This window comes from Symsagittifera roscoffensis, chromosome 1 (genome assembly GCF_963678635.1).
Source record: "Symsagittifera roscoffensis chromosome 1, txSymRosc1.1, whole genome shotgun sequence".
In the NCBI taxonomy this organism is placed as follows: domain Eukaryota; kingdom Metazoa; phylum Xenacoelomorpha; order Acoela; family Convolutidae; genus Symsagittifera; species Symsagittifera roscoffensis.
Window position 1 is genome coordinate 80408576 of NC_087062.1, and position 288358 is coordinate 80696933.

Sequence of the window (288358 nt, forward strand, 5' to 3'; positions counted from 1 at the left end):
CATTTTTAGTGCCTTTTTGGTTCTGCATGTACAACAATTTGCATCTGCTTACACTTTTGCATATAAAAGTTCGACCAAAAATTTGGTTGCAGTTTTATCTTCAAAGTATAACTGGTAAGAGTTTTTGACATTTAGATGTCTGGTTTGTTTGACTACATTTGTTTTAACCTAAATGATTCATACCTGCTCTGATTTCGTTCAACAAACTATTGGACCGTTTTTGATTAAGGATTCGACAAAGTTCGACCCAGTGTTCGACCCTTGATCCAACTTTTTTAGACTCTATCGCCTTGTATGACTCATGATTAGATGATGGTCGACTCATGATTTGACCCTGTTTGCCTTTATCAACCCTGTTTGAGTCATGACCGACCCTGTTTGACTCTATCGACCCTGTATGACTCATGATTCGACGAAGTTCGACCCACGATTGGACCATGTTCGACTCTATCGACCGTGTTTGACTCATGATTCGACCATGTTCGGATCATGATTCGACTCTGATCTAATATAGCCTGTTTGTTCGACTCTTCGAATTTGCGACAAAAATTGGACATCGTTTGACAGTTTAGGTCGAATCATGAGTGAAAGACTTCAGCCCGGGAGTGATCATCTTCTTCGAAGTTTGTTCATGGCTCAAATTTATTCAAAAACAGCCTTCAAATATACGAAACAGAGTTGTTATCAAATTGCTTTGGTACTGATCTGGTAGCAAAACTGTTTTGGGTTCCGTTTCTGCACTCTGCATTTTTCATTGTTAAGTGAAACTTGTCCCGCCCATTCTTTCTGTCTATGCATTCTATTGTAACCACAGCCACTAGTACAAATAGGACTACAACTCCACACACTGACAAGGCACAAGCGGTTTTCGTGTCTCGCACCATCATGCCGCATCCGAGGTTCGAACTCCTGTCCATGTGAGTAATGAGACACGTGGGCCCCCAGATTATGCCCACCAAGCCCACTAAAAGGATGCCTAAAACCAAGTGCCAATTATCAGGATTTCTAAATTATAGTTGATATATTTGATGAAATGGAATAATTGTCGCAAACAGCAGTTGTACCGGCACTTCAAAATTTAAGCTAAGAATTGAAATATAATATACTATATTAAAACCATTTGATTTGGCTATACAAATCGTAGAAACTACTATTGTGTTATGCAGGGGAGGATCTAGATTTTTCTCAAGGGGGGGGGGAGCGGATTTTCAAAAAATGTCGAAAACTTTGTCGACTTTTTGAGGTCGACCAAATTGATTTTCTGAGCTCTCCTAAATCGATCTTTTGGCCCAATTTTCTAAATCGATCTTTTGACCCAAAAAATTTGAAAAAACAGTCCAAAAAGGCGTTTTTCTAGCAATTTTGGGAAATATTCGACCAAAATTTTGACCTGAAGGCGCCTTTAGAAAAATATTAGGGTCCGTCACCGAAAATGGATCTGATTTTTGAATCTATGAGACTAAATTTAAGCAAATTAGTTTTGGTTCAATTTGGTGAATTATTGACTTTGGGCGGAGTAAGTAATAAAAACCCATAAACTGTCATCTTTTTTATACCAATTTTTTTAACACGATCTACAGCAGACGGAATTTTATATTTTGTGCTTTGATATGAGTACTCTTTTGTGTGACACTTTCATCAATCTTTTTAAATGAAAAACAAACGTGAAAGATGATAATTTCATTTTTGTGAAACTGTCATTACTGCACTGCAACTGTTTAAAAAACAATATCAATTTGTAATAGGTCACAATTCAATTTAGCGGCATGTCTTAGCGACAGTTTTTCGTGTTCCATAAATTTAAATAAATGCTTTCATACGTTGATAACCATCAGATCATAATCATCGTGCGACATTTTATTTTAAGAAAAAATCGAAAATAAAGAAAAAGTGTAAGTAGAATAACATCGAAATGGGGGGACGCCCCCCTTACCTCAGGGATTCGGCCCCTTGCCGACCCAAAATGTCCCCCTTTGTACTATTTTGAGATATCTTTCAAGTTTGTTTTTCTTTTAAAAAGATTGATGAAAGTGCCACACAAAAGAATACTCATAACAAGGCACAAAATTTAAAAACCCGTCTGCTGTAGATGGTAATAAAAAAAAATTTGGTAGAAAAAAAGATGATAGTGTTATGGGTTTTTATTACTTACTCCGCCCAAAGTCAATAATTCACCAAATTGAACCAAAACTAATTTGCTTAAATTTAGTCTCATAGATTCAAAACTCAGCTCAAAATATTTAGTTTAAAATTTGAAGCAGATTTTCAATTCCGGCCAAAATATAGATTGTAATCAACAATTGCTGAGTTTTTTTTACGGATCTCAATAGTCAGAAAAAATTGACCACCCTCATATCTGCTTGAAATGTGGCTTTGATGGAAATTGGCCTGACAGAAAACTGAACTCATCGTTACCCAATCAATTAGTGTTTTGTTCACTGCTCTATACTTTGACTTAAAAATTCAAACCTTGGGCTGATGATTAAACAAAGTTGATCGGATCAGGGTAAAGCCCTGACCGTTCCGACTGCCCCTGAACTGGCATCGAATAAATTTTGTCGATTAAGTTTTGATATTATAAATTCTGTAAACTATAAACTAGTAACAATTGTAAGACGCTAAAATTTGAGACGATTTTTTTTAGCAATAAGGTTGTCTCAATTCAGTTTGGAAAATTTATGAGTGCGGATAAATTGCCACGCATTAGTAAATTCCGTTTTGACGCTATCGAGAAATATTTAAGCAAAAATGCCAACTGCATTTTAGTCTAGTGCAAGCACATTCGCCAGGCAATTCAACGTTTTCCTCATCGAAACACAAACTTTACAAAAAAAGTTGAAAAAACTGGTCTGAATACAAAGAAGACATCTCTTATCAGGGCAAAACCCCGAACCTTCTGAATTCCATATTTCGCCTGGAATAGTTTTTGGTTGATGAAATACTTTCGAATAATGAAATTTAGGCTGATAATATCAAACTTGAAGTGTTAAAGTTAGAGTCGTGTATGGCCTCATGTCGATTTGAGAAGACTTGGTGGGGCAAAATAGTTCGCTATGTGTAACTAATATCAGTTACATTTTCAGCATCAAATTACAAAACGAGCTCTTTAGCTGAACGCGTGGCAGTTAAAAAACATTGGTGTGCAATTTCAGCATGGCGCTCAAAGATCCAGGGATCGATCTGCCGAGGTCTGTATAAAAAAACAAGCTGAGCATAAATTTTCCTCACTTTTTTTGAAAGTCGAAGAAAAAAAACAACTCAAGAATATATATTACTCACTTCGTTCGACGAAACCCAGAACAAAAGACTCATTTTATGGAATCACCTCAAAATTTAGTTGTTTCTTATTTTTCCTTCTCGACAACTTATATGAATTTCTAAGTAAATTATCTTGAGCCTGACAGGGAAACCACGGAGCCTAAGGAGAATCATTGTAATAGAGCTTTGGTACTGATCTGGTAGCAAAACTGTTTTGGGTTCCGTTTCTGCACTCTGCATTTTTCATTGTTAAGTGAAACTTGTCCCGCCCATTCTTTCTGTCTATGCATTCTATTGTAACCACAGCCACTAGTACAAATAGGACTACAACTCCACACACTGACAAGGCACAAGCGGTTTTCGTGTCTCGCACCATCATGCCGCATCCGAGGTTCGAACTCCTGTCCATGTGAGTAATGAGACACGTGGGCCCCCAGATTATGCCCACCAAGCCCACTAAAAGGATGCCTAAAACCAAGTGCCAATTATCAGGATTTCTAAATTATAGTTGATATATTTGATGAAATGGAATAATTGTCGCAAACAGCAGTTGTACCGGCACTTCAAAATTTAAGCTAAGAATTGAAATATAATATACTATATTAAAACCATTTGATTTGGCTATACAAATCGTAGAAACTACTATTGTGTTATGCAGGGGAGGATGTAGATTTTTCTCAAGGGGGGGGGGGGGGGGGGGAGCGGATTTTCAAAAAATGTCGAAAACTTTGTCGACTTTTTGAGGTCGACCAAATTGATTTTCTGAGCTCTCCTAAATCGATCTTTTGGCCCAATTTTCTAAATCGATCTTTTGACCCAAAAAATTTGAAAAAACAGTCCAAAAAGGCGTTTTTCTAGCAATTTTGGGAAATATTCGACCAAAATTTTGACCTGAAGGCGCCTTTAGAAAAATATTAGGGTCCGTCACCGAAAATGGATCTGATTTTTGAATCTATGAGACTAAATTTAAGCAAATTAGTTTTGGTTCAATTTGGTGAATTATTGACTTTGGGCGGAGTAAGTAATAAAAACCCATAAACTGTCATCTTTTTTATACCAATTTTTTTAACACGATCTACAGCAGACGGAATTTTATATTTTGTGCTTTGATATGAGTACTCTTTTGTGTGACACTTTCATCAATCTTTTTAAATGAAAAACAAACGTGAAAGATGATAATTTCATTTTTGTGAAACTGTCATTACTGCACTGCAACTGTTTAAAAAACAATATCAATTTGTAATAGGTCACAATTCAATTTAGCGGCATGTCTTAGCGACAGTTTTTCGTGTTCCATAAATTTAAATAAATGCTTTCATACGTTGATAACCATCAGATCATAATCATCGTGCGACATTTTATTTTAAGAAAAAATCGAAAATAAAGAAAAAGTGTAAGTAGAATAACATCGAAATGGGGGGACGCCCCCCTTACCTCAGGGATTCGGCCCCTTGCCGACCCAAAATGTCCCCCTTTGTACTATTTTGAGATATCTTTCAAGTTTGTTTTTCTTTTAAAAAGATTGATGAAAGTGCCACACAAAAGAATACTCATAACAAGGCACAAAATTTAAAAACCCGTCTGCTGTAGATGGTAATAAAAAAAAATTTGGTAGAAAAAAAGATGATAGTGTTATGGGTTTTTATTACTTACTCCGCCCAAAGTCAATAATTCACCAAATTGAACCAAAACTAATTTGCTTAAATTTAGTCTCATAGATTCAAAACTCAGCTCAAAATATTTAGTTTAAAATTTGAAGCAGATTTTCAATTCCGGCCAAAATATAGATTGTAATCAACAATTGCTGAGTTTTTTTTACGGATCTCAATAGTCAGAAAAAATTGACCACCCTCATATCTGCTTGAAATGTGGCTTTGATGGAAATTGGCCTGACAGAAAACTGAACTCATCGTTACCCAATCAATTAGTGTTTTGTTCACTGCTCTATACTTTGACTTAAAAATTCAAACCTTGGGCTGATGATTAAACAAAGTTGATCGGATCAGGGTAAAGCCCTGACCGTTCCGACTGCCCCTGAACTGGCATCGAATAAATTTTGTCGATTAAGTTTTGATATTATAAATTCTGTAAACTATAAACTAGTAACAATTGTAAGACGCTAAAATTTGAGACGATTTTTTTTAGCAATAAGGTTGTCTCAATTCAGTTTGGAAAATTTATGAGTGCGGATAAATTGCCACGCATTAGTAAATTCCGTTTTGACGCTATCGAGAAATATTTAAGCAAAAATGCCAACTGCATTTTAGTCTAGTGCAAGCACATTCGCCAGGCAATTCAACGTTTTCCTCATCGAAACACAAACTTTACAAAAAAAGTTGAAAAAACTGGTCTGAATACAAAGAAGACATCTCTTATCAGGGCAAAACCCCGAACCTTCTGAATTCCATATTTCGCCTGGAATAGTTTTTGGTTGATGAAATACTTTCGAATAATGAAATTTAGGCTGATAATATCAAACTTGAAGTGTTAAAGTTAGAGTCGTGTATGGCCTCATGTCGATTTGAGAAGACTTGGTGGGGCAAAATAGTTCGCTATGTGTAACTAATATCAGTTACATTTTCAGCATCAAATTACAAAACGAGCTCTTTAGCTGAACGCGTGGCAGTTAAAAAACATTGGTGTGCAATTTCAGCATGGCGCTCAAAGATCCAGGGATCGATCTGCCGAGGTCTGTATAAAAAAACAAGCTGAGCATAAATTTTCCTCACTTTTTTTGAAAGTCGAAGAAAAAAAACAACTCAAGAATATATATTACTCACTTCGTTCGACGAAACCCAGAACAAAAGACTCATTTTATGGAATCACCTCAAAATTTAGTTGTTTCTTATTTTTCCTTCTCGACAACTTATATGAATTTCTAAGTAAATTATCTTGAGCCTGACAGGGAAACCACGGAGCCTAAGGAGAATCATTGTAATAGAGCTTTTTGAGAGTTCTTTTTTTTTTGCAATTATCTATTGAGCATTTTAGATAAAAGGATATGAGGCCCACATTAATTTTTCCGTCCAAAATCAATCCCCAATGAATCACCCTGCCAAATTGTTTCAAATTGAAATGAGGCCTGCTAATTGGTCTCATTGATTCTATACACGCCTCAAAGTTTAACACAGTTTGATATTATCAGCCTAAAAACCATTGTTTGTCATTATTTCATTAAACAAAAACTATTCCAAGCCAAAAATGGGATTCAGAAAATTTGGGGATTTGCCCTGCTAAGCGATGTTTTATTTGTATTCCGACCAGATTTACAATTTTCTTTACAGCGTATGTGTTTCGATGACGAAATCAGTGGATTGCTTGGCGAGTGTGCTTACACTAGATTTAAATGCAAAAGGCATACTTGCTCAATTAAAACTTGATAGCGTCAATACGGAAACTGCTGATGCGTGGCAATTTATCCGCACTCCTTGTTATCCAAACTGAATTTTGGCAAACTAATAGGTAAAAACTTTTTAGCGTTTTTTATTTGATACTAGTTGATAGTTTACAGATTTCATAGTTTGTCAAAACGTGTTCAATAAAAATTATTCAATACCAGTTCAGGGACAGTCGGAACGATCAGGGCTCTACCCTGATCCGAGCAACTTTGTTCAATTATTCCGCTCAAGGTTTGTAATTTTTAGTCAAAAAATAGAGCAGTGAACAGAACACTAATTGATTGAAAAATAATGAATTCACTTTTTCATCAGGCCAATTTCCATCAAGGCTGCATTTCAAGGAGATATGAGAGTGGTCAATTTTTTCTGATTGTTGCAATCCGTAAAAACAAACCTGCAACTTGTTTGAAATAAACTTGATTGAACTATTTTTCGGCCAATCATTCTGATTTAGAATTCTGCTCAAAATATTCAACAAAATATTTTGAGCTGATTTTTGAATCTGGTTGGCTAATTGTTAGCATTTTAGTTTTGATTCAAAATGATAAATGAATGATTTTGGGCGGAGTCTGTAAAAAAAACCATATAATTATCATATTTTATACCAAAAATTTTTTGGATTGAGTAATATTTTTGTGGCATTTTCATCAATCTTTTTAAACGAAAGATAATCGTGAAAAGAACAGTTTCAATTTGTGAAACAGTCATTACCATTTTTATTGTGGCCTAGAAAGGCCAGTCTAAAAAATCACGCCGATCATAAACATTCCTCACCTTTTCCGAAGCAAAAAAAAAACACCCAGCGAAAATATAGAAATGTTATAAAAAATATCAAGCTAAATTTTAACGTTTTTTGTTTTAGGCATTGATCTGTTTTTTTCTTGGTTCAGAAACAAACAGTTTCTGGAAAGAAATAACCAGAAATCAGTTCACTGCTCACCCGCAAGGAGAGAGACATGCTTCGACTAATCACAGTAGCCGTAGTAATACAATGCAAATTAACACGTGTTATAACAAGTTTTGCTTTGTATTAGATTGCTAAAACATTTCGAAATCATCAGATCATGTGGTCTAGCGCTGAGCACAAAAATCTAATCCATTTTAAGACAGAGGTCAAGCCAAACTAGAAATTTTTTTCTAGCTAGAACTAGCCTATACTGAGCTAACTTTCTATCAGAAATGAGATGAGAAAAAAAAATTTCAAAGAAAATCTCTGCTTTATTTAAACACCGTTTCATAAAGAACATCAGGCCAGAAATTTAGGTTAGATATAGCATGTTCAGGTTTGAGACAAAAATATAAGTTTCGGTTTGGATAAATCCACAATTTAGTGTTTTTTTTTTCAAATATTCGGCGTGTTGAATATTTGTCGGATCGATCAAAGAAAACAAAAGATCAAAAAGAACTAAAAGGCTGCCCATGTTGCAGAACGCAATCTTAATTCACAAAATACTTATTTAAGCTTCATAATGATTTGTCTAATGAAGTCTGTAGTGTATGTTGCTGCTTATGCATTATAAAATTTGGTTTAAAAGACCCTGACTGCTTTTGTTGTCCAGAAGTAAGATTGAATACTTAATCGAAATTAATAAAATTGTCTCACCAAAAAATGTGACAAGAAACCTTGTTTCAAGTGGTCATCATTTATCTCCTGCTGTCACAAGCTTGCCTTAGTTTTATGCAAAATTTATTTGATCTTTTTCAAATAAAGCAGAGATTTTCTTTGAAATTTTTTTTCTCATCTCATTTCTGATCAAAAATTAGCTCAATATAGGCTAGTTCTAGCTGGAAAAAGATTTCTGGTTTGGTTTGACCTCTGTCTTAAAATGGATTAGATTTTTGTGCTCACCGCTAGACCACATGATCTGATACTTTCGAAATGTTTTAGCAATCTAATATAAAGCATAACTTGTTATAACACGTGTTAATTTGCTAACACACGTGTATTGCTACGGCTACTGTGATTAGTCGAAGCATGTCTCTCTCGTTGCGGGTGAGCAGTGAACTGCATTCTGGTTATTTCTTTCCAGAAACTGTTTGTTTCTGAACTAAGAAAAAAAAAACAGATCAATGCCTAACACAAAATACGTTAAAAGTGGGTGTTTTTTTTTGCTTCGGAAAAGGTGAGGAATGTTTATGCTCGGCCTGATTTTTTAAGACTAGCTTTTCTGGGACGCAATCAAAACGGTAATGATTGTTTCACAAAATTGAAACTGTTATTTTCACGATTATCTTTTGCTGAAAAAGATTGATAAAAGTGCCACAAAAATATTACTCAATCCAGAAAATTTTTGGTATAAAATATGATAGTTTTATGGTTTTTCTACAGACTCCGCCCAAAATCATTAATTTATCATATTGAAGCAAAACTAAATTGCTAACACTTAGCCAACCAGATCCAAAAATCAGCTCAAAAAATTTTCTTCAAAATTTTAAGCAGAATTCTAAATCGAAATGGTTGGCCAAAAAATAGTTCAATCAAGTTTATTTCAATAAATTGCTGGGTTGTTTCACGGGTAGAAAGAATGAAAAAAATTGACCACTCTCATATCTCCTTGAAAGGTAGCCTTGATGGAAATTGGCCTGATGAAAAAGTGAATTCATTATTTTTCAATCAAATAGTGTTCTGTTCACTGCTCTATACTTTGACTAAATATTACAAACCTTGAGTAAAATAATTGAATAAAGTTGCTCGAACTGAGCCCTGATCGTTCGGACTGTCCCTGAACTGGTATTGAATAAATTTTTGTTTTGATAAACTATGAAATCTGTAAACTATCAACTAGAATCAAATGTAAAACGCTAAAAAGTTTTTACCTATTAGTTTGACAAAAATCAGTTTTGATAACCAGGAGTGCGGATAATTTGCCACGCATCAGCAGTTTCCGTATTGACGCTATCAAGTTTTAATTAGGCAAGTATGCCTTTTGCATTTAATCTAGTGTAAGCACACTCGCCAAGCAATCCACTGATTCCGCTGTAAAGAAAATTGTAAACCTGGTCGGAATAAAAATAAAACATCGCTTAGCAGGGCAAATCGCCAAATTTTCTGAATCCCATTTTTGGCTTGGAATAGTTTTTGTTTAATGAAATAATGACAAACATTGGTTTTTAGGCTGATAATATCAAACTGTGTTAAAAATTGAGGCGTGTATAGAATCAATGAGACCAGTTAGCAGGCCTCATTTCAATTTAAAACAATTTGGCAGGGTGTTTCATTGGGGTTTGGATTTGGACAGAAAAATTGATGTGGGCCTCATATCCTTTTACTCTAATCTAAAATGCTCAATAGATAATTGCAAAAAAAATTGAACTCTCAAAAAACTCTATTACAATGATTCTCCTTAGGCTCCGTGGTTTCCCTGTCAGGCTCAAGATAATTTACTTAGACATTCATATAAGTTGTCGAGAAGGAAAAATAAGAAACAACTAAATTTTGAGGTGATTCCATAAAATGAGTCTTTTGTTCCGGGTTTCGTCGAAAGAAGTGAGTAATATATATTCTTGAGTTGTTTTTTTTTGCTTCGACTTTCAAAAAAAGTGAGGAATGTTTATGCTCAGCTTGTTTTTTTATACAGACCTCGGTAGATCGATCCCTGGATCTTCGAGTTCCATGCTGAAATTGCACACCAATGTTTTTAACTGACACGCGTTCAGCTAAAGAGCTCGTTTTGTAATTTGATGCTGAAAATGTAGCTGATATTAGTTACATATAGCGAACTATTTTGCCCTTCCAAGTCTTCTCAAATTTTGTTCGAAATTTTAAGCAGAATTCTAAATCAAAAATAGTTCAATCAAGTTTATTTCAATAAATTGCTGGGTTGTTTTTACGGGTAGCAACAATCAGAAAAAATTGACCACTCTCATATCTCCTTGAAATGCAGCCTTGATGGAAATTGGCCTGATGAAAAAGTGAATTCATTTTTTTTTCAATCAATTAGTGTTCTGTTCACTGCTCTATTTTTTGACTAAAAATTACAAACCTTGAGCGGAATAATTGAACAAAGTTGCTCGGATCAGGGTAGAGCCCTGATCGTTCCGACTGTCCCTGAACTGGTATTGAATAATTTTTATTGAACACGTTTTGACAAACTATGAAATCTGTAAACTATCAACTAGTATCAAATAAAAAACGCTAAAAAGTTTTTACCTATTAGTTTGCCAAAATTCAGTTTGGATAACAAGGAGTGCGGATAAATTGCCACGCATCAGCAGTTTCCGTATTGACGCTATCAAGTTTTAATTGAGCAAGTATGCCTTTTGCATTTAAATCTAGTGTAAGCGCACTCGCCAAGCAATCCACTGATTTTGTCATTGAAACACATACGCTGTAAAAAAAATTGTAAACCTGGTCGGAATACAAATAAGACATCTCTTAGCAGGGCAAATCCCCGAATTTTCTGAAATCCCATTTTTGGCCTGGAATAATGACAAACAATGGTTCTTAGGCTGATAATATCAAACTGTGTTAAAATTTGAGGCGTGTATAGAGTCGATGAGACCAATTAGCCGGCCTCATTTTATTATAAAACGATTTGGTAGGGTGAAATAGTTAGCTATGCGTAATTATTACCAGTTAAAATTTCAGCATCACAGTATAAAACGAGCAGTTTATTCGAACGCATGCCAGTTTGAGCGTAGCACACCAAATACGGGGATCGATCTACCAAGTTCTGAATGAAAAAAAACCAGGCCGAGCATAAACATTCATTACTTTTTCGAAAGTAATGAAAAAAAACACCCAAAAAATACATATTACTCACTGCCTTTGACGAAACCCGGAAAAAACTCTTTTTATGGAATCACCTCAAACTTCAATTGTTTGTTAATTTCCATCCCCGACAACTTATATGAAGTACTGAGTAATATATTTTGTGCATGATAGGAAAACCACGGAGCTTAAAGAAGATCTTTTTAATTGAGTTTTTGAGAGTTATTGAGCATTGTAGATAAAAGGATATGCGGCCAACATTAATTTTTCCGTTCAAATTCAATCACCAATAAATCAGTACAAAAAGCAAGCACATGTGAAATAACAGGGGCATTCAACGGTAAAAAAAATTTAAGAGTGCCGAAAATTGAAAAAAAAACTTTCTAAATCTTCAATTATCTTTTTGTCAGATGACAGAAAAAGAATTCCAAAATTCTGGAGCTTTTGGTTCCTAAGATCGTTCAACCCTAACAGAGGCTCTCTCCTTTTTAGTGTTTTTCCCTAGTTTTTCGCTCACAGTTACAATTTCTACAAATTAGCAACTCCCATTACGAGGCCAAACTGTGCACTGGATAGGCGCACAATTTTGTGTCTGTGTGTTCCTGGATTCCAGAGACAAGTCTTTAAATATGTTAAAATTTTGTCGGAACGATCAAAGGAAATGAAAGAACAAAGAAGAACAAAGGGAGCGTCCTTGTTGCGGAATCCGCTTACAATGCACAAAATGCACAGTTTGGCCTCGTAATGCCATGCCAAGTAATATCAGTTGAAAAATCTAATTTGATTGAAATCAAGTAATTGAAGGTCTCGGTGGTCAAAAAATTTCGGGTCAAAATCAGGTTTCGTGCCACATTTTTTTCCCGACAAGTTCGATTAAGTAATAGCCCTACTTCTGTACATCAAAAGCAGTGATGGTCTTTTAAACCAAAATTTTTAATGCATAATCAGCAACATGTACTACAGACTTCATTACACAAATCTTTACGAGGCTAAACTGTGTTTTTTTGTGAATTAAGAACGTATTCTCGAACAAGGATACTCTTTTTGTTTGGTTGTTTTCTTGTGAAAAAAATCGCCAATTTGGAATTGAAAATTGAAGAAATGGGCAAACAAAGAGCAAGCGCGCAAAAATAAGCCCAAATTGATCTAATTTGCATTTTTCAAACGCCCATAACAAAACCTCAAAATTTTTTCAGATCTTGTTTTAGTCTTCAAAAGATAGAAAATACAAAGTTATGTTATTTCAGGCAAAACAAACTGTCAGACAGTTGACTAAAAAATTTCACTACCAAGTAAAGTTAGTTACAATGCAAAACAAAGAGAGACTGGGAATATACTTTTGAATTGTCAACAGTGCAAAAGAAGATTAAATTTCAATCACTGGTCAGGACTTTGGATGGTAAGCTTACACATTTAACGTAAAAACATCAAGTACAACCCGTACCCAATTGCGAAACCCATTGAAACCCCATATTACCAACCTTCACTAATTTTTCGAGCTTCAACCGTTTAAAATTGGAAGGAATTTTGTATTCCGGGGTCTTTTAGTTTCTTTTTGTTTTCCACGCAAAGTCAGGTACCACAAGTAGTAAAGTAATTATCGGAAGGCTTCGATTAGTGTATAATATTGAAGCCTTTTTAGTCGTGATTTGATAAAAGTTTATCAACTTTAAAGTTTGAATATAAATTGGAATGAATTTAAAAATGAATTAAATATAATTCAAAGCAGATTTTAAAATTTTCAGTAATTTTTCTCAGTCTCGAGAAAAACACTTTAAACTTTCGATTTCTGGTCTTAAATTGATCGCGAGCAGGCTTATTTTGTTTTCATGCAAAAGAAATTAACACAAGTGATCATAGGAATGTTTGGAGTGATAGATCATATTAAAGCCTCTCCAGTCCTGATTCGAACGAAAGCTAAAAAATTTCAAAAAGTTGTCCCACTGTTGAGGAAAATTGCTTTAAAAGTTTTGAGTTTCAGCACAATTTTGTAAAAAGAGTGAGCAGGCTCATTATAGAAGTATGGCCAGCTGAATTTTAGTTTAACTCTTGTAAAATTGTTTTTTTTTACAAGAGATTTTGATTAAAAAAATCTTTTCCGACAAAAATATTATCAATATGCCAAATTCTTTGTGACAGTTGAATATGCTTAGGTTTTATGTTTTTGTCAGACCATATTATCTCGCTACATATAAAATAAATTACTCTAATTTGAAAAAAGAACCTCAAATGTTTCTTTGAAAATATGATTGGAACAATCTGTGCTACTTGCACAGCAACCCGCCATCCTTGTTATCTTTTGCGCGCATATTGCTTTTACCAGACCCCGCTCGAGCGAGAGAACGAAACAAGACTGCCGCTAAAAAAATTGACGTTTTCTGCTAAACGGCTCAAAATTGACCTTTTTGTAACTTAGTTAGGTGACCGCTCGACAAGTATAAAATATTGAAAAAATGAAAACTTATTGACTAGCGTAACTTTGATAGCTTTATTCCTCAACAAAAAGTAGATATAAGTGGAAAACAACCATGAAAATCTACTCAAAGTGAAAGTTGCATTTCTGAGAATTGAAAAACGAACAATTAAAAAATCGAGCAATCGACAATCAAATGAAATTCTTCATAACATGAATGAATCATGATCAGTCACACCCTACTTGTGATGTACTTGTGATCAGACACACACACTTGTCTCCGATCACTTTATTGTGTATAATATTTTATAGCAAACTTACAGTTTTGTGTTTCGATTTTTATTATAATCAATAATATTTTCAATTTTGAATCTTCAATGCCAGTTGGGCTTCATGCCAGTTAATACACCACCGTTTTGTCATATTACTAGAATCTGATTAGTTGAACTGAATATCAGCAAAAAATACTTGCGCTCTCACTAAAAATAGAAGCTTGCTTACCATTTTGATATTTTCGGGCCGTATATTAGAAAAGACTCAAAAATACCAAAACACGAAAATTTTTTGACAATTTCGAAACCAAGTATAAAATTTCAGAAGTGCGATATGATATAGGTAAGACCAATTAGCTTAAACACTGTTAATAAAGATTTTACAGCGAACAATAACTTGTCAAAAACTCTTATTGTGAATGTCAACATTTTTCAAAATTTCAAAAAGCATCTGGTACATTCAAAGTTTTTAACTATTAATTTCAAACTTACCACATACTCCAAAAATTGTAAACACAATAGCCAAACAGCCGAGTATCTTTTTCATTTGGACTAAATAAACAAGATCTTCAAAGGTTGTATAAATAACTGAAAATGGTTTTCATCTTTTGTTCACAGCCCTGTATTTCTTTTGTGAATTTGACAGTTAATGTCTGTATTGATTTTATGGCAATTTTTGTAAAAGCAGACGTCTGTTATCACGGCAGTTTTTTAAATTAAATTTACAACACCTCACACTCCATTATAGAGCCACAATTACCAAATATTATGATCATAAAAGTACATCTGAATCTTGCTGCAACACAAATAAGAAAACCGAGGCCACAAAATTAACCATACTGCCTTGTTAAATACATTCTTCCCAGTTCAACAGAGCTAGTCGAAAACTGAATGGCCTATTTTAAGCTGATGTTTCAGATTTTGATGTTTACTTCCGAAAAGATATCATAAACATTTCCGGCTTTTGAATATATTTGCGATTGATTTATTGCGATAAACTGAATACTGCCAAAAAAATTGCTATTTTGTTGCTTCATTCACAATGACATGTTTCTTACCATTCATCATTGAGTATGCTTATAATAGCCAAGAGCGACTAAATTTTTGTCCTTCCCCACCACAAAAGCTTTTCAGGGATGGGAGTGGAGGGGACTTTGGGTGGAGTTTAAAACGGGTTAAAAATGGGATATTTGGCCAATAAGAGTAGAGTATTTAACACGAAGGTTGATCGTAACTTGACCTATTTATGAAAATTAGTGATGATGTTAATTTGAACCAACAAGGCTGCTTGTTCAAACCAGGTCTCAGTACAGAACGTTCCGGCAGCCCTTCAAGTTTTTTTTCGACCACCAAAGCGGAAGGAAATTTGGGTACTGGCGTAATTTTTAGACAAAAAATTAGGTACGACAAATGAGCGTCAGATAGGTTTGAGTGATCACTTCAAAGCTTTTTAGTCATCATTCATAATTCAATTGAAAGTTCTCAAAACGGTTTCCCAACTGCGCACAAAACGGTAGTTCATATTAAAACACCAATATGATTTTTACCTCCGTCGACATTCTCCTTCATGCAGAAAACAGAGGCTCTCTAACTTCAATAGTAACATGCAAATTATAACATCAATAGGTTTAGCTATTTTTTTTAGAATGAGTTGCCAATGGGCAAAGGTTTAGGCTTTATTTTCAGACTTTGCAGAAAATTTTTTCATAGTTCGAAATCACAGACCAAAACTTAGGGTTTTTGGACTGCGTAGCCAAATAGCATATTGAGATCGTGTCCACAAAAGTTCCAGACGTACATACTGAGTACCGATGAACATTTGTTGCCTTTGTGGGAACTTGAGAAATTTTTTTTTACTTGCAACCGTTGGTACTGACAAAATCCATTGCAACTCGCGGTGCCCTGAACCACCTTGCAAGTGTGTTAACTAATAAAAATATGTCCTAGGTTAACTATCTCTAGTGAGTTATGTACTAGTGACTTTACTCATAGAGTAATTTCAGATAGGGGACACCGTCTGCTCGTCACGCTATCTTATTTTGATAGATTCGTGCAACTTCTTAGTCTAATACCGATCTTAATCTTATTCTTTTATCTCTTAGTCTCAATAGATCTAGAGTATACCGGTTTATGCGAGTTAGTTGCCAGAAGGAGAACAACTGTATTCTAAGTTTTATTCAATTTGTTCCGGTGCTGAAACTACAAGTAGTTTCAGCACTTACAAATAAGTGTTAATGTAAGAGATGGAATATGATTGGTTAGTTATAAACATTTTATAGTGATATTATATCATAATTATAATTGGTCTATAAATGCTAGTTTAGAACTGGTTCCACTAGTTTCATTACATCACAACTTCCTTAAAAGAGAATACGGCCTTTTTTTTGGAATTTTTGGAATACCAAAAACTATACCAAGGTGCTGAGTACACTCCTTTTTTTATACACATACACAGGTGCGGATCTAGATTAACCGCAAAAAACTTTCAAGAAAAATTAACTTTTTTGTTAGTTTTTGTGACAAAGCTTTTGAGAAAAAGGTCCAAAACTGCTGTTTTTATGTCCCTGTCGGCAGGTTTGTTACATTTTTTGGAGTATGTTTTCCCGTAGAAGCCTAGTGTCAAGATTTCTAATTTCAGAATTTCAGATCGAGTGTTGGATCCCCTGTAAAGACAGTGATATTGTGGGAGAAAGAGTGCTCACGCGAGCTCTGGCCATAAGTCTACAACAACCTGACCGATTTTGGCTACAATAGTGATTGTTGATGGCATCATCAACTTCTAACAGCAAAAAACATAAATTTGTTTTTGAAATTGTTATTGAAGCGACAATGAAACAAAGTTTCAACCAAGATCAACCAATTTGACGATAAAACAAAAGTTTTTCTAGAACATAAAAAAAATGTGCAATATGCTGAGTATACTTTTCTTATCTTACACTCTTACACAATTACAGGGGGGGGGATAAGTTTTTGAGAAAAAGTCCAAAACTGCCAATTTTGAGTTTTTTAGAGGTTTGTTGAGATTTTTGTATTATAATTCCTTATTTAAGCATACTGCCGCCATATGTTTGATCATCAGCAGCATGAGAAAAACTGCAAGAGTACCCCTCAAAGCTCTCTCATCAGCAGCTTGAGAAATCCTGCAAGGCTACCTCCTTAATGCTCACCCATCAGCACCATAAGATATCCTGCAAGGGTACCCAATCAAGGCCCAATCCTCAACAGGATGAAAAACCCTGTAAAAGGTACGCCTTCAATGCTCACTCATCAGCTGCATCAGATATAGTGCAAGGGTACCCTCTCAAGGGTAACTCATTGAAAGCCACCTCTCAAGTGGAACCAATCAAGGGTCTCCCGAGGATGTTGATGATAAAAAAAGATTATCGCAAAAAAAAACTAAAAAATGACCATTGACTTTCTGGCGAAGTGACGATGAAATAAAAATCTCAACCGAGACCAAAAAATTTGACCTACAAATTTTTGTAGTAGCTATCACGCGAAAAACCCCGCGTTTGAGCAGCAAAAAATTTTTCTCCCTGAATCATGGGGGGATTTAGGGAGGAGGGAGGGCGGGGGGGGGGGGGGGCTGACGGTTTTCTTCCTCAGGAATTCGACCCCCTGCCGACCCAAAAAGTCTCCCTTTGTACTATTTTGAAAAAAAACCATTTTTGGTGACGGACCCTAAAAAATGTCTAAAGCGCCAATATGTACTGTTTTGAGGGGGAGCGCGCGCCGAAAAAAAGCAATTTTTTGGTCAAAGGTTTCCAAAAACTGCCTAAAAGCGCCCTTTTCGGCCTACTTTTTCAAAATTTTACCTGCGGCGCTAAATTTTTGACCAAAACAGGGTCTTTTTTGTGCTTTGGAAGAGCTCGGAAAACAATTTGGTCGACCTAAAAAAAAATGTCGACAAAGTTTATAAATTTTTTCTGAAAATCCGCCCCCTCCTCGAGAAAATCCTAGATCCGCCCCTGCACTGAATTAACCTTTGATGGAATGTGGTATTAGAAGAGAAACTGACTTGCTTCAAAGAGACTGTATCGATGGAGACACTCAACCCCCTTGAATAGGAGTAATTTAATTCTCAGCATAATGTTTTGTGCTAACAAAGTCTAATTCTCAGCATAATGTTTTGTGCTAACAAAGTTGGGAGGTCAAAAAGCGTTTGCAGGTCGATGAAACTATCTGAGCTTCTCCGCTTCTCTACAGCCTTGTTTTGAAAAAAAAGCAAATACTTCCTATTTTGACAAAAAAGATAGTTTTTTCAAGTCAACAATTGAGCATTAAAAGATAAAACCAACGTCTGCATTTTCTGTTGTATCCCTAAAACCGAAGTAATTACAGAAATAAATTTAAAAAGTCTTGGTTTTTAATTTTGAAAATTCAAAATTTTTTTCAGCATCCTTGTTTCTGGGCAATTGTCCTTATTTAAGGATGCCAACACTTAAAATTTTGTCAATTTTTACAAAAAGATTTCAAATCACGTGATATAAAATCTAACGTTTTATTTAAAAGATATGTTATCAAACTTCTCACGTTTTAAATAATTTTTGATCCATAAAAAAGTTGTTACAGTTCAACTTTGATTTTAGAAGTGTGTATATGAGTAGAAAAAGGCTGTTTTATCAAAATTTTTTCGAGAACTTTGATCTCTTCATAACTATATCTATCAATCTTTCCATAAGTACAAATCGTAGTATTTTTTCGAAATGTTGTAATCCATTTATCCTGTTTAACTCAATTTTTTCTTAATCAGTTTATTGTTGGCTAGCTTTTATACGAAAACAACTTTTCGAACAAAGGTTTAATGAAAAACTAGTATCGCCGAGTAAGATAAATTTCATGCTTTAGAAATATATCTTACCCGGCGATACTAGTTTTTCATTAAACCTTTGTTCGAAAAGTTGTTTTCCAGGTTATTGCATAAAATTGTGATATGACTTTCGCTTAAAACATTGAGAAAAAAAATTTTGGAGGTAAAAATTCTGCTTCGTGCAATCACATCATAACGGAAAGCTGTCACGTTACTGGCCACAACATTTTATTTATTTTAAATGATGTTCCGACTTTCGATACGAAAGTAACGGAATATTTGTGCCCGGGGTGGGTTTTTTTCTTCAGACAAATTTCGACTTTTAATTAGCCATTTTTGACGGAGTTTTTTTCTATATCATTCAAAATGTATTGTTGTCCTGAGCTTAAATTTGAAAAGATATAAAAAATATTTCACCTGTGATCAGTTTTTGTAACGTTATTGGGGTTTAAGATTGCCATTTTGGCCAATTTGGGACAATTAACGCGCGATATATTTCGCGCTGTTAGCGCGTAAGCGAGATCTAATCCGTCCTGGAAATCGTTCCAAATTGGTTGAAAGAAGCTTATTTGCCATAATTGATTTGTTACAAGGAGCAAAATCTATCCTTTCGTACTTTATATGGCGTGTGATTTTCATAAAAGAGGGGATGATTTTCATTTAAAAAATTCAAAAAAAAAAATTCATTCCATTTAATTTTTTTAAGGTTATTACTGCTCCATTAACCGTAAAAAGCAGTCGGAACATTCGGGGCTTCGGCCTGATACGGGCAGTCTTGTTCCGACTTTCGTAACGAAATATTTGTGCTCGGGACGGGTTTTTTTCTTCAGACAAGTTTCGACTTTTTAACTAGCCTTATTTGACAGAATTAAATTCATCATTCGAAAGGTGTTGTTGTCTTGCGCTTAAATTTGAAAAGATATTTGACCTGTGATCATTTTCCGTAAAATTATGGGAGTTTAAACATTGTCGTTTTGCCAATTTGAGGCATTTAACGGGCGATATATTTCGCGCTACTAACGCGTACGCGGAGATTTAATCCGCAGCAATAGAAAACGTTCCAAGATGGTTGAATGAAGCTTGAATGCCATAATTGACGTGTTACTAAGAGCAAAATTTATCACTTTGTACTTTATATGGCGTACTTTAAATCTCAAAAAAAAATTTCATTTTAATTTGGTGCATTTAATTTTTTCATTTTCATGCTATTACTGTTCCATAGACTAAAGAGGCAGTCGGAACTACAGAGCTTCGCCCTGATACGAGCAGTCTTGCTATATTCATCGTCTTTTAAAACTTGTAACATACTAAACATACATCCAAGTCACCAGGCACTGCCTCCAAAGACGAACTACATGCCGTTCCCAGACGACATTGAGAATAAAAATGTGCCTATCTACCAGATCAACACTGATCACAACTGATCAGAATCATGATACAATGTCCCGAAACGATCGTGATGACAACTTTTCTTCCAAACCAGAAAAAAAGAATATGCTCTCAACCTCTAAAGAAAAACACCACCATCCATCCTCCACTACAAAAAAGAACATTGGAAAACTAAAACTCTCTAAAAACCCCGGATGGGTGGAACCAGATCAAAACTAGTATTTATCATCGGTTATTATATGATATTTAATCTCTATAAATTATTAAACACTAACCAATCATACTCCATCAAACTAACAACCTATTTATTTGTAAAGGGTTGAAACTACTTGTAGTTTCAACACCAGAACAATTTGAATTAAACGTAGAATACAGTTGTTCTCATTCTGGAACTAACTCGCGTAAACGGGTGTACACTAGATCTATTGAGACTAGGAAATATAAGAGTAAGATTAAGATCGATATTAGACTAAGAAGCTGCACGATTCTATCCGGCCGAAAATAAGATAGCGTGACGAGCAGACGGTGTACCCTGACCGGCTTACGCGAGTTAGTTCCAGAATGAGAACAACTGTGTTCTAAGTTTTATTCAATTTGTTCTGGTGCTGAAATTACAAGTAGTTTCAGCACTTACAAATAAGTGTAAATGTTAGAGATGGAATATGATTTGTAAGTTATAAACATTTTATTGTGATATTATATCATAATTATAATTGGTCTATAAATGCTAGTTTAGAACTGGTTCCACTAGTTTCATTACATCACAACTTCCTTAAAAGAGAATACGGCCTTTTTTTGGAATTTTTGGAATACCAAAAACTATACCAAGGTGCTGAGTACACTCCTTTTTTTATACACATAAACAGGTGCGGATCTAGATTAACCGCAAAAAACTTTCAAGAAAAATTAACTTTTTTGTTAGTTTTTGTGACAAAGCTTTTGAGAAAAAGGTCCAAAACTGCTGTTTTTATGTCCCTGTCGGCAGGTTTGTTACATTTTTTGGAGTATGTTTTCCCGTAGAAGCCTAGTGTCAAGATTTCTAATTTCAGAATTTCAGATCGAGTGTTGGATCCCCTGTAAAGACAGTGATATTGTGGGAGTATGAGTACTCACGCGAGCTCTGGCCATAAGTCTACAACAACCTGACCGATTTTAGCTACAATATTGGTACAATATTAGCAAAAAAACATAAATTTGTTTTGAAATTTTTTTTGAAGCGACAATGAAACAAAGTTTCAACCATGATCAACCAATTTGACGATAAAATAAATGTTTTTCTAGAATATAAAAAAATGAGAAAGATGCTGAGTATAATTTTTATCTTACACTCTTACACAATTACAGAGGTAAGTTTTTGAGAAAAGAGCCAAAACTGCCAATTTTGAGTTTTTTGGTGTGTGGGGGGCGGGGGTGTGTGAGGGGGGGGGGGGGGTGCTGACGCTTTTCTCCCTCAGGAATTCGACCCCCTGCCGACCCAAAAAGTCTCCCTTTGTACTATTTTGAAAAAAAAACCATTTTTGGTGACGGACCCTAAAAAATGTCTAAAGCGCCAATATGTACTGTTTTGAGGGGGGAGCGCGCGCCGAAAAAAAGCGATTTTTTTGGTCAAAATTTTCCAAAAACTGCCTAAAAGCGCCCTTTTCGGCCTACTTTTTCAAAATTTTACCTGCGGCGCTAAATTTTTGGCCAAAACAGGGTCTTTTTTGTGCTTTGGAAGAGCTCGGAAAACAATTTGGTCGACCTAAAAAAAAAGGTCGACAACGTTTATAAATTTTTTCTGAAAATCCGCCCCCTCCTCGAGAAAATCCTAGATCCGCCCCTGCCCTGAATTAACCTTTCATGGAATGTGGGATAAGAAGAGAAACTGACTTGCTTCAAAGAGACTGTATCGATGGAGACACTCAACCTCCTTGAATAGGAGTAATTTAATTCTCAGCATAATGTTTTGTGCTAACAAAGTCTAATTCTCAGCATAATGTTTTGTGCTAACAAGGTTGGGAGGTCAAAAAGCGTTTGCAGGTCGATGAAACTATCTGAGCTTCTCCGCTTCTCTACAGCCTTGTTTTGAAAAAAAGCAATACTTCCTATTTTGACAAGTTTTTTCAAAAGAACAATTGAGTATTAAAAAAATAAAACCATCGTCTGAATTTTCTAAAACCGAATTAATTACAGAAATAAATTTGAAAAGTCTTGGTTTTTAATTTTAAAATTTTAAAATCTTCTTCAGCATCCTTTTTTCTGGGAAATTGTCCTTATTTAAGGATGCCAACACTTAAATTTTTGTCAATTTTTACAAAAAGATTTCAAATCACGTGATATAAAATCTAACGTTTTAAATAATTCTAAATCTAACGTTTTAAATCAAATTTCTCACGTTTTAAATAATTTTTGATCCATAAAAAAGTTGTTACAGTTCAATTTTGGTTTTAGAATTGTGTATATGAGTAGAAAAGTGCTGTTTTATCAAAATTTTATCGAGAACTTCATAATATCTTCATAACTATATCTATCAATCTTTCCATAAGTACAAATCGTAGTGATTTTTTGAAATGTCGTAATCCATCTATCCTGTTTAACTCAATTTTTTCTTAATCAGTTTATTGTTGGCTAGCTTTTATACGAAAACAACTTTTCGAACAAAGGTTTAATGAAAACTAGTATCGCCGTGTAAGATAAATTTCATGCTAAAGTTGCCAGGTTATTGCATAAAACTGTGATATCATTTTCGCTTAAAACATTGTGAAATAAAACTTTGGAGGTAAAAATTTTACTTCTTGCAATCACATCATAACAGAAAGCTGTCACGTTACTGGCCAAAACATTTTATTTTATTTAATTGTTGTTCCGCCTTTCGATACGAAAGTAACGGAATATTTGTGCCAGGGGTGGGTTTTTTTTTCTTCAGACAAATTTCGACTTTTTAACTAGCCATTTTTGACGATTTTTTTTCTATATCATTCAAAAAGTATTGTTGTTCTGAGCTTAAATTTGAAAATATATAAAGATATTTCACCTGTGATCATTTTTTGTAACGTTATTGGGGTTTAAGATTGCCATTTTGGCCAATTTGGGACAATTAACGCGCGATATATTTCGCGCTTTTATCGCGTAAGCGAGATCTAATCCGTCCTAGAAATCGTATCAAATTGGTTGAAGGACGCTTATTTGCCATAATTGATTTGTTACAAGGAGCGAAATCTATCCTTTTGTTCTTTATATGGCGTGTGGGGGGGGGGATGATTTTCATTAAAAAAATTCAAATATAAAAAAAAATCATTTCATTTAATTTTTTTTAAAATTATTACTGCTCCATAAACCATATAAGGCATTCAGAACATTCGGGGCTTCGCCCTGATACGGGCATTCTTGTTCCGACTTTCGTAACGAAAGTAACGGAACATTTGTGCTCGGGACGGTTTTTTTTTTTCTTCAGACAAGTTTCGACTTTTTAACTAGCCTTATTTGACAGAATTAAATTCATAATTCGAAAGGTATTGTTGTCTTGCGCTTAAAATTGAAAAGATCTTTGACCTGTGATCATTTTCCGTAAAATTATGGGAGTTTAAACATTGTCGTTTTGCCATTTTGGGGCATTTAACGAAAGATTTATTTCGCGCTACTAACGCGTAAGCGGATATTTAATCCGCATTATAAAACGTTCCAAGATGGTTGAATGAAGCTTGAATGCAATAATTGACGTGTTACTAAGAGCGAAATTTATCACTTTGTACTTTATATGGCGTACTTTAAATCTCAAAAAAAAATTTCATTTTAATTTGGTGCATTTAATTTTTTCATTTTCATGCTATTACTGTTCCATAGACTAAAGAGGCAGTCGGAACTACAGAGCTTCGCCCTGATACGAGCAGTCTTGCTATATTCATCGTCTTTTAAAACTTGTAACATACTAAACATACATCCAAGTCACCAGGCACTGCCTCCAAAGACGAACTACATGCCGTTCCCAGACTTTTCTTTTCAATTCATTTTACTTTTCTTTTCAATTCATTTTATTGCATTTAATTTTTTCATGTTATTTTTTGCTCAATAGATCTTAAAAGGCAGTCGGAACTTTCAGGGTTTTGCCCTGATACGAGCAGTTTTGTTATATTCAACGTCTTTTGAAACTTGTAAACATACTTTGCACAGAAAAAATTTTTTTTTTGAAATGTTTTTTTTTGTCCATGGCCATCGATTTGGCCGTAAGTTTTGGCATCATGAGCAACCTCACATCGTGATAAACATTCTTTGCAACCACAAATGAATTTCTGGAAAATCATATTCTGGTTTCGATTTTGATTTGATGTTATAGATGCGGCCATATTACGTTCTTTTTAAGGCAAGACTATGGTAAATTAATAAAAAAGACTAGTCGTATCAGGAGGAGGCCCTGAAGAATCCTACTGCCTCATAAGGTCTATGGAGCAGTAATAACATGAAAAAATTAAATGTAATAAATAAAAAAATATTTTTTAATTCAAATTTGAGATTTTTTGTGAAATTCATCCCCCCACACGCCATACAAAGTACAAAGAGATAGATTTCGCTCCAGCAAAGAAACAATTATGAAGAATAAGCTTCCTTAAAACAAGATGGAGTAGTTTCTAAGACGGAATAAATTTCTGCTTACGCATTAATAGCGCGAAATATATCGCGCGTTAATGTCCCAAATTGGCCAAAATGGCAATCTTTAAACCCCCATAACTTTACAAAAATGATCAAAGGTAAAATATCTTTTCAAATTTAAGCTCAGGACAACAGTACCCTTTGAATGATATAAAAAAAATTCCGTCAAAATAGCTAGTTCAAAGTCGAAATTTGTCTGAAGAAAAAAAACCCACCTCAAATAATTGGAAAAATATTTTGATATAAAAATCGATTGTATAAAACTTTTCTGATAGATCATTAAAAGAGCACCTCAGTAGGCTTTTTTGATGACTAGTCAATAATAGTTTTAATACAAAAAAATTGTATTATAGATTGTATCGTAGATTTTTTGCGTTACTTGTGTGTTGTTACAATGTTCAAATGTGATACTTTTGTAGGAAGGAATCGAATTGATCTAATATAACAACTTTTTGAAATGTCTTGCTAAGTTTTGGTAGCAAACAGTTTGGTCTGTATTTTTTGTTTTTATTTATTGCAAAAAATTTACATACAACAATAAAAAAAACATTTTATTGAAAAAAAGAATGTTTAGCAAAATTGGTATAAGTATAAATACTGAAGGATTAATGTTTTTAGATCTGTTTTTGCTTTGCTCTTCACAAAGAAAAACGTTTTAGTTTGATTGATTGCTATGGTATTCAACTCTAAGTTTTTGTCGTTGAACTCAAAATCATTGATTTAATCATTTTATTAGAGTGTTTTTTTTTCATGTTTTTTAGGCAAATCAATTTCAAATGTCCTCAAAAATTTATTCAATTCAATCCGTTCGCTCTTTTGTTTCAATTTGTCATTTGTGTTATCAAAATCTGTTGCAGCAAAAGTTTTGATGTTGTTTAGGTTGATTTTTTTTACCTCTTTCATTTTGATATAAAAACTCACGTTGGATATCTTTAATTTTTTCTACGGTGTTTCACTTATAAAAGTTTGTCAAATATCTGTTTCTCATTGTTTTCAAGGTACCGTTTTTAAATTGTATATTCTTTTTTTTGTGAATTTTTTGTTGAAACATTGCTCACCCCTTTCGTCTTGCTATTTTTTGTTTTCGTTCGAACTTTTTTGTTCAAAAAACTTAAAATCAAAATTGGAATCGTTTTTACTATTTCAAAAAAAGATAATTCAGTTGTGATGATTGGCTTTGCAATTCAACTGAGCCTTTGAAAATTAAAATTTTTGATTCTGATGCCAAACCGTTTTTGTCTAATCGTTAAACCTTTCTGAACATCGAATTTTTTTTATAAATGCAGTTTCGACCAAGTTAAATAGTTGTGAGAAATCAAATTACTATGAAAATCTGATTGAGTTTTTCTCAAAAATTTCAAAGAGCTTTCAAAGTTATGGAAAAAACAATGGTAGTTTTTTCTTAAAAAGACTGGTATTGTCGCAAAACTCAAGTTTAAATGTTTACCTTGTCTTTATAGTGCCACCAGTATATTTCAAAACTGTTTCACAAGATTCTTACTAATATTTATTCAAGTCACCGCATAAAATATGCTGATATATCCTTTGAATCAATTTTTCTTTATTGTTTAGTTTTTGTTGCCGTGTGGAGGGATGATTTTCAAAAAAAAATTCAATTTTTAGAATTTTTTTTTTTCATTTAATTTTATTACATTTAATTTTTTTAATGTTATTACTACTGCATAAACTTTAAAAGGCATTCGGAACGTTCAGGGCTTCGCCCTGATACAAAAAGTCTTGTCTGAGTTTAAATTCTGTACCTAACTGCATATTTTTGTAATATTTTCCGCCTTTCGATACGAAAGTAAGGGAACATTTGTGCTCGGGGTGGGTTTTTTCTTCAGACAAGTTTTGATTTTTCAACTATCCATTTTTGACGGAATTTGATTATATCATTCAAAAAATGTTGCTTTCCTGAGCTTAAATTTGAAAAGATATAAAAGATATTTCACCTGTGATCTTTTTTGTAACGTTATGGGGGTTTAAATATTGCCATTTTGGCCAATTTGGGACAATTAACGCGCGATATATATTTCGCGCTATTAAAGCGTAAGCGGAAATTTAATCCGTCCTAGAAATTGTTGCAAATTGGTTGAATGAAGTTTATTTGCCAGAATTGATTTGTTACAAGGAGCGAACTTCATTCTTTTCTACTTTATATGGCGTGTGGGGGATGATTTTCAAAGAAAATTTCAAATTTTAGAAAAAAAAAAACTTTTTCATTTCATTGTATTACATTTAATTTTTTTAATGTTATTACTGCTCCATAAACTTTAAGAGGCAGTCGGATCTATCAGGGCTTCGCCTTGATATGAGCAGTCTTGTTCTACTCCAAAACCTGTCATCTTACCACTGGCCATAACTAGCTAATGATGTTTTAGAATTAAAAAAAAGTCTCAATTAGAGCAATAAAAATCGATTTCAAAGAAAAACAAAATACAGTAATCTTCCAGTTCTTGAGTGCTTACGTGGAATTTTGTTGAATTTTTGTTAGCTAAAATGATTGAGTTGATAATTGGTCTCTGGCTTGTCTGCATGATAGCCTTCGACTAATGTTCCGCTGCATTTTTCAACATTTTTCTTTTCCGTTGATTTGCAGCACAGGAATTGCAGTCTACGCATTTTGAATCAACTGTTTTTGTTCCGATTCTTGATACGAAAGCAACGGAATATTTGTGCTCGGAGTTGGTTTTTTCAGACAAATTTCGACTTTTTAACTAGCCATTTTTGACGGAATTTTTTTCTATATCATTCAAAAGGTATTGTTGTCCTGAGCTTAAACTTGAAAAAATATAAAAGATATTTCACCGGTGATAAATTTTTGTAACGTTATTTGGGTTTAAAGGTTTCGATTTTGGCCAATTTGGGACAATTAACGCGCGATATATTTCGCGCTATTAACGCGTAAGCGGAGATTTAATCCGTCTTAGAAATCGTTCCAAATTGGTTGAAGGAAGCTTTTTTGCCAGAATTGATTTGTTACAAGGAGCGAAATCTATCCTTTTGCACTTTATATGGCGTGTGGAGGGGATGATTTTCACTAAAAAAATTCAAACATAAAAAAAATTCATTTTATTTTATTACATTTAATTTTTTTAAGGTTATTACTGCTCCATAAACCTTAAAAGGCAGTCGGAGCATTCAGAGTTTCGCCCTGATACGAGCAGTTTTGTTCTGACTTGTGCTTAGGGAATTGCAGCAAAAGGTAATTAACATGTAACTTCTGAATTGCTATCTCAGTTTGCCACTGTGGGAATTGCAGTTAACAAGAAAGATTTAAAAATTTGTGTTATCATTTTGCTACATCGAGCTACCGCGGAACTCGCAGTAGGATAGTTCTAGCCAATCCCAGCTGCACTGATTGCTTTGATTAAATCCTTTTACGGTTGCTTTGTTAACACGGGTATTTTCAAGCTGGAAATTCACACATTACTGATAAAAGTACAATCGCTCGTCTCAGGAGATTTTGAAGTCTCGATATTTGACAAAAAAAATATTTGATAGTTTTTAGAAGGTCTGTACCAAAATCACTAAAGTGTTAATGGAGAAAACTTTTGAGATTGGTCGAACAGTAGCATCAAACTCATGAAAGAACAAGGATAGCCGGTTGCTGTGCAAGTGGCACAGATTTTCCGATCTAATTTTCGGAACAAAAAAAAACTTTTTTAACCGTTTTTTTGAATTTGTGTTTTTTTGAACGTCATGTGATGATGCAACTTTACGAACGCGAAGAAATTTAGTGAATGAGGCACAAGCGAAACTAATGGTCTCCAAAAAAAATAGTTTTTTTTTGTCTTTTGTTTTTTTTTATTTTTTTTGCATCAGAAATTTCAATTATTTTTTTAAATTTTTTTTTGCCAGAGGAGAGCTAATTGAAATTTACAAAACTAAAATTTTAATAAAATTAAGTATTTTTAGCTCCGATTTCTAAATTTTCATATCTAACAAACGCTTTACTAGATCGATAATAGACGAAAAATCAAAAGTTTCAAACCGGTTTTCTCAACATTGAAAAATTGTTTGAAAATTTGAAAAATTCATTTAAATCAAGTCTAGAAGGGATTTTATTTGATACATCACTCGACCGTATCCCATGATTTTTGAAGTACCTGATTTTGCGTGGAAAACAAAAAAAAAGTTGGATAAAAAAAAACAAACACGAATACAAAGTTCTTCCCCATATTCAATAGTCGGAACAAAAACGGAACTCTAGGATCACGAAAAAGCCAAAGTAGATAAGATTACATGTTAAGAGCTGATTCAAGTCTGATTATGAAAAAACTACTGTTTTCTCCCCCACAAATTGATGCAATTCGTGATTCGGAGTTGTCAGATGTCATGATTCCAGAAAACTAGGCAGGCTTTTCCTATGAACAACTTCGACAAGTGAGTTACTGATATAAATTTTTACATATTTCTGAGGTTTTTATAGTATTTTTTCTGCAAAAATTGTCTCCAGTTTACCCATTTCACTATGTATTTTGATGTTGAGCAAGTTTATTTGTTGTTTTTCTGTCATATCTTTTTATCACACCACGCAGAAAAAAAACGACACTAATTCGAAAAGTAAACTTTTTTAAAGAAAATGGTCGTTATAATCTGTGCGGCTTGCACAGTAGCAGGCTATCCTTGTTCCATGGTGCCAAAGTTGAATTTGCCGGGAGCTCGAACCTCCGCTAATAACCTGAGCTTCTATTTAGGTAGTTTTTTGTCAGCTCTGCTGCGATTTTAGCTTCCAGCGCGTCGTATTTTTTCTCGGCAGTAGAAACACTTTTGCAATAGAAATTATAGATAAAATTTTTGCAGTAGAAATACATTCATCATATATAGTTTTTGAAAATGTAAATCGCAATGGGAGTTTCAACGAGGCGTGGCTATCAAAAAATTATAAAAATCTCATATAATTATGGCTTTTGTTAAAATATCTCAATCATTATATTTGATATAATCTGATTTCACACTTTTCTTAAACTGATATTCTTTGCTCCTCTCTTAAAAAAATCCAACAACTCAATTCATTTTCTTGTTTCCGATTTAATTGGATGTGAGTTCCCCAAACTGATCGTAAAAACGTAATGCTCTCGTCTTTTCACTCTTTTCATCACTAAACAAATTTTATGAATAAAACCTTTCCTTGTCATGGCTGTTGTTATAGATAAAGTTTTGCCTTTTTTGGAAAATTAATTAAACGTGAACGCAATTAGCCCGGAATACTTTTGTTCGAACAAGGTTTTTTAAATTCCCAGGCGAATGAATCTATTTGTAAAGTGAACAATTGTTGCCAATTTAGTTAGTGATCTTTTCAGAAATATAGGCGACTCCTACAAATTAGAGTATGGCAATCGGACAATTGGCATTTAACACAAAGCAAAGCCATACTAAAAAAAAGATTTATGTAATTTAAAATAAAAAACTTCAAGAATTTTACAACTGCTTATTTTGTCATTGTTCTGAATTGGTTTCTTTCCTCATTGTTCCGACTTTCGATACAAAAGTATCGGAATATTTGTGCTCGGGGTGGGTTTTTTTTCAGACAAATTTCGACTTTTAACTAGCCATTTTTGACGGAATTTTCTTATATCATTCGAAAGTTTTTATTGTCCTGAGCTTAAATTTGAAAATATATTTTACCTGTGATCATTTTTCGTAAAGTTATGAGGGTTTAAAGATTGCCCTTTTGGCCATTTTGACCAATTTGGGACAATTAACGCGCGATAAAATTCGCGTTTTTAACGCGTAAGCGGAGATTTAATCCGTCTTAGAAAACGTTCCAAATTGGCTGAACGAAGCTTATTTGCCGTAATTGAGTTGTTACAAGGAGCGAAATCTATTGTTTTGTACTTTATATAGCGTGTGGGGGGATGATTTTTATAGAAATATTTTCAAATTTTAGAAAAAAAGTTTTTCATTTTATTTTTTTTTGTTTATTTTTATGCTGTTTATGTTATTACTGCTCCATAAACGTTAGAAGGCAGTCGGAACTTTCAGGGCTTCGCCCTGATACGAGCAGTCTTGTTTTGATTTTAGTTATGGATCTGTTAAAATACCCCCTACGTTTGAAACACTGGTAACTAGTAAAGCATATCCACTTTACAAACAACACTGATTCAGCGGTTAAAAATAATTGCCTACCTCGTTCTCCCTTTATGCGATAGGGGCGTATAGCTACGGAGTCATTTTTTTTTGTAAATTTGGCTTTTTTAAATTAGCCCCTCACAAAAGTTGTAGACATTTCGTACATGCCTGGTGCATATTTTTTGTCTCAATGTCTACTGGTTTTGAAATGCTTTATCATTTAATAGGGCAAGCTTAAAAATTTCAAAAAGAGTATCTGAACAAAATTTTTTCAATTTTTTAGAAGTTCGGCTTTAATTCGGCACCAATAGACATGATGGGTGGTCTGTGGGTTTATACTGCTAACAACTATGGCGGCAGAAGCGGTTAATTTTCAGATTGAGTTTCAAACAAATCTGCTCGTATCAGTGCGAAGCCCTGAATCTTCCGATTGCTTTTTAAGGTTTCTGGAGCAGTAATAACATTAAAACAATTCGATGTAATGAAATAAACGAAATTATTTTCTAAAAATTGAGGTTTTGTGAGAAAATCATCCCCCACACGCCATATAAAGTACAAAAGCATAAAGTTTGCTCCTTGTAACAAATCAATTATGGCAAATAAGCTTCTTTCAACCAACTTGGAACAATTTATAAGACGAATTAAATCTCCACCTACGTGTTAATAGCGCTAAATATATCTCGCGTTAATTGTCCCAAATTGGCCAAAATAGCAATCTTTAAACCCCCATAACTTTGCGAAAAATGATCACAGATGAAATATCTTCTCAATTTATGCTCAAGGCAACAATATCTTTCGAGTGATATAAGAAATTCCGTCAAAAATGGTTAGTTAAAATTCGAAATTTGTCTGAAGAAAAAAACCTAACCCTAGCACAAGTATCCGTTGCTTTCGTTACAAAATTTGGAACAAAAAGTTTCCTGGGCAAAATAAAAATATCGATCAAATGATGTTAATGAGGATTGATATCAAAAACGAGTATCGATACGCTCAACTTCAGTTTATTAAACTCTTTTTATTCAACTTTCTTTTTTCAAGTAGGTTTTTTCATATATTGAGCAAGTTTCAATCTCTGATTTTACCTTATATTTCTTATCAAGTTTTATCAGTTTATGGTGCCGTGAAATATGTCATTTTATTGAGTAATATTATTCCCGTAGTCAAAGTAGTTTTTATCAAAGTAGCTTGGAAAACGTAAATACTTAGGATGGTACTTTAATGCAAGTTATATTGTAAAAAGCTCAATAGAAGCAATCATTAGTCATTACTATTGTTCAAGAGAGACTCAGTTGTCCCTCGACGATTCTTTATGGAGCAGATTTTTACGTGTCAATGAGCATTGTGAAGACAATTATTAAGGTTGATAATTTTTTCAAAAACACTGTTGGAAACTGCCAGCACTGCTGAAAACTGCCACGATAGTATTTGTGCTCGGGTGGTATTTTTCTCCCGACAAAAAATTCAATTTTTTAATTTAATATTTTTGACCATTTTTTTCAACACTCCTAGAAAACTCTAAACCCCCCCCCCCCCACCCGCCCCCACGTGCAACTTTTTTGGAGTAATTTATTGTCCGCGTTATTCGATTAATATGATTGGTGATTCTATTGTATTGCATGCCCTAGTAACCTAAGCCTACGATTGTTTAGTCAAATTGATACGTAAAAAATTAAGCTCAAAATAGTTCGACTTTCGAAGAATTAGTCCCTCCTATGACTGAAACCCAAGTGAAGTAAGATATGATAAACCCCCCCCCCCACTCCTAATAAGAACGATAGTGCTAGACTTAGCAGCTAGCTAATACCTTTTTCTATACATACATAATAGTTCCTTTCACTCATTTAACGAGATTAAATTAAATGAAAAATTAAACCAATTTAAACAAACCTGCTCGAATCCCCTGAATGTTCCGACTGCCCCTGAATGTTCCGACTGCCCTTTAGTGTAAAAAATGGTTAAAAAACTGGTAAAAGTTTCTGAAAGATATTGAAGGTTTCAATTTCACTTGGGAAATTTCACCTAACATGCAGACGCGGTCATTAGGCAGACAAATTCTATTTATACTCTTCATTAATCAGACAAAGTTGACACTACTCAAAAATGATTGGTTGAAAAAAGATTGAAAAATCCTTGAATAAGAAAAAATATTTTTGAAAAATATCTACTTCACTTAAATATTGGTTCGAGGCGGAATCATGAAAATTTGGTTGATATCTGACACTAATTTTCAAACTAAAATTGATCAAAATTGACAAAACCTTGGATGTTCTGGCAAGCCTCCACGTGAGGTTGGCCTCAACGTTTCCTTCTGGCAGGCCTCAACGTATCTGAAATAATTTTTTATAAAGAGTTTAAAACCTGAAAAGTTAGCCCAAAAACTCAATGTTCGATAAAATGATGCCTGTTTAAAAATAATTGAACAAGTACGCTCGGCTCAATTCATTTTGGATTGATTTTTTTTAGCCGATTTTCTGCTGCCTCCCTTACGCGTGAATTGAAAATTTCGGAAAACCAATTTCATTGGCCGAAAATTGAAAAACCCCTTAGATTTTTAGAAGGCTTTTTACTTGCTAATTCTAGCCTCTGATTGGCTTGAAGTTAAAAGTGATTGCCAAGCTAACGTCCTCTCAATAAAGACGCCCTGAAGAAAACATCATCTATTTTCCAAAATGAAAAACAAATGAAATTCTTTTAGATCAGTTCAATTTGGATTCAACCTTCTCGAAAAATCAGTTGAGATAATTTGCTATCCTCTGATTTCGCTAATCGAAATTTCGTTATCTATTTATCATTTTCAAGATAACTGGCATAGCTCATTATCATAATGGTTTAAGATGACAAATTTAACCATTGCTTTTTAAGGTTTCTGGAGCAGTAATAACATTAAAACAATTCGATGTAATGAAATAAACGAAATTATTTTCTAAAAATTGAGGTTTTGTGAGAAAATCATCCCCCACACGCCATATAAAGTACAAAAGCATAAAGTTTGCTCCTTGTAACAAATCAATTATGGCAAATAAGCTTCTTTCAACCAACTTGGAACAATTTATAAGACGAATTAAATCTCCACCTACGTGTTAATAGCGCTAAATATATCTCGCGTTAATTGTCCCAAATTGGCCAAAATAGCAATCTTTAAACCCCCATAACTTTGCGAAAAATGATCACAGATGAAATATCTTCTCAATTTATGCTCAAGGCAACAATATCTTTCGAGTGATATAAGAAATTCCGTCAAAAATGGTTAGTTAAAATTCGAAATTTGTCTGAAGAAAAAAACCTAACCCTAGCACAAGTATCCGTTGCTTTCGTTACAAAATTTGGAACAAAAAGTTTCCTGGGCAAAATAAAAATATCGATCAAATGATGTTAATGAGGATTGATATCAAAAACGAGTATCGATACGCTCAACTTCAGTTTATTAAACTCTTTTTATTCAACTTTCTTTTTTCAAGTAGGTTTTTTCATATATTGAGCAAGTTTCAATCTCTGATTTTACCTTATATTTCTTATCAAGTTTTATCAGTTTATGGTGCCGTGAAATATGTCATTTTATTGAGTAATATTATTCCCGTAGTCAAAGTAGTTTTTATCAAAGTAGCTTGGAAAACGTAAATACTTAGGATGGTACTTTAATGCAAGTTATATTGTAAAAAGCTCAATAGAAGCAATCATTAGTCATTACTATTGTTCAAGAGAGACTCAGTTGTCCCTCGACGATTCTTTATGGAGCAGATTTTTACGTGTCAATGAGCATTGTGAAGACAATTATTAAGGTTGATAATTTTTTCAAAAACACTGTTGGAAACTGCCAGCACTGCTGAAAACTGCCACGATAGTATTTGTGCTCGGGTGGTATTTTTCTCCCGACAAAAAATTCAATTTTTTAATTTAATATTTTTGACCATTTTTTTCAACACTCCTAGAAAACTCTAAACCCCCCCCCCCCCCCCACCCGCCCCCACGTGCAACTTTTTTGGAGTAATTTATTGTCCGCGTTATTCGATTAATATGATTGGTGATTCTATTGTATTGCATGCCCTAGTAACCTAAGCCTACGATTGTTTAGTCAAATTGATACGTAAAAAATTAAGCTCAAAATAGTTCGACTTTCGAAGAATTAGTCCCTCCTATGACTGAAACCCAAGTGAAGTAAGATATGATAAACCCCCCCCCCCCCCCCCCCCACTCCTAATAAGAACGATAGTGCTAGACTTAGCAGCTAGCTAATACCTTTTTCTATACATACATAATAGTTCCTTTCACTCATTTAACGAGATTAAATTAAATGAAAAATTAAACCAATTTAAACAAACCTGCTCGAATCCCCTGAATGTTCCGACTGCCCCTGAATGTTCCGACTGCCCTTTAGTGTAAAAAATGGTTAAAAAACTGGTAAAAGTTTCTGAAAGATATTGAAGGTTTCAATTTCACTTGGGAAATTTCACCTAACATGCAGACGCGGTCATTAGGCAGACAAATTCTATTTATACTCTTCATTAATCAGACAAAGTTGACACTACTCAAAAATGATTGGTTGAAAAAAGATTGAAAAATCCTTGAATAAGAAAAAATATTTTTGAAAAATATCTACTTCACTTAAATATTGGTTCGAGGCGGAATCATGAAAATTTGGTTGATATCTGACACTAATTTTCAAACTAAAATTGATCAAAATTGACAAAACCTTGGATGTTCTGGCAAGCCTCCACGTGAGGTTGGCCTCAACGTTTCCTTCTGGCAGGCCTCAACGTATCTGAAATAATTTTTTATAAAGAGTTTAAAACCTGAAAAGTTAGCCCAAAAACTCAATGTTCGATAAAATGATGCCTGTTTAAAAATAATTGAACAAGTACGCTCGGCTCAATTCATTTTGGATTGATTTTTTTAGCCGATTTTCTGCTGCCTCCCTTACGCGTGAATTGAAAATTTCGGAAAACCAATTTCATTGGCCGAAAATTGAAAAACCCCTTAGATTTTTAGAAGGCTTTTTACTTGCTAATTCTAGCCTCTGATTGGCTTGAAGTTAAAAGTGATTGCCAAGCTAACGTCCTCTCAATAAAGACGCCCTGAAGAAAACATCATCTATTTTCCAAAATGAAAAACAAATGAAATTCTTTTAGATCAGTTCAATTTGGATTCAACCTTCTCGAAAAATCAGTTGAGATAATTTGCTATCCTCTGATTTCGCTAATCGAAATTTCGTAATCTATTTATCATTTTCAAGATAACTGGCATAGCTCATTATCATAATGGTTTAAGATGACAAATTTAACCACTAACACTTCTTCCGGCCTTGGACACGGCCCCGCCCTCCATGTCGCGGCAGACGTCACTGGTCGAGTAGTGTTCCCATTGGCCTGTTTCATAGCTACCACTTGCAACGCCCTCATCATTGTCACACTAAACAACATGGGCGTCGACAGGTGCGCTAAAGTGCACATGATTTTGGTGGCCGCTATGGATATTGTGCAAGCAATTGGACTTATTGGGTAACTTTTAGCATAAACTTAGGTCTTCTCATTTAACAGTTAAAATCAAGGTCCCACAATAAATTGATTTTCTCACTTGTCTCAACTCACAGGTGGTCCTCAAAAATATTTTAGTTCAGTGTATCAATTGACTCGTTATGTCAATGGAAGCCCTGAAAAATTCGGATCTATGATATCAACATCCTAAAGTGGTTTTTAGTTATAAGCAGGGGCGGATTTAAGGGGAGGGCGACGTTCCCTCGCCTCAGGGATTCGACACCCTGCCGACCCAAAGGCTCCCCCCTTTGGTACTTTTTAAGAAATCCATTTTTGGCCGACCGACCCCAAAATTTTTCTGAAGGCGTCTTGGGCGCCAATATATACTAACTTTGAGGGGGAGCGCGCGCCAAAAAAAAAACGGCGGTTTTTTGTCAAAATTTTCCAAAAAGTGCCCAAAATTAGCTTTTTCAAAAATTTGCCTGCTTTGCAGAAAATTTTGCCTGAATTTTTCCGAAGACATTGTCGGTTTTTTCTGAGTTTTAGCGACATTATTTTCTCTGCTCATTTCCCGTGAAAAAAATACCAGTTAGCAGCAACAGCGGTCAAAGTTTCTGTGAAACCTCAAGCTGGCTTAATATTTCGCACAAGAAAAACTGAGTTTGTTATTTTTTCAATGTTCGATTTTATATGATCTTTTTTGGCACTTTCGGGATGTTTTGGCAGTACCGAAAGCATATTGTCCTGATTATACCCAAATGTTAACTTGCTAATCAAACCGCATTCGTATTAATACCACAATAAACCGAGGTACTCGTACGATCTAATCAGTTTAAATAAAGTTGTTCACACATCAGAGCAAAAATCTCAAACTTACGACTGGTTTTCAGTTGGTCTTCAACAGTTTTTGGTTAAAACGCTCATGGATCTAATTAACAATCTCCCCCCTATGGTACCTATTGAAAATTCTCCACCCCTATTTATAAACATATAAATATATAAAATTAGCACTACAGCTTTCTATTGAGAATTCTGATTTGACTGCATTTCGATTGGACGATAGTTCAACAAACTTAAACGGAGGAGTGTCAAGTAGATTCCATATTATAAACTAAAAATCGGGCACTCAATAAGAAATTTCAATTGTTTAAACTAGTGAAGTATCCAATTGAGTGGAAATGCCGAAATTTTGTCGTATCACAAGTATAATTTGGATAAATCTTTTAAAATTTCTACTGTCATTAACAAAATCTCTAAAAATGAATTGTCTTGTCATATTTTGTTTCATCTAAACACTAAGTTTTACCACGGAACAAAAGTTTCGTAAATGTTCCGTCTAATTAGTTGAAAAGTTCCCGCGGTAAGTGAAAACTCATTCTTCTAAATAAGTCACGAAAAAAGCAAAGTGCTGATTTTTTGGTGGTTAAAAAAAATTAAAACTTGCATCGCAAAACAACTCTGATCGAGAAAAAATGGAAAAACAGAGGCATTAACATTTTGAATTGATTCGAAATTTCTTACAACAATTTTCCTATTTTCTACATAAGCGAGCGTTCACAAAAAGCATAACTTATGAGCAATTGAGATGCGAGGTCGAAAACAAAATGGTTAAACGAAAAAGATAATTATCAATTATGATCGATAATAACGAATTTTTTATGCAAAACTTACTAACTATATAATTGGATCAACTATTGGGATCAATTGGGATAAAAAAATCAATTATAGTCGATTATAAATGGTTAAGAAATGGATTATAATTGATTAAATTGTATTATAGTTGGCTATAATTTGATTTCAAAAAGGAAGAATGTAATCAATTTAGTTTTTTCCCTCAATTTGATAAAAATGACAATATAATCAATTATTAATGCTTAAAACTGGATGCGGGTAACACAGCCACTACAGAACAGACAAACTCCTGGTTCGATTACTATTTTTTGTTGAGAAAATAAAACCAAACCACCTAATGCATATATATTTCTCTTGAAAAAATAATAATCATAATTTAATATTTCAGGTGAAAATAAAATTTCTATAGGCGATACCGAATCTATTAGTGTTTAAATTAATTGTAAATAAAAGTTTTTAACTTAATATGGCAGATGTGTTAAATTATTTTTATTGTTACCACTGAAGCGCCAAAATTGGTTCAAAATGGAAGAGAAAAAGGTAATCAGTTTTTTTAATTGCCTATTTAGAGAGATGCAAAACTCTCAAAAACCTACGCGACTTTTCTGAAATTACACATATAAAAATCATGTTTTCTGTAACATATGGTTTTTAAAAATTTAGGATGCAATTTGCTGTTTCCTCTACAAAATTGTGTCGATTTTCGCGATGGCTGGGCACTACGGTTTTGGTTGCAGCTTACAACGAGCAGTTTCTTCTGACTATTGACCGATACGCTGCAATGAGGAACTTTGCATGGTACCGCGATCACGTGATGTACAAGCTGAGACAACCTATCATTGCAACTATGATCAACTACACAGTTACCGCTGTGGCATATTCTCCCGTCTGGTTTTTTGTAGTCCACAATGACCAGATTGATAGATGCGAGATAAGCGGTTCTATTCCAAAAGGATTCATGATACTGTTCGTAGTGTACGCTGTTGTATTCAGTGTTATTCCTATGATTCTGGTTTTATCTTTGAGTGTGTATGTTTGGATCAAACTAAGGTGAGTATTTTTCACCACTTTATGAGTATTCCAGCGTACTTTTGACCACTTTAAGAGCTGCGTAGTTCTCAAAATTCTCAGTAACCTTTCGTCGTTTCTCGTTTAATTATGAAAGAGAGCGATTTTATTTAGGGTTCACGAATGCGTTCTACGGTCAATGTTCAAAATTATTGCAACAGCTAGTTTTTAACCCAGTAAAAGAACGAAATTTTGATATTTTGACATATGGATAATGAAACATGATAAAATATTTCAGCATTTTTGTTTCTACTTAATCCGGCTCTAGATTTTTATCGAACTGATGAGAACAACACAAAACTTTTTCGGACAGCAAATTAGGAAAAAATAATGTTGATGACTTTTTTGTTAGTTTATTGTCGTCTGTTCTGCAGATATGAGTTTTTTTAGTCACGGGACCTTTTAGAACATATTGGAACCTGATCTAAACTACATTTTATGATTGGATAAATTAGATATTTTACCAATGTAAAGTATTTAATATTAACCAATCATGATCCATCTAACTAACAATCCACTTATTTGTAAGTGCTGAAATTACTTGTAATTTCAGCACCAGAGAGATTTGAATTTAACTTAGAAATTAGTTGACTCTCCAAGAAGACTTCAGCAACCGCAATAAACCAGTATACCCTAGATCTATTGAGCCTAGCAGAGACTAGTTAAACAACCTGAGACTAGATAGTATAAGAGTAAGATTAGGATTGGTATTAGACTAAGAAGTTGCACGAATCTATCCGGCCGAAAATAAGATAGCGTGACGAGCAGACGGTGTACCCTATCCGAAATTACTCTATGAGTTATACACCTCGGTCCTAACTCATCTGGTGCGACCATAAGTCTCGAACAAGACCTTAATAGCTTAGAATTAACCAATAATAGATTAGAATTTAGACAAAACATTTACAAAATGTTATACGACAATAATTTAATCGAAATGTCTCTACGACTCAATAGATCAGAGCCAATATTCCGAACGATAACAGAACTACCCGGAATTGCAAGAAGACCTCGAACCAGAGACGACATACGACAAAGTAGAAACTTACCATATAGTTATATGATAGTTCGGCAAAAGCCAACACAAACTTTTGTATTTAGAATACTACTAGCAATGAATTTAGATTTTCATTTGCAAACATAAAATCTTGAAGTCAATCTTCAAAATCATTTCAGGCGCTAAACCAAATTATTAATATACAATAACGATTGATAAAGAGATCTCAGATCGTTTTCCTAAATTCTGCAGTAATATACAAAACATATTTGAAAAATATTTATTGAAAAATCAAAATCAAAATTAGTAGCATGACAATAAATGGTTAGTAATCATAAATCATCCTGTTGTTCCAGCTTCATCACCTAAACATAACAGCATTCATAAGCTCACTAATATCATAAAAACACTAAATCTTTTCTCTACACAAATTTAAATCATTATTAAAACTTAAATTCACTTAATTTTAAAATCAGATCATCAAGGCTTATCCTTGGATCTTAAATCATTTTCTACTTAATTAAATTTAAAACTTGATCATCAAGGCCTATCCTTGGATCAAAAAGAACAACTTTGTTCTCCCCCACCCACTTAACTAGTGTCTAACGACCTCAAACGTCGATTCACTATCCAACCCTTTCTAAAAACCCAGGACTAATAGAAATTTTTAAACAAACTAATCATTCAAATTAGGATAAACAGTGAAGAACTTCGGTTATTCATCCTTCACTTGATCCCCCCTCTTACCAGACCCAGGATAACTCTTAGACTTAGTAAGTTTTAAAATAGTATCTAACGAAATACTCGCGTTCTAATTATACCTGAACCTTGTGGATCGATTTACTATTCTCCAACCCTTGAACACAATCACTACCCCTAAGTAAGATTAAGTAAGTTAACACCTTAGCTTATACTAGCCACGAGAAAGTAAAAATCATTCTTCGGAATCGAATTACTTTTCTCTCCAACCCTGAACAAATAGACCCAGGTTAAGCTAACCAAAAAATCGTAAGGACTAACAATTTAAGAAAATAGAAATCATCTAACAACTTTTTGCATCCGTCATCCTAAACCTTATGTCATTTAAAAATCTAGGAAACAAACAAACAATCGTTTTACACAATTGTGAAATAGATAACAAAAAATACGATCTTGTAATCACACCTCACACACAAACAGTTGGATATATTAGAACAAAACGACAAACACTAAAGAGAAAAATAATAACCAAACAAAGACAAATTACACGAAAAAGATTTTCCAAAAACCGCAACGCATTTTCAGAATCAGAAACCAGCAGTTTAGACGAACTCTATAAATTAAAAGAATCTATAGATAAAAATTGCCCCATTCACGATCAATTATATTTTTCCGACTCAGAAACAACTTCAAATTCATCAAAAAGAGGAAAAAGAAGAATAAAAAAGCAATATAAACACAAACCAGTACATTTATACAATTGGAATCAACCAATTAGACACATTGATAATTACATATTAACAGTCATCAAACGAAAAAATGAGCTCAACACACACCCCAGGTGAAGAAAGTCCAGATGATGATGATATCTTCCCCTTTATCGTAGATGCAACCACTGATAGAGGACAGCATATATTTTGCAAAAATTTACTCTTAAATTTGTTTGAACCCGGAATCAGTCCATGTAAAACAGAGTTCCCAGATGTAAAAATCAAAAGACAAATTATCGATCACTATTTGAAAGATATATGTAACTTAACACAACAATACGGAATCTACTCCATAGAATTCAACTCACCAAACCAGAATCACAGCAAATATGTAATTCAAACAGACGACCTTGATTTAGAATTCTCAAAAGTATTCTCAGAATATATAAAAAGCATCCAATATCATAACTCACAAAGAGCAAACTCCATATTCACCAATGAAGTTTTTGCGATAATATATAGTTATATCTCGATATTAGAAAACGAAATCCAGATACCAAATGTCTCACCGACAGAAACATCTAAACATATAAAAGTACGACATGAAATCACACTACTCTCTAGTTTTCTAAATATAATTAAAGAAAATTTCACGAAAGATGAAGTTTCACAACATACAAAACACGACTTACAAAAAATTTTGGCATGGTTCATAATAGATTATTTCACACATAATATTGATTTAATTTCACAAGCAAGAAAAAATTTTAGACCCCAAAACTCAAACGATGATACTGCCATCACAGAACAATCAGACTATGTTTGGGACCCCGAATGGTCTCATCCCGCATTCATAAACTTCCCACAATCAATCTCAAGTCAAGCAATAAGTACGATATCTTATGTAAGAGATTATGTAAGAGTAATACCATTAACCATTGATGCAACACCATTACACTATAATACATTTTTACCCGATATGCAAAATAATAGTTTAAACTCTACAGTCATACACAATGAAAACCTCAATGGAACTAGGAATCTTACTCAACAAGATATCCAGACACCATCACACTTCATAAATGAAGAAATCGTACACACAACAACTACACAACAAAGTATTTCACCAATACGTCCAAATTTAACAACACCAAGAAATACAAACCCTTCACAAACACAAGTAACCTTACAATCAACCGTTAAACCTTCGGTTGCCCCCAAAATATTCACACATGGATTACCAAACATACAGACCCATGACATTACCGTCAAAAACACGCAAAACGTTCACTAGAAACAATTTTGCAGACCATAATTATAATTACACACATCCATCAAAAACAAATTATCAACCAACAAAAATTATACAAGATCTCGAAACTGGGATAACCCAATGGCACAAACTAATTCAGTAAATTTTCAAACAAATTTACATCCTTCACAGGATCGTAGTGAAAACTATCCATTTTTTCAACAAAATAAAAATAAAAAACAAACATCTTATCAAATGGATTACTTATCCTCAGATGATGATTTTTTACAACCAGATATATTTGCACCATATAATCAAGAATATCGTGGACAAGGAGTACAGAAACCACATACAAATCATAGAATTTTTTCTCCACAACCGATAGATACACAAAATCAACAACCAATTCAACAACAAAACCCAATTAATACACAATATTTTCAACCAATTCAGCAACAAAACCCAATGATCACACACTCGTACCAACCAACACAAATGCAAAATGAAATACCACTCCCATATTATCTTCAACAACACGAAATAACAAGAAATCAACTTTCAAATTTTTCTCAAATGCCAAATGCAGCAGAATCATTACAAATGACAAAGAATCCATACCTTATGGGTGGATCATCAATAACATCAAATAAACCTTTAATGGTATTCACAGGAACAGACCCTGAATATTCTGTAGAAGACTATTTAAATGCAGTAACAGCAAATTTGATTTTAAATATAGGACCTGAACCAATTAATACGCCACTACATCAAAACTGGATACATCGACGCACAGCGTTGATACAAACAACTTTAGACGGCGCAGCCCAAAAATGGTTTTCAGTATTGCCTATAGAAATAAAATCAAATTGGAAAAGGTTTACACAAGAATTTTCAAAAATGTTTGACTCTGAAAGAAACAAACAACAACAAAGAGTTTTATGTAATGAAATTCGCAGATTACCAAATGAAACCATCAAGCAATTAGCAGTACGCATCGAAACACTAGTTCGAAAAGCATATTCATTAAATACACACGACTATAAAAACACAAAGATGACAGAAATCTTAATGATGACCTTAACACCGCAATTAAGAAAAATAGCAATAAAAAAGAGAGCATCCCATCCTTCTTCAATTCGAGAACCCGATTTAGATTTTCGAAAACTAGTAGACAAACTAGAACAAGCAGAAATCACAATGAAACTCGAAGAAACAGAAAATCTGAAATTACAATATGTTAACCGAATCGAAACAAATACCACAAGTATCAACAATATACAGGAATAAGATACAGACCTCGTTGAAAAAATCACTGAAATACTCAATATTTACGAAAAACACCCAAACTTTAAAGGCAAACCATCTTTCAAAAAATGGTGTAATTATTGCCGACGATACGGACATCGTATTTTTGAATGTAGACAAAAACAGCAAGACAATCAAAATAAACCTCAAAAATATAAAGAACCAAATAAATCATTCTATCAATACATGAAAAAAGATCAAAATCTACCGAACAAAACTGTGTACAGCAACAACAGTTCAGGAAAACCACTCCCGAACAATACAAATTATACAAGAAATCAATCACCATATAACTCAAGTTATAGAGGAAGATCACCAGAACGAAGAAATACGCAAAATTTATCACAAAATCACTACAATAGACCAAATAGTCGAAATAACTACTCCAGATCAAATTCAAATACAACACGATTTGTTTCTAGATCTAATTCCCAATCAAGAAATAATTACTATCCAAACAATCAATCACGAAATTCATCATACAATAGGAATAGAAACTACTCCAATAATCGGAATAGAAGTTATTCAAACAACCGAAACCAGAATTACCCGAATAATCGATCAAGGAATAACTCATATAATAGATCGAACTATAACAGACCAAACAATAATTACCAAAACAGATCACGAAATAATTCACAAAATCGACATTCAAGTTATAATAATCGTTATAGAAATTATTCCCAATCACCACACAGGAATAATAACCATTATAATAATTCTAATAATCGCCATAGAAGTAGTACACCTAAACATCAAAGGAATATAAATCAAGTACAATCAAATCCAGAAACAACATCAGACGCTCCAGGTATTGACGACACAGTAAATGATATGTTACAACTCAATCAAATAAAATGTGAATCATCAGACTCAGAAAGTGAAACAGAAAACACTATCTCCATCAATATGATAGCAGTCGAAAATGACTATGAACCTATTATATATGAACAACCATTTCCATCACACATATATGAAAATCAATCAGAACTCCTTCACAATTATTATATTGAACCCATCCATTCCACACCGACGACGCAAAAAACTAATGAAATTAACACTACAAATCAACCCAATGAGAATGACAAAACAAAATGCTTGAATACAAATCACATCTATCAAAACATACAAAAAGAACAACCCAAAGAAAAAATTTGGACAATACCATTTCTTTTAGAAAGTCCAAGAAGCAAAGAATTTCAACCACCAGATCTTGAAATTGATTTTCTAATTGATTCAGGAGCAGAATCAAATATAATAAACATTCCCACATGGAATGAAATAAAAACCTTACACCCAAAGCTATCACCTCTTGAAACCTCCAGTAAACTAGCAACAGCACAAGGATCAACATTGGTAAACTATGGAAAAATTCAATTATTTCTTCTCCCCACAAGAACAATGGAGCAAAATAAAATTTTAACTAAACCATTTAAACAAATATTCCATATCACTGATATTAAACACAATATCATTGGAATACCATTTATCTCTAAATATATACCAACAATCAACATATTAAACAGTAAAATACTAATCAAAGATAAATACACAAAATCAAAAGACACATCCCTAACATTTTTTCAAAGATTAAACAAACAAGCACCATTCTTTTCAAAATTTTATCCAATATATAACCAACAAAGAAAACACCTGAAACCACTATCAGGAAACATATATAATTTTTCAATAAAACAAGTTCACCAATATGATAAAAAACAAAACAAACAACAACTCTATATGTCAGATTTTGAATTCAAACCTATCCATAAGTTTTTCAAAATCACAATTTCATCCATAAAATATTTGAAAAACTCGAATTCAGATATTATTTCTCTACATGTATACAACAATACACCCTATCAAGTAACACTACCTTTAGGACTTTTAGGCTATTGCGAAACCAACGCTACAATATCAACAATATACGAAAAAGCATATCGCGTAAATAATATACTCCAATTATTAGATATTTGTCAATCCACAATTCTTAACGAAGAATTATCCATAAATAATATGATAAGTAACGAAAAAAGAAATACGGATTATTTCACAAAAACCCCATATTTCAAACCGACATTCAACATAAATAACTACACAGAGAATCAACAGAAATTTTTAACAATGTTTAATTTCCAACATTCACAAATAACACAAGACGAATTTGAAAAATTAGCCAAACAGCTAATTAAATATTCATCAGTCTATGCAACATCCAAATTTGATGTTGGCAAAATCAGCTCATCACTACATCTCCCATTAAAACCAGACGCAGTTTTCAAAAAACAAAGAGCAAGTGAAGTACCAATTCACTTACACGATAAAGTGAACAGATTACTCGACATTTTAGAACAATACAACATTATATCACCAGTAAATAAAGAAGAACAACCAAAAGGTAACACATTTATCAACCCTGTTATCATTCTAGCTAAAGGAGAATCATTAAAAATCGTTCTCGACGCTAGATACCTCAACTCACTCATAGATGAATCAAAGTGTAATTGGCCTATTGAACCAATACAAGTTATTTTAACAAAAATAAACGGAAAATACTTTACAACCGCAGATATGAATAGTGCATACAATCAAATGCCATTAGATGAACAATCGCGACGTTTAACACAATTTGTTATTGGAAACCAACAGTATGAAATCAACCGCTTATTCTATGGAATATCCATAGGACCAGCAGCATTTTCAGCTTTTATGAGCAAAATTTTTCGACCACTAATACTCAGGAAAAACGCAATCACCTATTTAGACGATGTTTTTAAGCAATCACAGACTAAAGAAGAAATGTTCAATGTTTTAGAACAATATCACCAAATACTTCAGAACGAAAATCTGAAGGCCGCCCCCGATAAATCACACTTCTTTTTGACAAGAGTAAAATTCTTAGGACATAATATAGAAAGAAAAACAATCACCCCATTAAAATCACGCATTGATGCTATTCAAAAACTCCAACCACCAACAAACAAAAAGAAAATCCAAGAATTCCTTGGAATGTTGAATTTTTTAAGTAAATATGTCTATAAAATGCAATTATACCTAAGACCATTTTATAATATACTTAGACAACAAAATAATTTTGAATGGAACACAGAACATCAAGCACGTTTTGAAGAAATTAAAAAACTTCTAACTGAACAAATTTCAAACACAATTCCAGAGTCAAATCAACCATTTTATGCAATGTGCGATGATTCGAACTTTGGCATCGGCGCAGCGTTATTACAATCACATAATGGTACAAATAAAATGAACCTCATATCAGCAAATTCTCGATTATTCACTCAAGCAGAGCTAAGACTCTCAACTCTAATGAGAGAATGTACAGCCATAATATATACACTAACAGAATATGAATTTCTGATACTTGGATCAAAACATCCCACAGTTCTATTCACAGACCATAAACCAATCATCTTTCTTTTTACACAAAAGTCTAATCCAAACCACCGAGTTTATAGATTTCAACTAATTTTAATGAAATTCCCAAACTTACATATAGTTTGGACCGCAGGAAAAAATCTTGCATTACCAGACACCTTAAGTCGAAATACGCCACCTGAATTACTTACACGTAAAACCACAGTTGAAATACCCAAAAATATAAAATTCTACCTTGCAAAAAACGAAACATCACCCCGACTAGAATGCAAATATGCAGTAAAAACTGACGTTGAACAATCACAGAGAAACAATCTACAACACTTTCCACTTTATTTAGATTGTCAAAATAATCACTATGAAGTTGACCTACTTGGAACATCAACTTTTAAACCAATCCCATATTCACAATGGATAAAAAATAACACCCAACAAAAAAGAGTAAAACAACACTCGCATAAAAAAGACCTTTTTCCACTAATTGAAAAAGAAAACCTAACTGATAAAATAAATTTATCAGGACCACAAACAATCGATTCAAAATACACAATAAATCAAGTTTTTGATCTCCATGACCCACTTGATACAATACCCTTATCTAAATTAGAAATTGAAAACATATTTCTCCCCCCAACAGAAACAATTACAATTTCAACACTGAAACAATATCAGAATCTTGACCCGGTAATTCGACAACTAAAATCATGGCACAAATATAAAACTAAACCCGTCAAGGCAGATACAACTATTTTAGGAAATAAAACACTCCTCCGATATTTTCGAAAATTCAATAATACAACAATTAACGAAAACACAGACCTTCTAGAAGACAAATTAAATGAATCTACAGTTCCCTGTCTCCCTCTAAGTATGATTCTCATAGCTTTTAATATTTCACATACACAAAATATTAAAGGACACTCTGGATCAGAAAAAACATATTCAAATTTTATACAAAACTTTTATTTCCCAAATGCACCAATTTGGATAAAAGTACTATGCAATGACTGTATAGTATGTCAACTAAATAAACCTTATCCAAATCAAAAACAAATAGCACAAAAACAAGACTTTAAAGGACAAAGTTTGTACTTTAACCACCGTATCTCCTTTGATACAAAAGGACCAATTTCACCCTCATCAGAAGGAAACTCCTACATCATGGTAATTGTTGACGCATTTACACATTATGTAGCACTTAACCCAGTACCACATTGTAACGCTTATTATGCTTACACAACACTCTATGAACACTGGATAGCCAAATTCGGACTACCAGAAATTTTAGTTACAGACAACGGTACAGAATTCATAAATAATGAAATCATCACACTATGTCATCTATATAACATCAAACACAAACCACGTACATCTCACGCACCTTGGAGAAACGGCTTAGTCGAAGGTATGAACCGTTCATTACAAGAATATCTCAGATGTATCATCAATGGAAATGATACAAGATACACCGAATGGTCAGCAGATGTAAAATTATTTCCCTTAGCATATAATTCACAAATTACGACAACTCTAGGAATGTCACCATATGAAATGGTTTTTAACCAAAAGCCACGCAAACCAATAATGTTTACAGCAAACTCTCATAAAAACGCACAAGGTTATTGTCAACCAATAAAGACTCAATCTGTTATAATCTACCTTTACATACACACGATGAAGATCATTTTCATCACCCACAAATTCTTAAATTAGCCTCCGGTACACACACCGAATGGATTTTAAACAGAGATAAAAAACACAATGAAATTTACCAAAAAGTAACAAAAAAGTTGTTACAAAGGCAAAACATTAATGAACAAATAAATTCACGCTTTACACCAGCCTCCGATTTAAAAATTGGAACATTTGTTTTAATACCCAATTTTAATACTCAAAGAGGAACTTCAAAAAAATTACAACCCCTTCGTAAAGGACCATACCAAATAATTGCAAAACCCACTGATGTCACATATAAAATCACCGACTCAGACAAAAAAGAAATCGTTCAACACCGAAATAACCTATTACCTTATTATCCAAAAGAATACGCACTCCGCGAACTAACTCAATTATATTCTTTTACAGGTTTACAAGTTATTCAAAATGACCCACATACGGAAAATACAACAAAGGAACAAAAAGATTTTCACCTCAAAAACCAAATAACAAAATCAACCACCACAAAAAACAATACAAAAAATCTAGATCAAAATACATCCCAAAAAGAAAGAAAAAATAGAAAAATGACAGAACAAATAAAACCCCAAGAACAAATTGACAAATCAGAACATAGAGAGTCTTCACGACTTAGAAACCAACCACGTAAAAATTATAAATTATTCATCCCACAATCTAAAATATTAAAGAAAGTTGAATTTCAAAAACAACTTTAATTCTACATTTAATAATCTTTGCACCTCTGAAACATTTTACACTTTCATTTTTCAAAATAACATGCTGACAAACACGCAGCGATTCTAGTTCATAATTAGCCAATAGGATTCATCCAATCCGTCACCTTCTCTAACTCTAACACAAACCAACTAGACGAACGATATTAAACTCCAGGCATATCTATAACTATAACTTTACGACCTCCAGGTCAAAAATAAGCAAACCACTCCAACTTGACAACTAAAGTAAATACCACCATAATATCATAACCCTCCCTTATCTAATAAACCAAAGATCAACAATATTTCCCCAACTCAGACCTCAAATATCCCCCAAACAAATATGTTAAATTAGCCTAAAGTAAAAGAACGACCAATTTAATTAGCCTAAAGAATAAAAATCTCAAAAATACCCCAGATCATTTGACAAATGAAAATAAAGACAAAGAAGACCTCCCGATCACCATAAAAATTGCCCCCAACAATTTTTCACAAAACTCAACCCACTTGTCAAAAAACCAATAAATAATCCGACCACACTTGAAAATTGCCCCAAACAACAAAAAACATTCGATCAAGAAGTCATTTCGTAAATGCTCTTCTCTCAATCAGTCACTATAATTATCACAAACCTCAAACAATTTTTTACGATACTTAAAACTTTTATAATATTTCTTTTTGATATCATTGAATCTTTTCTAATAATCTTAATCATTTTTTGTAATATTTTTTTTAATTTTCTACACTATATTCGAACTATTTCTCCAACTTTCAAAAACCCTTGATTATATCCACAGGTACGATTCATACAACTTGTCTAAATGATACGAACTATTTTCAGTAGAACTGATATTTTTCTACTATTTGTAATTTTCATAACATTTTTATCATCCCTCATTTTGACCATATGCAAATGTATAAAGAAAGCAATCCTCACATTTGCCCTAGCAACAATCCTTCTAATTCTTTTTTTAGAAGAATACTATAATAAACATAAACTTTTTCACTAAAAGAATAGACCAAAAAAGCTATCAAAAATTGCTAACCAACAGTCACATAGTCAGTCTTCACCGACATCATCCCAAGATAACCCAACAACACCTTCAACTACCCAAAACCCCCAAACATCTACACGAATTTCTTTTCAAGATAACCCATATACCTTTGAAGAACGACACGCTCGCTTATCAGAACCACTAGAACCAGTTCAACGACAAGCACCTCTAAGCGAACCAACATATAACTTATACCCAACACTACCACAAGAATTAAGTAGAATAAGAAATCCTAGTCAAAACCAAAATACAGTCGAAATAAATAGACAAATTATACATCCTCGACGAAACAGAAATTTTCAAACTCCCCGAGTTCATTTTGATATACCTCAATCCCCATCACAAAACACTCCAGAAAACCCCATTGGTATATTACCAGAAACCCTTACGCTTCTTTCACAACGTAGCACCTCAAGCCTACCATCGGATTACTTAGGTTCAACACCAACATCTGAACAAATACGTGAAAATCCTTTTAACCCCCCAAACCAAGCATCACGACTACCATATTGGACAACACATTCATTTACACAAGGTGAACTAAATTTAGTCAATGATCCAATAGATATTTCTACGGATACAACAACATCCTCATCACTACCAGAAACATTATCACTACCATCAACACCATCAATAAGCCAGATTTCACCACCACCTTTTAACTTAAATTTCCCAAATAACCTCGACGCTAGATATCGAGAACAATCATCAACAAATATTCCTTTAAGACTAGATTGGAATACATTTACAGCACCTCCACCATTATTTGGACAACATCTAGAAAGTAATCGCCTTCACAACTGGGCACTAAATAGACTACAATATAGACAAGACATTCACGAAGACATTCGTGCTCAAAACATCCAAATACTCCAACAGAATAGTCTACAATTAAAATTTGAAATCACGGTTAAATTAAACAACATTACTCAACATCCCTATCCATTAAATCCACCAAATATAACAGCTCAATCCCTACCACCACCATTTATAACAACTGAAGTAATATACAAATACGACAGATATACCAAAAAGACAATTGGTTACATCACATTTTATAACCCATACTCAGGATTGTCATACACATGTATATTCTAAAAAATTTAATTTTTCTCCAACTCCTTTTTCTAATAAGCTCAAATCAAAACATAAACCCTTCCCCCCGCACAGGACCACAAGATTTATTAGTAACACATTACGATTGTGAAGAAAACGAACAAAAAACACTACACAAGTATGCAATAAATCAAGTATCACAATGCGAAACAGAACCCCAAGCCATAGAAACTACAAATGTAATCGCAACACTTTACTCAAAAGCCCGAGCAACTACAGTTATAGGATATAAATTCACAGCAACATTTTCTGAAAAGAAAGTACATTGTTCACAAGTCTCAAACGGAAATAAAAACCGACTTGACCATGAATCATTCTACCAGAGTAATATAGAACGACTTTTACATCTCAATCCCGAAGATTGTAAAAACGAGTTACTCCGACTAAACATCACAAAAAATAAAAACACAGATAGAAAGTTAGTATATTTCCAAGTTTTTTCAGATTCTGTACATCAAGCAGAACTTGAAAGATATCAAGGACATATAAAATTAGATGAAAAAAACCCATATAACGGCACACACGGACGATTAACTTATGATATACACGATAAACACTGGATACCACACATTGGTATAAATGACCCATCAAACTGCAAAGCAGACACAAAAAATAAAGGATACCAAGAAATAATGTTTTTCGATTGGAAAATACAACTCGAAAAAATACAACTCACACGAGATTTATCAGACAACACAATGATCTATCAAGGAATCAGATTACCTTGTAAAAACGACCAAGGTTATTGCGACCCTACAACACGAACACAAGCAACAATTGTTTGGTTCCCCGAAGACACATGTACAACATTTCAAGTAGCAAAAATACACGCTCGTATGATAAAATTTCACGAAAAATATTTTATACAATCAATACCATATGAACAAGTAAATCCATTACGAAAAATAAGTTCTAATTTTAGAAACATTCATAATATAGAAAATAAATTAACACGTTTTCAAATATATCAAGAAACAGAACTTGCATGTAAATACAGAAACCCACTTCACAAAACACAATACTCCGAAATACTAGTTGAATACGAAAAAGGATTCGACATGACCACTGGAAAAATAAAAGTCGACCCATACGCCACAAGTCATCCTCCAAATGAAGGAACATCATACATACCAGTTCATTTTCAAAAAAATACAGGTCAACCTGGTGGACATTTAAAGCCCCAAGACGATCAAAGCACACGTTTACAAGAACTATCACTAATGAATAGTACATATTTCGGTAATATCCACTATGATATTCACTTAGATATGAAACTAGACTACACGATTAGCCGAATTTTTCAAGAAATGTCACTCTCTGAATTAGAAACACTACACCAACTATGCGAATTAGAAAGAACACAAATATTACAATCACTTGCACTAGCAGTATTAAAAATACCCTACGCAGGATATTTACTATCAGGAAATAGATCAAATTTTTTAGACTATGAAGGAAACATTTTATGGTTTTATACTAGTACCAAAAAAGTATCACCACTATACGTTTTTGAAGACAAACGTTGCTATAAAAGAATCCCTATCTTTTATAAGAATAAAGTACATTTCGTTGACACACTTTCACGAAGAACCTATTTCTGGGATACCGCAGTCCCATGTGGATCAGAAAATAGCCACAATGTAGTACAACTAAACCCTGATGAAGATAAATATTACCTTCTCACCCCATATCCCACATTAATGCAATCACTCAAAAAATTTTCACCAGAAAGCATTCGCGCTATCGCTCGAAACCCAAATATAGACTTACAATCAATAGGAATATACTCAAAATCAGATATTCAACATCACATTAGAACACAACAATTCCAAGAATTATTAACACAAATGGACACAATACAAAGACAATCCATTGACCAAAACTTACGCAAACTTGCCGAAACCGCAGGATTTGCAGACATCTATACGCAAGACTATAGCGGATATTTTAAAGACATTAAAGATTATTTATATCTAAACGGTGAAAAATACCGTCCCCAAGATATATCACCCATCAATATTTTTAGCTTTGTTACACTCAAGAATGAAATTCTTGATTTTCTAGGATGGCCCTACTACATCTTAGAAAAACTGACTATTTTATACGCAATGTTTAACTTTATTGGATTTCTTTTTTCACTCTTAAAAGGAATCTATAACACATGTGCTATACACACACAAGTCAATAGACAAGCAAGTGTAGCACGCATACTATTTGCAGGATTTTTTGGAATTTTTTCTACATCAATAAACAAAATTCTTTTAGATGCACAAATAAAAGAATACAACACAAAAATAGCAACAAGACAGAACACATACGACGAAGAACATAACAATGTAGACACAACGCCAACAGCACCACAGTTACCACCCCTACCACATAACCATCCATTATCCCTAGTCCCACGTAATTTTCGAAACTTAGCAATAACACATAACCCAAATTTTAGACCAACCATATCACAAAGTCCCATCCAACATATAATGACACGCCACTCACAAGATGAAAATACTTATGAACAAATTATAGAACAACCCCATACCACCGCTTTTCAGTCTCAAAATAATAATTTTTTTAGCCCACGATGAGCCGACAACTTGGATCCCTACACCGATCAAATTCCCACCCAACCAACCTCACTACTCCAATTACAATAATACCACTTTTTGCTTTCCCACCACCCAATTTCCCAACCAGTAATGTAACATCAGGCATGAATTCCGATACTAATTCACACATCTCAGTTTTATACTCCACATCACAACTCAATAACCCGAATATTGAAACCCCCGATGAATTTGCCGACTCTGAACCATCTCCATCCAATAATTTTCCCACCAACCCCTCAATTTTTTCCCAACCCCCTTTTCAACCAATGACACCAAATAACCCTGTCCCCACCAATTCTACACCCTCTTATGCTTCCCAAGTCACTCCAACTTATTCTTCATATCATTCAGACCGATCATCCAATTCTCCAGATACCCCCCAAATCTCCCCAGAACTAGATAATTTTATTACATTACAACAACAACCCTACCACCTTGATACCCCCACCATAAACCAAATTTCATCCACAATAGAATCATCCAACCCTCCTACCCCTACACCCTCTTCAATTTATACCGAATCATTAGCACCATCATCCACATCTACTGAATCTTCACTCAGCACTAATAGAGCTTACCGCACTTTTAAAAGAAAGTTCCCTAACCATCCTTTCCCAGCAAAACCAGGAACAGCCCGTGAATATATAAATCACCCAAATCACACTAATACAAAAGAATTTTTAGCTATCACCTTACCCTCATTTCCACAATACACCTTAAACACCCCTCACGACACTAACGAGACACGTAACTTTGTAGACGAACACGTTTTAATGCCTACCCTTCCTTGGACCTCATATTATCATTTTACTAATCCCCTTTGCTTACCTTTATCTAACACTCACATCGATATAGAACGAAATAAGGACATGCTATATCGACTCACTACACCACTAACACCTAAACAATTTACTTACATTGGATATAAAAAATCACTAAAAACACACACTGCACCCCGAGCAAATGAATATACACTAGAATATTACGATCATAACATCATCAGAGCTAACCAAGATCAATTCTTAGACGACGATCGCTTCGCTAACCCACAAATCACCGAGAAATTTTTCATTGAAACACCATATGTATTTACACTAAACATCTTCGATCGCAAGTTTGACCACATTATTTCAGAAGCACTAATAGACACACAAGCCTACGAAAGTTTTAAAGAACGCTTCCAAATATTTTCACTAACCTTTCATTTCCTTGCACCACATGAAAGAGATTTGCACTGCTCACACGATATTATGTTGCGCACTAAACAAACACACACATATACATATTATCGTTTCATCCAAAATCACTTTGACCTACACACTCGCTCCAGACAACCACACCATCGTTTTCAATTCATCAATTCCAAATACACATCACCATTCTTTCTTAACTTCACATATTGCATTAAAGATACTAACCTTCATGGTATTCTTCGAAATTATGATCCCATAACCCAAATGTATATCTTCAGCCCCATCACCAAGACCCTCAACGCCGAAGAATCCCGACCCTTCCTTATCCCACACGAATTTGTACAACCTATAGAAATCCCCATTTTAGAATTCATCCACAACACTAAATTCAATCACAAATTATATAATCTAATCCAAAACACACCTTACGAGTTTGCAGTTGGCACTGAAGAACTAACCACCATTAAAGCACTTCAATTGCTTTGGCCACTGCTTCAAACTAAAAATATCATCCGCATCTTAGCTAAATTACTAACAACTTCAGATCTCATCCACGACATCTTCCCCCACGGTTTCTTCCCCGACGACTAACAGGTAAGTATGAACTATACATATTATTAACTAGTTATTAAAATTAGAAACTAACCATTCTTTATTCATGTCTTCTTTAGAATTTTAGCCTTCATCCAACGATCATCTGAAAAATTCACAAAAGAAAAATAAAAAATAGCAAACTTCTTCAAACACTGTTTAAAACTCTATTAAATTTTTGCACCAACAATTAAATAAATATAATACCAATGCAGTAATTTAATTTATAAATTTTTCCCCCACAAGCAGTAAATCTAATTATGATGAAAATTTGTAACTTAATCTTTCCCAATAAATAGCAGTAAAATTAAAAATTCTATGAAGTAATTTAATAAGAAGCAAATGCAGTACTAACCTTTTGATATTTCCATTCATTCGCACAGAAATTCTATCCACACTCGCACAGCTCGCCCACGAAGAATTGTTTTAAATAATGAATTTCAGTTTCAAGCTTTCACACTCAACAACTCTAACACACGATAACAAGTTTCAAACTTTCCTTTAACCCGGTTGGAAAGAAATTATATACTAAACAAAACTAACCAATGCAGCTTACTAAACACCACAACACATAGCATAACAGCATGACTAAGAAAAGGAAACCAACGGTACCCAAACCGGATTAACCCAGTTTAAAACTGGATAATTTATTCTTTTGAAGACTATTATAAAGTCTAAGAAAGAAATAATAAAACACAAAAAAGTCGAAAGACAAACCCATACCACAAACAATTTGATTTTTGAAAAAAGGACACAACCAACAAAACATAAGAAAAACCACAACAAACCCAACATAAAACGTTGTCACATAACAGGACCTCTCACAAAAACCGCATGAAATCATACTCCCACTCCTGGCCTAACCCACCAGGAAGGACGTCCTGAGCATGCTCTATAGCCGGCCTAACCCACCGTGCTACATCCACGCTTTGTGACCACACTCCAATTTTTAATAAGAGCTACTCAAGGGTGAGTAACTCTTCAAAATAACTGAACTAAAACAAAAAGCTTTTGTGAAAACAACTAACCAAAATCATAATTAAAAAACATTAAACTAATAAAAGTTTTATAAAATGTAAATTATATTATGCAATATATAGATCAGCATACAACACCAAAGACGAACATCCAAAGACAAAATGAACCCACTACACTCGAAAAAGAATGGCCAACCACAATCAATATGCCGCCCACAATCACAACTCAAAGGATTTAGAGTACGACTTGACTTCGCAGAAAAGGACTTCATTGAACTAGACCAATGACCACCTCGATGTTCAAGTATACGTACAGATCCGAGTAACCAGGCATCCCCTCCACGCACAATCTCCACGCCATTCCCAGACAAGATCAAAACACAAAGAAGTTCTCATCAATGAAACAGAAAAACCTGACATAGCCAACCATTCTGAAATCAGATTTGAGTTTGTTGCGAAAACCCAGTCGTTGTCATGAGATGACACAACGATCGAACCTGGAACTTCTCTAACAAGAGAACCCAGAAGAAATATGATGTTCGCCAAACACCAACGTCCATCATCCATCCTTTGAATTACAGAAAGACTATTCTAAAAAACTCTGTAAAACCCGGATGGGTGGAACCTGATCTAAACTACATTTTATGATTGGATAAATTAGATATTTTACCAATGTAAAGTATTTAATATTAACCAATCATGATCCATCTAACTAACAATCCACTTATTTGTAAGTGCTGAAATTACTTGTAATTTCAGCACCAGAGAGATTTGAATTTAACTTAGAAATTAGTTGACTCTCCAAGAAGACTTCAGCAACCGCAATAAACCAGTATACCCTAGATCTATTGAGCCTAGCAGAGACTAGTTAAACAACCTGAGACTAGATAGTATAAGAGTAAGATTAGGATTGGTATTAGACTAAGAAGTTGCACGAATCTATCCGGCCGAAAATAAGATAGCGTGACGAGCAGACGGTGTACCCTATCCGAAATTACTCTATGAGTTATACACCTCGGTCCTAACTCAATATGAAAAAATATTCATGCAGTGAACCTTGATCGGATTTGTCAAAAAAAATTAGTTCCGAAAATGAACATTAATGACACATCGATCAATGCATCTGTGAAACTTCTTTTTGCTCTAAACATCAACTGATAAAAATGAACAGTCATTTGGATATTTCACAAAACTTCATTTTTTCCACAAAACTCATTGCTTAAACTAAAAGTATTAATTGGTAACTTACTAGTTTGAAACGACAACTTTTTGTTTCGACTTCCGAATATTTCTGCTCGGGGTGGTTTTTTCTCTCCAGACAAGTTTTGACTTTTTAATACGACTTTTTGACCGAGGTTTTCTTATATCACTCGAAAAGTACTGTTGTCTTCAGCTCAGCTTTGAACCTGTGATAATTTTTCAATTTTTCTGTGATATTTTAAGATATTATGTGTTATTGATGCATAAGCGGATATTTGCAAAATATATCAATTTGTACTTTACATAACGTGTGAGATGCGCGTTAGCCTAATCCGCATTAGCCGTATTGTTTCGATAACATTATTAAATAGGTCAAATGAACAATTAGAGAAGTCGCTTTTCTTGCTCAAAAAGCTGCCCGAATTTAACGAACCAAAAAACTGAGACCGAAAATGGACCTGATCAAAGCATTAGCAGTAACCAGTTTTGAGAACTCCAGTTCAATAAAGCAGTTATCGGAGAGCACAATGAAGCAGGTACAAAGACAAGACGATTATATTGCGCAATATCAGCAGGAAAACTGATCGTTTACTGGACGAAATGGAGAATTCCAAGAGGAGTTCCAGTCTCGAGCGTTTCTCATATGCGCTTGACTTTTCATGGGGTGCAGAAAGTATCCGGTGAAAAAAAAGTTTTCTAGAGATTTTACCGATTTTAATTTACCGATTTCAAGCAAGCGACTTTGCTGTTAGTAACTACTTGTCAGGAAAAACAAGTAAATCTAGACCCATTATAGCAAAATTTTTGTATAATCATCAGAGGGAAGTGGTTTGGGAACAAAATGGGTTCTTTGCAATCAACCGATTTGGTCCTCCTATTTTTGTTAACGAGTGACTTGCTGAACACGATCGCGGCATTTTGAATTACCGTAGAAAGGGCAAATATTTTTTAACGTCTACAAAATGTATCTGTATAAATATTAAAAATGTACAGAAGACAGAAAATGGACGTATACATTTTAAAACCGTACAGAAGACAGAAAATGGACGCCTGTTAATTCTTGTCAAGAGCTCGATTTATTCGAAAGACACAGTACACCGCCAATTTTTCGATCCAAGTTTATTTCAAATCGAAAAAGCACTTTGAACTATTCAAAATGACTGATAGCAAAACGTACTCGGAAAGAAACCCTATTTGAACTAAATTAAGGAACGTTTAAAAACAATGAAAAACTGAATAGTTTTTTGGGCTAATGGTGACGTTAACAACAAAGACCTCGTCACCAAAAAAACTAACAAAATAGTTCACGAGGGCAGTGATTGTAGCGCGCAAAAGTAAACTTTATTGGAAACAGCTTAATTGTTTTCAAACAGTGCGGTCTTTCAATATTTTTTTTTTGTTATTTTTGGAGAACAATGTGAAGGACGACTGCTCAAGACCTTATTTTTGAACGTGCATTTACTCAGAAGCCTTCATGGTCAACTTAAGAATTTCGCCGATAATATTAATGATCTGCCGATAGCTGTTTGTTCTTATGAAACTTGCCCGCACCGGAGTTCCATGGATAATAATCGATTATAATGGAAAAATGTTATATAGAATGTTATCATTATAATCCATTATAATCCATTATAATCCATTATTGTGGCAAATATAGACCACAAAATCGATTATGTGGTCATTAAAATCGATTTTGTTGAAAAATAAAAATCCATTATAATCCATTATAATCGATTATAATCCATTATTTTTGTCACTGAAATCGATTATTTTGAAATAAAAATCCATTTAAATCCATTATAATCCATTTCATTTTTAGAACTAAATTCGATTATTTTTGCAAAATATTGCAAATTTTGCGAGAAATTTGCAGAATTTATGCCATGTCTTTTACTACATGGCATGTCTCAACGTCATCCCCTCGCCCCCTCAAGCTTCCCTCCTCCCCCTCAGCTAAAGGGCTAGGGTAAACTGGCGGGGGGGGGGGGGGGCGAAGCTGGGGGGGGGGGGGTTGGGTAAATAAATTCGGGTAAACTGGGGGAGGGTAAATGGAGGACTGGTGAACTGGGGGAGGGTAAATGGAGGACTGGTGAACTGGGGAGGGTAAATAGCGGGAGGGGGAGTAAGCGGGGGGTAGTAAACTGGTGGGGGTAGTAAACTGGGGGCTTAACTGGGGAGGGGGGGCGGTAAGCGGTAAACTGGGGAGGGGGGCGGTAAGCGGTAAACTGGGGGGGTTCAGAATAAATATAAATGTTATTCTGAAATGTAACATTTTATGAAACGTAATTCGTAGCAACTGCACTAAACAGAAAACGAGATAATTTTGAACAAAATTGTAAATTTCAAGAATAACCTTTCGAATAATCCATTATAATCTATTATAATCGATTAAAAATGGATTATTTTGCCTCGAAAACAAGTTTCATTTTCTTTCAAAAATAATCAATTATAATCGATTATAATCGATTATCTTCGGATTTTATTGATTAGAAAAATAGTTTCATTATAATCCATTTTTAATCGATTATAATCGATTATTATTGAAATTTATTGAGACAGACCACGAAAACTCAATATAATCGATTATTATCCATGGAACTCCGGTGCGGGTGGCTCCGGAAAAAAATCTCCATTAGATTTTTACAACATTCGGGATGGGACAAAATATATACGAAGAATTGAATGGACAGGCGTGGTGGAGGGTAGCCTGATTTGATCTGATGTGAAGATCCAATGTAAAGCATGGCTAGAAGGTAGTCTGCGAAAATAACTGGTAAAAGTTAGTCATCACTCTTGCTTAAGAAGAGTCGGTCCTACTTGATTGCGTTTTCTTCAACCCTCCAAACAGCAGGAGGTTTCCAGATTTCCCTTGCTATTTTATTATATGAGTTTTATTATTTGAGATGAGAACATAAAAGGTGAAACGGTTTTTGCGTTGGCTTCAATATTGATAGATTACCTTAAAAAAATAGGTCATGTGGCCAAAATGATACCTGTCTGAAATGCTAAGATTTTGTCTCGCGAAACGGTGTATACTTCTTCGTGCATTGATCATGCCATTGCGACATCTTATGCTTGAATGTACACAATTTGAAACTCTATCAGTGGTCATTGTTCTTATTAGTGGAGGTTTTGTTTTGAATCAGTAAAATTGTATTCGAAACCTACAAATTTTATACGCAACTTGAAACCACAAAAAACAACCTTTCCAACGTTGACAAAACAGATTAATTCTTGATCGATTTGAAATAGAAACACTAAATAAAAAATAATCAAAATCTTTTTTCAATTCAATTGTGAAGAGAACTATTCTCATAACAAATTGAAAGATGATTGGTGTACTTCACAACTGAAGAACATCAAACGACAAAAAATGAAAAAATTCTAAATCGATTATTCTTTGCTTCATTGGAGTTTTTGAAGAAAAAAAAACACAAAAAACATAGAACTAGATTTGGAATAATTTTGATTTCCTTAATTCTGAAAAGTTCTGCTGCCCTAAAGTTTTTCCTCGCTTCAAAAAATATTTCGTTTTTGCGCCAAAACACAACTGGGACCTTATTAGGTCAAAAATTTGTTAAAGAGCAAAAGCTCTTAATGGATTAAGCAGTAAAGTATTAAAAGTTGACCTATCAGTTATCCGAGAAATCTTGTCGCACATTTTTAACAGTTACTTACACTTATAAAATTTTCTTAATCGGTTGAAATTTGCTAAATTAAATCCCTTGTGGAAACAGAGGACAAACTTGATCCAACTAACTGTAGGCCAACTCGTCTATTGCCAACATTCAGTAAGGTTTTCGAAAAAAAAACACATTTAAAAGGATGATTCAATTCACTGAATAATAATCTTTCGTCAACCCAATAAATTGGTTTCAGAAAAAAAAAACAATCTTATACTAATGCATTTTCGGTTGTAGTTGAAAATTTGAGTGAAATTTTTATTTGAATAATTTTAATGCGCCCTTTTTGGACTTCAAAAAAGCATTCCTCGTGGTAGATCATAAAAATTTATTAACACAGCTGAAACGATATAGTTTTTGGTAATTTCTGAAGACTTATTCAGAAGATCAGACGAATTTTGTTACATCGTATAATCGTGTACTTTCTTAAAAAAACGGACAATTGCGGATTTCCGTAGGTGTCAGCATAGTGTCAGGGCCTTCAAAAATTAGGTTCAAAACCCAAAGCAAAGAAGACTGGTTCAAAGCTAATATTATTTTTTTCAAACTTCCAAATGCTTCTGTGTATTTGAAATATCGGTTCCGCCAATAGAGCTCAGCATTGCATCGCAAAATGTTCAGGAATGCAGATTTGTTTTAACCATCTCGAAAAATTTCTTGAGGAAAATTCGACTTTTCTGAATCACATTGGTCATGTAAGCAAAAAATTTGCACAGTTCAATGGCGTACTCTATCGATCGAGACATTGTTTTCAAAGACATTTCTCAATGATTTTTATAATACTTGCCGTAAATCAGTTGTAAGCTATGAAATTCTGATTTTTGGATTTTCCTCTGAAACGCTTCTAAGCAGAAATCGTTTAATGCAAGAACGAAGTTTATGAACATTTTTTTTCAAATGAATGCTTGATGAAAAAAATGGTGTTTTCAGGAATACCATATTGATGCTGTTTTCAAAATTGAGCTTCACTGTTTTCAAAATTTTCAACCATATTGAGCTTTTACTGGAACAAATTTTCAAAAAACTGGTTTACAAAGACTGGGAGTAACTGTTTATAGATGATTTCATTTTGATTCTATCGAAACGAAGCAAAAAATTCGATCAAATGATAACTAAAAGACTTCTGACTCTATCAGCAGTAGGCACTGAAACTAGAGAGAAATCTTTACGTATTTATTTCATTAAAATGAACATTTTTTTGGCAATGAATGAGCTACTGCCTAATAAATGTTTGGATATGCAAGTTGCTCAACGCGATGTATACTTAAAACTCTTAAAAGACAATTTCTTGAAAGATAACGAAACCTTGATGCAACTTCTTTTCTTTTGTTCTGATTGAAGTTTTTCCTTCTATATTACTATTTGTGTAGCTAGGGCATTACATCAAAATCAAATGTTCTCATCGTAAAGTCCTTGCATGGAATTCATTGTAAAGATTTTAATTACGACTGTTTAAAATGATTTATATGGAAATTTTCAATCCTAATAAACTATTTCATTGACTACAAGCAATCTTGCTTTTGTTTCGTTTTTAGTTTCTAGGTTTGTCATCCGACCTTTTTCAGTTTGGAATCTGCCTGTTTTAGAAGGATGATAAATGAGTTAAGAGAAAGAGGTCGGATCTCTGAGGAGGAGTGGGAAAGTGAGCAGGTAATGACGAGGGGGTCAATCATCTGCACCTTCTCTTACTTTGTCTTCTCCGCCACTCGAACCCTCTTGCTAGTCGCTGCACGTGCCATAGAACCAAACAATTCCACTTTCGCCACAGGAAAAAACGCGGATCTTTTTTCCTAGCTTCAAAATAGTTTTAGCTCCAATTATTTGCACAACGCGATGTAAACTTAAAACGCTTAAGAGACTATTTCTTGAAAGATCTCGAAATGCAGTTTTTCATCGGAAAAACTTTTTGATGTTGAAAAAACTTTTTCATTGAATTTTTTTAGATCACCGAAGATGCTCTGAAAAAATTAAGCTAAGATCACTTATCCGCGAGAAAACAGATCAAAATACGTTTTCTTAGCTCTGTAAGAAAAAAAACCGCTGCTGTGCTGCAGCGGCGGATGGATTTTCTGGTTTGTGGAATAATCTTAAGATTTTATAAAGTTTTGCCACAATGGTTCAGAATTGTTTTTAAGTTTTTACTTAATAAGGTGTACTAAGGATCAGGGGTGGATCTAGGATTTTCTTGAGGGGGTGGCGGATTTTCAAAAATTTTCGAAAACTTTGTCGACCTTTTTTTAAGGTCGACCGAATTGATTTGCCGAGCTCTCCCAAAGCAGTAAAAAGACCCTGTTTTGGTGAAATTGTTTGCGCCGCAGGCAAAATTTTGAAAAACAGGCCAAAAACGCGTTTTTAGGCACTTTTTAGAAAATTTTGATCAAAAACATTGCGTTTTTTTGGCGCGCGCTCCCCCCTTAAATTAAGTATACATTGGCGCCGAAGGCGCATTTAGGAAATTTTAAAACTTTTGTGTCCGTTACCAAATATGGATATCTCAAAATAGTTCAAAAGGGGGACCCTTTGGATCAGCAGGGGGTCGAATCCCTGAGGGAGGAAAGCGTCCCCCCCCCCGCCTCTACCCCTAAATCCTCCCCTGATGTGCTGTACCCGAGCTAAGAAAACAACATGGCTTTTCTCTTTATTTCCCCGGCTGAGATTGGTTGCCTCAATCTCTGACAACGAACAGAGATCTTTGTAAGCCGAACCGGGAAAAATAATCAGCTCATGTTTGTTGTTCCGACTTTCGAAGAAAGTGACGTAATATTTGTGCTCCGGGTGGTTTTTTCTTCTGACAAAATTCGAATTTTCAATTAATGCGGGATATATTTCGTGCTATTGACGAGTAAAAGTAGAGATTTAATGGGTCTTAGAAATCGATCGATATTAAAAGGCATGCTAATTTCTCTTCTTAACTGCACTGTGGGATTATTTTCAAAAACCTATTGAAATTTTTTTGAAAATTGCAGAAAAATTTTAAACTTTATGCGAACATTGCCCATAGAACTGAACGAGCATCCGGAACAATTAGGACTCCGCCCTTGATACGAGCAGCCTTGTTCTTATTTTGTACAGTCTGATGTAAGGGATCTTTGAATATCTTAATTGAACGGTCTTCAGTTGAGTGCCGTAAACCAATTGAACAAAACTGCATCTTTCAGCACAAACCCTTGTGTGCTCTGAGTGCCTGTTAGTGTCTTTGAAATAGATTGTGAAGTCGTCAATTAAAAAAGCTTTTTATAACTATAATTTTTTTTTAAATAATGGAAAAAAAAATTCACTTTTTTTCAAATTTTTTTTCCAATACTTCCCCCTATTTGCTAAAGGTACTGTTGTCCTGAGCTTAAATAAGAAAAAATAATTCACCTGTTATCATTTTTTGTACAGCTATAGGGGTTCAAAAATTGCCATTTTGGCCAATTTGGGACGATCAACGCGCGAGACTTTTAATGCTATTAACGCGTAAGCGGCATATTAATCCGCTCTGAAATTGTTCCACATTGAATTGAGGCAATATATTTGGGGTAATAATTAGTTAGTAACGCTCAGAACATTTCATTGCACTTGGGGAAGTGTACGAAAAAAATCTGATAAAAGTGACTTTTTTCCCATTATTTAGAAAAAGTTATAGTTATATAAAACTTTTTAAATTGACGACCTCACAAACTAGCTCAAATACAGTGACAAGACTGCTCGTATCAGGTCGAAGCCTTGAATGTTCCGACTGCCTTTCAAACTTTATGGAGCAGTAATAACATGAAAAAAGTAAATGTAATAAAACAAAATGAAATTTTTTTTTAATTTGAGTTTTTTAAGACGCCATATAAAGTACAAAAGGATAAATTTTCCTCTTGTAACTAATAAATTATGGCAAATAAGCTTCCTTCAACCAATTTGTATTGATTTCTAGGACGGATAAAATCTCCGCTTACGCGTTAATAGCGCGAAATATATAGCGCGTTAATTGTCCCAAATTGGGCAAAATGGCAATATTTAAACCCCCATAATTTTACGGAAAGTAATCACAAGTCAAATAATTTTTCAAATTTAAGCTCAGAACAACAATAGCTTTTCAATGATATAAAAAAATTCCGTCAAAAATGTCATATTAAAATATCGAAATTTGTCTGAAGAAAAAAAACCAATCCCGAGCACAAACATTCCGTTACTTTCCTATCAAAAATCGGAACAATAACCAAGAAAAATTAAGTTCATGAGTTCAGAATTGATACTCCATTTGCAGTTAGTTTTGATAGGGCCTGAAAAAAGCCACTTTGGTCATGTTGGGATAATAAAAGAGCATATACTTCTTATGAACGCTCTAGCCGCGACGTTATCATAATGAGAAATTGATTAAAATGACTCGAATTACATCAAAATTCTTTATTGTTCCGATATTCGAAACGAAATTAAAGGAATATTTAAGCTCGGGTTGGGTTTTTTTTCTTCAGACAAATTTCGACTTTCTAACTAGCCATTTTGACGGAACTTTTTAAAAATCATTCAAAGAGTCTTGTTGCCCTGAGCTTAAATTTGAAAAAATATTTTACCTGTGATCTTTTTTCGTAAAGTTATGGGGGTTCAAAGATTGCCAGTTTGGCCAATTTGGGACAATTAACACGCATATATTTCGTGTTATTAACGCCTAAGCAGAGAAAAAGTCCGTCTTAGAAGTCGTTCCAAATTGGTTGAAAGAAGCTATTGTACTTAACTCTATGCTTTTGTACTTAACATGGCGTGTGGGAGAATGATTTTTACAAAAAAAACCTCCAAATTTTGGGGGAAAAAACTCAAATTTTGGGGAAAAATTTATTTTATTGTTCCGACTTTCGATACGAAAGTAACGGAATATTTGTGCTCGGGGTGGGTTTTTTTTCTTCAGACAAACTTCGACTTTTTAACTAGCCATTTTTGACGGAATTTTTTTATATCATTCGAAAGCCATTGTTGTCCTGAGCTTAAATTTGAAAAGATATTTTACCTGTGATCATTTTTCGTAAAGTTATGGGGGTTTAAAGATTGCCATTTTGGCCAATTTGGGACAATTAACGCGCGATATATTTCGCGCTATTAACGCGTAAGCGGAGATTTAATCCGTCTTAGAAATCGTTCCAAATTGGTTGAACGAAGCTTATTTGCCATAATTGATTTGTTACAAGGAGCGAAATCTATCCTTTTGTACTTTATATGACGTGTGGGGGGATGATTTTCATAAAAATTATCATATTTCAGATTTTTTTTTTCATTTCGTTTTATTTCATTGAGTTTTTTAATGATATAAGTGCTCCATAAACCTTAAAAGGCAGTCGGAACAATCAGGGCTGCGCCCTGATACGAGCAGTCTTGTTACATTTAATTTTTGTAGGTTATCACGCTCCATAGACCTTAAAAGGCAGTCGAAACATTCAGGAATTGGCCTTGATACGAGCAGTCTTGTTTGAGTTTGTTGTTCTGACTTTCGATACGAAAGTAACGGAATATTTGTGCTTGGGGTGGTTTTTTTTCTTCAGACAAACTTTGACTTTTTAACTAGCCATTTTTGACGGAATTTTTTATCTCATTCAGAAAGTATCGTTGTCTTGAGCTTGAATTTGAAAATATATTTTGCCTGTAATCATTTTTCGTAAAGTTATGGGGGTTTGAAGATTGCCATTTTGGCAAATTTGGGACAGTTAACTCGCGCTATTAACGTGTAAGCGGAGATTTAATCCGTCCTAGGAATGCTTCCAAATTGGTTGAAGGAAGCTTATTTGTCTTAATTGATTGGTTACAAGGAACGAAATTTTTTGTAGTTTATATGGCGTGTGGTGGGATGATTTTCATTTTTTTTATTACATTTAGTTTGTTAATGATATTTATGTTATTACTGCTCCATAAACCTTAAAAGGCAGTCGGAACATTCAGGGAATAGCCCTGATACTAACAGCCTTGTCACTGTATTTGAGCTAGTTTGTGAAGTCGTCAACTAAAAAAGTTTAAATTTTATCATTATTTTTTTTGCAAATCAAGAGCAAGGAAACAAGAGCATAGGACTCAACGATGTCGAGAAAACGTTACTGCTGCGACTAATCAAAAATCTGAGTCAAATTTTTGCAACTTTCAATATGTCAGTTGCATTTATTCTGTTCACTATTCAAAACGAGCAGTTCAGATGCAACCTAAAAAAACTGCTACTTGGGCTGAACAATCTTCGTAAGCCAAGTCAGGGAACTGGAGACAAAGAGTCTCATCCGCGACACTGTGAACAGAATCATGGGTTTCGTCTGGACGAAGTTGCAATAAACCGAATGCCTCATTTGAACGAAGATTCAGATTTGCAACGGATGCAAATTCAACTACGTCGAGAAATTCAAAGGCAGTATGGCGTGCAAGAAAGTCCTCAAACAGTGCATGTTGCTACAACTGCAGTGCGAGAAATACAAAGTATGTCACAGCAAAATTTGCTTCGTCGCAGTCACCTTCACCCTTATTGGAAAGCTAACGAGAAGTAATGTATCAACCCGGTGCAACAAACAAAAAATGACGCATAACAATCTTGCCTAGACAAGCTGCTCGCATGGGAGAGGGTGCATGAATGTTCCGAAAGTCCTCTGAAGTGTCTCAAGGAAAACGGCATTACAAATTTCGATAAAATTATCAAAAAACAAAATGAAACAAAATGAATTTGTTTTAACCTTCCCCAAATTCAATATAAAGTAATATACTTTTCATCTATAAACAGATTATTGTTCTGACTTTCGAAGAAAACAGAAAATTTAAGCTTGGTGTGGTTTTTTATTCAGCCAATTTTCGCCGATCGAAATAATAGTTTTCAACAAAAAATTTTAAACCCCATTGAAGATATTGATTTTGTAAGTTCAAATTTAGAATGATAACTTACCTCTGTAAAGTTACTTTTTTTGTAAAGTTCTGGGGGTTTGAAGGTTTGAAATTGCCAAATTGGCCATGTTCTGGACTAAGTTATGCACACTTTGAAGAGTTTATTCGTAATGCCGAGAGCGTAAAGTATATATTTCGGTCGTATATATTTCTTACGATTCACAATTTCACACTATGATATCGATCAAAACTTTGTAGGTTTTCAAAATATCCTTTTCCCAAAAATGTATTCAATCAGAATTAAGGAACAGTCGGAACATTCAGGGCTTTGCCGTGATATACGAGCAGTCTTGTTTGGGTCAATTAAAGTTTCTCAACACAAAATGGAATGTTTTTCGAGCAGGAATAATGCGCCTCATTTGATTGGCATTCCAAGAAATCCGAAGATTTCGCGTTGTTACAAAGCCTCCATAATTTCGTGTAAAGTATTTTTTTTAAATTTGAACTCAAGAACTGAACAGCATTCAGGTGCTACAAATGTTTGGTCAAAATAATCAAAAAACAGAAATCAGTCTCATTTAATAAAATCATTTAAAAAGACGTTTCCTTGCAGACTCCAAACACAAGAACTTGACTCGGGCACTAGTAATTTAATACCAGGACAATCACCCTAATATGTGGGTTGCTAGGTTGAACTGGAGGCCGAAAAACCCTTTAGCTTTGAGTTTGTGTGCCAAAAATTCAAAACAAAAAACTGAAGAAGCGATCAGGCTATAGGTTTAAGTCCTAGAATCATTCCAAAAAACAATTTTTTTTCGTCTTTTGGCGTTGGAAATCACCATTTTACCGTAATCCCCTTTGAAGTAAGTTTGCTTTTCATTTTGGATTAGAAATGTTTGTAAAATATAGCGATGTGAAATTGCCAAAGCAACAAAAATAGGGAGTGAAATTGTATGATGTTAAGTTGTTTAGAGTTAAAAAGGGAGAACCGCTTAAATGTTCTTTTGTTTTCTTCGAACATAAACTTATCATCGGAAATCACCATTTTCAAGAAAAATAAAAATAACTGTTCATCGCAAAAAAATTTGGTACCCATCTGATTTTTATCCGTTCTGATTTGTTTTGGTTGGTTGAATAGCCTAAGGCTTCAAAAACTATTTATTAACAACTAATTAACAATTTTTTACCAATTTTTTCACATAAATGCCAATGACTTCACTATAATCTGCTTTGATGAAGAAAAATTTTCAAAAACTTAAAAAATTCAGACCAGTAAAACATTTCAAACCAGTATTTTTCTACACGAAATAAAGTATCGGGATTTGCCTGTATTCACCCAGGCTTACCAAAAATGCTAGTCATACAATTTTCATTTATGGAAAAATGCTAATCATACACTTTTCATGCAAGTCCATAAGTACACAAAATTGCATGAAAGGTCTATGATTAGTATTTTTTCATATATGGAAATTGTTTGACTAGCATTTTTCCATAAACCAAAATTATTGATTTTTTACATTTTAATTTCTCAAAATTTTTTGGTTACTCAAACGTAGTAATCAAAAGTTTGGCCGTCTCGCATCAAAAATGCATTGGAAACAGCCTGAAATGTTTTAATTCTGTCTCACACAATTAATATAACGAAAGTAACGAACTTTTGAATGTTGGCAAAAATTTCAAACATGATTATTTCTAAAGTTTGAATATTTAAATTACTAGACATTGATAAAGGCATACAAAAACATGTCATACAAAAAAAGAGGAGTCTTAAGCGTTTTTGAAAAAAGTTATGAAGAGAAAAGAAAAAAATCCAATAATAGTATATCCAGGACTACGTTATACGTAAAATGTTTGTTTGATACGAAAATCAATTTGCGGTTGAAAAAACGCAAAGAAAATTTTTGGGAGAAATTTCAAAAATACTTTGAAAAACGTTTGTCGTCGCCAGCAAAAAAAATGGTAGTCATAATTTTTCCATATATGGAAATTGTACGATTAGCATTTTTTTGACAAAAAGTTTTTCTTCTTTGTTTAGTACGATACACCAAATTTTATGCCAAAACAAGAGAAACTTTTCAAAAATTCGACGACACCATTTTAGCAAAATGTATGAAATTTTTATGATTAGTATTTTTTCATAGACTTAGTTTATTGATTTGTATGATTAGCATTTTTGGTCTATGGAGTCAACCCGGGCAATAACACCAGCTACAAATCAACAAGACTATCTTGATTGGATTGATTAACTGCACCCTGTCCAAATTACAATAGTTGCGTAATTCATTCTGTTTTGGCGTCTACGTCGTGTTTTTGTTGCCCTCAAAAGAAAACTGGTTCGCTTTTAAGTAAGGCTTCCTGTGAAACTACATTAAAAAACTTGATTAATTTTTATTGAACGTTAATATATTGAAATCTTATTTCGATGCTTTCAAAAATCTGCTTTCTTTTGCTTTTTCTCAAATGCCTCAAATTAGTATCATAATTGGAAGATAATTTAATATTGCACTCTCGTCTAGTCTGCCCTTTTTATTATTTTATTCTAAAATTTACTTCATGAATGCTACATAAAAAAGAACTTTCATGCTCTAAATGGAAATAAAATGGGGCAGTTCAACAGTGCCGACGTTCAACAGTGCCGAAAAATCTTTGTTCAATAGTGCTGAAAATTTCAACAAGTTTCAACGTATTAAGTGCGGCAATCAAAAATTAAACGGCGATCGCTTACAAACCTAAGTGGCATTTTGAGAATTTGAGTGAGAAAGTTTGCCACTTAGACGTTTTGGCGCCAAAATAATTGTTCAATTTGCAGCTGCAGACATTTTGGCACCAAAATTGGAGTGAATTTCTTTGTTAATTAGCGTTAGTAAATTGCCGCTCTTTAGAAGATGCGTTTTAATTATTCTGAAATTTTCCCGCCTTTTTCGGCACTGTTAAACTTCGGCACTGTTGAACGCCCCCAATAAAACATGTAGGCGTGAACAATTGAACAGAATAATGCAACTTGCTTTACGTGTAAATTATAGCGTATGAACAATTTTTGTTTGTTAAAGATTAATGGTTAAAGATTAAAGTCGAAAAAAACGTCTATAAAAAAATTTCATGGTTGTTCATTCAAATAACGGTTCAAATTTTAAGCTTATCCCCTGTGTAACATCATACAGCACTTCAGTGAGCAATAGGAGTTCGCTCCGCTAAACATACAACTAAACATACAACAAGTGCAGTTGTGAGCAAAACTTCTCGTAAATCAGGGCAAAACCTGAATGTTCCGACTGCCCCCTTAATCAAAATCAAATAGTTTTTCGGATGAGAAAACATTGAAAGCAGATTAATATTTGGTCAATTCCTGCTTGATTAAAAACAGGTATTATGAAAATGGATGGGATTGACTTTTTTATTTTTTTTTTCTTATTTTTTCAGACGCTTTCAATTTTTTCAAAAGTTTAGTTTTTCTCAAAAACTACTTTCTCGATTTTCAAAAAAGTGGTACCAACGGAAATTCCGCGCACTCACCTTATAATGCATAATCCCTTAGTCTCTTTTTACCTTAACCCACTTTCTACAGCCTTCGAAAAGGTACTGCGTGGGGGACTTTTTGACTCAAAGTAGTCAATTTTTTATACATTTTCTCGAATACTACCCTTGTAAATCTGAGAATTTGGTTTTATGAATTGAAGAGTTTGTCTGAAGTTTCCCTGCATTAGTGACTACGTCCCTTTTCTTACACAAAAAGTTATGGACCTGAAAAATTCAAATTTTATATTGTTTTACCGTGTTTTGAAACTTTTTGACTTTTCTAAAAAAAATACCCTCTCAAATCTGGGTATTTAGTTTCAATCGGAAAAACGGGCTGTGAAAAGCTTCTCTGCTTAAGCTGTTGCGCCCAAGTTTCTATTCAAAAAATAATGACCCTCGTAAAAGTCGAGTTTTCGTATTTTGACTTTTTTTTGAAACTTAAGACTTTTCTCAACAACTACCCTCCCAAATCTGTGGTTTTGGTTTCAATGGGTAGAACGGAAATTTGTAATTTCGCCTGCATAAGCGGATACGCCCAATTTTTTTTATTACATAAAAATTATGACCCTTGCAAAATTTGATTTTTTGACTGTTTTTTGAAACTTTGAATATTTCTCAAAAAATACCCTACAGAATCTGAGATACTGGTTAATGTACGACGAACGGTTTGTGAGCTCCACTGTATAAACAGTTACGCCCAACTTTTATGACAAAAAACTATGACTTTTGGAAAAGTCAAGTTTGAAATTTTTTCTACCGTTTTTTGAAACTCTTTGACTTCTCTCGAGAACTGCCCACTCAAATCGAATGAGCAACCTTTTGAGCAAATTTCAACCTAAACAACTTTTGTATTCAATTCAATTTTAAAAAACTGAACTAATTGATAAGTTATCAGATTTTGAAGTCGTTATCATTGGACTTACTTCTCTTTTCTATAAGTCTGTTTTTGAAATTACCCTTGTCCTTCCGCATCAATACAAAAATTTCAATCATTATCAAACAGGTATTCCCAGCTTTAAATTGCCTCCAGTATCAATTTGATTAGTAAAAAAAAAATACGACCGATTAGCCTAGCTAGCCACAATCAAATTGGAATTGTTTTAATGGTTTTAATGTGCGTGAGAATTCGATTCAATGCGTGAGAATTCGACCCGCTAAGTTTCAAAGTGCGTGAGAATTCGACCCGCTAAGTTTCAAAACACGGTAAAACAATACAAAATTTGTGCGACAATTAAACAAGTAACGCACTAATTCGATTGTGCGTTATCAAACCTACGATAAAATTAGTTTTTCCAAAAGAAAACTAGTCATAGAAAATTCATAAAACACTTATCTGGCACTCAACTTTTTTTAAATTTTTAAATGTGTACATTACGAGGCCAAACTGTGCATTTTGTGATTTGCAAGCGGAATCCGTAAGCGGATAACTTAAAATAATTTGTTTGAAAACTCTATTTAATTTGAAAGGCAACTGTAGCTAATTAAAGACAGCGTCAATATTCTAAGCATTCTCCTAAGTCTTCTAAGCAACTAAAAACAGCCTAAGACTCAATAAAGATGAAACTTTCTTAAGCAACTGTCGTCGGAGCGCACAGCAACCCGCTACTTTTATCAAATATATATCGGAATTAAACTTCTCACAGTATCAAACATATCTGAGTTAGATTTCCCACAGAAGGAGAAAAAATAGGACATAGGGTGAGAATTTGTTATCGAATAATTTGAAGAAGCTCAGAAAAAAGTCAGAAGGGATCAACTGTGATCTTTTATTTCATCTTTAATAATCGTAGTTCAGATTCTTAAATAATATTGTGAGAAAAACTGGATTATTTGAATTCAATTGGCCGCTACACCTTTCAAGAAACAATTAAACAAGTAATCGACAAAAAAATTGCAAATTAGACGAAAATTTTGCAAATTTGTTTTTTTTTTCTCTCATTCTTTTTGGCAACGATCATAACAAGAGTATGATTATGGCATTCTGTGCTACTTGCTTAACAACTAGCTTCTTTTATTTGATAGATTGATGTTGCATGGGACTAAAATCAGGTTTTGAACCAGAACTCTTATCAAGAAAATTTGTACGTGTGATATCCTACGAGGTATCTTCTTGGAAAACTAAATGGTAAATCAAAAAATGTATTTTCTTGTCATTATATTAATAGTTTTTCTTTTTTTAGCTGCTGAGATACGAGCTAGGCTTAACACACACTGAACTCTCAGTTGTGAACCAAGAGTCTTAGATATCATGACCTTGGAAACTTTTAATAATATGAAATAGTTATTCACTGAAGGTTACGGTTACATCATCTTACTGCTATCGCAGTAGTAGTATCACATACCCCCTTGAGTGAAAAATTTTTCGGCTAGAAGAAATAAGATACAAGAGTTTTCAAACTCAGTTTCTAAAAAGTTCAAAAATTGTCAGATTTCATAATTGTCTATTCTCTTAGTTTTCATCTAGTTCTATCCTCCAGCTAGGGTTCCAGTCTACTCCTTTGTCCAGAATGGCATATCCCAAATTTCTTCTGAAGAGATGTCTCTCGAAAAGCTCCAATCTCGACTCTATCGGCCTGTCAATCCGTGTCTTGAACTCGGTTAATCGTCTTCTGTACTCTTGTAAGGTCGCTTTTAAGAGTGCGCCCACTGATAATTCTTCTTCTGAATTTTCCTTGATGAAATGTTTGACTGGATTCCCAAAGCGTTAACGTTTTTTGCTCTTGTTTTGCCGTGAGCTTCTTTTAAATCCAGCTTCTTCCACAATGGAGTCATCTGATGCCCCCTGTGGATGTCCACTGTCATCTGATGTCCACAATCGAATTGGAATTGTTTTAATGGTTTTAATGTGCTTGAGAATTCGTCACGCATAAACACTTCGGGTTACATTTTCAGCATTATGAATCAAATCTTTAAAGCGCTCATAAATTAGTCCAGAGCAAGGCCAAAAGGACACTTTCCAAACTCCCAGAACTTTTTAAAAAATAGTCGGATGTAAAGTATCTTTTTATATTTGATTTCAGGAAGTCGATACCTTCAATGTGATTAAAAATTTTTGTTGTCAAAAACCATTATTTCGATTACCGCAAATTGCTTTGACTACAATTATGTTCAAATGTTAAAGTTGAAGTATCTTTTTAAGTTTTCAAATATTTACGCGCCCGCAATATGATCCAAAAATGACAAATTTGATGATCAATCCTACACTTTCCCCCCGTATGATTTAGGGGGAAAACATAAATTTTTCATAAATTAACTTTGAATATAGACTAGATGCTTTCAAAAATAACCGTTATACAGAAGAAAATTGACATAAAACTTTAGTTTGTGTACTTAGCAGCATACAATTGCATCAAAAATATAACAAGACTGCTCGTATATCAGGGCAAAGCCCTGAATGTTCTGAATATTCTGAATTGGAGTTGAAAAAATCCTTGTGAATTTGATTTGTGGGAGTCGATATCCTTAATGCGGTATAAAAATGTTTTGCTTAAAATTAGTACCTCGATTGCCGAAAAATGACTGAATACAAAAAACCTCACAAAGAACAAATATTCCATTTTTTTGAAAGTCTGAACAAAAACTATATTTAACTTCCGCTTTTGTTTGAAATGCATATTTCATACGGATTTATTGTTCAAAATAAACACATACTTGGTGAGGGCAATCCACGGTAGCTCACGTAGGGAGGGAGATCGTACGGTTGATCCAAATTTGTCTCTAGTTGTGACCACTTGGCAATAATAAAAAACTATAATAATAAAAAATTCGTTAGGAATCAGGCAGAATACAGAACTTATTTTTGTTGTAAATGCACAGCTTTGGTAGCGCCGAGTCGCATGATCACCACAATTTTGCATTCCACCTAAGATTTTGCACATACCGTTTTTGTTGATGTAGATCTAAACCAGAAAGACCAAAGATTTTTGTTCAACATTTCTTAATTTGAAACAAACTAGTTATTCCTTTTTTGTAAATTCCTTCAGTATAATTTTCTTTCCAATACTTCTCCAACAATGGTAGCAATGATATGGGCCTGTAATTTCAGTCTTAAACTTTTTTTCCACTTTTGTGTAATGGAATATTTTTATCAAGTTTCAAACTTTCCGATGAAACTCCTCTTCAATTATTCGATTAAACAATACTGCTAAAGTTGAACAGATCGCCGGATTAGCTGTTCTTATTAAAAAATTTGAGAGTCCATAGCAATCATGCCTTTTTTGCAAACCTACCAATAGTTTCAAAAGTTTGTTGTTCTGTTATTTTAGATTAAAAAAACGTGTATTCTGTACTGTTCTTACAATTTTAAAGTTCCACTCCGTATTTAGAGATTCAGCTCTCTTCGATTCGATATGAATGAAAAACTAATTTAAAGCCTCAGCTGATACATTACTCATGTTGCATTGTTCATCTTAGTCTTTTTTAATGTTGGTTTTAAACTGCTGACGAACTCAAAGAACTTTGTGTTTGTTGCTTCCATTTATTGGAACCTGATCTAAACTACATTTTATGATTGGATAAATTAAATGTTTTACCAATGTAAAGTATTTAATATTAACCAATCATGATCCATCTAACTAACAACCCACTTATTTGTAAGTGCTGAAGTTACTTGTAATTTCAGCACCAGAGAGATTTGAATTTAACTTAGAAATTAGTTGGACTCTCCCGAGCACTTCAGCAGCCGCAATAAACCAGTATACCCTAGATCTATTGAGCCTAGCAGAGACTAGTTAAACAACCTGAGACTAGATAGTATAAGAGTAAGATTAGGATCGGTATTAGACTAAGAAGTTGCACGAATCTATCCGGCCGAAAATAAGATAGCGTGACGAGCAGACGGTGTACCCTATCCGAAATTACTCTATGAGTTACACTTCGGTCCTAACTCATCTGGTGCGACCATAAGTCTCGAACAAGACCTTAATAGATTAGAATTAACCAAAATAGATTAGAAATTAGACAAAAACATTTACAAAAATGTTATACGACAATAATTTAATCGAAATGTCTCTACGACTCAATAGATCAGAGCCAATATTCCGAACCATAACAGAACTACCCGGAATTGGAAGAAGACCTCGAACCAAAGACGACATACGACAAAGTAGAAACTTGCCGTATAGTTATATGATAGTTCGGCAAAAGCCAGAACAAACTTTTATATTTCGAATACTACTTGCAATGAATTTAGATTTCCATTTGCAAACATAAAACCTTGAAGTTACTCTTCAAAATCATTTCAGGCGCTAAACAAATTTATTAATATACAATAACGATTGATAAAAAGATCTAAGATCGTTTTCCTAAAACTCTGCAGTATTATACAAAACATGTTTGAAAAATATTTATTGGAAAATAAAAATAAAAATTAGTAGCATGACAATAAATTGTTAGTAATCATAAATCATCCTGTTGTTCCAGCTTCATCATCTAAAACATAACAGCAATCATAAACCCACTAATATCATCAAAACACTAAATCTTTCCTTTACACACATTTAAAATTTTATTAAAACTTAAATTCACTTAATTTTAAAACCAGATCATCAAGGCTTATCCTTGGATCTTAAATCATTTTCTACTTAATTAAATTTCAAATTTGATCATCAAGGCTTATCCTTGGATCAAACAGAACAACTTTGTTCTCCCCCACCCACTTAATTAGTGTCTAACGACCTCAAACGTCGATTCACTACCCAACCCTTTCTAAAGACCTAAGACTAATAGAAATTTTTAAACAAAACTAATCATTCAAATTAGGATAAACAGTGAAGAACTTCGGTTATTCATCCTTCACTTGACCCCCCCTCTTACCAGACCCAGGATAAATCTTAGACTTAGTAAGTTTAAAATAGTATCTAACGAACTACTCGCGTTCTAATTATACCTGAACCTTGTGGATCGATTTACTATTCTCCAACCCTTGAACACAATCACTACCCCTAAGCAAGATTAAGTAAGTTAACACCTTAACTTATACTAGCCACGAGAAAGTAAAAAATCATTCTTCGGAATCGATATACTTTTCTCTCCAACCCTGAACAAACAGACCCAGGTTAAGCTAACCAAAAAATCGTAAGAACTAACAGTTTAGGAAAATAGAAATCATTTAACAACCCTTTGCATCCGTCATTCTAAACCTTATGTCATTTAAAAACCTAGGAAATAAACAAACAATCGTTTTACACAATTGTGAAATAGATAACAAAAAATACGACCTTGTAATCACACCTCATACACAAACAGTTGGATACATTCGAACAAAACGACAAACACTAAAAAGAAAAATAATAACGAAACAAAGACAAATAACACGAAAAAGATTTTCAAAAAATCGAAACGCATTTTCAGAATCAGAAACCAACAGTTTAGACGAACTTTACAAACTAAAAGAATCAATAGATAAAAATTGCCCAATTCACGATCAATTATATTTCTCTGACTCAGAAACAACTTCAAATTCATCACAAAGAGGAAAAAGAAGAATAAAAAAGCAGTACAAACACAAACCAGTACATTTATACAATTGGAATCAACCAATTCGACACATTAATAATTACATATTAACAGTAATCGAACGAAAAAATGAGTTCAACGCACACCCCAGGTGAAGAAACTCCAGATGATGATGAAATCTTTCCTTTTATAGTAGACGCAGATACTGATAGAGGACAACACATATTTTGTCAAAATTTACTCGTAAATTTATTTGAACCCGGAATCAGTCCATGTAAAACAGAGTTCCCCGATGTAAAAATCAAAAGACAAATCATAGATCACTATCTAAAAGATATATGCAACATAACACAACAGTATGGAATCTACTCCATAGAATTCACCTCACCAAACCATAATAATAGAAAATATACAATTCAAACAGACGATCTTGATTTAGAATTTTCAAAAGTTTTTTCAGAATATATAAAAAGCATCCAATACCATAACTCACAAAGAGCAAACTCCATATTCACCAATGAAGTTTTCGCAATAATATATAGTTATATTTCGATATTAGAAAACGAAATCCCAATAACAAATGTCTCACCAAAAGAAACATCTAAACATTTGAAAGTACGACATGAAATCACACTACTCTCTAGTTATTTAAACATCATTAAAGAAAATTTCACGAAAGACGACGTTTCACAACATACAAAACACGATCTACAAAAAATTTTGGCATGGTTCATAATAGATTACTTCACACACAATATTGATTTAATTGCACAAGCAAGAAAAAATTTTAGACCCCAAAATTCGAACGATGATACCGCTATCACAGAACAATCAGATTATGTTTGGGACCCCGAATGGTCTCATCCCGCATTTATAAGCTTTCCACAATCAATCTCAAGTCAAGCAATAGGTACAATATCTTACATAAGAGATTATGTAAGAGTAATACCATTAACAATTGATGCAACACCATTAAACTATAATACATTTTTACCCGATACACAAAATAATAGTTTAAACTCTACAGTTATACACAATGAAAACCTCAATGGAACTAGGAATCTTACTCAACAAGATATCCAGACACCATCACACTTCATAAATGAAGAAATTGTACACACAACAACTACACAACAAAGTATTTCACCAATACGCCCAAATTTAACAACACCAAGAAATACAAATCCTTCACAAACACAGGTAACCTTACAATCAACCGTTAAACCTTCGGTTGCCCCTAAATATTCACATATGGATTACCAAACATACAGACCCATGACAATACCACCAAAAACACGCAAAACATTCACTAGAAACAACTTTGCAGACCATAATTATAATTATACACATCCATCAAAAACATATAATCAACCACAAAGAAATTTTAACCAATATACAAGATCTCGAAATTGGGATAACCCAATGGCCCAACCTAATTCAACAAATTTCCAAACAAATCCTCCACGGGATCACAGTGAAAATTACCCATTTTTTCAACAAAATAAAAATAAAAAACAGACATCTTATCAAATGGATTATTTATCCTCAGATGATGATTTCTTACAACCAGATATATTTGCACAAAATACTCAAGAATATCGTAGACAAGGAATACAGAGAACACGTACAAATCATAGAAATTTTTCTCCACAACCAATAGATGCACAAAATCAACAACCAATTCAACAACAAAATCCAATTAATACACAATCTTTTCAACCAATTCAACAACAAAATCCAATGACTGCACACTCGTATCAACCATCACAAATGCAAAATGAAATACCACACCCATATTATCTCCAACAACATGAGATAACAAGAAACCAACTTTCAAATTTTTCTCAAATGCCAAATGCAGCAGAATCATTACAAATGACAATGAATCCATACCTTATGGGTGGATCATCAATAACATCAAACAAACCTTTAATGGTTTTCACAGGAACAGACCCTGAATACTCTGTAGAAGATTATTTAAATGCAGTAACAGCAAACCTGATTTTAAATATTGGACCTGAACCAATTAATACGCCACTACATCAAAATTGGATACATCGACGCACAGCGTTAATACAAACAACCTTAGATGGCGCAGCCCAAAAATGGTTTTCAGTACTACCTCTAGAAATAAAATCAAACTGGAAAAGATTTACACAAGAATTTTCAAAAATGTTTGACTCCGAAAGAAACAAACAACAACAAAGAGTTTTATGTAATGAAATTCGCAGATTACCAAACGAAACCATCAAGCAAATAGCAGTACGAATCGAAACACTAGTTCGAAAAGCATATTCATTAAATACACATGACTATAAAAACACAAAGATGACAGAAATCTTAATGATGACCTTAACACCACAATTAAGGAAAATAGCAATAAAAAAGAGAGCATCACATCCTTCTTCAATTCGAGAACCCGATTTAGATTTTCGAAAACTAGTAGACAAATTAGAACAAGCAGAAATCACGATGAAACTAGAAGAAACGGAAAATCTGAAATTACAATACGTTAACAGAATTGAAACGACTCCCACTAATATTAATAATATACAGGAATCAGAGACAGACCTCGTTGAAAAAATCACTGAAATACTCAATATCTACGAAAAGAACCCAAACTTTAAAGGCAAACCATCTTTCAAAAAATGGTGTAATTATTGCCGACGATACGGACATAGTATTTCCGAATGTAGACAAAAACAGCAAGATAATCAAAATAAACCTCAAAAATATAAAGAACCAAATAAATCATTCTATCAATACATGAAAAAAGATCAAAATCTACCGAACAAAACAGTCCACAGCAACAACAGTTCAGGAAAACCACTCCCGAACAATACAAATTATACAAGAAATCAATCACCATATAACTCAAGTTATAGAGGAAGATCACCAGAACGAAGAAACACGTATAATTCATCACAAAATCACTACAATAGACCAAATAGTCGAAATAACTACTCCAGATCAAATTCAAACACACAACGATTTGTTTCTAGATCTAATTCCCAATCAAGAAATAACTACTATCCAAACAACCAATCACGAAATTCATCATACAATAGGAATAGAAACTACTCCTATAATCGAAATAGAAGTTATTCAAACAACCGAAACCAGAATTACCCGAACAATCGATCAAGGAATAACTCATATAATAGATCGAACTATAACAGACCAAACAATAATTACCAAAACAGATCGCGAAATAATTCACAAAATCGACACCCAAGTTATAATAATCGTTATAGAAATTATTCCCAATCACCACACCGGAATAATAATAACTATAATAATTCTAATAATCGCCACAGAAGTAGTACACCTAAACATCAAAGACAAATCAATCAAGTACAATCTAACCCAGAAACAACATCAGACCCTCCAGGTATTGATGACACAGTAACTGATACGTTACAACTCAATCAAATAAACTGTACATCATCAGATTCAGAAAGTGATACTGAAAACACTCTTTCTATCAATATGATAAAAGTCGAAAATGACTATGAATCTGTCATATATGAACAACCCTTTTCATCACACATATATGAAAATCAATCAGAATTTCTTCAAAATTATTACACTACACCCATAAATTCCACACCAACGACGCAAGAAACAAACGAGATTAACACTACAGATCAAACCAATAAAAATACCAAAACAAAATGCTTGAATACAAACCACATTTATCAAAATATACAAAAAGAACAACCCAAAGAAAAAATTTGGACAATACCATTTCTCTTAGAAAGCCCAAGAAATAAAGAATTTCAACCACCAGACCTTGAAATAGATTTTTTAATTGATTCAGGAGCAGAATCAAACATAATAAACATCCCCACATGGAATGAAATAAAAACTTTACACCCAAAGTTAATACCTCTTGAAACCTCCAGTAAGTTAGCAACAGCACAAGGATCAACATTGATAAACTACGGAAAAATCCAATTATTTCTCCTCCCCACCAGAACAATGGAACAAAGCAAAATTTTAAATAAGCCATTTAAACAAATATTCCATATCACTGACATTAAATATAATATCATTGGAATACCATTTATTTCCAAGTATATACCAACAATTAACATACTAAATAGTAAAATATTAATCAAAGATAAATATACAAAAACAAAAGAAACATCCTTAACATTTTTTCAAAGATTAAATAAACAACCACCATTCTTTTCAAAATTCTACCCGATATTTAACCAACAAAGAAAACACCTAAAACCACTATCAGGAAATATCTATAATTTTTCAATCAAACAAGTTCACCAATATGATAAAGAACAAAACAAACAAAAATTTTATATGTCAGAATTTGAATTCAAACCTATTCACAAATTTTTCAAAATCACAATCTCATCCATAAAATATTTGAAAAATTCGAATTCCGATATCATTTCCTTACATGTCTATAACAACACACCTTACCAAGTAACATTACCTTTAGGACTTTTAGGATATTGTAAAACCAACGCTACAATATCACCAATACACGAAAAAGCCTATCGCGTAAATAATATACTCCAATTACTAGACATTTGCCAATCTACAATTCTTAATGAACACGACGTTTAACACAATTTGTTATAGGAAACCAACAATATGAATTCAACCGCTTATTCTATGGAATATCCATAGGACCAGCAGCATTTTCAGCTTTTATGAGCAAAATTTTTAGACCACTAATACTCAAGAAAAACGCAATCACCTATTTAGACGATGTTTTTATGCAATCACAAACAAAAGACGAGATGTTCAATGTTTTAGAAAAATATCACCAAATACTTCAGAACGAAAATCTGAAGGCCGCCCCCGATAAATCACACTTCTTTTTGACAAGAGTTAAATTCTTAGGACATAATATAGAAAGAAAAACAATCACTCCATTGAAATCACGCATTGACGCTATTCAAAAACTTCAACCACCAACAAATAAAAAGAAAATCCAAGAATTTCTTGGTATGTTAAACTTTTTAAGTAAATATGTTTATAAAATGCAATTATATCTACGACCATTTTATAACATCCTTAGACAACAAAATAATTTTGAATGGAACACAGAACATCAAACACGATTTGAAGAAATAAAGAAACTTTTAACTGAACAAATTTCAAACACAATTCCAGATTCAAATCAACCATTTTATGCAATGTGCGATGCTTCGAACTTTGGCATCGGTGCAGCACTATTACAATCACATAATGGTACAAATAAAATGAACCTCATATCAGCAAATTCTCGACTATTCACTCAAGCAGAGCTACGACTCTCAACTCTAATGAGAGAATGTACAGCCATAATATATACACTGACAGAATATGAATTTCTGATACTTGGATCAAAACATCCAACAGTTCTATTCACAGACCATAAACCAATCATTTTTCTTTTTACACAAAAGTCTAATCCAAACCACCGAGTTTACAGATTTCAACTAATTCTAATGAAATTTCCAAACTTACATATAGTTTGGACTGCAGGAAAAAATCTTGCATTACCAGACACCTTAAGTCGAAATACACCACCTGAATTACTTACACGAAAAACAACAGTTGAAATACCCAAAAACATAAAATTCTACCTTGCAGAAAACGAAACATCACCCCGATTGGAATGCAAATATGCAGTAAAAACTGATATTGAACAATCACAAATAAATAATTTACAACATTTTCCACTTTATTTAGATTGTCAAAATAATCATTATGAAGTTGATCTACTTGGAACATCAACTTTCAAACCAATCCCATATTCTCAATGGATCAAAAATAACACCCAACAAAAACGAACAAAACAACACCCGCCTAAAAAAGACCATTTTCCACTAATTGAAAAAGAAGATTTAACTGATAAAATAAATTTATCAGGACCACAAACAAATGATTCAAAATACACAATAAATCAAGTTTTTGACCTTCACGACCCACTTGACACAATACCCTTATCTAAATTAGAAATCGAAAACATTTTTCTCCCCCCAACAGAAACAATTACAATTTCAACACTGAAACAATATCAAAACCTTGACCCAGTAATTCGACAACTGAAATCATGGCACAAATATAAAACTAAACCTATCAAAGCAGATTCAACCATTCTAGGAAACAAAACACTCCTCCGATACTTTCGCAAATTTAACAACACAACAATTAACGAAAATACAGACCTTTTAGAGTATAACCTGAATGAATCTACAGTTCCATGTCTCCCTTTAAGTATGATTCTTATAGCTTTTAATATTTCACATACACAAAATATTAAAGGACACTCTGGATCAGAAAAAACATATTCAAATTTTATACAAAATTTTTACTTCCCAAATGCACCAATTTGGATAAAAGTACTATGCAATGATTGTATAGTATGTCAACTAAAAAAACCTTACCCAAATCAAAAACAAATAGCACAAAAACAAGATTTTAAAGGACAAAGTTTGTACTTTAACCATCGTATCTCATTTGATACTAAGGGACCAATTTCACCCTCATCAGAAGGAAACTCCTACATTATGGTAATTGTTGACGCATTTACACATTATGTAGCACTTAACCCAGTACCACATTGTAACGCTTATTACGCTTACACAACACTCTATGAACACTGGATAGCAAAATTCGGACTACCAGAAATTTTAGTTACAGACAACGGTACAGAATTCATAAATAATGAAATTATCACACTATGTCATTTATATAACATTAAACACAAACCACGTACATCTCATGCACCTTGGACAAACGGCTTAGTCGAAGGTATGAACCGTTCATTACAAGAATATCTTAGATGTATCATCAACGGAAATGATACAAAATATACCGAATGGTCAGCAGATGTAAAATTATTTCCCTTAGCATATAATTCACAAATTACGACAACTCTAGGAATGTCACCATACGAAATGGTTTTTAACCAAAAGCCACGCAAACCAATAATGTTTACAGCAAATTCTCATAAAAACGCACAAGGTTATTGTCAACCAAATAAAGACTCAATTTGTTATAACCTACCTTTACATACACATGATGAAGATCATTTTCATCACCCACAAATTCTTAAACTAGCCTCCGGTACACACACCGAATGGATTCTAAATAGAGATAAAAAACACAATGAAATTTATCAAAAAATAACAAAAAAGTTATTACAAAGACAAAACATCAATGAACAAATCAATTCACGTTTTACACCAGCCTCCGATTTAAAAATTGGAACATTTGTTTTAATACCTAATTTTAATACTCAAAAAGGAATTTCTAAAAAATTACAACCCCTTCGAAAAGGACCATACCAAATAATTGCAAAACCCACTGATGTCACATATAAAATTACCGACTCAAACACAAAAGAAATCGTTCAACATCGAAACAACCTATTACCTTATTACCCAAAAGAATACGCACTCCGCGAATTAACTCAATTATATTCTTTCACAGGATTAAAAATCATTCAAAATGAACCACATCTGAAAAACACAGAACAAAATGATAACCCCACCGAAAATCAAAACACAAAACCAACCGCCACCAAAAACAATACACAAAACCATAAAGAATCTCCAAAACAAAGAAAAAATAGAAAAATGACAGAACAAATAGTACCCCAAGAAGAAATAGACAAATCTGAACATAGAAAAACAACAAGACTCCGAAATCAACCACGTAAAAACTACAAAATGTTCATCCCCCAATCTAAAATATTAAAGAAAGTAGAATTTAAAAAGTAATTTTAAGATTTCATACTTCACAATCTTGAAACCTCCGTAACATTTTTCATTTCAATTTTTCAAAATAACATGCTCACAAGTACGCAATAATTCTAGTTCAAAATAGACCAATAGGATTCATCCAATCCGCCACTTTCTCTAACTCAAACTAAGATCAATTAGACGAATAATCTAGAACTCCAGGCACATCTCTAACTATAACTTTACAACCTCCAGGTCAAAAATAAGCAAATCACTCCAACTTGACAGCTAAAATAAATATCACCATAATACCGTACCCCTCCCTTATCTAATAACCCAAAGATCAACAATATTTCCCCAACTCAGACCACGAATACCCCCAAAACAAATTTGATAACTTAGCCTAAAGTAACAAAATGAAGATTTTAATTAGCCTAAAGTATAAAAATCTCACCATACCCCGGATCATTTGACAAACAAAAATAAAGAAAAAGACGACCTCCCAGTCACCATGAAAATTGCCCCCAACAATTTTTTACAAAACTCAACCCACTTGTCAAAAAAAATAATAAATAATTCGACCACACTAGAAAATCGCCTCAAACAGCAAAAAATATTCGACCAAGAAATCATTTCTTAAATGCTCTTCTCTCAAACAGTTGCTCAAATACTTATAAATTTTAAACATTTTTTTTCAATACTTGAAGCCTTTATAATATTTCTTTTTGATATACTTGAATCTTTTCTAATAATCCTAATCATTTTTTGTAACATTTTTTTAATTTTCTACACTATTCTCGAACTATTCCTCCAACTTTCCAAAACCCTTGAATATATCCACAGGTACGATTTTAACAACTTGTCTAAATGATACGAACAATTTTCAGTAGAACCGATATTTTTTTATTGTTTGTAATTTTCATAACATTTTTATCATCCCTCATTTTGACCATCTGTAAATGTGTAAAGAAAGCAATCCTCACATTTTCCCTAGCAACAGTCCTTCTAATTCTTTTTTTGGAAGAATATTATAATAAACACAAAATTTCTCACTAAAGTAATAATTCAAAAAACCATCAAAAATTGCTACCCAACAGTCACAGCATCAGTCTTCACCGACATCATCCCAAGATAACCAAACACCACCTTCAACTACTCAAAATCCTCAAACGTCTACACGAATTTCTTTTCAAGACAATCCATACACTTTTGAAGAACGACATACTCGTTTATCAGAACCACTAGAACCAGTCCAACGACAAGCACCTTTAAGCGAACCAACATATAACCTATACCCAACACTACCACAAGAACTAAGTAGAATAAGAAATTCTAGTCAAAGCCAAAATACAGTCGAAATAAATAGACAAATTATACATCCTCGACGAAACAGAAATCTTCAAACTCCCCGAGTTCATTTTGATATACCTCAATCCCCATCACAAAACACTCCAGAAAACCCCATTGGTATATTACCAGAAACCCCTACGCTTCTTTCACAACGTAGCACCTCAAGCCTACCATCAGATTACTTAGGTTCAACACCAACGTCTGAGGAAATACGTGAAAATCCCTTTAACCCCCCAAACCAGGCATCGCGACTACCATATTGGACTACACATTCATTTACACAAGGTGAACCAAATTTAGTCAATGACCCCATAGATATTTCTACGGATACAACAACATCCTCATCACTACCAGAAACATTATCACTACCATCAACACCATCAATAAGCCAGTTTTCACCACCACCCTTTAACTTAAACTTTCCAAATAATCTCGACGCCAGATATCGAGAACAATCATCAATAAATATTCCTTTAAGACTAGATTGGAATACATTCACAGCACCTCCACCACTATTTGGACAACATCAAGAAAGTAACCGCCTTCATAACTGGGCACTTAATAGATTACAATATCGCCAAGATATTCACAACGATATCCGTGATCACAATATTCAAATACTCCAACAAAACAGTTTACAATTAAAGTTTGAAATCACAGTTAAGTTAAATAATATTACCCAACATCCCTACCCATTAAATCCACCTAACATAACAGCTCAATCACTACCACCACCGTTTATAACTACTGAAGTAATATAAAAATACGACAGATATACCAAAAACACAATTGGCTACATTACATTTTATAATCCATACTCAGGATTATCATACACATGTATATTCTAAAATTATTAATTTTTCTCCAACTCCCTTTTCTAGTAATCTCAAATCAAAACATAAACCCTTCTCCTCGTACAGGACCACAAGATTTACTAGTAACACATTACGATTGTGAAGAAAATGAACAAAAAACACTACATAAATATGCAATAAATCAAGTATCACAATGTGAAACAGAACCACAAGCTATAGAAACCACAGATGTAATAGCAACACTCTATTCAAAAGCCCGAGCAACAACAGTTACAGGTTATAAATTCACAGCAACATTTTCCGAAAAGAAAGTACATTGTTCACAAGTCTCGAATGGAAACAAAAACCGACTTGACCATGAATCATTCTATCAAAGTAATATAGAACGTCTTTTACATCTCAATCCCGACGATTGTAAAAATGAATTACTAAGACTAAACATCACACAAAATAAAAACTCCCAAAGAAAATTAGTTAATTTTCAAGTTTTTTCAGACTCTGTACATCAATCACAACTTGAAAGACACCAAGGACATATAAAACTAGACGAAAAATACCCGTATAACGGCGCACACGGACGATTAACCTATGACCTACACGATAAACATTGGATACCACACATTGGTATAAATGACCCATCAAACTGCAAAGCAGACACAAAAAATAAAGGATACCAAGAAATAATGTTTTTCGATTGGAAAATACAACTCGAAAAAATACAACTAACACGAGATTTATCAGATAATACAATGATCTATCAAGGAATCCGATTACCTTGTAAAAATGATCAAGGTTATTGCGACCCTACAACGAGAACACAAGCAACAATTGTTTGGTTCCCCGAAGATACATGTACAACATTTCAAGTAGCAAAAATACACGCTCGTATGATAAAATTTCACGAAAAATATTTTATACAATCAATTCCATATGAACAAGTCCATCCATCACGAAAACTAAGTTCTAATTTTAGAAACATAGACAATATAGAAAACAAATTGACACGTTTTCAAATATATCAAGAAACAGAACTTGCATGTCAATACAGGAATCCACTTCACAGAACACAATACTCTGAAATATTAGTTGAATACGAAAAAGGATTCGACATGACCACTGGAAAAATAAAAATCGACCCATATGCCACAGGTCATCCTTTAAACGAAGGAACATCCTATATACCAGTTAATTTTCAAAAAAGCAACGGACAACCTGGTGGACATCTAAAACCTCAGGACACCAGAAGCACACGCTTACAAGAATTATCACTAATGAACACTACATATTTCGGTAATATCCACTATGATATTCATTTAGATATGAAACTAGATTATACAATTAGCCGAATTTTTCAAGAAATGTCACTCTCCGAATTAGAAACACTACACCAATTATGCGAATTAGAACGAACACAAATATTACAATCACTTGCACTAGCAGTATTAAAAATACCCTATGCAGGATACTTATTATCTGGAAATAGATCAAATTTTTTAGACTATGAAGGAAACATCTTATGGTTTTATACTTGTACTAAAAAAGTATCACCACTATACGTTTTTGAAGATAAACGATGTTATAAAAGAATCCCTATCTTTTATAAGAATAAAGTACATTTCGTGGATACACTTTCACGAAGAACCTATTTCTGGGATACCGCAGTCCCATGTGGATCAGAAAACAGCCACAATGTAGTACAACTAAACCCTGATGAAAATAAATATTATCTTCTCACACCATATCCCACATTAATGCAATCACTCAAAAAATTTTCACCAGAAAGCATTCGCGCTATTGCTCGAAACCCAAATATAGACTTACAATCAATAGGAATCTATTCAAAATCAGATATTCAACATCACATTAGAACACAACAATTCCAAGAATTATTAACACAAATGGACACTATACAAAGACAATCAATAGACCAAAATTTACGCAAACTTGCAGAAACCGCAGGATTTGCCGATATCTACACGCAAGACTATAGCGGATATTTTAAGGACATTAAAGATTACATATATCTAAACGGTGAAAAATACCGTCCCCAAGATATATCACCAATTAACATTTTTAGCTTTGTTACACTCAAAAATGAGATCCTCGATTTTCTAGGATGGCCCTACTACATCTTAGAAAAATTGACTATTTTATACGCAATGTTTAACTTTATTGGATTTCTTTTCTCACTTTTAAAAGGAATCTACAACACATGTGCTATACACACACAAGTAAACAGACAAGCAAGTGTAGCACGCATACTATTTGCAGGATTTTTTGGAATCTTTTCTACATCTATAAACAAAATTCTTTTAGACGCACAAATAATAGAATATAACGCAAAAATAACAACACGACAAAATACATACGACGAAGAACATAACAATGTAGACATAACGCCAACGGCACCACAATTACCAGCCCTACCAAATAACCATCCACTATCCCTAGTCCCACGAAATTTTCGAAACTTAGCCATCACACATAATCCAAATTTTCGACTCACCACATCACAAAGTCCCATTCAACATATAATGACACACCAGTCACAAGATGATAATACTTATGAACAAATTATTGAACAACCCCATACCACCGCTTTTCAGTCTCAAAATAATCATTTTTTTAGCCCACGATGAGCCGCCAACTTGGATCACTACACCGATCAAATTCCCACCCAACCAATCTTACCTCTCCAATCCCAATAATACCACTTTTTGCTTTTCCGCCACCCGATTTTCCATCTAGTAATGTAACATCAGGCATGAATTCCGACACTAATTCACACATCTCAGTTTTATACTCCATCTCACAGCTAAATAACCCGAATATTGAAACCCCCGATGAATTCGCCGACTCAGAACCATCCCCATCCAATAATTTTCATAACTCTTTTAATTTTTCTCAACCCCCTTTTCAACCCATATTATCCAATAACCCTGACCCAATTACTCCCACACCCTCTTATGCTTCCCAAGTTACCCCAACCTATTCCTCATACCATTCTGACCAATCATCTCATTCTCCAGACACCCCCCGAATCTCCCCAGAGCTAGATAATTTTATTACCCTTCAACAACAACCCTACCACCTTAATACCCCAACCATAAATCAAATCTCCTCCACAATAAATTCATCCAACCCCCCTACCCCTACACCCTCTTCAACTTATACTGAATCACTAGCACCATCATCCACATCAACTGAATCTTCACTCAACACTAATAGAGCTTACCGCACTTTTAAAAGAAAGTTCCCCAACCATCCTTTCCCAGCAAAACCAGGAACAGCCCGTGAATACATCAACCACCCCAAGCATACTAACACAAAAGAATTTTTAGCCATCACCTTACCCTCATTCCCACAATACACCTTAAACACCCCCCACGACACTAACGAAACACGCAACTTCGTAGATGAATACGTTTTAATGCCTACTCTCTCTTGGACCTCATATTATCATTTCACTAACCCTCTTTGCTTACCTTTATCTAACACTCACATCGATATAGAGCGAAATACGGACATACTATATCGACTCACTACACCACTAACACCTAGACAATTTACTTACGTTGGATATAAAAAATCACTAAAAACACACACTGCACCTAGAGCTAACGAATATACACTCGAATACTATGATCACAACATCATCAGAGCTAACCAAGATCAATTCTTAGACGACGATCGCTTCGCTAATCCACAAATTACCGAGAAATTTTTCATCAAGACACCATATACATTCACACTAAACATCTTCGACCGAAAGTTTGATCACATTATTTCAGAAGCACTAACAGACACACAAGCATACGAAAGTTTTAAAGAACGCTTCCAAATATTTTCACTAACCTTTCATTTCCTTGCACCACACGAAAGAGATTTACACTGCTCACACGATATTATGTTGCGCACTAAACAAACCCACACATATAGTTATTATCGTTTCATCCAAAATCACTTTGACCTACACACACCCTCTAGACAACCACACCATCGTTTTCAATTCATTAATTCCAAATACACTTCACCATTTTTCCTAAATTTCACATATTGTATTAAAGACACTAACCTCCATGGTATTCTTCGTAATTATGACCCCATAACCCAAATGTACATCTTCTGTCCCATTACCAAGACCTTCAACGCCGAAGAATCCCGACCCTTCCTTATCCCGCACGAGTTTGTACAACCCATAGAAATCCCAATTTTAGAATTCATCCACAACACTAAATTCAATCACAAATTATATAACTTAATCCAAAACACACCTTATGAGTTTGCAGTTGGCACTGAAGAACTAACCACTATCAAGGCACTTCAATTGCTTTGGCCACTGCTTCAAACTAAAAATATCATCCGCATCTTAGCTAAACTACTAACAACTTCAGAACTAATTCACGACATCTTCCCCCACGGTTTTTTCCCCGACGACTAACAGGTAAATATGAATTAAATGAATATTACTAACTAATTAAAATATTAAAAAACTCACCATACTTTATTCATGTTTTCTTTAGATTTTTAGCCTTCATCCGACGATCACCTACAAAAACCACAAAAGACAAATAAAAATCGCAAATTTCATCAAACAGATTTCAAAAATTCTATTAATCTCTTACACTTATAAATTTATAAATTTAATACCAATGCAGTAAATTCATTTCTAAAATTTTCCCCCACAAGCAGTAAATCTAATTATGATGAAAATTTGTATCTTAATATTCCCCCATGACTAGCAGTAAATTTCTAAATTCTATGTAGTAAATTAAATAAATGCAAATGCAGTACTAACCTTTTGATATTTTCATTCATTCGCACAGAAATTCTATCCACACTCGCACAGCTCGCCCACGAAGAATTGTTTAAAATAATGAATTTCAGTTTCAAGTTTTCACACTCAACAACTCTAACATATAATAACATGTTTCAAACTTTCCTTTAGCCCGGTTGGAAAGGAATCATATACTAAACAAAACTAACCAACGCAGCTTACTAAATACCACAAATCATAGAATAACAGCATGACTTAGAAAAAGAAACCAACGGTACCCAAACCGGATTAACCCAGTTTAAAACTGGATAATTTATTCTTTTGAAGACTATTATAAAGTCTAAGAAAGAAATAATAAAACACAAAAAAGTCGAAAGACAAACCCATACCACAAACAATTTGATTTTTGAAAAAAGGACACAACCAACAAAACATAAGTAAGACCACAACAAACTCAACATAAAACGTTGTCACATAACAGGACCCCTCACAAAAACCGCATGAAATCATACTCCCACTCCTGGCCTAACCCACCAGGAAGGACGTCCTGAGCATGCTCTATAGCCGGCCTAACCCACCGCGCTACATCCACGCTTTGTGACCACACCACTATTTTTAATAAGAGCTACTCAAGTGTGAGTAACTCTTCAAAATAACCGAACTAAAACAAAAAGCTTTTGTGAAAACAACTAACTAAAATCATTATTAAAAAATATTAAACTAATAAAAGTTTTAAAAAATGTAAAATCACATGATGCAATATATAGATCAGAATACAACACCAAGGACGAACATCAAAAGACAAGACGACCCCACTACACTCGAGAGAGAATGACCAACTACAATCGATATGCCGCTCACAATCACAACTCAAAGGATTTAGAGTACGACTTGACCTCGCAGAAAAGGACTTCATTGAACTAGACCAATGACCACCTCGATGTTCAAGTATACGTACAGATCCGAGTAACCAGGCATCCCCTCCACGCACAATCTCCACGCCATTCCCAAACTAGATCATACACAAAAGAAGTTCTCCACGCAGAACAGAAAAACCTGACATAGCAAACCATTCTGAAATCAGATTTGAGTTTGTTGCAAAGACGTAGTCGTTGTCACTAGAAGACACAACGTCTTATGTCTCTAACTCCAGCTTCCTGGAACTTCCCTAACAAAAGAGGAAACGGAAGAAAATTATGATGTTCGCCAAAAACAAACGTCCATCATCCATCCTTCGAATTGCAGAAGAACTATTCTAAAAAACTCTGTAAAACCCGGATGGGTGGAACCTGATCTAAACTACATTTTATGATTGGATAAATTAAATGTTTTACCAATGTAAAGTATTTAATATTAACCAATCATGATCCATCTAACTAACAACCCACTTATTTGTAAGTGCTGAAGTTACTTGTAATTTCAGCACCAGAGAGATTTGAATTTAACTTAGAAATTAGTTGGACTCTCCCGAGCACTTCAGCAGCCGCAATAAACCAGTATACCCTAGATCTATTGAGCCTAGCAGAGACTAGTTAAACAACCTGAGACTAGATAGTATAAGAGTAAGATTAGGATCGGTATTAGACTAAGAAGTTGCACGAATCTATCCGGCCGAAAATAAGATAGCGTGACGAGCAGACGGTGTACCCTATTCGAAATTACTCTATGAGTTACACTTCGGTCCTAACTCATTATGTATCATAGTATTTAAAAAATTAGTACCTTACCATTGATTTTATCTTTTGATGTAAGTGCTTTGCGGCCTCTGTTGAATTCTGTAGAAAAAATTTGTATTATTTGTGTTTTTTTGTATTTTCACGTTTGATTTCTTTTGTAATCCAGTTTTTGATATCTTTTTTGCTTTTGATTTTATGAACTGGCAAGATTTTATGTAGTGTATGTTGAAATTGATATGTAAGTTAAATTAAAGGCTCGTTGGGGGATATATAAAGAAAAATTGGATGCAATGACTCTAATACTACATTTATTCTCCAATTAAAAAAGTTTCAAAGTCTTGATCATCGAAATTTTTCCATGACCTGCCAAAGTTAGGAAATGTTTTTTGGTTTTCGTCTACAAATACAACGTTTTTCAACGTGTTATGATCAGTAAAACTTCGCCTTCAAAGTTGGTAAAATTTATATCGATCGTGCTCTTTGAGTGTTCAGCTTGCCTGGTAGCATTTAGCGATTACTTGCGCGTCAGGTCGAACAAATTGATTCTATTAATTTTTCGGACTGATCTTCTTTTTAAAGTTTTTGATGTTATTTTTGTAATCTTCGCAGACCAAGTGCTTAGCGTTTGCGGGTAGTTTAAGCTAAAGTCGGTTATTTGTCAGCGTCTCAAGGAAGAATTCAATGGGTTTTTCTGGTTGTTTATGTAGAATTGTCGAATAAATTTTGGTTTTCCCTGTTTTAGTTCGAAATGTTAGTAATTGAGTTTTGTCTGTTGACGTTTTCAGTATAACTCTACTATTGAGACCTCTTCTGAAAAAACATGTACACCCCCACCTCTTGTGTTAGTTCTATTGCACTAGTAGATGTTTTGATAATGAGGTAATTCAAAAAAAAATGCTGACGCTCGAAGATTCGTTTAACCACGTTTCCTTTAGGAGCAAAGCCGTCGGTTTGTCTCCAAGATTGCTCACATAGGTTTCTATAGTTCTCTGAAATTACAATTTAGTGGTCGTATAGTTTGCATCATATTGTAATTTCGTTTCTTTTTTTTGCTCAAACATGTCTCACTCGCTGTTCGTACCGTCTCTCAGATCGGGAAAACTATTGCGATTTCTATCATTGAATCGTAGAGTACTATCATGTTGATTGAAAAAAAAAACATTTTTCGAATATATTCAGGGGAAATCGCTTCCTTCATTTAATTTTTAAACACTCACATTTGAGTGATTGATAAATTTGATACTCGATACAGCCTTACCGTCAGCGTGAATCGCTTTCGGTTTAGTTGGACTAATTGAGAGACATCGTTTTGATTGTGTCAGATTGGTTTAGCGTCATTCAATGGAAATCGCTTCCTGCCTTTCAATAATTAATTTAAAAACACTTTTACACTTTCGGTGAAAAATGCCGTACCATTTTGACTATGTACTAACTCAATGATCATCTTAGCGGAAATCGCTTCAGATGAACAAATTTGGTTTTTTCATTGTTGCGTTCAGCGGGAATCGCATCCTGCATTGCACAAATTTGTATTCTTTGATTTTCATCGATTTTCGTTTTCAACCTAAACAGTATATTTTTTCTACTAAAAAAAATCTTTTGTGAATGTTTTTTAATCCACATCAGAGAAAGCGTATCGTACTTGATGTTTTTTGCCCTTTTTGTGAGATGTATATATCGAAAAATGTTTGCGTGAATCAATTAACACAAGTTGTCCCAAATAAAAATTTTCAAAAAATTTAACAGAAAAAGCGGGAAAATGAAAGATTTGTGTAGTTTCAGCTTAAATCATCATTATTCTTCAGATATTAATAAGTGAAATTTTCCTTCAAAAATTTGTAGTAAAATATCGAAATTATTCTTGAGAAAAAAAGACACAACGCGCTCATCATTTTCACCCTTTCTGTAAAATTGTTGAAAAGGTTTTTTCACTTCAATTACAACCCACGACGTTCTCAAATGTTTAAGTTAGGAAAAAATGATCATTTTTGTTCCGACTTTCGATACGAAAGTGACGGAGTACTTGTGCTCGGGGTGGGTTTTTTTTTCTTCAGAAAAATTTCGACTTTTTAACTAGCCATTTTTAACAGAATTTTTTATATCATTCAAAAGGGATTGTTGTCTTGAGCTTAAATTTGAAAAGTTATTTCACCTGTGATCATTTTTCGTTAAGTTATGAGGGTTTAAAGATTGCCATCTTGGTCAATTTGGGACAATTAACGCGCGATATATTTCTTGCTTTTAACGCGTAAGCGGAGATTTAATCCGTCTTGTAAAATCGTTCGAAATTGGTTAAAAGAAGCTAATTTGCTATAATTGTTTTGTTACAATGAGCAAAATCTATTCTTTTAAACTTTATATGGCGTGCGGAGGGATAATGTTTTTTTTAATTATATTTAAATTTTTTATGTTACTACTGCTCGACAGACCTGAAAAGGTCGTCGGAACATTCAGGGCTTTGCCCTGATACGAGCAGTCTTGTCCTATATGTGATTCCTTTGCACAACTTTGTGGATAAATATATAGTTCCTTATACATAGTAGTTCCTTATCAAAGGTTGCCATTTTTGCGGCTATAAAATGATCTTAAAATAAAAATCGGTTATCAAACCTACGATAAAATTAGTTTTTCCAAAAGAAAACTAGTCATAGAAAATTCATAAAACACTTATCTGGCACTCAACTTTTTTTAAATTTTTAAATCTGTACATTACGAGGCCAAACTGTGCATTTTGTGATTTGCAAGCGGATTCCGTAAGCGGATAACTTAGAATAAGTTGTTTGAAAACTCTATTTAATTTGAAAGACAACTGTAGCTAATTAAGGACAGCGTCAATGTTCTAAGCATTCTCTTAAGTCTTCTAAGCAACTAAAAACAGCCTAAGACTCAATAAAGATGAAACTTTGTTAAGCAACTGTCGTCGGAGGGCACAGCAACCCGCTACTTTTATCAAATATATATCGGAATTAGACTTCTCATAGTATCAAACATATCTGAGTTAGATTTCCCACAGAAGGAGAAAAAATAGGACATAGGGTGAGAATTTGTTATCAAATAATTTGAAGAAGCTGAGAAAAAAGTGAGAAGGGATCAACTGTGATCTTTTATTTCATCTTTAATAATCGTAGTTCAGACTCTTAAATAATATTGTGAGAAAAACTGGATTATTTGGATTCAATTGGCCGCTACACTTTTCAAGAAACAATTAAACAAGTAATCGACAAAAAAATTGCAAATAAGACGAAAATTTTGCAAATTTGTTTTTTTTTCCTCTTATTCTTTTTGGCAACGATCATAACAAGAGTGTGGTTATGGCATTCTGTGCTACTTGCTTAACAACTAGCTTCTTTTCTCTGATAGATTGATGTTGCATGGGACTAAAATCAAGGTTTTGAACCAGAACTCTTATCAAGAAAATTTGAACGTGTGATATCCTACGAGGTATCTTCTTGGAAAACTAAATGGTAATTCAAAAAATGTATTTTCTTGTCATTATATTAATAGTTTTTCTTTTTTTTAGCTGCTGAGATACGAGCTAGGCTTAACACACACTGAACTCTCAGTTGTGAACCAAGAGTCTTAGATATCATGACCTTGGACACTTTTAATAATATGAAATAGTTATTCACTGAATGTTACGGTTACATCATCTTACTGCTATCGCAGTAGTAGTATCACATACCCCCTTGAGTGAAAAATTTTTCGGCTAGAAGAAATAAGATACAAGAGTTTTCAAACTCAGTTTCTAAAAAGTTCAAAAATTGTCAGATTTCATAATTGTCTATTCTCTTAGTTTTCATCTAGTTCTATCCTCCAGCTAGGGTTCCAGTCTACTCCTTTGTCCAGAATGGCATATCCGAAATTTCTTCTGATGAGATGTCTCTCGAAAAGCTCCAATCTCGACTCTATCGGCCTGTCAATCCTTGTCTTGAACTCGGTTAATCGTCTTCTGTACTCTTGTAAGATCGCTTTCATGAGTGCTCCCACTGATAATTCTTCTTCTGAATTTTCCTTGATGGAATGTTTGACTGGATTCCCAAAGCGTTAGCGATTTTTGCTCTTGTTTTGCCGTGAGCTTCTTTGAAATCCAGCTTCTTCCACGCTGGAGTCATCTGATGCCCCCTGTGGGGGTTCGAATTTGTCGTCTCTTTCGTCCACTGACTGGTTCTTCTCTCTTAGCTCATCCGCCACCTTCTGTACACCCCTCTTGAGGATTTGGTTTGTCAGGTTTTCCCAATCCGCCGGAGCAAGATTTTCATTCTGCAATGTGTCTAAAATGTCCTCAGGTTTAGTGGACACTTCCACCTTCTTCAGTTTCATTTTCTGTTTACTTCTGGACGTTGAGCTTGATTGCGTGTTACTGTCCGTGGCAACTGCAGCAGCAGCGCTTGACTATTGATTGATTCCGCCTTTTCTTTGTTTGCGTCTTTTTTGGTTTTCGATTTCCTTTCGGTCTCTTAAGTGCGACCTCTTCTTGCGTCTTTGGTACACTGGACGAACAGGGGACCCCTGTGTTGGGTTTGGCCCTCTTGATATTGAGGTTGAATTCCCCCAGATTCCGTGTCCTTAGAAATAACTATGGTTTGACTTTGTTGGAAACGGTCTAACGTGTTCTCAGAAACAGCCTGCTCGAACTGTCGTTGCAGACCCTCTTCGGAATCGCTTTCCTCCAGCTTTTCTGGAGAACTAATTTTCTGAAGCTTCTTTTGCGGCTCTGCGGATGGGTTTTTCCCTGCTCCCTGGGTCTGGTCTTGATGAAGGTTTATTTTTGTTTGTGCGATGTCTGATTTCTTGTATATCGATCCTTCAGAAGTTTTTACTGTTGACCCCGTTTCTGCTATTATTTTTCCTTTTAACTGCTTTATGAATGATTAACCGCATTTCCTCAAAATCGATTTCTTCGGAGAAATTGTAGTTTCGTCTTTTTTATCTAGTTGAATCCTTTCTTCCCAAGAATAGATGATTTCTTTTCTGAGTTCTGGGTTGGGTTGTCCAGCTGCTTCCACAATTCTGCGAATGTCGTTCATTGCTGCGTCCCTGCGCTCTTCGTTCCACCGAGCGTTTGCCTTCAACAACTCTTTGAGTGCCATTGCTCGCAGGCGATCTCGTTCTGTGCTCAGTTGCTGTTTGTACATCGGGCTGGTGTCTCTGCTAAGGTCTCCCTTCTTTACGATCTTCAACTTCTCCCTGGATTGGTCGGTCCTTCGCTTAAGCTGCCACACTGTCAACGCCGATCGCTCTAAGTGTTATTTGTGTAAATAGTCAGAATTATTTATAAACTTGTCACGTAAAACCTTAAATTCATTTTCGGGAGTCGGCCGACACGAACTTGAAATGGAGAAACTTGATTAATTTTCTGTTTATTCCACCGTAAATTACGAATTATTGTAATAAATCAGAGTTTGATCGATCGCTTGTTTTCTTCCAGTAACATTACCCCCAATATTCGCTTTATTGTTTGTTTAGTTCGTTCTACTAGTCCGCAACTCCGAGGGTTACCAACCGGACAGATTTTTTCGTTCAAATTTATTTTCCGAACAACATTTTTATGCGTTTTCCTTTAAATCTCTAAAACTGGTCCTATCAGATCGATTCTGGGATGTCATGTGTGTCGATGTAGGTTCGCAAAATTTTCACTGTACACTTTCCACCGGTCGATTTAGTGACCTTTACTGATGGAAATTTCAAGAATCTATCTAAAGCTACGAGTAGGTAGATTTTTTTCCATTATGGTTTTCTAGCGGTCCCGCGTAACCTAATTGTACTTCTTGGCCCGGCTGCGTAAGCAGTGGTAGTGATTTTGACAAACTTTCTGGAATGAGATATTTTGCATTCTTACCAGATCTGGTGCAACTACGGCACTATTCCAGAGATTCACTATGTCCTTGTGCATATGTGGCCTCCGCAGATATCGTGAGACCTCAAGCATGGCTTCTTGACCCGGGTGTCCTCTAAGTATTCTTCTGAGAACTGCCTGTCGCAGGCAGTTGTACTGGTACGGCCAATCTGTTGTCCACCAGAATGCAGTCGTCTTGCACCGCCATCTGCGACCACAGAGGATTGATATATGGTCCCACAGCTCGAATCCTTGTTTGTCACTTCGTTCTATTACTCGTCTATCCAGGTGTCTTCTGACGTCAACTCCGCTAGGAGATTATTGTCAAAAACTGTGGAAAGATTATTCAATGTATCCTCACTGGACTGCCTTTGCAGCTTCCGCTCCTCTCGTGACCTGTGTGTCTGTCTGCTAGGCGGTGAGATTGTACAAATGTCTTGTTCCTCTTCCAACTCATCCCTGGTCGTAAAGTCCACTTCAATCACTTGAACTTCACTCGTTTTCAGTTCTTCCGGCTGTGCTGGTGATGTAGTTACTGGTATTTGTGAGCTCTCCTCCGTCGCCGCTTCTAGTTTGCGAGTGCTGCTTGGTGGTTGCTTGATTGTCCCCCAATCAATTGCTAGAATGATAGTAACCTGCTGCCCGCCTTTTTTGCTGTTCATCCGAGAGCTGCCACTCTACTCGGGACTGGTGTCTTGTTTCGCTATCTGAGGTGTTTCCGTTTCGTCGGGTCACTCTGATGGTTTTCCTTGTTCTTTGTAGTGTTTTGGTGACCTCCTCTTCTTCTAACATTTCGTTTGTTTTGTTCATGGATCTATTCCACCGCAGATCCAGAATGCTCTCCTCTCTATCCTCGCTTCTCCCTTCCTGGGGTGATTCTGACCACCAGTCGTAAGTTTTGTTATAGTTTCTTTCTGACATCTCCTTCCGTGAGTCTGTTTTTAAAATTTTTGTTTCTGGATTTGCTAGTTCGACTGTTTGCTGAGTTTAAATGGAGAAAAAATGATTTATTTTCTTTGAGAGCTGTTGTTTAACTGTTTGAACGGTCGAGAAAGTTGAGTTAATTAGTTCCGGTCAAGTTTTGTTCGTTTTTGACCGTTTTGGTTGCCATAGCAACCACGAGGCGATTAATTAATCACTACATTCCTTCTGGTATATTCAAGAATATTTTCGTTCCGGTTGAACGAAAAAGTATTTTCCAGCCTATTCTTCATGCAGTCGAAAGAGTTAATTGATGCTACTACAAACGTTTCGTCGAATTCGGATTCAAGCCAAGGATCATTATACGGATACAATGAAAAATTCACAATCTCCATGTCCTTCCCTGGAAGGTGAACTATTTTAAATTGATCGGGCAATAACCTATCATTTCATCGGTTCAACCGTGAGTGAGACGTTTTGTTTGATTTGTTTCCATCCAGGGCTGAAGTTAAAGTTTTATTATCCGTGGCAATGATAAACTCCTTCCCGAGTAGATAATATTTGTTTTTGTCAACTGCCCAAACAACTGCAAGTAACTATAGTTCATTTGTTGAATAATTTTTTCTTGTACATTTAGGTACCTGGATGTGAACGAGATTAGAGCCCATGCCCACTCGTCAGTTTGTTGTTCAAGTGTGGCCTCAAAATTTTGTGGCTTGCATCGCATTTAACCTTGTCTTCCGCTTTGCATCATAATAGTGTACATTCGATATGTCAGCTACTGAACTTTTTCAGCATCAAACACGACTGTGTGTTCATCCCCCACTCCAAATTTTTTACTGTTACTTCTTCCCTGAGAAATGGGCGAAATTTATTCGTTAAGCTTGCTGCGTTTGGGATGAATTTTGCCAGGTGATTTAGTTTGCCAAGAAAAGATCTTAGTTGTTTTAATGATAGAGGTGGGTGGAGATTTTGAATGGCTTCTGTCTGCGTGAACTTCGGGGTAACCCACGACTCCGATAGGTGATGGCCTAGCCAGTCAATTTGATTTTTAAATTTTTTCAAGGTGAGATTTTCTTTATTCAAAGTTTTTAATACCTTCTCTACTAATTTTTCGTGATCTGATTCATCCCTTTTTGACACAATGAGATTATCGTCTAGGCAACAAAAAGTGTTCTCTGCTTGGTTGATCGTTCTGTCAATGGCTTTTTGGAACTCAGCCGACATGTCAGCCAGACCATAAAACCATGTGAGGAACCGATATGTCCCTGTAGCGTTTCCTCGGACGATATTAACGTTAAACTGTCGAGCTAGGTCTGCAGCCAGTTTAAATTGACTGTACGCATACTTTAGGTCTAACACAGTGAAATAAAGTGTGTCCTGTTTTTTTCCGTAACTATCTGACTTATCCCATTGATAAGTTCGTCGGCATTAGGCTTTTTATATTTGTTTTGAAACAGTTTTTAATCTGTTTATCGGTTTTGCATCGAGTGTCAATTTTATCGAGTCCTCTTTTTTGAATGTTACTACAATTGGAGCTATGAAACAATCGCTTGTGCATTTATATAACCTGGTAAAATGGCCTTCTAACATTAGTTTTTCAATTTTTTTTCTACTTTATCTTGTATATGAAGCGGTATTCCTCCCCCTTTTCCTGAATCGGACACAAGAAGTATTTAAATTTTAAGCTCACTGTTTGGTTTTTCGAAGTTTCTTCTATATTAAATAATTCTTTGAATTTTGTTGAGAATTTGTTTTTCCAACCTTCCGAGTGCTTGCACATGAGTACGTCAAACCATGACAGTTCTTATGGAGCTGGTTTCTGTATTGTCGAAACCCCCAGCTGTCCTTGTAGATCTAATCCCATTATACATCTAGTCTTGCGTTCCGTCATCAGGAACGTGGCACCTTTCACTTCCCATCCCGCAGATCGTAGGAATGTCTTCAAAGACCCCAGAATACAGATGGGTTGTTTATTGTAATCTACAAATTGGGTCGCCAAATTCATTTTTCGGCTGGTATGAAATGTGCCTTTTTCGACTTATCTATGATTTCCTTCGTCGTCGCCCAATTTAGAAAACATACTGGAATTCCCGTATCTACTGTCAGTTGAATTATCGGATTATCTATTCGTACCATGGCCTTGAGCGATTTTTTTGTGGGACGTTGGGTCTTTGAGTAAGTCAGTTTTTTGAATCCTTACACTCTTTCCCCTCATTTTTTGGTTTTTATCATGTATTCTCTTTTCACATATCTTGAGATTCTTTCAACCTCTGAAAAGTGTGGTTGTATTGACATTATTTCAAAAATACTACATGATCCAAAGTCCTCTCTGATAAGGTCACATTCTTCTTCCAATTTTTCCGAATCCTTCGTAATTTCTTTCACTTGCTGTGATCTACCCATTTTTGCAAAATGGTTAGGTTTTCCGCAGCTTTTGCAGCTTTTCTCCATTGCCGTGCAGGCTTTCAGGTGTCCTTGATCAAATGCTCGTCCACAACAACTATATGTTTTTGTTTGTTCACTAGAGTTACTGGGTCTAGCGTTGTTCTGTCGTTTATGATTTTCCCTCTTGAACTGTTGTTTTCTTATATTTCAATTCGAATTTCGCACTGCCATCACCGGTTCTTGTTTGATTTTTACTCCCGAATTATAACTAGTACTCGTTCCTGCAGCTGTTGCTGCATTAGTTTTTGAAACAACAATGCAGTCAATTTAAAATGTTCGACTTTGATGGCCCTCTGAAGTACATCGCCGGGTTCAAATAGTGCCTTTAGTTGGGGCTATCATTTTGTATGTATCATCACATAAAAATTATGATCGTCAGATCGTACAATCGATCCCTTGCCCTTGCATTGACAGTGGATCAGGACGAGATTTCATTTGACCTCTTGTTTCAGGTCGTAAATGAGAGCCCAAAACTTTTTCTAAACGTTTTCGTCGATGTCGAATAAAGCCTGTCTGATAATTCGGCTATTCAGACTCCGTTTACCAATAGTTAAGTTGAGAGTCAAATCAAGATACACCAAGACACACTTCCCACTCAAGTGATTGTAAGGCACTTTAATTGCCACCATTCGGCGCTACGGCTTCCCCCGTACCCCCTTTCAATTTTCGACTTTTTGAAAAGAAAAATAGCTTTACGTGCTACGGCAAATGACGCCAGATTACGATGCAGAGCGCGAAAAACAAATCTGTTCACAATTGTTAATTCGTTCACCATTGGAACCATTTCTAAACTAGTAATTATACACCAATTATATTATTGATAGATTATCACTAATAAATATTTATAACTAACCAATCATATTCCATCTTTAATATTGACACTTATTTGTAAGTGCTGAAACTACTTGTAGAAAATTGTAAGTGCTGAACAAGACCTTTAAAATTGATAAAATGGGTTTTTAAGTCAGACAATCCGATCTCTTCCGCTAATAAAAGAAAATTGTAAACTACATATTTATAAATTGCAGTTTTGATCCTTTTCTTCTTCTTACCTTTTCTCCTTCTTTCTCCCCTTCGAAGACAGATGGGTTTGCTAGGTTTGTAAATCAAACTTCAAAATTCAGAAATATTGGAACCTGATCCAAACTATATATCGTTAATGGTTATAAATTAGATATTTTTTCCCTATAAAATATTAAAGACTAACCAATCACACTCCATCTAACTAACAACCCACTTATTTGTAAGTGCTGAAATTACTTGTAATTTCAGCACCAGAGCATTTTGAATTTAACTTACAACCTAGTTGCTTTCTCAAAGAGACCGACTCGTAACAAACCAGTATACTCTAGATCTATTGATACTGAGAGATATAAGAGTCAGATTAAGATCGGTATTAGACTAAGAAGTTGCACGAATCTATCCGGCCGAAAATAAGATAGCGTGACGAGCAGACGGTATACCTTATCTGAAATTACGCTTTGAGTATAACAAATAGGTCATAACTCATCTGGTGCGATCAAAAGTCTCGAAAAAGACCTTAACTAACTTAGATTTAGACAATAGAACTTAGAATTAGACAATTGCAAGGTTGCAAAAATGTTAGACGGAATAGAAATGTATCTACGTCTCAATGAATTTACGCCAAAATTCCAACCAATACAATAAATACCAGGTATTGAAAGAAGACCAAGATCGTGGCATGAAAAACGATAAGGAAATGGACCACTCTGCTATATGATAGTACGAGGGAAACCGGAACAAACTTTTGTATTTAGAGTACTGACATGTACTGACATTTACTGACATGAAAAAAAAATTGAATGAAAAATTCCTCAACAAGATTAGTGGTGCTATACTTACTATTTATACAATAACGACTGATAAAAAGAGCACAAGTCATTTCCCCCAAAATCTGCAGTAAATCAAATTAAAATTAGTTAGTATTAAAAATAATTGTTAGTTTCATCAAGGCTTTCCTGGGATCAAATCAGAACAATTTTATTCACCCCTTATCATAATTTTAAAATTATCTAACGACCTCAAGCGTCGATTCACTATCCAACCCTTATAAACGACCATGACCAATAGAAATTTTGAAAAACTAACCATTTTAGGAGAGCTAAACAGTGAAGAACTTCGGTTGCACAGCCTTCACTTGAGCCCTTTCTCTTAAATGACCCGGATTGAAGCCCTAAGTAATTAGTAAGTCATAAAATAGTATCTAACGATCTACTTGTGTTCTAAATATGAATGAATCTTGTGGATTGATTTATTTTCCCCCAAACAATGATCACAAATCACAACCCCTAGGTAAAATTAAGTTAACAACTCATAGATTAAAATTAATCACGAGAAACTAAAAAATTATTCTCACGAAGGATATACTCTCTCTCCAACCCGTCAACCACAACAATCTATGCACCAAGATAAGATAACCACACAAAAACCGTAAGAACTAACATTTCAGGAAAATAAAAACTCTAGCCCCCAAATATTGCATCCATCATCCTAAACCTTATGTCAAGAGATAATCTAGGCAGTCAGCAAATAAGCGTACTACATAAATGTTTAATTAATAACGAAATATACGGCATGGTACTTACACGTCACAGACAAACAATAGGATAAATTAGGTCAAAAACACAAACACAAAAAAAGACAATCATAACAAAACAAAAGCAAATCATCAAAAGACGATTTTCAAAACGACGAAACGCAGTCTGAGAATCAGAAACAAACACAATACAGGAACTTCAAGATTTAAAAGATTCCATAAATAAAAATCACCCAATAGACGACCAAATACAATTTTCTACTACAACACCACTATCAATTAAAGAAAAACGCAAAATAAAAAAGTCATATATCAACAAACCAATATGTCTATTCTACACACTAACAATTCTACATTATAAAACATGATCGCATACAAAGAAAGTTTCGATGATAACTCGATACTCCCATTTTACAAAAAACCACAAAATGACCTCGCCCGAGGTCAAGTACAATTTTGTTACAACTTAATTGTAAGTTTATTTGAAAAAGTATATAGCCCATGTAAACAAGAATTTCCTGAAGTAAAAATAAAACGACAAAACCGTGATCACTATCTCAAAGATATATGTAATATCACATCACACATTTACAAGTGAAATTCTTCCACCAAAACCAAATCACATTACACATCAAATACAAACAGACGATATAGATATAGAGTTCTCTAAAACTTCCACAGACTACATAAAAATTATAGTACACCAAATTTCATATGGAGCAAATTCAAATTCGCAAACCTTGTTTTTTCAATTATTTATAGCTTCATATCTATACCAGAATTGCAAAAAAACACAAAGTGAGTCATCAACTCAAACATCCCGACATTCAACTGTAAGACAACAAATCTCTGTTTTCTCAAATTTTTTATCACAATCAGTGAAAACCTCACATGTAACGAAATTTCACAAAATGTTAAAAATGATCTACAAAAGATGCTAGCACGGTTTATAATTGGTTTTTTTGTCCATAACATTGATCTCATAGCACTATCAAGAACAAGTTTTTGACCACAAAATTCAGACAATAAAACTGTGTTAGCAGATGAAAGAGATTGTGTTCGGGACCCTGATTGGTCTCATCCATTATTTATTAAAATACCAACTGATATAACAAATCAAGCAATCACCACCATTTACATCAATAAAGACTACGTTAGAATAACTCCACTTACTTTTGATGCAACACAATTAAATTATAATGTTCTGTTCACTGACAGAACAGGAAATAATAGCTTAAACTCTACATTCAATAATACACAAGAAAATTTTAATGGAACAAGAAATCTGGCGCAACAAGATATTGAAACTCCATCACCTTTCGCTAATGAAGAATGAGTCGAAACAATGCCAACAAAAACGCGAAAAAGCATTTCCCCCATTCAACCTACACTTACAACTCCAAAAAAGTAAAGCGGTTCTCCAAACAACTATACAATCCACAGTAAAACCTTCCGTTTTTCCAAATTACTCACAAATGGATTATCAAACATTTAAACCAGTAACACCATCAAGACAAACAAATAAACAAAAAACGTTTAATAGAAACAACTTCTCAGATCAAAACTGTAACTTTTTTGCAAAATCCAAAAAAAAACCCCCCTATACGAACAGTCAAAGCCAACCACAAGCACAAAACTATAATCAAAGCGTACCACAACAATCCTCAAACACAGCCTTTTTTAACGATCATCCACAAGCTACAACGGATCGTAGCAAAAATTATCTATTTTTCCAACAAAATTAAAACATGACAAATAAACACCATACAAGGAATCCACCTCAATATTCAGAAGATCAAGAATACTATAGTAAAAATCAACAAAGATTCAGTACAAATCAACAAAGCAATAATTTGAACATTGATCAACCAGATACTTTTTATCAACCAGATCTTTTCGAACCATATACAAGAAACGAACAAATACGACAAACAAGACATAACCCAAAGTCATAAAAAAAACTTTCAATCACAAAACACTGTAAAAACACAAAGTTATCAACCAATTCAAAAGCGAAATAAAATCCCATTACTATATTTTTTTCAACAACATGAAATAACAAAAACACAACTCAAATACCAAATGCCGCAGAATCACTACAGATGACTGTGAATCCATACCTTCTGGGTGGATTTTCTAGAGCCCCAAATGAACCACTAATGGTATTCACAGGAACAGATCCTGAATACTCAGTAGAAGATTATTTAAATGCAGTCACAGAGCCAATTAATTTTGAATATAAGACCTGAACCAGTAAATACACCACTTCATCAAAATTGGATACATAGACTCACAGCTCTAATCCAAACCACACGTGAAGGCGCAGCCCAAAAATGGTTTTCAGTTTTACCTATAGATATTAAATCAGATTGGAAAAGATTTACAAGTGAATTTTCAAAAATGTTTGATTCCGAAAAAAAACAACACCAAAGAGTTTTAGGAAAGGAAATTCGTAGAATCCCTAAAGAAAATATTAAACAATTTGCAGTAAGAATCAAAACATTGGTAAGAAAAGCATATTCCTTCAATACGCATGACTAAAAAAACACAAAATTGACAGAAGTTTTAAAGATGACTCTAACACCACAATTACGGAAAATAGCGATAAAAAAAAGAGATAAAAAACATCCATCTTCAATTCGAGAACCCGATGTAGACTTCCGAAAAGTAGTAGATAAACTAGAACGAGCTGAAATCAGTATGATACTGGAAGGAACAGAAAACTTAAAACTACAATACGTAAACAACATCCATACACCTACTTCACAAATAAAAATCATTCATGACTCTGAAACTCAACTAGCTGAAAAAATCACTCAAATATTAAAATCGTACGGGAAAAATCCAAACCTTAAAGGCAAACCATCATTCAAAAAATGGTGTAACTATTGACGTAGATACGGACATAGCAGTGCTGAACGTAGACAAAAAAAACAAGATAATCAGAGTAAACCACAGAAATATAGAGAGCCAAATATTTCATTTTATCAATACATAAAAAAAGACAAAAATCTACAAAACAAAAACATTCACAGTAATAATAGTTCAGGAAAACCACTTCCAGATAAATTTAAGACCTCTATTCAAAAATCACCGTACAGAAATAACTACGGCGGAAGATCTCCAGATCAAAAAAAAAACGAAATTTCTCAAAAAACCGATATTTTCGATCAAACAGTCAAAACAATCAAAATCGAAATAATTATTCAAGATCAAACTCAAACAGAAGTAATTACTCCAAATACAATAGAAATCTTTCACATTCAATTTCTCAAATAGTTGTTATTCAAACGACCGCTCCAGAATTTCCTCATATAACCGAAACAGAAATTACTCAAGCAAAAGTAATAGACAATACCAAGATAACAGATCATGAAACTATTCAAACAAAAGATCAAACTAAAATAACTATTTAAATAGATCACGTGACAATTCCAAGAACCAAAAATCTAACGACAAAGAAATTATTCTCAGTCACCAAATAGAAAAAATACACAATAACAAAATTCACAACAAAACTATAGAAGTAGCACACCTAAGCATCAAAGACAAATCAACCAAGTACAATCAACTGAAGAAACCCAATCTGACCATCCCGGTATTGATAACACAGAAAATTCAGAATTACAATTAAATCATATAAATTTTGAATTCACAGATGATGAGAGCGAAACAGAAACTTACGCTTTCAAAAAACATGCTTCAAATTGAAAATGAATACGAAACACCAATCGAATCGAATTATTACCAAAACAATAAAAATCATTTTAAAAATTCCGATAATACCCAAAGCATAACAGAGAATACCGAGGAGCACTTAAAAGAAGTTCAAAGAGAAACAATATATATCAGAATACAACAAATAAAGTACAGCTACGAAAGAAAAAAATTGGACAATACCACTTCTCTTAGAAAGTCCAGAAAGCAAAGATTTTCAATCACAAGAACTCGAAATTGATTTTTTAAATAGATTCAGAAGCAGAATAAAATATTATAAATGTTCCTACTTGGAATGAAATACGAACTTTACATCCAAAATTATTACCTTCAAAGACCTCAAGCAAATTAACTGCAGCACAAAAACCAAATTTAACAAATTTTGGAAAAATTCAATTATTCCTTTTTCCCACTCGAACAATGAAACAAAACAAAATTTTGACTAAAACTTTCAAACAAACATTCCATATCACAGATATAAAACACAATATCGTTGGAATACCATTTGTTACAAAATATATTCCTACTATTAATATCCTGAATAGCAAAATACATATAAAGGATAAATGTACAAGAAAGAAAATTCACACTTTGCCAAAGACTAAATAACCAACCTCCATTTTTCTCCAAATTTTACCCTATCTATAACCAAGAACGAACACACCTGAAACTACTGGCAGGATATGTATATAACTTCTCCAAAAGTCAAGTCCACCGATACAACATGAAACAAAACAATCAACGACTATACACGTCAGACCTTGAAGTCAAGCCAAATACACAAAAAGACAAGCTCAGATATAAATTCATTACATGTATACCATAATTCTCCATATAAAATAACATTACCTCTAGGACCTCTAGGTTATTGTGAAACAAAGGCAACAATTTCCCCAACAATGAAAAAGCATATAGAGTAAAAATTATCTCGAAATGATTTGATATATGCCAATCAACAATTCTTGATGAAAAGTTTTAAAATAATGAAATAATAGGTGATAAAAAACGTAACGTGGACTACTTTACAAATACACCTTCTTTAAACCAACATTTCAAATATCGATATATACCACTGAACAACAAAAATTCCTTACACAGTTCAATTTTCAACACTCTCAAATTACACAAAAAGAGTTTGAACAACGAGCTGAACTACTACTTAGATACCCAATGGTCTACGCTACATCTAAATTCGATGTTGGGAACAAAATTCACCACTACATCTACCTCTAAAAACTGACGCAAATTTCAAAAAAAAAACGAGCAATTAGAGTTTCAATTCACTTACAAGATAAAGTCAATAGATTACTAGACATATTAGAGCAATACGAAATCATTTCTCCAGTAAATAAAGAAGAACAACCAAAAGGCCAAAAGGAAAAACATTCATAAATCCCGTTATTATTCTAGCTAAAGGAGAATCGTTCAAAGTCGTTCATGAATCTAAATGTAATTGTCCCATAGAACCAATTCAAGTAATTCTCACAAAATTAAACGGAAATTACTTTACAACAGCTGACATGAACAGCGCATACAATCAAATGCCACTAGATGAACAACCACAGCGCTTAACACAATTCGTTATTGGAAACCAACAATACGAATTTAATAGAATTTTCATTGGAATTTCCATAGAACCAGCAGCATTCGCAGCGTTTATGAGTAAAATTTTTCGACCACTCATTCTCAGTAAAAATGTCATAACACATTTAAACGATGTTTTCATGCAATCGCAAACAAAAAACGAAATGTTTAAATTACTGGATAAGTACCACCAAGTACTACATAAAGAAAACATGAAAGCATCCCCAGACAAATCACATTTTTTCCTCACTCGTGTAAAATTCCTTGGACTTTTATTGAAGGAAATACAATCACTCCGTTAAAATCTCGCATTGACGCAATCATAAAACTTCATTTTCCATCAAACAAACAAAACCCAAGAATTTCTTGGAAAGCTAATGTTGTTAAGTAAATACTTCTCCTAATGCAATTATATTTAAGACCAATTTATAACAATCTCAGACAACCAAACAATTTCGAATGGACAACAGAACATCAGAAACGACTTGGATAAAAAAAAACACTTCTCACTGAACAAATATCGAATACTATTCCAGACCCAGACCAACCGTTTTATGCTAAGTTTGACGCCTCAAATTTCGGCATCGGCGCAGCATTATTACAATCACACAGTGGAACAAATAAAATGAATCTTATTTCAGCAATCTCAGGACTGTTCACACAAACCGAACTTAGGTTCTCTACGCCTATGAGAGAATGCACAGCTATAAATTATACTCTCAGAGAATATGAATTTTTAATGCTTGGCTCAAAACATCCAACAGTTCTATTTACAGACCATAAACTTATAGTTTCTCTATTTACACAAAAATCAAATTGAAACCATAAAGTTTATCGATTTCAATTAATTCTAGTGAAATTCCCAAACCTAGTTTGGACTGCAGGAAAAAATTTGCATTGCCAGACACACTCAGTCGAAACACACCACCTGAACTTTTCACAAGAAAAACAACAGTAGAAATACCCCAAAATTTTAAGTTTTCTTGCGAATGACGAAACATCACCACAATTAGAATGCAAATAAGCAGTAAAAGTTGACGTTGATCATTCACAAATAAATAATTTACAACACTTTTCGTTATATCTAGATTGCCGAAATATTCACCATGAAGTAGACTTATTACATTTAAACCGATACCATATTCATCATGGATCAAAAACAATACACAACAAGAACCACTTAGACAAAAAATGTATAGGACAGACTTTTTTTCCCTAATAGAAAAGGAAAACTTGACTGATAAAATAAATTTATCAGGACCTCCACATATCGATTCAAAATACACAATAAATCAAATTTTTACCCTCTAGATAACACACCTCTTTCAAAAACAGAAATTGAAAATATCTTTTTACCAGCCACAGCAATATTCACACTTGAAGTACTACAAAAGTACCAAATCCTTGACCCAGTCATTAGACAACTAAAGCCTTGGCACAACTATAAAACAAAACGCAAAAAAGCAGATATCACAATTCTAGGAAACAAAACACTTCCTAGATACTTCAGAAAATTTAATAAAAAATCTATAAACGAGAATGGCAATATTTTAGAATGCCAAACACCTGAATTAAAAGTCCCTGTTTACCACTAAGTATGATACTCATAGTATTTCTCATTTCACATTCCTTAAAAACAAAAGGACATGCAGGATCAGAAAAAACATACTCAAATTTTATGCAAATTTTTTTTTCTTTCCAAATGCACCGATTTGGATCAGAGTATGATGTAACGATTGCATAACATGCCAGTTAAATAAACCATACCCAAATCAGAAACAAATAGCAAAAAAACAAGATTCTAAAGGACAAAGTTTATATGTCAACCACAGAATCTCATTTGATACAAAAGGACCGATATCACCCTCTTCAGAAGTAAATTCATATTTAATGGTTTTATTTGATGCATTTACACACTATTTAGCACTCAACCCAGTACCTCATTGTAATGCCTATTCTGCATATACAAAATTTTACAAACACTGGATATCAAAATTGGGATAACCAGAAATCCTTGTCACCGATAATGGCACTGAATTCATAAATAATGAAATCATCACATTATGCCGTCGATACAACATTAAACACAAGCCACGAACATCTCATGCCCCATCGACTAATGGTTTAGTCGAAGGATTGAACCTTTCACTACAAGAGTACCTTAGATGTATCATAAATGGAAATGATACAAAATACACTGAGTGATCAACAGATGTAAAATTACTCCCCTTAGCTTATAATTCACAGATATTAACAACCCTATGACTATCACCTTATGAAATGGTTTTCAATCAAAAACCACGTAAACCAATAATGTTCACAGCAAATTCCTCAAAAAACACACAAGGTTTTTGCCAACCTGCAAAAAAATGACAGAGCAAAATTCAAACACAGTTCCAAATCTTGACCAAACTTTTGCAGGATGTGCAATGCCTCCGAGTTTGGAATTGGCGCAGCACTTCTACAATCACATAATGCTACAAATAAAACGAGAATCTCATATCAGAAAAATCAAGACTTTTCACACAAGGAGATTTTAGACTCTCTACCATGATGAGAGAATGTACAGCCATAATATATACATTAAGAGATTATGAATTCTTAATTCTTGGACTAAAACATCCAACAGGTTTATTCACAGATCACAAACTACTTATTTTTCTTTTTACACAAAATCAAATCCAAACCATAGAGTTTCTAGATCGCAACTGATTCTAATGGAACTTCCAATTCTACATGTAATTTGAACAGCTAGCAAAAACCTTGCTTTGCCAGATACACATAGTCAAAACACATCACACCACAACTGTAAAAAATCCACCAAAAAAAAAGTTCTTTCTAGCAAAAAACGAAACATCACCACGATTAGAATGTACATAGGCAGTAAAAACTGACTCTGACACTAAGCAAATAAAATACTTAGAACACTTCCCATTTCATCCTGATTGTCAAAATAACCACTATAAAGTAGATTTATTATGAAAATCATATTTAGATCAACACCATGTTCATCATGGATAAGAAACAATAAACAACAAACGACATCTAAACAAAAACCAAACCGAATTAACTTATTCCCAATAATAGCAAAGGAAAATCTAACAGAAGCCATAAATGTGCCAGGCCCCCCAATTTAAATCAAAAACTTATAATCAATAAGATATTCAATTTACAAGACCCCCTGGATATTATACATCTCTCAAGAAACGAAATTCAAAAAGTTTTTCTCCCAAAGACAGAAGCAATGACACTTCAATTATTACAAAAACAAAAACAAATGTTGACCTTTTCATCAGAAAAAATTTGGCACAAATAAAAACTAAACCAATCAAAGCCGATATCAAAAAATAATAAAAGCCGAGAATAAAAAAATTTAAAAAAGTACCCGACAAAAATCTCAAGAAATAAGCAATAAATAAATATCTCAGAAAAAAAGAAAAAACCGAAAATTAGAAGAAAAAATTTTACCATAAGAAATAATAGAAAAGTTCAACAATCATTGCAACTTAAAAATCAACCTCAAAAAGATTTCAAACCTTTCATTCCACAACCTAAATTATTAAAGAAAGTTGAATTCCAAAAACCACTTTTAATTAATTAATCATTTTAAATTTTCAGAAATACAAAAAATCTTTCTTCTAAAATTCACTAGTTCAACTTTAGCCAATCAGAAACTATCTAAACATCAACCCACTCTGACACCACTCCTTAGGCCGACACTCTGCAGACTTCAATCAAATATGAAACTATAAATTGAAGACCTCCAGGTCAAAAAGAAGCAACAAGTTCATATTTGAAAACCGAAACAAACAAAACCTGAATTTTTCCAACCCTCCCCTATCAACTAGTACAAAGATAAACAAAATTGTTTCAACTTACACTCCAAGTTCCCCTCAAGGAAAACTATTAATTTAGCCTAAAGTAAAAAGAGGACATGATCCTCTAGCCTAAAGTACGAATATCTCCTGAAAACCCCCAATCATCCTTTAAATAAAAACAAAACTAGAAAGCTCATTCTTAGACCCTCAGACTTCTCCCCACCAAAAAATGCCAAATCCAACCCACTTGAAAAAAATCAATAAAAAATCCGACATCACTCAAATTTGCACTTGAAAAAAAATTTTGGTAAGAACTAATCATTTCTCCAATGCTTCTTTCTCAATCAGTTCAACTCCTCAAAACACTTATCTCAAAACTTTTTTCACTTCTATCAATCTTTTTTTCGAAACAATATAATTTTTATTATAGACACCTTCGAAATATTTCTCCTTCTCTTCGTAATTTTTTGCAATTTTTTCGTAATTTTTCAACAAATCAAAAAGCCTATCTCAACTTCTCCGGAACCTCCTCAGGAACGATATTTCAACAACTATCTAAATGTTAAGACATTTTTTTAACAAGAAAGACATTTTTTTCTCTTAGTGATATTTTTCACATTTTAGTCTTTCTCATTTTAACAATATGCAAATGTATAAAAAAGGCAATAATAACTTTTGCATTAGCAACAATAATTCAATCATTTTCATAGAAGAATTTTAGAATCAACATAATTTTTAATCAAAAGTAAAAATTAAATAATTTTTCAAAATTGTTAATCAAAAACCAACACAACAGTCCCCACCGAGTACGACATACCAGGAATCTCCAACAACACCAGCATCCAGTCAGACATATCACCCCCAGTCCTAAACACGTATTTAATTTCAAGAAAACCCGAATACATTAGAAGAAAGACGCGCATTATCAGAACCTTAAGAACCCGTAATTCGCCACGAACCTCCAAGCGAACCACAATACGAACCAATATACAATATATACCCTTCTGTCCAGCAAGATCTTAATAGAACAAGACATCCTCGTCAAAACCAAAATACATCCACAATAGACAGACGAATCATACATCCAAGACGTAATAGAAATTTTACAACTCCCAGAGATCATTTAAAAAAAACCTCATCGCCAATCCTAAATCCTTTAGATCTTTCCAGTAGTACAATTCAAAATACCCCACCACCATTACAATCTACTTCACAACAAAACACAACGAACAAATTCGTGAAAATACTTTCAACCCCCCAACTTCAACACAACGTCTACCACATTGGATGACACAAGCTTTCACTCAAGATTAACCAAACTTGGTAAACGACCCTATAGATATCTCATCGGATACATCTTTGTCATTGCCAGAATCCTTATCACTACCTTCAACTTCTTCAACAAAAAGTCAAACCCCAACAACAACGATTTCTCTAAATTTCCCTACAAATTTAGACGATAGATATAAAGAACATTTAACCAATAATATGCCCTTACGATTAGATTGGAATACATTCGTAGCACTACCTCCCTTATTTGGTCAACATCATGATAGCAACAGACTACACAATTCGGCACTCAACAGATTACAATACAGACACGATATTCACAAAGACAAACAGGAACACAACATACAAATCCTCACACAAGACAATTTAACTCTTAAATTTGAAATAACAGTGAAATTAAATAATTTACTACATCACCATCTCCCCCTAGTTCCACCAAACATAACAGCTCAATCTTTACCTCCCCCATTTATTACCCACAGAAATTATCAATAAATACGATGGATCTACAAAAGAGACACTTGGATACATTACATTCTATAACCCATATTCGGGACTATCTGCACATGTATCTTTTAATAATCTTTTTCCTCCAAACCCCACCTCCTCTTGTTTTTTAAAAACCAACATCCCATAAAAACCCCTTCCTCTCGAACAAGACCTCAAGATTTATCAGTCACACAATATGATTGTGAAGAAAATGAATAAAAAACACTACATAGATACGCCATAAACCAAGTAAATAAATGCGAATCCGAACCAGAAGAAAAAGAAACATTGAACATAGTAGCGACATTTCATTCAAAAGCCCGAGCTACAACCTTAACAGGAAAAAAATTCACAGCAGTCTTTTCAGAGAAAAAAATTCGTTGTTCCCAAGTCTCAAAGGGAAACAAAAATAGACTCGACCTAGAATCTTTTTATCAAAGCAATTTAGACAAAATTTTACACCTTAATCCTGAAGATTGTAGAAACGAGCTTCAACGATTAAAGCTAACTACAAATAAAGGCACAAACCAAAAATTGTTAAATTTTCAAGTTTTTCCAGATTGTGCACATCAAGCAGAACTTGAAAGATACCAAGGTCAAATAAAACTAGACGATAAATACCCGTTATACAGCGCACATGGATGATTAACTTATGACCTCCATGATAAAAATTAGTTAGCAAACATTCGTATAAACACACCTTCTGATTGAAAAGCTGACACAAAAAACAAAGGATATCAAGAAATAATGTTTTTTGATTGAAAAATTCAGTCAGAAAAAATACAACTAACACGAGATTTAAAAGACTACACAATAATTTATCAATGAATCCGATTACCTGTTAAAAATGACCACGGTTTTTGCGATCCAACAACAAGAACACAGGCAACTACAGCTTCAAAACCCTAACACACAAACAAATCATCACTTATCGCAATCCAGTACATCCTCCGAATCTTCCAACCCAGCATCCACAATTGAAGAAACCCGAGCCCACCGAAAACATCCCAATACCCCAACAAAACATCCCAATACCCCTATGCTTCCCAAAGCCCGACCTCCTCGTTTGTTTCAATTAACGATAATGATCACGCTATTGCACGCTATATGGAAGATACATTTTGAGAAGACGATACAAATACTAATCCCCAACTAACTGAAAAAGTTTTCATAAAATCCCAATATGTCTTTGCCATTAACTGCATGAACAAAAAATATGATAATGTTATATCCACAGCACTTCGCGACACCAAAACCTACGAGTCTTATTTTAATAAATTTAATCACTTCTCATTAACTTTCAATTTTCTTACAAAAAAAACGTGACTTACACTGCTCACATCAAATAATGTTACGCAGTAAACAATCTCACACATACACTTATTATAATTTTATTCAACACCACTATACATTTAATACACCTTCACGAAGCCCACAACATCGCTTCACATTTATTATTTCCAAATATACTTCACCATTATTACTAAGTTTCAAATACTGTATAAAAGACACTATTTTGCAAGGCATCATCCGAAACTACGAGCTCATAAGGCAAATGTATATATTCTGTCCACTAACCAGAATTTTTAACGTTGATGAATCTCGCCCACTAATTGTCCCCACGAATATATACAGCCCGTCGAAGTCACATATATTCACAACACTAAATATAATCATAAGCTTTATAGCCTAAATCAAAACACACCGCATGAATTCTCACCAAGTAGTGAAGATCACAAGATCACCAGAGCACTCAAGCTTCTATGGACTTTCCTACAGAATAAATACGTCATCCGCTTGCTTGCTAAACTCCTAACATCATCGGACACAGTTTACAAAGTTTTCCCAAATGGAATTTTTGCCGACCTACGATGACCCTTAGTGAGTATAATTCAGTATTTGCAACTATTAAATTTCAAATACAACTAAACATATTTTGTAAATGTTTCACTTTCTTTTTTAGATCTCATCACGCAATCATCTAAAACAAACAAACAACAAATAAAAAATTGAAAACTCCTTTCTTAAAATATCTAAACTCGTATTAACAAATCGCCGTAAAATTTGAAAGCAGTAAATTTTCTCACAAATAGCAGTAAAATAATAAATAATCCCCAATGTTTTTAATTTTTTTTTACCAAGCAGTAAATTCATAAATTAAATTCCCCAAAGGCAGTAAAATTAAAATTTCAACGCAGTAAATTCATAACAAATCGCAAATAAATTGAAAAAGTACAAACTTTTTTCGAGACGTTTTTTTATAAGATTTGAATCCTTCACTCGCCCATAAAAATCTATCCGCAATCGCACAGGTCGCACACGAAGAATTATTTAACTAATGAATTTTAAGTCTTAACTTTGAGTGCTAACAACTCTAACCAGTTTTCACACGTTTCAAACTTTCCTTTAACCCGGTTGCAAGGAATTATATAGTAAACTACAATAACCAACGCAGCTTACTAAGTTCACAAAACTACAAACTAATAGCATGACTAAGAAAGAAAAACCCACGGTACCCAAACCAGGTTAAAACTGGATAAACTATTCTTTTGAACACCACTTTCAAGTTTTACCACAATCAAATAAAACACAAAAAAGTCGAAAAACAAGCCCAAACCACAAGATTTTTTTTAAAAAAAGTACACAACCAAAACAAAAAAGAGAAAACAAGTAAAAAAAATGACCCAAAAGGTTGAAAAATTAAAGAGACTCTGCACAAAGAGACCATAAAATTATAACCCTCTCCAGGTCTCACCAACCAGAGGGACGTCCTGAGCATGCTCCATAGCCGGCCTAACCCACCACGCTACAGCCATGATTTGTGACCCACACTCTGTTTTTGCTCGTGTCTAGTGTGAGCGACTCTTAAAAAATAACCAAACTAAAATAAAAACGCTTTTGCGATAACAATTAATAACAAATCATAGTTAAAACTTAATTAACAAAAATAATTATACATGTACACCATAAATGCAAAATGTAAAGATTTCATAGAGCCCAAGGAACGAGCAGCAAAAGAGATGACAATCCAACTACACTCCAGCTCTGGAATGGCAAATCTATTCGATTTGCTGCCTAAAGTCACTACCCTCAAAGGATTCAAAGTATGCAATCAACATCGCAGCAAAGGAAAACCAATGAACCAGACCAATGGCCATCTCGATGTTGACTACACGTACCGATTCTAGTCACTTGGCACTTCACACGGAAAAGTCAAACTTCACCCTGCACGTAGTCTCGCTCTAAGCTTAACGAAACCGATACACCATTGCATCGATCAGAAGTCTTGGCACAATCACCCAAGGTCACCACGATCAACGAGACCCATCTTAAGACACGAAAAAAAAAACAATTTTTCTCCGTCTAACACAAACAACCACACTTCTCCTCTCTCCAAGAAGTCAATGCTCGCAACCTCCAAAGAAACCCGTCCTTCACTAAAATAAACAATTAAAAATTAAAAACACTCTTAACCCCGGATGGGTGGAACCAATTCTTAACTAGTATTTATAAAGTTCCTACGTCACCCGTCCTTCACTAAAATAAACAGTTAAAAATTAAAAACTCTCTTCTAACCCCGGATGGGTGGAACCAGTTCTAAACTGGTGTTTATAAACCAATTATATTATTGATAGATTATCACTATAAAACATTTATAACTAACCAATCATATTCCACGCTAACATTGACACTTATTTGTAAGTGTTGAAACTACTTGTACTTCAGCACCAGAACAATTTGAATAAGACTTTGATCACAGTTGTTCTCCTTCTGGATAAACTCCAAGAACTAACTCGCATAAACCAGTATACACTAGATCTATCGAGACTAGGAGATATAAGAGTAAGATTAAGATCGGCATTAGACTAAGAAGTTGCACGAATCTATCCGGCCGAAAATAAGATAGCGTGACGAGCAGACGGTGTACCTTATCTGAAATTACTCTATGAGTATAACCAATAGGTCATAACTCAAAATGTTATTAACCTTTTTGTACAATTTTGTACAACTACGGTTCTAAAACGATAACAAATTGGCAGAAGAAATGTTTCCTGAATAGAAGGGGCGCATTTAGAGAAAGACATTTGCTCAATTGTTGTGTATTTGCTCGGCTCTCTTTAGTTTGTCGCTGAGTAATTTTTTTTTTCCGTTTGTAAATAATCTTTAAAAAGCTAGTTCGTTTGAAAAAATGCTTATTTTTCCTTATTTTTTTTCTGATAATGATGAAAATATAACGATGATGAATCATTTTATTTGATTTCGAATTAATTGGTCAAGCAAGACTTTTTACTTCATAAAAACAACCTGATGCGGAAAAAATTGTAATTTTGAAGTGCAGTGTGTATGACCAGATTTGCGGTTAGTAGGCTCTTAGCCTGATGAAAAATAAACTGCTTTGAGCAACTATTCCTCTTGTGTCAAGGTATGATCGGGGGTTGGTTAATTTGCCAAAGGGGGTCGGCACGGATTGTACGGGTGACAACGTCAGGAAGTTTTTTCTTGAGCACAGAAACTAAACAAAAACCTAAACCGAAAAGAAATTATTAAGACCAAAACTAAATTAAACAAACATTAAACAGCTCAAATTTCACCAAAATGTCCAAATTTTACCCACGCATGGCCAGAAAAGCCAAAGTACTTTTGCTTTTCTGCTCTCTTTGTTAAATTAACTGAGGTTCAACTTGTTGTAATTAGAGATCTTTTTTACCTTTGTCCCTTGATCAATCTTGTATCATATAAGATCGACGACTGTCGAGGTTTTTCGGTACTGAATCAGAATTTTGAGAAAGTACCATCTGCGTTTTCATGCATCTAACTGCCCCTGAAGATACTTTTTCCTTCTCATATATTTTTGTCTACACTCTCAAGGTCGCTGCTTAAATCAATCGTAGAGTCATTCGCTCTTTCCCAATCTTTATTGCTCTAGTATATATGGACCGATAACTCTTTCGCTGTCATGGCGCCATGAGCCAGGTCACTTCGAAATTTCGAGGGAGAGACGCAAGGCGGGGTCCATGATTGGCTTAAAGCAAAGATTTGGTAGTGCCCTTTGTCGAAACATTACAATCCAACTTTTTAGTCACTCTTCCAACTAATTTCTGAGGGATTAAGGGAGGTTTTGGAAACTTTCCGATATCTGCCGTTCCGGTTTCAGCGTAACTGAAAAAAAAATTAAAAATGAATTTCGGCTATTTTGCTCGTACTCAGTGAAATCAAAGGCTTTCCCGCACTCAGTACAAAGAGAAAATAATCGATTATATTACAATTATTATTGTACTTTTATCAAAATTATAATTAATTATAAGCGGCAAATTTAGGTGTTTAAACGATTTATAATCCCTTATAAGGATAACATTTTTCTTGACATCATAATAAATTATAATCAATTATATTTGATTATAATTTTTCCGAAAATCTCCTATAATCTCTTACAATCTCTTAATCTCGTATAATCTATTATAATCTTTTATAATAGATTATAATCCCTTTTTCTATCAAATTATTACCTCATAAAAAATCAATTATAATGGGTTATAAGTTAGCTAATCTGCATGAAAACACAGTAAATACCTAATTTAATTGAAGTTTAAGCTATAGTATAAAACTACAGTTTCTTTTAGTTAATCAGTTCCCCTTATTCATGCACCTTCTGGTGACTTCAGGTGACACATCATATCACTTCAGGTGAGAGGCTGCTGTAGGTAGGATGCACCTCCAGGTGATAGGTGAGCGTAGGCGGTATGCACCTTCAGGTGACACCTTCAGGTCGTTGAGACATAAACAAAAGGTACCTAAGGTAAACAAGACAGTAAAAGTACTGTAAAGAAAGAAAGAAAGAATTTTTTATGATTGTTATTATTTTCGACTTCAATTATTATATTTTCTTTTGGCCTAAATTCTATCGGCTAAATGGCCGCTACCCTATACAGGCGTTGACTCAACGTAGTTAGTACTAATGAGAAGACGTTTATTATCATGTTTCTGCAAGTTTAAGCATTTTTTGAGGTCGCACTATTTGAAGGTCTTATTTTCGAAAATCGAATTGAAAAAATAAATTGATACCAACTAAAATTGTATAGCCCACATCAATTCAAAACAAAATGAAACGATGACGTTGGTTGAAAAATAATGGAATATAATTGATTAAAAGGTATCATAATCGATTAAAATGGGTTATAATTCATTAAAACTTGAAATCAATTATAATGTTCCGAAAAATAGTAGCATTTATAATCCATTTTTAATCAATTCTTCTTGAAATTTATGAAGACTGACAATAAAAATCCTTTATACTCTTTCTTTTTACTGAGTGCGGGTTGTTTAATTATTTTAGCAAAACTGAGCATAAGCTTAGACTTTTTCTCATTCCTTTACTCGAGTCAATCCTTGAACTAAATTCAGCCTCAGCTCCGCAAAACATTTGGTGAATAGACTTCAAAAAGTACTGATAAAAAGAACTGATAAATTTTTTAAATAAGTACTGATGAATAGACTTAAGAGAACTGATAAAAGAACTGATAAATAGTAACTGATAATTCTTTTGAACCAACCGTCTTTTGTTCAACAAATCAAATAAGTCAATATAATCAAAATCATATTCAAGGAGTTCTCTTTTTACCAGCCAAAACAGTTTTGGCACACCTTCCAAGCAAGAGCGACACAATCATACGGTTGAAATTTGTATCTCGTGTGTAGCTGTTACAGAGAATTGGAAAATACTGTCTTAGAGCATCGCTGAGTCAAACTATCTTGGAAGCGATGTAGGGCTTCTTTCGCAAACGGATGCTTGTCGTTCATTACCACTTGAGCACTCGTTTGGAGATCAATTCAACTCATCGGGTGATTATATGCGAGGCATCTGGACTTACACATTGAATTTTTGACCAAACTGACTCTCGAAGAAGTCGGCGATTTTTTCAAAACGACACAAGATTGTCTGATCGTTTTCCACTGTTTAAAAAACCAGATGCTGGAGTGAAATCCAAAACACTGTTCTCCACATAGAGAGGCAGATAAGATAGTATTTCAGTAGTTTATTCATTCATTATTCTGAGGACCAGTCGAAACAAAAAAAAGAGTCTATAAGTGTCTCGCTGAGTCAAATTATCTTCGAAGCGATGTTAGTCTTTTTCTCAAACGGTTGCTTGTCGTTGATTAATATTTGAAATGATTAATCTTGGATGATTGTAGCGCTTGGATTACGATAATTTTCTCCTTTGTCTGCTGCCACATTCTCATTCTGCAGGAAAATACCGTAGTCAGGAATTAATCAATCAAAAAAATTCTTTTTATCCTCGAGATTTGTCTGCTGCATCTCCCCCAGATGTTGTAGCTTTTTCTTGTACATTGAAATTTTTTAGCGCATTGTTTGTGCTCAACGTGGTACCTTCAATCATTTTTTTTGTTTTTGTTCTCAATAACGGGGACTAATTTTCTAATTTTTTTTTCTAAAATTTTGGAAAGAATTTCGATGTACACAATTTTACGACCTTCTACACCGTGAATGCAGAAAAAAATTTTCAAATTTTTTTGAAACTTGGCTCCAAAAATTTATGATAAAAAAAAAACGGAGCAAAAATTAAAATCCAAACATGACAATTGTTCGCCAAGTTATTAATTTGCTGTTTCAACTTGACAGCAAAAAAAATTTACGTTATTTCAGCAAATCTGTGATAAAAAAACAAATCTGCCACATAGAAACCGGGGTTGACCTCCACACACCGAAACTGCTTATCATACAATTCCATACAACAAAATTATTATCATTCAATTCCAAACATAAAGTGTATGGAGAAAATGCTTGTCATACAATTTTCGTACATTTTCGAAAAACAATAGAATAAAAATTAAACCATTTCTGCGGCTTTTTGAGAACAGTTCAACAGAGTGATGACAAAAAAAACTGATTTGAATTTTTTTTTGAAAAAAATGCTTTCCATACCATTTCCATATACGACACAAAAATTCTTCATTAGTAATTTAGTAACTGGCCTCAAAAATTTTTTGATTTTTTTCAACCGCAAATCTAATTTTGTACCCAAACAAACATTTTCCGAAAAAAATTTTTGCATGCAAAATTTAATTTTTTGTCTGCATAACGTAGTCCTAGATACGATAATATTGGCTTTTTTTCTTTTAACTTAATTTTTTTTCAAAAAACACTGAAATTTCCCATTTCTTTTGTATGGCGTGTTTTTGTATGCCTTGATCAATGTCTGATAATTTGAGAACTCAAAAAATTAAAATAATCATCATTGAAAAACTTTGCCAAAATTTAAAAGTTTTTTACTTTTGTTATATAATTTGTGAAAGTCAGCGCGAAGAACGTTCAGGTTGATTTTCATGCCTTGTTAATGCAAGACCGTCCAACTTTTGGTGCTTTGAGTAATCGAGCACTTTGTCATTTGTATTCGGTTGCAAACATAACCAAAAGTTTGTCAGAAAAAAAATATAGCAACAAAAAACACTTTTTGGTTTATGGAGAAAACCCCTATCATACAATTTCCATTTATAGGAGAATGTTTATTATAGAGATTTCATACAATTTTCTGTACGAATGGAATTGTATGAAAAGAAGTTTCCCATTTTTGAGAATTGTATGATAGGCATTTTTGGTCAACTCGGTAAAGTAGTTCAGTTAAATTTTTGTTAAGGAATTTCCCAAAACTGTGAAATAACATTAAGTTTTTTCTCTTTTGGTCATCGTTGGTCACCGATTGGCAAAGTTTGGTTGAAGAATGCACTCGCAAAAATTTTGAATGAGAACATTTAGCATCATTGATCTGAATTGACCATCTTCTGGTTCACTTTCGTACTGACTCAAATGATCCTTTTGTCTTGAGGACACGTTATTCAAAATGGGAAAAAAAACACTTGTCTCAATTGCGGAGGATAATATATATAAAACCGAATTGCCAGTGTTAGCTGACAATTGCTTAAAACGAGTTGTCCAAGTAGTTGAAATTCGACTCTTGGAAGTTCTGAAAAATGAATTCTGTAGCATCTTAAACTAGATTAATTTCAATTTTCGATTGAATGAATTCACTCTTTTGAAGATCCCGCGAACGATTGTTCAATTGCTTAAAGTGCGTAAAATTCAAAGTTTCGCGGTGAAGTCATTCGATTTGAATAGCTGTTGCAGCAAGTGCATACAATTGACTTTCTTGCATTCTGTTGATGCTTAATTGACCAAGTGTTTTAAGCATCACATCAAATTTGCAAGCATTCTTTTAAGTTTTCCTGTTCCATTCTTTGGCTGCTAAAAGATCGAAAACATAATTTAGCTCCTACGATGATTGTTTTAATACTGTTTGAGTTTTCGTGGTGATATCAAAAAGTAAAGTCTAATCAAGCGTTTTGCGAAAAATTGTTTTCGGTCAAAAAATGTTTTAATTATAAAGAAACGGAGTTTTCAAATATCAGTTGCCTGGTTGTAACGAAATTGCTACCAATGGGCCCTTATTACAGTTCACTTTTTGGTCTTTTAGCAGGTTTTGAGTTTTGGCGATGTCACAAAGTTGAGCCTAAACGTGCCTGGTAAATTGCTCGAACGGCCAAAATTTACTTAGGAAAAACAAAACATAAATATTTTAGGGTTTGTATTGTTTCAAAACAATCATATCTAGGTAAAACTAATCTAATAGAAGACATCAAATACAATGAACCAAACTGAAATCATTAGCGTTTGATTTCTTGGCGATTTCAAACAACTCTCGTCAAACTTTCAGGTTAATTTTCAAGATAAACAAGACTACTCGTATCAGGGCGAAGCCCTAAATGTTCCGACTGCCTTTTTAAGGTTTTATGGAGCAGTAATAACATTAAAAACCCGGAATGACCGAAAATTCTTAGCATACAATTCCCATATATGAAAAACTTCTTGTCATACAATTCCATACAATGCCATACGTACAGAACATTGTATGAAATCTCTATGATAAACATTTTTCCATAAATGAAAATTGTATGATAGGTGTTTTTCGATAAACCAAAAAATTTGATTTTTTCTTTCTAAATACATTTCTGAAAAATGTTCGGTTGTGTTTGCAGCCGAACACAAGTTACAAAGACCTTGGTTACTCAAAGCACCAAAGGTTGGACGGTCTTTGCAATTACAATGCATAGAAAACGACTTGAGTTTGGCTGTCTTTCACAATTGATATAACAAAAGCAACAAACTTTTAGTTTTTGGCAAAATTTGTTAATAGTGATTGTTTTAAATTTTTGAATTTTCAAATATCAGACATTGATCAAGGCATATATAAACACCCCATACAAAAGAAATAGGAATTTTCAGCGTTTTTGAAGAAAAAAAATTAAGTCAAAAGAAAATAAAAGCCAATATTATTGTAACCAGGACTACGTTATGCAGACAAAAAATTAAGTTTTGCATGCAAAAAAAAACTTTTTCGAAAAATGTTTGTGTACGAAATTCAATTTGCGGTTGAAAAAAAAACAAAAAGTTTTTTGGCCAAATTTTCAAAATTACTTAAAAAATTTTTGTGTCGTTTTCAAAAAAATGCCAGTCATAATATTTCCATATATGGGAATTGTATGATAAGCATTTTTTTCAAAAAAAAAAACCTCGGTTTTTTTACCAGACTGTTTTATTAGAATCAAACATCCACAGAAATAAGTTTATATCATTTTTCAACCATTTTTAGAAAATGTATGAAAATTGTATGACAAGCATTTTTCCACCCACTTGATGTATGGAATTGTATGATAAGCATTTTTGGTATATGGAGGTCAACCCGGGAAATTAAATGTAAGAAAAATTGAAATGAAATTTTTTTTCTAAAAATTGATTTTTTTTGTGACACTCCCCCCCATACGCCATACAAAGTATAAAAGGATAGGATTCGCTCCTTGTAACAAAACAATTTTGGCAAATAAACTTCTTTCAACCAATTTGGAACGATTTTAAGACGGATTAACTCTCCGCTCACGCGTTAATAGCGCGAAGTATATCGCGCGTTAATTGTCCCAAATTGGCCAAAATGGCAATCTTTAAACCCCCATAAATTTACGATAAATGATCACAGGTGAAATATCTTTTCAAATTTGAGCTCAGGACAACAATACCTTTCGAATGTTATAAAAAAATTCCGTCAAAAATGGCTAGTTAAAAAGTCGAAATTTGTCTGAAGAAAAAAAAAACCCACCCCGAGCACAAATATTCCGTTACTTTCGTATCGAAAGTCGGAACAATAAAGGTAAATTTAAAATTCAAAAGAAATGAATTCTAAACTTCAACAGACTGAAAATGAAATTCTCCAGCTTCAGAGTATAAAGAATAACTTTCAGTGTAAATGTTGAGTGGAAACCAATTTCAGCCAATTTTGAGGAACTTTTTGTTCCGACTTTCGATACAAAAGTAACAGAATATTTGTGCTCGGGGTAGGTTTTTTTTTTTCTTCAAACAAATTTCGACTTTTTAACTAGCCATCTTTGACGGAATTTTTTTATATCATTCAAAAAGTATTGTTATCCTGAGCTTAACTTTGAAAAGATATTTCACCTATGATCATTTTTCATAAAGTTATGAGGGTTTAAAGATTGCCGTTTTGGCCATTTTGACCAATTTGGGACAATTAACGCGCGATATGATTCGCGCTATTAACGCGTAAGCGGAGATTCAATCCGTCTTATAAATCGTTTCAAATTGGTTGAACGAAGCTTATTTGCCAAAATTGATTTGTTACAAGGAGCGAAGTCTCTCTTTTTGTACTTTATATGGCGTGTGGGGGGATGGTTTTCATAAAAAAACTTCAAATTTTTGAAAAAAAATTTCATTTTATTTTATTTCATTTTATTTTTTAATGCTATTACTGCTGCTCCATAAACCTTAAAAGGCAGTCGGAACATTCAGGGCTTCGCCCTGATACGAGCAGTCTTGTTTTACTTAAGATACAAAATTTAATTTCTCATTTTTTGAGATTTTCATTTCGATTTATTCAAAAAATATTTGATATGAAAAATCTGCAATGAGGTTAACTTAGCCTGTTTAAAAAATGTATCCATGCTTGAATTGTTTTCTAAAAGAAGACTTGTAGATTTCACCAGTAAAAATGGAAACTTTTGCTATCTAAAACGTGTATCTAACTCGTATTGTTAATTTGCAACAGTGGAACCTGATCTAGACTACATTTTATGATTGGATAATTTAGATATTTTACCAATGTAAAGTATTTAATTTTAACCAATCATGATCCATCTAACTAACAACCCACTTATTTGTAAGTGCTGAAGTTACTTGTAATTTCAGCACCAGAGAGATTTGAATTTAACTTAGAAATTAGTTGGCCTCTCCCGAGCACTTCAGCAGCCGCAATAAACCAGTATACCCTAGATCTATTGAGCCTAGCAGAGACTAGTTAAACAACCTGAGACTAGATAGTATAAGAGTAAGATTAGGATCGGTATTAGACTAAGAAGTTGCACGAATCTATCCGGCCGAAAATAAGATAGCGTGACGAGCAGACGGTGTACCCTATCCGAAATTACTCTATGAGTTAACCAACTCGGTCCTAACTCATCTGGTGCGACCATAAGTCTCGAACAAGACCTTAATAGCTTAGAATTAACCAAAATAGATTAGAAATTAGACAAAAACATTTAAAAAATGTTATACGACAATAATTTAATCGAAATGTCTCTACGACTCAATAGATCAGAGCCAATATTCCGAACGATAATAGAACTACCCGGAATTGGAAGAAGACCTCGAACCAGAGACGACATACGACAAAGTAGAAACTTGCCATATAGCTATATGATAGTTAGGCAAAAACCAGAACAAACTTTTATATTTAGAATACTACTGGCAATGAATTTAGATTTTCATTTGCAAACATAAAACCTTGAAGTTAATCTTCGAAATCATTTCAGGCGCTAAACAAAATTATTAATATACAATAACGATTGATAAAAAGATCTAAGATCGTTTTCCTAAAACTCGGCAGTAATATACAAAACATGTTTGAAAAATATTTATTGAAAAATAAAAATAAAAATTAGTAGCATGACAATAAATGGTTAGTAATCATAAATCATCCTGTTGTTCCAGCTCCATCATCTAAAACATAACAGCAATCATACACCCACTAATATCATCAAAACACTAAATCTTTCCTTTACACACATTTAAAATTTTATTAAAACTTAAATTCACTTAATTTTAAAACCAGATCATCAAGGCTTATCCTTGGATCTTAAATCATTTTCTACTTAATTAAATTTCAAATTTGATCATCAAGGCTTATCCTTGGATCAAGCAGAACAACTTTGTTCTCCCCCACCCACTTAATTAGTGTCTAACGACCTCAAACGTCGATTCACTACCCAACCCTTTCTAAAGACCTAAGACTAATAGAAATTTTTAAAACAAAACTAATCATTCAAATTAGGATAAACAGTGAAGAACTTCGGTTATTCATCCTTCACTTGACCCCCCCTCTTAACAGACCCAGGATAAATCTTAGACTTAGTAAGTTTAAAATAGTATCTAACGAACTACTCGCGTTCTAATTATACCTGAACCTTGTGGATCGATTTACTATTCTCCAACCCTTGAACACAATCACTACCCCTAAGTAAGATTAAGTAAGTTAACACCTTAACTTATACTAGCCACGAGAAAGTAAAAAATCATTCTTCGGAATCGATATACTTTTCTCTCCAACCCTGAACAAACAGACCCAGGTTAAGCTAACCAAAAAATCGTAAGAACTAACAGTTTAGGAAAATAGAAACCATTTAACAACCTTTTGCATCCGTCATCCTAAACCTTATGTCATTTAAAAACCTAGGAAATAAACAAACAATCGTTTTACACAATTGTGAAATAGATAACAAAAAATACGACCTTGTAATCACACCTCATACACAAACAGTTGGATACATTCGAACAAAACGACAAACACTAAAAAGAAAAATAATAACGAAACGAAGACAAATAACACGAAAAAGATTTTCAAAAAATCGAAACGCATTTTCAGAATGAGAAACCAACAGTTTAGACGAACTTTACAAACTAAAAGAATCAATAGATAAAAATTGCCCACTTCACGATCAATTATATTTTTCTGACTCAGAAACAACTTCAAATTCATCAAAAAGAGGAAAAAGAAGAATAAAAAAGCAGTATAAACACAAACCAGTACATTTATACAATTGGAATCAACCAGTTCGACACATTAATAATTACATATTAACAGTCATCAAACGAAAAAATGAGCTCAACGCACACCCCAGGTGAAGAAAGTCCAGATGATGATGAAATCTTTCCTTTTATAGTAGATGCAACCACTGATAGAGGACAGCATATATTTTGCAAAAATTTACTATTAAATTTATTTGAACCCGGAATCAGTCCATGTAAAACAGAGTTCCCAGATGTAAAAATCAAAAGACAAATCATAGACCACTACTTAAAAGATATATGCAACATAACACAACAGTATGGAATCTACTCCATAGAATTCACCTCACCAAACCATAATAATAGAAAATATACAATTCAAACAGACGATCTTGATTTAGAATTTTCAAAAGTTTTTTCAGAATATATAAAAAGCATCCAATATCATAACTCACAAAGAGCAAACTCCATATTCACCAATGAAGTTTTCGCAATAATATATAGTTATATTTCGATATTAGAAAACGAAATCCCAATAACAAATGTCTCACCGACAGAAACATCTAAACATTTGAAAGTACGACATGAAATCACACTACTCTCTAGTTATTTAAACATCATTAAAGAAAATTTCACGAAAAACGACGTTTCACAACATACAAAACACGATCTACAAAAAATTTTGGCATGGTTCATAATAGATTATTTCACACACAATATTGATTTAATTGCACAAGCAAGAAAAAATTTTAGACCCCAAAACTCGAACGATGATACCGCTATCACAGAACAATCAGATTATGTTTGGGACCCCGAATGGTCTCATCCCGCATTTATAAGCTTCCCACAATCAATCTCAAGTCAAGCAATAAGTACGATATCTTACATAAGAGATTATGTAAAAGTAATACCATTAACCATTGATGCAACACCATTAAACTATAATACATTTTTGCCCGATACACAAAATAATAGTTTAAACTCTACAGTCATACACAATGAAAACCTTAATGGAACTAGGAATCTTACTCAACAAGATATCCAGACACAATCACACTTCATAAATGAAGAAATTGTACACACAACAACTACACAACAAAGTATTTCACCAATACGCCCAAATTTAACAACACCAAGAAATACAAATCCTTCACAAACACAGGTAACCTTACAATCAACCGTTAAACCTTCGGTTGCTCCTAAATATTCACATATGGATTACCAAACATACAGACCCATGACAATACCATCAAAAACACGCAAAACATTCACTAGAAACAACTTTACAGACCATAATTATAATTATACACATCCATCAAAAACATATAATCAACCACAAAGAAATTTTAACCAATATACAAGATCTCGAAATTGGGATAACCCAATGACCCAACCTAATTCAATAAATTTCCAAACAAATCCTCCACAGAATCACAGTGAAAATTACCCATTTTTTCAACAAAATAAAAATAAAAAACAGACATCTTATCAAATGGATTATTTATCCTCAGATGATGATTTCATACAACCAGATATATTTGCACCAAATCCTCAAGAATATCGTAGACAAGGAATACAGAGAACACGTACAAATCATAGAAATTTTTCTCCACAACCAATAGATGCACAACATCAACAACCAATTCAACAACAAAATCTAATTAATACACAACCTTTTCAACCAATTCAACAACAAAATCCAATGACTGCACACTCGTATCAAGCATCACAAATGCAAAATGAAATACCACTCCCATATTATCTCCAACAACATGAAATAACAAGAAACCAACTTTCAAATTTTTCTCAAATGCCAAATGCAGCAGAATCATTACAAATGACAATGAATCCATACCTTATGGGTGGATCATCAATAACATCAAACAAACCTTTAATGGTTTTCACAGGAACAGACCCTGAATACTCTGTAGAAGATTATTTAAATGCAGTAACAGCAAACCTGATTTTAAATATTGGACCTGAACCAATTAATACGCCACTACATCAAAATTGGATACATCGACGCACAGCGTTAATACAAACAACCTTAGATGGCGCAGCCCAAAAATGGTTTTCAGTACTACCTCTAGAAATAAAATCAAACTGGAAAAGGTTTACACAGGAATTTTCAAAAATGTTTGACTCCGAAAGAAACAAACAACAACAAAGAGTTTTATGTAATGAAATTCGCAGATTACCAAACGAAACCATCAAGCAAATAGCAGTACGAATCGAAACACTAGTTCGAAAAGCATATTCATTAAATACACACGACTATAAAAACACAAAGATGACAGAAATCTTAATGATGACCTTAACACCACAATTAAGGAAAATAGCAATAAAAAAGAGAGCATCCCATCCTTCTTCAATTCGAGAACCCGATTTAGATTTTCGAAAACTAGTAGACAAATTAGAACAAGCAGAAATCACGATGAAACTAGAAGAAACGGAAAATCTGAAATTACAATACGTTAACAGAATTGAAACGACTCCCACTAATATTAATAATATACAGGAATCAGAGACAGACCTCGTTGAAAAAATCACTGAAATACTAAATATTTACGAAAAGAACCCAAACTTTAAAGGCAAACCATCTTTCAAAAAATGGTGTAATTATTGCCGACGATACGGACATAGTATTTCCGAATGTAGACAAAAACAGCAAGACAATCAAAATAAAGCTCAAAAATATAAAGAACCAAATAAATCATTCTATCAATACATGAAAAAAGATCAAAATCTACCGAACAAAACAGTCTACAGCAACAACAGTTCAGGAAAACCACTTCCGAACAATACAAATTATACAAGAAATCAATCACCATATAACTCAAGTTATAGAGGAAGATCACCAGAACGAAGAAACACGCATAATTCATCACAAAATCACTACAATAGACCAAATAGTCGAAATAACTACTCCAGATCACATTCAAATACACAACGATTTGTTTCTAGATCTAATTCCCAATCAAGAAATAACTACTATCCAAACAACCAATCACGAAATTCATCATACAATAGGAATAGAAACTACTCCTATAATCGAAATAGAAGTTATTCAAACAACCGAAACCAGAATTACCCGAACAATCAATCAAGGAATAACTCATATAATAGATCGAACTATAACAGACCAAACAATAATTACCAAAACAGATCGCGAAATAATTCACAAAATCGACACTCAAGTTATAATAATCGTTATAGAAATTATTCCCAATCACCACACCGGAATAATAATAACTATAATAATTCTAATAATCGCCACAGAAGTACTACACCTAAATATCAAAGACAAATCAATCAAGTACAATCTAACCCAGAAACAACATCAGACCCTCCAGGTATTGATGACACAGTAACTGATACGTTACAACTCAATCAAATAAACTGTACATCATCAGATTCAGAAAGTGATACTGAAAACACTCTTTCTATCAATATGATAAAAGTCGAAAATGACTATGAATCTGTCATATATGAACAACCCTTTTCATCACACATATATGAAAATCAATCAGAATTTCTTCAAAATTATTACACTACACCCATAAATTCCACACCAACGACGCAAGAAACAAATGAGATTAACACTACAAATCAAACCAATAAAAATACCAAAACAAAATGCTTGAATACAAACCACATTTATCAAAATATACAAAAAGAACAACCCAAAGAAAAAATTTGGACAATACCATTTCTCTTAGAAAGCCCAAGAAATAAAGAATTTCAACCACCAGACCTTGAAATAGATTTTTTAATTGATTCAGGAGCAGAATCAAACATAATAAACATCCCCACATGGAATGAAATAAAAACTTTACACCCAAAGCTAACACCTCTTGAAACCTCCAGTAAGTTAGCAACAGCACAAGGATCAACATTGATAAACTACGGAAAAATCCAATTATTTCTCCTCCCCACCAGAACAATGGAGCAAAGCAAAATTTTAAATAAGCCATTTAAACAAATATTCCATATCACTGATATAAAATATAATATCATTGGAATACCATTTATTTCGAAGTATATACCAACAATTAACATCCTAAATAGTAAAATAATAATCAAAGATAAATATACAAAAACAAAAGAAACATCCTTAACATTTTTTCAAAGATTAAATAAACAACCACCATTCTTTTCAAAATTCTACCCGATATTTAACCAACAAAGAAAACACCTAAAACCACTATCAGGAAATATCTATAATTTTTCAATCAAACAAGTTCACCAATATGATAAAGAACAAAACAAACAAAAATTTTATATGTCAGAATTTGAATTCAAACCTATTCACAAATTTTTCAAAATCACAATCTCATCCATAAAATATTTGAAAAATTCGAATTCCGATATCATTTCCTTACATGTCTATAACAACACACCTTACCAAGTAACATTACCTTTAGGACTTTTAGGATATTGTAAAACCAACGCTACAATATCACCAATACACGAAAAAGCCTATCGCGTAAATAATATACTCCAATTACTAGACATTTGCCAATCTACAATTCTTAATGAAGAATTATCTATAAATAATATAATAAGTAACGAAAACAGAAATACGGATTATTTCACAAAAACTCCATATTTCAAACCTACATTCAACATAAGTAACTACACAGAGGACCAACAAAAATTTTTAACAATGTTTAATTTCCAACATTCACAAATAACACAAGACGAATTCGAAAAATTAGCCAAACAGCTAATTAAATATTCATCAGTCTATGCAACATCAAAATTCGATGTTGGAAAAATCAGTTCATCACTACATCTCCCGTTAAAACCAGACGCAGTTTTCAAAAAACAGAGAGCAAGTAAAGTACCAATTCACTTACATGATAAAGTGAACAGATTACTCGATATTCTAGAACAATACAACATTATATCACCAGTAAACAAAGAAGAACAACCAAAAGGCAACACATTTATCAACCCTGTTATCATTCTAGCTAAAGGAGAATCATTAAAAATCGTTCTCGATGCTAGATACCTCAATTCACTTATAGATGAATCAAAATGTAATTGGCCCATTGAACCAATACAAGTTATTTTAACAAAAATAAACGGCAAATACTTTACAACCGCCGATATGAATAGTGCATACAACCAAATGCCACTAGATGAACAATCACGACGTTTAACACAATTTGTTATAGGAAACCAACAATATGAATTCAACCGCTTATTCTATGGAATATCCATAGGACCAGCAGCATTTTCAGCTTTTATGAGCAAAATTTTTAGACCACTAATACTCAAGAAAAACGCAATCACCTATTTAGACGATGTTTTTATGCAATCACAAACAAAAGACGAGATGTTCAATGTTTTAGAAAAATATCACCAAATACTTCAGAACGAAAATCTGAAGGCCGCCCCCGATAAATCACACTTCTTTTTGACAAGAGTTAAATTCTTAGGACATAATATAGAAAGAAAAACAATCACTCCATTGAAATCACGCATTGACGCTATTCAAAAACTTCAACCACCAACAAATAAAAAGAAAATCCAAGAATTTCTTGGTATGTTAAACTTTTTAAGTAAATATGTTTATAAAATGCAATTATATCTACGACCATTTTATAACATCCTTAGACAACAAAATAATTTTGAATGGAACACAGAACATCAAACACGATTTGAAGAAATAAAGAAACTTTTAACTGAACAAATTTCAAACACAATTCCAGATTCAAATCAACCATTTTATGCAATGTGCGATGCTTCGAACTTTGGCATCGGTGCAGCACTATTACAATCACATAATGGTACAAATAAAATGAACCTCATATCAGCAAATTCTCGATTATTCACTCAAGCAGAGCTACGACTCTCAACTCTAATGAGAGAATGTACAGCCATAATATATACACTGACAGAATATGAATTTCTGATACTTGGATCAAAACATCCAACAGTTCTATTCACAGACCATAAACCAATCATTTTTCTTTTTACACAAAAGTCTAATCCAAACCACCGAGTTTACAGATTTCAACTAATTCTAATGAAATTTCCAAACTTACATATAGTTTGGACTGCAGGAAAAAATCTTGCATTACCAGACACCTTAAGTCGAAATACACCACCTGAATTACTTACACGAAAAACAACAGTTGAAATACCCAAAAACATAAAATTCTACCTAGCAGAAAACGAAACATCACCCCGATTGGAATGCAAATATGCAGTAAAAACTGATATTGAACAATCACAAATAAATAGTTTACAACATTTCCCACTTTATTTAGATTGTCAAAATAATCATTATGAAGTTGATCTACTTGGAACATCAACTTTCAAACCAATCCCATATTCTCAATGGATAAAAAATAACACCCAACAAAAACGAACAAAACAACATCCACCTAAGAAAGACCATTTTCCACTAATTGAAAAAGAAAATTTAACTGATAAAATAAATTTATCAGGACCACAAACAAATGATTCAAAATACACAATAAATCAAGTTTTTGACCTCCACGACCCACTTGATACAATACCCTTATCTAAATTCGAAATTGAAAACATTTTTCTCCCTCCAACAGAAACAATTACAATTTCAACACTGAAACAATACCAAAATCTTGACCCGATAATTAGACAACTAAAATCATGGCACAAATATAAAACTAAACCTGTCAAGGAAGATTCAACCATTCTAGGAAACAAAACACTCCTCCGATACTTTCGCAAATTTAACAACACAACAATTAACGAAAATACAGACCTTTTAGAGTATAACCTGAATGAATCTACAGTTCCATGTCTCCCTTTAAGTATGATTCTTATAGCTTTTAATATTTCACATACACAAAATATTAAAGGACACTCTGGATCAGAAAAAACATATTCAAATTTTATACAAAATTTTTACTTCCCAAATGCACCAATTTGGATAAAAGTACTATGCAATGACTGTATAGTATGTCAACTAAATAAACCTTACCCAAATCAAAAACAAATAGCACAAAAACAAGATTTTAAAGGACAAAGCTTGACCAATTTCACCCTCATCCGAAGGAAACTCCTACATTATGGTAATTGTTGACGCATTTACACATTATGTAGCACTTAACCCAGTACCACATTGTAACGCTTATTACGCTTACACAACACTCTATGAACACTCCAGAAATTTTAGTTACAGACAACGGTACAGAATTCATAAATAATGAAATTATCACACTATGTCATTTATATAACATTAAACACAAACCACGTACATCTCATGCACCTTGGACAAACGGCTTAGTCGAAGGTATGAACCGTTCATTACAAGAATATCTTAGATGTATCATCAACGGAAATGATACAAAATATACCGAATGGTCAGCAGATGTAAAATTATTTCCCTTAGCATATAATTCACAAATTACGACAACTTTAGGAATGTCACCATACGAAATGGTTTTTAACCAAAAGCCACGCAAACCAATAATGTTTACAGCAAATTCTCATAAAAACGCACAAGGTTATTGTCAACCAAATAAAGACTCAATTTGTTATAACCTACCTTTACATACACACGATGAAGATCATTTTCATCACCCACAAATTCTTAAACTAGCCTCCGGTACACACACCGAATGGATTCTAAATAGAGATAAAAAACACTATGAAATTTATCAAAAAATAACAAAAAAGTTATTACAAAGACAAAACATTAATGAACAAATCAATTCACGTTTTACACCAGCCTCCGAATTAAAAATTGGAACATTTGTTTTAATACCTAATTTTAATACTCAAAAAGGAATTTCTAAAAAATTACAACCCCTTCGAAAAGGACCATACCAAATAATTGCAAAACCCACTGATGTCACATATAAAATTACCGACTCAAACAAAAAAGAAATCGTTCAACATCGAAACAACTTATTACCTTATTACCCAAAAGAATACGCACTCCGCGAATTAACTCAATTATATTCTTTCACAGGATTAAAAATCATTCAAAATGAACCACATCTGAAAAACACAGAACAAAATGATAACCCCACCGAAAATCAAAACACAAAACCAATCGCCACCAAAAACAATACACAAAACCATAAAGAATCCCCAAAACAAAGAAAAAATAGAAAAATGACCGAACAAATAATACCCCAAGAAATCGACAAATCAGAAAATAGAAAAACAACAAGACTCCGAAATCAACCACGTAAAAACTATAAAATATTCATCCCCCAATCTAAAATTTTAAAGAAAGTGGAATTTCAAAAGTAATTTTAACATTATGCTTCACAATCTTGAAACCTCCGAAACATATTTCATTTACATTTTTCAAAATAACATGCTGACAAGTAAGTAATAATTCTAGTTCAAAATAGACCAATAGGATTCATCCAATCCGTCACTTTCTCTAACTCAAACTAAGACCAATTAGACGAATCATATAGAACTCCAGGCACATCTATAACTATAACTTTACGACCTCCAGGTCAAAAATAAGCAAACCACTCCAACTTGACAACTAAAATAAATATCACCATAATACCGTACCCCTCCCTTATCTAATAACCCAAAGATCAACAATATTTCCCCAACTCAGACCACGAATACCCCCAAAACAAATTTGTAAACTTAGCCTAAAGTAACAAAATGAACATTTTAATTAGCCTAAAGTATAAAAATCTCACCATACCCCGGATCATTTGACAAACAAAAATAAAGAAAAAGACGACCTCCCAATCACCATGAAAATTGCCCCCAACAATTTTTTACAAAACTCAACCCACTTGTCAAAAAACTAATAAATAATCCGACCACACTAGAAAATCGCCTCAAACAGCAAAAAATATTCGACCAAGAGATCATTTCTTAAATGCTCTTCTCTCAATCAGTTACTCAAATACTCATAAATTTTAAACATTTTTTTACAATACTTGAAACCTTTATAATATTTCTTTTTGATATACTTGAATCTTTTCTAATAACCCTAATCATTTTTTGTAACATTTTTTAAATTTTCTACACTATACTCGAACTATTCCTCCAACTTTCCAAAACCCTTGATTACATCCACAGGTACGATTCATATAACTTGTCTAAATGATACGAAAAATTTTCAGTAGAACTGATATTTTTTTATTGTTTGTAATTTTCATAGCATTCTTATCATCCCTCATTTTGACAATATGTAAATGTATAAAGAAAGCAATCTTCACATTTGCCCTAGCAACAATCCTTCTAATACTTTTTTTGGAAGAATATTATAATAAACATAAACCTTCCCACTAAAGTAACAATTCAAAAATCCATCAAAAATTGCTACCCAACAGTCACAGAATCAGTCTTCACCGACATCATCCCAAGATAACCCAACACCACCTTCAACTACTCAAAATCCTCAAACATCTACACGAATTTCTTTTCAAGACAATCCATACACTTTTGAAGAACGACATGCTCGTTTATCAGAACCACTAGAACTAGTTCAACGACAAGCACCTCTAAGCGAACCAACATATAACCTATACCCAACATTACCACAAGAACTAAGTAGAATAAGAAATCCTAGTCAAAACCAAAATACAGTCGAAATAAATAGACAAATTATACATCCTCGACGAAACAGAAATTTTCAAACTCCCCGAGTTCATTTTGATATACCTCAATCCCCATCACAAAACACTCCAGAAAACCCCATTGATATATTACCAGAAACCCCTACGCTTCTTTCACAACGTAGCACCTCAAGCCTACCATCAGATTACTTAGGTTCAACACCAACATCTGAACAAATACGTGAAAATCCCTTTAACCCCCCAAACCAGGCATCACGACTACCATATTGGACAACACATTCATTTACACAAGGTGAATTAAATTTAGTCAATAATCCAATAGATATTTCTACGGATACAACAACATCCTCATCACTACCAGAAACATTATCACTACCATCAACACCATCAATAAGCCAGATTTCACCACCACCTTTTAATTTAAATTTTCCAAATAATCTCGACGCCAGATATCGAGAACAATCATCAATAAATACTCCTTTAAGACTAGATTGGAATACATTTACAGCACCTCCACCATTATTTGGACAACATCAAGAAAGTAACCGCCTTCATAACTGGGCACTTAATAGATTACAATATCGCCAAGATATTCACAACGATATCCGTGATCACAATATTCAAATACTCCAACAAAACAGTTTACAATTAAAGTTTGAAATCACAGTTAAGTTAAATAATATTACCCAACATCCCTACCCATTAAATCCACCTAACATAACAGCTCAATCACTACCACCACCGTTTATAACTACTGAAGTAATATACAAATACGACAGATATACCAAAAACACAATTGGCTACATTACATTTTATAATCCATACTCAGGATTATCATACACATGTATATTCTAAAATTATTAATTTTTCTCCAACTCCTTTTTCTAGTAATCTCAAATCAAAACATAAACCCTTCCCCTCGTACAGGACCACAAGATTTATTAGTAACACATTACGACTGTGAAGAAGATGAACAAAAAACACTACATAAATATGCAATAAATCAAGTATCACAATGTGAAACAGAACCACAAGCTATAGAAACCACAGATGTAATAGCAACACTCTATTCAAAAGCCCGAGCAACAACAGTTACAGGTTATAAATTCACAGCAACATTTTCCGAAAAGAAAGTACATTGTTCACAAGTCTCGAACGGAAACAAAAACCGACTTGACCATGAATCATTCTATCAGAGTAATATAGAACGTCTTTTACATCTCAATCCCGACGATTGTAAAAGTGAATTACTTAGACTAAACATCACACAAAATAAAAACTCCGCAAGAAAGTTAGTTAATTTTCAAGTTTTTTCAGACTCTGTACATCAATCACAACTTGAAAGACACCAAGGACATATAAAACTAGACGAAAAATACCCGTATAACGGCGCACACGGACGATTAACCTATGACCTACACGATAAACATTGGATACCACACATTGGTATAAATGACCCATCAAACTGCAAAGCAGACACAAAAAATAAAGGATACCAAGAAATAATGTTTTTCGATTGGAAAATACAACTCGAAAAAATACAACTAACACGAGATTTATCAGATAATACAATGATCTATCAAGGAATCCGATTACCTTGTAAAAATGATCAAGGTTATTGCGACCCTACAACGAGAACACAAGCAACAATTGTTTGGTTCCCCGAAGATACATGTACAACATTTCAAGTAGCAAAAATACACGCTCGTATGATAAAATTTCACGAAAAATATTTTATACAATCAATTCCATATGTACAAGTCCATCCATCACGAAAACTAAGTTCTAATTTTAGAAACATAGACAATATAGAAAATAAATTGACACGTTTTCAAATATATCAAGAAACAGAACTTGCATGTAAATACAGGAATCCACTTCACAGAACACAATACTCTGAAATATTAGTTGAATACGAAAAAGGATTCGACATGACCACTGGAAAAGTAAAAATCGACCCATATGCCACAGGTCATCCTCCAAACGAAGGAACATCCTATATACCAGTTAATTTTGAAAAAAGCAACGGACAACCTGGTGGACATCTAAAACCCCATGACACCAGAAGCACACGCTTACAAGAATTATCACTAATGAATACTACATATTTCGGTAATATCCACTATGATATTCATTTAGATATGAAACTAGATTATACAATTAGCCGAATTTTTCAAGAAATGTCACTCTCCGAATTAGAAACACTACACCAACTATGCGAATTAGAACGAACACAAATATTACAATCACTTGCACTAGCAGTATTAAAAATACCCTATGCAAGATACTTATTATCTGGAAATAGATCAAATTTTTAGACTATGAAGGAAACATCTTATGGTTTTATACTTGTACTAAAAAAGTATCACCACTATACGTTTTTGAAGATAAACGATGTTATGAAAGAATCCCTATCTTTTATAAGAATAAAGTACATTTCGTGGATACACTTTCACGAAGAACCTATTTCTGGGATACCGCAGTCCCATGTGGATCAGAAAACAGCCACAATGTAGTACAACTAAACCCTGATGAAAATAAATATTATCTTCTCACTCCATATCCCACATTAATGCAATCACTCAAAAAATTTTCACCAGAAAGCATTCGCGCTATTGCTCGAAACCCAAATATAGACTTACAATCAATAGGAATCTATTCAAAATCAGATATTCAACATCACATTAGAACACAACAATTCCAAGAATTATTAACACAAATGGACACTATACAAAGACAATCAATAGACCAAAATTTACGCAAACTTGCAGAAACCGCAGGATTTGCCGATATCTACACGCAAGACTATAGCGGATATTTTAAAGACATTAAAGATTATATATATCTAAACGGTGAAAAATACCGTCCCCAAGATATATCACCGATTAACATTTTTAGCTTTGTTACACTCAAAAATGAGATCCTCGATTTTCTAGGATGGCCCTACTACATCTTAGAAAAATTGACTATTTTATACGCAATGTTTAACTTTATTGGATTTCTTTTCTCACTTTTAAAAGGAATCTACAACACATATGCTATACACACACAAGTAAACAGACAAGCAAGCGTAGCACGCATACTCTTTGCAGGATTTTTTGGAATCTTTTCTACATCTATAAACAAAATTCTTTTAGACGCACAAATAAAAGAATATAACACAAAAATAGCAACACGACAAAATACATACGACGAAGAACATAACAATGTAGACATAACGCCAACGGCACCACAATTACCACCCCTACCAAATAACCATCCACTATCCCTAGTCCCACGAAATTTTCGAAATTTAGCCATCACACATAATCCAAATTTTCGATTCACCACATCACAAAGTCCCATCCAACATATAATGACACACCAGTCACAAGATCAAAATACTTATGAACAAATTATTGAACAACCCCATACCACCGCTTTTCAGTCTCAAAATAATCATTTTTTTAGCCCACGATGAGCCGCCAACTTGGATCACTACACCGATCAAATTCCCACCCAACCAATCTTACCTCTCCAATCCCAATAATACCACTTTTTGCTTTTCCGCCACCCGATTTTCCATCTAGTAATGTAACATCAGGCATGAATTCCGACACTAATTCACACATCTCAGTTTTATATTCCATCTCACAACTCAATAACCCGAATATTGAAACCCCCGATGAATTTGCCGACTCAGAACCATCCCCATCAAATCATTTTCATAATTCTTCTAATTTTTCTCAACCCCCTTTTCAACCCATATTATCCAATAACCCTGACCCAATCACTCCCACACCCTCTTATGCTTCCCAAGTTACCCCAACCTACTCCTCATACCATTCTGACCAATCATCTCATTCTCCAGACACCCCCCGAATCTCCCCAGAGCTAGATAATTTTATTACCCTTCAACAACAACCCTACCACCTCCATACCCCAACAATAAACCAAATCTCCTCCACAATAAATTCATCCAACCCCCCTACCCCTACACCCTCTTCAAATTATACTGAATCATTAGCACCATCATCAACATCAACTGAATCTTCACTCAACACTAATAGAGCTTACCGCACTTTTAAAAGAAAGTTCCCCAACCATCCTTTCCCAGCAAAACCAAAGAAACAGCCCGTGAATACATCAACCACCCCAAGCATACTAACACAAAAGAATTTTTAGCCATCACCTTACCCTCATTCCCACAATACACCTTAAACACCCCCCACGACACTAACGAAACACGCAACTTTGTCGATGAATACGTTTTAATGCCCACTCTCTCTTGGACCTCATATTATCACTTTACTAACCCTCTTTGCTTACCTTTATCTAACACTCACATCGATATAGAGCGAAATACGGACATGCTATATCGACTCACTACACCACTAACCGCTAGACAATTTACTTACGTTGGATATAAAAAATCACTAAAAACACACACTGCACCTAGAGCTAACGAATATACACTCGAATACTATGATCACAACATCATCAGAGCTAACCAAGATCAATTCTTAGACGACGATCGCTTCGCTAATCCACAAATTACCGAGAAATTTTTCATCAAGACACCATATATATTTACACTAAACATCTTCGACCGAAAGTTTGATCACATTATTTCAGAAGCACTAACAGACACACAAGCATACGAAAGTTTTAAAGAACGCTTCCAAATATTTTCACTAACCTTTCATTTCCTTGCACCACACGAAAGAGATTTACACTGCTCACACGATATTATGTTGCGCACTAAACAAACCCACACATATAGTTATTATCGCTTCATCCAAAATCACTTTGACCTACACACACCCTCTAGACAACCACACCATCGCTTTCAATTCATTAATTCCAAATACACTTCACCATTTTTCCTAAATTTCACATATTGCATTAAAGATACTAACCTTCATGGTATTATTCGCAATTATGATCCCATAACCCAAATGTACATCTTCTGTCCCATCACCAAGACCTTCAACGCCGAAGAATCCCGACCCTTCCTTATCCCGCACGAGTTTGTACAACCCATAGAAATCCCAATTTTAGAATTCATCCACAACACTAAATTCAATCACAAATTATATAATCTAATCCAAAATACACCTTATGAGTTTGCAGTTGGCACTGAAGAACTAACCACTATTAAGGCACTTCAATTGCTTTGGCCACTGCTTCAGACTAAAAATATCATCCGCATCTTAGCTAAACTACTAACAACTTCAGAACTAATTCACGACATCTTCCCCCACGGTTTTTTCCCCGACGACTAACAGGTAAGTATGAATTAAATGAATATTACTAACTAATTAAATTATTAAAAACTCACCATTCTTTATCCATGTTTTCTTTAGATTTTTAGCTTTCATCCGACGATCACCTACAAAAACCACAAAAAACAAATAAAGATCGCAAATTTCATCAAACAGATTTCAACAATTCTATTAATCTCTTACACTTATAAATTTATAAATTTAATACCAATGCAGTAAATTCATTTCTAAAATTTTCCCCACAAGCAGTAAATCTAATTATGATGAAAATTTGTAACTTAAAATTCCCCCATAACTAGCAGTAAATTTCCAAATTCTATGCAGTAAATTAATAAGAAGCAAATGCAGTACTAACCTTTTGATATTCTCATTCATTCGCACAGAAATTCTATCCACACTCGCACAGCTCACCCACGAAGAATTGTTTAAAATAATGAATTTCAGTTTCAAGTTTTCACACTCAACAACTCTAACATATAATAACATGTTTCAAACTTTCCTTTAACCCGGTTGGAAAGGAATTATATACTAAACAAAACTAACCAATGCAGCTTACTAAACACCACAACACATAGCATAACAGCATGACTAAGAAAAGGAAACCAACGGTACCCAAACCGGATTAACCCAGTTTAAAACTGGATAATTTATTCTTTTGAAGACTATTATAAAGTCTAAGAAAGAAATAATAAAACACAAAAAAGTCGAAAGACAAACCCATACCACAAACAATTTGATTTTTGGAAAAAGGACATAACCAACAAGACATAAGAAAAACCACAACAAACCCAACATAAAACGTTGTCACATAACAGGACCCCTCACAAAAACCGCATGAAATCATACTCCCACTCCTGGCCTAACCCACCAGGAAGGACGTCCTGAGCATGCTCTATAGCCGGCCTAACCCACCGCGCTACATCCACGCTTTGTGACCACACCTCTATTTTTAATAAGAGCTACTCAAGTGTGAGTAACTCTTCAAAATAACCGAACTAAAACAAAAAGCTTTTGTGAAAACAACTAACTAAAATCATAATTAAAAAATATTAAACTAATAAATGTTTTATAAAATGTAAATTACATTATGCAATACATAGATCAGAATACAACACCAAGGACGAACATCTAAAGACAAAACGACCCCACTACACTCGAGAGAGAATGACCAACCACAATCGATATGCCACTCACAATCACAACTCAAAGGATTTAGAGTACGACTTGACTTCGCAGAAAAGGACTTCATTGAACTAGACCAATGACCACCTCGATGTTCAAGTATACGTACAGATCCGAGTAACCAGGCATCCCCTCCACGCACAATCTCCACGCAGAACAGAAAAACCTGACATAGCAAACCATTCTGAAATCAGATTTGAGTTTGTTGCAAAGACTTAGTCGTTGTCACTAGAAGACACAACGTCTTATGTCTCTAACTCCAGCTTCCTGGAACTTCTTTAACAAAGAGGAAACAGAAGAAATAAGATGTTCGCCAAACACCAACGTCCATCATCCATCCTTCGAATTGCAGAAGAACTATTCTAAAAAACTCTGTAAAACCCGGATGGGTGGAACCTGATCTAGACTACATTTTATGATTGGATAATTTAGATATTTTACCAATGTAAAGTATTTAATATTAACCAATCATGATCCATCTAACTAACAACCCACTTATTTGTAAGTGCTGAAGTTACTTGTAATTTCAGCACCAGAGAGATTTGAATTTAACTTAGAAATTAGTTGGCCTCTCCCGAGCACTTCAGCAGCCGCAATAAACCAGTATACCCTAGATCTATTGAGCCTAGCAGAGACTAGTTAAACAACATGAGACTAGATAGTATAAGAGTAAGATTAGGATCGGTATTAGACTAAGAAGTTGCACGAATCTATCCGGCCGAAAATAAGATAGCGTGACGAGCAGACGGTGTACCCTATCCGAAATTACTCTATGAGTTAACCAACTCGGTCCTAACTCAACAGGTTTAATTTAAAATTGTTATGTTTAACAGAATCATAGAGCATAGAAAACTGCTATACAAATAAAAGTCACCAATCAGAATCAAACTTGAAGTACGGATTTTCATTTTATTTTGGACAACAAAACATACTGCAAAAATTAAACAACTTTGCAGTACCGAAGGACAAAATTATTTTCATTCCGTGGAACTCAAGGAGTTAGTTTTAAAATGTGCGACCAAGTTCAAATTTCATCAAGGTTGAGCCGCCATCGCAGAGTGCAAAAAAGTAAGTTTATATTATGTAACTCTCCTCGGCAACAACTCTTTCGGGGGAGAATACGAAATGGCAAACTAAGCACTGAGGCGAGACGGTTAGTGGGTCATTGGGGAGCTTCGTGACAAGAATCTGGAAGGTTACAGGTTTTCTTCTGTTCCCGTGGTGTAGTCAGGATTGAGAAAACGAACAAAAACCCTGTGAGCAAACAGGAGATTCATGTGCAGTTGACAAACAAACCTGTGAGACACAAAAAACAATCTCAGAAGAAGAACCGAGAAAGGACGAATCTCATATCAAGGAAAGAGAAAATTTTTTAAGATACAATTTCTCGTTTTTTTTTTAATCTTTGAGAAATTTTTGAGTAACTATTCAATAAATAAATGCAAAGTGAAGTTAATTTAAGCGTTTAGAAAAACCGTTTAACTCAGCCGTCTTACAACTTCGTTGATGCATGAAATTTTTTCTAAACGAAGACTTGTAGATTCTACCTGCGAAAAGAAAACTTTTTGGTATCTAAAAAGTATATCCAACTCGTATTGGTAATATGCAGCTGGTTAATTTTAAATTTGTTATCTTTTAGAGTCATAGAGCATAGAGAACTACTTTACAATAAGAGTCAACAAACGGAATCAAACTGAAAGAACAGTTCTCCGGTTTATATCGCAAAATTCTCCTGTCAGTCCTTTAATTCCGTTACTATCTGAAACCAATGAAGGGAATTAAATTTAAAGCTGCTAAAACATGCTTTTTCCACGATCTTCTTCCCCTCGGCATTTGGAAAAACAATTATTGACGAATTGAGACACTAATCATCGCAAAGCTGTTAATGTCTTAAGATAATTCAATGGACTTCGCAAATAATGGTTAAAAACTTGCCTAGAAACTGCAAATCAAGCAATAAAAAAATTGATTGCAAATCAAGCTACTTTTTTCGAAAAAATTTGGTCGCAGAATCCAATAACAACTGAAGAGTTAAACAATTTTACAGTACTCAAAGAAAAGTTTATTTTCATTCCATGAAACACAAAGAATTAATGTTCTCTTGTTTTAGAATGGTAGTACAGGCAGCAGTTTTAGAAGTAGAGGCGGCAGTAAACTCAAAAAATCTATAAGCATCCAAAATAGGAAGTTAGGAGGAGCACTCGAGTGGCCTGAAAGACTGGTGGTAGCTCATAGAAAACCACTTTCTGAGGGTGAAGAAGGAAGCATGGGCACTGAACCTTCTGCGTGATACCTTTAGTATTGCTGGCTTCCAAAAACCAGTAAAAAGAGTTCTGAAGTTTGAAAAGTTCTTTGTTGTGTCGTGTTTTTATGCTAGAAATGAACCCTGTCACAAGTCAATTAAACTAAGGTTACGTGCTTTTTTTCCAGTTTTGCAACGCCTCGGGAAATACAAAAATCAATAAGAAAATTGTTAATAAGGCAAAGCAAACTGCCGTATGAACAATTTTTTCACCATTGATTTTTGTAATTACCAAAGAAGTGCAAAACTGGAAAAAGCCAAACTCTTAGTAACAGAAATTGTTGCAAACTGTTCACCTGTTCATTTTAGCACATTTAAAAAAAATTTAACATCAAAAGCAAATTGAATTAGGTGTGACCGTTTTAGAAAGGTGTGACCGTTTTAGAGACTTTGAAGTCAAAGTATCCAGAGCCACACAAGTCACATCTCTCTTCGCGATTGCAAGTGCCAGTTTTACCCGACTTTGAAGATGTTATAATCAGTTCTGCTTCCATTGAAAAGACGACAAGTTCTTTGCAGGGCAGTTGGGGAGCTTCGGGAACAGATTCTGAGCATTGGCAGACGGTTTTATTACGTCATGGGGCTCACAGTTCACACTTGAGAGGCGAAGTTGCAACTCTCGCCACAAAAATGTGCAATCAAATCTTACCATGGTCGAAAATGCGAGCACTGGTTTCTGGAAGATTGGTTGCGCTTGATAAATGTCCTGGCGTGCGGCCTATTGGTATAGGTGAGTGTTTACTGAGAATAATTTGCAAAAGTGTGGCTGAGTTCACAAAAATTGACCTTGAAGAAAGGTGTTCGACTGATCAATTAGCTTGTGGACTGAAAGCTGGCATTGAAGGTGTAATTCATGCGCTCTCTGATGTTTTTGATGACAACAAAGAAGATGGCTGTGGCATGCTGTTGATGGATGCATCAAATGCTTTCAACTCGCTCAATCGTGAAGCAGCGTTGTGGAATGCTCGAATATTGTGGCCTAGATGTTCTAAATTTCTCTTCAATACTTACAGAGGCTTCGCGTCGCTTTTCGTTGCTGGCGCCGATGAAGTGATATACAATAGGGAAGGAACAAAACAGGGAGACCCACTGGCAATGTTCTTCTATGGTGTTTCACTTCTTCCCCTGATTCGGAAGTTAAAGAATCCGAAAAATGTGTTACAAAGTTGGTATGCTGATGATTCTGCGGCCATAGCAAAACTCAAGAAATTGGAGATATGGCTCAAAAATCTGATTGAGGAAGGTCCCGCCTTCGGTTACTTTCCAGAGCCTTCCAAAAGTTTTCTGATTGTCGATGAACACTATGCTGACAAGCACTCGATTACTATAGTGGAAGGGAAAAGATTTTTGGGCGGTTTCATTGGAGACGGAAATGAGAAGGACATATGCCTGAAAAAGAAAGAACTTGAATGGGTAGACAAAATTGAGAAATTTTTTTTGTGGCAAAAACAGATCCTCAATGTGCTTTATCAGGACTGAGTAAGTCCCTACAAGCGGAACGGAATTTTTCCCATCGTGTTTTGGGTGGTTCTAGTCAGCTTTTTCAACCGCTAGAGAACCTTCTGATGGAGAAATTCTTACCTGCGATACTTGGAACTTCGTCGATTTCATCAATGGAGAGACATCTCTTTTGTTTACCAGCAAGAAAGGGTGGTCTTGGAGTGTCTAACCCAACCAGTTTCGCTGATGAGTCTTACAACACGTCACGGGAAGCAGTTACGGTTCTTCATGATGCTATTGTTGATCAGCACAGTTTTTCCCAACAAGACCACAGAAAGCAAACGTCTCGATCGCGGAAAAAAAACATCATCGAATAATGGAAGAAAAGTTGTGAAGAGTGGTTGGGGGAGTTATTGAATGAGCTACCAGCAGACCAAGTTCGCGCAGTAAAAAGAATCAATGAAGGAAGCTTGTCTGCCTGGCTGACAGCGTTACCGATTGCTGCAGAAAACTTTGATCTTTCGGAAGTGGAGTTTCGGGATGCATAGAGTGTCCGGTATAACAAAAACTTGATCGCTTCGCCAACTTTTTGTGATGGTTGCCAGTCACCATTCACCCTACGGCATGCGTTAGCGTGCAAAAGAGGTGGTCTCTTAATTTTACGGCACAATGAGATTAGTGATGCTGTAGGAGACTTAGCTTCTTTAGTGTGGAAGGATGTACAGAGAGAGCCTGTTATTAGAGAATACAACCCGCAAGATGAGACACCCGCATTAGTTGCAGATTTGTTTTGTCGTAGAGTTTATTTTAGACAGAGAGGAGCGTGTTTTGATATTCGTGTCTCTGATACCGACGCCACCTCTTATCAGAAAAGAAGCCCCATGAGTGTTTTGCACTCAGCAGAGGTTGAGGAAAAGATAAAATTTTCAGACGCGTGTCAGGAAAGACATATGTCTTTCACTTCTCTTGTCGTGTCTGTTGATGGGATGCTCGCTCCAGAATTTGCAAATTTCCTTCGGAGAATAGCAGAAGCATTATCTACCAAGTGAGAGAAACCCTATAGTAAAAATATGGACTGGGTGAAGTGCCGGCTGTCTTTTGCCGTGCTCCGTGCTTCCAGTGTGTGCTTCCGAGGCACAAGGACCAAGTGGAGGAGTCTTGGCTCAGAACATGATTTCTTACCCTAGAGAAATATTTATGGATGTTCTACAATGAAGAGAAAATGGCTAGCTATGCGCAAACTCTGCTAGTAATGTAAGACGTGGACCTAAACGAAACAAAATTGTTGAAAAAATGAACCAAACAGATAATTGACTGATTTCATTTAAAAAAAGTTTAATTAGGTTTTTGTAAAATGAGTATTTGAAAAATTAAAGAGGAAAACTGGATAAAGTTCGAAAGTTTGTGCATCCATAAGTTTTGCATTTTCTAAGCTTTTTATTTAATAGCTAAGAGATCAAAAAAGAAAAAAATCACAGAAAGATCGAAAAGAAGGATCACGATTTGTCAAACACATTTTTTCAATCGTAAGCGGTGTTCTCAATATAATGACCACACCCCACAGCAGAAATTGGAAAAGAGGAATTAATCAGTTTTAGAATTAACCAATATGTAATATCAATTAATTTCGATGACTTATTTTGAAAGCTCTCAAAGCAAGATCAAAAAATAATCAGCCGAAAATTAATGTGTGCCAAAAAACGTTTTGTAAAATTATTAAAAAGAGATAAAACCTTTTCTCAGTTTGGTTTTTTAGCTATACAAAATTGAAATGCAGTGAAAATAAAAAAAAACTCGCCAATTATGGTTTTTTTTCTACGACATCTGGTCTTAGCGTAGATTGCGTTGTCCGCAGCTAACAAAAACAATTGCTAGGAAAAAATTTTCTGCTGGATAATTCAATTAAGCTAAGACTACGGCAATCACTTGCTCCAAATCCGTTGTTGAGCCGCGAAACAATGAAATAGTTCAAGGGAGGTGCTACAATTTTGTTATTACAGATTTGACACAATTTGAAACCGAAAAAAGTTTTTTTTTGGTTCCCTTTAATGCATATATAAAATGCAAACAAAACTAGATGGAAGCGGTAATTTTAGACAGCTGGTTAACTATTGCTTGACTTATCTACTGAAAAATTCCTAATTCAGTTAGAATTCAAGTGCGTGATGAGAAATGTCTAAGAAACTGATAAATTTTTCCCCAAATCTCAAGGGTGGTGGTTTATATTTTCGAACCAGAGGGACATCAATTTTGTCTCAACTGTTTATATTGATACTGTTGTCCTAAGTACAAACGGGTAAATAAAAATTAGGGGGAAACTTGATTCACCTCAATTTTGATTAATGATTGTTGATAATTTAGTTTGACCCATTTACTGAACTCCTGAACAAAAACAACTCCTGAGGAGCTGCATTTGATTGTTTTTCGAGTAAATGAGCGGATTGGTTTAACATTTTTTTGCTAAAATCATTCTAGCAAGTGTAGCATTTTTTGTAAACATATCATTGTGTTTAATTTAAAAACAATTGACCCGTTTTCTTGTAAAATCCCAACCCTCTTTCTTTTTTGTAACCCAACATCGAAAGTTTGTCAGCTTTATCAGAAAACTCAATTTTCAGATGACATTTAATTGATTATTCAGTAATTTAGTTCATTTTGTTCTACTAAACAGATTTTTATTAATTGTTCCGACCATTGAAATTGAGTAGGATTTTTGTATTAGGTTGATATTGTTTTTTTTTTGTTTTATGTTTTCCACGCGAAACCAGTTACCACAAGTAATCATTCGACTGGGTTGCCTAATATATCATTTTGAGGCCCTTTAAATTAAGAGTCGAATCACACTATAAAACTTTCAAAAATTTTTTGCAGTCTTGAGAGACCGGTTTGAAAATTTTTTTTTGTCTTATTTCGAGCGAATAAAGCAAGCAAACAGGCTTACAAGCTGCCTAGTTTAACACCTTACAATTTAAATTTAGGCAAAAAAACCTGTCTTTGGAGTTTTTAACTTCATTTTGGGACCAAAAAATTTCAAAAAATTCACAAATTTTCTGCAAAAATTTTTAAAATAAAATTTGTTATATTTTTTCAGTTTTTCTAGTCAATTTTCCACACATTTTCCCATTTGCCTATATTACTATGATTGTCCAATATGCCTAAATCTGTAACTTATAATTTTGGGCCCGTAGATCAATAATAGAGACTAAGTTTTGTGTGCAAATAATTGACAAAACCTCTAAGTTTTTTTTTCAAAAAATGATCAAAATTGAAATCGAAAAACTGAAATTAGAGTAAACTAAAACATAAAGTCAAAATCAGATTACATAAGTAGCCGCAAAAGCTACTACAAAAGATTATAACCATACGATTGATATTATCAAATTTTAAAACACATCAGTAGACCCCGCTGGAAATGGTTAATCATTGTCCCTTAATTCCGCGTCGATGTTGCGGATAGCAAAAAGACTCTACTGGATAAAATTATTTCGCAGATGACATTGACCAATTTATTTACATTCCATGGCATCCAGTGACTACAGAAAACAGTTAATTTCAACTTACAAATGTCGTGATTGAAAATTTAGATGCTCCAACAGATAAACAGGTGAATAGTAAACTGAAAAAAAATCTGTAGAGGAAATCAATTAAATTTTTTTTATGAGATTTCAGCGGGCAAGTGTATTTTATCAAAATTAGATTTATTAAAGTCGCGAGCTAGAAGGACGTTTTATGCGTAAATTTGATATCAAATATCGGAAGTAGTTATTTTAAACGGTAACTGCCCTTAACCCCCTATAACCTGCTACAACCGTTGGGCGGACAACCCAGCCCAGTAGGACGACAGCTCAGCCGACAGCCGGAAACAAGTTTCAGGACGTGACGCCGAATAATCCATAAATAAGCAAAGAAGACTAGTTGATTGGTTGGTTAAAAAAACCTTCATGGAAGAAAAACATGAAGAGTTGTTGGGGGAGTTATTGGATGAGCTACCAGCAGACCAAGTTCGCGCAGTAAAAAGAATCACCAAAGGAAGCTTTTCTGCCTGGCTGACAGCGTTACCGATTGCCTCAGAAAACTTTGATCTTTCGGATGTGGAGTTTCGGGATGCATTGAGTGTCCGGTATAACAAAAACTTGATCGTTTCGCCAACTTTTTGTGATGGTTGCCAGTCACCATTCACCATACGGCATGCGTTAGCGTGCAAAAAAGGTGGTCTCTTAACTTTACGGCACAATGAGATTAGGGATGCTGTAGGCGACTTAGCTTCTTTAGTGTGGAAGGATGTACAGAGAGAGCCTGTTATTAGAGAATACAACCCGCAAGATGAGACACCCGCATTAGTTGCAGATTTGTTTTGTCGTAGAGTTTATTTTAGACAGGGAGGAGCGTGTTTTGATATTCGTGTCTCTGATACCGACGCCACCTCTTATCAGAAAAGAAGCCCCATGAGTTTTTTGCACTCAGGAGAGGTTGAGAAAAAGACAAAATGTTCAGACGCGTGTCAGGAAAGACATATGTCTTTCACTCCTCTTTTCGTATCTGTTGGGATGCTTGCTCCAGAATTTGCAAGTTTCCTTCGGAGAATAGGAGAAGCATTATCTACCAAGTGGGAGAAACCTCATAAAAAAACTATGAACTGGGTGAAGTGCCGGCTGTCTTTTGCCATGCTCCGTGCTTCCAGTGTGTGTTCCGAGGCACAAGGACCAAGTGGAGGAGTCTTGGCTCAGACCATGATTTCTTACCCTAGAGAAATATTTACGGCTGTTCTACAATGAAGAGAAATTGGCTAGCTATGTGCAGACTCTGCTAGTAATGTAAAACGTGGACCTAAACGAAACAAAATGTTGAAAAAATGAACCAAATAGATAATTGACTGATTATGAAAAAAAAACCTTCAATTTACTCTCTTTAATTCCTTGGATTTGGGTATTTTACACATTTATTTAGTTTAATTTTATAAGCTTTAAACTATAAACTAATTGATCAACACCAAGTTTTCTAAATTGAGCAAATATCTCGCAATGGCTCGAAAGTAGTTTACATTTAGAAAATTAGTTTCATGAGTATAAAAAATATTCAAAGAAACTTTTAAAATTAATTTAGACTTGGTATTTTCCTCAATTGAAAGACGTTCAAAATTATGCAATCATTTTTTTTTCTTATTATTTTCTATTATTTTGTTGGCTTTGATTAATTATCTGCACTGGATCTTTTCTATTATTTGGCCAAAACTCATCAATTAAGTAAATGAATTTCTGTTTGTGACAAAAAATCCAAATTATAGATCCAGGTAAACTTCTTTAAGCATTTTTCGATGTGTGCAAAGCAGGTTAACTCACCTGGCATTATAATTAGCCCATAACCCATACCTAAAATTCAACTTTGCACAAAACTTTTCTTCGTTTTGTGAAAAAAAAGTTGTGGTGGTTGAAAATAGTAACATTATAACGTGTCACAGTTGGAGGAAAGGAAGTTGTGGTTTTGGATGCAGAAACTTGACTTATTGATTAAGTAGTGATATTCCGATTAAAAATTGATATAGCGATTTATTCAGTCATATCCTTAGCAATTGTTCTAACCCACTGACTACTGCGTTTTGGCTGTATTTCATCCAGCTTCTGCTGCAGCTTGTCTGTTGTTTCATCTATTTGCCATTTTAGCTGAAATGTTTAACGATATTCATCCGTTTGATATTAAGACAAAATCGTCTGACGGTTAGATGAAGGACCCAAAAGAACAAAGATAATTGGGTCAACTCCTGATCTTGTCCAGATTATTTTTTGCAGTAAAAAATCAAATTCTCATAGACAATAAATTTAGTGCGGGAAGTATTCTGCTTCTTTAGTTTTAAAATATATATGTTTATTTTGTAATTCAACTTCAATTATGGTGTCTTTGCAAAAAATTTCAATATCTCATTTGCTTTTTCAATTTTGAGAATTCAACTGTTTTGTTTTGGCTTTTTGTGCAAATTAAAATTGACGGACGTTCGCCTTGTCGTCGTTATGTTCTATAAATGACAAACTTTTGTCTATGGATTCCACGGAGTTTTCTTAAGTTGGTAATTGGTTATCGCCTATAATTTTTGGTATGAAATTTTGCTGCTTGACTGATATTGTATTTGTCTTAAATGCTAACGGGAGGTGGATAACATGGACTGATTTGTCCCACTTGCGAAAAAGTTGGTGTGGGGGGAGGTTGATAAAATGGAGGGACTTGTCTCATTTGCGGAAAAACTGATGTGGTTAATTGTCTAATTTGTTGGTATAATTTTTCAAATAAAATTAAAATAAGAAATCGCAATCGGAGAATATACGTTCATTATAAAGCCTACGGAATTGAGTTGATGAAAAAATGGATCCGATACAATTTCAAAACCAGCGACAAAAACGAAGGGGTCCGATACAATTTCAATTGTGTGGAAACCAGCGACAAAAATAACAAGTCGATTGCACAAATCCACACTCATAAACAGTGGAAACCAGCAGTTTTTTGCTAAAACTTTCTCCAATTGAAATCCAAAAAAATTCGCATTGTCACAAGATATTAAACGCTTGCTCGCTAGCTATATTTTAGTTTTAGCGCCATGTTATATATTTTTTTCGATTCCATCAATTTTCCGACTTCAAAGGTTTATCGAGACATAGCGAAATCCAACGCAAATTATGCGGATTCCAGGGACAAAGTATGCCGAATTCAAACCACTACCAAAGTACCCTATCTTGTCGAGGTAATGAACTAATAAGCCCTGGAAAATTTTTTTTATCAGCATAGTTAACCATGTAAAATTCCTCATTACATCACTAAGCTTTTTTCCACAACACCCACCCCCCCCCCCCCCCCGACCACCTCATTCAATATCAATTCTATGGTGTAACGAAGAGTTTTACAAGGACAAAAATTCTGACCAAATAAATTTTCATAGCCTAATTAGTTGCATGCCAATTTTTGTATCAATAGGATAACCTGAACAAAATTTCACGAGTAAATTTTTGCAGGTGGGGAAAAAAAGAGAAAGAGGCTCTTTTTCCTTTTCCCTTCACCTGCAAGTTTTTATTATTAAAAAAAATGTTCAAATGGTCGGATTGGGCTCTTTTTCCTTTTTCCCCCACCTCACATGAGCATCAATTCTAGGGTCTAACGAGTGATTTTACAAGGTTAATTTTGAAGACCAAATACGTTTGTCATGGCCTTATTTATTTGCATGTCAATTTTCATTACAATCGGACAATGCGAACAGTAATTTTAATTTTAAAAAGTTGCAGGTGGGGGGAAAAGAAAAAGAGCCTCCGATTGTTATGAAAATTGACAAAATTAGGTAGATTAATTAGGCCATGATAAACATATTTGTCTTCATAATCAACCTTGTTAAAACAGTCGTTAGACCATAAAATTGATGCTCATGCGAGGTGGGGGGGGGGGGGTAAGAACCTTTAATTGATGCTCATGTAAAGTTGTGTTTTTCCAGTCAACCGAAACTGTACGACCGCGTGGTTTCGTGGTTTTCAACTCTGCCAGAATGAATCCGCTTGCGATGTTTTTTCTGCTCATTGTTTTAAATTTGATCGCGTTGATCGAAGTTTTGTTGAATCTGAGATTTTTTTGAATGCGAGAGTGTTGACTGATTTTGAGCAGAATGGAGTGTTGACTGATTTTGAGCAGAATTTGAGTTAGACTGAATTCTGTTTTTAGGTAGCAATTGACCACTGACGGAATGTTTGGAACGTTTGGTTGTTAATTGAGCGTTTGTTCTAGCATCAAAAAACCTTTATTTTCCGCGCGCTTTTTGATCAGGTCACATGGTGCTTTGTTTTGATTGGCCAACTAATTTAGAATGACATTATCAATCATTTCTAGGTTGTTTATGAATGTAATAATTACCGCAACTACAATTTCCTCATCATACTTGCTGGGGGGTATTGGTAATCCAACCGGACTTCGTGACATATAGTCTATTAGGCCCATTTTACTCCCTGCGAGATGTTAAATATCAAAATGGAATGGTATTAATTTATTAATCCAGCGGGTTAGACTGCTTTGATTTGTCTTTGATCGTTCGCTGGCGTTTAAAGCGCTGATTAAAGCTTGATGGTCGGTGATGATCGTAAACTGTTTGCCGTACAAGTAGTATTTGAAGTGCTCGATTGCCCAAACGACTCCTAATAATTCTAATTTGCTGACTGAATATTTTTCCTCAAGGTAAAAAAACGTGTTTAAAAAACGTGACGCGTTTGCTATAGCCACTCAACCTTGAGCTGATTGTTGCTCTAATGTCGCTTCTAGACCTGTGTTGGATGCATCACAGACGATGCGAGTTTCTAAATGTTGGTCGAAGGGTTTATTTTGTGTTATTTTTGCTACCAGTCGCAGAATGTTTTTAAAAGCTGAGTTGTGTTCAGTTAACCAATGAATAAGTCTATTCTTTTCAGCGTTTTTTCGGAGTGGCCGTACCGCTGCCGCCGTTTGTGCTAAATTTGGTATGTATTGTAAGATGGTGTATTGAACCCATGAAACTTTCAAGTTTTTCAAACGTTTTGGAAGGCGATAATGTTTCAATTGCCTCGGTTTTCTTTATAAGTGGTTTAGTTCCCTCACTGTTTATGGTGTAGTCTAACCACTCAACTTGTTTGCACGCGAATTTACACTTGTCTAACAAAATTGCAAGATTTTCCTCGTCAAGTTTTGTAAGCACCGTTTGGAGTTTTTGACGATGTGTCTCTAGCGTTCTTTTTGTTACGATTAGAATATAGTCGTGATATGCGTACCTATTATTGCAATTTGTGAGTGTTAAGTCCCCTGTTTTTTGAAACTCTGCCGGTATTTCCGTAAAGCCGTAAAGTCCTGTTTGGAATTGGAATGTTCCTGTAGCATTTCCGCCAATAAGACTGAAGTTGCACTGTTCTCGTGTTGTTTTATCCAACGGGATTTGTGAATATGCGTATCGTAAATCGAGTGTAGTGAATAGTGTTTGGTTCGACTTGTATGATTTCACCACTTGAGCGATATTGTCCAGCAGGAGATCTATGTTTGGCATCTGATATTTGTTTTTGTGTATGTATTTGTTAATATTTTTGGAATCTAGTGCTAGTTGAACCGTTTGGTCCTTTTTAACCGTGATAACTATTGGACAGATAAAATTTTTGTCTGAGCACTTATCGAGCTTGATAATATGTTTTTGATCAATCGATTTGTTTAGTTCCGCTTCGACCCTTTCTTGTAAATGTATCGGTATACGTCTGCCCTTTTGTTGTATCGGTTCAAAATCTCTATTGAATTGTGTTTTCAGTACGTGATGTTTTGACTTTCCTATTCGTACGCATAGTTGTTGAAAATTATCCTTGACCCATTGTTTAATTTCATGGTTTGATTCGTCGCTTCGTTGTACTATGAGTACCCTTTGGGTTTGTTTGTCTTGGATTAATTTGATGCCGATGTGTGGTAGTAGATTCCGTCCTCTTATATTGGCTTTGTGGTTGTTCACTATAATGAACGGAGCTGTTTGTATTTTCCATCTTCCCGATTCAATCGTTACTATTAGTCTTCCTTTGGGATGTATTGATTCACCGTTGTAACCTGCTAAATTTCTGACTGTATCCTCGGGGGGATGTTTTTGAATACTGCCGTTTGATCATTTTGTTGTAATCGTTGAGCAATTTTTTCGTTTAGAAAGGACATCGGGCTGCCTGAATCAGCAATCGCGAATAGTTCTGTTGTTTTTCTTTTCAATTTAACAATCTGGCCATTCGAATCGTCTTCCGATATTGTTTTTGTGTTTTTGATTTCAAATGATTCCGATATTGCCATTACGGAAAATTCGTCTATTTGATAATTTTCTCAACCATTGTTTGTGGTGAACTCAGCATATGCTACTGGGTCGGTATCCGTCCCCGTGCACTCTATTTCTGTTCCTTCTTGTTGTTCTTCGTTTGTATTTCCTAGGTAGTTTACGTTTGTAGAACGGCAAACTTTTGCAAAACGTCCGCGTTTTGCGCATTTTGAACAAATTTTGTCTTTTGCCGGACAAGATTGCAGATGATTCGGACCATATTGATTTCCACACTTGAAAAACTGTTTGGAATTTGTGATTCGTTGTTGTTGATATTGTTGTCCCCTTGTGATTTGCGATCCACGTGGATATGGTCGGCCGCGAAAACCTCCCCGGCCTCGTTGATTGTTTTGGTTGTACTGTTGATTTTGTTTGCCACGTGTATTAACGTAATGTATTGGTTCTTGTTTTGGGGTCGTAACTGTTTGACCTCCGATCGGATTTACTTTCATTGTGCGACTGTGTACTATTCCTTTTGCGCGGCGAATTGCATATTCATAAGCCTCCTAATTGCGTATTCATAATTGCGTATTCTTAATTGCGTATTCATTGCGTATTCATAAGAATTGCGTATTCATAAGACCTCCAAAACAGTCATGAATTGTTGCGTAGATACCGTGTGTAAGTGCATATTTGGTCGTTTTTGTTGTATTTGACGTTGTCCTTCAGCGCCGAGACACAAAAAAAGATAGCTGCGTACTTTTGCGTCCGCTTCATCCCATCTGAGTGAATTACACAGAACTCCTTTTTCCTGCGCTTTTATCACGTGGTTTTCCCAGCCCACTCTTTTTTCTTGGTTGCGCACCTCGCGGTTTTTCCTTTGGGCTTCCGTTTCACCGGTTATCTCGACCTCGTATACTGGCTCAGATGGCTCTACAAGTTGTGGGCCGGCTCGTAGTAGGCTTCGAATTTCGATGCCGTGTTTTGCGAATACTGCCATTTCCAGTATGGCCGCCCATTTTGTCCACTCTATTGGAGGTTCGGCCGATGCTCATTCCCAAAAGGGATTTATGTTAAGTGGATTCTTCGAAAATCCTGATGGCTGCGCCATGTCATACCGCTAAGTTCTCGAGGTATGAGCTGTTAACTATTGAGTCCGTATGGATAGATAATGTCGAGCTTGAGAGAATTGAGAGAGAAGAAATTAAAACAACTTGTGTACGTAACCTTTATTTACGCTCTGAACCGTAGTTCTCTTTAGACGACGTTCTCGTCCTGTTATCAAGGTCAATCGACCAGTACACATTAATGGGCTCTTTTCAAGTTTCCCGCCCTTTCAAATTCACATTTGAAAAGCTTATTTAACCTTGTCAAAATGCAATAAAATTTGGCGTGGTGGACAAATTGACAACTGTGAACAGATTTGTTCTTCATACTTCACAGCGTAACATCACGCATTAAGCCGTAATAACACGTAAAACAAACATAAAACTCGGTATTTTGAAAGGTGGGGGGGAACTGGAAAAGAGCCCATTAATGTTATATAATATCAAAACATAAATGATATATAAATACATAAGAAGTTTAATATGGAGTTTTATCTATCCATGCCGGATGACAAAAGGAAAAAATCCAGCTCGTCCCGTGTGCTGTATGATCATGCATGACTCTTTATGAAAGCTTTTAAGCCACAGTTTTTAACAAGGTTTTGTGCGGGAACAACTACTAAACGAGGGCTCGGGTCCTCTCTCGCCATCCTTTGGTTCCATATTTGATCTTCTAACCTCACCTTGTAAAAGCACTGTTTAAAAAGTTGAAGTTTAAACAGAGACAGGAAACCGATTTTTAAAGAGTACCAGAGTTCGAAAAAAGCCACTCCTTTTCTGTTGACCCTGGAATCAACATCGGATATTCATGGAATCTATCAATCTCTCAAATAATGCACGTGACTTCTTAGAACTTAATTTAAACCGAATAACAAACAACACAAACTCAGGAAAAAAATCAAATAGTGCCGAACTGGCATAACTACAAACCAAATCGAAAAGTCTTTATATAAAAGTACTTACAAATCATCAATGCTTTCAATGCTCATAACGATGTTAGTTATACACAACTATTAGTAAATAGAACCACTGAGCTTTTCGAAAGTTGGTTCTGCATAATTATCAATTCACGAAAGATCTCAGCAAAGATCCGAACAAAGCATCCGGTTCTCGGCATCCAAAGAGAGATCGCTTCTCTACACAATCTTACACGAGTCACCTGGACTTGATCAGTTTAGACTGTTGATACTTTTGATTTTTCATATCTTTACTATTTGGGCCAGACAGATAAACATTCTGCTAATCAAATGGGGTCTGGAGGCGGAGAAATACTGCGGTTAGTGCTTGATTTTGGAGGCTTTTCCGATGATAGAAGCATTGACGTTTTTAGCTCTTTTTCCTTTTTCCATCTGCAAATTTCCCCAAGTAAATTGTTTGTTCAAATTGCCCAATTGTTATGGAAATTGACAATCGAACTAATTATGCCACCTAAACGTATTTGTTCCCATAGCGAGGTAATCTTGTAATCTTGTAAAATCCCGTAATTTACCATAAAATTAATGATCATTCGAGGTGGGGGCAGGGAGGGGATTATGTCGATCAAAGAGATCACAGTTTGGGGCTCTTTTCCAGTTTCCCAACGCCCCCCCCCTCCCTCGTAAAATAGCAAAATAAAGCTGTTCAAAAATTGTTCACATGGCATTTTTCATGTTTTAAATGTTGTAAAAATTTGTTCAACTACTCACGCTGACACGTTTTAATGCATTTTATAAATTGAAAAGTCATTTTAAATAGACTTTCATTTAATGAACTTAAGATAATATCCAAGGGGGGCACTGGAAAAGAGCCCAGTTTGCTATTGGAGACAATTATTCATGTACAGTCCATCATTAGTGAAAGGCTTTCATTGCATTATAACAGAGTTACAATAGTTTTTTAAAACTGAAGTTCAAATTCAAATATGGGGGGGGGGGGGGGTGGTGGTGGGAAAGAGCAGATTTTAGCAGCGTATTTGAAATTTATAAGAATTCAATTCTTATGTGATAATTCAATTCAATTCCTTCTTTCATTTGAAACGCTCAAAAATTCAATTCCTTCTTTCATTTGAGACTCTATTCTTGAGTTTTTGCTTGGGATCAAAATTGACCAAATTAAGATACTCTACCCCAACGTTCAATTTAAATTAAATTTGCTAAGCGCTGCGTATAAAATGCTCTATCCTGAATGGCTGAAAACTGGAACTCAGAACTAAAGTAACATCCCCCTCTCATAAACTTGGGGGGGGGGGGAGTGATGTTAACTTGGTCCTTTGCTTGTTTAGTCCAACTTAATTTTTTTTCAATTTTCATCGCAAATCTCATGACTGAAGTACCTGATGCAGAAAATTTCTTAACCATTTAGCGTCCTTCAAATAGTCCCCCTTCAGTGGTCGCCGGCTCTTCTCCAGTTCCCCCTTTGACTTTTTCTGAAATTCAAATTCAATATAGGAAAGTCTATTCAATTACTTTTCGGCTCTTTTCCAGTTCCACCCTTTGACTTTTTCTGAAATTCAATATAGGAAAGTCTATTTAATTACTTTTCGTCTCTTTTCCAGTTCCCCCCTTTGACTTTTTCTGAAATTCAGCACAGGAAAAGCTATTTAATTACTTTTCGGCTCTTTTACAGTTCCCCCTTTGACTTTTTCTGAAGTTCAATATAGGAAAGTCTATTTGATTACTTTTTGGCTCTTGTCCAGTTCCCCCATTTAATTTTTTCTGAAAGTCATTATATGAAAGTCTATTTAAAATAATTTTTCATGTTAGAAACTGCAATAAAACGTGTCAGCGTGTACAAGTGAACAAATTTTTACAACATTTTTTACATGCAAAAAGCCCTGTGAACAAATTTTAAACAGTTTAATTATGCAATTTTACGAAGAGGATGGGAAACTGGAAAATAGACCGGCCGCCACCCCCTTTCAGGGATTCCACCCTCTCAACAACCAAAAGGTCCCCCTTTATAAAAATTTATGATAGCCATTTTGGGCCGATCAACACTAAACTTGCCTACGGCACCAATATATACTAATTTTGAAGGGATGCAAGCCAAGATTTTATTTGTGACGAGGTTGCGAAAATTTTGAATGAATTTTCAATAAATTTTTTTCCTGGCTTACATGTTTCAGAAAACAATTTAACGACTTAATAATTAATATCTTCAAAAATAAATTACAGCAGTTAAGAAAAGAAAACAAAAAAAATGGAAAACAGAAAACATTTGATTAATTTTTTCAAAATATAAATTACTTACTTTCTGTACTTCTTTACAACAATAGGTAACTTATGCCCTTGAATATTTTCTTACTGTGAGCTCATGGTTTTTTGGCTGTTTGTTTTTACAAATTTCAGTAAGCTTTTCAAATGATAATATGATATTAGCGCTCAATCTTCCTTTCTGGAAAACGAATAACACGAAACCAGCAAAAATTAATGCATTTTTTTGGTTGATTTTTTTGTGCTGTTAGTTGACCTGAAAAGAAACTATAACAAGACTGCTCGTATCAAGGCGAGGCCCTGAATGTTCCAACTGCCTCTTAAGGTCTATGGAGCAGCAATAACATGAAAAAAAAAATAAAGAAGTTAAATTGTTTTTTAATTTGAGAGTTTTTGTGAAATTCATCCCGCAATATAGTAACAAAGTTATAGATTTCGTTCCTTGTAACAAATCAATTATGGCAAATATGCTTCCTTCAACCAATTTGGAACAATTTCTTAGACGGATTAAATCTCCACTTACGCTTTAATAGTGCAAATTATATCGCGCGTTAATTGTTCCGTATTGGCCAAAATGGCAATCTTTAAACCCACATATCTTTACAAAAAATGACCACAGGTGAGATATCTTTACAAATTTAAACTCAGGAAGGCTATATCTCTTGAAGAATATAATAAATCAAAAATGGCTAGGTAAAAAGTCGAAATTTGTCTGAAGAAAAAAAACCCACCGAGCTCAAAAATTCAGTTACTTTCGTTACAAAAGTCGAAACAAAAACCACTAATTGTTCTGACTTTCGATACGAAAGTAACGGAATTTTTGTGCGTGGGTAGGTTTTGGTTCTTCAGACAAATTTCGACTTTTTAACTAGCCATTCTTGACGGAATTTTTTATATCATCCAAAAATTATTGTTGTCTTGAGCTCAAACTTGAAAAGATATTTCACCTGTGATCCTTTTTTGTAAAGTTATGTGGGTTTAAAGATTGCAATTTTTGCCAATTCGGGACAATTAACGCGCGATATAATTCGCGCTATTAAAGCGTAAGCGAAGATTTAATCCGTCTTAGAAATAGTTCCAAATTGGTTGAAAGAAGCTTATTCGCCATAGTTGATTTGTTACAAGGAGCGAAATCTATCCTTTTGTACTTTATGTGACGTGTGGGGGGATGATTTTCATTAAACGTTTCAAGTTTTAGAAAAAAAAATTAATATCATTATATCACCTATAGTTTTTAATGTTTTTACTGCTCTATAAATCTTAAAAGGTTGTCGGAACATTCAGGGCTTCGTCCTGATATGAGCAGTCTTGTTGGCTATTTGTTATTTGCAACACCAATTGCTCGAAAGAGCTATTCTAATTTACCAACTAAAATTGCAATAAAAATGATGATTTTCCTTTGAAACTGATTAATACTCGCTGAATTTTGTATCACGAAGGGAGCCCTTACACTGGAAAATTGCCCTTTGTACTATTTTGCGATATCAATTTTTGGTGTCGGATCCTAAATTTTTTCCAAAATATCGTGCAAAAGAATTTAGTTTAGTATTTTTGCCAAAACTCAATTTATCAGAACCAGGATCTCGACACCAGCCTATAATTTTTGGTTGCTTTTAAAGTGTATATTCCAAACCGGACTAAAAAGGTGTAATTTAGCAACAAAACAAATAATGCAGATCTCCACTTTATTCGAGCTGTAGAAAAATTTAGGAACGCTTTGATAGTCTACAGTCCGTGTAACTTGACTAGATAACTCGGCACCAGACTAAATTTTGACCCATTAACTCGGCAGAAGCTGTATTTGACGCGGCACTAGTTATTAATCTTTTCAAAATACTCGATTAACTAAATCTTACTATATTGAATTGAAACTTTTTTTAAACTAATTTTTATATTTAAAATCTTGCTCTTTTTACACGCATTTAATCCAAATTCAATATACCCGTTCTTATACCCATTTTATTCAGATTAAACATCGGTTTTGTACACATTTTACACAAAGTTTTTATGTATTTTTTAACGAATATATCATACAGAACTTATTTTGCAATCAGAACTTGTTTTGCAATAGAAAAATTGTTTTGCAATTGGTGTTATACCAATGATACAAAAATTCTCTCAAATATTGTGTTTCGAATCGATTTAAAGTTCGTTTCAGTTGATCCCAAAACATATCTGAAAAATCATTTTCAATCAATTATAGTAGAATTGATTCAAACTGATATTTTAGATATGTATTGGGACCAATTGAAACCAATTTTAAATCGAATCGAAACAAAATATTTGAGAGAATATATGTATCATCGGTATAACACCAATTGCAAAACATTTTTGTATATACATGTATTAGTTGCACTATGCAAAAGGTACCTGCAACAGTTTGAATTTAATCAAATTTGGAGCTAGAGTTTAGTCAATGAAATTGATGCCCAATGTAATTTTGCTTTGCTATATCTTTAGGCTATCTATTTAACTATTGTGAGTTTTTTTGCCGAGGTTCTTATGTATTGCATAATGAAAGGCAATTAGAACCAAAACCAAAATTTTGTTTCTAATACTATAAAATCAAGTCATATTTTAATTATAACACAAGCTATTTAACTTGTGTTATATAAAACTTTGATTTTGTACAGTTTCAGAGTAAAAGATTTGGTTTGGTTCAAAAGAGATTTTCATTACAAAACATTAGAGTACCTCGGAAAAAAGCTAGCTTCATTTGTTCAAATGACCTAGGCTAGCTTCATTTGTGGAATAACACTTGGCGTGTTGTGTGTAGTTTTGTGGTGACGTTTCTCCTAATCGGAATCATGGTAATGCAGTCGCTGCAGAACACGAGTCGGGCCTTGGAGGAGCTGGAGGAGTACGTGGAGGAGGAGGGGCGGCCGGGGGACAGCGCCGCTGGTTTGAGTCTCTGGGACTACTGTATATCCTGTCACAATGACGCAGTCGTGTCGAACCAGGACGCACAGTTGTACTACACGTTCCACGGGGGGTTGTGTGTGTCCTTCGATGGGAGCCTGAAAACGCTGAACGGCACTGTCGCTGTGTAAGTACAAAACTATAGACTGACATTTTCCAAGAACTCATTTTCACAAAATACATTCGGCTTCCCAATTTTTACTATATTAAAGATTCTATTGCGATGTTCGATATGAAGAAAGATTGGCACGTGGACTAGTTACCCAGTTTCTGACTTTATTAGTACATTTATACGTTGCCCGTAAATTTGTCAATTGAGTATGGGTTGTTGCAGTAAAGACTACCAGCTGTTGATTGGGGGGAGGGCCATGTCCATAGTTGCGATCTTCCTGACCATAGTAGTGTCCATTCTGGTGGAAATGGGCACTGGCAACAAGAGTGTGGTGTGTGCTGCATCCATACTCACCGTCCTCGACTTCCTAGCCCAGGTGAAGGGGTTGATATAGAAATGGGTAATTCAAGGGTGTTTGTCGCTCCTTTTTTCCCTCCTTAATTCTGATGACTGGAAAACATAAAACTGTAAGCTGAGTTTTGATGTTTTTAGTGAAGTGGAACTTAAATTCATGAAAAAATGCAAGCTCATTTGATTTTGTTTTTTTTGGTTTTAATACAAAACAAAAACTTATCGTTTTTTGGTATGTACAATTTTGGGAACGACCCGAACTAAATTATAACGTGAGGAGGTTTTTCATCTTTTCGAATTCTGATGAAAACCGTTTTTTGCAACTTTTTCATCTTTTCGAATTCTGATGAAAACCGTTTTTTTTTTTTCAAGTTTTTCATCTTTTCGAATTCTGATGAAAACCGTTTTTTTTTGCGTACAGATGGTGCTGGTGATTCTGGAGATGGCGTTCTATGGTAAACATAAAGACCAGTATGGCCTCAAGTGGCCATGGATTATGTCCTTCGTGGCCTTGGCTCTTCTGCTCGTCCTCATATTCATACTCTGCTGCATGGTAAGTCACTTGACAGCATTCCAATCAAAACCCTTAATGTATTAGAAAAAATATTCTCCAAAAAAGAGGTTTGCTCAAGTTATGTGACCAAAATATAATACTTTTCATCATCGTAGGTTTCTCTGCTTCTTAAAACAACAAACACAACAAAAACAATGTTTTGTTGTTTTTGCTTATTATTTGATAGGCGAAAAAAATAAGTTTTTAGAATTGCAATAAAGAAATAAGGAACAGTAAAGGGTTGCAATAACTAGTAAATAGTTTACACTTTTTACACTGGTGTTGAACATGCTCGGACCTTCAAATGTAAAAGAAAGTAATTTGTGGTGTTTCTGTAGTGCAAGAGGATGCCAAAGGGCAAAGGAGGAGGGGGGTCTTCGTCTGGAGGTGTGGAAGCCAAGAGGGGCAACTGTGTCAGGTTGGAACAACCTCTCTACATCCTTCTACTCAATTCATTTTGTCGTATGGAGTGCTGTAACCTAATGTGTTCTGTGTTGACGTTGGAAGTCATTATGATGTTCAACGTCAACACAGAACACTATTAATTAAGATCATTTATCCACAAGAGCTGTACAGCTCATCACGGCGAACCGCTGTTGTGCCCCTCTTTAAGAACTACATGCAATTAATTTTTTTGGTTATTTTTCTGGGCTGGGTAATGTTGCTTCACCCTCAAGCACGGATCATGGTGGGCCTCGAACATCCGACCTTTCGATTGAGAGGCGGAGACGTAACCACTTCAACACCGCTCCCCTAAACACAAATAGGTTACGGTTAGACACGACTGTCTATGCCGTACCAGTCAAACCAGATTAAGTTCCATGGATGTCAACTTATCCCATACTTGTTACAAAACAAGAAAACCGCAAGCACTAACGCATGCGGTTATATACCGATTAACATGACTGTAAGATTACAGCTGCCCTAACTTTGTTTGAAGACTAGCAAAATTCTTGGATTCACCTTTAAAAAAAACACCGAAAGTGACATCGTTCACTTGTTTAAGAGTTTCGTTTGGTTTAAACATCGACAAACCATTTTACTCATTGACCTGATTGACCTATACAACGTTTCTTTTCTCTGCAAAACTCGAACGAACACGTTCATCCAGGGGCGACCAATATGTTTAAACCTAATTTCAGAGCTGGGTTTGTTTGTGAGCCCAACTTTAAGAGTAAAGTTGTTTAAAATTTTTTGGATAAATGACAGATAGTAATTATTGCATAGGTGGGTGTATGTTGTGATGTTTCTGCCTGCCCTGGCGTTCCAGCTGGTAATGCATGCGCCAGAGGGCGCCAAGGACCACGAGGTGGACGGGAACTTCCACTCGCAGCTGGGTCTGTGGCGTCTCTGTATCAAAGACCGCACCGATGTCTCCTGGGGATACAAAAACAACCTCCACTCCAAGTCTCTCTGTATCATAGTTGAAAACCACATACCCACTTACATGTGAGAAATTCAAATCAATTTTTAGTATATATATATTAAAAGTTATTGGACTACGTTAACATCCTCACCAAAACTTGTTTCTGAGTACGAGGCAGTCCCAAAAAAAAACTTTTACAAGCAGCGCTTAGCAAATTTAATTTAAATTGGTTGCTGGAGTGGAGAATCTCATCTTAAACTATTGGGGATGTAGGATGTTTATTTGATCCAATATATTTATTTTGAGCGCTGCAACTGAAAGCTTATGGAATATTTTTAAAGATTTTTACAGCATAGAGATTTTTGATCTTGCCAATAAATGCTTGCGATGTTTGCCAATATCTCATAACCTATACTAGGCCAGAAACTTTGAAGAATTAACACCATAGCCTTAGCTACTCAATTCCCTAATCGATCAAGGGAAATTATCTTGCAACATTTTTTTAACGACGAAGCATCTCTTTAAAAGATCTTGCAAGGTTTTCGCAAGATCTTGCAAGGTAACCTACTTTAAAGATAACCTTTTTTGCAATATCTACGGTTTTTTTGCGCAAAAACAGCTTGAGATGCGAATAAAACCAAGTAGCATTCGTAGAAGAAGAAAGCAATCTTAGCTACGCATACATACACTCATCCCGCTAGGCGATTACCCCCAGAAAACTTTTTAGTTTTTTTTGTGATAGGCGGCTATCTTTAGGTTTTGATTGACAACTTACACCTAAAAATCTCAAAATAGAAAAAAAAACACAATTTGTATCAATTGAGAACATAAATTTTGAGACAAAATTTCAAGCAAAGATAATTACTATTCCATTTTGTTAATAGTTTTTCTGTTGGTGAGTCACTAACTTAAATTCTTCGTTGATACTAGTGATTACGGTAGTGATAGCTTTCATTAGGAAATCTTTTTTTAGTGCATTTTAGATAACTCAATTATGCTGACGTTTTCGCCTTAGCAGCTTAAAGACCCAACAAAAGGAAAAAGCCTGGTATAAAACAGACACAACTCCCAAATGGCATAACTCCCAAATGGCATAAAAATGAAAAAATTCCCAAATGGCCTAAATTGTATGCAGCAGTTGCATTGAACAATTTTTTCATGAGAACTATTTTGTGAACAAGGTGTGAAAACTAGTAAAGTTGTGAAATTAATTGTTGAATGACATTTTTTCTTGAAAAAAAAATTGAAAACCATTATCAAAAGCATAAGATTGCTGTTCTTAATAAACTTCTTGTGATCATTTTCTTCTAGAAAAGTTTTCATTCAACATTTCTTTGAAGTCAAGCCATTCCGAATTAGTGTTTTTACTTCTACTAAAAAAGGAGAATTATTAGTTGATGGAAAGGGTGGTGTATCGAAATGCATAACGCTCGACTAGCATCAAAGTTTTAAAATTGAAAATCGTACTGACTAGCATAAAAGTCCAAATGCAAAAATAGTATATCGTCAAAACTAAAAATATTACACAAAAACATATAATCTCAGTTTTTTCTTATAGTTGAGATTTGGCGCTGTAATAAGGTTTTGAATCAAGCCATTACACGCCGCGGTTTGACTGATCACGATTTATGCGACTAGGAGTTTTTTAGGGCGTACTTAATGTCTTAAGTGCTCAATTTTCGACTTCTCAGAAATGCAACTGTTGTTAAAAATTTTTGTGAAATAAAACAAATTTTTGCTAGTCGATATGGCTTAATGTTAGCAAACTTTTATGCAACTGTCGAGCCCTCACTGATGGAAAACGTATAAACTTTAAACTGATGCCACTTGGGAAACTTTCTTTTTCAAACCATATTGGAATTATAAAATTTGGGAAATTACCAAACAAACAAATTAGCAACCAAACAAACAAGCAAAAATTGTACACTTAGTTGTTTTATTTTACAAGACGAATGTCGATTTTTGACGGAATTTTTCATACATCATTTGAAAATATTCGAAAGCAATTTGTTGTCTTGAGCTCAAAATAAAAGTTTTTTTTTACCCATGATCCTTTTTCGTAAAGTTATAGGGGTTTAAGGATTGCCAACTTGGCCAATTTGGGACCATTGACGAGCGATATATTTTTGCTGTTAAGGCATACGCGGATATTCATTACGTCTTATGAATTGTTCCATATTGAAATGAGGCATGCTGTTTGATCTATTTATACTTGTTCCGACTTTCGAAGAAAAAGGAATGTTTTTGCTTGGTGTTTTTATTCAGTCAATTTTCGGCGATAAAAGTAATCGTTTTTGACAAAAAAAATTAATCTATTGAAGATATCGACTCCCTGAATCAAATTGCAAAAACATATTTCAGAACCAATCATTTTTTGAGAATTTCAATTTTGCAGGGTTTGAATTTAGCCAATTTGGCCATGCTCTGGACTAATTTATGCGCGCTTTGCAGATTTTGTTCATAAAACTTAAAACGTATCACGACTTATTTATGAGTGGCGAAATATCCCGCAAAAAATGGGTCCAATAAAATTGAGGCTAGCTAGTCGGTCGAACTAAATTCGTACGACTATTTTCACACTTGATCTTCGATATTGTCCAGAATTCATAACTTTTCAATAGTTTTTTTTATCAAAAACTATTCGAGATCGATAATTAAAGGGCAGTCGATACATTCAGGGCTGTGTCCTGATAGAAGAGCAGTCTTGTTTTGCTATATGCTAAAAATAGTAGTTTGAATGTTACATTTTTTTGAACATTTGTCCTTTTTATAAACGTGAACACTACTCCATAGACCTTAAAGAGCAGTCGGAACATTCAAGTCTTCGACCTGATTCGAGCAGTGTTGTTTAAAACTTATCATCTGTGCAGTATATGTCATAATAAATAGCATGAGACAATTTGTTGCAATGTGGAAAATTCAATTTGTCATAAAGTAACTGAAATGCAAATCCAAGCTGTTAAGCATGAGAAACATGCAGGTTGTTTTTCCGGGCAGCTGAAACCATGCACTAGGCTTTGTTTGTCGGTATTTGCACCAACTGACGTGGTGCAATTTCAATCTTTGCCTCTTCTACCTTTATATGAACATCAGTTGTACGGCTTCCTCGTTAAATTATAGAGGTTGTATACGATGAAAAAATGTGGTTATAATTGAGTAATTAACTCACACGCCAATTGTTACGATCTTTGAACTGGGTGAATGAAAGCTAAAAGTATAAAAAAGCAAGTGGTGGGGGGAGGATTTTTAGATTTTGCGTGTTCTTAATGTTTTATTTCGTTCAGAGTGGACCCGGTGCTGTTGATGGTGGCCAAAATAGCCCTAATAATCTGTCACGGAGCCACCTGTTCCGGCCTCCTTCTGGCCATTCTAACCGCCCACGCCGACAGCCTCAAGAGTAGAATGTGTCTCTTCATAGTGAGAGTGATCAATGTGTGCATCATGGCCATTGCCATCACAATTGCATGTGGGTGTTGTACGGGTGCGGTGCCAGATGGCTGGAGCACGGGGTACGCTTGGGCACTGGGCTGGGTTGCGTTTGCAGTTATTTGGGCTATTTGCATCATGACCATCGTACAGGTTAATACAAATCAACTCCTTCGTTATCGGTTTTTGCACTGTGATTTTCTTAAAATTGCCACGTTCTATAAAATGAATAAAGATTTTTTGCATTTTTCATCTCGTAGAGTGGGAAGGAACCATATGGTAGAGTAGCTTTTTTTCCACCCAAATTTTTCAGCTAGTAAGTGGTGAAAGGAGGTTATGTACTTACGCCAAAAAAACTGTATTGCAAATAATACAACCAAAGCCGGTTCCTCTGTGGGTAGAACAAAATGTTCAGTACAAAAGATAGCAAGTAACACATTCGAAACATTATAAATGTGAGAAAAAAAAAACAAACACTTTCGAGTATTTTGTTTTCTCTAATTTCCTGATCTGTAGAATTTGTAAACGTATGATATTCTGTTATTTGCTTACCAATCCACTAGAATTGTTTTTTCTTCAAATTTTCATCCATAATAAACTTTTCCAATTGTTCTGAATGCCTTTAAATGTCTATGAAGTGGTGTTTATTTAAAAAAATGATGAAATTCTCAAAAAATGTTTGTAAGCATTTCAAAAAAAATTTTTTTTAACTTTTCAAAAAACTCAAAATTTTTTTTTTCGAGTTTTCTGCAAAGTTATCCTTCTGAACACTATGTAAAATACAATCTAACAAATTTTGCACCTAACGAAATGCTCATTAGTCCAAATAGCAATCCTTAATTCATTTTGGAACGTTTTTTCGAAAGGATTAAATCTCCACCTACAAATTAAAAAAACTATATAAATCGCGCGTTAATTGACCCAGGTTGGCCGAATTGACCATGTGTAAACCGCCTCACTTTCACAAAAAATTATCACAGATAATTTTTTTAGTATGAGCTCAGGGCAACAAAACGTTTTGGATGTTTAAAAAAGTTCCGTCAAAAAATCGGCTAGTTTAACAATCGAAACTTGTCTTTCGAAAATAAACCCATTCGAGCACAAACTTTCCGTCACTTTCTTCGACAATTGGAACAATTTTTTTACTCACATTCTTTTTCAGAAAAACTTTTTTAATCAGAAAATTTTTCAAGACAATTTTTCTTTCGGCTATCAATCCCCGGATATTTGCGATCTCAGAAGCGTCTAACTCATCACTATACTAACCTGACTCAATGGTCGCTTTACTAATTTACTCATTTTATATTTCGCACTGGAGAGCCATGGATAATACTCTATTATAATGAATTTTTTAGTGAAAAGTGTTGGTCAATATAACCAAACATCAGATGCAAGTCCTAAAACTTAAATCCATTTTCGGCTCTCTTTCTTCCCCCCTCCCCCACCTCACAAGAGCATCAGTTTTATGGTGTAACAAGTAGTTTCAAAAGGTGAGGTATGCAGACCAAATCTGTTTTTCATCGCTTAATCAGTCCGCATGCCATTTCTTGAAACAATCGGACAAAGTTAACAAAAGTTTTGCCTAGAAAAACTTGCAGGTGGGATGAAACGGAAAAACCTCTACTTTTCTTCTATTATAATTAATTTTTTCTCAACATAAATCAATAAAAATTGATCAAAAATTCTACACAAAACTCCATTATAATAGATTGCTTTCTACAGAAAAAAAATGTTTACTCAGCTTGTTGCATTTTTTCTACAAAACTATGACGAATCAAAAATGAATTTCGAACTAAACATTAGACAATATGAAACAGAAAATCGAAATCAGTTCGCCAAATCGTGTTTTTTTTCTGCTTGTTTGTTTTCCTGTTGCACTTCTGTTTACCCACCCCCCTTCTCCCAGTTTACTGTTTACTCTCTCCCCCCCCCCCCCCCCCCCAATTTTTTTTACCATTGAATGGGGCTACTCAGCGTAAATTCTACATCTTTAGCCACCAATTTTTTTTCTAATATCGAATGTGGGAGGCTACTCACCGTATTTCCGCCTCCTTACTCTCCATTTTACCCTACCCCCCCCCCCCCTCCCCCCTCCCCTTAATACTTGTAACTCCCCCATCATCCACGTTCAGTAAACTTGGGATGGGGGTAAACTGGGAGGGGAACAAGAGGGGGGTGCAAACTGTGGAGGGGTAACTGGGGTGAGGGTGAACTGGCGAGGGGGCTTAGAAGAGTTGGCGGAGTAAACGTTGTGTCAACCCCCCTCCCCTCCCCCCGCTTAATCATTCCCCCTTCAACCATTAAATACTCCCTCGCCCGTTCAATCATTTTCAACCATTGAACTTCCTTTATTTGAACGTGAGGGGGGCAGTGGGCGAATGGCGATTTTTTACAATGGCGATGGTAAAAAACAATTACATAAAAATATAATCTGTCAAATTGAAAAAGGGGGTTACACATTACACAGCATGGGGAATAAAAGTACATTAATATTAAGTAATCAAATCAAACATTACGACAGATCAATATATATGAAACATACTCAGAGTTTTAAAAAATATGATAATAATCATTATATTTGATTATATACAAAAGTCTTCAAAAACCAACTCACAGAGAAATTTAGCTGTATTAGTTCACGCAGGGGCTGATTTAGGGGGCTAGGGGCGTTCTTCTTCAGGGGTTTGACCTCCTTGCCGCCCAAACGGTCCTCCGTCCAAACGGCCCCTTCCTTGCCGCCCAAAAAAACGCAATTTTTCGATCAGTTTTTCTAAAAATGTCCAAAAACTCACATGCGATCAATTTTTTTAGGAATCTAGGCTCTTTCTAGTAGCTGGGAAAGCACAAAAAATCAATTTGGGAAAGCGCAGATTTTGTCAATCTAAAAAAAGTCGGCAACATTTTTGAAATTTTTTTTCTCGGGAAAACCCTACATCGATCCGCCACAAAAATAATTTCGCTTTATTTTCAGTAATTTGTCAAAATATCCTGCTACTTTATTTTTAAATATGTATATATTTTAAAAAATGTTGTCAAATGATTGGCATTTAGATTGCGTGCAAGAAAAACATGTTCGGCGAGGCTCCTGAGGCTGACAAAGAGGCGGAGCAAAATAAGGGCGAGAAGAAGAAACTCACTGAGCCGAAAGACAAAAAGAAGGTGACTGTGACCTCCCCCAAAGACAAAGATAAGGAAAAAGAGAAAGAGAAAAGCAAAGCAGAGGAGGCAGGGCTCGATGACAACGACGATGATGATGACGAGGACAAAAACAAGCCCTTCGTCGCTCCCCCACCTTACACGGAGAAAGACAGCAACGCTAGTGAGTTCATCAATTTGTAGTCATCTGACATAAGGGCAGATTTAGGAAGTGTATGCGGAGGGTTTCTGACCCCTTGACCACCCAAAGATCTCGCCTTTGGAACTATTTTACAAAACACTTTTTTAGTCAACCAGCTCCAGAATTGTTTTAAGCGCGCCTTCGCCATCAATATGCACTAAATTTGAGAATGCGAGCTTCTAAGAACCCAGGTTTTTTTTTGGTCAAAACCTTCTAAAAAGTGCCCTAAAATAAGTGCCCAACCCTATTTTCAAAGCATGATTTAGCAATATACGTTTTTCTACCTATTCAGTGTTCTAAAACTTGTTCGACCTGGAAAATGCTCGACAAAATTTTCGATTTAAAAACTCGTTCCATCTCCCAAGAAAATCGTAGATTCCCGCTGATATGATAGATTTTGAAAGAAATATACCTGAGCCAAAAAGATGACAAGTACTCATCAGATCGATTTGGATAAAAAACAAAGTATCCCTCTATAAATTGAGTAGATGGATTTTCAGCAAATCAGCATGTAAAACGAGCTCTTCATAAAGAGCGGAAGAAATTTGTGCGAAATCTATGTCACATTTACGATCAATTTTTCTACCCTATGATAATGGATGTTGGCTTGTTTTGCATGAATTGCTTCTTGTTCTCTTTCTTTTGTGTTTTTAGATAGAAAAACGACAGTTGAGATGAATGATCAGCCGAGGGGGTCCGGAGCACCGGAGCCAGCGCCACCGAGCGAATCTGAGGTTCTCGACGGCAGCCGCGCCCAGTCTCAGTCACGTTCGGCCTCCCGTCGAGCCACCAGTCCCGGTGGGGGAGGAGCCAGGAGGACGACAACGTCAGGCACCGCCGTCAACTCCTCCCAAAAAAGAGGCACTAGTCTAGCACCGGAAGCAGCTACGGGGGCGGGGGGAGCAGCAACGACGTCTGCGTCTTCGGCCAAACGACGTTCTCGGAAAAAGAGCAGTCGTAACACTCCAAAAAGCGCGGAACGGGAGAAAAATCAGGACACAAAAGATAATGAGAGAGAAGAGGAGTTAAAAGCCGAGGAAGGGGGCGACTCAGATTCTGATAAAATAGTCAGTGACATTGAGTCGGATACATAGTTAAATGAACCCGACTTCTGTGGAATGAGCACCGCTTGTGATCAAAAATCATCAATCCAATCCAAATTTTAATCCAAACGAACACAATCAGAGAGTGAAAGAGATTTATCTGTTAATCCAGACACCAAAGAAAAATACGACTAGTGCTAAGAGCAAATAGCAGAGAAAAGCAAAGGTTGAAGAAAAGGCAAAGATTGAAGAAAAGGCAAAGATTGAAGAAAAGGCAAAGATTGAAGAAAAGGCAAAAAGTATTAGGAAACAGTAGTCGGTCCTACCTTGTTGCTATCGTTATCATTTGATTTGATGCCAGTCTACAAGGTCACTCACTGCTTGTGAAAAGCCAGCTTACAATTGCTGCGTGAGAACTTTTTTTTTGCTCTAAATTTTTTCAAAATGGATTCAAAGTTCATATATATATTCCTTGTGAGACTTTCAGAAACTAGTTTTGAGCTGAATAAATTTTTGAGACCGCTGGACCCCTCCTCAATAATTTTTTTTGAAAAAAAATAGAAAAAACTAGTTGTGAGCAAGATTTTCAAAACCCTGAATCGACTTATCTGTTTCACGGGCTGCGAAATGATATAAAATTTTGCAACTAGAAATGACAAATTTCAAAACGTTTTTTTTTTAAATCGCAAAATTTGTTTTACTTATCTTCCAAAGTTATGGAACACTTTTAATTACGTAGCATCTTGCATTTTGAAAAACTGTGCCTTTTAGCTATATCTGTCAAAAATATATCATTTATATACTTTTTGCAACAAAAACAAAACATATATATTCTACAACAAACAACAAAAAGGTAAGTTGCGGCTTTGAAACAGAAGACCCCCTAATTGACATTTGAATTTTTGTGTTTTTCAATCGACTACTGTTTGTTTTTAAAAAAAGATGCCCTGAAGTTATGTGCAATTTTGTTCAATAATAAAAGCAGCCAGGGAGTCGACTCAGAGTACAGTTAAACCCTGGCATACCAAAGATCAAAGGCAGAGCCAAATATTGAAATCAACTCCTGGATGAAAAAATGGAGATGGACCGACCCTCCCGCCCGATCGTAGTTGCTTGCCAGTGCATATGCTAGAAAAATGTAGAAAAAAACTGCTCTAAGTTGTGAAAATTTGAACTGAGTGTCAAATAAACAATAAACAATTGCTAAGCTCTTTTCCATTCCAACAACACCACAAACACCCATCACCCCCGCACTTCAAGTTTTCATTTTCATAGTTGTTTTAACGTGTTTTTATGGCTAATTGCGTGATGCTATGACGTAATGTATGAAAAACAATAGTGAAGAATTATGACAACGCTAAAAGGATTTTCAACATTGAAATTCAAATGTGGGGGTGGGTTTGTGGAAAAGAGCCCACTGCTTAGAGTGAGTTACTGCAGCGGTGCCTAACCTCCTTCGGCGACTCTGATAAACTGTGTTAACCTTGGGGGATCGTCGAGAACCTCAGCACTGACTCATATTCTGCAGAGAGACCCCATGGAAGCACAGAGGTTCAACCCACGTGATCAATAATCAGAGAGGGAAGCGAAACATTTAGCATTACGCAACAACTTTGTATCAAATGCAAGGCAACGGCGAAAAAAGAAAGAATGTGATTCAATGCAATCAGTCTCAACTAAAAAGAAATGGCTGATATTAGTTAACCTGTTATTTGTGTTGCTCACTTTTTACTGTAAAACTTATCTCATCCGTCCCACATATGTATTCTGCAATGTAAAAAATAATAGTATTGTTTCCGTACTCTTAACTATTTCCAATGTCTGCCCAACCAAATATTCTTTTCTCTCAAACTAATCTCTTTATGAAATGTTGGGTGGAAAGCACAAAGAGTAAAATTTTCTCAACAAATAAAGCCTTGGAGTCAACTTAGAAACATTGCTGTTAGTTACTCTAAATCTAAATTCAACAAAACGGAATATTTGTGCTCGGGGAGGGTTTTTTTTCTCCAGACAAATTTCGACTTTTTAACTAGCCATTTTGACTGGACTTTTTTACATTATTCGAAAGGTATTGTTGTCCTGAGCTCAAATTCGAGAAGATATTTTACTTGTGATAAATTTTCGTAAAGTTTCGGGGGTTTAAAGATTGCCATTTGCCCAACTTGTGAAAACTAACGCGCGATATATTTGCGCTATTAACGCGTAAGTGGTGATCTAATCCGTCTTAGAAATCGTTCCAAAACCAAATTGGTTGAAGGAAGCTTATTTGCCATAATTGATTTGTTACAAACAGCAAAATCTATCTATTTGTATTTTATATGGCGTGTGGGGTGATGATTTTCATCAAAAATTTCAAATTTTAGAAAAAAAATTTTTTCATTTTGTTTTTTTTACATTTAATTTATTAATGTTATTACTGCTTCATAAATCTCAAAAGGCAGTCGGAACAAAAAAGGCTTTGCCCTGATACGATCAGTCTTGTTTTATTTTGGGATCACTTTATGAAAAACTATCCCGCCAACACGCTATGTTAAATACAAAGTTAAATTTGCTTAAAGAACAGCAAATTACAAGACTATACACAGCACCACAAATGAAACCAGATGGATTCCTTGATTTGCTTGCTGAGTACTTAGCATCAATTAAAAATCAATAAAAAAGCACGAACATATTGTACGGCAATTTTAAACATTGTTCTGACTAAAAACAGCAACATAGTGTCCAGTTTGAAAAACACTCTCAGTACGTTTGATCTAGAACTTTTCAAGATCTTTAAGCCACAAAGATACGGAAGCAAGTTCGAATTGCCTTGATCTTTTTTTACAAATATTTATGCTGAACGACTGTAGAGGCCCTTAATGTACCGGATCATCACTTAATTCGAATGACTTTTTCAACAAATACCATATATCAAAGCAATGAAGAACCAATGAAGTTATGGAAGCGACCATCGAAACGTTTAGAAAACGATTGTTTCTTAATGAAAGCAAATTGTTGGTTCTGGGATAAATTAACAAATATGATGAGATTAACTTACTAGAGCATTTGAACATGGATGACAAGCGGAATCCCTTAATCGAAAGAGTACCAGATTATTCCGACAACTACATTCCAAAAACTCAATAAAAAATGTTCCAATTAAAAAAGGCTGGGTCACAAATAAAGTAAAAAATGCTTGTAACAAAAAGCAGAGTTTTTACTGCCGCTACATAGAAAATCTGCACACAAAAAACAAACTAGCTTTTGCGAAAACAATTAAGCACCTCAAACTTGTTTGTCGCAAACCCAAGTCCACACACTATCGCAATCGAATACAATCAATTTCAAACACTAACATGAAAAAATTTTACAGTGTAACCAACGAAATAAAAATCAAAAACACTCAGCAAACTTTAAAAGATATATCCCTCACCTGAGTATTCTAGCTCCCATTTATCTGAACAGCACAAACTAGCCGCAAATTTAGCCCACATAAATGAAAAAAAAGTTGCTACATGGAAGAAACTAAAATGACTGAAATTTGCATTATAATCAAGGGACTTGAAGCCAAAGAGAGTGAAAACACCTACGAGCAAAGCAATTTTCTTATTTGAAAAAATGAATTTTTTTTTTGGTGAATGGATATTAATCCTAATTACTAAATCACTGTCTGAATGCAGTTTCCCTACATGTTTGGAAATTGAAAAATTTCAACCAGTTCGCAAAACTGCACCACAGACAGAGTTAAAAGCTATAGACCAATAACTGTCAATCCAACTACTCTGGAAAAAGATTTTGAAAAACTTATGTCTAAGCGGATAATTCATTTTCTCCAGAAGTATGAAATCCTAGCCGACGAACAGTGTGGCTTTCATTGTAAGCCAAGCACAGTTGAAGCAAAGACTGAATTAACTGAAAATACTAGGCATTGTTTAAGCAACAAAGATACAAAGACTTGTACTAAGCTTGATCTTTTAAAAGCCTTTGACACTGTTGACCATGGAATACTGATAAAGAAATTCAAAGCTTAAGCATTAAGGGAGAACATGGAAAAATTGATATCAATATATCTGAAAGATCTGTTTCAATATGTAGTATTAGTGAACGCGATATCGAGTTCAGAAACTATTGCCTTTGGAGTTCCGCAAGGGCCTAGTTTCTACAAAAAAAATTGGAAAAACGCAAAAGCAAACTAAGAAAGTGTTAAAACTTGGCTGATTGAAAACAAATTAACACAAGAAAAAAAATACGCCCAGATAAAACAGTAAATATAGAATTTGGATCAAAACCAACCCAAAAGTTCAGTCCGCTTATAGAAACTTCCCCAAAGTATTCGCCTTTGTTTGGATTACAGGCTGAGTTTCAAATCTCATTTTCAAAAAAATTTAGAGAAAACGTCTCTAAAAGCGTCCATTATATACCACTTGCGGCAAAAATTTACACAAAACCAACTTCTATTCATTTTCAAAACTTATATCCAACCAATGAACTAGTATGCTGTACTGATATATGGAACTGCTACAAAAACCAAGTTAGAAAAAATTGAGAAGCAACTAAATCTGATACGAAATGTCTTCAATCTGCAAAAAACAGACGCCGGAAACTAAAAGACAAGTTTAAGTTCTGTTACATCAAGCAGTTGCATATATATGATCTTTTGCGGTTAATGACCAAAATCATGAAGGGGCAGTATCCATGCTTACTAATCAATAAAATAATCAGCGATCAAGAAACTCTTGACGAATTCTCAAACAACAAACTTGAATTCAGGTTACGAAACACAGAAAAATTGACCAATTACAACATGAAAAAAAAACTGAAAAATAGGGTTCGTTTATTAATTAACCATCTTTATCCCTTAGACAAAAAGTTAGTTGAGGAATTAATGAAATGTCAAAACAATCAATTAAACTCGCTTCTGCATCTTATACGGGATCTTTACATTTGTGAAAACGGGTTTTTGATGAAAGTTTTTTTGATAATGGGAATTTCCTTGTTTGTTTTGTCGTTTGCTTATGAAGACACCATTCGATAGGCAGCTAATTGGCCTTTTTGGTGTTCTTCTACAAGCGGAAACTTTTTAAATTATTGTTTGAGTTATGTAAATAATAATCAGTTCTGTTGCCTTCTTAAAAACAAACTTATTATAGTTATTATATTTCGCATAAAGCACATCCCTAAATTGAATAAGAGAAAAACAAAAAAGCCGGTGCCTGCGCGTACATAATTCTAACAGCCATGTTAGAGCTTGCAAAAAAAAATACGGAAAAAAAATACCGTGGCATAGAGAGAATTTTTTCAAACGAATTTGACTGCTTCAAAAAATCTTACAAGGAAGTAGGAATGAAAAGTTCTTCCAGTGTCGAGAAGAACCGATCTGAAAAAATGGTTTTTGTTTATGGTTGATGCAAGCTAACTTGATAATTATTCATTCAACCATTTCGTTGGAGTTTGTAAGGAACTCACATATTGGGTGTTTTAAGGAAAAATTAAGTTAATCAAAAAATGCCAACCAGGCAATGAAGTGAGATCATATTCAAGCAAGGGCGTAACCATAAGCATGTGTGCCTCATTTAACACGCGCTAATTACTTTGATGAAGACCAAAACTTTCAAACGAACAAATTAGGTTGAATTTTTAGTTAACCATAGAAATCAGTTGACATTTGAAAGAAAATAAAAGCCTTTTATTGTGCAGTTAAACATTCGGCAAACTGCATGCTTTTGGAAAAAAGAATAGTAAACAAGTGATTGATTTGCGATCGAGTCAATTTCAAATCATAAACATAATTGAAAGTTGTTTCCAAACGATATCTATTTGCAGAGTTATTAATTAAAAAAAATTGGAATCGTTTGGCAGAACATTATTTAGCCATCACGGACAGGTGTTAGGTGTCTCATTAATTGGAAAACAAAAAATAATAATAAACTTCTTAGATCCAATAGACGGTAAGTTTTTTTTTGAAAATGAACTTTTTTGTTCCCTCTTTTCGACCCTGTAAATAAAACATTTTCAGTTTCATCGGTAAACTGTCTGGTAATTTCTCGAGTTGGTTTTACTATCCATAACCTAGAAAAAAAACAAGTTCCTTATAATCAACAAAAAAAATCTCAAAGTTTCCTGAACTGTTGATAATTTTTGATGAGAAACTAAGTGTACAGAAAATAAAACAATCAATGTGCTGCTTTGCTCTAGGTCATCTTGTTGGGAGGCAGCCCATTGTGTTTTCTAGCATGCCACTACCTATTACAAAAAAAAAACAGTTTTTTTTCGCTTTGGCGTATTTAACAAGAATTTTCAAATTGAAGTAATCACAAACCATGTGTTCAGTTTCAGACCGTAGCAAAAATTCATACAAATGTTTTGCCGACGATCGAAGATTTTGTTGTTTACTAAGGTTGGCGAAGTTTGTATACAGTTTGCTTCTTTTTTCTGATTTAATTGAATTCTGATAATCACTGACAAGTTTTGAGTTTTCTTATCTTTTGTTTTTGCTCTAATATCATTTGTTCTGTCGCGGTGATGACATAGATTCCAATACCTTGTTCAACACTAGCCCAACTAACAAGAGAATGGTATCCTGGAATTTGGAGGCTAATGTGGTCAGAGTAATCTTTAACCAATCACATATTTCCAGCATAGCTGACTGATGCGCGAGAGCTTCGTAGTGTTTTTTAATTGTTGTCTTGAGAACGGGATCATCTGCATCCAAAATTATCCCTTTGTTAATCGTGGATGTTTGAAGATCATTTATGTAAAGTATGCATAAAAGTGGTCGCAGAATAAATCCCTGAGGTACTCTAAAAGATACTAGTTTAAATTCGGTCCTAAAGAATTTGTCTCGATGTACTGAAAACCAATGTCAAGATAAGATTTCAAATGTTTTATCGAAGACCCTTTGATTCCCGTGAGTTCTGTTTTTCTTAGCTAGCTACGGTTGACAACCGTATCGAAAACTCTTTTGAGGTCTAAAAATGTATTTTAAACAGTTAGATTTTTACTCGTTAGACACTTTGAAACCTCTTCAAACAGAGTAAGGATCGTGTAAACAAGGTTTGTTTTATCTGAAACCAAACTGGGTGCTTCGGACAATGTTAGTTCACACAACAATCAAAAATTGTTTTCTTAACTGTTCTTTTACAGCAGCTTTTTTACGTCATTGTCAATCGTTTTTATAAGGATCAAAGTTTTTTTTCTAAAACCCAATAAAACGTTTGTGGGCCATCAGGTTTCCATAACCGCATATGTTTGCCAATATGTCTGCTAACAAAAACCTTCTTTCTGACTCTTTTTTTAAAAATAATTTGTTCCAATTTCGAGCAATGAATTTTTCTATAAAACTATCTTTTTCGATGTTTAAAAAAATTGATCACCATAATGAACAAACACTGAATTGTTGATAAATTTCAATGAAAAACTGGCTGTACAGAAAATAAATCAACCTCTGCTTTGCTCTGAGTCATCTTGTTGGGAGGTAGCCCATTGTGTTTTCTAGCATGCCACTTCCTATTAAAAAAGTTTCATGTTTTTGCTTTGGCTTGTTTAACAGGAACTGTACTTTGCAGTCATCACAAATCATGTGTTAAGTTTCAGAACCTTTCAAAAAATTCAAAAGTTCATTCAAACAGTCCTTGAAGATATTGTTGTTCAGTAAATTCGGTGAAGAGTGTATACAGTTTGCTTTTTTTTCTGATTTAATTAAATTCTGATGAGTACTGACAAGAATTGAACTTTGTTATCTTTTGTTTTTGCTCTAATATTAGTTTTTCTGTCGCGGTGTTGACATAGATTATAATACCTCCATCTCGTTCGAACACTAGCCCGATTAAAGAGCGGTTCCTATCCTCGAATTTGGAAGCTAGTATTGTCAGAGTAATTTTTAAGGCAGGTTTCAGTTAAACAGATTGTATGTTGACGTTGGGCCATTGCAGTTTGAATATTTCAAGGTTTCGGGAGAAAGACACGACATTTTAAAAAAATTTCACGAATTATCTGTTTTCTCAAGGTCTCTGTTTATAGTATAATCTGTGTAATACTTTTTATTACGTTTTTTAGAAAGAAAATATATGACCATAGATCAGCGCAAAAATCGCACAAACTCCTTTATGCAGTTTTTTATCAATACTGGAGCATTTCGGATATCCTACAAAATTATATAATGTCTTGTGGAAAAACGTTAACTCTTTGTTCACTTAGAATTCTTAAGGAGAAAATAAAACACAGCACAAGAAAAATTTTTAGGTTTTAAGAAAACAATAAAAAAAATACAGGAAAAATAAAAAAAATTTACTCTAAATTCAATTTATACTTTGTTGTCCGTCTAGTTAGACTAAAAACAGAAGGTAATATGATTGCTCTGTCATAAAAAATACTACCCAGTTTGGGTTAAAAAAGCACTTTGTATATTTTGTATTTTAACTCAAACTTTTTTGGGTTAATCTGTCAAAGTTTAACAGGCGGTACACATTCTCGGTTCAACATCCATCCAATCATTGAGATAGTTTTTTGCTTGCAGAGTATTATCCCTCATAATTGTCATGACCAGAGTCAGTGTAGATTGCTTGTGTTTGTTTAATATCATCAATCGTATGTTTTCCTAATCTGAACCACGTCTCATAAAATTTGTTTCGCCTCGACGCTTTTCATCAGGGACAAGCACAGTTAAAATTTAACTATGAGTGGTAGTGATCAACTCCCTATTCTAATTAAAATTAAACTAATTGATACTTGGTCGCTTTCCTTATTACTGCCGCTTGTTCAGAAAGCCGTTTCGTAATGCATATGTCACATCTGATTTAATTGTTTTTCTGAATTTTCAGATTCCTTCTGGACTTGTACAAATCGTGCTTGTTGTCGGTTTAGAAAATTTTTCAAATGTTGCGGGAAAATTATTCCCGTCACTCCTCATATAAGAAAGCTTCAATTCCCCACCAGAACTATATATTTTTAGAGTTGTTTTGAAAAAATCTAATGTGGCATCCGTAGCGTCAAACGGTGGTTTCCATAAAAGAACACTGTCCTTGCTATTTATCTTTTCTGCTCTCGCCGCTTGGTATCTATATTTGATTGCCGAAGCTTAGTTAATTTCAAACTCAGTTTTTTCAACTGGTTGGCGCAAAAATAAAGTTCCTTTTTCATAGTCCCAACTTTCGTGTCTCCCGTGGTTGTAGTCCACGATATCTCCTGGGTTGCAAAACATCTCAAAGATTGGTTCCACTGTTGGTTTCCATCTTTGTTTTAAAAACTCAAATTTGTAACAAAAAACGAAAAAAAACATCTTTCTTAATTTTAAACATCTGAAATAACAAATAAGCGTGGGAAATTATCAGAAATTTTTTGGATTCGTAAAGGTTTCTGAATTTATTAGGTTTTTGGATTTTTCATCTTTTCAGTTTTATTTAGGGCCTACTCAGTTTGATCGAGTTAAATTTTTGATTTTACCATTAATTTTCTATTGATTGATCTTTTTTGTTCTTTAGGTTTCCAAACAAGCAACAAAGAATACAACTTAGATCATTCCCAAGGTCAACCGTTCAATGTATAAGTCAAAAAAAAAATTTTGGACATGTTTGTAAGAAAACATGGAAAAAGATCGCTCCAAGTTGCAGCTTTTTCAATCAGTGGCGAATCTAGGTCTTTCGCTGTGATTGAGGGTCTTTGCCTTATAATAATGACGTCATATGGAGCGAAAGTCAAAACTAGAATTTCTAAGACAGACTATGTTGTGTAGTCTCAACACCGTATCAGAAAAGGTAAAAGTTTTTGATGTTAATGCGAAACTTCAATTTTTTGCAAATTGTTCAAGAAAGTGCCCAAATTTATAATAAATTAATTCCAACGACCGACTAAAGTTTTTTGTTTCAGATTTTAGACAGATCTTAATTCAGAAATTCGTTTAAAAAAAAACGAAAATGTCGCAAACGCATCAGATGATTGGTGCAGCTTGAAGCGTTGGTTGAAAATATAAAAAAAAATCTGCAGCTTTATTAGGGAAAGTTTTTCGGTACATTTTTGAGAAACAATATCCGAATTTTTCTTAAAACCTTTAAAAATGCAGTTAATTTTTATGAAATGTGGTGAGCAAACCTCCTAACTTTTTATCAAGCAACTCGTCGTACTTTTGATACAAACTTGTTTCAGGGTAATGCGGCAGGTCAAATGGTGGTTTGCTTGATGATTATCTCTTCTAAAACTTGGTTGCAACCTAGTAATTCTCAGCCTAGCTGCTAGCTCGCTGCAGTGCATCACGTTTCATAGATTTTTTCGCACGCCTCACAAAGCGTGTATCGCAATCGTGCCCTGCCATTACGGGGTTAGATTTCAACCTTAACTTCTTAAACGTGCGTAAAACTAGTCAGTATCAACTGAATCAATATCTGATTAAACAGAGCGATACTGTATTATTATTTGACACATTATGAAATTTAACTCAATAAAAAAGAGGCAAAAATTTTAATTCATTAAAGACTCACAAGCTCAGGAAGAATCTTACAAATTGAAAACAAAACATGCATTCAACCATTCACTGTAAGCGTGGAGGCACGGAATAATTTTCTATTTTGGTGAAAGAGTCGGGTAAACGACTTATCCTTCTAGTTACGGACCTGACATCTAGCAAGCAACAAAACCTCCCCAACTTAGAGCAAAAATAATTACAATTACAACAGGAAACCTCTCTAGAACTAAAAAAAAATGTTTCGAATCCTCAGTAGTTACAGCTGTAAGTGATTGTGTTTTATTGAAAAGAAATTAAATACTTTACCAGGATACCTCCCAAAAAACAAATTTGCTTACAATCTTTAGTCGTAACAGCAGTAATTTGAATGTTTTCTTGGCAAATAAATATACCACTGAGCATGGAGAAAGCGAGAGGCAAGCAATTACAAACTAAAAAAAAGCTAAGCAGCACATATCAGTTATATAAAAAAATCTTCCTTTATGGATTTTTTTATTGTTAAAACTTATTGAATCTTTAATTAAACTTTCATGCTAATTTTTTTCAGTCTGAGCAGATGAGTACAATTGAGCTGATATAAAGTTTCTGGTAATAACAGAACACTCTTCGATGAAAATTTGACGAATCTTGAAAGGTAAAACATCATAAAAATCTAAACGCTCATAATAGCCGCATACCTGAGAACTTAGAAGGACCATTTAGACAAAGTAACCTTTAATCGAATTGTGCAAAACTATTTGTGAAAAAATTAACTTTGAATGACGATTTACTGATATTGGCTAATAAAACGGTTGAACCTAGCAATTTATTTTTCAAATAGATGCATGGTGGTATAAAACAGTTGAGGTAATTGATGAAAAAACCGTCAACACTCGCGTTCTTCTGCAATCTCATGTTTGTTGAAAGAGTCGGGTAAACGACTAATCATTCTAGTAACGGAAATGACATCTATCAAGCAACAAAACCTTCCTGATTTTTGATTTAGGGCAAAAATAAAAACAACTACAACAGAGTACCTCGCTAGCGCTGCCTGCTACTAGGATACTCAGTCAATACTGTGAAAATTCAAAGTTTTTTCGAAAAAGTGTTATACTTCACAGGATACGACAAAACTCTTTGTTGAAACAAAAAACTCTTTGATGAAAATTTGACGGTTTTTGAATGATAGAACATCATTGAAATAAATTTGTTTATTGAGGCACGCCGCTTAACTGCGAGCGTAGATGGGCCATTTAGAAAAACAAAAAACCCTTACTTGAATTGTGCAAAATTATTCGTGAAAGAAACTAGCTTTATATGACGAAACACTGATATTAGCTAAAAAAGAGGTTGAACCTAACAACTTATCTTTTTTAGATGGATGCAGGGTCATATAGGACAGTTAAAGTGTACGATGAAGTATCCGTCAAAACTCGCGCTCTTCTGCAACCTCATGATTGTTGAAAGAGTCGGGTAAACACCTAATCTTTCTAGTAACGGAAATGACATCTATCAAGCAACATAACATCCCTGAGTTAGGGCAAAAGTAAGTACAACTACAAAAAATGACCTCGCTAGAACTGAAAACGTTTAGGATCCTCAGTCGTTACAGCGTAAATTTAAAGTATTTTTTGCAAAGAAATATAACACTTCATCAAGATATCAGAACACTCTTTGCTGAAACAGTCCGCTCTTCGACAAAATTTTGACGGTTCTTGAATCTTGAACGGTAGAACATCATTAGAAAATGAACGTTCACTGAGTCACAGCCGCATAACTGAGAGCTCAGATGGTCCATTTAGAAAAACAAATAACCCTACAAGATGTAGAGAAAGATGTAGCCCGAAAACAGATCAAAACTAATTAATTATAAGAAAAAGTTAATACCATTCTTAAACTTGCAAACAAAAAATGAAAAATGATAAGTTTGTCTAGCAATTCCGAAAAATTTATCGCCTTTTTTGATTTTGAAAACTTTTGGCTAAAAAGCACTTCAAGCTTGCCTGATTCCTTGTTGTATCATCCTAAGACAATGAAACTAAGCAAAACTGGAGGAACAAAAAATAACGGACAGCAACTCAAATTGTCTTACAAAACGATGAGCTCGTCTAACAATTTTAGTTTAATTAACTGTACTTTTCTAATTAGAATATTTCTGATTTGCTGCAATTCAGGCTTGCTTTGTTCTCCTTTTTAGGATTAAAATGTAACTTTTAACAAAAAGGTCTAAATGGCAAGGGAACATATTTTCAATTATTGTAGAAAAACTTAGCAAACATAAACAATCAAATTGGGAAAATTCATTACTTACACCACAAGAAAAACATAACGAAAACAGCTGATTGAACAAACAAAAGCATGAAAGATTAAAAGCAAAGTTGTTTTGCAAACTGAAAAGAAGAACAAAAATAAAAATGAAAACATTTTGAAATTGTCAAAAATTTGTAATTTTCTTTCATTTTTAAAACTTTTACTTGTATTGGGAGGGTCTGGAAAATTCTTTTAGATTGGTCTAAAACTAATTTGGAGACTTCAACCATTCTCAGAAAAACCAGCAAAAGCGATCAAAAAAATTCAATCGGAAAATGACCCGACGAAACTAAAGCCGACACTCAAGAAATTACTATTGATGGAACTCACACGAGGCCCATTTTTAACCTAACCTGCACATACTGCATTTACAATTACAGTATTTCATCCAGAATTTGTCCACAGGATATTTACTACAAAAGTGAAAACACTGTGGACAAAATTGTTTACGGGAAAAAATTCTATAAACCGGTGGTAATATCCTTGCTTATTGCAAAGGTAAAGAGCAACAGCACTAGAACGAATGGAACGAAAAAAGCATAAATTTTTTTCTGAATTTGACACTCATAAACAAAACAAATCATTACGAATAATCATCACCTATTCCAAGCACGAACCACAGTCGTTACCTATTCAAAACAGTCCTGCTTTTTACAAGAAAAAAAATTGTCATTTGTCAATCCAGCTGTACCAGTATCTACCAATATTGTGGTATGCTGTAATTGCTTAGTGCGCTGCCTTTCGGTTCTGATACAAGTTATAAAAATTAACGACTTTGCTCAAAATCTTGATCGCCATCTCCAGTCAACACTCTGCATACACTCCTTGCGCCAAACGATTGCAGAAAACTGCTACGGAAAAAAAATTGGCTACTTCATAATGTGTATAGCAACTCCACGCCCGTGATGAATCCATTCATCCAGCTAACCTTGGCTAGTCTTTTTCCAGCTAATCTTGGCAACACATTCCTTCGTTCAATTCAGCTCCTCAGTCGCAAGACTCAGTCGCAAGACTTAGTCCAGGGTTTATCAGTGTCAAAGAAAATTTTTCTTCCCGAATTGAAGCTGGATTTGTTGACGGTAACCCACTCCAGTCGGACAAATGGAGCGACCATTTTTACAATAGTGAAAAATTTAAGCATAGTGTGGAAGAATGTATAAGAACGCACTAAAAACTTCAGAAAAAAATCTTGGCCAGCTACAAAAAGAGATTACGGCCACACAAGACAATTTATTAAATGATCCACAACTTTGCGAAGCCTATAGTTTCTCGACAAAATTCTGCAGTCTGGTGGCCGTCTTTAGGTATTTTGATTACGGAGAAAATCGAAAAAACAACATTTTTTTTATACCAGGGCCTTGCAAAAAGACCACAAAACATGAAAGAATTGTGGTGGCTCTATGTGGTAAAACGTAATTGGCCACGCCCGAACTTAGTTCACTGTTACACTTGGTTAGATTCTAAAATGTAGGCTCAAAAGCAATTGAGAAACATGTCTAGAACTCGAAATCGAATAAAATTAAAACTGCAACGAAAGTTTTTGCCTCAAAAACTTTATTTGCGAGAAGTTTGAGTATTCATCTAGTATCCTCTGCAAGGACAAGCACGCCTTGTGGAAGTAATTTTTGCTAAAACCCCCCACACAACGAGCAAAGTTCACTACGTTTTACAAATTGGGCTTCTCTTGCTTACAAGGAAATCATGTATTACGCCAGTGTCCTCGAGCAAAAGATTTCACCGAGCCAGGATTCAATAGCACCATAATCTACTTCACTATGGTGCTTAACGTGTTTACTCTACTCGAAGTCCAGACACTTCTGACAGTTACACAAGCCCAAAATCGGTCAAACAAAAATGGAACGAAGCGAACACAAGCACTCTTTGAATGACAAGTTTCAGAATTCAAAAATTTCAAGATCAAATCATACGAAAACCAGTCTTCCTCCAGTGGTTGCAAGATGCGTCGTAACATCATTCCCTCGCGTAGATAACCGGCTATAATTTGCAAATAGGTATCTGACACTTGCTGGTAAGCTCGCTACCCGTTGGCGCGACTGCGGTTGTCACTGATTTGATGCTTAGGCCAGTAGCGGATTTATGGGGTGCCGGACATCAAGCCAACAGGACATCAAGCCGAAAGGACATCATGCGACAGGACATCAAGCCGAATCGTAAAATTAGGGACTTAAAGCCGAAAACTTTCTCATGAAGTCATGAAAATACGACAGAAAATACTTTCATCACCTCTTGTCATTATTTTATGGCTTTCTCATAGTTTTCAAGCCTTCAAATGATGTTTAGGAAAGTTAGGAATAAAACGCTGTTGAAAGTAAATTTCATCTTATAGTTTTGCATTTCAAAAGCCGGGTGATTTTTTTAACGGATGCTAACACTAAGTGATTCATTGTCATGAATAACGCCCATTATGGTCTACACTGTTGACTAAAATTTTGATAAGCAATCTTTTACAGATTTAAGTGATTTGAGTAGCTTGTCAACTATTATTTTCCGTTTTGCATTCTCTCCGGCTTGAAATCCCGTCGTCTTGTTGTCCTATACCCAAAAATGGGTTCAAATGGGTACTGCTTGAATCAGTTCTAAACTAGCATTTGTAGACTAATTGTATTTATGATGGAATATCACTATAAAATATTTATAACTAACCAATCATATTCCATCACTGACATTTACACTTACTTGTAAGTGTTGAAAATATTTGTAATTTCAGCACCAGAACGATTAGAATGAAACTTAGAATATTTTTGTTCTCCTTCTAGCAACTAACTCGCATAAACCAGTATACACAAGATTTTTTGAGACTATGAGATATCAGAGTAAGATTAAGACTGGTAATAGGCTAAGAAGTTGCACGAATTCATCCGGCCGAAAAAAAGATAGCGTGAACCTTATCTGAAATTACTCTATTAGTACAGTCAATAGTACATAGAATGGTTACTGCTTATAATCAAACTCATAGTTGCCACAGGTTTCCACATTGCTGAATGTATAACAGTGTGTGACTCCACATCTAGTCACAACTGGATATCGTCTATAGTTGTGAACTGTCTCAATTTGTTTGGCTGAGATTTGGATACAAGGAGTTATTACAAGGACGGCTCGAACAACAAACAGATTCAAAGAAATTATCTTGGAATAAATTTTATTTGTCAAGGATGAAAGTGAGTTCGATACCAATACCATCAACATCATCCTTGTCTTATAGAACAAATATCCGTATCTTGCTTCAGTCAAATCAACTAAATGTGTATAGCTATGCCGATGTAGACTTAAACAGTCTTGTGTGAGATCAATTCAAACACTTTGCCTGTTGTTGACCGCCTTGCAAAATGCTGGGTCTTGATTGAATCAGTTCCGAAATCTGGCGGTTTCCAGTCCACTTGTTTTAAGTGCAAAATTGATACCGCACTAGCTGGCCAATTGAAACGCTGATATGGAAAAAAATTAAACGGGCCCCACAAAAGGTCGATTGACGTTTTGCCGCAGACAAGAGGGCGGCTAAAAAACTTGATGCATGATGAATCGCATTACGCTGTAGGTATGCTCTGGGCCCAAGAAACTAACATTTTGCCAGAGGGTAAGTATTTGTCTGGGGCTCAATTAAAATTGGTTGAAAAACGTCTGGCTAGAGATCTTTACTTAAAAAATTAAAACTGAAACACTAAAGAAGACAATTTGAGTAATTGATGGAAGGTTCACATTCAACTTCATAAAATTTCAAAGCATAGCAGACGCTTTACCATCACATGGTGAGCACAAATAAATCTGGTAATATGAGGCGTTATTTTAACGGAGCGTGTAAGTTCCACAGTACGTCGTTGAACAAATCGTTGCTAGATGGACAAACCTTGTGTTTGTGCTTGTCCGTTCTCGTCAACATCAATAGGCCATATCTATTGACATTGGAGGAAAGATCCTACAAGACGGAGTCCTAACAGAGGATCAACTTTTCTTTTTTTATAAAGCGAGAGTAACCGCTGCGCCAATGCTATTGAACACCAGTACACCAGACACTTACATTGTGACAAACTTTGCAAACCATTCCTTGCAACGAACTGCAATGGATAATTAGGTAAATTTCCCAAATGCCACATCCGCAGCCCTTAAGAAGCTTTATATGGACAAGAAATTAGACTTCTTAAAAGATCGGGATGTTGTGTTCAAAACGAGTCAAGTGGTAACTACTTTGATACAGCTAGGTCATTTTAAACTAACCAAGATCATAAGGTACTTACCTGAAAGTTATACTAGCTTAGTCCCGCACAAAAACACTCTGCAAAAAAGCAATTAAAGATTTTTCAAATTGACGATATTATTCTTCGCATTTTCTTGTTCTGAAGTAGAACCAAATCGACGATATGTTGGTCATAAACCGTGGTGTCAATTGTGAAGTTAAGTTTGCGATAACACACCGAAAGGTGATAAATTTTGTTTCTTCTGTTTTGACCCCATATGTTTTTTGCAGCGCATTATACCTCAGGAGTGCAAAACTGCTGAAGAAGTTTTGTGCGTTCACCACCATTAATAGGATGTTGAGAAACCTATTGATATCGATACACATTTTTTGCCTGGCACTCTCGTTTATCATCTATTGACAAAATTAGAAGAAAAGCGTAGTTACTTCTTGACACCAGTTGATTGTATCGAGCTACACATGTTCGGAGACAGACCAAAAGTGCTGCATTTTTTCTTCCTGCACGTGTGAAAAAAGTTTCATTCGTTATTGAGAAAATAAGATCTGCGATTAAGAAAGAGCTCTCCATCCCAAAGCTTGGCCTCTAGACATCAAGATATCCGCAAAATTGATACCATTTCTCAGTCAAACACGCTCATGTGGACTCAGAGCACCACCTTCGCAGCAAACAGGGTCGGAGAATTTCGGAAAAAAAGAAAGAAAGACAACACTGCCAGTACATGAACCAGAGAAATCTCAGTGGAAACTTTACAAACAAACAGGTGATTTAACGAGCCAAGATTGTTGAAGAAAAAGAGAGTGGTTTCTCAAGCCAAGCGTAGAGTTACTTGAATATGCTGCCTGATTGGTCCTGCTTTTGATCTCAATGAGGAGTTATATCCAGCCTCTAATTGTAAAGTTTTTGTACAAAAACAGAAACAACACATTTTAGTTGCATGCGAACAATTCAGCTCTTTTTGGCAGTTCAATTAATGGTTACCTTTAGGTCCAAATATCGGCACTGCCACACTAAATTAAAATCATAACCAATACCGCTGAATTAGAAACCCACAAAAAATTTTCATTGCTTTTCTCAAAAAAATTAGTTGAGGTCGAACATTTGCTCTTGTCCAGCAAAAAAAGCCGTCCAAAATTAGCTCAGTTTGCACGGTTTATTGATCATGCATGCTTCATTTGTTCAGCAGGACAAACTCGCCGCCTAGCTATAACAGAACACCGAATAATCTTTGATGTCATAGTCTCGTAAATCAAATATGCATGCAAGGAGTGGTGAACAGACAACTGAGCACTCAAGCACTCGACTTCTCTAGTAATTTTATCTTTTTCGATCAATTAAACGTAAGAACTGGGGTGCATGCTTAGAAAACCCGCTCCCAAAAACGTCTGTTTGGCCTAATCATTCAATTATTTGCAACCTTGTGACTCTTTTGCAATAAATTTGGACACAAAAAGTTCTATCACAGATGCTAGATTTTGCACAGGCTACAAAAAAAATAAATCTGGTTTAGCAAGAGAAGGATGGGTGAGAAAATTTGATATCACTTTTGTCTTTAGTTTTTCAGCATCAACAAAAACTTTGCAATCCGTTACCTTGCAATGTCTCAAAATTTATCCTATTCTGGGGTTTATTTTGCGTCCTAGCATCATTCCCTCGCGTAGAGAACCGGCTCTAATTTGCAAATAGGTACCTACAAACCTGCTGGTAAGCTCGCTACCCGTTGGCGCGACTGCTGTTGTCACTGATTTGATGCTTAGGCCAGTAGCGGAATTATGGGGTGCCACACATCAAGCCAACAGGATATCAAGCCGAAAGGACATCATGCCGACAGAACATCACGCCGATTCGTAAAATACAACAGAATTACTTTCATCGCCTCTTTCTTGTCATTAGTTTATGGCTTTCTTATTAGTTCTTATAGTTTTGCATTTCAAAAGCCGGGTGATTTTTTTTAACGGATGCTAACACTAAGTGTTTCATTGTCATGAATAACGCCCATTATGGTCTACACTGTTGACTAAAATTTTGATAAGCAATGTTTTACAGATTTAAGTAATTTGAGTAGCTTGTCAACTATTTTTTTCCGTTTTGCATTCTCTCCGGCTTGAAATCCCGTCGTCTTGTTGTCCTATACCCAAAAATTGGTTCAAATGGGTACTGCTGGAACCAGTTCTAAACTAGCCTTTATAGACCAATTAAATTTCTGATGGAATATCACTATAAAAAAACTTATAACTAACCAATCATATTCAATCTCTAACATTTAGACTTATTTGTAAGTGCTGAAACTGCTTGTAGTTTCAGCACCAGAACAATTTGAATGAAACTTAGAACATAGTTGTTCTCCTTCTGGCAACTAACTCGCATAAACCAGTATACACTAGATTTTTTGAGTTTAGGAGATATTAGAGTAAGATTAAGACTGGTATTAGACTAAGAAATTGGACGAATCTATCCGGCCGAAAAAAAGATAGCGTGACGAGCAGACGGCGTACCTAATCTGAAATTACTCTATGAGTACAGTCAATAGTACATAGAATGGTTACTGCCCATAATCAAACTCAAAGTTGCCACAGATTTCCACAATGCTGAATGTTTAACAGTGTGTGACTCCGCATCTAGTCACAACTGGATATCGTCTATTGTTGTGAACTGCCTCAATTTGAGATTTGGATCTCACCGTGAATAGAGTTATTACATGGACGGCTCGAACAACAAACATATTCAAAGAAGTTATCTTCTGACTTCGACAGAATCGAAATAATTGCATTTGTCAAAGATGAAAGCGAGTTCGATACCGATACCGTCAACATCCTTGTCTTATAGAACATGTACCCCTATCTTGCTTCAATCAAATCAACTAAATGTGTATAGCTACGCCGATGTAGACTTAAACAGTCGTGTGTGAGATCAGTTCAAACACTTTGCCTGTTGTTGTCCGCCTTGCAAAATGCTGGGTCTTGATTGACTCGTTTCCGAAATCTGGCGGTTTCCAGTCCGAGGAAATTTGTGCGTTCACCACCATTAATAGGATGTTGAGAAACCTATTGTTATCAATATATACTTTTTTGCCTGGCACTCTCGTTTATCATCTATTGACACAATTAGAAGAAAAGCGTAGTTACCTCACGACACCAGTTGAAAGTATCGAGCTACACGTGTTCGGAGGCAGCTCAAAAAGGCTGCAGTTTTTCTTCTTGCACGTGTGAAAAAAGTTTCATTCGTTATTGAGAAATTAAGATTTGCGATTAAGAAACCGCTCTCCATCCCAAAGCTTGGCCTCTAGACATCAAGATATCCGCAAAATTGATACCATTCCTGAGTCAAACACGCTCCATTGGACCGATAGCACTATCTTTGCAGCAAACAGGGTCGGAGAATTTCGGAAAAAAAGGAAGAAAGACAACACTGCCAGTACATGAACCAGAGAAACCTCAGTTGAAAATTTACAAACAGACAGGTGATTGAACGAGCCAATATTGTTGAAGAAAAAGCGAGTGGTTTCTCAAGCCAAGCGTAGAGTTACTTGAATATGTTGCCTGGTTGGTCCTGCAATTGATCTCACTGAGGAGTTATATCCAGCCTCTAATTGTAAAAGTTTTGTACAAAAACAGAAACAACACATTTTAGTTGCATGCGAAAAATTCAGCTCTTTTTGGGCAGTTCAATTAAGGGTTGCCTTTAGGTCCAAATATCGGCACTGCCACACTAAATTCAAATCATAACCAACACCGCTGAATTAAAAGCCCCCGAAACAAATTTTTAATGCTTTTCTCAAAAAAATTAGTTGAGGCCGAATATTCGCTCTTGTTCAGCAAAACAAGCGGTCAACAAATAGCTCAGTTTGCACGGTTTATTGATCCTGCATGCTTCATTTGTTCAGCAGGACAAACTCGCCGCCTAGCTATAACAGAACGTGTCACAGAACACCGAATAATCTTTGATGGCATAGTCTCGTAAACTTTTTGCATGTGTTATTCATTATCATTATCAGCACCAGTTCTTAGATTATCCCTGAGCTGTAATTCATTTAGAGTTTTTGATTCTGAACCTTCGCTGATTGTTAAAATCTATCAATAAACACTGCAGTACATGTAGAAAAAGCAATGCCAAAACTATCACACTTATGATGTCAAAGCTTCCTTTTGAAAGGCTTAGTTAACGTCAGACACCCTTCACAAATGGTGTGGGTGGTTATTTCTGACCTCTTGACGTATCAATCATGTGTAGTTTTAAGAAGCTACGGTGCCCTATGTTTACAAGAGAGACCACGATGGCTATACATTTTGAGACAGTCTCATCTATACGCACGAATCAATGTGTTATGGAAATCGAAAGATTTGTTCCCGTAGCACTCCATTGGTGATTTAGTGCAATAACACCACCATTTTGTGGGAGATGAGTAAAAACTCTTGAATTGCAATCAGTCATTGGACGCGCTAGCATCAGCGGAGCTGGGACAAAAGGTAATTAATATACATTGAGCCTTCCGGCAGCCTCTTAACTCGGTGGTTCACGGTAATGACTCGCTCAGTGTTGCAAGCCATTATTTTACGCAATAACTAGAAATAGAAATTTCACTCTCAAAGCTCTTTAAACAAGTCTTTGTCTCGTATAACAATCACTGAAAGCTTGCATTGTAACATCAGTAAAGTCAAGTCGCGATGAACTCGAGGTGTTAATTACTTATCGCTTTTTGTTCAGCTGAAATAATATTAGCTGACCTTCTCTTTCTTTCCAGGAGCAAACCAGTGAGCACACCAGCTAACATCAGCTCACAATCATTAAAGAAGGACTGCCCCTAAGCTGAGTCATCAGAGACAGCGTCTATGAAGGCTAAGCAAACAGGGCGAGGAGAATCCGGAAAGAGTAAGCTGGGTTGGTTCAAAGGGGGTTCTTTGTTACTTGAAGGACACCAACAGCCTCTAGCTGTGCTACGCCGAAGACGGTGATGTAAATTTCCATGAAGCCGCAGATGCTGACTTGGCTGGGGATGTGGTATTAGAAGGTCAACGACTGGCTACAGCTTTCTTTGGCTGCAGATAAGGGCAGCAATCAGTTGAAGTATCATGAAGCTACCAACTGTGGTCATTTCTTCCAGTAAAGCTGAATATCAGGCAAAGTCGCCAGCGGTTCAGGAGTTTGTATAACAGGATCCTTGTTGCTCTAACTTTGAATCTTAACAAAAGAAAGAGAAAGGAAGTGTTATGGTTTTCCCGAGATAAATCAAATATGCATGCAAGGAGTGGTGAACAGACAACTGAGCACTCAAGCACTCGACTTCTCTAGTAATTTTATCTTTTTCGATCAATTAAACGTAAGAACTGGGGTGCATGCTTAGAAAACCCGCTCCTAAAATGTCTGTTTGGCCTAATGTTTCAAATATTTGCAACCTTGTGACTCTTTTACAATAAATTTGGACACAAAAAGTTCTATCACAGATGCTAGATTTTGAACAGGCTACAAAAAAAATAAATCTGGTTTAGCAAGAAAGAGATGGGCGAGAAAATCTGATATCACTTTTATCTTTAGTTTTTCAGCATCAGCAAAAACTTTGCAATCCGTTACCTTGCAATGTCTCAAAATTTATCCTATTCTGGGGTTTATTTTGCGTCCTAGCATCATTCCCTCGCGTAGATAACCGGCTCTAATTTGCAAATAGGTACCTACCACCTGCTGGTAAGCTCGCTACCCGTTAGCGCGACTGCTGTTGTCACTGATTTGATGCTTAGGCCAGTAGCGGAATTATGGCGTGCCGCACATCAAGCCAACAGGATATCAAGCCGAAAGGACATCATGCCGACAGAACATCACGCTGATTCGTAAAATTAGGGACTTAAAGCCGAATAATTTCTCATGAAGTCATGAAAATACGACAGAAATACTTTCATCACCTCTTGTCATTAGTTTATGGCTTTCTCATAAATTTCAAGCCTTCAATTGATGTTTAGGAAAGTTAAGAATAAAACACTGTTGAAAGTAATTTTCTTCTTATAGTTTCGCACTTCAAAAGCCGTGTGATTTTATAAACGGATGCTAACCCTAAATAATTCATTGTCATGAATAAAGACCATTATGGTCTACATTGATGACTAAAATTTTGAAAAGCATCGTTCTACAGATTTAAGTGATTTGAGGTGCTTGTCAATTATTAATTTCCGTTTTGCATTCTCTTCAAATTGAAATCCCGTCGTCTTGCTGTCCTATACCAAAAAATTGGTTCGAATGGGTACTGCTGGAACCTGTTCTAAACTAGCCTTTGTAGACCAATTAAATTTATGATGGAATATCACTAAAAAAACTTATAACTAACCAATCATATTCCATCTCTAACATTTACACTTATTTGTAAGCACTGAAACTGCTTGTAGTTTCAGCACCAGAACAATTTGAATAAAATTTAGAATACAATTGTTCTCCTTCTGGCAACTCACTCGCATAAACGAGTATACACTAGATTTTTTGAGACTAGGAGATATCAGAGTAAGATTAAGACTGGTATTAGACTAAGAACTAAGAAGTCGCACGAATCTATCCGGCCGAAAAAAAGATAGCGTGACAAGCAGACGGTGTACCTTATCTGAAATTAATCTATGAGTACAGTCAATAGTACATAGAATGGTTACTGCCTATAATCAAACTCATAGTTGCCACAGGTTTCCACATTGCTGAATGTTTAACAGTGTGTGACTCCGCATCTAGTCACAACTGGATATCGTCTATAGTTGTGAACTGCCTCAATTTATTTGGTTGGGATTTGGATCTCACCGTGAATAGAATTTTTACAAGGACGGCTCGAACAGCAAACAAATTCAAAGAAATTATCTTCTAACTTCGACAGAATCGAAATAATTGCATTTGTCAAGGATGAAAGCGAGTTCGATACGGTTACCGTCAGCATCCTTGTCTTATAGAACAAGTATCCCTATCTTGCTTCAATCAAATCAACTAAATGTGTATAGCTACGCCGATGTAGACTTAAACAGTCTTGTGTGAGATCAGTTCAAACATTTGGCCTGTTAATGTCCGCCTTGCAAAATGCTGGGTCTTGATTGACTCAGTTCCGAAATCTGGCGGTTTCCAGTCCACTTGTTTTAAGTTCAAATTATATAAAACCGCATTAGCTGGCCAATTGAAACGCTGACATAGAAGAAAATTAAACGGGCCCCACAAAAGGTCGATTGACGTTTTGCCGCAGACAAGAGGGCGGCTAAAAAACTTGATGCACGATGAATCGCATTACGCTGTAGGTATGCTCTGGGCACATGGAACTAAAATTTTGCCAGACAGTAAGTTTTTGTCTGGGGCTCAGTTAAAATTGATGGAAAAACTTCTGGCAACAGACCCTCACTTAAAAAATCAATACTGAAACCCTGAAGAGGACAGTTTGAGTAATTGATAGAAGGTTCACGTTCATCTTCATTAAAGATTCCAAGCATAGCAGACGCTTTATCATCACATGTTGAACACAAACAAATCTGGCGATTAGAGGCGTTTTTTTTAACGGAGCGTGTAAGTTCCACAGTACGTCGTTGAACAAATCGTTGCTAGCAGGACAAATTTTGTGTTTGTACTTGTCCGTTCTCGTCAACATCAATAGGCCATATCTGTTGACATTGAAGGAAAGATCCTACAAGACGGAGTCCTGACAGAGGATAAACGTTTCTTTTTTTTTAAGCGAGAGTAACCGCTGCGCCAATGCTATTGAACACCAGTACACCATACACATACATAGTGAAAAACTTTGCAAATCATGCCTTGCAACGAACTGCAATGGATAATGAGGCTAATTTTCCTGATGCCACATCCACAGCCCTTAAGAAGCCTTATATGGACAAGTAATTAGACTCCTTAAAAGATCAGGTTGTTGCGTTTAAAACGAGTCAAGGGGTAACTACTTTGATATAGCCAGGTCACTTTAAACTAGCCAAGATCATAAAGTACTTACCTGAAATGTATACTAGCTTAATCCCGCACAAAAACACTCCGCAAAAAGCAAATGAAGAGGTTTCGAATTGACAATATAATTCTTTGCATGTTCTTGTTCTGAAGTTGGACCAAATCGACGATATGTTGGTCATAAGCCGTGGTGTTATTTGTGAAATTAAGATAGCGGTAACCTTCCGAAAGGTGATAATTGTTCTCCTTCTGGCAACTAACTCGCATAAACCAGTATACACTAGATTTTTTGAGACTAGGAGATATCAGAGTAAGATTAAGAGTGGTATTAGACTAAGAAGTTGCACGAATCTATCCGGCCGAAAAAAAGATAGCGTGACAAGCAGACGGTTTACCTTATCTGAAATTACTCTATGAGTACAGTCAATAGTACATAGAATGGTTACTGCCTACAATCAAACTCATAGTTGCCACAGGTTTCCACATTGCTGAATGTTTAACAGTATGTGACTCCGCATCTAGTCACAACTGGATATCGTCTATAGTTGTGAACTGCCTCAATTTGTTTGGTTGAGATTTGGATCTCACCGTGAATAGAATTTTTACAAGGACGGCTCGAACAGCAAACAAATTCAAAGAAGTTATCTTCTAACTTCGACAGAATCGAATTAATTGCATTTGTCAAGGATGAAAGCGAGTTCGATACGGTTACCGTCAACATCCTTGTCTTATAGAACAAGTATCCCTATCTTGCTTCAATCAAATCAACTAAATGTGTATAGCTACGCCGATGTAGACTTAAACAGTCTTGTGTGAGATCAGTTCAAGCATTTGGTCTGTTAATGTCCGCCTTGCAAAATGCTGGGTCTTGATCGACTCAGTTCCGAAATCTGGCGGTTTCCAGTCCACTTGTTTTAAGTTCAAATTATATAAAACCGCATTAGCTGGCCAATTGAAACGCTGACACGGAAGAAAATTAAACGGGCCCCACAAAAGATCGATTGACGTTTTGCCGCAGACAAGAGGGCGGCTAAAAAACTTGATGCACGATGAATCGCACAACGCTGTAGGTATGCTCTGGGCACAAGAAACTAAAATTTTGCCAGACAGTAAGTATTTGTCTGGGGCTCAGTTAAAATTGAGGGAAAAACGTCTGGCAAGAGATCCTCACTTAAAAAATCAAAACTGAAACATTAAAGAAGACAATTTGAGTAATTGATAGAAGGTTCACGTTCATCTTCAATAAAATTTCCAAGGATAGCAGACATTTTACCATCACATGGTGAACACAAATAAATCTGGTGATATGAGGCGTTTTTTTAACGGAGAAGGTAAGTTCCACAGTGTGTCGTTGAACAAATCGTTGCTAGCAGGACAAACTTTGTGTTTGTACTTGTCCGTTCTCGTCAACATCAATAGGCCATATCTGCTGACATTGAAGGAAAGATCCTACAAGACGGAGTCCTGACAGAGGATAAACTTTTCTTTTTTTATTAAGCGAGAGTAACCGCTGCGCCAATGCTATTGAACACCAGTACACCATACACATACATAGTGAAAAACTTTGCAAATCATGCCTTGCAACGAACTGAAATGGGTAATGAGGCTAATTTCCCTGATGCCACATCCACAGCCCTTAAGAAGCTTTTTATGGACAAGTAATTAGAATCCTTAAAAAATCAGGTTGTTGCGTTTAAAACGAGTCAAGGGGTAACTACTTTGATATAGCCAGGTAACTTTAAACTAACCAAGATCATAAAATACTTACCTGAAATGTATACTAGCATGAAAACACTCCGCAAAAAGCAAATAAAGATGTTTCGAATTGACAATATAATTCTTCGCATGTTCTTGTTCTGAAGTTGGACCAAATTGACGATATGTTGGTCATAAGCCATGGTGTTATTTGTGAACTTAAGTTAGCGTTAACTTTCCGAAAGGTGATAATTGTTCTCCTTCTGGCAACTAACTCGCATAAACCAGTATACACTAGATTTTTTGAGACTAGGAGATATCAGAGTAAGATTAAGAGTGGTATTAGACTAAGAAGTTGCACGAATCTATGCGGCCGAAAAAAAGATAGCGTGACAAGCAGACGGTGTACCTTATCTGAAATTACTCTATGAGTACAGTCAATAGTACATAGAATGGTTACTGCCTACAATCAAACTCATGGTTGCCACAGGTTTCCACATTGCTGAATGTTTAACAGTATGTGACTCCGCATCTAGTCACAACTGGATATCGTCTATAGTTGTGAACTGCCTCAATTTGTTTGGTTGAGATTTGGATCTCACCGTGAATAGAATTTTTACAAGGACGGCTCGAACAGCAAACAAATTCAAAGAAGTTATCTTCTAACTTCGACAGAATCGAATTAATTGCATTTGTCAAGGATGAAAGCGAGTTCGATACGGTTACCGTCAACATCCTTGTCTTATAGAACAAGTATCCCTATCTTGCTTCAATCAAATCAACTAAATGTGTATAGCTACGCCGATGTAGACTTAAACAGTCTTGTGTGAGATCAGTTCAAGCATTTGGCCTGTTAATGTCCGCCTTGCAAAATGCTGGGTCTTGATCGACTCAGTTCCGAAATCTGGCGGTTTCCAGTCCACTTGTTTTAAGTTCAAATTATATAAAACCGCATTAGCTGGCCAATTGAAACGCTGACACGGAAGAAAATTAAACGGGCCCCACAAAAGATCGATTGACGTTTTGCCGCAGACAAGAGGGCGGCTAAAAAACTTGATGCACGATGAATCGCACAACGCTGTAGGTATGCTCTGGGCACAAGAAACTAAAATTTTGCCAGACAGTAAGTATTTGTCTGGGGCTCAGTTAAAATTGAGGGAAAAACGTCTGGCAAGAGATCCTCACTTAAAAAATCAAAACTGAAACATTAAAGAAGACAATTTGAGTAATTGATAGAAGGTTCACGTTCATCTTCATTAAAATTTCCAAGGATAGCAGACATTTTACCATCACATGGTGAACACAAATAAATCTGGTGATATGAGGCGTTTTTTTAACGGAGAAGGTAAGTTCCACAGTGTGTCGTTGAACAAATCGTTGCTAGCAGGACAAACTTTGTGTTTGTACTTGTCCGTTCTCGTCAACATCAATAGGCCATATCTGCTGACATTGAAGGAAAGATCCTACAAGACGGAGTCCTGACAGAGGATAAACTTTTCTTTTTTTATTAAGCGAGAGTAACCGCTGCGCCAATGCTATTGAACACCAGTACACCATACACATACATAGTGAAAAACTTTGCAAATCATGCCTTGCAACGAACTGAAATGGGTAATGAGGCTAATTTCCCTGATGCCACATCCACAGCCCTTAAGAAGCTTTTTATGGACAAGTAATTAGAATCCTTAAAAAATCAGGTTGTTGCGTTTAAAACGAGTCAAGGGGTAACTACTTTGATATAGCCAGGTAACTTTAAACTAACCAAGATCATAAAGTACTTACCTGAAATGTATACTAGCATGAAAACACTCCGCAAAAAGCAAATAAAGATGTTTCGAATTGACAATATAATTCTTCGCATGTTCTTGTTCTGAAGTTGGACCAAGTTGACGATATGTTGGTCATAAGCCATGGTGTTATTTGTGAACTTAAGTTAGCGTTAACTTTCCGAAAGGTGATGAATTTTGTTTCTTCTGTTTTGACCCCATATGTTTTATGCAGCGCATTATACCTTAGGAGTGCAATAATGCCGAGGAACTTTGTGCGTTCACCACCATTTATAGGATGTTGAGAAACCTATTGATATCGATATACTTTTTTTGCCTGGCACTCTCGTTTATCATCTATTGACAAAATTAGAAGAAAAGCGTAGTTACTTCACGACACCAGTTGAAAGTATCGAGCTACATGTGTTCGGAGGCAGCTCAAAAAAGCTGCAGTTTTTCTTCTTGCACGTGTGAAAAAAGTTTCATTCGTTATTGAGAAATTAAGATTTGCGATTAAGAAAGAGCTCTCCATCCCAAAGCTTGGCCTCTAGACATCAAGATATCCGCAAAATTGATACCATTCCTGAGTCAAACACGCTCATGTGGACTGATAGCACCACCTTCGCAGCAAACAGGGTTGGAGAACTTCGGAAAAAAAGAAAGAAAGACAACACTGCCAGTACATGAACCAGAGAAATCTCAGTGGAAGCTATACAAATAAACAGGTGATTGAACGAGACAAGATTGTTGAAGAAAAAGCAAGTGGTTCCTCAAGCCAAGCGTAGAGTTACTTGAATATGCTGCCTGGTTGGACCTGCTATTGATCTCAATGAGAAGTTACATCCAGCCTCTAATTGTAAAAGTTTTGTACAAAAACAGAAACAACACATTTTAGTTGCATGCAAAAAATTCAGCTCTTTTTGGGCAGTTCAAATAATGGTTGCCTTTAGGTCCAAATATTGGCACTGCCACACTAAATTCAAATCATAACCAACACCGCTGAATTAAAAACCCACGAAAAAATTTTTTAATGCTTTTCTCAAAAAAATTAGTTGAGACCGAATATTTTCTCTTGTCCAGCAAAAAAAGCGGTCAAAAAATAGCTCAGTGTGCACGGTTTATTGATCCTGCATGCTTTATTTGTTCAGCAGGACAAACTCGCCGCCTAGCCATACCGGAATGTGTCACAGAACACCGAATAATCTTTGATGGCATAGTCTCGTAAACTTTTTGCATGTGTTATTCATTATCGTTATCAGCATCAGTTCTTAGATTATCCGTGAGCTGTAATTCATTTAGAGTTTTTGATTCTGAACCTTCGCTGATTGTTAAAATCTATCAATAAACACTGCAGTACATGTAGAAAAAGCAATGCCAAAACTATCACACTTATGATGTCAAAGCTTCCTTTTGAAAGACTTAGTTAACGTCAGCCACCCTTCACAAATTGTGTGGCTGGTTATTTCTGACCTCTTAACGTATCAATCATGTGTAGTTTTAAGAAGCTACGGTGCCCTATGTTTACAAGAGAGACCACGATGGCTATACATTTTGAGACAGTCTCATTATACGCACGAATCAATGTGTTGTGGAAATCGAAAGATTTGTTCCCGTAGCACTCCATTGGTGATTTAGTGCAATAACATCACCATTTTGTGGGAAATGAGTAAAAACTCTTAATTTTTAATCAATCATTGGACGCGCTAGCATCAGCAGAGCTGGGAAAAAGTTAATTAATGTATATTGAGCCTTCCGGCAGCCTCGTAACTCGGTGGTTCACGGTAATGACTCGCTCGGTGTTGCAAGCCATTATTTTACGCAATAATTAAAAATAGAAATTTCACTGACAATAGAATGAGTCATCAGAGACAGCCCATATGACGATTAAGCAAACAGGGCTGGATATTCTAGCTACTGTGACGCAGTTTTCACGTCTCGAGGAGAATCCGGAAAAAGTAAGCTGGGTTGGTTCAAAGGGGGTTCTTTGTTACTTGAAGGACACCAACAACCTCTAGCTGTGCTACGCCGAGGACGGTGATGTAAATTTCTATGAAGCCGCAGATGCTGACTTGGCTGGGGATGTGGGCGATAGAAGGTCAACGACTGGCTACAGCTTTCTTTGGCAGAAGATAAGGGAAGCAATCAGTTGAAGTATCATGAAGCAACCAACTGTAGTCATTTCTTCCGGTAAAGCTAAATATCAAGCAAAGGCACCAGCGGTTCAGGAGTTTCTATATCTGGATCCCTGTTGCTCTAACTTTGAATCATAACACAAGAAAGAGAAAAGAAGTATTATGGTTTTCCCGAGATAATTCAATTTTGCATGCAAGGAGTGGTGAACAGACAACTGAGAACTCACGCACTCGACTTCTCTTGTAATTTTATCTTTTTCGATTAATAAAACGTAAGAAATGGAGTGCCTGCTTAGAAAACCCGCTCCCAACAATGTTTGTTTGGCCTAATCTTTCAAATATTTGCAACCTTGTGACTCTTTTGCAACAAATTATGACACAAAAAGGTCTATCACACTTGCCTCATTTTGCACAGGCTACAAAAAAATTAATTCTGGTTTAGCAAGAAAAAAGTGGGCGAGAAAACTTGATATCACTTTTATCTTTAGTTTTTCAGCATCAGCAAAAACTTTGCATTCCGTTACCTTGCAACGTCTCAAAATTTATCCTATTCTGGGGTTTATTTTGCGTCCTAACATCATTCCCTCGCGTAGATAACCGGCTCTAATTTGCAAATAGGTACCTACCACCTGCTGGTAAGCTCGCTACCCGTTTGCGCGACTGAGGTTGTCACTGATTTGATGCTTAGACCAGTAGCGTATTTATGGGGTGCCGGACATCAAGCCAACAGGATATCAAGCCGAAAGGACATCATGCCGACAGGACATCAAGATGAATTGTAAAATTATGGACTTAAAGCCGAAAATTTTCTTGTGAAGTCATGAAAAAACGACAGAAAAACTTTCATCACCTCTTGTCATTAGTTTATGGCTTTCTCATAAGTTTCAAGCCTTCAAAAGATGCTTAGGAAAGTTAAGAAAAAAACACGGTTGAAAGTAATTTTCTTCTTTATAGAAACTAATCTCATCAAAACATTAACTTCTAAATTTTCTTCATCTCAAATTTTCAAATTAAAAGTTATCAAGGATTCCTCTTGTTTTCAAAACTCCACTTTTCATTAATAAACAGATCATCAAGGCTTCCCTTGGATCTTTCATTTTAAATTAAACCTATAACTAAATTATTTTATTTTTGATCATCAAGGCTTTCCTTGGATCAAACAGAACAATTTTGTTCTCCCCTTTGCATAATTTCAAAAGTTTCTAACGACCTCAAATGTCGATTTACTACCCAACCTTTATCAACGACCCAGGAGTAATAGAAATTTCGAAAAAACCAACCATTTAAATTAAACTAGACAGTGAAGAACTTCGGTTACTCATCCTTCACTTGAGCCCTTTAATCATCTATAGCTGAATCATCTATAGCTATCTATCCATACTAGAATTAAGAGAAACACAAAGTGACTCAACAACTCAAACATCCTGAGATAGGGCTGTAAGACAAGAAATATGTATTTTCTCAAAATTTTTAAGTACAATCCGTGAAAACCTCCAAAGGTAATGAAATATCACAAAATCTTAAACACGATCTACAAAAGATACTAGCATGGTTTATAATTGATTAGTTTGTCCAAAACATCGATCTTATAATACTAGCAAGAAAAAGTATTCGACCACAGAATTCAGACGATGACACTATATTGGCAGATGAAACAGGTTATGCTTGGGGCCCTGGATGGTCTCATCCATTATTTATTAAATTACCAACTGATATATCAAGTCAAGCAATTACCACAGTTTCCATCAATAGAGATTGTGTTAGGAAAATTGCACTTACTATTCATTCAACAACTTTAAGCTACGATTCATTATTCACTGACAGAACAGGAAACAATAGTTTAAATTCTACATTTTTTGATCAAGAAATATTAAACATAACAAGGAATCTTACACAAAAAGATATTCAATCTCCATCACAGTTCATGAAGAAATAAATGAAATCATGCTAACAACAACACAACAAAGCATTTTCCCTATTCATCGTACACTTACAACTCCAAGAAACAAAAACGCAAAATTTCCACAAACAACTTTACAATATATGGTAAAACCTTCCGTTATTCCAAACTATTCACAAATGGACTTTCAAACATTTAAACCAGTAACGACATCAAGACAAACAAATAAACAAAGACGTCAAATAGAAAAAACGTCTCACATCATAACTATAGTTTTAGTGCAAAAACCGAAACAACAAATTCCCCAATACGAATAGTCAAAATCAATTACAACCACAAAATCAAAATTACCACAACAAACTCCTCAATCAGTATTTTGCAATGATCAACACGAGCTACACTAGACCGTAGCAAAAATTATCCATTTTTTCAACAAAATAAAAAAAAAGACAAACAAACACCAGGCTAGGAATCGACCACATTACCCAGAAGAAGAAGAATAATATCAGCAAAATCATTAACGATTCAAAAAAAATCAGCAAAACAAAAATTGGAATTTCAATCAACCAGACCCCCTTCCCACAGCCAGATCTTTTCGAACCATATACACGAAAGGAACAAACACGACAAACCAGACACAGTTTTAGGAATCGACCACATTACTCAGTAGATGAAGAATACTATCAGCAAAATCAACAGCGATTCAATACAAATCAGCAAAATGAAAATTGGAACTTCGATCAACCAGACTCTATCTATAAACCAGATCTTTTCGAACCATATACACGAAACGAACCACAAACACGACAAACAAGACATAACCCAACGTCATACAAAAATAATTTTTAATCACAAAACCCAGTAAATACACAAAATTACCAACCAACTCAAATGCAAAATGAAATCCCATTACCATATTATCTACAACAACACGAAATAACAAAAACCCATCTTTTCTCAAATACCAAATGCCTCAGAATCACTACAAATGACTATGAATCCATACCTTATTGGTGGATCCTCGAATTCTTCAAATAAACCACTAATGGTATTCACAGGAACAAATCCCGAATACTCAGTAGAAAATTAAATAAATGCATTCACAGCCAATTTGATTTTGTTCATAGGAACTGAACCAGTAAAGACACCACTTCCTCAAAATTGGATACCAAGACGCACAGCTCTAATCCAAAGCACACTTGATGGCGCAGCTCAAAAATGGTTTTCAGTTTTAGCTACAGATTTTAAATCAGATTGGAAAAAAATCACACAAGAATTCCCGAAAATGGTCGACTCTGAAAGAAACAAACAACACCAAAGAGTCTCATGCAAAGAAAATCGTAGAATCCCAAATGAAACGAGTAAACAACTTGCAGTAGGAATTGAAACATTAGTAAAAAAATATAATCCCTTAGTAAGCATGACTATAAAAACACAAAAATCACAGAAAATTTAATGATTACTCTACCACCACATTTACGGAAAATAGTGATAAAAAGAGAGCATCACATTCATCTTCAATTCGAGAACCCGAAATAGACTTCAGAAAGCTATAGATAAACTAGATCAAGCCGAAATCACTATGAAACAAGAAGAAAGAGAGAAATTAAAACTACTAAGTGTAAACAACATCCAAAATACTACATCACAAATAAATAATATTCATGACTCTGACACAGAATTAGCTGAAAAAATCACTCAAATTTTAAATATTTACGAGAAAAACTAAAACTTTAAAGGCAAACCATCATTCAAAAATTGGTGTAACTTTTTTCCTGTAGATGTGGACATAGCATTGCTGAATGTAGACAAAAACAACAAGATAATCAGAACAAACCACAAAAACATAGAGAACCAAATAAATCATTTTATCACTACATCAAAAAGACCGAAATTTACCGAAAAAAAACATTCACAGTAACAATAGTTCAGGAAAATCACTTCCTGATAATTATAATACCTCTAGACAGCAATCACCCAACAGATAAAATTATCGCGGAATCCTCCAGATCAAAGAAATTCACGAAGTTTCTCACATAATAGATATAGTTGATCATACAGTCAAAACAATCAATATCAAAATAACTATTCAAGATCCAACTCAAACAGAAGTAACTAATCAAATTATAACAGAAATTGTTCAAACTCAAACTCCAGAAATTGATATTATTCAATTGACCGTTCTAGAAATTTCTCATATAATAGAAACAGAAACTATTCAAACAACAGGAACAGAAAAAAATCAAAATAACAGATCACGAAATTATTCAAACAAAAGATCAAACTATAATTATTATCATAATAGATCACGTGACAATTCTCAGAATGAAAATTGAAATTATCAAATTATTCATTCTATTCTGGGGTTTATTTTGCGTTCTAACATCATTCCCTCGCGTAGATAACCGGCTCTAATTTTTCAAATAAGTACCTACCACCTGCTGGTAAGCTCGCTAGCCGTTGGCGCGAACGCGGTTTTCACTGATTTGATGCTTAGGCCAGTAGCGGATTTATGGGGTGCCGGACATCAAGCCAACAGGATATCAAGCCGATAGGATATCATGCCGACAGCACATCACGCCGAATCGTAATATTAGGGACTTAAAGCCGGACACTTTCTCATAAAGTCATGAAAATAAGACAGAAATACTTTCATCACCTCTTGTCATTAGTTTATGGCTTTCTCATAAATTTCAAGCCTTCAAATGATGTTTAGGAAATTTCAGAATAAAACACTGTTGAAAGTAATTTTCTTCTTATAATTTTGCATTTCAAAATTCGGGTGATTTTATTAACGGATGCTAGCACTTAGTGATTCATTGTCATGATTAACGCCCATTATGGTCTACACTGTTGACTAAAAGTTTGAACAGCAACGTTTTATAGATTTAGGAGATTTGAGGTGCTTGTCAACTATTATTTTCCGTTTTGCAGTCCCTTCGGCTTGACATCCCGTCGTCTTGTTGTCCTATACCCAAAATGGTTACAAATGGGTACTGCTGGAACCAGTTCTAAGCTAGCATTTGTAGACTAATTGTATTTATGATGGAATGTCACTATAAAATATTTATAACTAACCAATCATATTCCATCACTGACATTTACACTTATTTGTGAGTGTTGAAACTATTTGTAATTTCAGCACCAGATCAATTAGAAAGAAACTTAGAATAGTTTTGTTCTCCTTCTAGCAACTAACTCGCATAAACCAGTATACACTAGATTTTTTGAGACTATGAGATATCAGAGTAAGATTAAGACTGGTATTAGACTAAGAAGTTGCACGAACTCATCCGGACGAAAAAAAAGATAGCGTGACGAGCAGACGGTGAATTACTCTATGAGTACAGTCAATAGTACATAACTCATCTGGTGCGGCCAAATGTCTCGAACAAGACTTTAAGTAACTTAGATTTAGAAAAAACAGTTTTTAGAATTAGACGTTTGCAAAATTTCAAAAATGTTAGACGGAATAGAGAATTGAAAAGAAATGTCTCTAAGTCTCAATAAATTTACGCCAAGTTTTCACACAATACCAGAAATACCAGGTATTGAAAGCAGACCAAGATCGTGGCCCGAAAAACAATCAGAAATAGGACCACTCTGCTATATGATAGTACGACGGAAACCGGAACAAACCTTTGTAATTAAACTACTTTGTGCAGTAAATTTAAATTTTCATTTACTTACATGAAATTGAAGTAATCCTTCAACAACCTTATTGGTGCTACAACTACTATCTATAGAATGACGACTGATAAAAAGAACACAAGTCGTTCCCCCAAATACAAATACTAAAATTAGTTAGTACAAAAATCATTGTTAGTTTCATAAATTAACAGATTTTTCTAATCCCAGCTTCATCAGCTAAAACATAACAGCAACCTTTCAAGAAACTAATCTCATCAAAACATTAACTTCTAAATTTTCTTCATCTCAAATTTTCAAATTAAAAGTTATCAAGGATTCCTCTTGTTTTCAAAACTCCACTTTTCATTAATAAACAGATCATCAAGGCTTCCCTTGGATCTTTCATTTTAAATTAAACCTATAACTAATTTATTTTATTTTTGATCATCAAGGCTTTCCTTGGATCAAACAGAACAATTTTGTTCTCCCCTTTGCATAATTTCAAAAGTTTCTAACGACCTCAAACGTCGAGTCACTACCCAACCCTTATCAACTACCCAGGAGTAATAAAAATTTCGAAAAAACCAACCATTTAAATTAGGCTAGACAGTGAAGAAGTTCAGTTACTCATCCTTCACTTGAGCCCTTTAATCATCTATAGCTGAATCATCTATAGCTATCTATCCATACAAGAATTAGGAGAAACACAAAGTGACTCAACAACTAAAAAATCCCGATATACAGCTGTAAGACAAGAAATATGTATTTTCTCAAAAGTTTTAAGTACAATCCGTGAAAACCTCACTAGTAATGAAATATCACAAAAACTTAAACAAGATCTACAAAAGATACTAGCATGGTTTATAATTGATTATTTCGTCCGTAACATTGATCTTATAACACTAGCAAGAAAAAGTATTCGACCACAAAATTCAGACGATGACACTATATTGGCAGATGAAACAGATTATGCTTGGGGCCCTGGATGGTCTCATCCATTATTTATTAAAATACCAACTGATATATCAAGTCAAGTAATTACTACAGTTTTCATCAATAGAGATTATGTTAGAAAAACTGCACTTACTATTGATGCAACACCTTTAAACTACGATTCATTATTCACTGACAGAACAGGAAACAATAGTTTAAAATCTACATTTATTGATCAAGAAATATTAAACGGAACAAGAAATCTTACACAAAAAGATATTCAAACTCCATCACAGTTCATGAAGAAATAGTTGAAACAATGCCAACAACAACACAACAAAGCATTTCCCCTATTCATCCTACAATTACAACTCAAAGAAACAAAAACACAACATTTCCACAAACAACTATACAATACATGGTAAAACCTGCCATTATTCCAAAATATTCATAAATGGACTTTCAACCATTTAAACAAGTAACGACATCAAGACAAACAAACAAACAAAGACGTCAAATAGAAATAACGTCTCACATCATAACTATAATTTTTGTGCAAAATCCGAAACAGCAAATTCCCCCAATACGAATAGTCAAAATCAATTACAACTACAAAATCAAAATTACCAAAAGAAACTTCTCAATCAGTATTTTGCAATGATCAACCACGAGCTACACTAGACCGTAGCGAAAATTATCCATTTTTTCAACAAAATAAAAAAAATTACAAACAAACACCATGCTAGGAATCGATCACATTACCCAGAAGATGCAGAATACTATCAGCAAATAACAATTCAAAACAACTCAGCAAAACAATAATTGGAACTTTGATCAACCAGACCCTTTCCCACAGCCAGATCTTTTCGAACCATATACACGAAACGAACAAACACGGCAAACAAGACACAGTTTTAAGAATCGACCACATTACTCAGTAGATGAAGAATACTATCAGCAAAATCAACATCGATTCAAAACGAATCAGCAAAAAAACTTTTGAACTTCGATCAACCAGACTTTATCTATCAACCAGATCTTTTCGAACCATATACACAAAACGAACAAACACGACAAACAAGACATAACCCAACGTCATACAAAAATAATTTTTGATCACAAAACCCAGTAAAAACACAAAATTACCAACCAACTCATATGCAAAATGAAATCCCATTACCATATTATCTACAAAAACACGAAATAACAAAAACCCAACTTTTCTCAAATACCAAATGCCGCAGAATCACTACAAATGACTACGAATCCATACCTTATTTGTGGATCCTCGATTTTTTCAAATAAACCACTAATGGTATTCACAGAAACAGATCCCAAAAACTCAGTAGAAATTTAAATAAATGCAGTCAGAGCCAATTTGATTTTAATCATAGGAACTGAACCAGTAATTACACCACTTCCTCAAAATTGGATACCAAGACGCACAGCTCTAATCCAAACCACACTTGATGGCGCAGCTCAAAAATAGTTTTCAGTTTTAGCTATAGATATAAAATCAGATTGGAAAAAAATCACACAAGAATTCCCAAAAATGGTCGACTCTGAAAGAAACAAACAATACCAAAGAGTCTCATGCAATGAAAATCGTACAATCCCAAATGAAACGATTCTTGCAGTAGGAATTGAAACATTAGTGAGAAAATATACTCCTTTAGTACGCATGACTATAAAAACACAAAATTGACAGAAAATTTAATGATTACTCTACCACCACATTTACGGAAAAAAGCGATAAAAAAGAGAGCATCACATTCATCTTCAATTCGAGAACCCGAAATAGACTTCAGAAAGCTATAGATAAACTAGATCAAGCCGAAATCACTATGAAACTAGAAGAAAGAGAGAAATTAAAACTACTAAGTGTAAACAACATCCAAAATACTACATCACAAATAAATAATATTCATGACTCTGACACAGAATTAGCTGAAAAAATCACTCAAATATTAAATATCTACGAGAAAAACTAAAACTTTAAAGGCAAACCATCATTCAAAAATTGGTGTAACTTTTTTCCTGTAGATGTGGACATAGCATTGCTGAATGTAGACAAAAACAACAAGATAATCAGAACAAACCACAAAAACATAGAGAACCAAATAAGTCATTTTATCAATACATCAAAAAAGACCGAATTTTACCAAACAAAAACAATCACAGTAACAATAAATCAAGAAAATCACTTCCTGATAATTATAATACCTCTAGACAACAATCACCCAACAGATATAATTATCGCGGAAACCTCCAGATCAAAGAAATTAACGAAATTAACGCATAATAGATACAGTCAAAACAATCAATATCAAAATAACTATTCAAGATCAAACTCAAACAGAAGTAAATAATCAAACTATAACAGAAAATGTTCAAACTCAAATTCCCAAAATTGATATTATTCAATTGACCGTTCTAGAAATTTCTTATATAATAGAAACAGAAACTGTTCAAACAACAGGAACATAAAATATCAAAATAACAGATCACGAAACTATTCAAACAATAGATCAAACTATAATTATTATCACAATAGATCACGTGACAATTATCAGAATGAAAATTCAGATTATCAAAAGTGACAAAGAAATTTTTCTCAAACACCGCACAGAAATAATACAAAATATCAAAACTGACAGCAAAACTATAAAAGTAGTACACCTAAACATCAAAGACAAATTAATTAAGTACAATCAACTAAAGAAACTCAATCAGACCATCCCGGTATTGATAACACAGAAAACACAGAATTGCAACTAAATCACATAAATTTGGAATCCACAGACGATGAGAGCGAAACAGAAAATACATTTTCATGCTTGAAAATAAACATGCTTCAGATTGAAAATGAATACGAAACACCAATAGAATCGAAATATTACCAAAACAATAAAAATCCTTTCCAAAACCCTGATAGTACTCAATAAATAACAGACTATTTTGAACAAAAACTTAAAGGAAGTTCAAGCATAAACAATATATATCAGAATATATCAAATAAAATATAACTACTCAAAGAAAAAAGTTGGACAATCCCAGTTCTCTTAGAAAGTCTATCAAGCCAAGATTTTGAATCACCAGACCTCGAAATTGATCTTTTGATTTACTCAGGAGCAGAATCAAATGTAAGAAACCTTCCCACATGGAATGAAATACAAACTCTACAAAAAAAATTAATACCCTCTAAAGTCTGAAGCACATTAGCTACAGCACAAGGATCAAGTTTATCTAATTTTGTTAAAATACAATTATTCCTTGTTCCCACTCAAACAATGAAACAGAAAAAAAAATTAAGTAAACCTTTCAAACAAACATTCCATATCACAGATATAAAACACAATATCGTTGGAACACCGTTTCTTACTAAAAATTTTCCCACTATTAATATTTTAAACAGCAAAATACATGTAAAAGACAAATATACAAGAATGAAAAACACATAACTTACATTTTTTCAAAGATTACATAAACAACCACCATTTTTCTCCAAATTCTACCCTATATATAACCAAGAACAAAAACACCTGAAATCATTAGCAGGATATGTATATAATTTTTCAGTAAGTCAAGTCCATCAATATTACATGAAACAGAACAAACAACGACTATATATGTCAGACCTTGATTTCAAGCCAATTCATAAATTTTTCGGAGGAACAGTTTCATCCATGAAATATACGAAAAATACAAATTCAGATATAATTTTATTACATGTATACAATAATTCTTTATAAAAAATAACATTACCTCTAGGACTTCTAGGTTATTGTGAAACTAATGCTACAACATCTCTCACAATAGAAATAGCATATAGAGTGAATAATAATTTAAAACTATTAGATATATGTCAATCAACAATTCTAAAGAAGAAGTATCAAAAAATTAATAATAAGTTATAAAAAACGAAACACAGACTATATCACGAAGACACATTACTTTAAACCAACATTTCAGATATCAAAATAACCCACTGAACAACAACAATTTTTTACAATGTTCAAATTTCAACACTCTCAAAGTACACAAAAATAATTTGAACAACTAGCCGAACTGGTACTAAAACACCCAATGGTTTACGCCACATCTAAACTTTATGTTGGAAAAGTAAATTCACCATTACACTTACCTCTGAAACCTGAGGCAATTTTCAAAAAAAAAGAGCAAGTGTAGTCCCAATTCACTTGTAAAATAAAATCAATAGATTACTAGACTTACTAGAACAATAAGAAATTATTTCCCCAGTAAATAAAGAAGAACAACCAAAAAGGAACACATTCACAAATCCCGTTATTATTTTAGCTAAAGGAGAATCATTTCAAAATCGTTTTAGACGCAAGATATCTCAATTCCCTATTTGATGAGTCTGAATGTAATTAGCCCATAGAACCAATTCAAGTAATTCTCACAAAACGAAACGGAAAATACTTTACAACAGTTGATATGAACAGTGCATACACCCAACTTCCACTCTATGAATAATCACGACGTTTAAAGCAATTCACTAACGGAAACCATCAAAACGAATTTAATCGAATTTTCCATGGAATCTTTTTAGGACCAGCAGCGTTCTCAGCCTTTATGAGTAAAATTTTTTGAACACTCTTTCTCAGCAAAAATGTCATAACATATGTAGACGATGTTTTGATACAATCACAGACAAAAATAGATATGTTTTTTGTCTTAGATAAATATCATCAAATACTACTTAAAGAAAACATAAAAGCAGCCCTTGATAAATCACATTTTTTTCTTGAACATATTATTGAGGGAAATACAATAACTCCATTAAAATCCCGCATAGACCTAATCATAAAACTTCAACTTCCATTAAATAAAAAGAAAAAGAAAATCCAAGAGCCTTTTGAAATCTTTAACTTCTTAAGTAAAAACGTCTATAAAAGGCAACTGTACTTAAGACCGTTTTATAACATTCTCAGACAGCAAAAAAATTTTGAATGGACAAAAGAACATCAGAAACGATTTGAAGAAATAAAAACACTCCTCACTGAACAAATATCAAATACTATTCCAGATCCAAACACACCATTTTATGCTATGTGCGACGCCTCAAATTTTGGCATCGGCGCAGCATTTTTACAATCACACAGTAAAACAATTAAAATGAATCTTATTTCAGGAAACATAGGACATTTACACAAGCTGAACTTAGACTCTCTACATTTATGAGAGAATGAACAGCTATAATACACACTCTCATAGAAAATGAATTTTTAATACTTGCATCAAAACAGTTTATAGATTTCAATTAATTTCAATAAAATTTCCAAACTTACATATAGTTTGGCAGCAGGAAAAAATCTTGCATTACCAGACACACTCAGTAGAAATACACACACAAGTAAACAAAGCAAGTGTAGCACGCATACTTTTCGCAGGATTTTTCGGAAAATTTTCAACCTCATTTAACAAAATCCTTCTAGACGCTCAAAAAAATGAATATAACAAAAAACTATCAACCACACCAAATGCATAAGATGATTGGCAAGGAAACAAAAATACAACACCTACTGCACCACAATTACACACTTTACATAATAACCATCTATTATCTTTATTATCACGAAGTTACAGGAATACAGCCCTAACAGAGCACATCTCTCAAATCATAGTTATCCACAAAGTCCAGTTATTCACATTAAAGCCCAGCAACCAAATGTAGAAGAAATGTATGAACAAATTATAGAACAGCCACATACCACTAATTTCCATTCTCAGAACAACCATCTTTTTAGCCCACGATAAGCCGCCAGATTGGATCACTCAGCCGTTCCCTTTCATACCCATCCAATCTCCAACATCACTCTCCAAACATATCACTTCCTGATTTCACTCCCATTCTTGTACCATCATACACTAATAATTCACCAAGCATGGATTGAGATGACACTTCCACAAACACAGTTTTTCAAACAGTTTCACAATTTAACAACTCGGATACTGAAACCCCAGATAAATTCGTAGACCCCGAGCCTAGCCCATCTACTTTTTCCCAGCCTCCCTTTCAACCACTCCATACCCAAATTCCGGACAAACCATCCTCAGCCCCTTCTTCCTACACTGATGCAACCCCAATATTCTCCCCACCTGACCCCTCTAGCCCCGTTGATGAAGAACTTGAGATTGAATTAGATAATTTTATAACCCTACAACAACAGCTTCAAAATCCTAACACACTAACAATTCATCATCTATCACAAACCATGACATCCTCCAAATCCTCCAACCCAGCATCCACTACTGAAGAAACCCGAGACCACTGAGTATCTAAACGTAAACATCCCAATGCCCAAATGCCTTCTAACCCTCGACCACCTCAAACGTTTTCAGTTCACCCACTTCATGCTAACACGAAAGAATTCCTACAAGTGTGCGTACCTTTTTTGCACAGCACACTTACTATCAGACAAATACTAACAACGATCAACGAACTTACCTTAATGAACATGCCTCGTTTCCCACACTTTCATGGATCTCATATTATCATTTCAGTAAACCAATATCACTCCCATTATCTAAAAACCCAGACGACAAGGAATTGTCTCACATTCGATTACATCACCTAACCACAGCGCTCCATGAAAAACAATTCAACACAATCGGACTACCTCAAACACTACATAGATTCACTGCACAAAAAACAAACCAATTTTCCATTAACCATTATGACCACGCCATTGCACGATATAAGGAAGATACCTTTTTAGAAGACGATAATAACGCTAACCCCCAACTAACTTTTTCACAAGATTTCAATTTGTATTTACCATCAACTGCATGAATAAAAAGTTTGATCATGTTATATCTACAGCACTTCGCGAAACAAAAGCCTACAACCCCTATTTCAATAAAATTAACCAAATACGAAACAATACCAAAACACAACTAACCATTTTTTATGAAAGTTCCACTTTTCTTTTTAGAATTTATCACACAATCATCTAAAAAAAATTGAAAACTCTTTTCTAGAAATTTTAAACTTGTTTTAACAAATTGCAGTATAAGTAAAACAGTGAAATTTACCTCCAATTAGCAGTAAATTCATAAAAAGCCTCCAAAGCAATAAGATCTATTTTACAAAGCAGTAAATCTATGAATTAATTCCTCATAAGCAATAAAATTAATATTTCAATGTAGTAAACTCATAAAAAATTGCAGATAAATTGAAAGAATACAATATTTTTCAGGACATTTCTTTTTGAATTTGACTCATTAACTCGACGATAAATCACACACTCTTTCCACAATCTTTCTACGAAGAGTTGTTTAAATAATGAATTTCAAGTTTTAAGTTTCACTGATAGCAACTCTAACTAGTTTTCACACGTTTCAAACTTTCTTTTAACCCGGTTGGAAGGATTTATATGATAAACTGAGATAACCAACGTAGCTTACTAAAGTCACAAAACTACAAACTAATAGCATGACTAAGAATGAAAAACCCACGGTACCCGAACCAGATTAAAACTGGATAAGTTTTTCTTTTACAGACCACTTTCAAGTTTTACCACAATCAAAGAAAACAGAAAAAAGTCGAAAGACAAACCCAAACCAAAAGACTTTATTTTTGAGAAAAGGACACAACCAAAACAAAAAAGAGAAAAACAAGTAATAAAAACGAAACAAAAGGTTGAACACAAAAAGAGACTGTACACAAAAAGACCATAAAAATATACCCCACTCCTGGCCTCACCAACCAGAGGGACGTCCTGAGCATGCTCTATAGCCGGCCTAACCCACCGCGCTACACCTCGCTTTGTGACCCACACTATATTTTGCCAAGAGTTGCTCTAGTGTGAGCGACTCTCGAAAAAATAACCAAACTAAAGTAAAACGCTTTTGCGATAACAATTGATAACAAATCATAACTAAAACTTAATTAACAAAAAGTTATTATAAATGTAAACCATTAAAGCAGAATGTATAAATTTCTTAGAGCCCAAGGAACGAGCAGAAAATGAGACGACAACCCAATCTCATTCCAGCTTCGGAATGGCAAATCTATTCGATTAGCTGCCTAAAGTCACTACCCTCAAAGGGTTTAAAGTATGGACTCAACATCGCAGCAAAGGAAAACCATTAAACCAGACCACTGGCAGTCTCGATGTTGACTACACGTACCAATTCTAGTCACTTGGCACTTCGGAAAAGCCAAACACATCATTGCATCATTCAAAGTCTTGACACAATCACCCAAGACTTTCAGGATCAACAAGACCCATCTAGAAACACGAACATGACAATCTTCCTTCGTCAAACACAAACAGCCACACTTCTCTTTCCTCCAAAAAGCCAATGCTCGCAGCTTCAAAAAGAAACTACATCATCCGTCCTTCACTACATTAAATAATTAAAAACTAAAAACTCTCTAAGCCCCGGATGGGTGAAACCAGTTCTGAACTAGCATTTTTAGACGAATTATATTTATGATGGAATATCCTTATAAAATATTTATAAGTAACCAATCATATTTCATCTCTAACATTTACTTTTATTTGTAAGTGCTGAAGATACTTGTAGTTTCAGCACCAGCATAATTTGAAATAAACTTTGAATACAGTTGTTCTCCTTCTGGCCTCACCAACCAGAGGGACGTCCTGAGCATGCTCTATAGCCGGCCTAACCCACCGCGCTACACCTCGCTTTGTGACCCACACTCTATTTTGCAAAGAGTTGCTCTAGTGTGAGCGACTCTCGAAAAAATAAGCAAACTAAAGTAACACGCTTTTGCGATAAAAATTGATAACAAATCATAACTAAAACTTAATTAACAAAAAGTTATTATAAATGTAAACCACTAAAGCAGTATGTATAAATTTCTTAGAGCCCAAGGAACGAGCAGAAAATGAGACGACAACCCAATCTCATTCCAGCTTCGGAATGGCAAATCTATTCGATTAGCTGCCTAAAGTCACTACCCTCAAAGGGTTTAAAGTATGGACTCAACATCGCAGCAAAGGAAAACCATTGAACCAGACCACTGGCCATCTCGATGTTGACTACACGTACCAATCCTAGTCACTTGGCACTTCGGAAAAGCCAAACACATCATTGCATCATTCAAAGTCTTGACACAATCACCCAAGACTTTCAGGATCAACAAGACCCATCTAGAAACACGAACATGACAATCTTCCTTCGTCAAACATAAACAGCCACACTTCTCTTTCCTCCAAAAAGTCAATTCTCGCAACTTCAAAAAGAAACTACATCATCCGTCCTTCACTACATTAAATAATTAAACACTAAAAACTCTCTAAACCCCGGATGGGTCAAACCAGTTCTGAACTAGCATTTTTAGACGAATTATATTTATGATGGGATATCCTTATAAAATATTTATAACTAACCAATCATATTTCATCTCTAACATTTACTTTTATTTGTAAGTGCTAAAGATACTTGTAGTTTCAGCACCAGAATAATTTGAAATATACTTTGAATAGAGTTGTTCTCCTTCTGGCAACTAACTCACATAAACCAGTATACACTAGATCTGTTGAGATTAGGAGATATAAGTGTAAGATTAAGATTGGTATTAGACTAAGAAGTTGCACGAGTCTATCCGGCCGAAACTAAGATGGCGTGACGAGCAAACGGTGTACCTTATCTGAAATTACTCTATGAGTACAGTCAATAGTACATAACTCACTACAGTTTTTTTTTACTGGAAGTCTGGAGAAATTGTGCATTCGGGTTTTTTAGTTTTTTCACACTAAATCAGGTACTTCAAACATTCATTGGGTTGGGTCGGGTGATATAGTGGCCAGTCATTAAGCAGAATGGATCCAAGAGCAGAAAAAGAAATGTTTTTGATGGGAATAATCTTTCACGTGATTTACTGAAAAATGCGGCAAATTCTGTTCTTAAATAATAAAACATTGTAGTGTAAAGATAGAATTTTTGATTAATTTAACAATTGACTTCTGACAAGTAATCAAAGATAATTCATGATATAAGAACAAAGAGTCTTGAATATTGGCGACCACAGACAAGCAACAATAAAAGTCCTCCACAGCTGCCTCCAGAGAGGTTCACAGTCTACAGGACATCTTCAAGGCCAGCAAACAGTGCCAACATTCTCCAAAAATCAGGGGTCAAGTCAGAGGTCTCAGAGGGTCCCCCATCTGTGTGAACAGGTCCTGTCCTCTACATCTTCAAGGCCGGCAAACAGTGCCATCTCTCTCCAAAATTCAGTGGTCAAGTCAGAGGTCTCAGAGATCCCCCAGCTGTGTGAACAGGTCCTGTTCTGTACATCGTTAGGGCAAACAAACAGTGCTAACATTCTCCAAAATTCAGGGGTCAAGTCAGAGATCTCAGAGGTCCACCAGCTGTGTGAACAGGTCCTGTCCTCTACATCTTTAGGGCCAAAATTCAGAGGTCAAGTCAGAGGTCACTCAGCTGTTTTTCTCCGTACTCAGGCCAGATTGAACTTTTTCCCCTACATTTTACCCAACTGTATACTCATATCCATTGCTCTATACATCTCATCAGCTGAATTTCATAACTGTGCTAATTTATTTAAAAAACCCATGCCCATAGTGCTAATTAGGCCACAATCGCAACATATCTCCAGACTCCTTTTTAACTGTTAATATCCGGGGTACCAGGGTAGTTTTATTTTAAAAAAAAAAACAGGATTTCCTGAAAAAAAAGAGATTTATTAAACATATCCTAACGCAATCAATGTAACTTACACAAAATTTTAACGAAACTCGTAAAAACATATGAAAGCCTATAGCGTAAAATTTCCATTAAAAACATAAACCAGTTGGGTCTACAACGTATTCTGATCTTGTTCAAAAGGTGAAATTGATTTCTCAGCCACGTTTCACCGCTAAAAAAATCATCAACAGTACTTGTTATTTTATAGTCGAAATACGAGATACTTCATAGTTTCTTAAAAGCTTATAAAAGCCCTATACGAAATACGCACGCTCGTAGTGCCACCAACAGGACCGTTCGTATCTTTTGTCCAAAAAAACAATTGATACCTACATCTACTTTCATCCATTTCATAACTACTCTTCTAACATTATTATACCATTCCTATAACCTTTTCACAGCTTTACATGGCTGCAAAAATCTCACAACAAGCGCTCATAAATAAATGGACGTGTCGCTACAGTTCTTTAGAGAGCCTGAACGACAACTTAGCAGCGAAATTGCATAATCATTATGCCCTTCAGACGAGGCATATGGCCCTTGGTAAGGTTGTTGAAATGTTTACCGGTCCTGATGGCATTGCACGCTTACGCGTAATCAAAACAGCGTTAGGAACACTTACTAGGTCCGCGGTGAAACTAGCTTTAGTAGAACCAAAACCGGACTTTTAGACCTCAGTAGCAATTTAATACCAAACCCTATCCCTTCTGGTCTCCGTAACTAATGCCCTCCCCGAGGATATTCATGATGTGAATAATATTTCACGTGATTTACTGAAAAATGCGGTAAATTTTATTCATAATTAATAAGTTATTGGAGTGTAAAGATAGATTTTTTGATATAACAATTGACTTCTGACAAGTAAACAAAGATAATTCAAGATATAAGAACAAAATGTCTTGAATAGAATTCATGCATAATTTTTTGTTTTTCTAAATATTATTGACTAATCTAATTTTTTTATCAGATTTTTCTGCTCCTGGATCCATTCTGCTATTAGACTATTCTGCTTATGGGTCTAGGACAACAATCCGACTGGGTTTCAAGCCGAAGGCGCTTCAGGCCGAAATTTAAACTCAACAAACCTTAAATCACTTGTTTTTATCAGTAAAACGTTGCTTAACAAAAATTTAGGCAGTTTTTTTATTGCTTCGCCTCGGCATTGCATAAATCAAAAAAACTAATTTTTTGTTTTTCTGCACTTGATTCATTGTGCTCTTAGACAATTCTGCATAATTGCGAGTAAACTTATTTTGAAGCCTTTTCCACGTTTAAACGTTGTCAAAAAGTCGAGAATTTAATTCCTCCTTTACCTGAAAACTGCTCGTATAATCTTATAGAACTTTAAAAAGGAAATTATCTTCTATGAAACGTAAATTCCTGCTTCAGTCTGTTATAAAGATACACAAAAATCAAATAAGCGTAATTTCAACAAATCATTCGCCGTTTATTCAGAACTAAAATGTGGAAATCATCAATTCTATGTAAACTTCTGCATTTCAGTCAGTTTCAAAAATCAAAGCTATAAGTTCAGCAAAATTAAAACAGCTATAATATCAAGATCAAATCAAAAAATAAAATAATCAGTTCAGTTTGCTAAATGTTTTTATTCAGATATCTTTTCAAGACCATAGATGGATGCAGTTTATTTCTTTCCCTTCTTAGTTGGCGATGCCTTCTTGGTTGGCGACGGACTGCTCTTCACTGGCGACGCTTTCTTAGCCTTGGGCTTCGTCGGCGAAGACTATTTACTCGGCCGTCCTCGCTTTTCTTCTGGTCCAGATCCTGCCAGTCGAAATCTCCCCTGAGCAGCAGTCGTTTTCTGCCCAACTGCATGTTGGAGCTCCTTGGATTCCAGCATCGAGCGAAGAGTCCGATTGAGGGTGGCATTACTCCGGCTGCTTTCCTCGATCGACCATTTGTCTTGTATAAACTTCTGAATAGCTTTCTTCGAAGCACATTTTCTTTCCTTCAGATCGGTTATGGCCTGTTTTACCATCTCTTTGTAGCTAGGATGCGTCGTTCCAGGTTCCTTTGCTGGTGTTTTGGGTGCAGCCACTGGGCTCTTGGCTTTCTTAACGGCAGGCATATTGGAAGAAGATGCAATTTATTTGATTAATCTCCGAGAACCAACAAATTTCAGCAAGAAAATGAGCAACATCAGTTGATTGATTTCAGAATTGGCAATTGAACACTGTGAGAAAATGTTTCTCCTATTTATACTTGCAAGCTCAACCGGAACGAAAACGTTAATTTGTACGTTTCTGTACAAACACATCATTGCGAAACTCGTAAAACTTCAAGTTTCAAGGTCACTTTTGATGCCTGTTTGACCTCGAAGCGGATTAAATTGTACACTATAGAACAACACCGCTAAAAAAATCATCAACAGTACTTGGTACTTTATAGTCGAAATACGAGATACTTCAAAGTTTCTTAAAAGCTTATAAAATCCCTATACGAAATACGCACGCTCGTAGTGCCACCAACAGGACCGTTTGTATCTTTTGTCCAAAAAAAAACAATTGATACCTAAACCTACTCTCATCCATTTCAAAACTACTCTTCTAACATTATTATACCATTCCTATAACCTTTTCACAGCTTTACAAGGCTGCAAAAATCTCACAACAAGCGCTCATAAATAAATGGACGTTTCGCTATAGTTCTCTAGAGAGCCTGAACGACAACCTAGCAGCGAAACTGCACAATCATTGGAGTTAGAGGATGTTAAAATAACGGCCAATGAGCTTTTGAAAAGCCTACAAGAATTTTTCTTTTATATATCAGCTCCTCATTTTGGTGGGGTGTGGGAACGTCTCGTTTCAATCATCAAACGAGTCTTTCTGTTGAATTTAGTATCGTATAGACTTTCCATGGATCTTTTTTCAACTATTGTAGTAGAATGCGAAGGCCTCATCAACTCAAGACCACTGAACCATGTAAGTTGCGACATTAATGACACATTACCACTTACACCCAACCACTTCCTACTTGGGAGACCATTCGTTTAAGATCCTGTAGCTTCAATCTACGACCAAACAAACACCATCAAAATAGGCAACAAATCCTGGAAGCTAACCAAGGACCGACTAGACAGCTCCCGAAAGCGACCACTGACAGAATACGCTCCAAACTTGATCAATCGAACCAAGTAGAACCAAAAAGAGGAAATCATAGAAAAACACGACCTCGTGTGGATCCTCGAAGACTTTACTCCACGAGGCATATGGCCCTTGGTAAGGTTGTTGAAATGTTTACCGGTCCTGATGGCATTGCACGCTCATGCGTAATCAAAACAGCGTTAGGAACACTTACTAGGTCCGCGGTGAAACTAGCTTTAGTAGAACCAAAACCGGACTTTTAGACCTCAGTAGCAATTTAATACCAAACCCTATCCCTTCTGGTCTCCGTAACTAATGCCCTCCCCGAGGATATTCATGATGTGAATAATCTTTCACGTGATTTACTGAAAAATGCGGTAAATTTTATTGATAATTAATAAGTTATTGGAGTGTAAAGATAGAATTTTTGATATAACAATTGACTTCTGACAAGTAAACAAAGATAATTCAAGATATAAGAACAAAATGTCTTGAATAGAATTCATGCATAATTTATTGTTTTTCTAAATATTATTGACTAATCTAATTTTTTTATCAGATTTTTCTGCTCCTGGACCCATTCTGCTATTAGACTATTCTGCTTATGGGTCTAGGACAACAATCCGACAGGGTTTCAAGCCGAAGGGGCTTCAGGCCGAAATTTAAACTTAACAAACCTTAAATCACTTGTTTTTTATCAGTAAAACGTTGCTTAACAAAATTTTAGGCAGTTTACTTCATTATAAGTGTTATTTACGACCATGAATCACTTAGGATTGGCATCCCTTAATAATATCAGCCAGTTTTTGAAATGCATAAATTATAAACAAGAAATTTGCCTTCAGCCGTGTTTTTTTTTCAATTTCTAAACATCATTTGGAGGCTTAAATTTTATGTAGACGACAAAAACTACTGCAGAAAGATCATGAAATTGAGAATTTTTTTGAGAAAATTTTTGGCTTGAAGTCCCCAAGTTTACGATTGGGATTGAAGTCCGGTCGGCTTGATGGCCGGCACCCTCTGCTTATTGCTCCGCCTCCGCACGGTGGCCAGTCAATAGGCAGAATGGTCTAAGAGCAGAAAGGGTCCACGAGCAGATAAACTTGAAAAATATCAACTTTTTTAGCTAATCGGTAAATTAATTATCAGAAATGTCATTAATACCAGAAGGTGAGTCTCATTTGTACCAAACCAACGTTCATTTGTACCAAAAAAAAAATCGGTCCCATTGGTACCAAAATTATTCAACTCGATTTCTGATTGGTCGAATTGTGAGCCAACGAATTATTACATCAATTTTCTACTGTTCAAACAGAAGAAAACTAAACAGCAGAATAGGGACCGCCGCAGTCGCGCCAACGTGTTGCGAGCTTGCCAACAGGGTAGGACTCTACGAAAATTAGAGCCGGATATCAGCTTTAAGTAGTCGGCTTAATAGTCTTAGGCCAATTGAATATTTTTGGTACTAACGCAATTGATTTTTTATTTTGGTTCAAATGGGATTGATTTATCATTTTGGTACTTGTGAATACTCACCATACCAGAACAACGAACATTTTACGGATAATTTGAGTAATTTAATAAAGATTATTTAAAAAATAAACAGTTTAATCAAGAACTTAGGATAATTTACTCATTTTCATGAAAATTTTTGACGATTCTAATAATTGTTTTATCAATTAGCCCGTATTACCAAACTATCTTATATCAGCAAATTCACGATTATTCACACAAGCCGAGCTACCACTCTCTACTCTAATGAGAGAATGTACAGCTATAATTTACACACTTAAAGAATACGAATTTCTGATACTTGGATCAAAACACCCAACAGTTCTCTTCACAGATCAAAAACCAATTATATTTCTTTTCACACATATTTCACATCCAAACCATAGAGTTTATAGATTTCAATTAGTTTTAATGAAATTCCCAAACTTACATATAGTTTGGACAGCAGGATTACCTAAGTCAATATTTTTTGTTTTTCCGCTCTTGGACCCATTCTGCTTATTGCTTCGCCTCCGCATTGTATAAATCAAAAAAGCTAATTTTTTGTTTTTCTGCACTTGACTCATTGTGCTCTTGGACAATTCTGCATAATTGCGAGTAAATTTATTTTGAACGTTGTCAGTGTCGAGAATTTAATTCAATTTTTTGAGTTCAAGTCGAGCGAGCGAATAACCTCCTTTACCTGAAAACTGCTCGTATAATCTTATAGAACTTTAAAAAGGAAATTATCTTCTATGAAACGTAAATTCCTGCTTCAGTCTGTTATAAAGATACACAAAAATCAAATAAGCGTAATTTCAACATTTCATTCGCCGTTTATTCAGAACTAAAATGGAAATCATCAATTCTATGTAAACTTCTGCCTTTCAGTCAGTTTCAAAAATCAAAGCTATAAGTTCAGCAAAATTAAAACAGCTATAATATCAAGATCAAATCAAAAAATAAAATAATCAGTTCAGTTTGCTAAGTGTTTTTATTCAGATATCTTTTCAAGACCATAGATGGATGCAGTTTATTTCTTTCCCTTCTTAGTGGGCGATGCCTTCTTGGTTGGCGACGGACTGCTCTTCACTGGCGACGCTTTCTTAGCCTTGGGCTTCGTCGGCGAAGACGATTTACTCGGCCGTCCTCGCTTTTCTTCTGGTCCAGATCCTGCCAGTCGAAATCTCCCTTGAGCACCAGTCGTTTTCTGCCCAACTGCATGTTGGAGCTCCTTGGATTCCAGCATGGAGCGAAGAGTCCGATTGAGGGTGGCATTACTCCGGCTGCTTTCCTCGATCGACCATTTGTCTTGGATAAACTTCTGAATAGCTCTCTTCGAAGCACCCTTTCTTTCCTTCAGATCGGTTATGGCTTGTTTTACCATCTCTTTGTAGCTGGGATGCGTCGGTCCAGGTTCCTTTGCTGGAGTTTTGGGTGCAGCCACCGGGCTCTTGGCTTTCTTAACGGCAGGCATATTGCAAGAAGATGCAAGTTGATTGATTTTAATCTCCGAGATCCAGCAAATTTCAGCAAGAAAATGAGCAACTTCAGTTGATTGCTTTCAGAAATTGACAATTGAACACTGTGAGAAAATGTTTCTCCTATTTATACTTGCAAGCTCGACCGGAACGAAAACGTTATTTTGTACGTTTCTGTACAAACACATCATTGCGAAATTCGTAAAACTTCAAGTTTCAAGGTCACTTTTGATGCCTGTTTGACCTCGAAGCGGATTAAATTGTACACTATAGAGGAACAGGCTATAACTTCCAATCGGAGAAAGCAAAAAAATCAGTTATTGTTAAGTTAGCAATTGGAAAACAATCAATTTAAAGAAGTAAGGGGGCGAACAGTCCGCCTAAGAAAAATTATTTTATCCCAAAATTTGAGCCGTGAGGCCAAAACAGCTGTTTTTGGTGTAAGCTACCTGATAGAACTCTCAAAGAGGAGCATTTTTCAAAAAAAAAAACGCTGGAAAATGTCGCTGAAACAAAAGCCTAGCTCATATTAGATGTTTTCGAGTTTACAGAAATTGTTTTAGTGCGGAGTAAATTTATTGTTTAAACATGAGTAGCAAGCAGTTGACCCTGGAAAGCAAAAGCCGAAGGTCGGTCGTCACTCAAAATGTCTACACCTTGACCACCCAAAAGTACTACTGCTTTCATAAGTTTTCTGTTTTTTTTTGCTGACCTACTAAAATGTTTTCCTGCCTTTAGCGCCAATATACTCTAAAATTAGCGATTTCATTAATCCGCGATTTTATTAATCCCTCTTGTGAACGGGTGCCGCGGAAATCAGATCGACGGGACTTAATCTGGATCTACTTAACAATCTCTACCCCTTTCAAGAAAGGGGGCGATTGTTAAGTAGATACAAATGGTCGATTTTTCGACCAATCAGAATGCAGCAAAATTAGAATTCTCAATAGAAAGCTCAGTGCTAATTTACTGTATTTATTTATAGGGGTGGAGATTCTTAAGTAGGTACCATAGGGGAGGAGATTGTTAAGTAGATCCCTTAATCTGAATCGTAAAATTAGGGACTGCAATATTTTCTCAAAAAGTCACGAAATATGATTAGTTTTAAGATTGCTTTGAACAATTTCTCAAGCCCTCTGGTCGAGGTTGTGGTTTTATGATCGACCAAATTTTGGTATTATCAGAATGTCGCGACCGAAATTGGATATTTTCAGACCGCTGCGATCAAAATTTGAAGTTTCCAGACGTTGTGGACCGAGACAATGTGTCCGCGGCCAGTGCGACCAAAGGAAAGTTAACCGAGACCACCGGGACCGAAGGAAAGTTAGTCGCGGTGGTCGAAAATTAGTCGCTGCGGTCGAAAAATTGGATCAAGTTAACATCCTCCCCCCTAATAGACCAAGTTAAGATCCTCCACCCCAGCGCTTAAATTATATTAAATTTGCTAAGCGCTGCATGTAAAATGCTCGATTCTGAGTGTCTGAAAATTCCCAACTTAGAACCAAGTTAACATCCTCCCCCCTAAACGTGTTTAGGGAGGAGGATGTTAGCTTGGTCCGAAAAATTAGTCGCGGCGGTCGAAAAATCAGTCGCGGCATTGTCGAAAAATTGGTCAGACGAAAAGTCATCGGCAATCGGTGTGATCGAAAGAAAACAAGACTGCTCGTATCAGGGCGAAGCAGTAACAAGACGAGCAGTATCAGGACGAAGCAGTATCATAGACGAGCAGCAACAAGACTGCTCGTATTATTACTGCTCGTCTATGCTGCAATATTTTCTCAAAAAGTCATGAAATATGATTAGTTTTAAGATTGCTTTGAATAATTTCTCAAGCCCTCTGGTCGAGGTTGTGGTTTTATGATCAGAGGGTCGCGACCAAATTTTGGTATTATCAGAATGTCGCGACCGAAATTGGATATTTTCAGACCGCTGCGATCAAAATTTGAAGTTTCCAGACGTTGCGGACCGAGGCAATGTGTCCGCGGCCGGTGCGACCAAAGGAAAGTTAACCGAGACCACCGGGACCGAAGGAAAGTTAGTCGCGGTGGTCGAAAATTAGTCGCTGCGGTCGAAAAATTGGATCAAGTTAACATCCTCCCCCCTAATAGACCAAGTTAAGATCCTCCACCCCAGCGCTTAAATTATATTAAATTTGTTAAGCGCTGCTTGTAAAATGCTCGATTCTGATTGGCTGAAAATTCCCAACTTAGAACTAAGTTAACATCCTCCCCCCTAAACGTGTTAAGGGGGGAAGATGTTAGCTTGGTCCGAAAAATTAGTCGCGGCGGTCGAAAAATTAGTGTCACGGTGTCGGAAATTTAGTCGCGGCCAGAGGAGATTGTTAAGTAGATCCCTTAATCTGAATCGTAAAATTAGGGACTGCAATATTTTCTCAAAAAGTCATGAAATATGATTAGTTTTAAGATTGCTTTGAATAATTTCTCAAGCCCTCTGGTCGAGGTTGTGGTTTTATGATCAGAGGGTTGCGACCAAATTTTGGTATTATCAGAATGTCGCGACCGAAATTGGATATTTTCAGACCGCTGCGATCAAAATTTGAAGTTTCCAGACGTTGCGGACCGAGGCAATGTGTCCGCGGCCGGTGCGACCAAAGGAAAGTTAACCGAGACCACCGGGACCGAAGGAAAGTTAGTCGCGGTGGTCGAAAATTAGTCGCGGCGGTCGAAAAATTGGATCAAGTTAACATTCTCCCCCCCCCCCCCTAATAGACCAAGTTAAGATCCTCCACCCCAGCGCTTAAATTATATTAAATTTGTTAAGCGCTGCTTGTAAAATGCTCGATTCTGATTGGCTGAAAATTCCCAACTTAGAACTAAGTTAACATCCTCCCCCCTAAACGTGTTAAGGGGGGAAGATGTTAGCTTGGTCCGAAAAATTAGTCGCGGCGGTCGAAAAATTAGTGTCACGGTGTCGGAAATTTAGTCGCGGCCAGAGGAGATTGTTAAGTAGATCCCTTAATCTGAATCGTAAAATTAGGGACTGCAATATTTTCTCAAAAAGTCATGAAATATGATTAGTTTTAAGATTGCTTTGAATAATTTCTCAAGCCCTCTGGTCGAGGTTGTGGTTTTATGATCAGAGGGTTGCGACCAAATTTTGGTATTATCAGAATGTCGCGACCGAAATTGGATATTTTCAGACCGCTGCGATCAAAATTTGAAGTTTCCAGACGTTGCGGACCGAGGCAATGTGTCCGCGGCCGGTGCGACCAAAGGAAAGTTAACCGAGACCACCGGGACCGAAGGAAAGTTAGTCGCGGTGGTCGAAAATTAGTCGCGGCGGTCGAAAAATTGGATCAAGTTAACATTCTCCCCCCCCCCCCTAATAGACCAAGTTAAGATCCTCCACCCCAGCGCTTAAATTATATTAAATTTGTTAAGCGCTGCTTGTAAAATGCTCGATTCTGATTGGCTGAAAATTCCCAACTTAGAACTAAGTTAACATCCTCCCCCCTAAACGTGTTAAGGGGGAAGATGTTAGCTTGGTCCGAAAAATTAGTCGCGGCGGTCGAAAAATTAGTGTCACGGTGTCGGAAATTTAGTCGCGGCCAGAGGAGATTGTTAAGTAGATCCCTTAATCTGAATCGTAAAATTAGGGACTGCAATATTTTCTCAAAAAGTCATGAAATATGATTAGTTTTAAGATTGCTTTGAATAATTTCTCAAGCCCTCTGGTCGAGGTTGTGGTTTTATGATCAGAGGGTCGCGACCAAATTTTGGTATTATCAGAATGTCGCGACCGAAATTGGATATTTTCAGACCGCTGCGATCAAAATTTGAAGTTTCCAGACGTTGTGGACCGAGACAATGTGTCCGCGGCCAGTGCGACCAAAGGAAAGTTAACCGAGACCACCGGGACCGAAGGAAAGTTAGTCGCGGTGGTCGAAAATTAGTCGCTGCGGTCGAAAAATTGGATCAAGTTAACATCCTCCCCCCTAATAGACCAAGTTAAGATCCTCCACCCCAGCGCTTAAATTATATTAAATTTGCTAAGCGCTGCATGTAAAATGCTCGATTCTGAGTGTCTGAAAATTCCCAACTTAGAACCAAGTTAACATCCTCCCCCCTAAACGTGTTTAGGGAGGAGGATGTTAGCTTGGTCCGAAAAATTAGTCGCGGCGGTCGAAAAATCAGTCGCGGCATTGTCGAAAAATTGGTCAGACGAAAAGTCATCGGCAATCGGTGTGATCGAAAGAAAACAAGACTGCTCGTATCAGGGCGAAGCAGTAACAAGACGAGCAGTATCAGGACGAAGCAGTATCATAGACGAGAAGTAACAAGACTGCTCGTATTATTAGTGCTCATCTATGGAGCAGTAATAATATGAAAAAATTCAATGTAATAAAATAATATAAAATTTAAAAAAAATTAAGATTTTTTTGTAAAACATCCCCCACACGCCATATTGAAATCAAAGTGATAGATTTTGCTCCTATTAACAAATCAATTTTAGCATATAAGCTTCCTGGAACCAATTTGGAAGGATTTCTAAGACGGATTAAATCTCCGCTTACGCGTTATTTGCGCGAAACATATCGCGCGTAATTTTCACAAATTGGCCAAAACGGCAATGTTTAAACCCCCATAACTTTACGAAAAATGATCACAAGTGAAATAAATATCTTTTCAAATTTGAGTTCAAATCAACATTAGCTTTCGAGTGAAATTTAAAAAAATGTCTAGCTGAAAATTCGAAATTTGTCTGAAGAAAAAACCAACCCCGAGCACAAATATTCCGTTACTTTCGTTACGACAGTCGGAATAATAATCAGAAATTGTCGCCACCGAAAAAAAGCTAACAGCAATAAGAGAAAAAGACTGCTCGCATATCAGGGCAAAGCCCTGAACGTTCCGACTACCCCTTAATTCATATCGAATAGTTTTTGGGAAAAAATATTGAAAACCTATAATTTTTGGACAATATCCAAGTGTGAAACTTTAATACGACCAATTAGCTGGCCTCACTTCAATTGGGAACGATTTTTTTGTGCGGGATAATTCGCCACGCATAAATAATTCGGGTTACGCTCTCAGCTTTATGAATAAATTCAAAGCGGAAGTCAATTATCTTGGCATGTCGCGACCATTACGACTCAAAGTGTGTCCGTTGCGACATTGAGCAACATAAAAAGTTTTAGGCGATTTTGCCCGACCCAAAAAAGTTATGTTGCGACTTTGCGCGAACCGAATAAGCACGACCCATGTTGCGACTTTGCGCGACGCATGTTGCGATTTTGCGCGACCCATGTTGCGACTTTGCACGACCCATGTGGCGACTTTGCGCGACTTATGTTGAGACTTTGCGCGACCTATGTTGCGAATTTGTGCGATCCATTTTTAGCTAAGTTGCGACTTTGCGCGATCCATGTTGCGACTTTGTGCGACTCGAGCCTCTTGCGAAAGTGTGGAATTTTTTGACCATGACGCGACTAATTTTTCGACCGCGGCGCCTAATTTTTCGACTGCCACGACTAATTTTTTGACCATGACGCGACTACTTTTGCGAACGCCGCGACTATTTTTTTGACCGTCTCGACTAATTTTTGACCGCCGCAGCTAATTTTTTGACCACCGCGACTAACTTTTTGACCACCGCGACTAGTTTTTCGACCACCGCGACTAATTTTTCGACCACCGCGACCAATTTTTTGACCACCGCAATTATTTTTTCTACCATTGCGACCAAAATAAGGTTTCTCCAGAGTTTGTCCGCGACTTGAAACACTGTCCAGAGGACGAGTTTTCGGTCGCGGAATTAACATTTCCGCTGCCAACAAAGTAAAAAAATTAGTCGCGGACCTCGACCCGGGAGCTCATGATCTTTCTGTAACAGTTATTAAATTTAAACAATTATCAGCACCACAAAACTGTATTATTTCATCTGTAAAAATTTGTTTTTTAAAAATTTAGGCACGATCAGTCCATAATGAGCGTTTTTCTTGCCAAAGGACCCCTTAAGAAAGGCATCCATAATTTACATAAGTCGCATTTTAAAATGAATTTTTTATAAACATAAAAAGCGCATCCAAAAAGGTTTCATGTTTTACTTTTCCTACAGATCATTTTAGAGGCTATTTTATAAAAAAGCCAAAAACTGGTTAAGAAAGGCCATGAAATTGAGAAATTTTTCAGACCAGTAATCAAATTAATATTATTTCATGGCTTTTTGAGAATATATTTGGCTTGAAATCCTTTATTTTACGATTCGTCTTGAAGTCACGTCGGCTTGATGTCCGGCGCCCGTTATTAGCTTTTGCATAAATTTAGAGCTTTCTAATTTGATGCTTAGATAGCTCAATCATTGTTGAAGGTCTTTTGCATGTGTATAATTTGTGCATTTCAACGTCCAGCTGGTGCAACTAACGGATGCCATTTGTAAGAGGTACATTGTCAAGGATAACGCTTTTTATAACCAAAAGTGCCTACGTTTTTAAAAATTTACCTTTTCCAGATTTCGGTGCTAAATCCTTTCGGATAGCTGTCCTAGAATCTTCCTACTTTGCTCTAACTGGTAAAAAAGTTTGCGAGCAGGCACTTCAAATCAAACAAGCGTTTTAGTGGAGTTTCGGGTGCTAAGAAAATGAATTTCGTCGATTCAAAAAAAAATTGTAGGTCTGCACCTGCGGAAAATTTGAAAGAGAATTGATACCAATAGCTTATAGGCCATTTTCGAAAAAATTAACATATTGCTGATGAACTTAGCCATTAGGGTACTTTGTTGCCAATTTGTTCGTCTTTTTTAAACTTTCTGATGATTAGTTCGAATGAAGTGAGTAGTTTTTTGACTGAGATCAGGTCCGATATGGTCACAGAGTAGCTTCTCAAGTATAACGTTACAGTCCTGAGTGTTCCCATTTTCCTTTAGTCGAAAAAAATGTTCAAAAAAATCAAAAAAAAGCAAACCTGAGAGTTTCGAAAAAAAACTGGCGATTTTAAGCACTTGAATTATCCCCTATCAGCCATATTGCCCCTTTTCAAAGTCTCCCTAATTGACGTAATTTATCTCATTCCTTTAGGAATCATAAAGCTACTGTTGTTCCGACTTTTGAAGAAAGTGACGAAATATTTGTGCTCCAGGTGGCTTTTCGCAGTTTTTGGTAAAAAAATTCCAGGGGGATTTTTTTAAATATCATTCAATAGGTATTGGATTCTTAAGCTCAGGTTTGAAAAGGTATTTTCATCTGCTATCCTTGTTTTATTTTTTGTTCGTTATTCATTTTTTGAAAACAAAATATGTTGATCAAGACCATCCGGGCGGGTTGACCACCATAAATGGAAAATGTTTATCATACAAAATCCAATATGGAAAATGTGAGTTAAAAAACTAGCAAAACAAAAGTAGCAAAACAAAAAAAAAAGTAAATTTCATGAAAATTTTTTTCCGTCAATTTTTAGTCGCAATAACATGCTCATGCTAATTTGTTTTTTGTCTATGACGTAGTCTAGGCTGAATTTTTCATAGAAAAGAAACAAATATTGAAATCAAAGTGATAGATTTTTGCTCCTATTAACAAATCGATTTTAGCATATAAGCTTCCTGGAACCAATTTGGAAAGATTTCTAAGACGGATTAAATCTCCGCTTACGCGTTAATTGCGCGAAACCTATCGGGCGTATTGTCACAAACTGGCCAAAACGGCAATGTTTAAACCCCCCATAACTTTACGAAAAATGATCACAGGTGAACTAAATATCTTTTCAAGTTTGAGTTCAAAGCAACATTAGCTTTCGAATGAAGTTTAAAAAAATTCAAAATTGTCTAGCTGAAAATTTGAAATTTGTCTGAAGAAAAAACCAACCCCGAGCACAAATATTCCGTTACTTTCGTTACGACAGTCGGAATAATTATCAGAAATTGTCGCCACCGAAGAAAAGCTAACAGCAATAAGGGGAAAAAGACTGCTCGTATATCAGGGCAAAGCCCTGAATGTTCCGACTACCCCTTAATTCATATCGAATAGTTTTTGGGAAAAAATATTGAAAACCTATAATTTTTGGACAAAATCCAAGTGTGAAACTTTAATACGACCAATTAGCTGGCCTAACTTCAATTGGGAACAATTTTTTTGTGCGGGATAATTCGCCACGCATAAATAATTCGGGTTACGCTCTCAGCTTTATGAATAAATTCAAAGCGGAAGTCAATTATCTTGGCATGTCGCGACCATTACGACTCAAAATGTATCCGTTGCGACATTGAGCAACATAAAAATTTTCATGCGATTTTGCACGGCCCAAAAGAGTTATTTTGCGACTTTGCGCGAACCGAACAAGCACGACCCATGTTGCGACTTTGCGCGACGCATGTTGCGATTTTGCACGACCAATGTTGCGACTTTGCACGACCCATGTGGCGACTTTGCGCGACCTAATGTTGAGACTTTGCGCGACCTATGTTGCGAATTTGTGCGATCCATTTTTAGCTAAGTTGCGACTTTGCGCGATCCATGTTGCGACTTTGTGCGACTCGAGCCTCTTGCGAAAGTGTGGAATTTTTTGACCATGACGCGACTAATTTTTCGACCGCGGCGCCTAATTTTTCGACTGCCACGACTAATTTTTTGACCATGACGCGACTACTTTTGCGAACGCCGCGACTATTTTTTTGACCGTCTCGACTAATTTTTGACCGCCGCAGCTAATTTTTTTACCACCGCGACTAACTTTTTGACCACCGCGACTAGTTTTTCGACCACCGCGACTAATTTTTCGACCACCGCGACCAATTTTTTGACCACCGCAATTATTTTTTCTACCATTGCGACCAAAATAAGGTTTCTCCAGAGTTTGTCCGCGACTTGAAACACTGTCCAGAGGACGAGTTTTCGGTCGCGGAATTAACATTTCCGCTGCCAACAAAGTAAAAAAATTAGTCGCGGACCTCGACCCGGGAGCTCATGATCTTTCTGTAACCTAAGTTTTTAAGTGCCTACGTTTTTAAAAATTTACCTTTTCCAGATTTCGGTGCTAAATCCTTTCGGATAGCTGTCCTAGAATCTTCCTACTTTGCTCTAACTGGTAAAAAAGTTTGCGAGCAGGCACTTCAAATCAAACAAGCGTTTTAGTGGAGTTTCGGGTGCTAAGAAAATGAATTTCGTCGATTCAAAAAAAAATTGTAGGTCTGCACCTGCGGAAAATTTGAAAGAGAATTGATACCAATAGCTTATAGGCCATTTTCGAAAAAATTAACATATTGCTGATGAACTTAGCCATTAGGGTACTTTGTTGCCAATTTGTTCGTCTTTTTTAAACTTTCTGATGATTAGTTCGAATGAAGTGAGTAGTTTTTTGACTGAGATCAGGTCCGATATGGTCACAGAGTAGCTTCTCAAGTATAACGTTACAGTCCTGAGTGTTCCCATTTTCCTTTAGTCGAAAAAAATGTTCAAAAAAATCAAAAAAAAGCAAACCTGAGAGTTTCGAAAAAAAACTGGCGATTTTAAGCACTTGAATTATCCCCTATCAGCCATATTGCCCCTTTTCAAAGTCTCCCTAATTGACGTAATTTATCTCATTCCTTTAGGAATCATAAAGCTACTGTTGTTCCGACTTTTGAAGAAAGTGACGAAATATTTGTGCTCCAGGTGGCTTTTCGCAGTTTTTGGTAAAAAAATTCCAGGGGAATTTTTTTAAATATCATTCAATAGGTATTGGATTCTTAAGCTCAGGTTTGAAAAAGTATTTTCATCTGCTATCCTTGTTTTATTTTTTGTTCGTTATTCATTTTTTGAAAACAAAATATGTTGATCAAGACCATCCGGGCGGGTTGACCACCATAAATGGAAAATGTTTATCATACAAAATCCAATATGGAAAATGTGAGTTAAAAAACTAGCAAAACAAAAGTAGCAAAACAAAAAAAAAGTAAATTTCATGAAAATTTTTTTCCGTCAATTTTTAGTCGCAATAACATGCTCATGCTAATTTGTTTTTTGTCTATGACGTAGTCTAGGCTGAATTTTTCATAGAAAAGAAACAAATATTGAAATCAAAGTGATAGATTTTTGCTCCTATTAACAAATCGATTTTAGCATATAAGCTTCCTGGAACCAATTTGGAAAGATTTCTAAGACGGATTAAATCTCCGCTTACGCGTTAATTGCGCGAAACCTATCGGGCGTATTGTCACAAACTGGCCAAAACGGCAATGTTTAAACCCCCCATAACTTTACGAAAAATGATCACAGGTGAACTAAATATCTTTTCAAGTTTGAGTTCAAAGCAACATTAGCTTTCGAATGAAGTTTAAAAAAATTCAAAATTGTCTAGCTGAAAATTTGAAATTTGTCTGAAGAAAAAACCAACCCCGAGCACAAATATTCCGTTACTTTCGTTACGACAGTCGGAATAATTATCAGAAATTGTCGCCACCGAAGAAAAGCTAACAGCAATAAGGGGAAAAAGACTGCTCGTATATCAGGGCAAAGCCCTGAATGTTCCGACTACCCCTTAATTCATATCGAATAGTTTTTGGGAAAAAATATTGAAAACCTATAATTTTTTGGACAAAATCCAAGTGTGAAACTTTAATACGACCAATTAGCTGGCCTAACTTCAATTGGGATCAATTTTTTTGTGCGGGATAATTCGCCACGCATAAATAATTCGGGTTACGCTCTCAGCTTTATGAATAAATTCAAAGCGGAAGTCAATTATCTTGGCATGTCGCGACCATTACGACTCAAAATGTATCCGTTGCGACATTGAGCAACATAAAAATTTTCATGCGATTTTGCACGGCCCAAAAGAGTTATTTTGCGACTTTGCGCGAACCGAATAAGCACGACCCATGCTGCGACTTTGCGCGACGCATGTTGCGATTTTGCACGACCAATGTTGCGACTTTGCACGACCCATGTGGCGACTTTGCGCGACCTAATGTTGAGACTTTGCGCGACCTATGTTGCGAATTTGTGCGATCCATTTTTAGCTAAGTTGCGACTTTGCGCGACCCATGTTGAGACTTTGTGCGACTCAAGCCTCTTGCGAGAGTGTGGAATTTTTCGACCATGACGCGACTAATTTTTCGACCGTGGCGCCTAATTTTTCGACTGCCACGACTAATTTTTTGACCATGACGCGAAAACTTTTGCGAACGCCGCGACTAATTTTTTGACCGTCTCGACTAATTTTTGACCTTCGCGACTAACTTTGCGACCACCGCGATTAATTTTTTGACCACCGCGACTAGTTTTTCGACCACCACGACTAATTTTTTGACCACCGCCACCAATTTTTTGACCACCGCAATTATTTTTTCGACCATTGCGACCAAAATAAGGTTTTTCCAAAGTTTGTCCGCGACTTGAAACACTGTTTTCCTGTAACAAATATTAGAGCACTACTAATATTCTAAATCAAGGGCCGGATCTAGGATTTTCTCGAGGGGATCGGAGTTTCAAAACAAATCGAAAATTTTCACGACCTTTTTTTTTAGGTCGACCAAATTGATTTTTCGAGCTCTCCCAAAGCACTGTTTTGCCCCTATTTTGGCTATTTTCGGCTATTTTCGATATTTTTGACAAGATATTTCACCTGTAATCAGTTTAGTCAAGTTATGAGGGTTTAGGCATTGCCATTTTGGCTAATTTGCGACAATCAACGCGCGATATATTTCGCGCTATTAACGCGTAATGGAAACTGATCTAAACTTCATAGTATTATTGGTTATAAATTAGATATTTTATACCTATAAAATATTGAAGACTAACCAATCATACTCCATCATCTAACTAACAACCCAATTATTTGTAAGTGCTGAAACTACTTGTAGTTTCAGCACAAGAGCACTTTGAATTTAACTTGCAGCTTAGTTGCTTTTTCCGAGAGACCAACTCGTAACAAATCAGTATACTCTGGATCTATTGAGACTAAGAGATATAAGAGTAAGATTAAGATCGGTATTAGACTAAGAAGTTGGATGAATCTATCCGGCCGAAAAAAGATAGCGCGACGAGCAGACAGCGTACCTTATCTGAAATTACTCTATGAGTTAGACACTCCGTCACAACTCATCTGGTGCGACCATAAGTCTGGAATAAGACCTTAAGCAATAGAAAACTTTTGAACTAACAAAAAATAGATTAGACTTAGACAAAATTATAAAAATGTTACACGACAAAAATTTAATTGAAATGTCTCTACGACTCAATAGATCAGAGCCATCATTTCGAACAATACGAGAACTCCCCGGTATTGGAAGAAGACCTCGGACAAGAGACGACATGCGACTACAACGGAACTTACCCATAAGTTTCATGGTCGTACGGCAAAAGCCAACACAAACTTTTATATTTGGAGTTTTATTAGCAATGAGTATAGATTTTCATTTGCAGATATAGTATAGTTGAAGAGAATTACAGTAAATTGAAAAAATATTTAAAAAGAATGTTTATTGAAAATAAAAAAAAAATTAGTTAGTAAATACACAAACTATTAGTAACACACATCTTTTCTTCATCTCAGTTTCATCACCAAAACATAACAAACAAATCATAAACCATTAACATCATCAAAAACTAAACCTTTCTATCAATAAAATTTTTTAATTACTTTAAAAAGGCCTATTCTAATTTTCACTTTTACCTAGAATAAACCCTTTTAAACTAAACAGATCATCAAGGCTTATCCTTGGATCAAATAGAACAATTTTGTTCTCCCCTACACAATTAGCATAGTGTCTAACGACCTGAAACGTCGATTCACTATCCAACCCCTTCTACGACCCAGGACTAACAGAAGTTTTTCAAAATCACTAACCATTCTAATTAGAATAAACAGTGAAGAACTTCGGTTATTCATCCTTCACTTGATCCCCCCCCCCCTTACCTCACCCAGGATAATACTTAAACTTAGTAAGTTTTAAATAGTATCCAACGAACTACTTGTGTTCTAATTATACCTGAACCTTGTGGATCGATTTACTGTTCTCCAACCATGACGCGACTAATTTTTCGACCGCGGCGCCTAATTTTTCGACTGCCACGACAAATTTTTGACCATGACGTGACTACTTTTGCGAACGCCGCGACTAATTTTCTGACCGTCGCGTCTAATTTTTTGACCACCGCAGCTAATCTTTGACCTTCGCGACTAACTTTGCGACCACCGCGATTAATTTTTTGACCACCGCGACTAGTTTTTCGACCACCGCGACTAATTTTTTGACCACCGCGACCAATTTTTTGACCACCGCAATTATTTTTTTGACCATTGCGACCAAAATAAGGTTGTTCCAAAGTTTGTCCGCGACTTGAAACACTGTTCAGAGGACGAGTTTTCAGTCGCGGAATTAACATTTCCGCTGCCAACAAAGTAAAAAAATTAGTCGTGATCTTTCTGTAACAGTTATCAAATTTAAACAATTATCGGCACAACAAAACTGTATTATTTCATCTGTTAAAATTTATTTTTTAAAAATTTAGGCACGATCAGTTCATAATGAGCGTTTTTCTTCCCAAAGGACCCCTTACGAAAGGCATCCATAATTTACATCAGTCGCATTTTAAAATGAATATTTCATAAACATAAAAAGCGCATCCAACAAGGTTTCATGTTTTACTTTTCCTACAGATCGTTTTAGAGGCTATTTTATAAAAAAGCCAAAAACTGGTTGGGAAAGGCCATGAAATTGAGAAATTCTTCAGACCAGTAATCAAATTAATATTATTTCATGGCTTTTTGAGAATATATTTGGCTTGAAATCCTTTATTTTACGATTTGTCTTGAAATCACGTCGGCTTGATGTCCGGTGCCCGTTATTAGCTTTTGCATAAATTTAGAGCTTTCTAATTTGATGCTTAGAAAGCTCAATCATTGTTGAAGATGTTTTTCATGTGTATAGTTTGTGCATTTCAACGTCCAGCTTGTGTAACTAACGGATGCCATTTTTTGTAACAGGTACATTGTCAAGGATAACGCTTTTTATAACCAAAAGTGCCTACGTTTTTAAAAATTTACCTTTTCTAGATTTCGGTGCTAAATCCTTTCGGATAGTTGTCCTAGAATCTTCCTACTTTGCTCTAACTGGTAAAAAAGTTTGCGAGCAGGCACTTCAAATCAAACAAGCGTTTTAGTGGAGTTTCGGGTGCTAAGAAAATGAATTTCGTCGATTCAAAATAAAAATTGTAGGTCTGCACCTGCGGAAAATTTGAAAGAGATTTGATACCAATAGTTTATAGGCCACTTTCAAAAAATTAAAATATTGCTGATAAATTTAGCCATTAGGGTACTTTGTTGCCAATTTGGTCGTTTTTTTTTTACTTTCTAACGATTAGTTCGAATGAAGTGAGTAGTTTTTTGACTGCGATCAGGTCCGATATGGTCACAGAGTAGCTTCTGAAGTATAACGTTAAATTTCTGAGTGTTCCCATTTTCCTTTAGTCCAATAAAACGTTCGAAAAAATCAAAAAATGCAAATCTGAGAGTTTCAAAACAAACTGGCGATTTTAAGCACTTGAATTATCCCCTATCAGCCATATAGCCCCTTTTCAAAGTCTCCCTAATTGACGTAAGTTATCTCATCCTTTTAAAGATCATAAAGTTCTGTTGTTCCTTTTAAAGCTACTGTTGTTCCGACTTTTGAAGAAAGTGACGGAATATTTGTGCTCCAGGTGGCTTTTCGAAGTTTTAGGTAAAAAACTTCAAGGGGATTTTTTTAATATCATTCAAAGGGTATTGGGTTCTTAAGCTCAAATTGAAAAGATTTTTCATCTGCTATCATTGTTTTACTTTTTGTTCGTTATTCATTTTTTGAAAACAAAATATGTTGATCAAGACAATCTGGGCGGGTTGACCACTATAAATGGAAAATGTTTATCATACAAAATCCAATATGGAAAATGTGAGTTAAAAAACTTTTACCTATTAGCAAAAAAAAAGAAAAAAAAAGTAAATTTCAGGAAAATTTTTTCCGTCAATTTTTAGTCGGAATATCATGTTCATGCTAAATTTTTATTTTTTGTCTATGACGTAGTCTAGGCTGAATTTTTCATAGAAAAGAAACGAAATTGACTACAAATTTTTATGAGAATACAAAGAAAAAAATTTCACAGCTTTTATTTTGTAGGATAAACCTCAGTTTGTCAAAAATCAGGCCATGATTTTTGACGAGTATAATGTGAGACTAGAGTTTTTGTAGCCAAACACCAAATTTTAAGGTTTTCATTTTTTTTGAATGAACGAAGATATATCATCTCATACGATTAGTGCTCTAATGCGAGTACCTATAGGATTTCTTCCCCTCAACCAATTGGGTTTCTTGTGTAAGAAAAAAAAAGCCTTGGTTATAATGTTTTCGGACAAAACACGAAGTCAATTAGCAAAATTCGAAAAATAAATAAGGTTTGATTTTGTAGAATCGGTAATTCTAGCAAATTTTTGACTTACCGACCGTGTATTTTATCCTAACATGATAGGGAAAATATTAGTAAATTTGGTTCAAAATCGGGTTATGGTTAGTTTATTGGGATCGTATGACTTTGTTGCTTGGGTCAAGATTTGACACCGAAGTCAGTTGGTATTTAAGTAAGTAGCGAAGGGGGGATTTAACTGATAAGAATCATACGCCTTCGGTTACTTACCCGATTTACGATGCCAACCGCAGGGGGATGTATTTACGAAACGTGAACAAGTCGATAAAAACCCCGGACTTGGGACCCGTCAGCTTTGACAGGGGGAGTAGGTAAAAGGGAAAAACATAGGGGGCGGTTGTGCTTAAGGGGATGACAGCACCGATATGAAGTGGCGTGACTTTAACAAAAACGGAGCACAAATAGAGATAAGAAGGGGAGGTTAGAGAGCGGATTTTAAGTAGAACGAGTTAACGAGCGTAAGATTCAGTAGGTCCCAGTTGTGGTCGCTATCTGAACTCATCAGTTAATTGTTTCACAGCGAGTGAAGTAAGAACGCAAGTCGAAATGCCTTGTGGAATATTAGTTAGAGCAGAAGCTAGCACAAGACAGAGAGCTAAGTCGAGACGTGTACTGACCGAGTACGCAGAGAAGAAATTGTTAAGCGTGTACAGATCGCAAACCATTCTGTTGTATATTATTAAATTATACGCTGGCCGAACTAGTAGGCCCTTTGTATTCATTCAGACTTATATATATTGAACTCATTTGAGAGAAAGGAATTCGTTATACGCGACTTCAAGCGAGATATAGCGAGCAAGAGCATCACTGACCAAGGGGGAGCAATAGAATACAGTAGAGGACAACTCACCACTAAAATAACCCTTTCGGGATTGTCGTTAATACCGAGCCTTAGTGCCCCCTGCTTTAGAACGGTAAAAGGGATAGCTTCGCAAGACTGTGTGTGAAAATCCTAAAGACGACATTGGCGCTCCTGGGTGGGCTTTGTCCTAGACTGAAGTTGCAAACGAACGAACAACCATCCCGTGAGCAAACACGATGATGAACGACAACGATAGAGCTGCATTGGCAGAGGCTGCTGTGGCGGCAGCGAATGCTTTGGACAGGCAGCAGGGAATCTTTGGCTTTGGCACCATTCGCCCCGATCGGTTTCCCTCCAGTAGCTATCAAAACTGGGCCGACTGGAGGAAGCATTTCGCCTGGGTTGCGGATGCTAACAGATGGGAAGATGAACAGGCTCGGATGGTGTTGCCTACGTGTCTGACAGGATGGGCTCTGGATGAATTTACCAGCATGCCAGCCCACTTCAGAGAGGAGGAAGACGGTTTCCCAGCGCCAACACTTGCATTGATGCTGGCCGAACGAGACCAGCGTATGATGCCCTTCCAAACTCAAGCAGCGGCTAGGGCGGAGTTCAGAAGTCTGATGCAAGGAGACAAGGAGGGTTTGAGGGAATTCTCTCGGCGAATCCGATCACTTGGAGATGTTGCTAATGGAAATGTGGGAGCTCAAGCTCGAGACGATATGAACCGAGAACAGTTCATAGACGGGCTATTTGACGTGGACCTTCAAGACCTACTTCTGCGAGAAGATCTTGGAAGCCTAGCGCAAGCAGTTGCCCGTGCCCAAGCCTTGGATCTTGTGAATAAAACGTCCAGGGCCCGGAACCGGAGAAAGATGCACCTTGCGAGGGTTGCCGAAAATGTCCCAGAGCCAGGTGCTGAGGCTGGTCGGAGTGTAGGCGGACAGATCCCTCGAAACCAACCAGTGGGAGCTAGTCAGGGACGTCAGCAGGTGAGCAATGATCCCCGCCTCGACCAACTGGTGAGTGTCCAGAATGATCTATTAGCTCAGATGCAGAACATGACGGCCATGATGGGTAGGTTTGTTAATTCTATCATCCCCGTTCCCCACCCGGAAAACTTACCGCGGTCGGAACCTTCCCAACGACCCCGACAACAATACGAACCCCAACCCGGCGAGAATAGATCGAACTTATCTCCTGGCCTTGGAGGTCGTTACGGAATGAAAAACCAGATACCCCGTGGGAACTGTTTTGGCTGCGGCCAGCCGGGTCATTTTGCGAAGGAGTTCCCCCAGAAAAATTCGGATCATTTAAACTACCAAGGCCCGGGGCATTGAATATGCATCAGGGAGGTTTTGTCCCGGCCGAGATAAAGAATCAACAGCGAGTAAATCACCCATCCCCCACTTCCAACCCCTCTATGTACCGCGTGGACCCCACGACGAGCCCTCAGGTGCAAATGAGAGGCGAAGGCTTTCGAGGAACAGAGCAGGTTCAGATTTTATTCCACCAAACGACCCCCAGTCGACTGGAAGAACCTAAACAACTCACGAGTATCCAGTGTCAGACAGAGAGTTCCTTGGAATTCGTGAGTGTATGCCGAGTGCCCGAAGCACCATTCGGGCTAATAGCGGAAGCGATTTTGGGCGGGCTACCGGTAAAAGCTTTAGTGGATACGGGAGCTACGATCAACCTAATACGAAGCGAGGTGTACCATAATTTGACTACAGCCCCACCGTTACGGCCCTACAAAGGGACACTAGAAACAGCGGATGGAAGGCAAGTGGGAGTCGAGGGATGGGTGACGGCTAATTTGGAGCTAGGGTCAATCGACGATGAGGTCGAAGCCCTGGTGGTGCCTGAGCTGAAAGCGGAAATGATCATAGGACTTCGGTCTTTAAAGGAGCATGAATGGTCGTTAGATTTCCAGTGTGACAACCTCTGGACGGGACGGAAAGAGGGATCTATAGTTCCCCTGCAATATGAAATATTGAAGGTGACCTCATACCCTAAACACCCGCCAGAGGACGATAATTACTGGGACGTAAATTCGTCGCATAGTACCCCCTTAACCGAACCACACACTCCTCTTGGTGGGTCAAACGTTGAGTCATCATATGCAATGGGGGATGTTGTAGAAGGTTTGCCCCCCGTCAGTCAGGACCACGAGGTGCAGGGAATGCAAGAGGAAGGGTCGATGGACTTTCAAGTACAGGCTAAACGACATCTAGAGGAAGATATAGAGAAGATTCTAGAACTAGCAGCTCCCGAGGTGACAGAAACGGAGAGGGACCGGCTGAAACAGTTGATCAGTACTTATAGAGATGTGTTCGCTTTGACAGATGCCGAACTTGGCCAAACTAAATTGGTGACACATCGGATTGATACTGGAGACTCGGCCCCTATCAAGATCCCCCCCCCCCCATCAAACATCTCCCGCAAAAATGCCGATCATCAGGGACGAAGTTAAGAGCATGCTGGAGAAAGGGTTGATTCAACCCTCAAAAAGCCCTTATTGTGCACCAATTGTCTTGCAAACGAAGAAGGACGGGAGTTGGCGGTTCTGTATGGATTATCGGAAGCTGAATGATGTAACGGTCAAGGACGCATTTCCGATTCCGAAGATACATCAAACGTTCGATGCTCTTAACGGGCAGAAGTACTTCTCTTCCCTCGACCTGGCGAGTGGGTATTGGCAAGTGCCTGTAGCCGAGGAAGACCGACACAAGACAGCCTTTGTGACACCGGATGGAGGATTCTATGAGTACGTTATGATGCCCTTTGGGCTGTCCAATGCTCCAGGAACGTTCCAGCGGCTCATGAATGAATTGTTTCGGGACCATTTGTGGAAGTGGGCCCTAGTATTCCTCGATGATGTGCTGGTGTATAGCAAGTGCGAAGACGACCATTTTGCTCACCTGAAGGCTACCTTCCAGCTACTACGGGAGGCAAATTTGAAACTGAAGCCGAAGAAATGCAGGTTGGTACAGAAGGAGGTGACTTATTTGAGCCACATAATTGGAAATGAAGGTATCCAAGTGGATCCCAAGAAAGTTGAAGTGGTTGAGAACTGGCCAGTGCCCAAAACAGTTAAGGGGGTGAGGTCTTTTCTCGGATTCTGCAATTACTACCGTCGATTTGTGAAGGACTTTGCCGGGAATGCGAGTCCCCTGTCCTCTTTGACGAAAAAGAAGGTGCCCTTTATCTGGAACGACGAATGTCAGACAGCCTTCGATAGACTACGGAAAGAGCTTATTACGGCCCCAGTTCCGGAATTTCCTGACTATACGGGAACCTTTATATTGGACACGGATGCGAGCAATACCAGCTTGGGCGCTGTACTCTCGAACGTCATCAACGGGGAGGAGAGACCACTTGTGTACGCTAGCAGGGTACTATCAAAAACAGAGACGAATTACTCAACGACAAAAGGAGAAGCCTTGGCTGTGGTGCAAGCGGTGAAATGGTTCAAACCCTACATCTGGGGGGTAAAATTTGTCCTTCGCACCGACCACTCCAGCCTTCAATGGCTCTTTAGGCAGAAGGAACCCGATGGAATGACCTTCCGAATGCAACAGCAACTTCAAGAGTTTGACTTCAATGTAGTCCACAGAGCTGGGGCTAATAATGGAAATGCGGATGGCCTTTCCAGGATGCTAGACGAAGGGCCCGACTGGATGCCAGGAGAGAAGGAGAAGGCATTCGGGTCTTGCCCAGAGCCCATGTCTCTCGAATTGGCCCTACAGAAAGCAAAGCAGCACCAAGTCGAAACTGTCACAATGATCAGCGAGACCCAGGAAGAGGACGAAGAAGAAACGATTACCTGGGAACGGACGCCCTCTGAAATATCGACTCTGCAAAGAGAGGATGACGCGATGTCTCAGGTGTTCTATTGGGCGGAGTTGGGAGGCGATGCGGGCGATATGCCTTCTCTGGGGACAAACCTCATTCCCAAAGAGCAGGCGATACAGTACGGACCCGAGGCCCTAGTTTACTGGTCTAGATGGAACAAACTAAGTATCCGAGGGGGGGGTGCTCTATAAAAAATGGTTCCCAAGGGATGACTTGCGTCCGGTATTGCAGACGATTGTTCCCGCAACCGGGCGGAAGGAGATCCTCAACCAGCTGCACTCCTCGCAGATTAGCGGCGGACACTTTGCAGTTGAGAAGACCCTCGCTCGAATTCGTCAATGGTTCTGGTGGCCCACCATGAGGACAGACGAAGAAGATACAATGGTGCCTCACTTGTGCAGCGCGGAGCATAGGAGGAAAAAAGAGGGTCGCTGGGCTTGTCCCGTTTAAAGTGGGGATCCGATTCAACACATTGGCGGCGGACATCCTAGGGCCCGTGACGTTGACAGCAAAGTCTCGTGCGAAGCACATCTTAGTGATGACGGACTTGTTCACGAAGTATGCAATTGCCGTCCCACTTGTATCCACGGATTCGGCAGAGGTGGCCCGGGAGATAGTCGAGAACTGGGTACTCAAGTTTGGGGCACCGAACATCCTGCACACCGATCAAGGGAAGAACTTTGGGAGCAATCTCATCCTCAAAATGTGCCGACTACTGGGGATCGATAAATCCCGCACTTCCCCGTACCACCCCCAAGGCAATGGACAGGTAGAACGTCATAATAGGGTAATTGCGGACGTCATTTCAAAGTACTGCGCGGACAACCCCCGGACATGGGATACAGTATTACCCTACTTGAATTTCGTCTATAATACTACCATCCACCGAACAACCGGTGCGACCCCTTTCAATCTAGTACATGGACAGGAATGCCAGTACCCAATCGACCTGTTCTACCCAAAACCCTACGACGAAGTTCCGACACAGGATGGGTTTGTAGAATGGCTCGACGAACAATTCCGAGACGCCCATAGCAGCGCTCGAGAGCTACTGGGAACTAATCAGCGACGCCAGAAGGATCAATATCGGAAAAGAGTTCACGGAGAACCGTACGCGACGGGAGACAAAGTGTGGGTTTGGGCGAAAGAGAAGATAAAGTCGAAGAAGTTCTTCCTACCATGGGATGGGCCCTATGTTGTCTTGGCCAAAGTCTCTGAAGTGAATTACAAGGTGGCCAAACCCTCCACCCCCGCAAAGGTCCGGTATTTGCATTTTAACATGTTGAAACCGTATGTAGAGGAGAACCCGCAATCCAACGAGGCTTCCCACCCTAAGCGTCCGACCCCTTCACGGTCGATCAGATTCTTTGACGACCCTGGAGTTAGAGACGACGAGTTGGAAATGGCTATTGGAGAGACCCACGATTTAAGACCATTGAAGTTACCTACCCCACGACTACCTCCGAATGCCCGGTTGAACGACAAACCCCTAGAAAGCCCTAACCCAATAGAGGATCCGAACCAAATCGAAGCCGAAGTAGTGGAGACTTACGACGCAGCCGAACTGGAGACCAGAAGGGAAGACGACCATCCGAACGCGCCAGCGGACCAGGAACTTGCTCCACCAGAACCTAACGAATCCTTGGAGTTGAGGGGAGAGCACGAGGCAGAGGGCGAGGGCCGACCTAGTCGTAGACGGCGACCACCTGTTCGCTTTGGGATTGACGAGTTCGAGCGGGGCTAACTCCAACCGCAATCAGTCAAACACTATTAAAACTTTCTTTCCGCAAAAAAAAAAAAAATTTAAAAATAGGGCATTCAAAAAAAAAATAAAAATTAAAAATTTAAAAATAGGGCATTCAAAAAAAAAAAATTAAAAATAGGGCATTCAAAAAAAAAAAAAAAATTGCTATAACTTCATAAGGGGGGAGACCAAAGATTAAAACTTAAGGAAGTCTTTAATGAAATTAATGGTTATACTTTAATGGTTATAGGCTTTCCAAATTCCAGGGGAAAATCAGATACTTAGGGATTTGATGGTCTTATTCATTTAGTCTTTCTTTTTTTATTTTTGCCGTTTAGATCGTAAATTGTAATCTACATATGAACTCATGGCTGGTCGGGCTGGCAATCCTCTTGCTACTTGGAGTATGGCTCTCATCGGCAGTGACGATCAACCATACCGCCGGAGCAGTGTTCATGGCGGAGACTCCCCTCATCATTGCGAGCGCAATGGAAACTTCTTGGGTTTCGGTACCATTCCCCGTGGTCCCTGCGATTAATCGGACACTCCTCGATATAGCCTTCCAGGAACATCAGTATATGTTGGCGGATCGCTGGAAAGAATGGGATGGCAAGATCTGCGGTGACAACATCACTACGGAAGCATTTGTGAATCTAACCTACCTGGCATTCAAAGGCATTGAGTACGAAATTAGTGAAATAGACGCCGTGCTCTACGAGATGAAGAACCGAGCTACGACCTTCGTCGACAAGCACGAAAGGAGCTCCACGAGAGCAAAAAGGTGGATCAAGCCAGCGCTGGGAGGAGTTGCGGCGGCCATGGTGTTAGCTCCGATACTCAAGGAAGGGTTTTGTCACTACTTCTCCTTCTTTGGTCTTTGTGACGGAGACTCGAACTTGGATGAGCTGGGCAAGGAAGCTTCGTTCTTGGATGGGGCTGTCCGGACCATCGTACTCGAGACTGAGGAGAGGTTGCATCTTTTGGGCCACTCTCTTAACAAGACGCAGACCCAGCTGAAAATGATATCGCACGACTCGAATGCAAACTTCGAACTGTTCAGGGGATTATTGAGGCATGTTCTAGGTGGGACTGACGACCAACGAAAGGAGGAAAGTGCCTGTAAGATGTATAGGTGGAACTCCCTCTATGGACAAACATTGAAGTATTCCACAGTGATTGCGAACCACTCAGCGACTTTTGACACCATCAGAGCCGAACTGATAGCGTTCAAAATGGCAGTACACAATTACGGGTATATCTTGGACGATGCGTTGAGTTCATTGACGCGAGGATATATTCCCGCTACTCTTGTTCCCCCGGAAGTACTGACGAGTATCTTAGATGGAATTCAGCTGGATAAGATGCAAGAGGCTATACCCAGGAACGAACTGATGACGTACTATGGATTCGAGTTGGTGCAGTCGACGGTGATCACGGAAACGGGGATCAACGTTTTGATTAACATTCCTGTACACCACACGATGGGCCTGCACGACGTCTATCGGACGACTCCTCTTCCCCAGCCGGCGAATGGGGGATCGACAGCGACTCAGTATAAGTTTGTAAATACACATTTGCTGGTGTCGGAGAGACGGTACAACTTTAGTAGTGAATCATCTTGTCTAGCAAGTCATCTTGTCTAGCAAGTCTAGCAGTAGTGAATCATCTTGTCTAGCAAGTCTCTTCTTCGACTTGCCTACAAATGCGTTGAAGTTGTGCCCTCAGGAGGTGATTGTTCTGCCAGAGTCCTCACGGCCGTGTACCTGGACGACTCAACTTATTTGGTAACTTCACGGGACGATGATTATACGCTTTTCAACTACAGCAGAGGAGCTAAGGAGAGGGGTGAACCCATATCCGGTTGCAGAAGTTGCCTTCTACGACCTAGTTGCGATGGTAGGATCGAAACGCCAGACGGTGCTTTGGTCCTAGTGCCAGACCCACGGACCTGCCAGTACGAGACTGGATTAACGGTGACGATCAGACAACACCCGTTGATCCGGACCTTGTTTGCGACTTTGGAGGAAGCTGAAAAGAGCCTCCCAGGAGTCATGATACCGGAGATCTTACGAGAGCAGGCGAGGAGTGAGATGGTCGAAGCACTCCGACTCAATCTGATCAAGTTGCCAGAGGGGTCGGTGGACGAAGAAGCCCTATCGGAGATTGCCAAGCCCTTTGCTGATGAAATTTCACGCAAACACCCCCTTTTTCATTGGCAGATGATACGCAGTGGACCTGTGCAACTGGGACTGGTGATCTGGCTGTTGGTCGCAGTCTTTTTAATATTAGGCTGCGTGTACTGGCGTTGTTTTTCAAGGAGGGCGCGTTTACTGGGAATTAATGAATTTACGAGGCGCGGACTTCGAGGACTCCTACTGTTGTGCGCCACCAGGACGACATCGAGGGGTGCCGCCACCTAGATACGATCCCAACTACGAGGGTGGATCACAGAGACCCAACAGTTATCCCCAGGGACCCTCCAGAGATGATTCGTTCTCTGGGCAGATAAACCTACCCCCCAGAGTACCCGCTAGCTCATCATTCGATGAAGTGAACCTTACCAGGACCACAGAGGGAAGTGGGGCGTCGAGCACACCGCTGATGGGACGAGGCTTTAACTATATGCGAGGCAAGTGGAAGGGGGTTTCTGGACGTGGACCCCGGATCGGTACAAGCGCGCTGATGGACACCAGTCTGTGAGGAGGGGAGGATGAGGCGACCAGGAGGGTGAGAGCCAGTCCGACCGGTTGTGAGTCTAAAACATTTTATATGTTCATGGACTCAATATAATGCTCATCGTATTCGGTGCTACTATACTAGGGTGTGACCCCACCTCATGGATATCATTACTTCGTTTCAAACATTCATATCTATCTAATTGGATGAGGTTGGATCACACCGTGAGGAGTAACTTGATAGCAGTCATGTCCCCGAGTCAGCTCAGCTGACCCCTCATTCATGATATAACCATACGTGCTTTTATTTGACGGGGACTGACTAGAGGTTTGCGATCACACGATACAATTTAGTAGGATGCGTAAAGACCTAATCAGGTTAATTTAGCGCAAGCTCAGGCTAATTCATAGCATACAAGACTTTCGAGGCCAGGCTTGCAGGTTAACCGACGAACATGACAGATTACAATCTTAAGTAGAAGCAACCGATTGATTGACGGGCCGTTGTGTCGCCTCGATACGAACATCTGAACAGGTGAAAATAAGGGAAAAAGAGAACCACGAAGGCTGAAACCGTGCATTGTTACTATCAAAATTCAGTCGTTAAGATACCGACGAATTTTAATAAATTCTCTAAATTACAAAAGAAAAAAAAAGTCGCCAAAATGACAATTGTGTGGAGATCCTTCATACTCCGAGCCTTCTTCACCATCCTAGACTACCAGGAAGAAGATGAGTATATATCTCTTTCACTGAAGAGTGGTGCCTCCCTGCACCTATTGGCAGACACCGCCTCCTGGCATGAGTTCCGGTTTTTTCTGCGGGGGCAGGGTGCCCCACGGCCTTTCCGACACTACCCTAGAGTCGAAAAGACGGTGCCAGATGTGAGCACAGCTCTCTGGAAGTTCAATCCGGGGGAGCCCGATCTGGAGAGTTGCTCAACTGTGGGCCAATTTCATGTACATGAGTCCGCCCTGGACCCGGCAACTGACACTTGCTCGACCGAGGGTCAACCGCCTTCGGAGAAGTCTGGGCGGGAGAGATTTCTCAGTTGGGAGAGTGATGAGGACTCTGCAAGCACCCACTCAATTTCCCTCTCCGACATAGCAAGTGATAGGCCCAAAATTAGGGACCTCTTTGACGAAATCAGACATACCATTGGGGAGGAAGAATATCGGGCGCTCCAGGCCCAATGGGGAGAGGGGAATTGGTCAGACGAATATGACGAATCCTCAACCAATTCGGGGGCCGAAAGTTAGGAGAGGACAGTTTATAAACTCTCGCTAATAACCAAGGAATTTATAAAGGAAGGAACTGATTAAACTTATATCTTAAACTTAAACTTAACTATAGCTTACACCTAAATAAAGTATAGATTGTATATAGTCAGTAATTCAGTATTTAATAAAGGAAAAAGGGGGAGAGAAAAACCTAACATTATTCGGGAGAATAATAGACTAGAAGGGAAGACTGTAGAATCGGTAATTCTAGCAAATTTTCGACTTACCGACCGTGTATTTTATCTTAACATGATAGGGAAAATATTGGTAAATTTGGTTCAAAATCGGGTTATGGTTAGTTCATTGGGATCGTATGACTTTGTTGCTTGGGTCAAGATTTGACACCGAAGTCAGTTGGTATTTAAGTAAGTAGCGAAGGGGGGATTTAACTGATAAGAATCATACGACTTCGGTTACGTACCCGATTTACGATGCCAACCGCAGGGGGATGTATTTACGAAACGTGAACAAGTCGATAAAAACCCCGGACTTGGGACCCGTCAGCTTTGACAGGGGGAGTAGGTAAAAGGGAAAAACATAGGGGCGGTTGTGCTTAAGGGGATGACAGCACCGATATGAAGTGGCGCGACCTTAACAAAAACGGAGCACAAATAGAGATAAGAAGGGGAGGTTAGAGAGCGGATTTTAAGTAGAACGAGTTAACGAGCGTAAGATTCAGTAGGTCCCAGTTGTGGTCGCTATCTGAACTCATCAGTTAAGTGTTTCACAGCGAGTGAAGTAAGAACGCAAGTCGAAGTGCCTTGTGGAATATTAGTTAGAGCAGAAGCTAGCACAAGACAGAGAGCTTAGTCGACACGTGTACTGACCGAGTACGCAGAGAAGAAATTGTTAAGCGTGTACAGATCGCAAACCATTCTGTTGTATATTATTAAATTATACGCTGGCCGAACTAGTAGGCCCTTTGTATTCATTCAGACTTATATATATTGAATTCATTTGAGAGAAAGGAATTCGTTATACGCGACTTCAAGCGAGATATAGCGAGCAAGAGCATCACTGACGAAGGGGGAGCAATAGAATACAGTAGAGGACAACTCACCACTAAAATAACCCTTTCGGGATTGTCGTCAATACCGAGCCTTAGTGCCCCCTGCTTTAGCACGGTAAAAGGGATAGCTTCGCAAGACTGTGTGTGAAAATCCTAAAGACGACAGATTTATGGAAAATTGCTTATCGCATATTTTAAATATATGAAAATATGCTCATCGTAGTTTTTTTTACAGTTTTCTATAAGCATGGAAGAGCACGAAATTGTCAGACAAGAATTTTTGGTCAACCCGGGTTATTAGCAAACTTTCTTTAGATCGTATAAATGTCGATTCACAACACCCACTAAAAACATCACAAAATTGAAGAAAATTTGTAACCAATTGTTCACTATTTTTATGAACCTAGTCGGAACATTCTGTGCTACTTCAATAGCAACCGGCTTTTCTTGTTTAGTTTTCAGCTCGTTAGTAGCTCCAAGCTTTGAGTTCTAAGACTCATCCCTGCGATTTTGAGTAGTGAGTTGTATTATTGCGATTTGTGAGTTGTTGTGATTTTTGGTTACAAGAAGGATTTGATCCTTTGAATTTTGAACTGAGTAATTTATTACCGTGTTGTGGTGTCTCGTAAAAAAACGACCGCTGTTAGTCGGATTTTAGACGACGTTGAACCCAAACTCTCGATTTGAGTCTCTGAGAAAAAATTTTTGCTTAAATTGTAACAGCTCAATTTACAAGTTTTATATCTCAATTGTCGTCTTAATGTCACGTCGTCTTAATGTCTTGCTGTCTTTTTCATCTATCACCCAACGTTGTATCAGTGGGTGTGGACATCTTTTTTAGGGAATGGCCACACTTACCACCTTTGACAACTGTTTTCCTGTTACAAATGTTAGAACACTACTAAATTCTAAATCAGGGTCGGATCTAGGATTTTCTCGAGGGGGGGGGGCGGATTTTCAAAAAAAAATCGAAAATTTGACGATCTTTTTTTTAGGTCGAACAAATTGATTTTTCGAGCTCTCCCAAAGCACTGTTTTGCCCCTATTTTGGCTATTTTTGCAAATTTCGAATATCATTGTTTTAATATCATTCAAAAGGTATTGTTGTCTTGAGCTTAACTTTGATAAGATATTTCACCTGTAATCATTTTTAGTCAAGTTATGAGGGTTTAAACATTGCCAATTTGGCTAATTTGCGACAATCAACGCGCGATATATTTCGCGCTATTAACGCGTAATGGAACCTGATCTAAACTGCATATTATTATTGGTTATAAATTAGATATTTTATCCCTATAAAACATTGAAGACTAACCAATCATACTCCATCATCTAACTAACAACCCATTTATTTGTAAAAGCTGAAACTACTTGTAGTTTCAGCACCAGAGCACTCTGAATTTAATTTACAGCTTAGTTGCCTTTTCTACGAGACCAACTCGTAACAAACCAGTATACTCTAGATCTATTGAGACTAAGAGATATAATAGTAAGATTAAGATCGGTATTAGACTAAGAAGTTGGACGAATCTCTCCGGTCGAAAATAAGATAGCAAGACGAGCAGACAGTGTACCTCATCTGAAATTATTCTATGAGTTAGACACTCCGTCACAACTCATCTGGTGCGACCATAAGTCTGGAATAAGATCTTAAGCAATAGAAAAGTTTTGAACTAACAAAAAATAGATTAGATTTAGACAAAATCACAAAAACGTTACACGACAAAAAATTAATTGAAATGTCTCTACGACTCAATAAATCAGAGCCATCATTTCGAACAAAACGAGAACTCCCCGGTATTGGAAAAAGACCTCGGACAAGAGACGACATACGACTACAACGGAACTTACCCATACGTTTCATGATCTACGGCAAAAACCAACACAAACATTTATATTTAGAGTTTTTTTAGCAATGAGTATAAATTTTCATTTGCAGACATAGTATAGTTGAAGAAAATTCTTCACCGATAATTACAGGCGCTAAACCTTTTATTGTACAATAACGATTGATAAAAAGATCTCTAATTGTTTCTTTACAACTGCAGTAAATTGAAAAGATATCTAAAAAGAATGTTTATTGAAAAATAAAAATAAAAGTTAATTAGTAAATACGCAAACTATTAGTAATACACAAATCATTTCTTCATCTCAGCTTCATCACCTAAACATAACAAACAAATCATAAACCACTAACATCATCAAAAACTAAACCTTTCTATCAATAAAATCTTTTAATTGCTTTAAAAAGGCCTATTCTAATTTTTAACTTTACCTAAATTAAACCCTTTTAAACTCAACAGATCATCAAGGCTTTCCTTGGATCTCCATTTCATTTTTATCCCAAAAAAACTTTATATCAATAATATATATCTTGATCATCAAGGCTTATCCTTGGATCAAATAGAACAATTTTGTTCTCCCCCACACAATTAGCATAGTGTCTAACGACCTGAAACGTCGATTCACTATCCAACCCTTTCTACGACCCAGGACTAACAGAAATTTTTCAATATCACTAACCATTCTAATTAGGATAAACAGTGAAGAACTTCGGTTATTCATCCTTCACTTGATCCCCCCCTTACCTCAACCAGGATAATACTTAAACTTAGTAAGTTTCAAATAGTATCTAACGAACTACTTGTGTTCGAATTATACCTGAACCTTGTGGATCGATTTACTACTCCAACCATGACGCGACTAATTTTTCGACCGCGGCGCCTAATTTTTCGACTGCCAAGACTAATTTTTTGACCATCGCGACTAACTTTGCGACCACCGCGATTAACTTTTTGACCACCGCGACTAGTTTTTCGACCGCCGCGACTAATTTTTCGACCACCGCAATTATTTTTTTGACCATTGCGACCAAAATACGGTTTTTCCAGAGTTTGTCCGCGTCTTGAAACGCTGTCCAGAGGACGAGTTTTCGGTCGCGTAATTAACATTTCGGCTGCCGATAAAGTAAAAAAAATAGTCGCGGACCTCGACCCGGGAGCTCATGATCTTTCTGTAACAGTTATTGGCTGGTCTAGGACAACAAGCTGACAAAATTTTAAGCCAAAGTGACCTCAGGCCCAAATTTAAACAATTATCAGCACCACAAAACAGTATTATTTCATCTGTAAAATTTTTTTTTTTAAATATTAGGCAAGTTCAGTCCATAATGAGCGTTTTTCTTGCCAAAGCACCCCTTAGGAAAGGCATCCATACTTTACATCAGCCGGATTTTAAAATGAATAATTTATAAACATAAAAAGCGCCTCCAACAAGATTTTATATTTTATTTTTCCTACAGATCATTCAGAGGCTATTTTATAAAAACGCCAAAAACTGGTTGAGAAAGGTTATGAAATTGAGAAATTCTTCAGACCAGTCTTCAAATTAATCATATTTCATGGCTTTTTGAGAATATATTTGGCTTGAAATCCTTTGTTTTACGATTCGTCTTGAAGTCACGTTGGCTTGAAGTCACGTCGGCTTGATGTCCGGCGCCCGTTATTGGCTTTTGCATAAATTTAGAGCTTTCTAAATTGATGTTTCGAAAGCTCAATCATTGTTGAAGGTGTTTTTCATGTGTGTAATATGTGCATTTCAAAGTCCAGCTGGTGTAACTAACGAATGCCATTTGTAAGAGGTACATTATTAAGGATAACGCTTTTTATGAGCCAAAACTGCCCCCGTTTTTGAAAATTTACCTTTTTCAGATTTCGGTGCTAAATCCTTTCGGATATTTTTGCTAGAACCATTCTACATTGCTCTAAATGGCAAAAAAATTTGCGAGCAGGCGCTTCAAATCGAACAAGCGTTTTAGTGGAGGTTCGGGTGCTAAGAAAATAAATTTGGTCGATTCAAAATAAAAAATGTAGGTCTGCACCTGCGAAAAATTTGAAAAAGATTCGATACCAACAGCTTATAGGCCACTTTCAAAAAAATTAAAATACTGCTGATGAGCTTAGCCATTAGGGTACTTCGTTGCTAATTTGGTCGTTTTTTTAAAAACTTTCTGATGATTAGTTCGAATGAAGTGAGTAGTTTTTTTTCTGCGATCAGGTCCGATATGGTCACAGAGTAGCTTCTCAAGTATAACGTTAAATTCGTGAGTGTTCCCATATTCCTTTAGTCGAAAAAAAAATGTTCAAAAAAATCAAAAAAATGCAAATCTGAGAGTTTCGAAAAAAAACTGGCAATTTTAAGCACTTGAATAACCCCCTATCAGCCATATTGCCCCTTTTCAAAGTCTCCTCAATTGACGTAAGTTATCTCATTCCTTTAAAAATCATAAAGCTACTGTTGTTCCGACTTTTGAAGAAAGTGACAGAATATTTGTGCTCCAGGTGGCTTTTTGAATTTATAGGTAAAAAATTCCATGGGGAATTTTTTTATATCATTCAAAAGCTATTGGGTTCTTAAGCTCAAGTTTGAAAAGATTTTTCATCTGCTATCATTGTTTTATTTTTTGTTCGTTATTCATTTCTTGAAAAAAAAAATATGTGATCAAGACAATCCGGGCGGGTTGACCACCATAAATGGAAAATGTTTATCATACAAAATCCAATATGGAAAATGTGAGTTAAAAAAATTTTACCTAGTAGCAAAAAAAAAGAAAAAAATAAGTAAATTTCATGAAAACTTTTTTTCTGTCAATTTTTAGTCGGAATATCATGCTCATGCTAATTTTTATTTTTTGTCTATGACGTAGTCTAGGTTGAATTTTTCATAGAAAAGGAACGGAATTGACTACGAATTTTTATGTGAATACAAAGCAAAAACTTTCACTGCTTTTATTTTGTAGGATAAATCTCAGTTTGTCAAAAAATCAGGCCACGATTTTTGATGAGTATAACGTAAGACTAAAGTTTTTGTTACCAAACACCAAATTTTAAGATTTTCATTTTTTTTGAATGAACGAAGATATATCATCTCATACGATTAGTGCTCTATGTGAGTATCTATAAGATTTCTCCCCTCAACCAATTGGGTTTCTTGAGTATGAAAAAAACCTTGGTTACAATGTTTTCCGACAAAACACAAAGTCAATTAGCAAAACTCGAAAAATAAATAGGGTTTGATTTATGGAAAATTGCTTGTCGCATATTTTAAATATATGAAAATATGCTCATCGTAGTTTTTTACAGTTTTCTATAAGCATGGAATAGCACGAAATTGTCAGACAAGATCTTTTGGTCAACCCGGATTATTAGCAATTTTTCTATAGATCTTATAAATGTCGATTCACACCACCCACTAAAAACATCACTATTTTGAAGAAAATTTGTAACCAAATGCTCACTATTTTTATGAACCTAGTCGGAGCATTCTGTGCTACTTCATTAGCAACCGAATATTCTTGTTTAGTTTTCAGCTCGTTAGTAGCTCCAAGCTTTGAGTTCTAAGACTCATCCCTGCGATTTTGAGTAGTCAGTTGTGTGATTGCCATTCGTGAGTTGTTGAGATTTTTGGTAACCAGAAGTATTTGATCCTTTGACTTTTGAACTGAGTAAATTATTACCGTGTTGTGGTGTCTCTTAAAAAAAACGACAGCTGTTAGTCGGATTTTAAGACGACGCTAAACCCAAACTTTCAATTTGAGTCTCTGAGAAAAATAGTTTGCTTAAATTCGAACAGCTCAATTTTCAAGTTTTATTTCTCAATTGTCGTCTTGATGTCAGGTCGTCTTAATGTCTTGCCGTCGTTTTCATCTATCACCCCACGTTTTATCAGGGGTGTGGACATCTTTTTTAGGGAATGGCCACACTTACCGCCTTTGACAACTGTTTTCCTGTTACAAATGTTAGAGCACTACTAATATTCTAAATCAGGGGCGGATCTAGGATTTTCTCGAGGGGGGGGGCGGATTTGCAAAAAAAAATCGAAAATTTGACGATCTTTTTTTTAGGTTGAACAAATTGATTTTTCGAGCTCTCCCAAAGCACTGTTTTGCCCCTATTTTGGCTATTTTCGCAAATTTCGAATATCATTGTTTTAATATCATTCAAAAGGTATTGTTGTCTTGAGCTTAACTTTGATAAGATATTTCACCTGTAATCATTTTTAGTCAAGTTATGAGGGTTTAAACATTGCCAATTTGGCTAATTTGCGACAATCAACGCGCGATATATTTCGCGCTATTAACGCGTAATGGAACCTGATCTAAACTGCATATTATTATTGGTTATAAATTAGATATTTTATCCCTATAAAACATTGAAGACTAACCAATTATACTCCATCATCTAACTAACAACCCATTTATTTGTAAGTGCTGAAACTACTTGTAGTTTCAGCACCAGAGCACTCTGAATTTAACTTACAGCTTAGTTGCCTTTTCCACGAGACCAACTCGTAACAAACCAGTATACTCTAGATCTATTGAGACTAAGAGATATAAGAGTAAGATTAAGATCGGTATTAGACTAAGAAGTTGGACGAATCTCTCCGGTCGAAAATAGGATAGCAAGACGAGCAGACAGTGTAACTCATCTGAAATTACTCTATGAGTTAGACACTCCGTCACAACTCATCTGGTGCGACCATAAGTCTGGAATAAGACCTTAAGCAATAGAAAAGTTTTGAACTAACAAAAAATAGATTAGATTTAGACAAAATCACAAAAACGTTACACGACAAAAATTTAATTGAAATGTCTCTACGACTCAATAGATCAGAGCCATCATTTCGAACAAAACGAGAACTCCCCGGTATTGGAAAAAGACCTCGGACAAGAGACGACATACGACTACAACGGAACTTACCCATACGTTTCATGATCGTACGGCAAAAACCAACACAAACATTTATATTTAGAGTTTTTTTTAGCAATGAGTATAAATTTTCATTTGCAGACATAGTATAGTTGAAGAGAATTCTTCATCGATAATTACAGGCGCTAAACCTTTTATTGTACAATAACGATTGATAAAAAGATCTCTAATTGTTTCTTTAAAACTGCAGTAAATTAAAAAGATATCTAAAAAGAATGTTTATTGAAAAATAAAAATAAAAATTAATTAGTAAATACGCAAACTATTAGTAATACACAAATCATTTCTTCATCTCAGCTTCATCACCTAAACATAACAAACAAATCATAAACCACTAACATCATCAAAAACTAAACCTTTCTATCAATAAAAACTTTTAATTGCTTTAAAAAGGCCTAATCTAATTTTTAATTTTACCTAAATTAAACCCATTTAAACTCAACAGATCATCAAGGCTTTCCTTGGATCTCCATTTCATTTTTATCCCAAATAAATTTTATATCATTAATTTATATCTTGATCATCAAGGCTTATCCTTGGATCAAATAGAACAATTTTGTTCTCCCCCACACAATTAGCATAGTGTCTAACGACCTGAAACGTCGATTCACTATCCAACCCTTTCTACGACCCAGGACTAACAGAAATTTTTCAATATCACTAACCCTTCTAATTAGAATAAACATTGAAGAACTTCGGTTATTCATCCTTCACTTGATCCCCCCCCCCTTACCTCAACCAGGATAATACTTAAACTTAGTAAGTTTCAAATAGTATCTAACGAACTACTTGTGTTCTAATTATACCTGAACCTTGTGGATCGATTTACAATTCTCCAACCAAGACGCGACTAATTTTTCGACCGCGGCACCTAATTTTTCGACTGCCACGACTAATTTTTTGACCATGACGTGACTACTTTTGCGAACGCCGCAACTAATTTTCTGACCGCCGCGACTAATTTTTTGACCGCCGCAGCTACTTTTTTGACCATCGCGACTAACTTTGCGACCACCGCGATTAACTTTTTGACCACCGCGACTAGTTTTTCGACCGCCACGACTAATTTTTCGACCACTGCGAAAAACTTTTTGACCACCGCAATTATTTTTTTGACCATTGCGACCAAAATACGGTTTTTCCAGAGTTTGTCCGCGTCTTGAAACACTGTCCAGAGGACGAGTTTTCGGTCGCGTAATTAACATTTCGGCTGCCGATAAAGTAAAAAAAATAGTCGTGGACGTCGACCCGGGAGCTCATGATCTTTCTGTAACAGTTATTGGCTGGTCTAGGACAACAAGCTGACAAAATTTTAAGCCAAAGTGACCTCAGGCCCAAATTTAAACAATTATCAGCACCACAAAACAGTATTATTTCATCTGTAAAAATTTTTTTTTTAAAAATTAGGCAAGTTCAGTCCATAATGAGCGTTTTTCTTGCCAAAGCACCCCTTAGGAAAGGCTTCCATACTTTACATCAGCCGGATTTAAAAAGAATAATTTATAAACATAAAAAGCGCCTCCAACAAGGTTTTATGTTTTATGTTTCCCACAGATCATTCAGAAGCTTTTTTATAAAAACGCCAAAAACTGGTTAAGAAAAGTTATGAAATTGAGAAATTCTTCAGGCCAGTCTTCAAATTAATCATATTTCATGGCTTTTTAAGAATATATTTGGCTTGAAATAATTTATTTTGTGATTCGTTCTGAAGTCACGTCGGCTTGATGTCAAGCATCCATTATTGGTTTTTGCATAAATTTAGAGCTTTCTAAATTAATGTTTCGAAAGGTCAATCATTGTTGAAATTATTTTTCATTTGTGTATTATGTGCATTTCAACGTCCAGCTGGTGTAACTAACGGATGCCATTTGTCAGAGGTACATTCTTAAGGATAACGCTTTTTATGAGCCAAAATTGCCTCCGTTTTTGAAAATTTTCCTTTTCCAGATTTCGCTGCTAAATCTTTTCGGATAGTTTTGCTAGAATCATTCTACATTGCTCTAAATGGCAAAAAAGTTTGCGAGCAGGCGCTTCAAATCGAACAAGCGTTTTAGTGGAGTTTCGGGTGCTAAGAAAATAATTTTGGTCGATTCAAAATAAAAATTGTAGGTCTGCACCTGCGAAAAATTTGAAAAAAATTCGATACCAAATGCTTATAGGCCTTTTTCAAAAACATTAAAATACTGCTGATGAGCTTAGCCATTAGGGTACTTCGTTGCTAATTTGGTCGTTTTTTTAAAAACTTTCTGATGATTAGTTCGAATGAAGTGAGTAGTTTTTTTACTGCGATCAGGTCCAATATGGTCACAGAGTAGCTTCTCAAGTATAACGTTAAATTCGTGAGTGTTCCCATATTCCTTTAGTCGAAAAAAAAATGTTCAAAAAAATCAAAAAAATGCAAATCTGAGAGTTTCGAAAAAAACTGGCAATTTTAAGCACTTGAATAACCCCCTATCAGCCATATTGCCCCTTTTCAAAGTCTCCTCAATTGACGTAAGTTATCTCATTCCTTTAAAAATCATAAAGCTACAATTTTTCATAGAAAAGGAACGAAATTGACTACGAATTTTTATGTGAATACAAAGCAAAAACTTTCACTGCTTTTATTTTGTAGGATAAATCTCAGTTTGTCAAAAAATCAGGCCACGATTTTTGATGAGTATAACGTAAGACTAAAGTTTTTGTTACCAAACACCAATTTTTAAGATTTTCATTTTTTTTGAATGAACTAAGATATATCATCTCATACAATTAGTGCTCTATGTGAGTATCTATAAGATTTTTTCCCCTCAACCAATTGGGTTTCTTGAGTAAGAAAAAAACCTTGGTTAAAATGTTTTCCGACAAAACACCAAGTCAATTAGCAAAATTTGAAAAATAAATAAGGTTTGATTTATGGAAAATTGCTTGTCGCATATTATAAATATATGAAAATATGCTCATCGTAGTTTTTTTACAGTTTTCTGTAAGCATGGAATAGCACGAAACTTTCAGACAAAATTTTTTGGTCAACCCGGATTATTAGCAATTGTTCTATAGCTCGTATAAATGTCGTTTCACACCACCCACTAAAAACATCACTATTTTGAAGAAAATTTGTAACCAAATGTTCACTATTTTTATGAACCTAGTCGGAGCATTCTGTGCTACTTCATTAGCAACCGACTATTCTTGTTTAGTTTTCAGCTCGTTAATAGCTCCAAGCTTTGAGTTCTAAGACTCATCCCTGCGATTTTGAGTAGTGAGTTGTATTATTGCGATTTGTGAGTTGTTGAGATTTTTGGTAACCAGAAGTATTTGATCCTTTGACTTTTGAACTGAGTAATTTATTACCGTGTTGTGGGGTCTCGTAAAAAAATCGACAGCTGTTTGTCGGATTTTAAGACGACGCTAAACCCAAACTCTCGATTTGAATCTCTGAGAAAAATAATTTGGTTAAATTCGAACAGCTCATTTTTCAAGTTTTATTTCTCAATTATCGTCTTAATGTCACGTCGTCTTAATGTCTTGCCGTCTTTTTCATCTATCACCCCCACGTTGTATCAGGGGTGTGGACATCTTTTTTAGGGAAAGGCCACACTTACCCCCTTTGACAACTGTTTTCCTGTTACAAAAATTAGAGCACTACTAATATTTTAAGTTATCTTTTTTGTCGGTCTGTTTAATATGGTTTACTTGATTGTCATGTGATTGTTGACTGTTTTTGTTCCGACTTTTGTAAGGATGTCATGAGGCCACATTCGGTACCTCATTCTATTCTATTTACTTATGTATGTCTTATTTAACTATGTCATAATTATCAACTTATAGTGCAGTAAATTGATTCAAGGACAAATCCCACCAGCCAAATCGTTTGTCACTTGAGAACCTGAAGCGCTCGGTTGCGAAAGCCTTATGTGTGAAATCTAGTCGAAAAAACAAATTCGTGTTAACAAAACAATACATTCAATCTGGAATCGTTATTCATATATACATTATTCTATTCTACCTATTTTTATATCATATTTAATTCAATATTCGATTTTTACAATCCTGTTTTTCCTACTCCAACTGAGGGAAATCTCATGGCACAGCCAGCAGTTCCTGTGAATGAAGACAGGACTGACCTACTCGGAATACCACCCTTTTGGGCGAAAACATCGGTTAACCCACCTTTTGTTTGGGAGACTTGGGTGGGACAGTTTTTTTGGCCAATAGTCTAAAAGGCAATATTTCACCGGGGATATACTAGTTGCCCCAGTAGGGTTAGTGGATGAACCTTACCCGAAGCCTGAAGCACCGGGGACTGATGAAAGTGCAGCAGATGTAACCAATAGGAACCTCCGAGTTGCAGCAGATAATAGAAGAATCGATGATAACAATCAAGATAGGAGGAGGAAAAGGACCTCGCATTGGACATAACTGGTGTTACAATGATTCAGAGGCGCGTTTGAAATCGCGACTTTTCTCCGCACTGAGAAATGAGGGAAAAACGATTTTTGGATTCTTACCCTCACCTGGACCTCAATACTAGCTTTCATTGATTTTCACAAGTGCTGCGAAGATCTTTTCAAGGCAGAGCGGGACTACACAGTCGAAAGCATTAAGTTGTATAATACAATTTTCATGCAGGATAGTGACTCATCCTCATCATTTTATGCCCGACTTAGCGCTCAAACTGCGCTGTGTAATTGGCCGCTCGATCAGGAAAGAGCGACGTTGAAAGACTTGTTCATTGGCCGCATTTGCGATGTGGAGGTTCAGAGGGAATTAATCAGAGCAAAGGCTAATCTTGATGATACTCTACAACTGGAATTGGAGAATGAGCAAGGGGCTAAAACATCAGAACACTTTCAGAAATTGCTCCCGCATAACAACGCTACTTCCAAAACTACCAACTCTATTCGAGTCAAGCAGGAACCAACTTCGTCGGTATAACAATTCAAGAATCAAGGAAATAGCAGCCGGGGAGGAGGTGTAAACCGTCCTAACCAACGACAAAATCAAACTAAACCATGTTATTTTTGCGGTAACCCGTTTTCCCTTGAACATCGCAGGTCGTGTCCGGCCAGAGAAGCTACTTGCAATGCTTGCAAAAAGAAGGGTCTTTTTGCTAAGGTGTGTAACACTACAAAACGACGCTTTAACATGGTACAAAATGAAGAGATGTCTTCAGATCAATAGTGCAATTAAATTGACGTAAATGGTGACAGCGAGCCGGAATGTGGGGTCATGGCAATAGACGTTGTGCAGATTAACAATTTAGAACTGAAGGGAGCGGGAGGACAACCAAGGAGCCTCAGCGTTCAGTTACGTTCTGGTAACTCCTTGTTCTATGCTACGGTGGACACTGGCAGTCCCGTGTCTTTCTTAAACAAGAAAACGGCGGAAATACTCGTGAAGCGGATTCTCAACGTTAAATTTAAGGACGTCGCGAGACACCCATTAGACGTTACTTATGTTGATTATAACAAGAAACCAAATAAACTGTTCGGATCACTAGAAATCCCTATTACGTCGAAGGGTTGGAAAATTGAAAATGCGTGTTTCTTGGTTTCCGAAAACCGTACTCGGAATTTACTCGGGTTGAACTTTCATGAGAAATTGGGAATTGAAATGGTGCAACGCAGACCGGCAGAAGTTAGCTTGGCGGTAGAAGAGCAGGAATTGGATCCGACCTCACAGTTCTGGAGAAATCATTTTGTCAAAAGGTACCCTAATGTGTTCAGCAGGCTGGGGAGGTCGAAAAATTATAAAGTATTCACGAATTTTAAAGACCCTTTGGTGCCTAGACAAGTTAAAGGCCGAAAAGTCTCTATACATTTACAAGATCGAGTCACGGCTGAGATTAAAAAGTTAATCAAAGACAAGCAAATTGAAAAATTAGAAAAGTGTACCACGTATCATTTCATCGCGCCCGTAGTCCTAACAGCAAAGAAGGATGGGTCTATAAAACTCGCGCTCAATGCTAAACCCATGATTGCCCATATCTGGCAAAATAAATATCAAATGCCTAATATGCATGAATTGATTAACTCGGCGGCTCAAATCATCACTAGAGACACACCTGGGGAAATGTGGTTTACTTCTCTTGACCTTAAATACGCCTTTAGTCAATTACCCTTATCGGAGCTAACCAGTAGTCATTGTAACTTTAGTATTTTGTGTGGAGAGGCAACAGGCACCTATCGATTCAAGACTGGTTTCTACGGACTGACGTATATGCCAACGGAATTCCAGAAAGCGATGGACTGTACTTTACAAGGATTGGAAGGTGTCATATGTCACCTTGATGATATACTGATTGTCACTAAAGGAAGAGTTGAGGATCATAATGTACTGGTCGAAAGAGTCATGAAACGATTGATTGAAGAAGGATGGGCGTTGAAACTTAGTAAATGTGAGTTCTCAGTTAACAAGTTAGTCTGGTTAAGGTACGAAATCGATGAAAACGGTTACGCTCCGAAATTCTCGAAAAAAGAGGTCATCAAATCCCTGTTGCCACCAAAAACCCTTAAGCAGTTAAGATCGTTTATGGGGACCCTCAATCACCTTCAACGTTTCATTCCGGATTTGCACAAACATACAGTTGCATTCAGAGCTTCGTTAAAAGCGGAGAATAAGAAATCCTTTTTGTGGGGGGAAGAGCAAGACATTGCGTTTCAGAAAAATTTGAACCTCATCGCAAACATCCCTAATTTGTTTCACTATGATGCTTCGAAAGCTTTGCGAGTTAAATGTGATGCAAGTCACAGCGAGCTGGGGGCTTGCTTGGAACAAGAAGTAGAACCAACTGTTTGGGCCCCGATTGCGTTTGCCTCTAGGTTTCTAAACTCCGCGGAAATCAAGTATAGTACCAATGAGTTAGAGCTTCTGGCCATTGTATGGGCGTGTGAACATTTTCGTACATACTTACTTGGTCAGCGCTTTGTTGTTCTAACCGATCATAAGATCATTATTTCCGCCCTCAACGAATTGTATGGCAAGAAATTTTATCAGTCACGATCCAACGTTGAGCGGACCGTCTTATTCCGTTCGATTACCAAATCGAACATATACCCGGTTCCTCCCTAGGTATTGTAGACTATATGTCCAGATACCCGACTTTTGAAGCACCTTTACCGTCATCGCATGATGAATTATTTGTCATTAAATCTATTCAAGCTTTTCACAATACTTTAAATTCGATTAGTAATCAATCCAGACCTCAAATAGTGCCGGTGGGGTGAATTTCAAGTTGTAACCAATTTCAACCAGTCAAATCGTTTGATAAAACTGGAGGCAACATTAGCTACCTCATAACCAAAACGGCGGACCAATCACCAGTTGATTCATCTAGCCATAGAATTTTGGCGAACAGTTTAGTTCGTCGTCTCTAGAGGGCGTCGCGAGTAATACTCAACCTGTTAACCAATCCCAAAAAGATATGCTAATTTATCGTCATAATTCCTCGCCAATAGAGGGCGTTAATTCATGCTCTCAGTCAACCAGCCAATCATATGCTAGTATGCAAAATCGTGAGTACATATCATCGTCGCGAGGTCGACTTTTCATGCTCTGTTAGTTTCGACCAATCACAGCTCAGTATGCAAATGAGATACGCTAAACCGGAAGTTTTTGATCAGACTCATTGTCTCCGACCTTACATCTCAGAATTCAGTCACGATATGGATACTTCAATTAATCTTGCCAAAAACTCTACTCTCAACTCTACTCTAAATAACTCTAATACTTCTACTAATACTTTTGACTTCGCAAACAACACGATCGAACAAACAAATCTCCTCAATTTTGTTTTAAAATATTTCTACCAGTTCTCCTAATTTTCGTACCTCAAGTCAACAAAGACCCGGACGCTCTACAGTTCGCCCTTTGGATCGCCCGAGCCGTATTGATCAGATACGTACCCGAAACCTTGCCAGATTGAGACATTCACGAGAACGTTTTGTGGTTACTCGAGGACAGACTACACAAAAGGCCCTTACTCAGTTCCTCGACAAGTGCCGTAGGCAGAGGCAAACGAGACAGGCCAGACAGGGGGAGATACTCAGAATGGGGTTAATGCCATCAATAACCATAAATCGCTGGTCACTCATGATAAAAAGAAAGTGGTCGGGTTGCCAGGATTGTTCGATGTGGATCTGCTGGGAGAAATGACAGGAGAAGACCCGTTCCTCGGACCGATGAGGACTGCGATCATTAATAAGGATGGGCAATACTCCAAAAAACTGTGGGCGTACATGGCCCAATTCTGGAAGAAGGCGGCGGTGGTGAACAATTGTGTCCTGATAGATAACAAATTGGCCATACCCGAACAATTACGAAGTGCTGTTTTGATTCGACCTCATCGCTCGCATCCAGGCCAGGCGGCCAAGATGGACGCTTCGGAATTTATATGGTGGCCATTTCTCAATCGTCAGATTGTTAACGTCTGCGAAAAAATGCCCGGAGTGTACTCTATTTGGTAAGAACATCAAAACTTCAGCGATTTATAACTCAGCTAAGCCGTTACCACCGTCTTCAGCTCCGAACCAAGAATTGCAACTTGATTTTTCGGGTCCGTTAATAGATGATAAGAAGGGGAAAATCAACATTTTAGTCGCAATAGATCGTTTTTCTAAGTTCCTTTTGGTGATATTAACTAAGACAACCAGTGCGAAAAAAAAATCTAATTTTTACGATCGTATATTCGTAATCATGGTATACTGGAAAGCATTAGGACAGATCACGGATCTGGGTTCAACTCTGAGGTTGTTAAAGAATTTTGCAAAAGTAGAGGCATAAAACATATCCTCACAGCGGTGGGCGATCATCGGAATTGTGGGCTGGTAGAGAGGTCGATCCAGACCATTAAACGGAAGTTAGGAACATAAAAATTAGATCCTAGTTTTAAAAACCTGACGTCGACTTTACAACAAATCATTGACGATATTCGGAAAACTAAATATTCTACGTTAAAATTATCTCCTTTTGAGCTACATTTTGGGAGGAAGCCTAACACTGAGTTTTCGTTAGCGCGTGATAATGTTGTTCATTCTCCTACTTCAGCGCAAGGACTGGAGAGAAACCTCCTAACTCCGGAGCAGCAATCAAGCCAAGATCACAGCCGCGATAGGGCTAAAGTTGTACCCAGAGGAGCGTCACACAGTCCGGAAATCCCTTGTAAATTCAAGCCACTCTTTGGTGTGAGCGAGCGTATAGCGGATAGTCAACCTTACAAGGCCTTGGAGAACCTCGCGAAGGCGGCTAACACCTGGAAGCAGTGGAAACGGAATGTGCCTCCACAACAAGGACAAGAACTTCTCCGCGAATTGGCGGCTCGTAATAGTGACCTCGCAAACTCGCTGAAATCGGGGATCACAAAGGGAACTCTACGTTTTTACGACAACGTTCGCGATACTTCAGCACCAGCACTCTCCCATTCCCAGCGAATGAATGTGTCGTCCTCTTCGAGGCCCAAAAGACTCTCAAAAACACGTAAATTAGAAAAATTAGTTTTACAAGATCCTCTAAGAGTCAAAATCTTTTGGAAAGTTCTTGATCGAAAATCGGGAAAGCCTTTGTTCAAACTAGCAAAAATCAAGATTACTCGTGTTACGGTCCATACTTACGTTACTGACAAAGGGAAAGTCTATCGGAAAAATCACTTAAGCCTAAGACATAATTTTTACCACCTTAAGTTTTCAGCTACGCCTGGCACAGTGGGAGAACGGCTACAGCAACGAATTGCTCCTCGGCCTCAATCTCAACCTTCTACTTCTCCAGCTACGAAGCACATAAATGAACCTTCGAAGGGCAAGGTGATTGACCTAACAGCAGAGTCATCAAGCGAGGACTCCTTAATCACCGGACCCCAGCTTGAGTTGGTGGAGGCACCTGTTACAACGCCTCAAGGATTGGCCCCCGCGGTCGTTACATCGAAAGCTTCGGTTGATCATCCTCTGACAAACCCCGCCTCAACATCTTCCACAGGGGCTCAAGCAACGCCTCAGGATCCGCCCATCACACTTCAGCCAGATTTCCGGCACCGTTCCTCAGGCTGCAGATTAGGACCCTGCGGCTACTGGCCATACGGATGTTGGCGATCCCACCTCCCAATCTACGAGCGATTCCAAAAGATCTTCTAATCGGTCTAAGAAACCGGCAAGGTTTTATGGCGATCCTTTTCGCCATTCGGCCAAGAGTGTAACCGAATCCGACTCTGCGGAGTCTTCGTCACAACGACCAGTCCCAGAACAGACGATTACTACGCCTTTCACCCCGATTGTTCGAAAAGGTACCTCATTGTTCGGAACCCCGATTGTTCGGTACCTCATTCTATTCTATTTACTTATGTATGTCTTATTTAACTATATCTTAATTATCTACTTATAGTGCAGTAAATTGATTCAAGGACAAGTCTCACCAGCCAAATCGTTTGTCACTTGAGAAACTGAAGCGGTCAGTTGCGAAAGCCTTATGTGTGAAATCTAGTCGATAAAAACATTCGTGTTAATCAAAACAATACATTCAATCTGGAATCGTTATTCATATACACATTATTCTATTCTACCTATTTATATTTCATATTTAATTCAATATTCGATTTTTACAATACTGTTTTCCCTACTCCAACTGAGGGAAATCTCAAAGGAAAGTAACGGACTATTTGTGCTCGGTGTGGGCTTTTTTTTCTTCAGACAAATTTCGACTTTTTAACCAGCAATTTTTGACGAAATTTTTAAATATCTTTCAAAAGGTATTGTTGACTTGAGCTTAACTTTGATAAGATATTTCAACTGTAATCATTTTTAGTCAAGTTATGGGGGTTTAAACATTGCCATTTTGGCTAATTTGCGACAATCAACGCAAGATATATTTCGCGCTATTAACGTGTAAGCGGAGATTTGATCCGTCTTTCAAATCAATCCAAATTGGTTGAACGAAGCTTTTTTACGATAGTTGATTTGTTACTAGGAATATATTACTTTGAATTTTATATGGCGTGTAAGGGGGATAATTTTCACAAAAAAATCACAATTTTTGAAAAAAAAAAATGTTTCATTTTTTCATTTCTTTTAACTTTTTCATGTTATTACTGCTCCATAGACCTTAAAAGGCAACAGGAACATTCAGGGATTCGCCCTGATACGAGCAGTGTGGTTGATCTTGCATGCTTTTTTGTCATGGAAATCTTCATATTCGAGTCGTATTTCTACTTCTTGCTCATTGTTTTTTGAAAGTTGAACATAAGATTTTGATATAATTTTTTTTTGTTCATCTTAAATTTCACGAGTTTGAAAAAAAACTTTCAAAAAAGGTGTGTTGTGAATCAATCTGGGTTTCGTTTTGGATGAATTATTTATAGATAGGTCTGTGTCAATCTGGGTCTAGGTTGACATAAACCTAGAATTGTAAAATTTCTTCACTCTGAATGCTCTTTCTGTCATCTTGGGAAAGTTATTTTACCATCACACTATCCGAATAGTCCGGTTGGTAGAATTACTGTTTGTAGAGAATTGTTAGGAACACGTAATTGTATGTTATCAGTGTTTGTATGACTTGCGTTTTAAAAAAATGAAAATTTTGCATAGAAAAATTTGATGCTGAGTCTAAATTTGAAGTCTTGTGTATCTACTCGAGTTTGAATTGACTGATTTTGTTCAGTATGAGTTATAAAAAAATGTACATATTTATGCTTTTTATAGTTCTTTATGCATTTTTCGCTTTTACATTGGAAGAAATTCGTAAATGAAATAGCAGCTGTTTAAATAATTGGTGCTGAAATTTCGGTTATCTATTTTAGTGTAAGTTCATCGTAAAAAAATTATCTCCTGATTGTTTCTTTTGTTGGTTTGTTTTTGTGGATAACTGGTATTTCTAGGATTTCTTTTGATGTATTTGTGATATAGAATTCCAAGAAACGGTTAGTTTTTCTACTGTATTTGTTGGGAAAAGACATCACTTGATTTTTTCAACTGCTGTAGGTTTGATCCTTGTGCCCTTTGAAGTTAAGTTTTGCATTATGATGGGTCAATTTGGTTCTTGTGTGTAAATGCAATTCTAAGTTGGATTCTAGTTTAAAATCGATTTTTGAAATATAGTGGTTCCGATTGTATTGTTTTTATATGGAGTTTTTGCAAGAAGATGTACTACCCAAGTCTTATTAATTGTTTTTTTTTTCTGTTTGGAAAGTGTTTGTTTTTTTATTCGTTGGCTAAGCTGAAGGTTTCTACGATTTCATGTGTTTCAGCGTTATCGGAGTTTTTGAAATGTTTTTCTTTTAGGTTCATCAAAATTGTTTCAGATTTATCTATTCTTGGCGAATAAGGTTTACTTTTTTAGTCTGAAAATGATTTACCTGTTAATTTCGGGTGTTTATGTGTATTGCTTCTAAAAAACTTACTGTTTTCTTGTTAGTAATTTTTGTAGGGTTTTGATTAAAATCGTTTTTAACTAGTTTTTGATATTAATTGCCTTAACTTCTAATAGTATAGGTTTTACTTCTTGTCAACTGTTTCTACTCTTCGAGCTGTATCAAGTAATATTTTGAACTATCTGTTTTTTCGGTCTAATGAATATGATTTATTTGATTGTCATGTGATTGTTGACTGTTTTTGTTCCGACTTTAGTAAGGAAAGTAACGGACTATTTGTGCTCGGGGCGGTTTTTTTGACAAATTTCGACTTACTAACTAGCCATTTTTGACGGAATCGTTTTGCATCATTCTAAAGGTATTGTTGTCCTGAGCTTAAATTTGAAAAGATATTTCACCTGTGATCATTTTTTGTAAAGTTTTGGTGGTTTAAAGATTGCCATTTTGGCCAATTTGGGACAATTAACGCGCGATATATTTCGCGCTATTAACGCGTAAGCGAAGATTTAACCCGTCTTAGAAATCGTTCCAAATTGGTTGAAAGAAGCTTATTCGCCATAATTGATTTGTAACAAGGAGCAAAATTGTTTTTTCTTCTACTTTATATGGCATGTGGGGTGATGATTTTTACAAAAAATCTCCGATCTTAAAAAAATTTCATTTTATTTTTATTACATTCGAACAGTCCTGTTTGAGTTTGTTGTTTTAAGTATTCCTACAGTTGTTTGATGTATTTTTGATCTATAGTATCAGTTTGATGAATTTGATTTAATATCTGTTTTCTGTTCTAGATTTTTTTTTGCTTTAATTTTTATTATAATGTTTTTTTTCTTGGCCATTGCCACCAATAGCTCTGATGTGGTAGCGGCTTAACTGAAATATTTTTGCAACTGGCTTGACAGTTGGGTAAAACTGGTTTTTTTAATGTACTGATGAAATGACCGATAATTCTTTTTGGTTGGATGGTTTGTTTTGTTTGTCTGATTGTTTATCTCAGCTATACTGTGTCCATATCTTCAACTATACCATCAGCTATACCGAGTCTATACATCTGCGTCATTATGTGCACTGTTTCTAGAAAGATAATTATTCCGACTTTTGTAACGAAATTAACAAATATTTGTTCTCGGGGTGGGTTTTTTTTCATCAGACAAACCAAATTAATTTCAAAAAGTATAATTTGTTGTTCTGAGCTCAAATTTGAAACGATGTTTCACCTGTGATCGTTTTTCATTAAGTTATGGGGGTTTAAAGATCGCCATTTTGGCCAATTTGGGACAATTAACGCGCGATATATTTCGCGCTATTAAAGCGTAAGCGGAGATTTAATCCGTCTTAGAAATCGTTTCAATTTGGTTGAAGGAAGCTTATTTGCCATAGTCGATTTAATACTAGGAGCGAAATCGATCACTTCGTACTTAATATGGCGTCGTGTGGGTGGATGATTTTCACAAAAAGTCTAAAATTTGAAAAAAAAACTTCATTTTTGTTTATTACATTTATATTTTCATGTTATTACTGCTCCATAGACCTTAAAAGGCCGTCGGAACATTCAGGGCTTCGCACTCAAACGAGCAATCTTGTTTATTTTTTAACTTCGAGCTGATGAAACTATTTCTGACTCCATTATTGGGTTTACATGAATCCTGATTTTGTGAAAATTAGGTTACAATTTATTTTTTCGTTTTTGAATTTCATCTAGTTTTTTGTTGTTTCTGCCTGTCTTAGTTTTATAGTTGTCAAAAACTCCAGGTTTTTTTCACTGCAAATTGCAACATTTAGAAGTCGTCTGACTTCATTATTTAAGACTATTTGATATTATTTGTTCCTTTCTGAAATTTGGCAAATTGTCTGAAGTTTGACAAACTCCTTTCTGAAATTTGACAAATTGGCATGTCGTCTGAAATTTTATTTCAATTTTTGTGTGATTTTTTTCCCAGTCGCTTCTTTTTGCTACTCTGGTAGAACTGAAAAGCAATTTTGTGCTGCACCATCTGTGTTGGTTGATTTGTAATATTGATGATCTTATATTTATCCAAGTTGGACGTAATTTCTTATTTACAGGTTCCGGTTCTATATTCAAAATTGAGTTTGCAGTTAACTGCTTTCAATCAGGGGCGGATTTACGGGGAGGTGGTGGAGGGGGGGCGGAAACACCCCCTCAGGGATTCGACCCCTGCCGACCTAAAGGGTCCCCCCTTTGGTACTTATTAAGAAATCCATTTTTGGCCGACCGACTCTAAAATTTTTCTAAAGGCGCCCTCGGCGCCGATATATACTATTTTTGAGGGCGAGCGTGCGCCAAAAAAAACGCATTTTTTTTGCAAAATTTTTCAAAAAGTGCCCAAAAACGGCTTTTCAAAAATTTGCCCGCGGCGTAGAAAATTTGGCCAAAACAGAGTCTTTTTAGTGCTCTAGAAGAGCTCGGAAAATCAATTTGGTCGACCTAAAAAAAGGTACGAAGCCAAACTGTGTTTGTTGTGCATTGTAAGCAGATTCCGCAATTTTTGTTACTTTTCTTTGATCTTCTTCGCTGTTTTGGATTCCACAAACAAATACCTAAAACACTGTACCGTTCAAAATCGCTCCAAAAATAGGCGATTTTGCGGAATCCGCAACCGTACTTGCAGAATTCAAAACCGTTTGTGGAATCCACAAACAAATAAAAAGATATTTGTAGAGTTAAATTGAGCTGTTGCGGATTCCGCAACTGTAAGCGGAGCCCGCGAATTGTAAGTGGAATCCGCAAATTGTAAGTGGAATCCGCATTTTACTCGCAGATTCTGTTTACATATATGTATATGTGTATAGTATAGCGTTTAAAATTATATCTTTTAATTGTTGGTCAGCAGAAAAATCAATCTCAATTATTACATTGATCAACTACCAGTTGAAATACCAAACGTTTAGTCTCAATTCCTGTCAGCCCAATTTTGATCTCAAGTCCTGTCAGCTTCGATCTCAACTTCGATCCCAAATACTGACCTAGAGAACTTCGATCACAAATACTGACCTACCGATCCTAAATACTGACCTACTTCAATCTGAACTTCGATGCCAAATACTGATGCAATCCCATCCCAAAAACTGACATAATTCGGCGATATGCTTTGCGTTGTGTTTCCATACACTCTCAACCCATTGACTACAAATAATGAATTCATTGGTCGTTATGCTTCCAAAATCAGTATTTGGGATTGACGCAATCCCAAATACTGACCTAATTTGGCGATGTGCTATGTGTTGTATTTCCATACACTCTCAACCCAATGAATCCAAATATTGAATTTATTCGGTGTTGTGCTTCCAAAATACTAAAAGGTGACATCCACCGATTTAATTAACAAATGTCTTGAGATTTGTTCGTGGATTCAGCTGACAAGGGTTAAATCCTTGCCTTTGAATTCCGCATTGCTATAGATAAGAATTCGAGCTCTAATTTTTAATTGTTCATATGCAAGTTCAGTAATTAAATAAATTATGAAATCCACTTATAGTTTGCGGAATCCGCTTACATTTGCGGATTCCGCTAACAATTTTTGCGGATTCCTCTTCCATTTGCGGATTCGATTTACATTTCGTGGTATCCACTTACAATTGCGGAACAAATGTGCCGACAAAATTTAAGTTACAGGTATTTGTACGCTGAATCTACGGTAGTTTTGTAAGTGGAATCCACTGACATTTTGGAACATGTTTAAAGGTTTGTCTATGGAATCCAGGAACATACAGACACAAAATTGTGCGCCTATCCAGTGCACAGTTTGGCCTCGTAATGCCCCCTCGAGAAAATCCTAGATCCGCTCCTGCTTTCAATAGTCTTTCACGGCTTACTCGTGATATGTTCCTGAAAGCAATTGCTAGCTGTTTATTTGAAGATATTGATGATTCTCCCATAAAATTGGGAGATAAAAATTGCTTTGAGTATTGTATTACTGTCTACTTATTTTGCGATGCCGTTATTAGTATAGTAATGTTCTTTCAATTTTCATGCCTTCTCGTTAGTATTGCTGTATTAGATACTAATTGTATGGACTTTAATCTTGCCAAAAGGGGGCGCATTTTGTGTACAAAAATTTTGAAGTTCTCTTTCTTTGTTTTCCCATTCTTGATATCTGTTCAATCTGTCTTAAGCTTTTGTTGTGTTTAAAAAAATGAGTCGTTATTGTCTTGGGTGTGACTTTGTTTTTTCTTGGTGGATTTCGATGATCAAGCTGATTGTGAATTTAAGGTTGTTGGTTGTTACTGTTAATGCTAATTTTTTATTTCACAATTCTTATGGCCAGTTGGTTGTCCATATTTCTTTCCTTTTATGAGTCTCTTATTATTGGTGTAATGACTGTGCGGATTTTGTTTGTGATAGTGTTGTTTAAATTGGTTTGTTCTTATTTCATTTTGTTGAAGGTGGCTATAGAAAAATTCGAATTGTAAATCTAAAAATTTTGTGCAATTGGTTGCGTGAAATTGTCGTTTTCTCGTTATCTGTTTTGTTTTCTCCAAAATTTCTCACCCATAGACAAACTCAATTTCAGCAGCTCGCTTAGAAGCGAACGAGTTCTTCTTTTTTGTTTCTTTTGGTTTTTTTTGTTTCATATGATTTGAATTAACGAGCATACTAAAAACACGGTAGAAAAAACCCTGTACTTAATCTCAGTTTTATAACAAAGCAATGGTCTTTAAAACGCAATAATCAACAAAAATGGCAAAAACGGTGAAGAATGCTTGAAGTTGAGACTAGTTACGATTCTCAGCAACTACTTTCTAAGTTCAGGTCTTTTTTCTTTAGAATATTGTTTTAAATTTTTAAATTTTTTTTTCGTTTTTCTGAAAAAACAATTTTCGAGAACCTTTTTCTTATTTTTTTTGTATCTTTTAGATTTTTCAATAAGCATTTTCGATTTCAAAACTAAACCTCATTTCTTAGTTTTTTTCTGTTAACCTTTTCAATTAGCATTTTCGTGTGTTGTTGCGATTTACAGCAATTAAGATCGTCCAAAAAAAAACACCTTTTCTGGTTGCGTTTTTCAGCGACCGGAATGAGAAGTGTATAAACTAGATGTAGACCCATATTTGCGACTTTCAGCAATAATAGTTGAAAAAAATTAAATACCACTTAGGAAATTTCAATGTATAAGCAAAACTGACTGAAGTAGGAAAAAGTCATTATGAGAATCAGATTACGATTCTCAGCAATCTGTTGATCAAATCACTTCAAGGCAAGTTAACGTTGCTTAAAAATACAAAAAAGTGCTTCTGAAATTATGAGCAGATAAAATCAAAAACCATAATGTAGAAGTATATTGGCCATGTAGACAACAGGAAAAAGTCGGAAAAAGGAGTATCACATAAAGCTAAAATTCCAGTTTTTGCAAAATTTTTGTTCATTAACGCAAAAACATGAATTCTTAGAGCTTTTTTCGAAAATCAAGTAATAAACCGCAAACTATAGCTCTTACTGACTGAAACATGGCTGAAAGATTATATGGAGTTTGGTGTGTTCAATTAGGCAGGTTACCAAACTATAAAAACAGTGAATAGGAAAAAACGCAGTTAATGTGTTGCTTTCTACGTAAGCGAAGATATTTCATAAAATAAAATTAAAGAACTGACTTCAGATGAATTGCAAACTTCAACTGATTTATGTGAAAACAGGGGAGAGAAAAACTTTCTATTTGTTGTCTATAAAGTACATCAAAAGAACAGTTGTCAGTCTTTTGATCAATCACAAGCTAATCTGTTCAAGTTGAAAATGCAGTTGGGAGTGGAGACAAGAATGTTGATATGTCTAAGTCGACAAGTGACTCTCCAAATTTTGAAAACAGCCTACTACTGTAGGGGTTAAATTCATTGAAAAGTGAAAGTACTTGAAAAATGAAAAGCAGCTAGTCAACAATAAACATAATTCTTACCAATTTTTTTTCGCTAGTCGTGGTCAATGCCATTTTATATCGGATCACGAGGCTGTAGAAACTAAAGCAACATTTGTAACTGAAAAACAAAATTTTGCTTAAGAAACAAAATCACAAATTTTGGGATAACTGGAACGTTTTGGATAACCATGAGACTTCACTGAAGTTAAATTTTGCGCTGTGTCAAACTTTTGAAAAAAAAGAGGTCGAAAAGGTGAGAAAGGGTGCTTTTTACAGCTCCTAATAGCTATTCACTCTTATGAAAAATTCATTCCTAAGCTCCCAATAAATAAAAACATGAGCAGTTTGATAACAGCTAAGATTAAAAATGAGAGTAAAAAAAAAGAAAAAATTGTACAAAAGATACTTGAACCATAGAAAAGATTGTAATCTTGATAAACTCCAAAAACAACAAAAAAACTGAAAAGTTTGTGTGGAAAATCAAAAAAATGATTTTTGAGGGAAGACTTGAAAGCAAGAGTCATAAAAGTTCAAAAAAAATTTATGTAGTCATAGGTGAGATCAGTTAAAGGAAAGAACAAGTGAATTTAAAACACAGCATTCCAAGCCAAGTGCAGAAGAGTTCAAGGATTTTTCTAATTAAAATTGCCAATACAACACCACAAAATTAAAAAAAAATTTGTTGAGAATGAAACTACAATGGTTTTTTAAAGCATTTAACCCCAAAACGTTTATGAAGTAAGAAAAACCTGGAGAAAAAAAAACAGCCTTGATTGTTACAACTGAAGTAACAGCCTAATCAAAACAATAAACTAATTATATCTGAGCCACTGAGTTGCCTTTTCAATCAACATGTAGAGTTGTCATATAGTCTTTCGTTTTTAAGATTACCAAAGCTCAATCAGTTCAAAAAATGGCACACTGTCTGGTTTTGGTAACTACTGACCAATAACTATTCTACTAATTATGGGAAAAGTTTTCGAAAAATTGATTAATAATCGCTCGAGAAGTTTTCTGAATAAATATGATACATTAATACCATTCAGTACGGATTCCAAAAGAAATCACAGCCGATGTTATCTTAGAACTAATGGAAATAGTGGAAAACTCACTGTACAAATAGTGGAAAACTTAAAAGATAATGTTGGCTCCGAATTTACAATAATAGATTTTACAAAAGCGTACAAATAAAGGGAAAATAGTACAAATAGTGGAAAGTTTAGAAGATAAAGTTGGCTCCGTATGTAGGTTAGTAGATCCTACAAAAGCATTGGACACATTCGATTACAAAAACTCACTGAAAAAAAAGAACTATATAATTTACGAGGTGAAATTGTAAATCTTGTGAGGTCATACCAAGAAAATCGTAAGCATTTCGTTAGTTACAACAATTCCTTATCAGACACTAAAACAATCAACTATGGTGTAGCACAGGATTCAGTCCTTGATCGTTTGTTGTTTTTGCTGTATGTAATTGATTTGCCAAACGTCTGTAGGCATAATAAAATTGTACTGTTTGCTGATGATTGCGAGTTTTAAACAACAACTAAAACAGGAAATCAGCAGCAGGTGAACTTTGATACAATCAATGTTGAAAATTCGTTTTTGGCGAATAAGTTTACCATAAACAAGGATAAAACCGCCATCTTAAAATTTAACAGAAAATAATTCTCTAACAATAAGTCTCTCGATAAGTATTTAGGTCTAATAATTGATGAAAAAATTAATTTTCAAAACAGACATGGATAAAATTTTGAAAAGGGTAGCCAAATCTTGCTCGATGATCTATCAACTCAGATATTTTTCTAGCGTATTTTTACAAGCGTATTTTTATACAAAACATATTTTTAATCAATATATCAAAATAGTGTACTGATCTATGACACAGCTAATCAGACAGATTTTTTTTAAAAATTAGAAAGTCAGCGAGGAATAGTTTTAGAATTAAAAAGTGGGAAAGTCTGAAACATATTCGGGACCAACGTAAACTCTGTTCAGTCAAGAGTTACATGTATATGAGCTTTTTAAATTCATGCTTAAAATTATAAGCCGATTTTGAGGCAATAATAAACTTCATGATTACACAAGTGAACAAAAGATAACAGATGCTATCAAAACAGGCAATTCAAGAAGAAAACTTCGCAGCCGAATTAAGCTTACTACAAGAGTAAAAAAGAAAATCAAAAAAGGGTTGGTTTTTTATAATACGTTCTTACGGCTGGATAAAAAAAATTTTCTTGAAGCGTTAACAACCAAGCTCGTTTTTGATGAAACTCGTTCTAGGAGCTCGTTTTTTTTTTCATAAAACAAAAGAAATATATTTTGGTGACTGTGCACATTTTTCAAGAATGCTACGGTAAATTTCTATCTGTTTGTTACAATATTTTTTGCTCATCTTATTTTTATTGTTAGACAACGTCAAAACAAACCGATTTTTTTCTCTTTTTGGTTTTTTGTGATATTTGAAAAAATTTTGCGGTACTTTTGCCTAAATGATCTACGTTTAAAAAATTAGACGTATAGATTTTGCTCATGGAGATGCCACCCGACAGGCTGATGCCTTTTTGGTGTTCTCCCAAGCCGAACTTAATTGTAGAATGTATGGTTATAAATTTTGGCTTGAAAATAAAATATTATGATTGTTATCTGATTTTGGTGATTGTCGATATCGTTTATATAGTTGAGTATTTCTGTCTTTAACAATTGCTGTTGATTGTAAATTTTCTAGATAAGCCGCTAAAAAACCGCTCAAATCTTGCGCGGTTTTTTTAGATAAACCGCTCAAAACAGTTCAAATCTTGCGCGGATTTTGAGTGGTTTTTTTTTTAGATAAACCGTTGAAAAACCGCTCATTTTGAAGCAAGATTTTGAGCTTGATTGTCTAAAAAAACCGCTCAAACCGCTGAAATCTTGCTTCGAATTAGGTGAAAATCTCGACTCGGGCGTAAACATCATTAGCTAGTGATAATACAGTGGACGACAAAACGTGCTATGAAACTGTCAAAACTTTGCAAAAAATGCCTGTATTTCAAGTGGAAAAAATTTGTGAGAATAATACTTCAATAACTTTGATGAATTACTTTCATCTTCTTATACTGGGAAATTGAGGAAAAACTGAGCCGACAGAATTTAAGATTTTACATACATACATACATACATACATACATACATACATACATACATACATACATACATACATACATACATACATACATACATACATACATACATACATACATACATACATACATACATACATACATACATACATACATACATACATACATACATACATACATACATACATACATACATACATACATACATACATACATACATACATACATACATACATACATACATACATACATACATACATACATACATACATACATACATACATACATACATACATACATACATACATACATACATACATACATACATACATACATACATACATACATACATACATACATACATACATACATACATACATACTTACATACATTACATACATACATACATACATACATACATACATACATACATACATACATACATACATACATACATACATACATACATACATACATACATACATACATACATACATACTACATACATACATACATACATACATTCATACATACATACATACATACATACATACATACATACATACATACATACATACATACATACATACATACATACATACATACATACATACATACATACATACATACATACATACATACATACATACATACATACATACATACATACATTACATACATACATACATACATACATACATACATACATACATACATACATA

General features: G+C 35.5%; 2 protein-coding genes across 2 annotated transcripts; both read right to left on the bottom strand.

Annotated features, from left to right (window-relative positions):
- Positions 1–228458: 228458 nt before the first annotated feature.
- On the bottom strand, positions 228459–228803 carry LOC134840145 (uncharacterized). The gene has a single exon (XM_063855845.1). It carries the CDS (start codon positions 228801–228803, stop codon positions 228459–228461), a length of 345 nt encoding a protein of 114 aa, XP_063711915.1.
- Positions 228804–232342: 3539 nt separating this feature from the next.
- Positions 232343–232786, bottom strand: LOC134840150 (histone 24-like). The gene has a single exon (XM_063855858.1). The coding sequence runs from the start codon at positions 232784–232786 to the stop codon at positions 232343–232345; it is 444 nt and encodes a 147-aa protein (XP_063711928.1).
- Between the last annotated feature and the right edge of the window lie 55572 nt (positions 232787–288358).

Coding starts and splice junctions, on each gene's coding strand:
- LOC134840145 (XM_063855845.1), bottom strand. CDS start 228,803: ATGCCTGCCGTTAAGAAAGCCAAGAGCCCAGTGGCTGCACCCAAAACA.
- LOC134840150 (XM_063855858.1), bottom strand. CDS start 232,786: ATGCCTGCCGTTAAGAAAGCCAAGAGCCCGGTGGCTGCACCCAAAACT.